The sequence below is a fragment of the Emydura macquarii genome, unplaced genomic scaffold (assembly GCF_026122565.2).
Source record: "Emydura macquarii macquarii isolate MOO-44397 ecotype Brisbane River unplaced genomic scaffold, CSIRO-AGI_Emac_v2 contig_2975, whole genome shotgun sequence".
Classification (NCBI taxonomy): Eukaryota; Metazoa; Chordata; order Testudines; family Chelidae; genus Emydura; species Emydura macquarii.
Genome location: NW_027133112.1, coordinates 3,975,366 through 4,263,723, shown reverse-complemented (window position 1 = coordinate 4,263,723; position 288,358 = coordinate 3,975,366). Strand labels below are relative to the sequence as shown.

Sequence of the window (288,358 nt, the reverse complement as noted above, 5' to 3'; positions counted from 1 at the left end):
ATCCTTCTCCTCTATCCACTCCCACCCAACTGAACTAAAAGGCTGGCTTTTAATACTCCCTGTCCTGCCCCTCTGCTTCTGGCAAGGCGGACATTGGTGTCCTGGCTCCGCCCACCAGGAGGTGGGCAATCCTTTCCTGTCCGTCTCAGAGAGGCCATGCCCCCTCGCTACAGGAAACTTTACACATGTTGTGTCAGTAAAAATCCTCAATAAAAATATATCATTTTTGTATAACATGCAAATAATTTATGGTGAATTTTCTAAGAGACCAAGTGGCTTAGGAGCACAGGATAAAATCTTCACAGTGTCTAAGTCCCATTAAAGGCAATGGCACTTCTGTGTAAAATTTTCAAAAACGCTTATGGCCTGCTGTCACTGGATCTCAGTGGGTGATAGCTGAGGATGCCAGATTCAGGACAAACTACTGAGAAATAGCACATGCTCACCCCAGACTGATGGTCATTCTAGCCTTAGATTATACCAAGCCAGAAACAAAAGTAAATTTCTGTCTCACCACACAGGTTAACAAGAAATCCAAAATGCAGTCTCCTTAGGCATCCCAGTCCTTGTTTCACCACCCAAACATTAGACTTTATGATGAGTGGGTACTGAAAGCCAATTTCATCAAACAAAGGATTCTTCTAATAGATCATATACATACAATCATTGCAAAGTTCTTATATCAGGCTTGTAGCAATGGTGAAATAAATTGTTGGCTTGTAAAGCCTTTGATAACTCACAAAAGATTGGCAGGTCCTCAGTCTAAAATACTCCTAATGCAAGTCCAGAGAATCAGAGCACAGAAGAAGCAATATGGAGATGATTTGGGGTCTTTTATACTCTCTGTTTGAAACAGAAAATCTCCAGGCACATGGTGAAACTCAGCCTCAGTTTGTGGAAAGCTGCAGGCACAAGATGGAGTCCAGAGTCACATGATCAAGTCACATGCCCTTACATGGCTTGCTGACTCACTGGGGCAGCCATTACCCATATTCTGGCTGGGGTGCCCACCTGAGATGAGCTCCTTTTATATCTCACTGTGAGAGTTAATTACCTTTGATGGGCCATGAGCACAAAGCTGTCTGGCTTCAATGTAGATTTTACCTGATGGGTGTTGCTCCAGGAACAAATACATTTGGGATACAGATATATATAGCCAATATTCATAACTTCAGATACAGTAATGATACAGGGCTATGAACAGGATAATCATCCTTAGTGAATCATAACTTCCATTAACACCATAGGTGATATACTTTGTACAAGATTTGTTGCAATTGTTTAACAATGGCAAAAGCTGATATAAAAGGTTATATTTAATCATACAATATCACGTCTGTAATTTGAGCTCCTAAGTGATTTAGATGCTTTTCAAAATGTTACTTACAATTCCCATTGTGTTATTCCACTAAGATACTTTGTCCCTTTTCAAAATCCTACCATTAGTCTCTGTTTATAGAGAGATTTCATATGAGTGTTTTGGTTTGGGCATACACGTTGATTTTGTTGGTTTATTTTTATTATTATTTAGAGAAAAGTCTGTAGTAGTGCATACAGTATGAGATCTATTGAGAAAACTCTGCCAATGTACTGACCCTTCCTGTGTTTTCTGCAGTGAAATGTCAGACATGGTCCTTGAGCAGAAAAATGATGTGGGTGTACACAAGTTATTATTTAAGATAAATAACTTGTTTCCACTAGTTCCAGAAATATATGTGTTTCTGGGGATGCCTTTCTCTGCCCTGAGATCCTGTTTTCCTTTGGTGTCCTTGCTCAGAAAAGCTTTATTCACTGTTTAAGTAAACTTAAGTGTAAATAAATATTTTTACTGTTCAGTAAAACAGGGCAAAGCACAGGGATATAGGACGAGGATCCTATTAGTATTAATTTCATATGTGACTATTCATTTACAATCAAGGGAGGGGGGGGGTAAATGAAAATTAATAGCCAGTGCTTAGAATAGTCTGCTGCAGCTACATACAACTTGCCTTCTGGAGCTTCCTCAATATTTACACTCAAGGGTGCACTACACTGTTAAAGCCCTGCTGTGATGTCCCTCTGGTCATGAGTAGGTTAGTAGCCCCACAGTGCAGTTTGAATGGAATCTCAGACACTCTTCCTACTCCCTCCCATTGGTTGGTTCCTTCTTATCTCCACTTCCTCAATCCATCCTCTTGCTCCTCTCAGTTCTGCCTCTTCTCCCCAATTCTATATTCTGCTCCCACTTCAACTCACTGGCCGACCTTGGATCCTGAACCCCCTTCTGCTGCCACCCAGTGACCCATCCCCCTGTTCTTAAAAAATGGAATTTTTGCCCCATGGGAAATTCCAGTATTTGGAATTTCATCCCAAGTGGATAGACCCTTCTGGTGGGCTAGGAAAAGGATTCATCCTGTGTTCATCCTGTGAGAGCATTTTGTATTGGTGGCAGGGTAGCCAGATGTGGCTATCTGTCATTACTGCGAAGAAGGGGGTTACCATGTAGCCATGGAGAGGGACACCAGGACAAGTCCCTTGTGGTGTCACCTTCACAGGAGGTACCCAAGATGCTGAGAAGTGCACTAAAGGCCCCATCCCAGAGCTGGCAGACATGTTTCACCTATCACAAGATCAATCTGGTTCCCCAACCTCTGTTACCTGCACCACCAGATGCAGCTTTCAACATCATCAGAGTCCCATTCCTGTAAAGTGACATGGGGTGTAGCTGTGCCTGAAGGCTGTGTGGGGTGAGGCTACAGAGCTGTTCTTCCCTCTGGGGCAGGAGAGGGAGGAGCTGCAGACATGGACCGGTGTGCAACACGAGTGGATGCAAAGTATAGCTACATGTAAAAGTGCAACGGAGGCACAAGATTGCCTGCACACACAATAGCTGCAGGAGCAGGAGGGATTCCAGTCTTTCGCCATCTCCTCCTCTATCCCCTTCCTATCCTGGTCTCCACCTCACGGTCACCTTCTTCTGCCTCTGCTGCACCAGAGAAAGCTGGAAGTTCATCTTGCTGTGTTTTGAAGGAACCCAAACACTTCTGAAAGCTGTGGAGACTGCACAAGGGTTCCACTGCTTCTTTCATGCTGCGCTGTATGCTTTAACTGTAAGTGAAAAGTGTAGCAGAAAAGGATTGGAGTTGGGGGTGAGGGTAGAGAATGCAGCATTGGGAGTTGTAAAGTGTCTATATAAAGAGTGACAAAGACCTAAGCTTATTATTTGATGGGTTTATGCCCAGATAATTTGTGCATACATTTCATTTTAGAAGTGGTATGAGAAAAATGGATTAAGCATTCACCTTCCCAGATCACGTAGGGACAGAATCTAATCTCAGCTGAGTAATTTGCCGTTTGACAAATCTTGAAATTACTGCTCCTGTGCTCAAATGAAACAGAGTAGTGCACTTGTCATCTGAGATCTCCATTTCCCCCTTGTTTTGAACATATCATTTACGCTGATAGCCTACCAGCAGTCCAAACACTCATCCAACACTTGATACAAAACAATTGACCTTGAAAGTAACTGAACTGACTCAAACCATTTTAAACATGGCACAATTTCGCTCAGGATGTCCTCCTCCTCCCCATCTCCTAGCCCCTCTGTTAAAACATAGAATCATAGGACTGGAATGGAACTCAAGAGGTCTCCTAGTCCAGTCCCCAGCATTGAAAGCACGACCAAGCACTATCCAGACCATCCCTGACAGGTGTCTGTCCAACCTACTCTTAAAAATCTCCAGTGACGGAGATTCCACAACCTGCCTAGGCAATTTATTCCAGTGCTTAACTACCTTGACAGTTAGGAAGTATTTCCTAAGCTACAACCTAAACTCCCCTTGCTGTACTTTAAGCCCATTGCTTCTTGTCCTATCCTCAGAGGTTAATGAAAACAATTTTTCTCCTTACTCCTTGTAACAATTGTCCCATTTTCTTTCCAGAGATGGAATATGGGGAGATTTAAAATGTTCTGCACCTTTTCACTCAGTTCATGCTGGGTTTCCATTAGTCTTTGCATCCACCTGAGTAGCCTAGGTACATCATGGGGCTCAACCACAGAGAGAAACCATGGTGGATCATAGCAGATATAGTATGGTCAGAGAATAGGTGTTGGAAACCATGATGGGGATGGTTAGACCTACTTCTCAGAGCCAGAATCAGGAGAAAAGTGTGGGTAGAGCAAGTCTGGAGTGAGAGCATGGTGGGAGCGGAGTTGGAACAGGTAGGGAGCAGGAGCAGGGCTGTAGCAAGCAAAGACTTGGGAATTGTGTTGCAGTTGCCAGATAGGAGAGAGTTCCATGGCCTGGAGTGACATTGAGCAGACTGAGCTCCTGTTTTTCCTTTGAGGCTTATATACCTGCCCTGAGAGTCACCAGACCAGTTCCTGGATTGTGGATTAGCTTCAGTTTAGTACAGGAGTGACTCATCACCCCACAGTAGGGCCTATGGAGAGAAATAGAAACATGAGAGACTCAGAAGTACTACTCCCATAAGGAACCATAGCAGCTCAGGCAGGCACAGAGTAATGCCAACCTGAACAGAAACAAAGTACTGTGTTTCAATAAAAAATGCTAAATGGCAATATTTAGACCTTTTTTAATCTTTTTTTGTTTATATATTTTGACTGTCCATCCCAATTCAGGTCCCACACAAATGTCAAAATATTGGTATTTTCCATGGGTTGGAAATTTTGTTTTGTGATTGAGACTAGTGAACTATCATCAAAATTAAGCAAAGTTGCCATCCAAAAGGATAGGTACAGATGGTACTGTTGTCCTGGATGCAGTCTGAGAAGACAACTAGGGCCTAAATGTGTGTAATTATGAGAAAGTTGTGGAGAGGCAGCAGCAGTCCGCCTGCTCCTGCCTTTATACTCAGGACACAGAATGAGCAGGCATGAACTTCACCTTGGACAGCTTTGCAAAGCGTGCTCAAGCAGCAATTTGTGAGCCACCAGAGATGAGAAGAGTGTGGTCAAGTATAATTTTCTTCAGTAAGATAATGGCAGTTCTACCTGCTGGCTCCATCACCTGCAACTTCAGTAGCCAACCCAGTAGGGAAAACAACACTAGATGCAGCAACGGAAGGATGAAAATGACAGCGGAGAAGGAAAAACACATAGGATGTTCAGAGACAAGCTGGAAAACGCAAAGGGATGGGGGACAGAAACAAGTGAGGGACAAAACACAAGTCTTCAAAAATTGTGAACCAGGCTCTTAAAAAAAATCACAAGATTGGCTTTAAAATAATACAATTTGGGTTCTTTTTATTTTGAGCCCCCTTTTTTATTTAACCTCTAGGGAGCCTTTGCTTCATGTTTTTCTCTGCAACATGAGAATGTTACCAAAATAAACCCTGATATTCTCATGCAATGTGTTGATTTCAGAATCTTGGTCTTTAAGAAGTTCACCAAATATTTGCAAGATTCATAAAACTGCAAGAGTTGACAACACAGTAGCAGGGAGAGGGAAGGAACAAAAATACAGTGAAAGAAAAGGAAGATGCAAGTATTATATTATGTTAATATCCAATCCTTATCATTCCTACAATCATTTTCATCTAAGATCTTACACAATGACCAAATTCACATTCTTTTCTTCTATATCCAGCAGTCTTTTGGGGTGAAGCAGAAAAAAGGTACCAGGGGTAGGGAAAGACGGATCTATTCCACTTCCTTTTTCTTATGCAACTCTCTGATCATCAAAACCAGTTGACTATTGAATTCACTCCCAACAAAATTAAGCATTTCATCTTTGACTTACACACAGGAAATAAATTGTGCACAAAGCAGACTGGCACTAGAAGAAAAGGACCTAGCTGGAGGTACAGGATGGGCCTATTTTTTTTTTCCTAGCCAGCATTCTCACAGCATGGAACTATGGCAGAGAATGGCAAATATTCTTCTGGTGAGCTCACTATAGTACTTAGCAAGTCTTCGGTGAATTTTCTTTCATTCTTCTCCTTCAGAAAGCAGCAGCAGATGTTCTCTGTCCATGATACTGTATAATTTCATTGGAGGACATTATGAGCACAAATCACCACAGAAAATATATTGCTGATGACCCATGTGAGGATTCAAAGCCTTTTTTGCCTCTGTCATCACAGACAAGGCCAGTTCCCAGACTACTGCACTGGGTGTCACAGAATGGTAAGGAGGTGAACATCCCGCAGTGCTGAAAGAACAGGTCCAAGACTATTTAGAAAGATTGGACATACACAAGTCCATGGGGCCAGATGCAATGCACCCAAGGGTGCTGAGGGAGTTGGCTGATGTGATTTCAGAGTCATTGCCTATTATCTTTGAAAGCTCGTGGCAATTGGGGAAGGTCCCTGAGGAATGGAAAAAGCAAATATAGTGCTCATCTTCAAGAAAGGGAGGAAAGTGGATCCAGGGAACTACAGACCGGTCAGCCTCACCTTAATCCCTGGAAAAATCATGGAGCAGGTCCTCAAGGAATCCATTTTAAGGCACTTGGAAGAGAGGAAGGTGATCAGGAACAGTCAACATGGATTCACCAAGGGAAAGTCATGCCTGACCACCCTGATTGCTTTCTATGAAGAGGTGTCTGGCTCTGTGGATGTGGGGAAAGCGGTGGATGTGATATACCTTGACTTTAGCAAAGCTTTTGATACGGTCTCTCACAGTATTCTTATCAACAAGTTAAAAAAGTATGTGTTGGATGAATGGACTGTAAAATGGATCGAGAACTGGCTAGAGCATAGGGCTCAATGGTAGTGATCATGTGGCTCCATGTCTAGCTGGCAGCCGGTCACAAGCAGAGTGCCCCAGGGGTCGGCCCTGGGGCCGGTTTTGTTCAATATCTTCATTAATGATCTGGAGGATGGGGTAGATTGCACCCTCAGCAAGTTTGCAGATGACATTAAACTAGGGGGAGTGGTAGATACTCTGAAAGGTAGGGATAGGATACAGAAGGACCTAAACAAACTGGAGGATTGGGCCAAAAGAAATCTGATGAGGTTCAACAAGGACAAGTGTAGAGTCCTGCACTTAGGATGGAAGAATCTCATGCACAGTTACAGACTGGGGACCGATGAGCTAGGCAGCAGTTCAGCAGAAAAGGACCTGGGTGTTACAGTGGATAAGAAGCTGGATATGAGTAAGCAGTGTGCCCTGGTTGCCAAGAAGGCTAATAGCATTAGTAGGAGCATTGCCAGCAGACTGAGGGAAGTGATTATTCCCCTCTATTCAGCATTGATGAGGCCGCATTTGGAGTATTGTGTCCAGTTTTGGGCCCCCCACTACAAAAAGGATGTAGCAAGTTGGAGAGAGTCCAGCGGAGGACAACAAAAATGATTAGGGGGCTGGAGCACAAGACTTATGAAGAGCAGCTTGTTTAGTCTGCAGAAGAGAAGAATGAGGGGAGATTTGATAGCAGCCTTTAACTACCTGAAATGGGGGTCCAGGGAGGATGGAGCTAGGCTGTTCTCGGTGGTGGCAGATGACAGAACAAGGAGCAACTGTCTCAAGTTGCAGGCGGGAGGTCTAGGTTGGATATTAGGAAAAAGTTTTTCACCACAGGGTGGTGAAGCACTGGAATGGGTTACCTAGGGAGGTGGTGGAATCTCCATCTTTAGAGGTTTTTAAGCTGAGGCTTGACAAAGCCCTGGCTGGGATTATTTAGCTGAGGTTAGTCCTGGTTAGTCCTGCTTTGAGCAGGCGGTTGGACTAGATGACCTCCTGAGGTCCCTTCCAACTCTATGATTCTATGATTGCAGAAAAGTAGGAACTTAAGTTTCATTTTCAAAAGTGACAGAGGCTCCTAAGTCACTTAGGTTCTTCAGAAAATTTTACTCCATGTAGTCCAATATTGCAAGGCACTAAGTGCTCTCAACTCCCACTGGCATCACATGGAGATAAAAGCACTCAATAACTCACAAGAAGCAATCAGCACCCCCATAAAATTGGGACTTATAGAAAGAACAAAAGGAGAACAGTTCAAGATACTTTTCAATGGCAACTGCTGTACAATACTTCATTCTGGACAAAAAAACTAGAAAAGCTTTTACTAGGTGATTAAAGTGTGCGTGTATATAAAAATATGTATATACATAGAAAAATATGTACTCACTTATTTTATATAGATATTTTATATATAGAGAGAGAAAGAAACGTGTGCATGTATTTATAATGTATACATTATTGATAGTCATGAGCAGGTAGCACACACTATTCTAAATCAAGTAACAAGCTGAGCATAAACCCAATGCAGCTATGATACATACACATATCTATAATTAATATCAATACAGATACTACAGGTATACACTGGTCTGTGCTAAAAATCTTCCCAGCTGTCTTAGCAAATTCACTGGTGTTTCTTCAATATTATCAAGGCAAGTATAGGGAAACTGAAAATAATCAGGTAATGCTATTTGTCTATGGCAATAGAAATGTTTTATGTTTGACCACTTTATTAATCAATATCAGTTCTTAAACAATAATCACTGTTTAAGTCAGCCCTGCACTGCGGATTCTCAACAACAATCTCATTTTAAAGAAAAAATGGCTTGTTGTTATAATAGAATCCTTATAAAATAAAGACAAACGGCAACAAAATATTGCATACTTTTAATATATATTACAGGCATGTAAGCTTCTTCTTCATAGAAAGGATGTTTTGCCATTTATTGAACTAATATCCCATAGTATATACATTCAGGGATCACCCTTAAAATTATTAATTTGCCTTAGATGAATAGATATGGTAATATCTCTCTATGTCACTTACTAGATTATTCTATATTTTGAGGTAACCTTAACTGTGTATCAAAAATGTTACTTAAGGCAAATGATGATCACGTGCAATAATAGAAAGGCAAGGAACCTGGCAGGAAGATCTGGCTCATCACCATTACTAACTCTTAGCCAAACACAAGAGATATTCAGATAGATGACCTTTTACCCCCTGTTGTGTAAGCATCTCCTAAACCATTTTTATTCTGAGCAGCAATATCATATGTACTTGCCTTCTGGAGTTCTTGCAGAACTACAATTCAATGCTATTACTTCACCACTACAGTACTGTAGAGTATTTCTTTTCTGAAAATTGAAATACCTTTCTAATACCTGAAGATGCTTTAGCTTCTATACAACTGGTGTTTACATATATTACTTGGAATAGTATCTGAACCACATTCTGTAAATAGTAACTTATGCTATTACTATGTTGTTGCTTTCTTTGATTTCAGAATGTTTCATTTTTCCTGTATCTCTGTTTGATACCATTGAGCTAGAAATGTAATTGACCTGATCCATTTAAGGATGAAAATCCCTTCAATGTTCATATTCTGTTTAATGTCACCATTTTTTAAAAAAATCAGTCATTCAGGGATCCCAGATATTAATATTTAGTTCAATTAAAATGACATTGGACACATAGTGTCCAATTCTCCAAATTGTTATATATCCCTGTGGCCTCACAAACCATATTAAATGTTTCAACAGGGGAGTCCAGCAACCACATTCCAAGTAATGTTTTAAATGATGGGTTTCAAACTGAATTTAATTTACATTTAATAAGACGCAATATATTGTACATTATTTACAATTGACTGTTTAAAGTATTTTTGAGGATTAACAATTGAGGACTAAATACAATGTCTGTTATATGCAGAGAATTACTGAACATCAATTATATTTGATCCTAGTAATCAAGTGGTATTTATCTGACATACATTAATTATATAGTTTGGCTTAACAAAATAAATATCTGAGCTGTGTAATCCGATTCAGATAAAATAATAATAATTTTTTAAAAGACACAAGTCTTCATCGAAAATTGAAATGTATTTTTAAATCAATTAAATTAACTCTTTATTTTCTGCATTTCTTCCTTTTTGTTCTTCTGAATTTCCTAATTTCTCCAAAATAAAAGTGTCAGAATAACATTCTTGACTATGAATCTGCACATTTACACACATGTTTAGTGTTAACGAAGTGAGAAATCCTACTGTGTGAACCTACTTGTGTAAAATTAAGCATATGCATTAAATTAACAAGAAGCTGTGTTCTCTTGAGACTTCCAGCCCAATTTTGCAGACTCAAGTGGTTCAGATAGGATTCGGATAACCATGCAAACTTTTGTTTGTTCAGTCACACCAATCAAAATTAAATATCACAAATTGTCAACCAAAGCTAAATAATTTTTATAATTTTTTTTAAATTAAAATTTCAATTTTTGAAAGTTTTCTACCAGCCCATAAACTGGACTTTCACAAAAGTTCCACACAAATTTATTTTTTTTCCACAAAAATATTGAATCCAAATTTCAGATACGTTCAACCCACTGTGTTAAATACATATGCACTCTTATTTAAAGATTTATATACTGTGTAGGCATCTATATTGATGCAAAGTTAATGGTAAGCGACCTAATCCAGAGTTTTACATCATTTGCACAGGTGTACCTGACTAGGCAAGGAACAAGCCCATGGAGAATCCACACTAATAATTTTTTAATGTATATTTGATTGGTTCCCCAGCTCTTGTTACAAACTTGGCCATATAGATGGGCTAAAGTGCCATTTTCATTCTGATACTTCAAGGTATCAGAAGCTTAATGTTTTGTATATTCCTGAACTGATAAAAATGTACTGTACAAAATTGACCTTTCTGATATTGTGCTCGTTGATTGGCTGGTCATTGCACTTTTTTCTCCTTAGGTTACTGTAATAAGGCTATAAACAAGGAAAGAGTTGAATGACCCCCAATCAAAGTATTAAATTTTGAAAAGTTCAAAGAAGTGCAGTTCACTACTAAGATTCACTGAATATAAATTAGGCATTAAACTCATGATACCTTGTTTCCTTGACTGAGTGGTAATGAGAATAGCAAATGGCAGAAAATTAATCCCTTCTCATTAAAAAGCTTGTAATGAGAATGTGAAATTTGGTACAGATGTAACCCATTCTCATTATACTCTTCAGAAAGAGTCTTTGTGGTCTCCTTAAGATGTCATAGCTGTGAACATTTCCTCCCTGATAAAACAAGGCAATGCAGGAAATGTGGTTATGTTATATTCAACTCCCATGAATGTTCCCTAAGCCCTTCTATAAAATCATTTTAAAAGATGACCTTTTTAGTTCATTGAGTTTGGAGTGTGTGTTATATATCTATTTTATTTCAAAATGTATATTTATGTGTGCATATGTATATATACACACACACTCACAGAGTAGTCAGAGATTTTAAAGTAGCCTAAGGTGCTACCAGGAGAATTTAGAGTAAGGTGTTACCCTTAGAAACTGCTGGTGTGGTGGTCTACCCTATTGGAATTTCCAGGAAGACAACCTGCCTTCCCTTGAAAGGACATGGAAACATCCCTCCGATCAAGATAGGATACACAAGCTGTGATACTTCGAAAGCAGATATAATTTAGAAAGTGAGCGGTTATGTTAAAAGAGAGATAGAAATAAAGAATGTAACAATAATACATCTATATTCTTAACACTATATAACAACACAACACTATAATATTTGACACGATTAATCTAATAATAATATACTGTGGCAAATGGCCGGCTTCACCCTAGGGGGTCTTGCGCTTTTGCCTGTCGTAATGGGACAGGATGTCACCAGTTACCCCGTCTCCCCACGGAGGTGGGTAGGGACCCGGGCTCACCTGCTCCTCCAGGTCCCATCCCAGGGGCCCTATGAGTAGAAGCTATTGGCTGCTGTCACTGTGCTCACAGCTGCAGTCTTTTCTCCTGGGCTAATTTCCCCCCTCTGTCCTTCTGGTTTCTTGAGCCTGGTACCTTCCTCAGCACTCCTGTCTGCTTCGCCACACATGCTGCACTCCTTCCCACTCCATCACACAACTCTGCACTCCTTCCCGCTCCTTCACACAACTCTGCACTCCTGCACACAACACAACACAACCCGTCACTCCTACTCCTCCAGCCAGTGCCCTGTCTATCTGGGGCAGAGGGTTTTTATGAAGCACCTGGCTGGTCCTTAATTGGCCTCAGCTGCTCCTAATTGTCCCCTAATGACTTCTAGCTAGTCTGCAGGGAACAGAGCCCTGAGCATTCTGGGGCTTACATACCTACCTTTGAGATGTGCTCCTCACGGCCCAGGACCCGGGCAACCTGGTGTAGGTCATGGAAGATTATTGTAACTCGAGAACAGCATGAGTAGCAAGACTGGGCCCATCTCAGTGGAGTACACCTGGTGCGGCTGGAGGTCTGTCTGGCCATTTACTCGGTGGCCTCCTCCGCCCGGGTCAACTGGGCCAAGAGTTCTGGCCTGATGGTAGGGGCCGGGTGGTGGGCGAGCTCCTTCCCACCCGCGCTTCAAGCCATCCGGTGGAGCGCGGGTCCGCTGCTCTATCTGGGTGTTTACCTTTCTGCCACCCATCCCTCCCCGGCAGAGAACTGGCAAGATTTAACGGACAGGATGACTGCGTGGCTGCAGAGATGGACGGGACTGCTCTGGTGCCTCTCCTTTCACAGGAGAGCATTGGTGCTCAACCAGTTAGTCCTGTCCATGCTCTGGCATTGGCTCAACACCCTGGTCCCAACCCCGAGCTTCCTGGCCCACCTCCAGAAGACAGTTCTGGAGTTCTTTTGACCAGGACTGCACTGGCTCTCTGCAGGGATCCTGAGTCTCCCCCTGGAGGAGGGCGGGCAGGGCCTGTGCTGTCTCTGCAGCCAGGTCCACACCTTCCACCTCCAGGCCCTGCAGAGGTTCCTTTATGGTGCATGTAGTCTAGTGTGGAGCCACTTGGTGTACACCTTCCTCCGCCATCTCCGAGGGCTCTAACTGGCAGGTCTTTTATCACCATCCAAGAAGTCTTCCGCAAGACCTCTCTGAGCTGCTGGTCTTCTACCAGGACCTCCTCTGGACCTCGAGGCTGGTCTCGACCTCCAAGCCCCTTGCAGTCACCGAGGGGGAGGATCTCCTCGTGGAGTCCTGCTACACAGCCCCCAACTCGGTGTGCAGGTGGCAGAGAGCCCCCTCTGGAGGCTGGTTCAGGGAGGAGTCACCACAATCGGAGATCTCCTGGACTACGACTGGGGGGACTGGGTGGACCCCCAGGTGCTGGCTCAGTGCATGGGGCTCTTGACCCTTCGAACCCCCTGACAAGTACTCCAGGATGTACGGGCAGCCTTGCCCCCCTCTGCTCAGGCCTACCTCAAGTGGGTCCTGCGAGGGGCGCTCCCCGCCTCCCCCTCCATCCCAGCCCTCTGGCGCTTTCCATCAGGTCCCGGCCCCGCGAGCCCCCCTGGCTGCCCTCTCCCCACGCTCCGAGCCGGCTGCACGACCTGCGGCCGGTCCTTTTCTGAACCGCACTGAGGGTACATCTCTACACGCTCGTGCTCCATACCCTCCACTTCCTCTCCCTCATGTCCCACCCTGACACCAAGTGGCAGGACCTGTTGCCACCTGCAGAGGGCGAGAACCCCCAGTGGGCCAGTCTTTACTTCACCTTAACCCCACGGCCTGCCGGGGACATCAGTTGGTGGCTCTTCCATGGAGCCGTGAGCACCTGGCGAGGTTCACCCCTTGCCCTGACACCTTCCCCTTCTGTGGCATGAGGTAGACCCTGGCACACACTTATCTGGAGTGTTCCAGGCTGCTGCCCCTGTTCCAGCTCCTCTAGAACCTCCTGCTGAGGTTCAGGCTGCATTTTGCCCCACAATTGTTTTTACATGCGTACCCCGTCCGTGGCCCCATAAAGTCGTGGGACCGCCTCGTCAACCTCTTCCTGGCCCTGGCCAAAGTGGCCATATATAACACCAGGGAGAGGAGGTTGGCTGGGGGGGTGCCCTGCGACTGTGGGGCCTATCTCCATTCCTATGTCCGTTCATGCATCCAGGCGGAGTTCCTCTGGGTGGCGTCCATTGGCTCCCTTGACACCTTCCGGGAGCAGTGGGCGCTGTCCGGGGTTCTCTGATCCGTGTCCCCTTCCGGTTCCCTCAGTTTGACCCTCATGCCCCTTCCTGTTTTTTCATTTGTTGTCCCACTAAATCAGTTGAGTCCTGGCTCCAGTGGCTCCTCCCCTTAGGCTGGGGGAGGGGCTTTTAGCGGTGCCCTCCCACTCCCCCGGCACTCAAATAGTAGCACTCTCCTACTGCCCTCTGCCCTCGCTATATCACAATATCTAATACTCTATATAAACCACAAACATCTATACTTAAACATCTATCATCCAGCAAGCGTTAGCTAGGCAGTTGTTGGATGGGTAGAGAGCATCCAACTTTATTGACATTCAGACTTAGGTGCCCTTTACTTTCACAACCTTTAAAACATCCCTCTGTGCGTCAGGGAAGGTCCTTCTGCTCTGTCCAAAGACTACTAAGAGAGTTACTTCAGGCTCAGACACAGAGCAGGGACTCAGTTAGCCCAGTTGCCTGTAAGACCAAAGGCACCTGTGCAGGATTATTTTAGGCTCAGACACAGAGTGGGGACTCAGTTAGCCCGATTGTCTAAAGCCTTAGGCGCACCTTTTTTTCCAGTAATGCTCACCACTACTTAAATGTTCTCCGCAAAGGTCTTTCTTCTGTATGTCCATTCTCCTGTTTTCCTCAGGTGTTCAGGTTTCTTGTTCTCAGGTGTTCAGCTCTCTACAAACTGCCTGCTGATAGTTGGCTATGTATATAGCTGATAGTTTCAGGTAGAGGAGGGGTTACCTTAGGAGTGAGAATGCTAGAATGGATAGGGGAGAGGCTAGGAGTGAGGAGGGAGTTAGGAGTGAACAGAGAGGAGAGCTATTTTCCAATTGCCAACACCAAATACACTTACTAATTCTTATCCTAAAGATCATTTTCCTAAAACTTATCAATGTTTAAATACCACAGAATGTCCAGATACTGATATCACTCTTTATTTGTTTAATAACTTACTTTATATTTATTCTTAATTTTAAATGCCTTTTGTGGTTTTTCTGCAACCCTTTTCACCTGACTATTCTGTCTAGCAGATTCAAATAGCTCGAGACAAAAATCTCTGGCTACAAAGTGAGTTAGGCACCCAACTCACATTAAATTGCAATGTAATTTGGGTGCCTAACTCCCTTAAATTGTTTTTAAAATCCTAACTATTGTTAAAATAGGAATATTTAGGTAAAATGTATCCACGTTGGTTTGGAATTCACACATATGTACATACGTTGATGAATCAAAGGTATCAAAGGGAGAAGTATGCCTATCTATGTACATATACACATACTTTTTTGGAGGAGTTGTGTGTGTGTGTGTGTGTGTGTGTGTGTGTGAGAGAGAGTGAGAGAGAGATACCCCCCAAACACAATAACTTTAATTTAGAGTTAAGATTATGCAAATGTAAATCCCAACAACACAGTCACAATCATATCAAGGTATTTGCAATCAGTTAAACCACACTTTACTCACACACCTTAACTTCCAAAACAAATTTACCTCCGCAATAAAGTCTGCTGCGCTTCCACATAATCCACCACATTGGACGACATACAGTCATTTACTCTAAACCACATTCAAAAGACCAATATTTCCTCTAGCCGCAGCTCCATTAAGATAAAAGAAGTAGAATTAAATCTTAGTATTTTATGTTCCATTGAAAGTTTGGAGAAAGTGATTTTTTAAAATTCTGGATAACATATTTCATGGATTTTTGAGCAGGTATGCTGAAAAACTGAAAATCCACAGAGTGCACATTTTTGGCTTTCAGTGACTGAAAACAGCATTTTAAATTTTGTTGAAAATTAAAACCAGCATGTTTTTTTTTTTTTTGGTTGGTTGTTTTGCTTTGTTTTTGACAACTGAAAAATTTTCAGTTGTTGACTGTCAGATTTTGAAAGAAAATTGGGTTTGCTGAGGTTTTCTATTTGTCAGTGCACCTCCTGCACCCCCAAATTTTGAGGAAAACAAACCTTCACAAGCGAATTTATGGTTCATCAAAAAGCCTATTTTTGTTTAAAAAAAATGTTTCAATGAAATTTTTTGGACCAGCTTGAAGAGGAAAGGCTTATGACAATATAGGAAGGTTTGTCACTCCTACACATTGCTGAAGTAGCATACAGGAGCTGTAGAAACCCTTTAGCTAACTAGTGTATAGTCTGCAGGCCTTCCTGTGCAGATCTCTTGCAAGCCACAGCCTAGTATTCATGTCAGGGAGTGGGACGATTCAGAGCTGTAGCTGTTCTAGCCATTGTGAGCAACCACAGCATTCAGAGCTACATGAGTTAAGAACACACTTTTTTTTTGCACAGCGTAGAAATAACCTAATTTATGCTGGCAGCAGTTTTGACTCTCAGAGCAGTCCAGAATTGGGATTGCGCAAAGGTGACTTAAATCATTTTGGCCCCCTCTTCCCTGGATCTAGTCATGCCTGTGTGTGTGTGCTGTGCCACCTGGATGAGCCTTCATTTGCCAGCATATGTAGATTAGAGCCAGAGGAAATTGTGGGAATGAAAAGTTTTTCCAATAAAAAAAGGTGTATTTATCAAAAATGAAATTTTTTTGTGGAAAACTAATTACTTTTCAAAAAAAATTTCTTTACTTTTTCTTTTTGCAACTGTTTTATTTTAATTTTGATTAAAAAAAACCTACCAAACAATTTAAAAAAACCCATAAAATGAAAAACGGGTCAGCGTCAAACCCTGTAAATAGAAACAATTTCAATTTTTTCCCTTCATTTCCCTGCCAGATTTAATGTATGTGTGTGTGCATGCAAAACAAAAGTGGGTAAACATCACCTGATGCCTCATATTTTAAAATGATGTAGATGTGTGTTACATATTCATGTGATGAAAAGGACTGAAATACATAATATTTTAGCACTTTCTAGAGGCCTACCTGGTTCTTGGGTATGCATTATGAGGGAGGAAGGAGAAAGCACACATTATGCATTTCTGTTTTGCAGCCTGGCCCAATTGTGGTCCCTGTGCTTACATATCCACAGAGACTGAATCTTCTTTGCTCTCCCTGCTGTGTGACATACCAAAAGGAGATGGGACAGGAAAGATCAATGGTCAAGTCTCATCCCATCTACCAGCAATGTGAGCTGGCTAGGCTGAGGGGAGTGTGCTGCAGCTTTTGAAGGGGTATAGTATGCTCTAAGTTACCTGCTGTCCACCAAGGAACTATGAAAGGAATATCGCTTTCTGGAGGCAGAATTTTACCCAGAGTTCCATTTGGGGGCGTGTAGCCTCTCAGCTCTTCAGTGTTGGCCTGTACCTATATGGCATGGCTAATACCTAATTCAGCAGTCTCTTAAAATGAATGGAGAATAATGGGGCCTGATTCACCACTGTGTAACATCCAATTTTTCCAGTGTAACTAGATTTCAATGGAGTTGCTCTGGCATGATTAGGTATAATTTAGCGGTGAGTCATGCCATATAGCTTCTCTCCAAATCTATTGTTATGTTTTCTCGATTTATATTTAGAAAGAAATCTCACCTTTTAAATGCCTTTATTGTGATCTACCTCCTCTTTAATTCCTCTGTGCAATGTGTAACATCTCTGAGAACTCAGCTGAAGAACCCACATTTTCCATAAGATTTGACCTCAAGTAGTAGGTGCCAAAAGTGACTGTTATACAGGTGTGCTCATCTGGGCAGTCAACGCCAAGACTGGGAGGTAGCTCATTTTATAATCCAAAAAATATCCATGCCAGCAATCAGAAATGGAGACTCCATTCGTTGTAACCTCTACCTTCCAATACCATGCAATCTATCTCAGAGGGACAAAGCAGCAAGTAGTATATTGTGGACTCACTTTCTTCTGAATGACCCTCGGGGAAACCGATGCACAAAGGTGAGTGTATATTTGGGGTTCATTGTGCCCTGCACTTAGTAAAATGCATAAGAGCAGAGCAGGAACAAGAAATCCAGCCTCCCCTCCTCCCCCTTTATATGGACCATATGAGCCTGCCCAGAATCATAGCCACTGCACTTACAGAAGCATAAGGGGTGTTGCCAAAATCCTCCATTGCTGCCCCATGAGAAACTTGGCAGAAAAGGGGCAGGAAGTTGTGTGGAGGAGAATGGAAAAGGCAGAGCCATGCCTATCCCCTCCTACAGACTAACTAGAAAAGAACTCTTAAATGCATGTCGTAAATTACTCTCCAGCTCCAAGAGTTTAACTCTTCATAGTGTAACTGTAGAGCATTGATAAGTAATCCAGGTAATAAATATGTGGGAATGAACTGTATACTGTGTTTTCCTTGTTGATTTTTTAAACCAAAACATGAATGAAAGCACTGCAGAGTTTTATGTGGATTAAAGAGATTTTTTAAACACTAAATGGAAATATGAGCTTGAGTTTTTCAGCCTCCTAATTATACTGACGCAATAGGCCAGCGAAAGCTACCAGTATAGTGGCGATATAGTGATACCACCTGGGATCATAGTTCTGTCTCCTCCTTTCTCCAGAAGAGTACATCACAGTACGTCACATTAGAAAGGACCTTTCCAGCCAATGAGCACAGCGGTATGGATTAGGGGACCATTTATGATATTATGTAACATCAATATTTCAAAATTACAATAATTCATATGAGATAGGCCATGCCAGGTACCATTGGAAAGGTTATAAGTTGTTAACTAGGATAGTATTGTTCATGTGTATATATCATCTTGGTACTGTATGTTATAAATATATATGGCATATCTGTATTTCAACTTGTGCTGTGTTTCTGGGAGACACCCCAGACAGGATGGTAGCAGCAATAAATCTGCTTAATGGCCCATAAAGGGAACTCAAATGTACAATAAGCTGAGGGAAAGAACCCAGGGGCTACAACTTCTGAGTCACCAGGACTTGCTCAGGTGACTCTGGACTCCATCATGTTTCTGTAAATTTCCCATGCAGCATGGCAAAGGGACACAGACCCATCCAGGTACTGGATGTACACCAGAGTGACTATACAAGCCTGCAAACTCCACAATTCTACTGAAAACCTGATATATATGGACTTTCAAATCATTTGTATTCATCATATAATCATATAACACCTCTCACTTTGTTTGTTTCTTTCCTTTTATAATACACCTTTAGTTTTAATTTCTAAAGGATTGGCTGGCGGCATGGTATTTTGGGTACGATCCAAACTCATATTGATCTGGCAATGCGGCTGACCCTTTGGGGTCAGGAGAACTTTTTGGTAAAGAGCACAGAGATGTAATAATTCTCTCTTTACTGGACCTAGTGGCTGATTGGTAGCCTGAGACTGAAATGCAACAATGGAGCTGTGTAGCTTTTTTTTTTTTTAGCTTCTTGATAACCAGTGTGGGGGATCAGAAGAACTGTTTGTGATTGGTTGGTGAATTTACTGCAGTGTTTGCTACCAGTTTGGGAGAATCTGCTCTCCTTTTGCAGTCTGCCCTGACCTTGGCTACCTTAGGCACAGATGGGTCACAGGAAGAAAAGGGGAGAAAAAACAATTTATCCCCACTGCAAAAATTCTGATTGCCAATTTTATTTCCATGTTCAAAATTAAATTCTGCTCTCAGGTTTTGGATATCAAAGCAGAATCTGAGTATTTAAGATAACCTATGACTATGATTTACAGTTCATGTGTTGATATATTATATCCTTTCTATTTTCAAAGATTTAAGGTTGCTTTGTTTACTGTCTGTGTAATTGTGGCTGACATATAAAAGGTCAGATCTATTAGTCAAGACATTCCAAGTTTTTTTAGGAGTCAAAATTATCTGAAATTATATGCTTGTCCTGTATCAAACTACCTGTTACTAGGCAGAAGCACACAGCAGTAGTACAGTGTGATTTAGTTGTTCAGCTTTTACAAACAGTGTACTGTTTCAAGCTCTGCTGAGCCAAATTAATTAAAAAGACTTGAGATGACAATAAAATGGAGAACATCACACCAGCATGAGCATGTTGTACAATGATCCTTTGCCCTGGTTTTTAAAATGTGTTTTATAAATTATACAGTGAACTATCAAGTAAGGCTACCTTTCTGGACATGCACAGTTAGAACAGATCTGGCCCCAACCAGAAGACATGAAGGTCTTCAGGCTTCAGTTCTGTCACCTGAATATGCCTTCAGATTAGAAAATCCTCTTGCAGAGAATTTGCTCCTTGTTTCTCCAGCAATCTTTGTTTCTTCTTGCAATCCTCTTGCAAGAGAATTCACTCCTTATTTCTACAGCAGTGAACTTCCTGAGAATTTGTACCAAGCTTGATGAGGGATGGACTTGTGGTAAAGACACCAGGCTCCAAAGATTTGGGTTGAATACTCAGATCTGCTCCAGATTTCCTGAATGATCTTTGGAAGTCACCTTTTCACTCAGCCTTAGTTCCCTGCCTGTGAAATGGAGATAAAATGCTTCCTTTGTCTATTTCCCCACCCTTGTCTTGGCCCCGGATCCTGTAATGAGCTTCCATGTGAAGTTCATGAGTGAGTACAAGGGGAAAGTACATGCCCCCACCTTCTTCCTGCTCCAAAAACACAGAGACTCCAATTGTGATTGGCCATTGCCTGAAGTACGTTAGGGTGGGGAGGACTATGTGGTACCTAGGTTCAAAGCAGGTCCTCCAAGGGGGAACTGTTTACCAAACCAAAAAGACCTTCCCTTCTTCAGAGGGGAAGAGCTGAAAAAGAACTTGGGGATCAACTGAGTCTGGGTTCAAAAAATGAGAAAACAATAAGGGAGTGTGGGTTAAACATTCAAAATCAGGTTTCCACAGTGGTCACCGAGCAGAGAACCCTAGACAGAACCCACTGCTCCTCAAAAGAGTCCAGGAAGCTAGTTGATGCCACCAAGAAGGGGAGGAAGGTGGACACAGGTTCACTTTCAAGCCCATGTATGACTGCCCATCCCTAAATGGTCCCCAGATTTCTGCCGAGTGAGGGCAGGGACCATTACTAGCCCAGATTTGCTGGGAGGGTTTTATTATTAATGCCCACCCAGTTGTTATTCTTTGTATATTTGTTTTTTGTATAAAATGTTTGTGCCCCTGGAAACCTACCTTGAGCACTGTTCAAAAATCAAAATAAATAAAGAACAGGGACATATTGTGAAAAGCAGAGTCTACAGCTAGCAGCTCTTCTGTAATGGCTTTGGTTTTGCCAAGACACAAAATTCAGCGATAATAGCAATATAGCTTATAGTTTCTTTCGGGGGTTACAGTGCATAATGCAGGTAGGTCATCCAAAGACTGCCTTACTACAAGATTTTTTTTTTATTGTGACTCTTCCAAGATTGCTTTGCTGCTATGTGTTTCCTGTCCTGACTACAGATACAGACATGACAAAATACTCCACCAAATGTACGGCTGTCCTCAGGGTATTTCCAGCTCAGTAAGTGGGAAGTACCAGACATCTCATGAGACAGTCTGTCCTCGTGAAATTTATAGCCCAATTGTGTGAACTCTGAATTGTTCTGAGATGGGAGCTTTGAGGGCATTTTCTTTTGCCCATTCCCAGTATACATTTTTAAAATACAGTTAACTATGGGATGCTACACTTTGTCCGCTAGAGCTTTAGACTTCCGGCATTAGGTTACATTTGTGAACTCTCCAGGCATGTTAAAAATATTCAGAGGCAAATCCTACTTCACTTGAGGTCAATCAGAACGTTGCCTTTGACTTCAATAGGATCAGGATTCTGCATTTTCATGTGATATAGATGTTTTGTTCAGAGACCCAGGAGGAGGAGCTTTCTTTTCCTTCCCTTCTAAATCTCTTCTGATATGTACCCCTGGGAAGGGGCCATTGTTTCTGGCAATTTGACTCAGTCATATGGTTTGTTCAGAATTCTGCTATTATAAATAATAGTAACAATAATAGTAACAATAATAATAATAATACTTTTATATTTTATAGTTTATAATTAATAATTATAATTATGGATAAATAATTAGTTTATAATAATCTGAAATTCCATTCATATACCAATGTGCTCTATAAAAGACGGTAAATATAATTATTTCTGCTTTATTGAGAGGGAAACTAAGGCACGGTGAAATAATTTGCCGAAGATCACACAGAATATCAGTCACAGAGCCAGGAACAGAACTCCAAGCTTCTGAGGCCTACTTCAACTCCCTATCCACTGCCATACAAATGATCAGTTTTGATACATATTTATTTACTTACATTTAAACAAGTTTTAATTTTTGCTCAATTTTGGATTTGATATTCCTATTAGTATTGATCTGAAGCATGACTCAAACCATTACTTCCATATTTGTGTTCCTTGCCTAACCAGTGGCATTACTGATACAGGAACTGATCTTGCAATTAACTCTGTGGGTGTAAAGGTTCACCCGCGTGGAACTCAATGTACAATCAGGGCCGCTGTTGAAAAGAAAAAGGTAAAAACTTGGAATGGCTGAACTTATTCAGATTAAATAAGAACTGACACAAAGCTTGAGCCAAACTCAAAATGAGGCTTTAATGAGGCCTCATTCTATTAATTCTATTCTATTCTAATCTATTAATTCTATTAATGGATTCTAGTCCATTAATATTTTTGGTTCAGCCAACATGCTACAGGAAAAGATATTCTTGCAGTATGTCCTATCCTGAAGGGAGCAGGTAATTCTGGAAACCTAGGCCCTGATTCAGCAAGGTATTTATACAGGCGTACAGCTGTCAGCATTTGAATTCTCCCATTGAGTAATGGAGACATTTCAGTTCCTTCATGAATCATGGCCCAACTAAGAAAGTGCTTGTGTACTTTTTCAACCTAGTTTTGCTGGCTCAAGAGAGACAGATAGTTTGACTATTCATCTAGATTATGGAATACTTATGCAATCTAATTTTCCTATCTTTTGAAGTTCCCATCACTAAAAATAACCTTTGTAAAACAAGACAGAAGGTTTTCTTCCGTATTACTTTAGTTGAGTTTATAGATAATGAGGGACATTGCGATTTTTTTTCATTAGAGGTTTATATGAATTCTGGAGCACTGAAGAATGTATGAATTTGGCAGCATAAGCTTAGCATTGACAGAAGTGCAGAAGAGTAAGCATCAGCAAGACTTCACCATTAAAAACAATAATATTCAATATTGATTGACTGTTGTTTTGAATTACGACTCTTATGCTGACTGCATACAGTATAATGCTGGCAGCATTGGGCTACAGTATATCAGTGCAAATAACCTATGCTAATGCAATGTTATGGTTGAGACATTAAACAGAAAAAAACACACACACACATTTTTCTCTGTTTAATGTCTCAACCATAACACTTCACTAACATACATAAAAAAGGGAGCAAGAGTAAATTAAAAGATTGTATTCTGCCATGAGATATACACCTGTAACTGCAATAGACAGCAGAGTATTCAATAAACAAGGGCAAATTTGGCTATTGATTCTCAAAGCACCCACAGTTTGCTAATCTATACAGAATATTTTGTATTACTGTTCCACTTCATGCATATACTTTTATGCTGTATACCTAGAAAGCAACAATTTCTAATCTGGGTACCGAAAATTAGGCTCCTAACTCTATACTCACCTAAATAAGTGTCCTGATTTCCAAAGTTTGCAGCAGTTTGACTTTAATAGGATTTGTGGGTGCTCGGCACTTCTGAAAATCAGGAAAGGTTTTGACTTCCATTAAATATTGTGATAACAGTCAGGCCAGGAAGAAACAATTTGAAGTTCTAATCGTATAAATGCTGATCACTAATTTTCCCCCAAAATCCTGATGTCTCTATAGTGTCTCCCATTCTAGTGGTTAGGTCTAGGAACACTTTTAAAGTAAGTTTATTAAGAAGATTAAGACAAAGCAATTTTGGTGTTCTCAAGTCTTTGGATTTTCTTGATATCAGGTAGTCAGGACCAGCTATTGAATGAAGTCAGAACTAGTTTTGGTGGTTGATGATCTCCTTGTAAGAAAAGGAGATCAGGTATCGATGCTGACTCTTTAAGCATCAGTCTCTGATACTGTTGACACAAAGATTTAGCAATTCACCTCCAGGCCTAATCTGGTGTAATTTGTACCCCACTGAAGTGGTTCCTATCTTTCCTTTCAGAGACAATCCAGACAGTGAAGCAAGATACTTGCACATCTATCTTGACATGTCATTTGTGTGGATTTCTGCAGGTATTCTTCCTGTTAAATGTGTGCATGAAAATATTTGGGAAGAGAGTAAAATGAGATTATCTGAATTGTGATGCCTTTAGCATGCAGATAATATGCCTGCCTCTTTTCTCAGACCATTATAGAATAATTAGTTAGCTTTCCCAGTGCCTGGATCAGAATGAGCTGGCTAAGACTCAGTGCAGATAGAGATCATGCTCGCAGTAAGGGAATACATCTAGAATAGAACTAGTCAAAAGAGGAAAAACAATTGCAAACATTTTCCCCACTTTTTGCCATTTTTCTTTAATTTCAAACTTTCAAGATTTTAAAATTTTAATGGCTTTTTCTTTAACTTTTAATGCTTAAATATTGACAGAAAACAAATTTGATTATACCTTTGATTGTAAAAAAGCATGCTTTACAATTCTCAACAACCAGCAAAGCATGAATTGCAAATTTTGAAGTCAAATATATGATTTTACAGTTGCGCCATATTGGTAAAACATATAATTCCTGCACAAAAAATACACAGAAATGGCAAACTTTCTGTGATTATCATAAAATGAGCATAAGCATGATCCTTAAGAACTCTTGGAGAAAATATACTGATGTTTTCATTCAAATTAAATTTTATTGGCATTGTAGTTGAAGGGGTAGAATGTTAGCATAAGATGCCTAGCTATTATGGAAAAAAAATGTCATGACATCTCAGTTCTAAACTGTAGTGACTCAGAACACTAGTCATGGGCTCCTTACAGTTAGAAACACACAAATGTGTTGAAGTGTGTTCAGCGGCTGTTCCGATATGTTCATACCTTGTTGGGCATTACAATAAAGCCACCCAATCCCTTTTCATTTGCCACTCAATACAAGTTTGAGCACCGATCTTAAAAAGTAAAAGAAGCTATAATATCTGCCTATTGTGCCATCTCATACCCAACCCTTTATGTCTGGGGATGAATATTCAGATGCTGCCTCATTTTCACAATGTGAAGAGCTGTGTGAAACATCTTTTCAAGTAATGTTTCAAAGAACAGGATTCTAATGATTCATTATCATAATGGCTATTCACAGATTTTGCTGTAAATGAGTCAATGCCTTGCCATTTTAGTGATATTTAATAAAGTTCATTAGCCAAGGATTTATTTATTCATTTGTTTATTTATGTAAATATTTTAGGTACAATTTCAAATATATTTGAGTGAAATTAAGCTGACAGAGAACTGTACAATACTGTACATGCCTTGATGAATAAATGTTGGGTAATATATATATAAATTCAATGTGGGAAGAAAATCTATCAAGCAGAGACATTTATATCTCCAAGCAAAATTTATTTTGTGGCCACAAATCTGCAAAATGAATAGTCAAATGTTATACTGATTCCCGCTGTAGTACTAGACGGGTTTCGTTCATTCATATATTTTATGGATATTAGCACTTAACAATCACAAATTATTAAAATGGAACAAATACTAAAAAAAGAAGACCATCAGATTGTATAAAATATGCCAGCATCCCAACCCTATGATTTAAACTGGCTTTTTATTTATGGTAAAAATCATATCAACTGCAGTGAAGAAGATAGTTTAATGTTACTGCAGAAGCTCTAATAGAGAGTAGATAAGAATTTCTACTGAAGGATTTAAATTACTTCAGATGCACTTTGCATTATAATTGCTTGCATAGGTAGCTTGCAGAAACATTTCCTTTCCTCCTCCTCATTCTGTACTTTTCTTTTTCTTTCAGAAAGAATAAACACTTTCAGATTATATCAGCTATTAGTAATGATTCCTACAGAAATATACTTACTTGAGATCATTACAAAACTGCAGAAATTAACTGCAATAAAGATACCAGGAAGAAATTACATAAGGGGACACCACTGGTAGTGCTATGATACCAGTCCTCCATCTTTATTCCTAAACAAGTGCAATATTTTACCATAAAGCCAAAAATAAACTTCAGCTCTATGGGACTCCAATCTAATGAATGGTCTGCTACAGCTAACCTAGCAAACTTCACAATGTTAAGGTTCTTCTGGAGATGTATGTATAAGAACTCACATTTTTTTCTTTTAAAAGTTAATTTTTTAGTTTTAGTTTTTAGTTTTAGTTAATTGAATGATTATGAAAGGTGTTGGATTGTCAGCCCTGGAGATTGCTGCCCAAAGAACAGTTTTGGTGCAGCTTGTGGAGCAAGTGTTCAGACTTCCTCACCACATCGCCACCCTACTGTGACTTGGCATCCCTGGAGATTGTCAACAAAGATGCCAATCAATGTCAATTATGGGGATGGATTTTGTGATATCATCCATCTGGTAGGAACTGTATAAAGAACATCAGCTGATTTCACATTAACCAATGAATACCCATCAGATGGTAATGGCGTTCTGTCACAAAACCTGGGAAGAATTTGAAGTGATGACTTTGAGGTGAAAGGCTCCTGACAAGACTTTCAAAAGGGATTAGTGGTTTTGGATGCCTCAGTTTATTTTAACATATCAGCCTTTAGGTTCTAGTATGGACTAAGTAGCCTGCAGCCACAGTTATGCTTTTTTTTTTTTAGAACTATGGGCCAGATTTCTAGAGCCCTGTGCGGATACACAAATGTGGAGCCACATCTGATCCACGTCTGCTCCAGTCGTCTTACCTCTGACTGCCATCCGCAGGGTAGTGATCTGCACCTGGACGCCCCCACAGTTCTGGGGCACCCAATCATCTGTTTGGAGGCCATCCCCGCTGCAGCCTCCACTGCTGATCAGCTGTTCAGGGACTAGGCCCTCCAAGCACCTGCCCAAAAGCAAATTGGCATGCAGGGAAGCCACATGGAAAAGCTGATTGATTGGCAGCCTGCAGGTGAGAACCTCCCCAAGAGCTGTTCCATTGGGCTCCCCTGCTGGCAGCCGATCTGGCCGGCAGAGGAGCCCCACAGAACAGATGATTGGCAACCAACAGGGAAGCCCAGTGGAGCAGCTGATCGGCGGCCAGCCTCCACCCCCTAAGGCAGGGAAGCAGCTGTCTTCAGCCTCAGAGCCTATAAGCTGTAGACAGCTACTTCCCCACCTTTCAGATCCGCATCCGATCCACCATCCACCAAAAAATGATCTGAGGATATCCGCATCTACATCTGCAGATACAAAGCGGATATCCACGGATTTGCAGGGTGCTATAGATTTCCAAAGATATTTAGGCTCCTAAAGATGAAGATGGATTGACAGCACCTAAGTCAGTTAAATGCCTAACTCTTCATAACATTTGATGGGAGTTAGGTGATTAAGCATTTTAGACTCTGATGTAAATCCCATCAGGGGCCTAAGTCTCAAAGGTATTTAGTGCACCTTACTCCCATTGATTTCAATGGGAATTAGGCACCTAAATATCTTCGGGGATCAGGGTTTAGATGCCTAGCTGCATTTTTGTAATTCTGGCCCATATATCTCGCTTACCTTTTTATTACAACTGCATTACACAGAGTATTAAAACAATTTATTGATCCCTCTCTATATTAGCGTTACTTGCAAAAGTCTTTTGTTCTGGAACAACGGGTGTCTCTGTATGTGTGTCATGGACAATTGCTCCTAACACACAGCAATCTATGCAAGAACAAGCTCAGCAACTGAGTGGAAAATAGGCCTTGTCCTGGAAGCTAAAGATAGCAGCATGCATAAGACAGCAGAAGACCTCAAGCAACACCACAGTAGTGAATGTGTGCTTTCAATGTCGCCTCTTTCTCTGAATAATGAAAGCTCATCATCAGTGTTTTATGGTAGACTATTCAGTATTTATACAGTGGACCTGTCAATTTCTGGAATTCCACACAGCAGTTCAGTATACAACCTCTACTAAGGTAAACATAGTCAGACTCTACCTGCATACTGTTATACTATCTTTGGCTTGACGCATTACTATTTTAGGGAATACCTGTACACTAGTAATTTGGGACACATTGATATCACATTCTTCTTTCCAACTTTCCTGCAGTAATTTAATTCTCACAGTTCCATGTCTAAAGATTCTGATCAGTTGAGAAAGCATAACAGATGTGATGTAAATCTGAATAGCACTGTTGATTTCAAGGTTATGCTGATTTACACCAGAATTGGATATGGCCCTGTGTTTCAAATTATGGAAGACAAGAAAGGAAAGCTTACTAACAGGTAGTCCAGTTTGTCACAGACCTCTTTTCCCCCATACTATTCAGAAGCAGCTTTGATAATAAGCTTTATAGTTCCACCAAAAGAAAAGAGGAGGCAAATCTGTCAAACTGTTGTGGTACATAAAGACCCAGTCTAGCCCCTTTTGCCCAATTAAAATGATTTCCAAAGCAGGAATATGGATAGGAAACTGACAGCCAGAGGGAAACTTCAAATTCATAGATACTCATTGTAAATACCAACACTGCATGCAAACTATTTGCAAAGAGACAATTGGTGGTTTTGCACAGCTCTATAACCAAATAATTGAATTCAAATATATTCAATATAATTCAAATAATTGAATTTGATTCTGTTTACACTACAACAAGTAACATCATTTACAAATAGGTCCAATAAGGAAACACTGCCATTAGCAAGTGCGAGCATATCCTAAGGAGCCTTAGAATAGAATAGGATAGAATAGAATAGGTGAGCTAAAACAAAAACTTTCGTACACTTATGACGACTTTGACCCTTTGTTTTTTACCTTGCTTCTTCTACTCAAGTGATTCAGACCTTAGGCTTAAACAGTTGTCCATAACCCAATAAATATAGATTACTTTCAAGGGCTGGTTAATGCTGGTTAGACCTGCTAATCAAAATATTGGAGAGAAATGGTTTCAGAGAACCAATTTGATTAAATTTAACGTTTGCCTTTTAAGTTGGAAAGAATCTTTCTTTTTTAGTTTCATCTTATTTTAAACATGTGGAAATTCTAAAATTATAAAATAATCTTAAAAATGATCATTGGTAGTGACTTCAAACAAAGTTTGAAAAAAGGCGGTGTAGGGAGTTACATGAGGGGACTTTCCAGATAAGAGACATTTAAATGAGGTTGTGACCAAAAAATGTAGGGACAGGTAAACATGATAAAATAAGAGCATCCATGAATCCTCTCCTAAAATTCTATTTTGACCAAAAGCAGAAAAATGCCAGGATTCCTGTATGACAGAGGATACTCATCAGAGTTTCTATTCATTTTGAAGACCCAAGAGATTTGAATAGTTTATACATCTCTAGTGCCCTTGTGGCCAAGATGGAGTCTGCTCTGAAGGCAGCTCCGGACAAGAAAAGGTATGCATAGGAAGGAAGGAAGATCTCTTGTTCCACAAAGCCTGGAGTAAACACACACCGGAATAGTACCAGGAATATAGGAAAGGGAAATATTTATTTGGTGAGGGATGAATAAAGAAAAACAACACGAGGAAAAATAGGGAGAGCTGTAAAATAGGGTTATATTCAACATGAGCCCCCACAGTCCAGTGGTACCACAGTCTGAAAGGGCAGACATCGAACAATGAGTCTGCACTCAGAGTTCAGGGGTCCTGGGCACAGTTTCAGTCTGGCAGTGACTCTTAGGTCCTCCTGGTCATCTTTAGCACCAGTAAACTTCCCCCAACAAGCCACTCCAGTGTCCTCTTTTGCCACTCTCTGCAAACCCACACACTGAGACACTCTCCCCACTTAGTTAACGACAGCCTTCCTCTTTATTCCCAGGGCAAGGTCACAGACCTCAGTAATCATGGCTCCATACAGCTCTGGGCACCAGTGATACTGAGTCCAGCTATGGTTTATCCTTCTCAGGTGATGAATCCTTGGCACAGTGCTCCTCCCGGCTTCTATTCTGGGGTGTCCGAAGTTGGCTGCTCTGTCCCTCCCAGGCTTTGGGCAGGTTCTCAAATTCTTCCCTATGAGAAAGCCTGCTCGCTGTAGCCCTTTTGTCCGGAGTTACAGACACACACACATACCATGTGGCTCTCCCTCTCTCCAAGCCCCAGAATAAACAACTTTCTTCTTCCTGGAACAGTCAGAACTTTCTCTACCTCAGGACAAGGTTTTTAAGTGGCCATGCTCTCTAAACCCCATGGGGTTGCATTTATTTTAAATGAATCTTGTGAAATATACTCAGCACTATCTAAACTATGATTTAAGTTTGCCACATTCTTTGTGTTATGCTCTTTTCTCTGTTTCTCTTTCCCCATATTTCTCATTGTAGACTGTTAACTATTTGAGTCAGGAGCTGTGTCTCCATCCCTGACTGGAAATCAATTACCTCTATATCACTAAGACTAAGATAATAATAAACATAAAACTGAGAAACAACAGCAGACCAGAACAGAACCTCTTAAAAGGGGGTTGCCACTTTTATAACCTGAGCACCATGTGCCCTCCTTCCATGCCCAAACTTAGCTTCCTCACCCACAAAATATTAGGGTACTCATATTCTACTGGCTGGCATGTTTGTGCACATTAATAACATATCAATGTCTTTTTCAGACAGCTTGCTTATTCTCACCTCTGTTATTTCTGGCCTAACCATGTTTTTGTGGTGTACCTGTTAAGTCTACTGAGGACATGAACTGAGGTAGCCCCCCTATCTTATTGTCTCTTGACTTATTTAGGGTAAAGTTTATAACCATATATATACACTTTATCTTTTAGCTCATCATCGCTTATCTAAGCTAAAGGTCCTGAACATATGTATGCTAACTTGCCTCAGCTCATCATACAGTATATTGATTGTAGGTATTTTGTGTTACAGCCAAAATACTTTTAATATAAATCTATAAATCTATTATAATAAAACAAGCACTTAAATACAATAACTTCATAGGAAAAGATATATATATATATATATATGCAAGCAAGCAGGCTAGTCCTATGGGCTACAAGCCTAACTCCTGCACACATTCTAAAGTTCATAGGAGTGGGTTTCCTTTCATGTGGGTTTAAGGAGGGTTAAAAAAAGGTGAAATGTGCCAAAATATGCTGTACCCTACAGTACCCGTTGTAACCTCTCTCTATTTTTCTTCCACCCTCTATCATCCTTGACACTCCTGGGGATCTAGTAACACTGCAATATGTCCAGATTGCATAATTTTTTTGCACAGCGTATGAAAGGAAGTAGAAGGACATTAATTAAATTAAGAATTTTTTATCACTCACCATATTGAGGGAGAGAAAGAGTGAGAGAGAGAAGCCAAAGAGGAGAAAGGGAAGCCTCTTATCTATGCCACAAGAAGAAGTGAATGTCATGGCTAGCAACACAAAGTTCTTTCAGGAAGGATCCTCCTGAATTGACTATTGATGAGTGAAAAGGTGAGTGAGGTACTATTTTTTACTGGACCAATTTCTGCTGGTGAGAGAGAGAAACTTTTGAGCTACACAGAACTTTTCTTCAGGTCTGGGAAAGCTACTCAGAGCATAATAGCGAAATACAAGATGGCACAGATTGTTTATCATGAGTAGTTAACACATATTGTAAGAGGCCACTTGCAATGAAGTGGCCTGTTAACATGTCTGCAGTCATAGGACAAAAAAGAGGGATTAGTGGGTTACAGATTGGTGTAATAAGGCATAAATCCAGTGTCTATATTAAAATCATTACATTTATTGTTTAGCAAAGTTGTGAGTTTACGCTCCCAGGATTGTCTTTTGAAGCCATTGTGCAGGTTTCCTTTGAGTATGAGGACTGAGAGGTCATATATGGAGTGATCATTTTTTGAAATATGTTCTGCCCATGGTTGACAGGTGTTTTTTTCCTTTTTCATTTTTCTGTGTGAGCTAGAGACCACAGTGATTATCTGGTTTCACCCACATAGTTATTATTGGGGCATTTTTGCACTGGATGAGGATTTGGAAAGGTGTGTTGTGGAGAATACTGAGCATCGTAACACTGCAAATAACAATGAAAGATATTGAATTTTAACTATTGATGACAGTTTGAAATTTTGGCAGGTTAAATCTACCAAATCAATATCAGTTATAAAATATCAGTTACTAAATCAATATATTAATTATGCAAATTAGGGATATAAAAAATCGGTTAATAAACTTGTCTTAAGTGCCATCACCGAGGCATAAACCAGACTAGAAGAAAACAAATCCAGGATCTTGAAAACCATGGTGAAAAGAAATTACATTAAGACTATTGACATGTATGTAACATGGTAACTATGGAACAGTCCAATTCCAATATTGCAGGGAATGTTCTAGACATAAATGACTAGAATCCCTATTGATTTTGGGGAAAATCAGAGAACCAGATGGAAGAAATGAGGAAATAGTTATCAACAGATCAAAGAACTGGTTGTTGGCAGCTATTAACATCTGCTATCATAACAACACGCCCCCACCATCTCAGATCTGCCCATCTCCCAATAGAGTTTAAAATGTTGACACCCTGAATAACATCTCCCAGACAGAAAGAAAAAAATAACAGGGGGAGTTAGAGGGGAAGGAGAGTGGAAGAGGCTTCACTCTTTCCTCCCTTCTAATGTGGTGCCTCCCCAAGCTTGCTCCATATTGGAGGGGAGAGAGAGAGGAACCAACACCACAAAAAACATTTGAATAGCACATCCAATCAATTGTAATATTTCAGAGAACATTCTGGGCATCAGTGGACAGAACCCTATAGATCTTGGTGAAAATAGGAAAATTGGAAAAGCATGATTTAGTGTCTCTGGTGTCTCATGTTGCTGTCTATGCATATCAGAGGTGGCAGCTTAACTTTGTGTGTGGAGAGATTGTGTTGCCAGGAGCCTAAAAGACATAAGAATGCCCTACAAAGAAAGGTATTAGGGAAAGGGGGAATAGGAGTTGGTGTGGGAAAATGGTGACCCAGAGGCAGAGGAAGGAAGAATTGGGAGGGGAATCAACAGGGACCATAAGTGTAGGGCAATAGGGATGGGGGAAGCAGAGGGGTCGTAGTGGTAGTGGTGGGAGGAAAAGTAAGCAGAGTCTGGAGAGGAGAGGGAAAAACAGCAGGGACTCAGAGGGGAGTGTGGGGAGATGACAAGTGGTGGGGACAAGAAAAGCAGGGACATGGTGGTGAGGAAGTGGAAGATGGGGAGGGGAAAGCAAGGACCTGGGCGGAGGGGAAGGTGGAAAGCAGGGACTGTTTATAATGAACCCTGAGTTTAATAGCTCAACCTCTGCAAATACTGGCTCTTGAAGTAGAGTCTGGTGGTGGAGAAGGGAAGAGGGATGCCAGCAGGTTTAAAAATAAGTGGAGGGTAAATGACAAAGCAGCTCTGAGTGCAGGAGCTGAAGGGGTGTTTTTAAGCCTCATTTCTGCCTTCCTCCCCAACATCGTGCTCCACTTCCTACACATTTCCTCCTCGGCCACATGCAAAGGAATCTCTTTGTCGCCACCTGCTGCTGCCTACACACATTATAGGCAGTAGCTTTAATATGCTGCTCTCTGTCACTGGGTGTACAGCTTGGCCTATGGAGGCACAAAGTATGCAATCCTCTAGTCATCATCGCTAGGTAAGCATGAATGAGATGCCTGAAGTATAGGCACCTGACAACTCCTGTAGTCACTGTGAGTCCCTGTGTAGGCCTCTGGAGTTCTTGAAAACATTCCCTATTTGATGATTGCTTCATTATATTAATACATTTGAATGACGCTAATATAAAAACATATATATTTATATATATGCTAGCCCAAAGTTGAGCAAACTTCTATCCTTCGCTTTCAAAAATTTAAGACTTACAAAATACAGTTAAAGCTTTTTCTTTTAGGTGCTACAATAATTATGATCAAACAGGCTCAACTGTAGCTTGCTTCTTAAATTCTGAGGTATTTGCTGTTTTCTTTTGCTTTACAGTAATTGGTTGCAAGTAGAGATTTTGTTTGTATGCATAATTTTAAGAGCTCTGTAAATATGCAAAAACTGTTCCCATTTTATTATGTATTTTTTTCGTAATTAAGGAGAAGGTGGGTTGAAATTCAGTGACTGAAGATGATTACCACAGGCACAGGGTGGGTGGTTAACTGATGCCAATGTTTGTTGGAGCACTTAGTTTATTGCTTTGGGGTTTGAATTTGATTGTTTCCTTTATGTCAGGGTTAAGTACGTTAATGTATCCTGCAGTGATGTTAAAAGGCCTAAAGTGGTGGAGCTGTCAAACTAGCTGTGTCACCACATCCAAAGCTTTAAAGTGCAGTTATGGCCTAAAAAGTAATTATGAAAAATACCACTTTCTGACCCAACTGATTTGCTTTATGTGTATAGTTGGTGTATATCTGTTTACTGACTAAAGCAATGTTTAGTACTGTCAGCACTGCAAAATCAAGACAGCTCTAGAAGATTGAGCTGAATTTTATTCTCTCTCATGCATCATGAGCAAACTTGTCAGATAAATTCCATCTGCAGAATCTTTATTACTGGTGATGATGTAAAAGACAGATTGAAGAGATTCCAACTTGAGTTTGCAAGTTTAGCAGTTAAAAAACATCATCTTTTGACTCACCAACTGAACAAATATAATTGGGAACCACTGTGAGACAACAATATGTCAAACAATATCATTTTTACATGATCACTTTTCTGATTGTAACCATACCTCACTTACATGTGTGAAAATTTTGTGGATCTTTCCTTTGTCAAGAGGACTACCAGTTCTCAAATGTATCTTAGTTCCTATTTTTATGCAGTATGATCTTTGTGTGTGTGCACGTACACATCATCTACCTATCTCCTGTTGTTTATTCTGAATATGTTTTGATCAGGTGAAGAGAATATTTAATATTATGAATACTTCTATCAATTGTGAAAATGCAAGTTGGGCCTGAATCTCACTTGCAATAAGGCCGTTTCACACCATCCCAATGGAGTAGTTACTGAGTTACATACAAATTAAATCCCCTTTACACTTCCTGAATGGGGTAAAGTGGCTATACAGCAAATGAAAATCAGGCCTGTTAGGAGGCCTGCTTCCATCATCTCAACATACTAGATGATATTTCTCCATACTTTGTCACAAACAGTATATGCCATTGAATCCTTATTGTTGAAGGGTTCACTCACTCACTAAAAAAAGAAAAGATGCATCTTTCCTATTTCAGGTGCCACAAGTTTAAAATAACCTTTATGGAGAAAACCAATCTTGGTGATTCAGAACATGGCAAGTTTAGAAAGGAGGAAGAAAGCCACTTCATAAAACATGGCATAAAAACATTAGAATCATAGAGTTTAAGCCCCGAAGAGAACATCAGATTGTCTAGTCTGACCTCCTCTATATCACAGGCCACGACACATCACATGCATATACTTGCAACCTATACCAAGCCAACAACTGGAATTAGATCCAAGTACCACACCCTCAGGAGATTAAACTATATGTATCACAGACAGAGAATAGGGTGCTCTAGAGCATAAGCACTACAATGTCTTTAAACTAGCTTCCAAGCACCACCTAATGGGAGGGTTCCTGCATTATCCTGATATAGAGAGGACTCAGTTGTACTCCTTAAAAATGAGTAGGAAGAAAGGGTGATCAAGCTAGAAATATGCCAACTCCCTCAATTACTTCATCATGTTGAGCCATAGCTTCTTCCATAATCACCTTCCCGAAATAGATAGGAACAAGGACTCCCTAGAAGCCTTTGTTATTTATGCGTGAATGCACAGGGCCAGAAGAATGGTAATAGACCATTAGTTGATCATCCTATAAAACTCAGGGTGCATGTACAAAGCATATTTTTAAACTCTTAAAACTGACAAATCACAACCAATTTTCACCAGACCACTGAAAGACACCACTGAAACTGATGAACTTTGTTCTAATTTTTAAATTTCTAAACAGCTACCAATAAAGTTGTGGCAAAAAGAGGTTACAAAAGAAAATTACAAGAGGAAAGTGTATTTTTCCGCTGTGTTTGTTCCCAAAAGTAGATGAATATTTTTAGCTCAGACTTTCCAGAAAGATGTGCTCCTGACATAAGAAAAAACATGCCAAATTTCAGCCCCAAAGATAAAACACTGAGAAAGTTATAAACACCTGAAAATGACACTTTAAGAGGAAGTACATGTGCAGCCTTAACTAGGCAGCAGCCCATCTGCTTAGCAACACAGGTTGCCATGAACATATCTTCCGTCTGCACAGGCTTCCAGCTGAACACAGATTCCAGCTGAAGGTCTGTCTGTAAAACTGACCGCCAACAGGACGTGAGAAACAGTGACTGAAACAGAAAGATATGGTGCCTAATCTTATGGGTATGAGAAACAGTGACTGAAAGGGCTTCCTGAAACTGTACTTTTGTCTGAAAAGGCAGATATGAAGTAACTAATATTTACAGCTTTGTCTCATTTTTACACGGATAGCCAAAGGTCCTACAGAACATAGATCTGAACTGCCCATTGATGCCAAACATCATTTTCCTAACCTGTTGCTTTGGCCATTTCATCACCCACTTGTTAAATTTTAAAGCAATCACCTTTGTGCCTTCTCCCATGCTACCCTTCATGCTTGGGGGGCATTTGTTGTAAACATAGAAAAAGATACCATATTATCCTCCTTTAAAACTCTCCTTTGCTATGATGCCTACAGAGAACTTGACCACAGTTAGGTTGTTGTTGTTGTGTTGAAACCATAGCCTATCATGCTGACCAGTATTGTCTGATTGTTTCCTTGTATCCTCCCGTATGTCTGTAGCCATATATAGTCTTTTGTCTTATACTTAGTTTGTAGATTCTTTGGAGCCAGGGATCATCTTTTTGTCCTGTGTTTGTACAGCACCTAGCACAAATCGGTCCTGGCCCATGACTGGGGCTCCTAGGCATTATGACAATTAAAAATAATAAATAATAATAATAACAACATTCACTGGATCTCAAGTGACAAATGATCCCAGAACTCACCACTTTCAGAACTAAATACAAAAGACATTTCTTCGGCTTAGCTGTCGTTCAGTAGGTTCCTTATACATATACACACATACACACAACACATTCACTGACACATATTTCTCCTAAAGGCAGGAAAGAAAGATATATTTAATTTCTATTTTAAAATACTTGACAGGTGCTCATAAACTACAGAGATCATAACTTTAAAAGTACAAAGATAAGAAAAGATGCCATAGGCTAGAGTTGAAACAGATTAAACTATTTTTTCAGAGGAAAACAGGAAAAATATGTTGATGAAATTTTTCATTAACTTTTTTTTCTTTGGTTTCCAACTAAAATATTGTAGGCATTGCTTCACAGTCTACCTAGTATAGACAGTACTATATATTATAGGGTAGCAATGGAGAACATGGGCTGAGAGAGGGTTTGATTAATATCACATAGCTTTAACAGTGAAATCCCCTTTAACCCAAGTTTGAAAAGTAGGTACTCAAAGTGCGGTGCCTATTGGATTTAGACATATAAGTCAACATTTCTTACGCCCAAATGGACATGTAATTGTACTAATATCTAAGCTGCATGCACACTTCCTGTGCATGTGCATGTATCCTGTACAATGTACATGTGCATACAAGTAAGATGCATGCAAATATACATGCACATTGTTCAAGCCTAACTTTGAAAACCTAGCTAGCCCAATAAGATGACACTGGCCCTTAAATATCTCAAAATGATGTAGTTTGGAACGTTGCACACTAATTGAATTTCACTTTGGTTAATGAGTCACCTTTTGCATTTTTCAGGTTCACATTCTGTGTTTACTATATCTTCCACTTGTAATGATTCAGTATTATTCTTTAGATGTGAATGCATAACTGCTTAATTGGCCTTAGATAGCATTGTATTATAATGTCTCCTTAGAAATACCTTTTACTGTTATAAAAATACATATCAGAAAACATTAGGCAACCTATAGAAAATGCCAGGAGAACAATTCCCAAAACTACAAAGGTGGCACTCAAACTAATGTAACGCCCCCCTCAAAAATACAGGACCGATGGCTGGTAATACTCAGTGACTCCAGAGTACTACAGCTTCAGGCAACCACCACATTGTCTGTTGTTCTTAAATCCAGTTGTTAGCAGCTTGGGCCTCAACATACAAATTACCTTGTCTTTGGACATAAATCAATAAGGCAAGAAAAAAGGTTTTGCTTCTCACATCATTGCTTGTTTTGCAAATATGATTTACCTAATTGCCATATTAACATACATACATATTGCACACAAAAAAAGACATTAAAAGAACGTTATTAAAGTTGCAAAGTCAAAGAGTCAAAAGCTAAGGAATCCAAATGAAGGTTACCTTAATTCAGCCCTCTTTTGCGTAAGTATTACGATACACTCTTTAATTACATGATCATATATCATACAATCATGGAATCATAGAAGATTAGGATTGGAAGGGACCACAGGAAGTCAACCTCCTGAATATTAATATTTCCATAGAACCCCTGCTTCATTCAGTGCATAGGATGGACAGTGATCACTTGATGAGCATCTATTCAATATTTTGTTTTCTCCTCGTTGTTCAATATGTGGCCCCAGGCTTTATTTACTGGAATCTACCCGACTCCTATTCTGAATATAGAATGATTAATTTCCTCACAGGCTTTTCTGTGGCACTTATCACTATAGTAGAGTGCTTCACAAACACCAATTAATGCATCTTCACAGCAATCCTGTAAAATGAGAGATGATTATTATCCCCATTTTACAGATGGGAAGGTGAGGCACAGAGGCACAGACAGATTAAGTGCAAAAGTTTCCCCTAAATTTGAGTGCCCACTTTGAGATGACTCAGACCTGATTTTTCAGTGCACTTAGTTACATATTATTTTATATACTGGACCACAGGTCCCATTGACTTCAGTTGCAGCTATGAACACTCAGTACTTCTGCAAATCAGACTCAAGATTTCAAGTTGGGCACACAGAAAATGAGGAACACATAGTTAATGACCACCTCTGGAAAAAAATGGTTTAACTGACTTGCCAGGCATCACATAGGAGCTCTGTGCCAGAGGCACAGTGAAATCAAATTCTTCAGGGCAGTATTTAACTGTCTTAACCATAAGACTGCCCTTTATCCTACTGTAATTCCCCAGCCTCATTCACTGCACACCCACCAACTTCTGGAACAATTGAGGCAATAGTCCTATAGACAACAACCTCCTTTAGTACACAGCCCTGATTCATTGCCACAGCACCAATCATCCTGTGTACTGAATGAGGCAGGGTTCCTGTGGAAAAATTATATGTAACGATGTAATTAAAGACTTTACTATAATGCATATACACACAAGGGGACTGAATTAAAATTGCATTGGCAGTCTTAATTATGGCAATTCCTGTCTTTTGAGTGCTTCACTTTGCAACCTCAGTAATGTTCTTTGAATGTAATTTGTTGTGTGTAATTTCCTAGATTTTTAAAAAAGCAAATTGAAAAAAAAAATCCAGCAAATTCCACCATGTGGCATCATATTGATACCCTCATGGGTCATCAGGAAATTGGAACTTTTAGCTCCACTGCACACCTGCTCCTTCTGACACTTGAACTAAGGGAGTATTTGTAAACAATAGTAGGTTATCATTAAGGTTAAGATTCTATTATAGGTATTTTTAATAAAATCAGGGACAGGACACAGGCAATAAACAAAATGTCATGGAAGCTGTGACATGTCCCTGACTTTCACTAAAAAATCCCAGTAGCAGTCCCAGGGCTACCACTGATTAGCTGCTCAGAAGCGAGGCCAGGCCTGCCCCTTCATGAGCTATTCAGGGGTGGGACTGTGGCCAGGAGACCCCACATCAATTGTTCAGCAGTGGGGCCAGTGGCTCCCCCATCTGCTGTTCGGCAGCAGGCGCAGGACTGGTGCTCCCCATCGGCTGTTTGGCAGTGAGACTGGAGCTGCCTGGCCCCCGATCAGCTGTTCAGTGGTGGGGCTGGGGCTGACCACCCATCCCATCAGCTGTTTGGCAGGGCCTGCTGGCCTCCCATCAGCTGTTGCACAGCAGGGCTGATAGCTGCTCCAGCCATACCTAAAGTCCTGGAGGTCCCGGAAAGTCATTGAATCCATGACCTCTGTGACCTCCAAGACCAAATTGTATCCTTAGTTATCTTCTTCTATTTTGATCAGCACTAGAGGGGGATGAGAGACATGCTCTGCAAGCATGTGTCCCAGATCTTTGCTGACAGCAGAGGGATGGTGAGGCTGAGAAATCTTAGGTTCCATTCCAGTCTCTGGAGGCCATGTGTTCTGGTGGCCACAGATTCTTCTGACTGGAACCTTTTCCTGTTCCAGTCTTGTCTCAGCCTCATCCTGGCTCCTTTCCCCAATCCCATTCTCTTCACATATCCAGTTCCAGTCTCCATTCTTCAGGTTTCTCATCCCAGTCATAGTCTTCTTGTCCAACCAGCCCCAATTCTCCCCTCCCCGTCATTGTCTGATCTTTCTATTCCCTCCCACTGGCTCCAAGTCCCAGCCACCGTCCCTTAGGTCTTCATCCAATCTCAGTCTCACTCCCCCTCCCTTACCAACTCCTTGTCCCAGTTTCTTTGTCCAGGCAGCCCAGTCCTCCCCTTACAGGTTAGCTCCATGTCAGATCTTTCTCCTTTCACCATCTTCCCCCATTCTCCTCCTTCATTGCTTCTTAGTCCCTGTCTCATCCTAGCTCCTTGTCCGATCTCAGTATTCTCCCTCTGACCCATTTCCTTCACCAGCTCCCAGTCCCAGTCTCCCCATCCAACTCCCAGATCCTGGATTTCTTTTTCTCCCCCCTTCAGTCCAAATCTCTCTAGACTCCTTGTCCCAATCTTTATTCCTTCCCTCCTAGTCTGGCTTTTCCCCTTCTGCATTCAAACCAGATAGCTTCTTCTTCATGCTGCTTGCTCAGTCACTCTATGGTAATGGCACATATGCACTCTGGCCACATATAGGAGCTGTGAAGTGATGGAATGTGCTCAGTTGTTCAGTAGCAATTGTACATGCATAGTCTGGTCAGCACCGGGAGCTGTAAGTGGTTTGAGCATATTCAGTGAGGATGGAATCTTCTCAGGTTTTAGCTGCTAAACTCTAAGAAGTCATTGCTTAGCACATGAAAATTGAGGTATTTCAGAGGCTAATAACTTGGCAAAATTTTAGGTTGATGTGAGCTAATAGTGCCAATTGGCAGAGGGCACAGAGTTATAAGGATCCCCTGATCTGGTCTTTACATAAAAGTTCATCAAAGGTTTTTATGTAAGCTCTCTAGTGAAAGCCTGTGTCATCCTGATTGGCATAATTATTGTGAAATGTAAGTACAGATAATATGGAAGGAGTTCTGTGTGTGTGTGTGTGTGTGTGTGTGTGTGTGTGTGTAGTTCAGGCTAGTCAGCAGAAGACGATAAACAAATTTCTTTCAGGTGGGAGATGCTTATCTACCTGTCTGGCTTTATGTAAATTGAGTATTGTATACTTCACAATGAATGCCTATTTATAGCCTGAGCAAAACGCTTATCAAGGGATTGCAAAGTCTCCAGAGAAGAAGCTTTACAGGGGGAGAAACCAACAACAAAAAAGGGGGTTACCCTTTTTATAAGTGAAGACAATGGCTCATTGGAACTATATCTGGGGGTGCACAGCCATACCCAGGTATCCTTCCCCTGGAGGATAGGCTGCCAGTTGGATTGTCTTATGAATGGAGGATCACAGCCAGTCTGGCTGCTTAACGCTGGGAGAGAAGACTGCCTTGTTACTTAAATTTAGACTCTAGAAAGTGTGTTATGATTTTATTGTATGCGTAACTATTTGTTTCCATTAATTCTACTTGCTTCTTCTCGCATCTGTTCTTTGTTAAATAAATGTTTACTAGTTTTCACTATAAAAAAATCTAAGTGCTATGAGTTGAGTGGAGTGGGAAGCCGGTGTGTCCTATTCCTTTGGCAATAGCAGATCTGTGAATTCTATGGGTGTCTAGTGGAACAGGGCCTGGACACTCCAGTGGGATGCTCAGAGGGCTCAGGATGCAGAGTGTGCCCACTGCTTACTTGCAGTGGAACAGCAGAGCCTGTGTAGGCTGAGTGCTTGTGTTACCCATGGCTAGTGGAGTCACGAAGCTGACCCTTGGCAGACAAAGACAAGACTTCCTAATGCTAAGAGCAGGTGGTAGTGAGATGCCTCACAACCCTGGGTACCACTAGGAAGCATTACAGTAGATTTTCACAGAAGCAGCAAAAGGCACGTCTCTGTCACAAAAGTCACCCCACCCCTGCCAAATTTCAAGTCCCTGCTCCAAAACATGGGGGCTCTAGAACTTTTCCAAGAAAACATCACCAGATTTATTTGTAACATTCCAAAACAACATATTTTTCCTTAAACTGGTACTCCGAAATGGCTGAAGCTTTCCAAAACTATTAAGCCTGAGGCAATCATGCGTCATGGACAATTTCATCCCAAATAATTAACGTTTGGCAGAGTTATAAGCAACTGAACAACTGGTTTTATAATGGGAAGGGTCAGGAAATCTTAATCTTAAGTGACACCAGACCCACCTATAGTACCTTCTCCTGAACCCTCAGTTGCTTGATATTCATTTTATAACAACATTGTTAATATTGTTAATTCTTCAGCATGCCAAAATTTCATTAGAAAGAAATGACTATAACTTTATGATTCAATCCTTCAAAGGGTTCTTCATGGGAAGATCCTTGTGTCCATACAAGTCCCATTGATTTTGCAGGATGTGGATCTTAAATACTGTAAAGACATAGTGGGTGGCACTTTCTCTCAGTCTCTAACGCGCACTTCTTAAGTCAATTATTGGAAAGAAAGAAAGAAAGAAAGAAAGAAAGAAAGAAAGAAAGAAAGAATCGACCCGTGTATTGCTGGCCTTAATTTATTGAAATTCTGATCATCTGCACTCTGACTACTGGTTTCAAATTCCATCAGCATTAGCAATTTTGGCCTTTCAGGCCCACGAAGCTCATGGTGCTGTTTCATCAACATCCTGGGACTCTGGAAATGTCAACAATAATCTCAACTTCCTTTTAATAACATTCCCCCCACTCCCTAAAAATAAGGGCCAAATTATTCCACTCATGTTGAGTAACATCCTACTCCTCAGGCAGTCTAATTAGAATTGATGAGATTAGTCAAGGAGAAACATAGTACTCATTTTGAGTATAGGTGGCAGACTCAGCACAATGTTTATAGTAATTTCCATTGCAGAGGAAAACCTACACTGATTATCAATTACTTTTTAAGTTTCCAACATTTTTCATAAAAATCACAGCCAGACAGGATTTGGGATACATCTCTGAGTTTTTCAGGGTTTTTTTTGATGGCTCCCAAATCCATTAGCAGCTGGGAATGGGTGTCCTTGCGGTGGCATTCAGTCTACCGCTCATCTACTATTGAGTTGAGTGTAATCTGTGGCCAAAAGAGGGGCAGCATGTTAATGGCCATTTGGATTGGGGGATCATTGTCTAGGTGTCTAAGCACATGATTGATAGCAAGAAACTCCTGCATCTTAATCCTGGCTTTCACATAGACGGTCTGTCGTTTTGATCCACACACTTAGGCCAAGGTTTGCCATCTTAGGTGCTCATAGTAGGAAATATGCACACACACACATTGATCTTTAGAAATGTTTTGCTGCAGGTACTCAGCACCTCTGAAAATCAGATCACTTACACTTACATTCCTAAAAGTGGATTTATATAACTAATATCTGGTGGGATCCACCAAGAGAGTTCGGTATTGCAACACTGATTGTCCCGGTGTTTAACTTTTATGCACCAAGAAAATCACAGAAACAACACTGAGTGGAGTTATATGGGGAGTGCAGGCTCCCTATACAATGGATGGGGAAATGAAGGCACCTAAGAACGTGATCCACAGAAGCCAGCACACTAGGTGGTGAGTCACTTAAGCTAGCAAATGAAAGATGTCAACCAGAGGGGTGTGTGATAAGCCCCACTCCTCTCTCAGAGATAGACACCTAGCACTGCTTACTGATCCATGAATGGGAGGAGTCAGGCAGTGTAGGTGCCTAAGTTCCCTCTTGCGGGAATTGGATTGGCATATGCCTCTCTCCACACAAAACAGCTGGAGGAAGAGGTGATGATACTGCCCACCTTATAACTTTTAGCCCAATGGTTAGCACACTCACCAGGAGGTGGGAGACTCAGGTTCAGTTCTCCCCTCTCTTCCACGGGGTGAGAAAGGATTTAAAGTGGGGTGTCCCACCTCTCAGGAGTGTTCTAACCAGTGAGCTATGCAACAGTCTGATGTGGGGCTCCCTCAGCCTCTCCTGTTGAAGCTGTTCCATTGTGGATAAAATAATGAAAGAGTAACTGAAGCAGAGGGACTGGACTGCAGGGTCTCCCACCTCTAAGATGAGTGCCCTAACCACTGGCCTACATGAACTCTCTCCCACTCAATTACTGTTTATGTACTTATCCACAATGGAAGTTTCAGTAGAAGATTCTGAGGGAGGCCAACATCAGAAAATCCCATAGCTCAGTGAACTAACTGAGAAGAGAGAAGAGTTCAAATGCTTTCTCCCCCCACCTTGCAAAAAAGGGGGAAATGAACATGGATGTCCCAATCCTAAGTGACTTCTCTAACACTGAGCTAAAAGTTATAAGGCGGGCCTATTCTGGCAGGCCCATTTTGAATGGGACCCAGTCTGATAGGTGACCTCTGAACACACCTAACAAATCAGGTCTTGCATGAGATTTAGGCAGTCAGGCGTCTATCTTCCCTGGTTTGTGAATTCTTGTGGGGCTTAGGCAGGAAATAGGCATCCTATTGCCTAGAGAAAGGTAGCAGTGCACAATGTCAGAGACTGAAACACAGATGCCTAGGGAACTTTTACTTTGAAAATGTAGGTGCTAAATGAGTTTAAGGAGCCTATAGCATTCGGCAGGCATTTTGTGGAGCTGAAATTGTGATTTAGACACCTAAATCTGGGGTTTGGTGGGCACCTAAATACCTTGGTGGATTTGATCCTGTTTTACAGTGTTAACCTGAGATTAATCCTGTTCATAGTGGGGTGATCATAATGGGCGGGACTCTGCTAATTTTGGAGGCAAGAAGTCACTTCACAGACCCAGCCCAGATGGCTAAGGCCAGATCTAATAATTAAAGCAATTCATAATTACAGTAAAATAATTATAGGTTTTTCTTCCCAATCTTGGTTTCTATGTTCCTGAAAATTCTTGAGAGCGCCACAAAGATAATGAATCACTGCATACAAAGTTGGATGATGGACTGAAAATCCTCACAACAACCACAACTGTTATTAAATAACACCAATAACACTACTAATAATAATTCTGAAAAATAGAAGGAATTGAGTTTACTGTTTGTTTTTAATCAGGCAAAACTGTGAATAACTGAGGAAAATCTCTCTCTGAGTTAATGTCTCCTGGGATGGTTTAATTAAAGTAATTGGAGTAACTGAACGGACTGGAAAAAATCAAGGTCCAGATTGTGCCCTTGTGCCATGACAGAGCACTAGAGGGCACTTTAGTTTTCGAGCTAGGGTCCCAAGTGGGAACTGGTGCTCCTTACCCTTGTTTGTGAATGGTGCAGTATGCTCTTCCACCAGTGCCTGCTGCCAGATGCTGGTGTAGTGAACTGTGGCCACATAACCATACAAAGACCATAGTTGTCTGAGAGGCTCTAACCCAGAATTGAGTGCACCCAAAGGACACTAAAGTGCCCTCTGCCATATGAGCTAAAAAAGTAGCTCTTTTTAATGTGACAGTGGTAGTCTGCATAATTGCTGGAACATGTCATTTAAGGCACTCATTATTGCACTCTCTAGGCTAATGTATTACATACTGTTTTCCTCAGTCTTTAAACCATGCTTTGAGGACTTTAATAACTCAGTCATAGGTTAGGGGTCTATTACAGGAGTGAATGGGTGAGGTTCTGTGGCCTGCGTTGTGCAGGAGGTCAGACTAGATGATCATATTGGTCCCTTCTGACCTTAGAATCTATCAGTCTATGCTAACCAGCTCAGTCTCAGGTACACAAGTACCATTTCAGAATGTATTGAAGCTGCATACATACATAGACCCCGAGGTCATCAGTGGGGATCAAATCCTGGAGCTCAAATGGTGGAGGAGTATGTGTTTGGTGATGGATATCCTGGGTCTAATTCCTGATGATGATGACAACAATGACTGTGGTGTCTGTGTGCACATTTCAGCTGTGAAGTACTACAGCTGGAGGCACTTAGCAGAGAGAAAGCTCTGTTGATGTTCCTAAACTGATCTGGAAGCTGTGGAGAAAAAGCCCACCACAATCCACAACCACATCTTTTCAGGATCAGATAGAATTTAGCTCTGAATAAAATTTTGAAAATTAAAAATTCTAAGTACTGTGGAGGGGTGACCAACATTCCATCCTAAATTGCCAGTGAAGTGAATGCGAGGTTTTGGGGTTCAAGGAATGCAGTATCAAAACATAAATACTTTACGAAAGCAATGAGCTATGATTCAGCTTGTATGGTGAAAGAGATTCTTATGTATAATTTTAGAGCAACTAACTCTTATAACTTGAGTACTAGCAGCAGTACTCCAAAAACATCCAGGCAGATATCATTCAAGTTAATCAAATACAGAAAAGCCAGGTCAGAGGAAGCTGTGAATAAATTATCTTTACCAGACAGTCATAAAAAGGAATAACTATACATCACACCCAAAAGTTTTCTTTTACAGTTTCAGTTAGCATTCAGCCCATTCTAATTATCGTCTGTTATAATCAATAAATTGTTTAGTGGGCAACTTAGGGATGTGGAATATATTAAAGAAATTATGCAGCTAATGGGTAATTGCACAAGTTGTAATTTACTAAATATTTGCATATTCTTTGTGTTGGATTGCAATAAAGACAAGAGCCTTGTAAATTAATTTATAGTAGTTAATAAACTGACATAATAACTAATTATATTTTTATGCAATATGATCCCAACATATCCCAACAATATCTCTGTTAGGCACCTAAATACATATTTTAGACACCTATGTGCTTATTTTTTAACTTAACTATGGGTTTAGATAACTAAATGTGGGCACCCAACTTTGCATATTGGACTGTAGAAATGTTACAACTGCTTAATAACTTGAGTCCATTATGACCTCATTCTGTCCTGCTCTCTGATCTCTTTCTAAGGCCTTGTATTTCTGTTAAAAACCTTGAAAAAAAATTATTCTACTGGGCTGCATGCAGATTTTTATAAATATTACCCTGGAGTATAGTGGTTATTTATTTGAATGATACATATTTATTTGACAGCACTGGACACTTTTCAATAATTCAAACCCTAGTGAAGTGTGACTAAAGGCAGGATTGTAAATGATCCATTTTAAGCCATTTCTTTCTGTTTTCCCTTTTAGTTCCATGGAGGAAGGCTGTGAAAGAATAAGCTTGGTGTATTGCATTTGTTTCAAGAGCTTGTTTTCATTATTCTCCCTTAAAGAAATGCCAAGTGTTTGTCGCTATAATTAATAATAAATAAAACCGAGTGTAAGATTGCTGAATTTTCTTTGCAAAACTTTTTGTTTTCAAAACTTGATAGATTAGCAGAACTAAGTAAAGCAGAGTTGCTTGACTTAAAAGAGGTCACCTGAACTTCAACACTAAAATGAAGCAGAATCCAAAGCAAGCCATTTTTAATAGTGAATAATTATAGTTTAACTTCTTTAAAAATCCATTTTTTGTGCTTCCGCCCTTTCGAGTAGAAAGGGGAAACAGGCCAGTCAGGAGGAAAATCAGTAAAAACAATGAGAACCTAACAAGGACATAGGGAAAAGTAAGAGAGAGGTCCTGGTGACCAAATTTAGGCTGCTAGGTAAGAGATTAAAGTCCAGGACCTCCATGAGAGCATTCTCTGAAATACTTCCATTTCCATGCCCAGAGTTAGAAAGAGAGGCAGAACTGCAGGCTCTCAATGCATGGATGAGACGATGATGTAGGAAAGAGGGTTTTAGGTTTATTAGGAACTGGGGAACCTTGTGGGAAAGGAGGTGCCTAAACAGGAAGGATGGGCTCCACTGACACCGGTACCAGACTGCTGGCATGTAAAATTAAAAAGGCTGTTGAGGATTTTTTAACAAAGGGCTGGGGAAAGCCGACAGATGTAGAGAAGCACACAGTTCAGGCAGAGACATCCCTTAGGAATGCATTTATTAAAGGGGGAACTCTATATCCTAATAATGAGAAAAGGAGGGAAATTGGTAAAGCACGGGTAGGACCTAGTGAGGAATGGTTAAACCTTAAAGAATCCCAATTAAATATATCACATGAAGTCAAGCTACTGAATATTGACACAATGTGTAAGTGCTTACATACAAATGCTAGGGGTCTAAATATTAAGATGGGTGAACCAGAGAGCCTGGCATTAAATGAGGATATCACTGTAATAAGCAGCTGTAGGATGCGGAAGATATTGTGACGTGAGTGCTGCATAAGTGGCAACAGCTAGGCCCGAGTGGCCTAGATATGAACCCAAGATAAAGCAGAAGTAAGCTAACCACAAAACTGGTTTAAAGCAGCTTGAAAGCAATTAAAGTAGTAAACATCCTCTATATATGGTAAGAATGCATGCATATACCATAAATGGAATAGAAATAGTGCACGATAGTGGGAAAGGGAAGTAACAGCTGATTGGGTGCCAAAAGCACACCAATAGTGCAAGGAAAAACAAGTGTCAATAGCAAATCGTTTAATGTATCAAAGGTAACCAATCAGAATGATAGAGTGGACTATATCCTGACAGGGGTAACACACTGAAGTCGAAGCTCTCACTAGACCTGTGAGCGCGCCAGGTGCTATGTGTCAGATCCGCTCCTGGTGCAGCTCGCTTATAGGGAGGAAATGGTCTTCCCCTCTCTGATTGTGGTAAGCACTTGAGTTCCCAAACTGTCTTGCTTGTAACTTAAATAAACAGGTTTTGCAGACATTGGCTTATCCGCCTGCCTCCTTCTCGTCACTGAGATCTCAAAGCACGAACCCTCCGTCTCGGCGGAGCACAGCAGTGTGGAAAGTTCATGGAATGAGGATAATCAATGGGACATGGTAATACCAGGGTACAAAATATATAAGAATGACAGAGTAAATTGCGCTAGGGGGAGTGGCACTATAGGCGGGAAAAAGAATAGAGTCAAATAAAGTAAAAATCTTACATGACTCAAACTGTACCATAGAATCTCTTTGGACAGAACTTCTATGCTTGAACAATAAGCTTATAGCAATAGGAATGTACTACCAACCACCTGACCAGGATGGTGATGATGATTGTGAAATGCTCTGGGAGATTAGAGAGGCTACAAAGGCAGAAAAGGCGATAATAATGGGGGATAATAATAATAATAATGAAGGCTTTCAACTATCCTTGTACTGACTGTATATGTCACCTCAGGAAGGGATGTGGAGATAAAATTGATAGACACGATAAATGACTGCTTCGTGGAGCAGCTAGTCCTGGAATCCTCAATGGGAGAGGCAATTCTTGAATTAGGCATAAGTAGAGCACAGGCTCTAGTCCAAGAGGTGAATATAGCTGAACTGCTCAGTAATAGCAACCATAATGTATTTAAATTTAAATCCCCATAAGGGCAAATATGCCAAAGAAACCTACCGCAGTACATTTTAACTTCAAAAACAGAAATTACACAAAAATGAGGCAGCTAGTTAAATAGAAATTAAAAGGAACAGTCACAAAGGAGAAATGCCTTCAAACTGCATGGAAACTATTTAAAAACACCATAAGAGAAGCTCAAACTAAATGTATACTCCAAATAAATAAATAAATAATGCCACCATGGCTAAACAGCAGAATAAAAGAAATAGTTAGTGGCAAAAAAAAGGCATCCTTTAAAAATTGGAAGTAAAATCCTAGTGAGGAAAATAGGAAGGAGCAAAAACTCTGGCAAGTTAAGTGTAAAAGTATAATAAAGTAGGCCAAGAAAGAATTTGAAGAGCAACTAGCTAAAGACACAAAAACTAAAAGCAATTTTTTTAAAGTATATCAGAAGTAGGAAGCCTGCTAACCAGTCAGTGGGGCAGCTGGATGACTGAGGTGCCGAGAGAATGCTCAAGGAAGACAAGGCCATTATCAAGAAGCTAAATGAATTCTTTGCATTGGTCTTCACTGCAGAGGATATGTGGGAGATCTGTAGGTGATTAACCTGAGGGACTGTCTCACATTCAGGTGTCAATAGAGAAAGTTTTTAAACAAATTGATAAATTAAATTAAACAGTAATAAGTCACTAGGAACAAACGGTATTTACCTAAGCGTTCTGAAGGAACTCAAATATGAAATTGCAGAACTACTAACTATAGTATGTAATCTATCATTTAAATCAGCCTCTGTACCAGATGCCTGGAGGATAGGTAATGTAACGCTAATTTTTAAAAAAGGCTCCAAAGGTGACCCTGGCCAGTAAGCAAGACAGTAAGCCTATCTTCAATACAAGGAAAATTGGTTGAAACTTTAGTAAAGAACAGAATTATCAGACATGTAGATAAACACAACATGTTAGGGAAGAGTCAACATGGCTTGATTCACCAATCTATTAGAATTCTTTGAGGGTATCAGCAAGCATATGGACAAGGGTGATCCAATGGAGATAGTGTACTTGGACTTTCAGAAAGCCTTTGACAAGGTCCCTCACCAAAGGCTTTTAAGCAAAATAAGCAGTCAGGGAAAATCTGTGCATGGTTAAAAAATAGAAAACAAAGGGTAGAAATAAATGGTCAGTTTTTACGGTGGAGAGAGGTAAGTAGCCCAAGGATCTGTACTGGGATCTGTGCTGTTCAACATTGTCATAAATTATCTGGAAAAGGGGACTGAACAGTGAGGTGGCAAAATTTGCAGATGATCAAAAATAACTCAGGATAGTTAAATCCAAAACTGACTGTGTAAAGTTACAAAGGGATGTGACTACATTGGATTACTGAGCAACAAAATGGCAGATGAAATTCAATGTCGGTAAGTGCAAAGTACTGCACATTGGAAAAAATAATTCAACTCTACATAAAAAATGTTGGGGACTAAATTAGCTGTTATCACTCAGATAACAGATCTTGGCATCATCACGGATAGTTCACTGAAAATATCCACTCAATGTGCAACAGCAATCAAAAAGGTACAGAGAAAAGCAACAAAAATGATTAGGGGTATGAAACAGCTTCCGTACAAGGACAGATTAAAAAACTGGGGTTGTTCAACTGAGAAAAGAGCTGACTAAGAGGGATATAATGAGGTCTATAAATTCATGAATGGTGTGGAGAAAGTGAATAGGACGGTGTTATTTACCCCTTCACACAAGGACTAGTGGTCACCTGATGGTCACCATGTTTAAAACAAACAAAATAAAGTACTTCTTCACATAACACACAGTCAACCTGTGGAACATGTTGTCAGGTGATGTAGTGAAGGCCAAAATTACAAATGGGTTAAAAAAATAATTAGATAAGTTTTTGGAGGAAAGGTCCATTGATGGCTATTAGCTAAGATGGTCAGGGATACAACCCCATCCTCTGGGTATCCATAGCCTCTGACAGCCAGAAGCTGGGAGTGGATGACAGGATGGATCATTCAATGATTGCCTGTTCTGTTACTTTCCTCTGAAGCATCTGGCATTGGCCACTGTCAGAAGACAGCATACTGGGCTAGATGGACCACTCGTCTGACCCATTCTGGCCATTCTTATGTTCTAACATAACACAGCTAATAACTTATTTTTTCTATAAGTATAACACTAGATCTCCAGCTGTTATAAATTGCTGTAGTTATATTGGAATTAATGGAACTGAGGGTTCTGACCCATAGTCTTTTGGCTTTATTCCAAGAATGGCATTGAAGTACTAGAAGTGCTCAATTAGTTACTGGCATTATAACATCATTCTCAAAAGTACCAACCATCAGAGGGAATGACACTACCCTGCCATGAACTGGCAACTACATTAAGTGGCAATTAGGAAAGTACACATAATAATAGAACTTAACAATTATATAGTAAATTTCACCTACGGATTATAAAGCTCTTTACAAGAGATGGGTAAATGTTGTTATCCTTATTTTAATCATGAATAAACAGCCCCTCCAAAAAGTTATGTTCCTTGCCCAAGGTAACAAAGAAAGGCAGTGTCAGAGTTAGAAACAGAAACAAGTTCTTCTGAAGATCTGTACTCTAACCACAAAGATACCAAACTGAGCAAAGATACCAACTCATACTTCCTTTTCGCTTCTACAACATACTTTCTGTTTTATATAATGACAGAATGACATCCTGAAATCTGTATTGGCTATGAGAATTTCACATTTCAAACGAGCCCATGGAAGTGGCAGACCAACATATTAAAGTGTCATATACAGGTGGGAATGGCCCTTTATTCCTGTTCTCAAACACTGCTCGTGGCATAACTGAAATGAATTATACTTTTGGAGAAGAGAATTTATATTTCCAAGTGGACTCTCCCGATCCTGATCAAATCACGGATCCATTTGTGAGATTGTCATTCTCCCCCATTAGAACCAGACTGTGGCATTGAGATATTGGCTGGCCTCAGGGTCGGTACAGGACTGTACTGCCGCAGAAATGTTCTAGGGGTGATTTCTAGCCTGCATGAGGAGCTTACATTCTCTATAGTATCCCCTTTTAATGGTGGAACTGGCTCCCCGTTCCATGTCAGCTCTGTGGCTGGTGTGGAGTAGAAGCTCCCCTCCCCCCCATTCCCAGGCTCCCTTTGGGGTGGTTTGTGCTGTGCTTCATTTGTAATGAAAGAGGGGCTGGGGCTCAAGCAATGTTTTTTTACATTCATAACTGATGCAGAAAGCTCAGAAGAGCCAAGGCTACAAAATGCCAAGCCTAGAGTTGCCAGGGCTCATCCCTGACTATCCCTGGCACAAATTAAGCACTGAATTTGTGTCACTCAGGGCCTAGGAAGGAGCAGCCTCTTCCAAATGCAGGGACACCCATTGTGTCTCGTTCTTGGCAGGCTGTGCAGGGGTAGGAGGAGAGGTTTCTTCCCCTTCCTTCCCCCATATAACTATGCCAGTTATAATTAATAAACTGGCTCTACATTTTATTTGGGAAAATCTCCCCCAGTAGAGTGTATTGTTTATTACCTGCAACCATGAATCTCTACCACACTCCTCATTTAAGATGGGATAGACTTCTCCTGTGACACGCTGTACCCCATGTTCACTCTTACAGTGTAACTGTGTATTGTCTAATGCAAAGTAAGTCATGTAAGGTGTATTTGGAATGCTCGTGACATACTGTTATGTTAGTATGTTTCCTGCAATGTCATACATATGTACAGATATGAAACTCTGCTATGTTGTATAACGTTAGCAAATCTGTATTAATGAAAATGCTGGTTTGAAAGTCTTGATGCCCAAACAACTCCATTCACCCAGTCTTTCCTTTTTTCCGTGAAACATATTGTAAGAAGGACTGAGGTGCAAACACACTGACACAGTTCATGAAAACGACTGCAATAATTAAGCCAAGTGCTGGCATTCTTTAGAAAATGGGAACCCAAAAAGTTAGGAGGCCTGCACAGAGATTTGAGCACTAAGTACAAGCTTCGTAACAAGAAAATATTCCTGATAATAGGTCTGAGTTTGCAGATAGGTTTAAAGAATCAAACCTTATGGGTACAAGACCCTATTGAAAAACTGGCATGAAATTTTGTCTCCAATTAAGTTTATAGTAGAGTTGGCTAGTAAATGGATTTCTGTCTTCCAGCTTCTGATAGCTTTGAGAGATGAAACCTGTATCTTTAGAGTGCTTATGGCCAAAGTCTGATCAAAACCTTCTAGCCAAAAATCAATGGTTCTACATACAAGACAGACAGGAGGCACTGGTCTCGACAACAAAAGAAACATTTCTCTAAGCTTTAATAAGTAATAAGTACCAGATATCCTGGAATTAAGGAGAGAAAAAATGAACTTTTTCAAATTTTTCAAATACCTTTTTCCCTCAGGGTCATTTTGACTTTTCATAGATTTCCATATATATAAAGCAACAAGGGCTGGATTCAGATATCTAGGAGTCCCTCTTAGAACTAACACACACCATTGATTCGAGTCCCCACCCAGAATTTCTGGGATCACTGAATACCTTGACTAAGTATCCTTAATATGCAATACTTCCCCACTCACAAAAACTGAGTCAGTGCACAGAATAGGGAAAATTTTATTAGGGGAAAAGGGAACTCAGCATCAACTTGGGAAAATATAGCAACAATATGTCTATATGAACGATAAGTAAAACATTCCCCCATGGTAATTTTGGCAATAGTTCATTAACTCTGCTCCCCACCTGCTGGTATAAACATGCTGCAGGCAAATGTTCCTTTACCCCACCACTTCCCCCTTCCCTATCTCCAACCCATTCAGTAAACCCCACTTACAGTTTGATGTCAGAAAGTAGTGTAGTCCTAGAGCCCTGAAGTTAATTTGGGCATTCTCTTAGGAATTTCTGCCTCATCCTGTCCTGAGGTTCCACCACCTAACCCAACCACAGCAATTTCAGCTTTGTTTAGTGGGTGGATAGGTTCTGGTTGGGCAGGCCCCCACCAGAATTCACTCAGCTGTGCTGCTGTCTTCTCCAGCTTCAGAAAAAGAGTGTTGTACCCCACCAGAAAACCACTTCTGTATCATCTCCCATGATAAAGTACTCATTCTATATTTTTTCTCTTTCTCTATTAATCCTCTCATCAGCCAGGATCCTCAGTAAAATAGAACCATTAACATACTGAGCCCTTACCACAATGCAATATTCCTTTCCACCACCCTCTTTTTCAGCTCAGTTCATGCTACCCAACCAATTCTGAATTCATGTACAGTTATGATGACTCTCAAAGTGTCACTGGAAGAATTCTGGGTAGAAAGCTTATACAAATGAAGTTTCTCTGTAGCTATCCTTCCCCCTATTCACCAATAGGTAAGACAGAATATCCTTCCCCTGTTGAGTTTCTGTTCATCTGGAGTTCTAGGTAAATAGCTCATGCAGATAAAGCAGCTGTGTGACCATTCTTTCCCCTGTTCACCAACAGATGGCAGCAGAAAACTCCTTACCCCTCTAGAGCTTAACTCATGATATTTTCTCTTCGATAAACATTTCCTAGAGGTCATTAAAGACTATGACCTACATTTTCAAGAGTGACTAGTAAATCTGGGTGACTCAGTTTGAAACCACTTAATCTTTTTCAGAAGTATCAGGCACCTGCCTTGCAAAATCAGGCTCTTTTCAGCATGTCAAATTAGGCCTAAAAAAATTGGCACACTCCGACTCACTACTCATTTTTGAAAATGTATACCCAACCCTCTCGTATGATACATGTGCTAAAAGAGCAAGGCACAGTTAAATAAGAGCTCTTTGAGCCCTCACTATAACTTTGAATTTTCTGGCTTTCATTAGTTTGTGACACAGCCTTGTGCATATATTGTTGCATTACAGATAAATGTAGCTATTTAATATTTAAGTGAATGAAAAAATTAGCAGCCACTTCCTTTGAAACTAAATCATAGAATCATAGAAGTGCAGGGCTGAATGGGACCTCCTGAGGTCAATTAATCCATCATACTGCACTGGGTAAACAAAACTTAATTTTGCTTTAAAAAAAAATAAAGAAAGAGGCTATGCCACAGAAGAACTTTAAAACATTCTCTTTCTTTTCAACATCCTATATCTGCTGGTCCCTTCCATATCAATTTTTTATCTAATACCAAAATCTGACATTAAAGAGCTGATTCCTCATTATGCTAAGCCATACTTGCATAATTATTTCTTAGGCTTCACTTAATTATATGGTCCAACATGTGTTACTTTTCAACATTAGAAGTGGTACCACCTTACTGCTAGGAATATTAAACAATGAAACCCAACTCTTTTATTTGGTAATACAGCTTGCGGTGTCACACTTCAGTCTCTTTTCACATGTCCCTTAAGATTCTAAATTATATCCTTTACAAGTGTTATAAAAAAGTGCACTTACCGCTGTGGTGCTTGCTCTCAAATGGTAGGGTTAGCACATAGCATTTTTTTGGTTATTGCATTCCCAGTATTTCCCTTCTAAAATCAGACTGAAATAGAAAACTACAGAGTTACAGAAGTTTTATTTCAAGTTACATTTTTTCTTACCCAGACAGGATCACAAGATAGTAATAAAGCAAAGAAAAGAAGTATTGGAAAAGTTGAATTTCTCTCTGTCTATGTGCCTAACACCTTGGTACCCTAGAGTACACAGTTGCTCAAAGATCGTTGAGGAAGGAACAGGCAGTGACTGAAACTTCCTAGACACCACAGATCCATTTCTACTCCAGCTGAAGTAGATGGGAGTGCTAATAAGGCCTGGTACATACCACTCTTTTTCTCTTCATTCTCCAAAAGGCAAAACCTCCAAGTGTGATCATGTGGCGTCAGAAGAGTTGAAGGATGAAAATGTGACCAGCTAATCTCCAACTGCTACTTTTTTATCGCCAGTATTTCTGAGAAAGAATACGAGGGGCCTGATCCTAAAAGGTGCACTCACAATGCCCCATTGATTTAGGCTGGACTTGTTTGTGCCCTTAGGTTCAACCATAAAGCGCCTGATCCAGAACCCTTTGAATTCATTTGAGACACTCCCCTTGACTTCAGTGGGTTTTAGATCAGTCCCAATGTGAAGATATTTTAGGAGTACCCCTGGACCATGACACTGTTTCAATTCCAGCATGTGCTCATCTCTAGATCATTCTGTTTATTTTATTTCCTGTCTTGAATAGTATTGTACATTATATTCTTGAAGCAAAACATCTTCATAGTAAGAAAAGGTCCAAAACTGAACCTTATTAGTAAATCAGCCTGCAAAATAAAGCAACCTATCAATCACTTTCAATCAGTCAATCATAACATTTAATCATACGCCTATTCATACTTCCACGTGTATCTACTTCTGTCCTTAAGCTCCTAATTAATAATGTGTTGTCAAAATGCAGAAACATGAACAGTCCTTAAAGCTCATCCTGTATAGCAGATTATGAATTCCGGTACTTAACCATGAAATAGTTCATACACACATTCAAGAATACGTGCTTTTAAAGTATGCTGAAATTTTCTGCATTGCAGGTCAATTTCAATGTAAATTTCATGGAATTGAGTCTCTTGTTATATATTTATCAAAATATACATTTTCCCTATAGTATGCGGGGCTCCCACTCTTATTACTGCAATCATTATGTAATATGATATATTCATTATTGCTGTCATTACAGGACAGATTCTGTTATCCTTACTCACACTGAGTAGTCCCTTACTCTGAGTAGTCCCACTGAAGTCAATTCTCTTCAGTGGGACTACTAGCAGAGTAAGGGTCTGTTCAATTCAAAGAAAGATGGTAAGATCTGGCCATATGAGAGTTATTTTAAATGGAGAGGGAAGATTTAGCAAAATGAAAAGACTAGAGCTGGTCAAAATCATTCTTATTAAACATTTTTTTCAGAATTTGCAAGTTTGTCAATATCAAAAAATGTTTTGTGGAAACCATTCAATTTTAGCAAACTTCTGATGGAAACCAGGCAGGGATCTGATAGGAACCTGCCTGCCGGGCAAGTTTCAAAACCTTTTTACTGGGCAGGTTTACATTGAAAACCTGCTTGCTTTTATAAAAGCTTCCAGACCAACTCCTCAGCAACATGCCATGAGGGCTACGCAAAGTCAGGGACCTCTTGGCTGTGGGGCAGCCCACCAGGCAGACTGCCTCAGAGTAGGGATGCCAGAGCTTGGAATGAGGGACCATTGGACTTCCAGGCCTCCTGCTTTAGGGAAGCGCACCATGTGGACTGCTTGTGAGCCAGGGCCCCATTCTGTTTCATGGAGAATTTTTAAATTTTGGCAGGGTTGCTCTCAGTCAGAACAAAATTTTCAAAATATTAAAATTCTCCATGAAACAGAATGATCTTTCTCCTCCCATCTCTAAGAAAGATGAAGGAATACAGAATCTCTGTCTATCTATTCATCTATTCTTCATAGCATTTTTCGTGCAGATTGATTCTTGAAACCAAAATAGTATTTAAATTTACAAGACATGGCATGGTAAAACTGTATAAATTCAGAAAACATTTTCATAATTATCTTGTAAGGAATAAGGATTTAATTAGACCAATGTGCCAGCACAGAGACATAAGGGACAATAGGACCCCACCCATTCTTGCATCCCAATGCAGGCTACTCAGACTTTGGGTCTTGGTCCTCTGGGCAAGTGGCTGCTGTACACCTGCTACTTCCCACCCCAAAAGAGGGTGATAAGTGGCAGGGAAGGGCCTTAGTTCCTCCCACTCAGTGCATCAGTCAGCACAGCTCAGCTAGCACAGAGGGAGGGCTAGTCACTTGTTATTGGATGCAGCAGAAGTAAATTCTCATCTTCTGTAGCAAGATCCATACTTGGAAGAAATCCTGCCTCTTTGAAATATGGTTTGTTCCCTGAACTACTCCTGGGGCAGTGCAGGCCTGCCCTTACACAGGGCTTATGGCAGATCCACAATCTAATCTTAAAACATTAGCTCCTAACACCAACGTCCAAAAAGGGAGACAAATTCAGAGGTATAGACAAGGAAGAAAAGATATGTTTTAAGGTGAGTATGAAAAGAGATGTAGAGTGAATGAGGTAAGAATATATAGGGACGACAATCTGTAAGCCAATCAAGCTTCCAGGGAAATGTCTCCTGTTATAAAGCTGGGGGGAAAGACAAAGTGAAAGCAGGTGCTGCATGAGTGTAGAGAGTGAGAGGACAGACAAGTTCTATGAGACAAAATGCATAACCAGGAAGAGCTTTAAAAGAAAAGCCAGGAGAGCAATTTTAAAGAGGATGCTGAACTGAGTGAGGAGCCAGTAGAGTCATTTGAGGATGGAGTGTTCTAGTCATGTTAAAGCATAAGGTATGTCTACACTGAAGCTGGAGGTTCGTGATTGCAGCTCAGGTAGGCAGAGATGACTCGTGTCTGCCGATAGGGAGGGGGCAGAGTGAGGGCAACTCACTTCCGCAATGTTACTGAGCATGTTCAGTCCATGTGAATGTGCTCAGCACAAGCCAAGCAGCAAATTGGGGAGGGTGGGGGACATGACCCAGAATACCCCCCCATGCATTGCCTCTGCAGGTAGGCATACATGTGCTAACCTAATCTATCTAACAGGGCTAAAAATAGCAGTAACAATGTGGCAATATGGAGCCTAGTGTGGGCTAGTAATGCAAGTATATAGCCAGGGTCCCAGCAGGCTTGCACAGCCCACACTGAAGCCATCACCACCATGTCTTTACCACTATTTTTAGCCACATTACTTAGCTTAAAGCTAGTCTGGGTATGTCTGTCCAGACTGCAATCACACCTCTGACTGCAGTGTACGATGAGAGTTAAAAGCTATTGTCTCACAGACAGGCAAGCAAGGTAAAATAATGCTCAAAGCCAGAGGCTGACAGTCACTGGGAATCATTTTTTTCTCTCCTGAGGAAATAGTTTCTTCTACAGACTGAAAATGCCATTTTAGTTGTTTCATTAAATCCTACAAAAACGGTCACAGAAGAGATACCTGTAGTTAAATATATGAAAGTAAATTTATTTACAGAAAGAACAAGTAATTTGGTATGTAAATAGCCTGAGCTTTCTCAGTGTTTTTTTTTCAAAATTCTTTCATGAAGCTGGGATATATTAGGCATGGTGCATTCTCAATAGCTTACCTCAAAGAAAAATGCCACATTCATTGTTGACGTAAACACTCCACTCTGTTTTGAAGTCCCCAGATTTGCTCTCATCAATAGCTTAGTAAAAGATTGTTGTTTAAGGCTACAGTTAGAGCTATTTTCCTTTTAGCGCTATATGTAGGGTGTTTTCTGGGGCTGCGGTTTTTATAAAACAGCATTACTGCATTTAGGGAAGGGCTGAAAGGCATTGATGTTGTACGGATGGGTAGCTCTGTGCGAAGCTCATGCTTTGCTGGATGGATACTCACAACTACTGGCTATAACCACCTTGTCTTAGCTGATCCCAGACAGAGAAATTGTTAGGATCAGATCTGATCCTTTACAATCTGGCTCATTTGGGAGCTGTGCACAAACCCTCCTCCAGCTTCTCAGCATGATGAGGGCAGCTTGCAGTGTGTACCAGTGCCACTTCTTCCTCACCTCTCCCCTTGCTTCCCCTTAGAATTGTGCCTTGAAGGCCAGGCACAATCTGGCCCTTAAAAAGCAGATGAAGGCCTCGTCTACACACAGAATAAATACCACTGTAACCATATTGGTCAGGGGGGGCAATTATTTTTTTAACTGAAATAGTTATACTGGTACTAGTATAAAGGTGCCTTTTTTCCAGTATAGCTCATTCTCCTCCCCATACAGGAATAAGCTATTCTGTAACAAGCACCTTTATACCATACTAGTATAGTTAATATTGCACAACTACGGTGTGTAGATAAGGCCTAAGTAACAGACAAATCAAAATGACCAACCAGTCATGCCACAGTACAATATTATTCTAGCTCATAAGGACCTGTGGGAATCAAATGAATTCTAGTTTAAAATCCAACAGCCAGAGAGCTCCCATCATGTGACAATGCTGAAGAAACACAGAAAGAGTTGGTTTCTTGAAACGCTGAATATGGAGTTTCCTTAGAATAAGGAAAATGATATTTTCCTGAAAGCTATTTTGTATCTCTGCTTCACTGTAGAGCTTCTGCCTGTAAGCTTTGCCAGCCTCCCTCCTTCCTGGTTTGCTGCTGCAGTTTTAAACAATCAAAACACATCTGGCAATGGAAAAACACCTGAGGGAGGATGTGGGGAGATTTCCCATGTGGAGTTCGCCCCGGATCATTTTGTTTAGGAGATGGTTCTCCTGTAGGTAAAATAAATATGGAATTTGCTCCCCAAAACCCACAGATCTCAGGGGATCAGCTGAAACCTGGGGGCATCCCTACAGAGCCTATAGCTTCTGTTCAGTGCTTATGGATAACACAGCTCAACCGTTGCTAACCTGTCCTGTGTGTCTTGTCCCTGGAATTGCCACTAAGAGCCAAATCCATAGTATAGAGCAGACCTTTCAGAAAAGCAAAATGGTAAAGCTCATTGACAAATGGGAAAACAATTGCACAAAAATATTAGGGAATGTCCAAGTTGTTTGCATTTAGCAGTGTTTGAAATTGACCCATATACTGTTAAAAAAAATCCCATAATATTTCTCAACAGAAATTTTTACTGAAATGTTTCATTTATTGAAACACGGCGTGTCAGATGGTAAATGTGGTTTTTGGTAAATTAAAAATGTCTATAACAGTTTTCAATGAAAATTTTGGCAAAGAAAAAGGACTGAAAAATTTGTGGAAAATGTTGATAATGTCAACACCTTTTCACTTAGTTTCATTTTTGAAGACAGACCATTTTTTTGATGGAGAAACCTTTTCAGGTGAAAAAATTTGACCAGTTTTACAAAATGGTCACAAAATGGATTTACTTTTCCCATTTAAATCAATAGGAGTTTGGCACCTACCCTGATTAGGTGCTTTTGAAAATCCCATGTGGCACCTATCCATATTGTTAAAGGCCTAAATATCTTTTGTGAATATGCCCTTAAGTGACATAGAAGCCCTAATCTCATCTTCAAAAGTTATTTAGACCTGAAATATAAGCCTAAAATAAGAGTTAAGATTCTGCAATGAGGATATGTCTACATACCCCATGGAAGTTATCCTCTCAGTAGGTAGACTCATGCTTGTGAGGCTAGGCTACTGTGCTAAAAATAACTTTGTAAACAGCACTTTGAAGTTGTGTCTATGGCTGCAGCTCAGTCTCTGAAGCCCACCCCCTGATTAGGAATAAGTACCTGACCTCCAGGCCAACCAGTAATGTCTACACAATTCTGCTTAGCATGGTAGCATTTATCCAGGCTGGCAGGCTCGCTTCTGAAGGCTGTTCAGTGAGTGCACCGGCAATTTAAACTGCTCCAGGTGTAAACTAAACCAAAAGTAGTGTTCAGAACAAGAACAGTGCATCATGATGGTGTTCTGGATGTGATTTTTATCATGTTTGATTTAAACCCAAGAGGAGATATTGTGCTTAAAACAGTACGTTTACATAATTTTCTTCTAAAACAATGACAAAGAGGAAAACAAGAGAGAAGGAACATTTGGATTGATGCCCAAAGTATCATTTTAAGGCTTTTTTGGGTTTTGTTTTGTTTTCCCTTTCATATAACACTAGAGACAAAATGAGATAAGTTTGGATTGAGCCATAAAATATTCACAGAACAAACCTTATTCATATTACACACCAAAAGCTACATTAAAACAACAATATTAAGGTGGGAAAAGTCAGAATTAAGGTGGCACAAGTAACCTTAATTTGGCCCCCTTGCTCTTATACATTATGAGGCAGTCATTAGTCACATGGTCACATACTATATTTTCCACTGGATGCTTGACCCATTCAGTGAACAGGATTCACAGTCCTCGGTTATTGTGCAGCTATTTAACCTCTTGTTTTATCCTCACTGTTCAGTGTGTGGTTCTGTGCCTTGTCAACTGCACACTGTTCAAAAACTGTTCTGAAGACAGAATTATTCATTTCCTTGTGGTTTTTTCTATGCACTCATCACTGTGCTTCACAGATATTCACAATCCATGTGCTTCACAGATATTAATTAATTTATCTTCATAATACCCTGATGAGGTGAGGCTGTATTAGTATTATTCACATTTTACATATGGGGAACTGAGACACAGAGTGTATGTCTACACTGCAATTTAAAAAGCTGTGGCTGGCCCATACCAGCCTACTTGGTGTAGACATTTGGGCTCAGAACGGAGCCTGGTTTCTAGATCCCTGACAGATGGGAAGGTCCGAGATCTCACCTACACACCAATTACACAGTCTCTTAGCCTGAGCCTGGTGTGCCTGAGTCAGCTGGCACAGGCCAGCCATGGGTTTTTAATTGAAGTGTAGACATACCCAGAGAGATTAAGGTAAAAATATCTACTAATTTTTGGTGCCCAATTTGATCTGATTTTACAGAATTCTTAATCTTATATAGCATTTTATACATTCAAAGCACAGCTCCCAGTGATTTCAGTTGCAGCTGTGAGTATCCAGCACTTCTGCAAATCAGACCCCAGGGTCACAAGTTGGACACCCCAAAAAATGAGGAGCATTCAATTGGTGCCCACCTCTGAAAAGTTTGGATTAAGTGAGCTCCCTAGCATAACATAGGAACTCTGTGGCAGAGACAAGGATAGAATACAATTATCCAAGGCATTATCCAGCTATTAGCAAAATATTTAAAGCAGTGATATGCTGGAAGGGGCTAGCATGATCCCCTTGTTAGCAGAACCAGAAGGGCTCCATGAAGAAATCCAACTTCTTCTTCTTCTTCTTTTTAAAGATGTTTCTAGCCCAAATTTGTCTTGAAAAGATATCTTTGAAAGAGTAAAGGGTAAACTGATCTCTAGGATTGAAAAGAACAAGCAACTGGACTCCACTTTTGCAGCAGGAGCATGAGGCTAAAGATATATACACATACACACACTTTTAAACTTACATTTGTATAAAATGAGTCAAAAGTTTGGGATGTATCCAGAGGCATCACCTACCTAACACCACCCAAAATGCATAGGCTGGCTTGATGCATAATAAGTAGTGTGATAATGGTAGCTGGAAATAAATGATGATTGAGTCCCCAAATTGTTTATTTTCCAGGCCCATCCCAAAACACTAAAGCCAATTCTCCTTATTAAAACATTCAGCCCTTTCTGATGCTGGAATTGAACCAACTGCTGTTCATCTTGGTAGTTGCTGCTGTATGAATGCATCTGCCATGAGGATGGTCATGGCAGCTGCTGCAAGATTAACTCCCCCACTTTTGTTGCCCGGAAAGCACTAGCAGAAATGTCCGCTGCCCCTACCAGCAACACATAAGGGAAAGAAGCTAAAAATTAAAATTACTTCTCATATTGAGCATAAAATGGTTATACATCATTATTGTTCCAGCTCAGTGTGAGGTTAACCTAAAAACAAACGAATAAACTAACAAAAAACTAAATTTCTCTAGCCCATGTAATACATGTTTGAGGATCAAAGGTATAACGTATTTCACTGGAGCAAGGGTCACAATCCATTGGCCAGATGTTGAAACTACACAAATTCAGACTATAAATAAGTCATACAATTTTAATGGTAAGAGTACCAATAACAAATGTATCAATGACTGTGGCAGATGATCCATCGTTGACAATTTTAAAATCAAGACTGGGTGTTTTTCTAAAGATATGCTTTAGGAATTAGTTTAGGGAAGGTCTATGATGTGTGTTATACAGGCGATCAGACTAGATGATCAAAATGATTGCTTCTGGCCTCAGAATCTATGAAAAAAAGGCAGATGATTGGACAGAGAATGGTATTATATGTTCTTCAATCACATTTGGCTCTATTTAGTCTTAGCAATAGAGACATTTCACAGAACAGGCTAAACAAATGGTTCCTGAGAAAGCCACTTTTGTGCTGCTGAGGAAGCCTACATAAGAATGTGATCAGCAGAGCCCTAAGGGCCTATTCTGCCTTCAGATGCCCTTTAATAAGCCCCAATCACTTAAATAATTGAAAACATAAATTGTGCAAATGTATCCCAGTGGAGAATTCATCCCCAACATGCTGCTTATTAGCTGATACCATTACAAGTACTTCATGCAGCTATGGCTGTGTATATACATATACAGACCATGTGGCTTTCATGTAATGTATTATGTGTATAGCTATCTGCATGGTTAGGCATGGTACATAAATTGAAAACACTGCAAAAGTACATGTAGCTATTTTTCACTTGTATTTTATTCCTGGAAGAAAGGAATCATTTGTTTTACACAGAAAAAAAAAATAAAGGAATGATGAATGGTGGCAGGCCTCACATATACAGAGAAGATTGCTGCCTTCTTGCCAAGTGCAGATGAAAAAGCACATTTGTCCACTGCTACTACCTGGACACTGCCAAGCAGCCAAAGATCCATGTATCCTTTCTGGGCTGAGTCTCAGCAAGCTAAATCTCATCTACATCTCAACCAGATGCTGGATATATTGCTCAAATGCACCATCCATGCCAAAGAACTAGATGCATGGAGTTAGATGTCATCTACTTACTGAAGGCAATACAGCCAAAATAATTTCATTACATCTCATAGTGACCATAAATATTGAAGGGAAAGGGTGATATGCTAGAATCTTGTCAAATCTCTGATGAGAGATCCCTGAGAACAGATGATCATTTGTCCAATACCACCCTCTGGGACCATTCCAAAGAAAGAAATTGAGCCATTCAACAGCAACTTTGTCAACCCTTGCTAGAGTCAGCAAACATGCCAACAATACCTCGTAGTCAGGAAGAATAAAAGTAATTTGATAGACATAAAATAATCAAAAGAGACTCTTCATGTTCCTTCATCTCCAAAAGGAGCTGAACAGTGCATGTCCATACAATACCCAGGCCTAAAACATGACTCTCTGGAATGGCACATGAGTGAGAATACCAACCTCAGGACAGACAGTTAAGAAGCAGGGCACAAAGACAAAACTGGTGGTGAGTTCTATACCAACCAACCAAATAACAAGTGTAAGATTCTCAGGAACATACAGCTTTAACATGGAGTCACAGATAGTCCCCTTGGGCATTCTGACCTATCCATGCAGGCAAGCTTGACTGACGCCTGGTCTACACTGCGGGTGAAATTTGGCAGCTGTCGACAGGAGATAACACAAGCTAAGTAGCGTAGCTTGTGTATCTCCCATTGACTTCCTAAATTTTAAATAGCATGGCATCCCCACTGCTGCACAATGGAAAATGCCTTCCCATTGACACAACATTAATCTTTTTGCATTGGTGGATTTATTCAGTCAACTTCCTGATCAACTGAGTGGGTCTCCACTGCTGCTCAATTGATTCTGCAAAATCGATCCAACAGCGCTGACGGTGCTGCCGTGAGTGAAGATATACCCTCTGTGACAGATAGTCACTTTACATCAAAGATCACAAAATATTCAGTTTACTCCCAGTCTCAAAGGACCAGTCACTTACCCTAGGTCAATTTGCTCCTTAGATCTCACAACAAAAACAAAGCTCATAGCCAATCTTATAGTAAACTAACTAAGTATCTATTAACTAGGAAAAAGAAATGGGAGTTATTTATACGATTAAAGCAGGTAAGCATAACACATACAAATGAGTTACAGTCAGGTTTCAGAAGGTAATAGCAATTTCTATAGTAAACAGAGTTTGAATATCCTTTAGGGCTAATCCAGACAAAACAGCTGGGGATGCTTAGGGGTTTTTACACGCCCCTAAGTGACAAACGTTTTGCCAACGTAAGTGCTAGTGTAGACATGGTCCAAGTTCTCCTTAACAGGTATTTTTATTCCCTTCCCTCATTGTTCAAACTGGATAGGACAGGGGTTTGGGCATACACCATCTTCAGGACTGTGAGTGAAGCAATTAACAAACTCTTTGCTCCACAATGGCCCATTTGAATTCAATAGCCCTTACTGAATGGGCAGGAGACAACACTTCTTGTGGATTATTTCACACTTGGTAATGCTTTTCCTGACTGTGGGGAATTTACAGTTTTAGGCTTGGTCTACACTACAAATTTATGTCAATATAACGACGTCACTCAAGGGTGTGGAACATCCACACCCCTGAGCGATGTAGTTCTACTGACCTAACCTCCCAGTGTAGACAGGGCTACGTTAATGGGAGGGCTTCTCCTATTGACATAGCTACCATCTCAGGGAATGGTGGAGTATCTATGCCGATGGAAGAAGCATTCCCATTGGAGTAGGTTGTAAATTCACTAAGGGTATGTTTTCACTGCCGCAGTGCCAGGCATTGATGCAGCGGCATTGCTTGAGTAGGTCTGTGTAGACCCACTCAGTTGATGGGAAATTAATCCATCGCCCCGAAAGGAGTAAGGCTGCATTGATGGGAGGGTGACTCCAGTCAACGCAGTGTCACAAAGATGCCATGCTGCGTGAATGTAAGTACTTCGATGAGAGATATGCAAACTATGTTATGTAGCTTGCGTATCTCCCATCGACCACCTCCGCCAGTGTAAACCCAAGTGTAGACAAGTCCTTAGCAAACATTTTTATAGTTACAGAGCAAATATTTAAATATATATATATTATATAGTATATGATACAGTATATATATTATATAGTATATGATACAGATATTAGGGTGAGCCAGACTGGTTTCCAACTCTGTATGCGTCAGTGTTAGTGAGGCCCAGGGATTGGCATGAGCTGGCACCTCATCTGTATGTGTCAACTGAACTCAAAGATTCTTAGGTATTATTAAAGTTGGCTTTCCCACAATTGTCTTGATAATCTCCCTCAGAAATGAGAAATCTGAGCCAGATCAATAAGTAAGATTTTCCAAACCCAGAAATGACAGTTTCTTTAACAGATGCTGGCACCATTCCCTTCCAAAGGTGTTGACAATTTTCTCCAACAGTTCTAGAAAAAGGCATACTGTCAATGAGAGCAATAATTAACCTAGCAAATTCAGAATCAATGTGAACCTTGAAGTCACTCAGACCAATCAACAGCCGTATACGTTTCTTGAGATTGTAAACTGCTTGGGTTAGAGAACACATCTTTCTATGTGTCTGAACAGTGTACAAGGGTACACTGATTCTGAATGTGTGCTACAGTGCTATACATATTAAACAATAAATAATAACCAATAGCCATTATAAATAGGCTGAAAATGCTAAATTCAGATCCCTTAACACTTTTGAAATTCTCCCTTATTGCGTGCAGATGCTCCAGCCTATGCACTGAAATAGTGTCCACAGCCCCTTCTTGACATTTATGCATATCTTAGAGCCACTGAATTGGCAAAATCATCAAGCCATAATTCCTCCCACAAGCCACCATCAGTGACCTTCACACCACATTATAGGGGTCAGCATAAAGATCCTTCCTGCAGCACAAAAGGAATGCAGAGACTCCCAGCATAGCTGGTCCAAGTACTCCCCTGTCCAGCTCCAACGTGGGACTCGGAGGATGGGCAAGTTCTCTGCATCAGGGTTAATTTTACTCTGTCAGGCTGAAGAGGAATTTTTTTCTATGTGAAACTACTTAAAGCTAATCATTTCTACTAGCAATATATGGTAACATCACATAACACTATTTCATTGTGTGAATAAAGGATATACTGACTGTAGTCCAGGTTTTAGGATTTTTTTCCCTATTTCAGCTTTCTGGGATAGATGGCATTTTGTATATTCAGTGAAGAGTCCCCTTACTATCATGGTAGCACAAGTTGTAGTTACTTCAGCTGAATATAAGACCTTTCTGAGAAATCTATTTGCTTTCACCGGGAATTGCAAATTGCTAAAATTACATTGTCTGGATTGGTAAAAGATTGCTCTATTTATGCTTCCCTTTCCCCCTCCAAACCAGGTAATGCTGCATAGAATTTTTTTCAACCTAGTTTGCATTCAACTTGACTGCTGAAAATGTATTTGTAATTTACATTGATTACTGATGACATATATGTAGTTAAACTGAAGCCTACAATCAGTCAGCCTATATTTTCAAAGGTGACTAGGGATTTTGGCTGCTCAGTTTGAGACACCTGAAAGGGTTCTGACTTTTCAGAAAACGCTGAGATTCCATCTCTGGAAAATCGGGTCCCTGTAAGGTGTTTCATGTTGGGTGCCTAATAACAGAGATGCTCAAAATCACTAGACATCTTTGAAAATTCAGTCTCATCGACTTTGAGAACATGTTTCTCTCTTCCTTCTTTTTGTAGACCTTTCTTGGTTTTGGATATATTTACCATGACTCCGTTAGAACAATTATATCTCTATAGCAAAATAAACCTTTCCAAGTTAAGTACTTTTGCTGTATCTGCAGTAATTTTTTTTTTTTTGAGTATTTATACTGTACTCTGTATTTTTTTAATTAAAATTGCTATACTTAAAAGGTGACATCAGTGGAACAGACCATTATCATGGGGAAATATCTCCTTCTGCTATATAAATATTGAGGTGAAGTCTGACATTTGTAAAATAAATAAATCTTGAGGTGAAGACAAAATAATTACTTTTCATTAATCCCATGGTATGGTTCTAGACAGTTGTTTTTCTTATGTCAAATGTCTTATGTAGATATAATCACTTCATCTGAGCGAGATTGGTGCAGTGAGTAAAGCAAAAGTTGCTCCTTAACCATTGTGGAACTGCTGCATTGCCATTGTTTTAAATGACAGATCTGTCCAATGCTCCACTCAATGAGAAAACAATTTGTCCATATGGATATAATGCAATTTTATGGCTACAATTTTTTTCCTAACTGGACATAAATGTTTATTTTTTAGCTTATATCTATTAATTATATAAGCGATCTGACAGTCTGAATACTTGTCACATACCCACTTCATTTCAGTGTCCTGATTTTTTTTTTGGTCTTAGTCTTTGATATCAAAGTTAAGGTATTTAGCGTTGCCTTAATGCAATGAATTATTTCTGGATGGCTCCTTCCTCCAGTCAGCAGTATATTTTAGTCAAAGGTCTTCCTTTTAAGACTCTTTGAAAACATAATATAGTCATGGTTTTCCTCTTGACTGCACTATGGTATCATAGGCTTATGAATTCCAGTCAATACAAGGAATGTGTAATGAATACAGTCTGGAAGGAAACATTCTTTATGTAGTTAAAATCTCACTGTATTATACATATATTTTTTACTTTGACACATCAATAGAATATCAAAGTATCAAAGACTGATGGTTTTTTCTGGGCAAATCACACATACACACGCATATGTGTATATAGATGTTTCCACATACTATATATATATTCTAAGATCATATATAAATGAATGTATTCTATAAGTAACTGATCATTCTAAGTCCTATTAATCTATTTTGGAGAGAAGCTGATCAACAACATTTTGAATGAAAAACATTAGGTGGTCATAGTTATTTGGGGCAGTCAACAAGAAGTTCAGCAGCATACTCATAATATTTAACTGTTTTCCCCTAAGCTACATTAGAGAAAGAGAGAGAGAGAGAGAAGGAGGGAGACAGAGAGCCAGAAACCCACCAAAAATCAAACCACTGCATTGTCCTCTTATTCTCTGACCGATCTTGGATGCCAGATGAGATTGCATCAGTGCAATAAAGGCTCCTCAGCTCCAGCTTACGCAAAAAACTGCTTTCCTCCAGCATGTTACCCAGCCCCAGTAACAGCAGGTGGAGAGGTACAGAAAACGCAGAAGGCGGGAAGGGTTAAAGGCATCATCGCAGCCATTAGAGGAAAAAGTTGAAGCAATGCAAGCCCAGTAGACTCCTCTCCCTTCCTCCCCTCCCCTTTCCCCCACTTCCCACTTCCTAAGCCGGATCAGTGTTTAGGGAGGGCAGTCATCATCACGCAATCCTGTGCAGCTGGAGCTGACGTTGGACGGATCTGCCAGGTAGCTGAAAGAAAGGCAGAGAAGGCAGCTGATCCCCACTTTTCAGCGGTGGTTTGTTTTTGTTTTTTTAGTCTGGGTCTGGACTTCAGGCATCACAGCTTCCGAGCCCGTTCAGCTGAACCATCAGTGTACGCAATAGCCTCTCTTCCCAAAGAAAAGATTCCACTAGGAGCAGAATGCTCGCAGTGGCGCAGCCCAGGCTACAGCGCAGAGCCTTTTTGTAAATTTGCGTGTTGTGTTATTGCTTTCCGCGAGGGCACCTTTGCTTTGTGTTACCCTGATGTGACTTTTTTGCTTCGCTTTGGAATGATGGGGATCTTTCTGGCTTATGTGGGATGCCTTTTCTTTTCCGTTTTGTATATTCAACAAGGACTCTCTACCCAAGGTAAGATCGCTCATTGTCAAACGTGTGTGCGTGTGTGTATTCCCTAAAATCCGAAGCAGGGCTTCCAAAAAGATGCACAGGGAAATATAGCCTCCGAGCCTTAGAAATTATAAACAAACCGCAAAAGAAGGGGAGAAGTTTCCCCCTAGTGAGAAGAAAACCGCCTTCTTACACTCGATTGCAAGGAGGAAAGATAAGAAACCTCCTGGACAGACGAAAATGCTGTGTATATGTTTGTAACGAATGCACACATACGCGTGCTTGGGTTGTGAGCATATGAATGCTTACAGCGAAAACCCACCCGTGCATACATTATTATTACATGCACACATACTGTAAGGCGGCTAAATTATGTGCCTTCCTTCTATATTGCAGTTTGTGTAGGAACTGGCTCCCTTTCCACTCCGTTCTGTGATCCTCAGTCTCAGACCGTTGGTGACTAGGTGTATTTCTCAAAAAAGCCTGACTTCTTTGAAGACCCCACTAAAAAGCGCCCCTTGCATTCCAAGCAGCGCCGGCTCTGCAGAACCCAGCTGTGTGGGACTTCGGGGGCTGCAGTGATCCTTTCAGCACCATGGACAGAGCAGCTGGGTCTGCCGGCTGCATCATTTCTGCAAACACAACTCCGGCGTTGATTTTTTTTTTTTTTTTTTTTTTTAAAACACTGACCAGGGAGGAAAACTTCTTTCAATCCGTGAGCATGCAGAATAAACAGCCCCTGTGCCTGTTAGCTAGCTGAATAGCTAGTTAGATGATTAAAATAATTGAATGGGGAGGGGGGGGGAAGAAATACTGTAAATCAAAAATAGTAGTCTTTATGTGCTTCTGTTTCATAGAGTACATATTTTAAAAGCAAAAGGTGTTTCTGTATATTCCCAAACTGCCCCACAAAAAAAACTCCAAATAACCAGCTTGGATGCATTAGGGGGAAAGGGAAACACTGGAAATATTCCGTCCTGAGCTTTGTCAACCTATAACCATACACAGCTGGGAATGGATAACTGGCTGTTGAATTCTTTGGGTCTGTGGCTGTCCAGGGTTTCTTAGATTTGAAGCACAAGGTTCATTTGATTTTTCTTTCTCTCTCTGCTCATGGTGGGTTCTACAAAGTTTATCACCAAGGCTGCATGATTTTTAAATGTGTTATACGTGAGCCTAAGGCAAATATAGGGAGGCACGATGATGACTTTTAAGAAATACTGGTCGGTGCCCTGCACTGTGTGCATTTGTATGAATTTTGCTACACCGTACGATGATGTGGTAAGATGGGCTAGTCATATTTACAGCTGTGGGATGTTTGCTCGTTTTGGAAAGTGAGCCTGCCAGGACAAAGAATGTTAAGAAGCACTGTTTCTTCGTTTCAATGCGCAAGAATGAATTATCCTAAAAGAATACGTGACTCAGTTAATGTGATGGAAGTGTGCATTTTGATGAGTGAACACAACCCGCTCCTTAGAACATGACGCATTCTAAATGTCTATGTCAGTTAGCCACATAGTGTTTAATAATCCCCAGACTATAAACTCACCTAGGCTAGTCAATAAATGAGCTGGGCTCATTTTCCAAATTGCCTTGCACTGAAATCCCTCAATGTGTTTGGCGAAATACCGCATTCCACCCAAGGATATTTGGATCTAATTATATGTAACTTTCTTAACCCAAGGGAGCGATCGGATGGGGGCATTTAGCCTTCCCATTAGCGGGACTTGAGTACAAGAGCCGGAGTTGTGCGGATCGCAGAAAATATGTCAGTGTGAGAGATAAAAGGGGGGGGGGGGAATAAGAGGCGATGGGGAAAGGGAGTGAGAAAAAGATATGGAATAGAGAAATGGGAACGAGATAGGGAAAGGGGGAATGTAAATGAGGTACTGAGAAAAAAAGAGAAGGAAACGGAGAGAAACGAGAGAAAAGGGCAGGGAGAAAGATGAGAAAAAACAGGCGAAAATGGGAGAGGGAGAGAAGAGGAAGCGGGAGATCGCAATAAGCCGTGCGTTTGTTTTGCAGCAAAATTTACCGAGTTCCCCCGAAATGTCACAGCTACTGAAGGGCAGAACGTGGAGATGTCGTGCGCTTTCCAGAGCGGCTCCGCCTCCGTGTACCTCGAGATCCAATGGTGGTTTCTGCGAGCAGCCGAGGAGCAGGAGGCTGGAGCCGAGGTGACGGGCACTCAGGTACTGATGCGTCTCCCTTGGCTTCCCCTTCCCCGCCCCCCTCCTCTGAGCGGCCCGTCCACACAAGCACGCCGAAAGAGGGGGAGGATACCGGATCCCCCCGAAGGTTTAATGTTATCCATACATTGCAGCACAGCAGGCTGCAGGGAGAAATGTCCAACCCAGGGGACCGTATCTTCGGTGCCTGCCACGCCCCTAGCTCTGCTTCGGATCTTGGGGGAAGCCACATCGATTTCTCAAGTCTGATTCTCCTTTCAAAGAAAGCATATGTTAATTGAGTGCTTCTCGCAGGGGTGTATTTCCCCAAGGGCGAGATTCTATACAAATCCCTTATTGGCGATTGGTGCACTCGAGTTTGTAAGTCCAGCTCTGCCGGCATGGAGGGGAGCTGTTATACAAAATATAAATACATCATTGTAGCCTTCACAGTCTAGTACCGAAGACTCTTGTCTGTAGAAGAATCTCATTCTTGTCCCCTGCATTCTTTCTGATTGATAGCTACACTGGAAAGACTAGATATCGTTCTAATAGGATTCGGTGTATGGTTTCAGACCAACCACACCAGCATCCACTGGGTCCAGTCCGCGTTTATATAAAGAAAAGGGAGGGGAACTCTCCCTTTGACTTCAGTGTTTTCCCGGAGATAGGACCGAAAAAAAATCATTGTCTCTAACATTTTAGTCCTCCTCTGCCATCCACACGAGTTTTTGTGCTAAGGATCCATAGTGGAGCCAAATCGAAACAGGATGGTGGGTCACAGTTTAGTCTTAAAAGAAGACACTATACATCTGCTCTCGTTTTCAATACAGAGTTTTCAGTGTGCCACAGTCTTGTAAGGCTGGCTGTGGCAATAGCCCTCGTATAAAACTGAAGCTGAATTTTCAGTTCGGTCCGTTCCACGCTCCCACTCATCCCTAACACGGAGGAATGCGGTTCTGCCCATAGGTGGCACCCTTAGTATACAAGTGTTCTCGGAGAAAGGCTGGCTGAGCTAATCTGCTTTGCTTTAGTGATTAGTAGCCCAGCACTGCACGGCAACAGCTTGTCACAAACATTATTGTTTCCCAACAGGTGGAGCTCTTACCGGAGAGAGACTTGGACAATGATGGAACAAAGATAAGCGTAAGTATTTGAAAAATTAGAGGTCATTCCTCCATAGTTAATTACTTTACACTTGCCATAAATTAACATGCATCCAAAAGCCTCTGGGCAACCAACTAATCACATTCATGGAGTTTACTTTAGTTTCTCTGCTCCTTCCACCCGCCCTTTGAGGCTGTTTACATGATGACAGACAGATAGACTCAGAGAGAGATGCTTTCTGTGTACATTACCCGAGAAGCAATACAGCCCCAATGGGTTCAGTAAACTGCATTGATACAGATTTCCTCAACAAAAGCAAAATCAAGGGCCAGGGCATGCTCACCCCAAACATTCCACATGGAAAGATGGTCAGCATCCTCCTCGGCACTGCTCTTCTTCCCCTTTTCACCTCCCCCAACACACACTTCCCAAGATCTTGCAGAAGACTCTCCATGGAACAGGGATCTACTGGGGGGAGGAGATTGGGAACTGAACATGCTGAAGGTGGGCAGTGGTTAGCCACACTTAGGGAAGTGGTGAAGGCTAGAGATTCTTGTACCAGTCCCATGCAAATCCTCCCCAGGAATGGTATTGCAACCTGGGACCGAACTAGCTCTGGGTGGAGCCTCTTCATGGTGGTGAGCTCCATCTCCCTCTCCTCCTTTTATTATAGTGCTGGGGAAGCCCTGTTACCACAGCTCCATTGGAGCCATGGTGACAGGACAAGATGGAGACCTGACAGAAATACATGGATTAGCTGTGAATGGCCTTGGACCATCTGGGAATCCATAAAGTTGATGGGTGCACACCATGGTTTACTCATCAGGAGGAAATCCCGCTATGCCCTCTCCATCCCTAAAAATGGGTCAACTCCACAAGGATAATCTCACCTAGCACAGAGTCCCCACCCATCCATTAACCCACCCCCAAGTAACCCCTCTGTTTGGATTTACCCCAGGAGAGGTTGATCCAGCCCCAGAATTCTAAATGAGGAATAAATGCTGAAATTTTGCCCTACAACTTCATTTCCCTTGAGCTGGAATATGTAGCTATTTAAATGGGTGATTTCAGAAAATAGTTACAGCTGGCAGAAAATAGACATTGCTGCTGCTGAGAGGGCATTTGACCCAATAAGAACCAGGATGCAGTTCTTCTTGTGGCAGTACCGCTATTGACTTCACTGGGTGTGCTCCCTCTGTCACGCCTGCAAGGTTAGGCTGTACAATACTGGAGTTAACTATCTCCCATGTAGAGATAAAAGTCAGACCTCTTTTCACACAGTTATGTCTCAGACAGGGTCTGGGCTTTGTAGAGGGGAGAGGAGGGCACAGAATCATTTCCCCTGATTTGCAGTCCCTGCACTTAGAGAAGCTGAAGGACTGCTCCTTTCCAGTGCCCCAGGGATTTAAGGAGGAGGTGGGGCCATAGTGCATGTCCCTGCTGAGCCAGTTAATGCAGGGGGAAGCAGGCTGTTCATTCCTAACAAATACTGCAGTGTGCACATCTCACATGATCTCCAGAGGGATTTTGCCTCTCTGAGGCAGAATCCATCTTGAACTCCCAGTGGGGCTGTGCAGCTCAACACAGGCACGATCTGGCCCTAACTGAGCAACAACTACATTAATCAGCAATATAAGCTAATCATGCACGTTAAATCCTTCCCTCCTTTCTTCTCTGGTGCCTACAAGTAATTAACCAACTAATTAATGTTAGGTTGAAGGGCCGTCAAGTATAGTCGAAATGCATTGATGCATTTTAATGTATATACATTGTATTAAAAACTGTACACATTTTGACCACAGCTCTCTCACTCATATTTCCTATGTTGCTTGTCACCTTACACTGTAAACCATTTGTGGCATGAACCATATGTTTCCAATGAGTTTGTACAGTGCGCCTGGCTTGATGGACTCCTGATTTGGGCCTTTGGGCACTATGACAGTAGAAATACAACCCCAACCAATAAACTCATTAAATACTCAGGACCAACTCATTCAGAATGCCCACTGAAATCCATAGGAACTTTGACTGAATAAGAGACATAGGATTTGGCCCATCTTTAGGCTTTTCAAATTAAAAGTATCTCTCATTTTGTGTGTTGATAATTAAAGCCAGGCTATTGTATTATACAGCTCGATATTTTTAGAGGCTTGTGTAAAAGATATTTTATATTTGCAATAAAAATGTTGTCTACATTAAATTGGCATTCTAAATATACTTGCTATAAAAGGGGCCTACTTTTTCTTGGATGCGTGCATAGAATTCCCCTTAGTGTTAATGGAATTTATCCATACCAAAGGGAGAATAAACTCTTAACTGCATTTGGTAAATCTTTATCAAGGGATGGTAATATGTAGTGAGTGGGCTTTTAACAATGCTGAAACTCACCATTTCTGGTGATCTGAGTCCTAACAGATAAAGCACAAGATGGTGTCTGCTACAGTCCTCTCATTCATACTAGTGAACATGATGATCACCTCCTTACACACCTATCAATAACGTGTAGGAAAAAAACCTATACGAGACTTCAATTTGCATATGCTGGAGTTCTCATGCTGCCAGTATTAAACCATCATTGGAATTTCTAAACGTTATAGATAGCATAGCTCAAAAAGTGTTGCAGCCTATATGGAGAAATTATATATTAGGCCTTGTCGTAACAGATAAAGAGGAAATGATCACAGAATTAAAAGTTAATGGTAGCTTAAGTACCAGTAATCATGACTTGATCACATTTAAAATGTGCAAGAAGAATAAAGTCCAGGTTATCAATATATAAAAATGCTTTAAAAGGGCCAGTTTTAAAAAGCTGAAAACAATTATGAGCCAAATCAACTGGAAGAAAGAATTTAATCAGAAAAATGTGAATAATAATTGAGAATCGTTTAAGATCACCTCACTAGATGCCTCAAAAGACACAATCCCGCAACTGAAGAAGAGTGTACTGGTTAAAAAACCTATTTAGTAAAAGGGGAAGTAAAGACAGCTGCAAAAAACTAATTAACTAAATAAATAGTAACAAAGGGAGGAAAGGGAAAGTTGATAGTAATGAATATAAATCAGAAGTTAGGAATTGAACAAAATTGGTAAGGGAAGTGAAGGGACACGAGGTGAAATCTATGGTCAGCAGAGTGTAAAGACAATAAGAAGTTATTTCAATATATTAGGAACAAAAAAATCCTGACAATGGTAGTGTTCCATTACTAGATGGACATAGAAGAATTATAAATAATAATGCAAAAAGACAGAATTGTTCAATAAATATTTCTGTTCTGTATTTGGGGAAAAACAGATAATACGGTCTCATCAGAAGGTGGTGATAACACACTTTCGAGTACACTAAGTTGTCTGGAGGATATTTAACAGAAGCTACTGAGTTAGACATCTTAAAATCAGCAGGTCCAGATAACTTGTATCCAAGAGTTTTAAAAGAACTGACTGAGGAGATCACTGGTCTTCTAAGGTTGATTTTCAATAAAATTGGAGCCCAGGGAAGTCCCAGCAGACTAGAAGAAAGCTGATGCTGAACCAATTTTTTAAAAGGGTAAACAGGATGACCCAAGTAATTATAGGCCTGCCAGCCTGACATCAATCCCTGGAAAGCTAATGGAGTGGGTGATAAGGGACTTGATTAATGAAGAACTAAAGGAGGATAGCGTAATTAATACAAATTGACATGGATTTATGGAAAATAGATCCTGTCAAACTAACTGGATATTGCCTTTTTTTTTTTTTTTTTTTTGGTGAGATTACAAGTTTGGTTGACAAGTGTTGATATAAAATACTTAGACTTCTGTGTGTTTGACTTGTGTATCACACAACATTTGATTAAAAAACAAACAATATAAAATTAAACATAGCACACATTAAATGGATTAAAAACTGGCTAACTTATGTTTCAAAATGAAACTGTAAACCAGGAAACATTAAAGGGTGGGTCTGTTTCCAGCGGAGTCCCACAGAGGGGGTCAGTTGTTGGCATTATGCTATATGACATCTTTATCAATGACCTAGAAGGAAACATAACATGATCATTGATAAAGTTTGCAGATGACACAAAAACTGGGGAAGTGATAAATAATGAAGAGGACAGGACTCTAATTCAGAATGATTCTAGATTGCATGTTAAACTGGGCTCAAGCAAACAATATGCATTGTAATATGGCTAAATGTAAACATATACAACTGGGAACATAAACTGTAGGCCATATTTTCAGGATTGGGAACTCTATCCTGGGAAGCAATGACTCTGAAAAAAACTGTGATGCCTGTGGTAGATAATCAGCTGAACATGAGCCCTCATTGTGATACCATAACCAAAAGAGCTAATGTCATCGTGGGATGCATACACAGGGGAATCTTGAGTAGGAATTGAGAGATTATTTACCTCTGTATTTGGCATGGCTGTGACTGGTGCTGGAATACTTTGTCCAATTCTGCTGCCCACAATTCAAAAAGGATATTGATGAATTGGAGAGGGTTCAGAGAAAAAGTAACGAGAAAGGATTAAGGTATTAGAAAACATGCCTTATAGATTCAAGGAGCTCAATCTGTTTGTTTTAAGAAAGAAAAGGTTAAGGGTTGACTTGATTACAGTCAAATACCTAGATGGGGAACAAATATTTAATAATGGACTCTTCAATCTAGCAGCAAAAGGTATAACACAATCCAAAAGCCAGAAATTGAAAGTAGATACATTCAAACTGGACTAAGGCATAATATTTAATGGTGAGAGCAATTAACCACTGGAACAATTTACCAAGGTCATAGTGGATCTCCATCATGGACAATTTTTAAATCAAGCATGGATTTTTTTTTTATAAAAGATATGCTATAGGAATTATTGTGGGGAATTTATAAGGCTTGTGTTATACAAGAGGTAAGATTAGGTGATCACAGTGGTCCCTTCTGGCCTTAGAATCTATGAATCTATAATTTGGAAGAGAAACATTATATAATGAAGCATGCTGTCTTTGCATTTTAAAATTTAGAAATGGCTTAAGAGAAACAAATTCTGCCTTCAGTTACTCCTATGCAACACCATTGACTTCACTGATGTTGCTTGGGGATTCATGAAAACAGAATTTGGCCCACAGAGACAATTTACATGCTGACTGCCCTTTCAATTTTTTTTTGGTATTGTTTTTCATGACTGGGTCAGTACAGGTATTATATTATTATTGATTAAGGTTTACTATCCAGAACTTTCTGTGGATTTAATGTTGCTTAACATTATGATGGGAAAATGTAATCTATAGTTTAAGTACAGTTTGCCATATAAAATAATTCATATACAGAGCTGAAAACAATAATATTGTACACTTAAAGGTCTATCAAATTTCTTGCTGCAGTGATGTATCCATAAGTATTGCCTTACAAGTTTTATCCAGCAGGCAAGATAAGGGCTTTGCCAAAATGGTGACTATGATATCCCAAGCTATCAGTAACTATATGTTGAATAATCATAAATTAAACATACCTCATTGCAGTCTAATACTTTTTCTTTTTTATGATCTGCCTTATCTTCATTATCCAAATGTTTCTGTACTGCACACTGCCTTCAGTCTTCTGTATTTACATGAAATGAAGCTATATTTGCATCTAAATTTATATAACGGATATAGGTGGCAGGAACTAAGGACACTCCCTAAAAATCATAGTTTTCAATGATGATGAACCCTCAACATGGCTTGCTATTAGAGTAATCCATAAATGAAAAAGTGTTCTGGTATGAATTACAGATATAAAGTAATATCCTATTAAATAAAAATGACTAAGGAAAGAAGTGTATAAACAGAAATATCTGCTACTTTTGCTAGTGTTTCTTGGTACCTTTCAGTTATGAGTAAATTGCAATGTCTTGTTACTTCTTTAAAAAATTAAATAATTTGTGCTTTTTAAATTAATTATACAAGGTGAAAAATGTGTTATGTTGCCTTAGGATATCAAAGATTACATTGAATGTCTCGGTATTAGCTGATGTCTCATAATATAACACAGAGTATGAGCTATTTTCTATTGTCAAATCACAGAGATCTCATGTTATTTTAATAAGCACATGCTTTTATAAATAAAATGAAAAAAACTGGCTATCTGTCACCAGATGCCTCATTATTACTGCTAACGAACGGAATGCACAAAGCCTTGTGCAAGTCTAAAGGGGACAAATTTAATGTCAAGTGATCATTTTTAAAACAATGAGGACTACAAGATAATCTAATACAGTGTTAAGGAAATTTAAACATTGGCAAACATTTCCAATAAGACTTAATGCAGTGGTTCAAAATCTGAATGATTCAATAAAGTCATCTAATTGAAAAGGTTTAACCAAAAAAAATGCACTGACATCAGCTTCGTGCAAGAAAGCTCATTCAGAATGCTCATGATCTTAAAGAATTAATTAAAGAGTATGGGAGACTGGATTGTTTGTCTGAGGCCAATTAACATTTCAGAGCATACCATCTAAATAGATTTGGAATTAAGTCACCAGTTGTCCCTATGCATGCAGAAAGCAAAATTCATCCCTAGTGTAACTTCACTGAAGTAAGGAAAATTATACCACAGATTGATTTCGCTCACGGTCTTTTAAGATATGTTACACTGCAGTTACACACCCACAGCTGGCCCATTCCAGCTGACTCAGGTTTCAGGGCTCATGTTGCGGGGCTGTTTAATTGCAGTGTAGATTTCCAGGCTCAGGTTGCGGCTTGAGCTCTGGGACCCTCCCACCTAGTAGGGTCGTAGACCTGGCCTCAAGCTCAAACCTGGAAGTCTACACTGAAATTAAACAGCCCCCCAACCTGAGACCCGCAAGCCTGAGTCATCTGGCACAGGCCAGCCACAGATGTATAATTGCAGTGTAGACATACTCTTAGGATAGCTGCATTCTGTATGTCAATATATTCTTCATAGAGAAAGAATGTCAGAATGGCAATATATGATATTGTATTTTTTTTTGTTCCTTGAAAACTTACAGACAGTGAAAGTACAAGGGAACGACATCTCCCACAAGCTGCAGATTTCAAAAGTGAGGAAAAAGGATGAAGGCTTGTATGAATGCAGGGTGACAGATGCCAACTACGGAGACCTTCAGGAATACAAGGCCCAGGCATTTCTCAAAGTCAATGCTAACAGCCACTCTCGGCGCATGCAGGCCTTTGAAGCATCCCCAATGTGGCTGCAAGATATGAAACCTCGCAAGAACATCTCAGCAGCTGTTCCCAGTAGCGTCCATAACTCTTCCAATCAGCGTGTGCACTCCACCTCCAGCCCCGAAGCAGCAGCTAAAATCCCAAAACAAAGCCCACAATCAGGTATGGTAAAGCATTTTGAGCATTTCATTTTCTTGCTAACCAGCTTGCAACGTGAGGTTAAATCAAATAGGATAACCAAAAGCTGTGACAGGGAAAGATTGGTGCCCAATGTATACATATATATGCTAAGCATGATTAATTAAAACTAAGCATTCTGGACAACCTTTTCAAAAATGTTTAAGAGGATTAGGAGTCTAAATCTCATTGAAAGTCAATGACCTTAGGCGCCTAGACCCAGATCCTCAAAGGTATTTAACACCTAACTGCCATTGGAGTAAGTGGGAGTTAGGTGCCGACGTCTCTTTGAGGATCTGGTCACTAGCACCTGTCTCATTTCTGAAAATGTGACAGAGTCCTAAGTCACTTACATGTTTTTGAAAATGTTGCACTGCATATGCTTTAGGAATGGTTGCACAGAGAATATGGATTTGCCATTAGCCAATCATCAGATCAAAGGTACTAATATGGCAATGCCTTATTTTCTGTCACACAGAAATTAACCTCTATTTCATTTGGAAGCTTTCTTAAAGTGAATAATCTACACTGGAGTGAGTGTTTGCCATCCAATTTACAATGGTGAATTGCTACAGTTATGCAAAGGCATCCATACATACGGTGTGCCCCTCCACCCTTACACAACAGTGATGGTGAGAGTGAAGGAAGGAAGAGATAGAACACATCTGTGAAAGATCAAAACAAGCTCTGTGGAGATGCAAAACAACCAAAAAAATAAAAAATTCTGAAAAGTCAGCTGTGCAAGTTAAAGCTACTGATACCATTTTGCATGACTTCATGAACCAACTAGAGAAATATAGCCTAGACAAATCTACTATATGTGGGCGTACAACTAGTTGGAAAACCATACTTAGTAGTTATCAATGGTTCACAGTCAAGCTGGCAGGACATATTGAGTGGGGTCCCACAGGGATCTGTTCTGGGTCCAGTTCTATTCAATATCCTCATAATTGATTTTGATAATGGCATAGAGAATACACTTATAAAATTTGCGGATGATGCCAAACTGAGAGGGGTTGCAAGTGTTTTGAAGGACAGGATTAGAATTCAAAATGATCTTGACAAACTGGAGAATTTTCTGAAACTAATAGGATGAACTTCAATAAGGACAAAGTATGGTACTTAGGAAGGAATAACTAATTGCACAAATACAAAATGGGAAATGACTATTTAGAAAGGAGTACTGCATAAATTATATTGGATCACAAGCTAAATATGAGTCAACAGGGTAATACTCTTGCAAAAAAAGAAAACATAATCTTGGGATGTATTAGTGGGAGCGATGCAAGCAAGACATGAGAAATAATTCTCCTACTCTATTCAGCTTTGATAAAGCGTCAGATGGAGTACTGTGTCCAGCTCTGGGCACGATACTTTGGTAAAGATGTGGAGAAATTGGAGAAAGTCCAGAGGAGAGCAACAAAAATGACTAAATGTTTAGAAAAGGCTTATGAGGAAAGATTGAAAAAATTGGAAAAGAGGAGACTGAGGGGGGAACATAGCAGTTTTCAAGTATGTAAAAGATTGTTATTAGAGGGTGATAAATTGTTTTCCTTAACCACTGAGGACAGGCCAAGAAGTAATGGGCTTACATAATGTAATGGGCAAGGGGGATTTATGTTAGAGATTAAGGGCTGGTTCACACTGACCGTGCGATTTGGTGGCAGTCGACGGGAATTATGCAAATTACGCAGAGTAGTTTGCGTAACTGACGTCGACTGCTGAGCTTCCCTTCTGCGCACTGTTCATACTGCGTGTTCCCGTCGATTCAGCGCTACGCTACTTGTGGGGGTGGACGTACTCAGTCGACTTCCTGATCGATTGAGCGGGTCTCACTGACCACTGAATCAATCCTGAAAGATCGATCTGGCCGTGGCGATTTTGCCGCCGTCAGTGTAAACGTATCCTAAGAAACATTTCCTAACTGTAAGAAGTAGTTAAAACTGGAACAAATTATCAAGGGAGGTTGTGGAATCTCCATCACTGGGTTTTTTTAAGAACAGGCTAGACAGACATCTGGCAGAGATAGTCTTGGTAATACTTAGTCCTTCCTCATTGCAGGGTGATGACTTATTGAGGTCCCTTCCAGGGGACATTTCTATGATTCTCTGGATTATTTTCATTTACTGAAAGGGGGCACAGTTCAGAAAGGTTGTTAAGCTTGTAAATAGATCTGGTCAAATTATTTTTCAGTGGAATGTTTTGCCATCAGAAAATGTCATTTCATCAAAACTGAAACTTCCTGCAGAAATGTGTTGATTTCCAAAGAAATTTTATTTTGGGAAAAAAACTGAAAGAAAGCATTTTGAGAAGTCCACACATTACACTGTTACATTTTTGGAATGGAATGTTTTTTCATATCAAAATGACTTTTTGTTTAGAAATTTATTTTATTTTATATTGTAAAATGTATATTTAAAATGTCAAAATGGAAATGTAATGTTTCTATTTTATTGAAACAAAGGTCTTGATTGACATGAACAATTTTTTTTTGAAATTTCATATCATAGCAATTTTAGAAATCCTTTGTTTTCATTCAGATTCAGAACAAAACAAATTTCAAAATAACTGAATTCCCTGCAAATCAGAACTTGAAATCCTCACACAGCTCAACCTGCGAGTACTTCCATTTAAGTCAATGGGATAAATTACAATCTTAAAGATAGATACAAGCTTAAGTACCTTGGCAAGAGTGTATATGCAGAAGTTAATCCATCAAATTACTCTGGTAGCATTACAGGTATAAAAGATTGACTAATTCAATAATTTATGCAATATTTTGCTCTATAAGGGATAGGTCCTGCCAGTGACCTGGACACAAACATCTCATTGATTGTTACTGGAATTCCAAATTCAGAATGTGTTATTTGGTCATAGATGTGAAAGGGCAAGAAGTATGCCTATCTTCATGCTCTAACATTTTCTCAAAAAACGATGTTTACTGTAGATCAAGTACAGACAGTCCTAAATATAAAATATTACAAATATAATGTCTTCATGTTTGGTTTCTGTTGGAGCACAGTTTCATACTCCATTCACAAAGAGCCAAATTCACCTACTGAAGTAAATGGATTTTCACCAATACTGAATTTGTCTCAATATATTTTAATGTTGCATTCCCCTCATCAACAGTCATAATGTAATAAACAATGGAGTCAGTACCAAGAGTTTAACTTTTGAGGCTCAAGATCCATTTTCCTCATATTGAGAAGACTTGGGTCTGATTCTTCACTTTCAGTATGATTTGGTGATACTTTAGACCCATTTTGCACTCACTGTACAGAGGTGTAAACACCTATACAAGGTACAGTGCAATGGAGGATTGTTCCTAGATGTCTAGTGATTCCAGCTGAGGGAGAGGAGGCATCCAATTTTGGGACATGAGGATGGCAGAAGAGAGATTATAATCATAGGCAGGCACATTGTGAATGATCTTTCTTAGTAATGTATTTAATCAACATGTGTCTGCCTCAATTTTCTTATATGGTTGAAAAGAAAATGAATCTCTTTCCCCATATTTCAATGTAGTGTTCAAATACAGAAACTGGCAAGGGAGACATTTTCCTGTTTCATTCAATGTTATGCAATGAATGCACCTATCCTAGAGAATGGAAACATTCTTAAAATTGAAATATACCTGTATAATTCAACTATTCGTAATTAAATGTCGTACAATGGGGTAGCCTGTGATACCTTTACTTTTGTTGAAAAGTACCTTGACATCAGTAGGACTGCTTGTGGAATAAGGTTTCAGTCAGGGTGGGTAATGGAATCAGAATTTAGTCCAATATTAGTGTAGGGGCTATATTACTTTATGACCAAAAGTAAATTTTCAATTCCTTCTGATGCTATGAATGTTTTCTCCCCAAAATTTATATTTGAAAGGTGGACATCATTTTTCTGAACTCATTCACTGTTGATGTTTACTACAACATTCTTTTAAGTGTCAGCTTTCAATTGGCAATAGAGATCTAAAAAGTAACACTAGAGAAGAATTTCTCAACCCAAGGGCAGTCATACCATAAAAGTAGCATTTGCCAAATATTCCCATTTAAAAGTACCTGTGGTTACCATAATTTCCCTCTATACTCAGGAGACAGTATATTTGTGGTAACTCTGATGTGACTGTATAGCCACAGTTGGTGATTGTGATTCACACAGCAAAGGATGCCAGAGACAGTAGAAATTGCAGCCTATAATGTAGATGGTCTGCAGTATCTCATGAGACTAAATAATTCGAGCTGAGATTTGCATAATCTTTGGCAGTTATTGCAAAAATGTGTGTCTTGGTTGGGAGCTGCTTGCTTCCTACAAACTCTTTTCTCTTCAAGCTGTAGGAACCAGCTTCTGTCATGGACTTTGATGCCCTGATGGAGATGATGGTGCCACTTGCTACAATCACTTGACAAGGTTCCCATCAAGTCCCAATTCCTTCATATCTTGCTTGCATATGTCTTTATAGTGAAGCTTGGGATGTCCTGTTGTTCTTGTTCCCTCTGACAGTTCCCCATATAGTATGTCCTTAGGTATGTGTTCATCTTCCAACCTGCTCAGATGGCCCAACCAGCGTGGTTTTCTTTGCTTGAACAGGGCTGGCATGCTTGGTACATTTGCCCTTTGAAGAACCTCTGCATTGATAACTTTATTTTGCCATTTGAGGTTGAGTATACAGCGTAAGCAGCCTAAGCGAAACTGTTTAACCTTTTCTCCTGTTGAGCATAAGTTGTCCATGTTTCCCCACCATACAAGAGAGTGCTGAGGATGCAAGCTTGGTACACTAGCATTTTGGTCTTGATGGTGAGCTTTGAGTTGTTCCATGCTCTTTAGTTACTAAAGGTGGTGGCAACCTATCCACTGCAAACGCTTAGTTCTTCATCCAGTGAGAGGCTGGTAGACACTGCAGAACCTATGTAGCTGAACTTTTGGACTACTTTGCATTTAAAGTGATGAAAGGATCTTGTGGAACCCCCCTGTCCTAATACTACTGTTTTCTTAATGTTGATGATGAGAGTAATGCCTGACAAGCACTTGAAAGGTGGTCAGTGAATTCCTGTAGTAGATCTTCATCATGGGCTATAAAGGCAGCATCATCAGCAAATAGAAGTTCCCTGATTAGCACCTTTTTGAGTTGAGTCTTGGCCTTAAGTCGTGAGAGATTGAAGAGTTTCCTATCTGATCTTATGTGGAGATACACTCCATATTTCACATGCTTTAACACACAGTTCAGGAGTACCGAGAAGAAGATTCCAAAGAGTGTAGGGGCAAGAACATATCCTTGCTTCACTCCACTTTTCATCACAAAGCTGTCCGAAGTAGACCCGTCAAACTGGACATTTGTTCTTATACTGTTGTGAAATGAATGTAGGTGCACTAAGATGACTTTTGCGAAAGCTTTTCTTGCTATACTTAGTAGACAGATATCCTGTTGTTACAGTTGCCTTTGTTTTTATATAGACTGATGATGTGTGTGTCATGAATCTGTTGAGGCACTTCACCCTTTTTCCAGAATTTAGGTAGCAACTGATAGAAATATGGTAGTAGGCTTTCTTTCCCACATTAAGAATTTCACTGTGATGCCATCTTTTCCTGGAGCTTTTCCACTTGATAGCAAATCAGTGGTTTTACGGTTGGAAAATTATAACTTTTTGATGGCTTATTCTATATGTATAGTTTGTGGGCTTTTGTATATCTCTGTGGGTCTTGTGTATCCCTTATTTACCTCACAGGATGTTATGAAGCTTAATTAATAAAAGTCCTTACATCGCTAAGAGATATTTCAATAAAAACGCTATATATACCTGCAAAGTAGTATAGTGATAGAAACAGAGATATAGACTAGACAGAGGATGTGAACCAGAGAGAGCAAAAACATGTTTTCCAAAAAAATACACTAAAGAAGTATTAAGGTCTATTTTAAAATGCCAGGGAAGCAAAAATCAGAGCTGTCATAGCTTGACCCTCATATTTCATATGTATGGGCTGCTGTAAATGAAGTCTGCCATCACAGAATAACCGCAATCTGAGTAATATGACAGCCTAATATGCATATATTCAGAAAAATGTGCTATGTAGGTGGAGTGATAGACATTTTCTCTGCATAATTCATAAGAGTGTTTCATATTCCAAAGGTAAAATTACACATTTCATTTATCACAAGGTCTTGTAACTGCAGGCAATGGTGTAATTTGCTAGAGGCCAAACTGTGAAACGAATTTGGTTCCATGCAAAGAGAAGCCAAATGAACTACAGAGACTGGGCCAAATTTGTCTGTTTCATTGCTGTAAATCCAGAGTAACACCACTAACTTCAGGAGAGTCAGTCTAGACCTACACCAGTATAGCTGACGGCAGTATCTGACCTACTGAAAATGGGCACATCCCAGAACTACTCCCATTCCAGTAAAACTCTAGCAGAACATTCAAAACCTCTGGCTGCACCTCTGTCAACTCTCAGTGAGTCAGGGTGACAGGTCACAAAGGGACCATGGCTACAAAAAAAGAAGTCATTTCAGGCTAAAATTACGATTGCTTAAATGCATACTGCTCTGATTCCTAGGAAACCTATATGCTTCTCAGGATTTACTAATTGAAACACAGAACTGGCTACATACTAGAGCCATCTTAGTAACCCTTTTGCCATCTTAGAAAGGAGATATGTGAAGAGCATCTCCTTTTATGGCGGGGGGGTCAGTATGTAACCCGTGAGGGAGCAAGCAGGGGAAGATGGGTCTTTGCATCTTGTAGCGCCAACTGAATTCCTTGAATCAGGAAGCCCCACAGCAGACTTCAGTACCAGGCAGGAGGAGATAGGGAAAACATTATAACATTAATTGAAGCTGCTACTTTGGTAAATGGATGCCCCCCACACCTAATTTCCCTCCCCCCCCCCCCACACACACACCATTGGATCTGTGGAATCCACAGTTCTAAATCTAACAGTTTAGAATGCAGACACCTTTTTCGGTCCAAGTTGTAGTGTTATAGAATATTCACCAACATTTTTCCTTCTGTCTACATATTTGATCTCCATATAGAGTCAGCCTACAAAAAGCCTGCACCCTTCACTGATGTTACGGGCAAAATTCCCACTGACGTCAGTGAGAGCAACATTAGACCCTTTGGGGCTGATTTTCAGAAGTGATGAGCATCCACAATGCCAACTGAAGTCAACAGTAGCTGTGTGTGCTCAGCATTGCAGAAAATCAGGACCATACGTTGTTGTTTTTTTAAAGAGCACCATTGATTTTGTTTCCTTAAACGTTTTCTGTACCAATTGTAATAAATCCATCAATAAGCTATGTATAGGTAATAGGCTATATGGTACCATATACTATATATAAACATCTTAAACATCTATAAACTATCTTAAACATCTTTTCATCCCATACTTTTTTTTTTAATTTAAAAGGACTTGCCTATTTACCTTTTCTGGAAACAGCAATCATTTTTAGTTAGTCTCAAATGACAGAATAAACTATGAACTTATTAGTTGATAGTAAATGTGGGCCTCAGTCTACAATGTGCTAAGTTCCTTCAGCTCCTATTGATCTCACATATGATGCAAGGAGCTATAATGATATAGAAAACAAAAATGAGCAACAAAGAAAAATAAACACCTCTGTCACTCAAGGGGTAACTTGACAGATTCCATACACTTCTACACACTCTTTTCTAGGAAATCAAGTATGGCCCAGGGAATCATATTTTTCTACTTGAATGGTATACCATAATTAAAAATAGTGATAGAAGTGACTATAAATTGTATAATAAAGCTGTATCTGAGGTGATACTATTTTTGTTCCAAATTCCACATTAAAGTAAATTTTGATGACAAGATTTAGTTAATTAGGCTGGGATTTTCAAAGAAGAAGAAAGCAATTAGGTTACTAACTTCTTTAGAATTCTTTGAAAATCCCAGGTTAATTTATTTTGTATATAAGCCTATCCCAGGCTTTAGGCACCCCGGGGGCAATCCTAGACCCTATTGTCAATGACAGTACTCCCATTGAATTCAGTGGGGCCAGGATTTCATCCCCTGCTGCCAATTAAAAAAACATAAATCAATTAAAACAGCAGTAACTGTCCCTACCCTTCCATATCACTGCCAGTCAGTAGGAAAATATTATAAAACAAAATCTCACGACCCCTCAAATTCCCAAGAGAGATAAGAGGACTGTGATCTGAGAGAAGAATGTACACAAAAACTGCATTTCAAGGTATTTGTTCTAGTAATTACCAGGCTTAGTCCTGACAGGTGGTGAGCACTGTGACTTGATCCCATTAAGCACATGTTTAACTTTAAGCAGTTTAAACTTTAAACTGAAGTCAATGAGAGTATTCACATGCTTAAAGTTAAGCACATGTTTAAGTACATTGCTGGATGTGGGCCAAAGTGCTCAGCACCTTACAGGGTTGAGTTCCATAAAAGGATTACTTTTCTGAGGCAGGCATGGAGTTCATAATGTGGAAAGTAATATTAGTTGCTTTGTTCTGGGAGCTCAGTGCTGGGCAATTACCTCCTGTAAAGCCAGTGCAGTATGTTGGGACAATAATAGACCTAAAAATGGAAATGATCATTTTGAAATATCTTCCCATGTTCAGAAATTCATCTTACCCTTTCCTTGACCATAATACAATTTACCTACACAAACCTATATTGAGATCTAGTCTCTATATGTACATACTACATCCATTTAGCTGTCCATCTACCTAACTAACTAAAGATATTGCTCTGTATGTTCTTAAGCCTATCACTTATATTTTAGTCATTTAAAAATGCTTTAACCTATATGGATTATCTCATCTTCAGAATCAAGAATGATAAATTTCATGAGGGAGCCTCTGAGGATTTCCCTCACTAGAGGAAGTAAATAATTCAGTTCCACATGTCTAATTAACCACTGGGAAGAATATACATGGTTCATGTAGTTTTGTTTGCTCACCCAAATTAGTTATCATTGCTGTTCAATCTGGTGTCTTGCACCAGGACATTGGAGATTACAACATATGTGACAGGGCATGCTCTTGGAATTATGGACAGAGTTTCCTTGCTCCAGAAACAAACCCATTTGTTACCCGACAAATATACGGCAATGTAGAGGGCATATTTGCCTGGTTTTGTATGTGAAGCAGCAAACTTCCTTTCTGTGATGGAAAATCCCACTCCAGAAATATCTTCATAAAGGTTACAGTGTAAAAAAGAATAAGCCAAATTCTCTGCCGTCTTAAATGGATAAACACTATTGGAGTCAATTGAACTGCATCTGCTTATACTAACAGAGAAATAAACATTAATATGAAAATGTATTTCAATGTTACACAGGGCCCTGAGATGAGAGTGAAGAGTTCTGTCTTTCATCAGTTCATTCCAGCGGGGGAGGCATAACAAGCTGGCTGGGAACCAAAGAAAGGGAAAGAAAAAAAAACTGAACTCAGATATTTGGAATTATTTCAGAGTTCATTTTTTTCCCTGGATGGAATCTTTCCAAGGTGTTTCACTCTGAAAGCTTAGCCTTGGCCTACTCTAAAACACTGCACTCTTAGTAACTAGTCATCCTCTGAGATTTTTCATTGAACTAAAATCAGTCACAAGGCACAGAGAGGCTAACAACACATACCCGTCTCTGGGTGTGAGTATTAGCTATAATAAAAATAATTAATCCTGAATCATTGATTAGAAAGTTGGATGTCATTTGAAGAACATACAATGATCTCTTTCCACACCATGCACAGGGTTCATCCCCCCCCTTTTTCATTTTACCATTTAATTCACAAAATGCCTCTGACACACTTTGTCACTGCAATTTGCTACACTTCACCCCCCCTCCCCCCCAGGCTTTCCAGTCTGATACATCTCATTGAAGTTTGACCCCCACATAGTGGCAAATGCTACATGTCTGGAACAAAGCTGTCTAACATAACAAAAAGAGTAACAACATAAAAGTGAGAGTTAATGGATTGTAGATACCATTCAGATAGACTCTACGTGCTCTGCAACAGTGACTAAAACACAGTTCGAAAGCCATTTTGTTGCTGCTGTTTCTTCTGCTGCTACTGTTGCTGTTATTACCTCAGCTGCTATTGTTGTTTCCACTCACAGTGTCACTGGGGAAACTGTACAGCGAAATAACACCTGCAGAAGAGCAGTGCCGATTGACGCGATGAAAAATAAAATACAGGGTTGCATACCACAGTAGACCTACTGTATTATCCTCCCACCTCCAATTCCTCCTCTGCCACTGAACAAAATGTTAAAATGACAATATTTGTTGGAGAGGAAAAAAATTAGGAACTGAGGAATAAGCAGTAGGTTGGCACTAAATCATTAAGGGCTTGATTCTCAGCTGTTGTAGGCCAATTGATTTCAATGGGGCAATGCAGATTTATACCAGGCCCTAAATGTTATAGTACTGTATCTGCCTAAAACTCCAGCTGCTGAAATAACAGCTCACACATTTATTTATTTCTTGAAACATATAAAAATATCTGAGGGTGTCCATTCTATGTCCTAGGTGCCTACTACATAGAATACTTGCTAAGGATTGCCCAGGGTTCTAACTATCCCAGCCCTCATTGGCCTGAGGAAAAAGTTAAACATAAATTCAAAGAGAATAGTAGAGAATCTGAGTGATTTGGAACTTCTGGGAGGATGGAATTAAAACATTGATACAAACACTCTAGGCCTGATTCTCTCATCACATGATTTTTATACCAAAGTGACCTAGTGGATTTTCATGGAGTTACTTCCAATTTACACCAGTGCAAATGAGAGGTGAATCAGGCTAATCACATCTAAAAGATTATGTTGAATATTGGCAGTTAGGGGCAACAGTTGGTAGGTGGCTTGCATACCTAGCACAGAGATGTTTCTCTATAATGAGCAAAAATTCTTCAGTGTGAGACACACAAACTTATTTTTGTAGATGTTCTTTTTATGGAAGTACTTTTGAAAGCTTGTGAGATAGTATCAGGGCTAATCCTAGTTAGGATTTTTTTTTTTTGAGAGAGATGGATGAAGTGGTATGTAGGAGGAGGAGATGGGTGTAATTACATTTTGAAATGTGACTCACATTTTTGTGGGTAATTTGAAGGTCTCATAACCATCCAGAAGCTGTATTGTTATTCTGGGTTTGGGTTAAATTGCAATCTAATGTGTAAGAATGTGGTGAGGATTTTATGTGCCAGCCAGGTTTAGTTAAGATAAAGTTTAAGAAACTGATCAGCAGTACAGCTGTCAACAATTAAACACATCATTTCAAACAAATTCTAGGTCACTGGTAAGCAAGCAGCATTAATGCATTGGTTTATTCCTTTGTCTACCATGCATTTTGAAAAATGTCTGAGATTTTAAGCCCACTGTTTCCAGGGAAGAAGCAAAGAAAAAGGCTGTTCAGTGCACAAGGAATCAATTAAGAGTATTCACAAAACATGCTGCCATTGTTTCCCAAATATTAGGAGTAACTAACAATTTACTAAGTTACGATTTTAGCTGCACTACCAGAGCCTGCAACCTGCTGTGTCTATTATAACTAACACTGGATCTTGGGCTGCTCCTGAAACCAGTTTGAACAACCAGCAGTGACATTTCAGAGGCCAGTATACAAAGACCCCATACAGCTCAACCCTTTTGCTGAAAAGTACTTACTCATGTATATCGACTGTTGAAATCAATAGTCAGGGGAATAGTCAGATGAGTAAAGGACATTCAGTGTGAGAAAACATTACAGAATCAGGCCCTACGTTAGGGAAGGGAAGTCAGCTATCAGTCATAAAAGGCTGAAGTATTATTATGCCTACTCATGATTGAGAACAAATGATATAAACAACCTCATACACTGAAGAGCTTGTGGGGGGGGAGAGGGGTCAAGAAAGATGTAAGATCAAGACAAGAGAAGGATAAAATAAAGAGTGACACCACACTAGATATATAGCTTGGAAAGTCCCTGGAGAAGTATGGTGGGGACTAGTAGCACACTAACTAGCTCAGATTATACAAAAAGTGAATAGATCCTTTGCTCAAAACTTGGAATGAACTCAACCATTCCTGAGCTCTGAAAACTTCAAGTTTCTCTTTATTTTTAATGCCTGAACATTTAGGGCTTGTCTACACAAACGTTTAGTTTGCAACAAGCTGGGATATGAATACACCCTGTACTAGCCTGTCATGAACTCAGTATCTGTATCGACTGTTGGAAAAAGATTCCAAGTGTGTTTCGTTACCCTGCACCGATAAGAGACCCACACAGGATTTCAGGCTGGACAGTCTCCAAAAGAGTTTATTCTGCAGAAGGTCGATTCCCAAGCCCACAAGTGGACAGTGGAAAAAGACCCCGAACGAAGGATTACAGACAGTTTTATACCTTATTGCTTCTTAAACATTCATGACAAGACCATACATATCCCCCTTACAAGGGCACAAAACCTATTTTCTCTATAACTATTGGTCTATATTATTATTCATAAAATACTTTTACAGATATTTTGCAGCTAACTACAGCTTATCTATCAAGGTTGCAGAGCTTGCTGAATTCAGCGAAGGCTTATCTCCTTCTGCATTCCTAAGAACTTTCCATGATCTATGCACAGAGTGAAACGGCCTTGCCTTATAAACAAAGAAGCTGCAAAAATGGAGTAACTATAGTCAAGCAACTAAAAATCAGCTTACAGGACCTTGCTGCCGCAAGTGTCTTAGTGTCTTAGTGCACTTTTATCTACTCCCATTTCAAAGTGGAGTAGATCCAAGGTTGGTGAGGAACTATTAGTGCATGGCAGCAGGGTCCACATGGACACTTACTGCGTGGCAGGCTTGTGCCGGCAATATTCACACTCCAGCTTGCCGCAAACTTAATGTTTATGTAGACAAGCTCTTAACCTCACAATATTAACAATACAGTTAAAGTCTATAAGTACCTGGAAGGGAAAATATTCTTGTGATTAGAATATAGGGCTTGAGGACAGGACAGTTGGGTTCTCATACTTTATCACTAACACTTGCTCTTTCACAGCCTCACTATGCAACCTCTAGGCAAATCACTGGTAATCTCTCTCTGTGTCTCATTGCACCAATCTGTTCAATGAAGATAATATGTCTTACCTTTCTCACAGGGTTGCTATGGGTCTTTTTTTATATTTGCTTTGAGATTCCCAAATGGAAGAGTCTATAGAAATGCAAAGTAGTAGTATTCTCCTGGGAAAATCTGTCCTTGCAAGATTTCTGGCCTCATTTCCAGACCAAAAAAAAAGTTTAGATAAGCTTTTCATAAGTATCTGAACGAAGTGCTGAACCTAGTGAGTTCACATCACTAGCAGCAGCACACATTAATGCCACATGGGATAAATTTACTTTCATTAATTTGTTTCTTGTCAAGATCTTCTGTCATTCTAATGGCAGAACTCTTGACTAGTGATGCATGGTTTGGTAATATAGTATAAAACAAAATACACTTTAAAATAACAGATTTTTGGGTTCAGCACTGAATGGATATAGTGAATTATAGAATAATATATGTTAGACATGGAACAGCCCCATTAGATTGCCAAGCCCTTCTTCCTGCAGATACCCAACAGCATGTTTTCTGGTGTTTTGTCCAGTCAAGTATGATATGTCCCAAGTGATGAAGCTTTTACCACTTACACGATTATTCCTCAGTTAGAGCCTGTGAGATGACATAGTCAAATTGAACACCAAGAGAGATGATTTGAACAGCAATATTTTGTATGGACTGGAACCAGGGCCTGGAAGGGGGAAAAGGAGAAATGTGTGATTGGAAGTCCAGTTAGGAGGACATTGCAATAGTCAAGAAGGTAAATAGTGAAGGATGAACAAAAGCTTTTGCCTGAATGGGGTAGAAAAAAAAGGATGATTCTTTAGGATCCTGTGGAGGAAGTAGTAGCATGATTGGATGTAGTCTGCATACATGGGCTAAAGGCAAGGAAGAAGCCAAAAATAACACCCAGACTTCAATCCCTCCAAGCTGTTGATCAGTTTTGTTGGTCTTCTCTGAATTATTTTTAATGTTCACAGAACTGAATGTAATATTCCATGTGCAGCCACAGCAGTGCCACACTGAGGTTTATTAACTTTCTGCTCATTATTATTATGTCCTGCATATATAACCCCAAATTACACTATCCTTATTAGCTGTCAGAGCAGATAATAAATGGATGCCTTATTTTCTATCCACCATCAGCCCCAGCTCCCTTTCATCATTAGTCCTTATACAAGTTTCTCCTTACCAGTTTTGGAACATTCTCCCCCTGGCGTATTAGCTTGCATTTCAGCAAAGTGAATCTAATTTTGTTATTTTCTGCACGTTTGTAGTATCTCTCAGCCTTTGTCCTTACAAGTGTTTGCAAATCCTCCTGATTTTAGGCTAGATTGTGAGTTGAGGCACAGCGATGAGCAACACGTGGCACCATCCCAAGCTGCCATTGTGACTCAGAACCATAGCGCAGGCACAGTTCCCTCCCTGGCTTTCCCCTTTGCTCTGAACTGTGGTGTAGTAAATTGTTACTGTCCTATACCAGCAGCAGATAACGACATCCGCCTGCTCTTGCTTAGCTGTGCTGGCCAGCAAGTTGTGGAGATAGAGCAAGATTTCTGCCCATTCCCCTACCCCACCATTTGGGAGCAGGAAAGGTAAAGTGATCACCCAGCACCTGCTTACACCTACGGGCTTGGACCAGGTCTAGGTAGCTTGCACAGAGGCTTAAGGGGAGTTCTTATGGAGTAATATATGTCCTGCTTCTACCATTAAAATCTTCTGATAACTAATATTCTGGTTATTCCTTCTTCCAAAACACTAAGGGACAGAAAGTGTCAGATCCTTACATAAGTGTGCAGGGGAGGAGACCACTCAAGGCTTCTGCTCTGTTCCATGACTCATCTTTTCCAATGGCCGGTCACAATTCCAGTCCCAGAGCTCAGGCAATGGATGATGCAGCCTGTGTAGCTCTCCTAGTCACTAGGTTCTTTAAGGAGGGACAGCTCACCCATAGGCTGGGGTTACCATGCACCAGCACCAACTTGGACCAGAAAGTCAAACTTTGGTCCTCAAAATCTGGAATCTTTAACTCCTCAAATACATGCATGAATGATTGGCAGTGAAGACTTAGGGTGGAAAGAATTCCTTCCACAAAATACAATTTATTCTCAGATGAGTTTAAGGAAAAATTCTTCAAAGCAGAGTGTGGGTGTGTGCACTTTAGTTGCATAAGAGAGGTAGGGAGTAGAACTGGTCAAGAATTTTTTTGGTGAAGAATTCCCTTTTTACTGGAAAATGCCTATTTGTTGAAACCAAAACTGTTTACAAAACAGGGTCAGTTTTGATGAATCTCCTGACTCATAAAAGTTAGTGGAAGAAAGTTTTTAAGTTCTCACAACATTGTGTTTCTATATTTTTTTTACAATGAAGTTTTATTTTTTCATGTCGAAGTGACTTTTCAGTTTGAAATTTCAGTACATTTAGACTAAAAAAATGTTTTAAAATGAACAAATGTTTGTGATGTTCCCCTCTGCAATCTGGACTGGCGAATCACTGTGTCACCCTATCCCCCACTCCTGGAGCCCATCTTACTCTGCTTTGCTGTGTGAACTCTCACTCCTGGACAGATCATGCACAGCCTCCATCAAGCCAGTTGCTCCCAACTGAGTGAGCGAGTGCTCTTGGTAAATCACTCTTTAGATCTTGCTACAGAATGACCCGAGCCAATATTCCCCAGTCCCAGATGCAACCCTAGGAACTTCCATCTTACAATTTTCAGTGCTGCCCCCTGGATACTGCAAACTCATAATCAATTTAACAAAGAAATTGATATATACAAGACTTGTCACTTCAAATGGAGTCTCTAGCACACCTTAAATCAAATGCATTCTTTTAGATAAAACAAACAAATTTATTAAGTACAGAAAGATTTTAAGTGATTATAAGTCAGAGGAAAACAAGTCAGATTTGATCAAGAGAAAACAAAAGGCAAATTGCATTCTAAACTAAGCTTAACACTTTCAGCAACCTTAGAAACTTAGATGATTCTTAACACAAGCTGGCTGGATTTCTTTCCAGCCAGTCTCCCCACTGGGTCAATACTTAAGTTGCTTGGTGGTGTTTGCAGGTGGAGATGGAAGAGAGCTAGAGATTGCAGAATGTCTCTCCTTTTTAAAATGTTCCTTCGTCCCCCACCTTTCAGGGTCAGGTGACAAACAATGTTCGTGTATGATTCCCTCCATGTCCTGACTCACTGAGGTCCTTTGTGGATTCGTTTGTTGATGTCTAGGCCAGTCCTTTGTTCCTGGAATGTTGAGCTGGATTGTTCTAAACAAGCCCTAATTAGGTGCAAATTGCTCCTCTGCTCAGAGAGTCTTGCTTGGATATGTTTTAAGACATGAGACATATCTTTGGTATATCACATCACGAAACCTCATAACCATACACGACATTGCAACAAACATACTAATAACAATAATGTTCAATACGTCATGAGCATTCCAGAACCATCATACTTTGCATTAAACAATACACAGTTACACTATTAAGGTGATCATGGGGGTTCACAGTGTGTCACAACACTGAAATCAAAATGAACACACTGAAATTTTCAAAATAAAATATTCTGTTTGACCTGAACCATTTTTTTTTTCAGATTTTGGCTTGTGAAAAATTTCAAGATTTTCACTTTTTGGTCTGATTCTGGATGTGTTTTTTTTTTTTTTTTTTTTGATATCTCAAAATATTTTACTGGACAGGAAAGTTTATCTTAGGCAAAGAAGGACATTGACTGATAGAGTGCGGACAGAAAAGGAATTTATTCATTTCAGAACTCTGAAATAATGAACAATAAAATCTGAAATTAAATGAACCCTGTTGGTTTTAACTGTCTTTAAAAACTCAAAACTCAGTGAGCCTTACAATAAACCTGGTTTAAGATTCATAAATAGCTTGAATGAATTTAGGGCAAGTATTAAGTTATCCTGAGCTGATTTTACAAAGAAATCGTGCAGAATTTTGGCTTCTTGTCATTTTGACTGGATTTGGCTTTGAGACTTAAATTATTTGAAACCCCAAATCACAAAGGAAAACTGCAATGCAAAACAGCCAAATTTTCATACAGTTTTATTTATGACTCAGGCATTACATGTAGTTAAAAAAACCTTTATAAATGTATATACATACATAATGTTGTAAACCAGGTGATACCTATTGAGGCCACATGATGAACTGAAAAGTTTGTGATTAACTGCACTAATTCTGACCTCTGAGCACTTTGCTCATTAATTAATCTCTGACATTTCTTCTAACATTCCAAATCTCATTTGGATACCCTTAAATCAGCCTGTATTCAGTGGGACTATCTTTGGAGTAAGATACTATTTATTTCGAGTAAAGTTCTAAGAGAATCTGGCCATTATGATTTAGAATATTTGCCAGGTAGTAACAGCTGGGAGGATGTGAGGCACTCAGGGACCCAAGGATTCTGCAGAGGTTAGCAGTCACTAAGCATTTGCCTAACTAAATTTCCTGAAGTTCCATGTTCATAGAAGCATACTGCCTTACACCTCAGCTAGGTAAGCACTTTAGGGACATTGAACAAATGTATCTGCAACTGGGGCAGAGAGGACTAAAATAGCTGCAAACTTTACATAGCTGGTATTTTCCCCCTTAACGGAAAACAAAAACAAATTGCAAAAAGACATTTCAAACAAACAAACAAACCTGATTTTGTTTGTAAAATTTTGTGATCGACAACCAAATGGGACTTGGAGACTCTAGTCATTATCAGGACTGTCGGCCTATGAGTTGCTTGACCAATTGATCTTTGGATCAATTGTGTTCTGCAGTTATACTTTTGAAATCATCCCTTCTGCTGAAAAATAACATTTAAATGGTAATATTTTAAAAGTAATGGTAATTTCAGAATAACGGTAACATTCACTAGTATATAGGTACACATTTAGGTTGTATCTGTCAGTGTTAGCTGTAAAGGTGGGTTTATTATTTTCAACACTAAGGCCAATATTTGTTAATTTTTATTTTTCATAAGTGTGTGCATCACTACTCAACACTCCACCCCCCTACTGCTATTTAAATAAAACCACACATTTGTATCAAAGGGATTCTCAAAGATTTTCATAGTATGCACCATATTTTAAGAGTGTCTCATGGAACCTCTCCTCCCAATCATGCCCATGTCTGGCAAATAGAGCATTTGGATACATGGAAAAGTAATGTTAAGAAAATATTTAATGTATGTTTCACTTCTTTCAATGCACTTTAGCAACTGAAACAAAAAGAAGACCCGGCACTATGTGACCAGCCAGATCTCCTTTCACCAACAGCAAGTGCTCTGCAGGCTACCAGTGGTTCATGGACCATAGTTTGAGAACTTCTGGTATAAACATTAAGTAGCATCTCTCATGTAATATAGCAGTAGCGCACACACAGTTCCATTCTTTCTCCGGAGCATTATACTGGATCAAGCTTTGCACAGCACACACAATCTGTACTAAAACTTCTTTTAGCTTGTTAATTATAGAAAGATACTTTTAGAAATGGCAGGCATATTAGTGATCAACTTTGGAAATCCACAGCAGACAGTTTGCAACTAGCATTACTAGGCTCACAATTCCACTGGTGCTACTCAGGCCCTGGCCAGACATGTATATTAGAAGTCCATCTGAACCAAAGCCCTGAATCTGAACATCCTGCAGTTTGGAGACATATGGATCTGGATCCAGATATTAAGTTTGCACCTGACTTTAGTCTCTATGAAGGGTTGAACCTACAGGCCAGATTTAACATCCCTCTGACCTTTTGGGAAATCTAGATTTGGATTTGAAATGTGCATCAAAGGATCTAGTTCTGTTATGTAGTGTTTTATCATATCCTAAAAAGAAGAAATTGAGAGCAATACAAAATAGCTTCCAGTGACTTCAAAAGAAACAGGACGGATCCTTAAACAGTTGCATTTTGTTTTATTGCTTTAATGTTTTCTGCACATTGTATATGCTTCCCACTACCCACAAATAGGGAAGATACAAACATCTCTCTTCCCTATTTGATAATGTGAGTATGAGTATAAAGAAATTTATTCAATGCTTTAGTAAAAAATCTGAATACATTTAGGCTCCTACTGTATTTCAAAAGGCATCTCTGAAAGGATAAAAGTGCTTTTAATCTTCACCACCATTCATACTCACTCATATTCATTGTAGTTCAGAAATCAATGTTATTTGATAGCAGATATTACTAGAAATATTTCTGTCATGGTTGGATGAGCATGCTGAAAAAAAAATAAATCTACTTAGAACAAGTAAGACTCAAATATTGCATTGGAATACTACAGGATCAACCCCTGTAACAGCTTAAGGGTTCTGATGCAGGTCCATGATTACAATGTTCCATAACCAAAGTAACCTCAAATATTATTAACAGACTTGAAATATTTTAATGTTAGGATTGTTCCTAGCCTTCCCAAAATGCTCAGTTAAGCTTTAACTTGCACATGTTGTATATAACAAAACCAACCCACCACAGACAGAAGGATCTGGAATTTGTGTGGTGGAAATGACATGATCTGGAGGATGCATCTATGCAATGATTGAGAGAAAAGGATACTATCTGGAGCATGCAGTGCATCATCAGTTCTGGGTTCTCTAAAAACGGTGGCTGAAAAAAAGATTGGTCGCAAATATTGCAGTTTTGCCTTTTCCAACTGTGAAACACTTAGGTCAGTTTCATTTTGTAAGATGGCAATTTCCTTCAAACCAAACAAAACTGTGCTATAGTTTTCAAACTGTCAGTCTATGTCCTCATTAATCAGTTATTCAAAATAGGGCCTTTTAAAAATATCCACACAGGACCTGTAAACATTTGTTCTTAAAGTGGGCTGTAGATTTCATGCAGAGAGGATGTGATTCCAATGACTTTTTAAAGAATTTGATTTATCAATTCAGATAGGATTCTATTGATAACAAGATAAAAATCACAACAAAATAGTAAAACTAGTTGGAAAAAAATAAAAGTAACACAAACTAGTCTAACTGTAGAAAAAGTCCTCATTAAACTAACTGAAGAAAAGAGGAAAATCTCAAGAAGATACGATGAACCATATAATAATGTAAGATATATACAGAAATGGTACATTCTATGATAAAAAAAGATATACCCAGAACACTACAAGCAACAAATAAGACTGAGTTGCAGTGGCCTTTGGATCCAATCATGGAAACAGTTGTGGATATAAGCAATTATCAAGGGAGTAGTTCCATTGCAGTCCTGTGAGCAAATTTGCTAATGTGCAGAATCAGGTCCTTAATCTCAAATCATATTATATTTTACTGTATGTAGTCTGAGACTTTCAAATGAGAATAAAGAAATTAGGCTTTCAACTCCCTTTGACTTACAATGGGAGGTGGGCACTCAGCTTCCTTTAGCCCCTTTGAAAATCCCATGAATAAAATAAAGTGGATGTCATTACAAAGTCCAGATTTGTTCCAGTTTCTATGCATACAGGGATATTTGCAACCTCAGTTCGTTCAGATAGCCTCGTGTGTCAACTGTGTGTAAGAGTTCTGTATATACAAGTTACAGTGAATCACATTAATTCAATGTACAATGAACCCGCACATTTTATTTGAAAATGGAAGCAATATATTGGGACCTGGGATTTAGTTTGAGCTCCATTCTAATAGAGAAAGGAAAGCAAATATTTTTTGCTTTATCTAAAACTATATGCTCTAGGCAAAAGAGGACAAATATTTAACTGGACAGACATTTATAAACTGAAGGGAAAAAACACTTGTCATAGCACCTGTGATACCACCAACTTCCTTTGTCTTTTAATAATACATATTATAGATTTATGAAGTCAGATGTGCACTTTTTTGTTGTAAGGAAATTCTGGACCACACTTGATATTGAAGTTCCCTATGTAAATAGTCTATAAATGTTTAGAGGATGATTAATAGATGTTTTCATCAGTGGTAGATCAGTTATTAGGGTACAAAACCACAACAGGTTGCTTATAAGCATCGATGATTTTATAACCATCTATAAACACATACTGATCATATTTGTAACATCTAATCAATCATTTATTAACCCTTTATAAAGAGAACCTTAATGTAGCATGTGACAACATTCAGTTTACAACTTTCCCCTAAAGTAATGTAAATCCTTTTGGAGTTTCTGAAAGCATTAATTTATAATATACAGCAATGGTCTCATACTTCCAGACCTAGCATGTCATACATCTAGAACACAAAAATACTTGCTGTGCCACCTTTTTAATTTTAATTAGTGTAGTTCTAAGGGATCTTATTCTGCTAACATATGTTAAATCTAGTGCCACAGTTTTAAAACTGCTGATATATGGCATCATCTTAGGTTTCTAAAGAGAAAAGAAGCCCCTGGAAGATCTGATTACTCAAAAATAAACATACTTCAAATAGTTTAGCATATATTTCTTCTCTTACACCACACTGCTGTTCTCCTAGGTTCCTTAGCATTGCTTTCATTTTGCAAGCAAGTATTTTGTAGCCAACAGGATATTGTGTTGTTAGTAGCTAATATTATCATTACAGAGTAACTTTAGAAATTAATTTTGTAAGGAATGCTTTGAGGTGGAAGGTGTTCAGATTTGTTTCTCTTGATATTTGGTAATTGGATTACAATTGTTTAAAAAGACATACAAAAAAACCCCCAAAAAACCTCCCTGGGACTGAAATACTTTGTATGTGTTGTTATTTGCAGTGCATGCCAAGACATTCATGGGCACCAGAGCCAAGCTGGCGAGCTAATTAAATATATAAAATGTATGTGTTTAAACAGCCTTATAAGGAGCATTGGAAATCTGCAAGATGAGCGAATATCTTATAACTTCTTCCGCAGGTGCGAGGATAGCTACAAGCCATGGACTTTCTGTCCTGCTTCTTGTTTGTGGCTTTGTGAAGGGTGCTTTGCTTTAATCTAAAAGTGCTGACTTTTTCCAATATCACTTTCTCTTCTTAAAGCAAAGAGCAAATCGCCTGTAAAATCCACGGAGCGGACAGCAAAGCTGACCCTAACCTCCAACCACCACTCTGCACCCAATGTACTCTAATTCTCTACACATGGAGCACCTTCTTCAGGAAGTACAAAAAAAACAAAACAAATATATATATATATATAGATATATATATAAATGAAGAGGATACCACGTTTTCTTGATCTATATTATTTTCTTTGGTGTATCACTGATCATTTATTTGAAGAGAACTGGTGTGATGTAACAGGACATTTTGTAACAGCAAGACCTAGTTTCCTTTTCTTTCAGCAAGCAGAAGCATCATATCCTTGACTGCTCAGGGGTTGGCTTGCAAGTCATCAGTTCTATAAAATTCACTACAGATGACATTTGGTTTCCTTCTTTGAAAGAACTCTTGCAGCCATGAGGCAAACAGCAGCCAAAAAATTAAAAAACAAAAACAAAAATTCCCAAGAAAACAATATGACTCAACATCACCTCTGACAAAAACACCTCAGAAACTTTGATGAAAGCCTATTTTTTTGTGTGCGGGGGGGAGGGCAAAATAAAAAAAAACCCCTAATGTTGCAAAGCAATTAACAGGATTAGAGGACATTGTTTCTGAAGACAAGCAAGAAGCAGTATTGAGTTTATTTATATATTGCATTTTTTCCTCTCTTTTTTCACCCCCTTCCTTTTTCTTTCTTTTCTCTTGGTTTGTTTCTTGTTCAATGGTGGCAGTTACTGACTTAGGCCAACCCCTATTGACTATGTGGTGGTTATATAAATACATCTTTTTTTGTGTGTGTTCTATATTTCGATGTGTTTTCTCTAATTTTGCAACTCCTGTATATGCAAAACTAACTTCAATTCTGTAAATTGCTTACAGTATGTGTGATATAACTTCACAGTAAACATACCATGGTCTTCATGCAAGCCAGTTTTTAATATTATCTATATGTCGTGCCACCACCAGACATTTTTCTTTCCCTTTTTTGATGAAGCATTTTTAATTTGTAATTCAGTACTGTGTGGATTTTGTAATACATGAATTCACTTCCATTGGTTTGACCCCTTACAGATGGCAATGTAGCCCTCTGTTTACTCTGTAAAATGCACATTAAAATTTGTTATGGTCTCTGAACAATGAATTATTTTACTTGTGTGTATGTTATGCTGGAGTCTGGTCGCTGAAAGCCCTTTTTATTTATTATGTTTTTTGAGGATGAAATGATTTTATCATCTGAGAATGTAAAATGTAAGTCTGCAGGCACATACTGCATACAAGCAAGGTCAAGAGAAAAAAAAAATGTGCTCCTGGAAGATTTCCTTTTAACGATGAGTTTTAGTTGAGTGAATTTACTACAAATTCACTCAACTCACTGAAGAACTCTTCCTGCTATGGCTTAAAGAGGTAGCTTTCTTTTTCCCTGCCTGTAGGTAGCTAGTGATTGTTCATTCATATTCTTAATTATATTTCTTTATGCCCATGAAGTGAAAATGAAAATGTTGCTGTTGGCTGGAAGTAATGTGCATAACATGAATTACATTCCCTAATGAAGGAAGGAAAAACTACAAATACTTGTTAATGGAATCAGTTAGGTAGTTTTAATGTACTTCCTTCTTTTCACCCCAAATGAATAATCCAAATCTTTCCTGCTGTTTCATATAATAACACAGACAATCATATGTGCATACTTTACATGGTTCAATGACCATTTATTAGAGTACTCTGTAACTATGTCTGGTCAGCTATAAGACAACTTCTCAACATCATTTTTTTTTCCTTATAGACAAGAAAATTGAGCTTAACTACATTTAACATTGAACTAATATAAGGCCTTTATATTAAATTTCAAAAGACCCACAAAGGCCCTATGTTTCCCCCTGATGTCAATATTAAAACTCCCATTAATTTCAATGGGAGCAAGATCAGACCATATGTCTCGGGGATAAAAGAGCTATGCAGTAATGCTTTCTGTCTGGATAATATAAATGTGAAATCATCTTTGGCCTCTTCGCAGATGCATTTCTAGTGACGTCACTTGAAAGATTCACAAGAGTAAATCAAACAGAATTTGGAGCATAATTTACCCTTGCAAAAATATTCAGAGTATTCCTTATATATTTTAACATTAGAGTCTTTGACCGTCAGTGCACACTGATTGAAGATTCATCTCTTATTGTGCTAGCTAGCTTCATTATCTCCTTTGAAACTTCCTTCCAGTTTTCTCTAGTCTTGACTAGGGTGGCTGGAAAACAAGAACTGATTTATTTTTTTTAAATGAGGTTTTCAAAAAAAAAAAAAAAAAAAAAATCTGCATTGGAATGAAACTGAGACCCTTCAAAAATTGCAGGAGACACAAGTGGTATTGGCATTCACCTAGGCTGTGGCAGACAGCAGTTCAAGTCCTCACCCTACCTGATTTGCTGGGCTATTGGCTCCTTTGATTTTCATCAGAAATTCCATCCTAAACCTGAAAGTGAGAAAAACCAACACATTTCCACAAAGTTTCAGTTTTCACCAATCAACATTAGAAAAAAAAAATCCTGACCTGATTGAATGTTGACTAACCCAAGTAACTTTGTATCATCTGCAAATTTTGCTTCCTCATAGTTTATTTCCTTTTTGCTATCTCTGATAAATATATTAAACAACACAGATCTTAGCATAGACCCACAGGGCACCGCACAGTCAATCTTTCGTTATGTGACTATTGACTAGGTGTTACTGTTTGTTTTCTATTTGATATACAGATGATGAAGCCATTCAAAAGAAAATTAAATATCCAGGTATTCATAAACTTGAATGGAAGGTTTATAATATTCATTTGATTATACAGTATTGCTTCCTGAGTATATTATAAATAAAAGCATTCCAAGGTATCTTAATTACTCTTACTTGTAATCAAAATGTCAATACACTCATTTCAGACTATTAGAATCTGGGAAACCAGATGTCCCATTGATTTCAACAGGAGTTTTCGGTGTTCAGGTTGACTTGACGTTAGGCTCTGTGACTATCATGAAGTAGGCTTGTGTTATAATATGCAGCTTTGTTTGCTATGCCATAACTCTTGTTTTTGCTGATTATATCTTTGCTATAACTAAGCTTGTGTTGGAGATTAAAGTGTTAATGATATTTTTGTACCATGACAAAGTCATAATTCTGCTACCCTCCAATTTTCCACTTCATCAGCAATGAAGTATATCAAATCAGTATCTTCCAAACACAGAAGCACATAGCAAACTGTTTCAAACTAGGACAAACGGGCTGCAAAACAGAAAGAATCTGATGCATAAATATGTAGAAATAAAGGAAAGAAAAGGGTAGAGAAGAGCAAGAGGCCAAGCTAGAATTCAAAAAGTGGGGAGGTAGAATTGAAATTAAAAGCGGGGGAGGAAATCACCCTTTATATGGGATTTCAGGAAATTGTGTCCACTTGTGGTGTATAGTATGGCAACCATTTTCCAGCTCTGGTTCATGTAGGACTTCATTTTGCTTGGTAATGAACACTTCCTGCAAGGTCCACTTCTTCAGTGCCCTCAGATCCCATTGGCTACATTATTTCTTGAGAACACTCTGAATCATATATCAAGCTCTGAATTGTGCAGGATGAAGCCCAGAATGCATTGTTTTCCTCGGATAATGTAAAACCTGCATTACTTTGTAAGGTGCACATGTTGAAAAAAAATAATTTTCTGAGGGATTAAAACCCCAGTCCTACGGAGAGGAAAAATGGCTAAAATCAGAATCCAAGTAAGTGGAGCATAAACAGGGGAGGAAACTTTGGTGGTATTTTTCTCCAGCACCATTACATTGCTGTTCAAGAAATAAACCAAATGACAATTATTCACTAAGAAGAAGAATGTGATGAAAAAATGTTGTCCTTTTGATGAGGAAAAGGAATACCTTAACTTGTGTAGATCTATCTAATGTACAGTTCTTTTTGTCTTGTGTGTATACTCAAGCTGTATGTCTAGATACTTTTCTTCTCTACAGTAAATCATGTAAACAAAACTCTCATATAGTAATTGATTAGGTCTCTTATATTTAACCAAATTTCAATAAAAGAATAGAAATGTCAAACCTCTCTTAGAAGAGTATTATGATAATGAAGTAATTTCCTTTCTTATGTAAAATATTAGGATTTTGTAGATTTCAAATAGGCTATCCATATATTAACTGGTGATGTTTCTTTCATATAATTTTAAACATAGATTAAGGTTCAATATAAGTTTCATTCACCAGATGTTTTTCTGTTCAAAAGTTGACATGTGCTTTGTATCTAACATAACACAAAGGACAGAGAATGAAACCATTGGAGGTGGGATGAATGATTCTGCAGAAATTCTACTCATCTAAATTCACCTACTGAGGCACTCCCAGGCAACATTTTTGTTACTCACATAACTCTTTATCAGCAGGGCAGTCCACAAAGATGCAAAATCATTAGTCAGGCCTCCAAGTCATGAGCAGCTTAAAAAAAGAGATTTAAAACAAATCTTTTGGGATCTTTTTTATTTCTTTTCTGGATTTTGTGCCCTTAATGAGCACTCAGGTCACATTTTCAAACATTTTCCTGCAATTTTGAGTGATAGAAACTCCCTTTAAATAAAAAATAAAAGCTGAGATTCCTACATGTTCACATGAATCAGGACTGAAACCTTTAACTACAAGTATTGGGAGATTTGTGAGAAAAATCACAAGAGTTGGCAACAATAAGAAAGTTAGATAATATGCTGTACTGTCAACTTGGAAACCCAAAGCTCATAATTTTAGGGCTCAATCCTGCACAGCCATCCTCACAAAAGTAATCCATTTTGAACTCATCTTGAATGTTCCCAGGCATAAACCTGAGCACTGAGGTAAGGATTTGCAGGACTGTACCCTAAAATGGTTAGTTCAAAGCTGAAAATAAAACAGTTACATAGTTAGATTTTTGTTGTTTTTTACTAGTATGAAATAAGCTGCACTGGCATTACACAGTCCTTGTTTGCCTCCTCTAAGTACCCTCATCACCAGCAAGCAAGTATTTTACAGAGGTATTCTTTTGGAGGGGCTGAATCCTCTAGGGTCTTGTCAAGCAACTGCACCATACAAGCAGACTCACAGCACTTGAGTTATTAGGCTCTGATTCTGCATCTCATATCATGCAGCTGCACTGCACGGGGCCTCACGGTCAATAGGGATCTGCCGAAAGCAGCTGTCCACTGACACATCATCAGTGGCAGGATGAGGCCTTAGCCTTTACTTTGGGAAAACTACCATTAACATCAGTGGATGTTTTGCTTTGGAAAGGATTTGGCTTGTCAACATCATTTTCTATAGCTGTTGGACGATACTTCAGGGAATTGAGTCCTCCCTTCCCTCTGTGTTGTGTTAGATTCCAACTAGTAGGTAAACCAGGTGGAGTCCTCCTCCATACTTCTCTACAACCTTAGGTTAAGCCTGTGTAATCAGATGTCACATAGGAGCAAATGCTGCTTAGCCTATGTCTAGTTTACCATAAAAATGAAAAAAGGGTCAGCTAATAGTGAGGTAAATTTTAATGGAATTTATTTCAGAACAGAAATAAAGTGGGTGGGTATTTTTCCTTCAGTACAGCTGTGGGTGATCAACTGCTCTGAAACTCAGGCCCCACATTGGTCACCCAAAACCTGAGGTGTTCAATTTTTTTTTAAATGTTGGCCTTGTTGTTTAAAAATATCACAAGTTAAAGTAACTCTTAAAACAATTAACATGGAGAAAATTCAGATTTAATTAAATGAGTTAACGCAGTTCCTTTAATGCCTGAAGTAACAAAATAGGTCAGTTGCAAATCCTGCAAATTATAAATAAAAGTTTTATATACAGTGAACTGAACCCCAGGGAATTCACTTTTAAGACAAAAATTCTTCTTTTCACATACTAGCATACAGCATGTACAGGTTTAGAGGTGACAGCCTTTGTGGAAAAGTGCTTTATTATATTCTCAGGAATTCATACTAAAAGATTAAAGATTTAATCTTTCAGTGCATTGAGATCAATAAGCTACTTTATGATCTCTTACAAAGGAAATCAAAATAATATCTTACTGATTTAAACTCATCAGTCAGTTACAAATAAAGTTTCCAATGCAGCACAGTACATTAGTACCAGCTTAAGTTTAAGTATGTAAGGAGCCATGCCATTGACTTCAGTAGGACTACTTGTGTACTTAAAGGTATAAATATGGTTAAATACATGATTCAGGATACAAATAGACACTGTAAGATGAAATAACCAATTTCTTATCTTCATGTCTTTAACAAGCGTTGCTTCTTAGCACAGATACCATTAAGTAGTTGCTGCCAAAAGGTCAGCATTTATCTATAGTTGCCATATGGCAGTTTTAAATTGTTGAACTTCTTAGTAGTAACCTCTGCAGTTGTGTCATCATATGCCAAAAAATAAAAAAATGCTCCCTCCATTGCCTCCTTGCCCCATGAAAAAAAAAAATTCCAGCCAAAAACTTTGTTATTTTCTGTGAAGTGGAATGTTTGTGCCTGATATTACTATTGGTAAATGTCAAAAAAAAAAAAATGTATGGAGCTAAATGTATTAAGACGCAAGAATGGAATCAAATACCTTGAAATGTAACTTTTAAAGGTTAATCTGCCAAGATTATCTTGGCTAAACAATGAGCATATAGTAAATTGTTTAATGCAAACCATCAGAAACAGTTTTGGTTTCTTGTTTCAAACATTCCAAATATTGTTTTATTTCATTTCCTAGATATTCAATTTTCCGTCCATTATGTCATCAACAGAAGGCTATGTATATTTTGTCTGATACTCTTAATATCACCAGTATGAGATAGCATTCAAAAAAAAAAATAAAGAAGAAACAAGATTCTCCTATACTGATGACTCACTAGCAAATGAAAGAATTACAGGCAAATAAAGGCCAAAGAGAGGGATATATTTAAATGTTTAAAAGTAGAAATCATGGAAATGTAGGCCTGGAGGTGACCTCAAAAGATCACCTCATCCATCTCCCCATGCTGAGGCAGAACCACGTTTACCTAGACTATCCCTGACAGGTATTTGCCTATCCTGTTCTTAAAAACCTTCAATGATCAGTATTTTGTAACCTCTTCCAGTCCTTAGCTATCCCTTTAGTTAGCCAGTTAAATAAGAGACTTTGTCAAACACAAGTTAATATTTTAAGTCATTTTCTCCCTTCTGAAATATTTCTCTCTGTTGTACTACCCTGTCAAACATGATAATACTGCACTTCTCTCCTACAACATATAGCAAAGGACAAACTTCCCTTTCCCTTTTATGAGAAGAGTGACAATTAATAAGACTCTTTCTGTTTAACAATAATTTAAACACGTATAATGTCATATCATGTCAAAATATCTTTATTGGAGTTGTGGGTTTGTTGATTTTGAAGAAGGGAGAAAGGTTTATTTTTTACCACCTTCATCCATCATATTGTCAGTGCAGTCCAGGAAAGACTGTTAGTTAATTGTAGCTGGGGGGCTAAGGACAGAAGCCCAACACAGTGTATTTTGTAAGCTTTACAAATGTAATTTTAAAAAAGTTTGACAGCAACGGATTGTTCAGACTGTTTGAAATACTAAATATTTACATTTCAGGGAAGTTCTATGACCTGTGTTATGCAGAGGTCAGACTAGAATGATCTTAATTGTACCTTCTGGTCTTAGAAGTTATGAACTATGAACCCAGAATACCTTCTCTATAGGATTATAACAGTTTCAAGGAAGGTCAAAAGTAAGGCCTAGAAATATTTTGAGAGAAACAAGAATTTAAAATTTGAAATTTTTCAACAGGGAAAAAAAAGGAATAATTTTTGTGAAAAATGATTTTTTTTCCCTCCCAGTTCTGCTTGAAATATTGTTAGTCTCAATCTCATTTACATCACTCAAGGAATGTAAAAGGGCCTTGAAATGGGAGCAAATAAAATCTTTCCTAATTTAAAAGTGCTATATATTGAGTGATTGGTGTGTGAAGAAGCCTTAGTATACATCAGAATCATGCTTTGTATATTGATGGCTCAGAATAAATCTGGAATACACATAATACACTATTAATTCCTCTGTGCTTTTTATATACCATGTAAATCAAGAAATATCACAGAAGATTGCATTTGACAACCAACTACATAAATTAAATTGCTTAATATAGATCTCAGAAAGAAAGAGAAATTTAAGTATTTATTACAAAAAAGTCATCTATAACGTTAGCCTTTCCTGTGATATATTTTTCAACTTTTGAAACAAAATTCAGTGCATTGTATATAAAACCTTTATTTGTAATTAGCAGGGTTTGCAACTGATCTATTTTGTTACCTCAGGCATAAAGGCACTGGTTTAATTCATTTAAATAAATCTGACTTTTCTCAATGTTAACTGTTTTAAGAGTTACTTTAATTTGTGATATTTATAGATGCCAAGGCCAACATTTTCAAAGGTGGCTACTGATTTTCGGTGCTTCAGGTTTTGGGTAAGCAATGTGGGGCCAGAGTTTCAGAGGAGTTGATCACCCACAGCTGTACTGAAGTAATAATACCCACCCACTTTATTTCTGTTCTAAAATAAATTCTGTTAAAATTTACCTCACTATTAGTTTAATCTTTTCTCATTTTTATGATAAACTAGACATAGGCTAAACAGCTTTTGCTCCTATGTGGCATCTGCTTACACAGGATTAACCTAAGGCTGTAGAGAAGTATGGAGGAGGATTCTACTGGTATACTTACTAATTGGAGTCTAATACACATACAGGGAACGGAGGACTCAATTCCCTGAAGGATTCTCAAACAGCTATTGAAAATTATGTTGACAAGCCACATTCTTACAAAAGCAAAACATTCACTGATGTCAATGGTAGTTTTCCCCAAGTAAAGACTGGGGGCCCATCCTGCCACTGATGCCGTGTGAGTGGACAACTGCATTCAGCAGATCCCTATTGACCATGGGGCCCCATGCAGTGCAGCTGCATGATATAAGATGCAGAACCAGGGCCTAATAACTCAAGCACTGCGCAAAGGAAGGCATGTACTTGTATGGTGCAGTTGCTTAACAAGACCCTAGAGGATTCAGCCCCTCCAAAAGAATACCTCTGTAAAATACTTGCTTGCCGGTGAGGAGAGTCCTTAGAGGAGGCAAACAAGGATTGTGTAATGCTAGTGTAGCTTATTTCAACTAATAAAAAACAACAAAAATCTAACTACGTAATTGTTTTATTTTCAGCTTGAACTAACCATTTTAGGGCCCATTCCTGCAAATCCTTACCTCAGTGCTCAAGTTTATGCCCATGAGTACTCGAACTGAGTTCAAACAGATTACTTTTGTGAGAACAGCTTTGCAGGACTGAGCCCTAAAATAATGAGCTTTGGGTTTCAAAACTGACAGTACAACATATTATCTACCTATTTTGTTTATTTTGTTGTCAATTCTTGTGATTTTCTCAGAAATTTCCCAATACCTGTAGTTAAAGGTTTATGTCCTGACTCATGTGAGTGTGAGAATCTCAGCTTTCATTTTATTTAAAGGGAGTTTCTATCACTCACAACTGCAGGAAAAAGTTTGTAAATGTGACCTGAGAGCCCATTATGGGTTCAAAAATCCAAAGGGACATAAAAAGATCCCTCCTCCCCAAGTTATATTTTTTAAATCTCATTTTTAAAATGCCAATGATGTTGGAGGCCTGACTCACGATTTTGCATCTTTGAGGATTGCCCTACAGATAAGGAGTTATGTGGGTAACAACAATAGTGCCTGGGAGTGCCGCCGGGGGTGGATATAAAAGAGTTGTATTTCTGCAGAATCATTCATCCCACCTCCAGTGCTTTCATTCTCTGTCCTTTGTGTTATGTTAGATATGAAGCACATGTCAACTTTTGAACAGAAAAACATCTGATGAATGAAGAGAAATTTATATTGAACCATATTCTATGTTTAAAATTATATGAAAGAAACATCACCAGTTAATATATGGGTAGCCTATTTGAAATCTACAAAATCCTAATATTTTACATAGGAAACAAAATTATTTCATTGTCATAATATTCTAAGAGAGGTTTGGCATTTCTATTCTTTTATTGAAATTTGGTTAAATATAAGAGACCTAAATCAATTACTATGTGAAACTTTTGTTTACATGATTTACTGTAGAGAAGAAAAATATCTAGAGATATAGCTTGAGTATACACAAGACAAAAAGAACTGTACATTAGATTGAGCTGCACAAGTTAAGACATTCCTTTTCCTCTTCAAAAGGACAACATTTTTTCATCACACTCTTTTTACTGATGAGTAGTTGTCATTTGGTTCATTTCTTGAACAGCAATGTAATGGTGCTGGAGAAAAATACCACCAATGTTTCCTCCCTTGTTTATGCTCCAATTATTTGATTTATTTTCCCTCTCCACAGGCTGGGGTTTTAATCCCTCAGAAAATTATTTTTTTCCAACATGTGCACCTTACAAACTAATGCAGGTTTTACATTATCCGAGGAAAACAATGCATTCTGGGCTTCATCCTGCAAAATTCAGAGCTTGATATATGATGTGGAGTATTCTCAAGAACTAACGCAGCCAATGGGATCTCAGGGCACTGAAGAAGAGGACCTTGCCGGAAGTGCTCAGTACCTAGCAGGATGAAGTCCTACATGAACCAGAGCTGGAAAATGGTTGCCATACTATACACCACAAATGGACACATTTCCTGAAATCCCATATAAAGGGTGATTTCCTCCCCCGCTTTTAATTTCAATTCTACCCCACCATTTTTTTTAATTCTAACATGGCCTCTTGCTTTTCTCTACCTTTCTCCTTTTCTGTATTCTGTCCATACATGAATATCTTTCTATTTTGCAGCCAATTTGCTCTAGTTTGCACACATTTTGCCATGTGTTTCTGGGTTTTAAAGATACTGATTTGGTATACATCCTTGCTGATGAAGTGAAAAAGTGGAGTGTGCCAATATAGCTTTGCATCATACTACCAAAATATCATTACTGGATGTATCTCCATCACGTTTAACTTATAGCAAATATGACACCAAATGTATACACTACAACAAAAACAAGAGTTATGGCACAGCAATCAAAGCTGGATATCATGACACAATCCTACTGTATGATAATCAAAGAGCCTGGCCTGAGTCAGCTTGAACATCAAAAAATCTTGTTGAATTCAATGGGACTTCTTGTTTGACAAGGAATATGGGAGTGATGACGATAGACAGAGTATTGACACTACAATTAAAGAATAAGGGTAATTAAAATACCTTGAAATGATTTTTATTTTTGTAATTATATTGTGCTCTGGAAGGAGTACTGTATTTTGAAATGAATATTTATAAAGCTGGCAATCAAGTATTAAAATAGTTGGTATTGAATATATTTGTTGAATGGCTTTAAGTTCCATCTATCAGACAGGAAAAACACAGCCAATTTTCACACAGCAAAAGGTTGATTGTGGGATGCCCCCTGAGTCTTTGCTAAGGTCTGTGTTGTTTAATATATTTATCAGGGATTGCAAAAAGGAAATAAACTATGAGGAAGCATAATTTGCAGATGACACAGAGTTATTTAGGTTAGTCAAGATTAGAGCTGGTCATGAATTTTATGGCTAAAAGTTTTTTGGTTGGAAGATGTTGATTGGTCAAAACTGAAACTTTATGAAAGTGCATTTGTTTTGGTGACATTTTCAGGTTCAGGATGGAATTTCTGGTGAAAATCAAAGAAAAACTGACCCCAGAAGAGCTAATAGCCCAGGGAATCAGGTTGAGTGGAGACTTCAACTGGAGTCTGCCACAGCCCAGGTGAATGCCTGTACCACTTGACTCTCCCTAGTCAAGACTAGAGAAGACTGGAAGGAATTTCAGAAGGACATAAAACAGCTAGGTTGCACAATAAGAGGTGAAATTCACTGTTGAGATGGGCAAAGTAAGGCATGTTAGAGGGAATAATTTGAACTGCCACCTGTATATTTTGGATTCTAAATTAACCATAACCAATCCAGAAAAAACCTGGCCATCAGTGTTGTTAACTCAACGAATATCTTCACTTAGTGTACACTGTCAGTCAGAGACAAATTTTAGCCGGTTATAAGAAATGTAATGTATGATAGACCTGAAAATATAACAATTTTTATAATGTTTTTATGTCCTGACCTGGAATATTGTTTGCAGTTCTGGACACCCTATTTTAGAACTATTTTGGGAAAAACAGATAATATAGTTGCACCATATGATGATGGTAACTCTCTTTCCACTCCATTAGCATTTCTGGAAAATTATTCATAGAAGCCAGTAAGGTAGACATTTTTAAATAAACAGATCCAGATAACTTGTATCCAAGAGTTTTAAAAGAGTGGGTTGAGGAGCTCACTGGACTGTTAATATTTATTTTCAATAAATCTTGGAGCACTGAGGAAGTCCCAGAAGATGGGAAGAATCCTTGGGCCAATTATTAAAAAGGTATACAGGGTGACCCAGGTAATTATAGGCCTGTCAGCCTGACATTGATCCTGGAAAGATAATGAAGTGGCTCATACAGTACTTGATTCATAAAGAATTAAAGGAGGCAACGTAATTAATGCAAATCAACATGGGTTTATGGAGAACAGTATCTATCAACCTAATAATATCTTTTTTTTTTAAATGAAATTAAAAGGTCGGTTGATAAAGGTTATGTTGATGTAATAGACTTCTGTAAGGTGTTTGACTTGGTACTACACAACATTTTGATTAAAAAAAATAGAATGAGATAAAATTTACATGGCATACATTAAAAGGATTAATAACTGATTGGTCTCAAAATGGAACTGTAAATGGGGAATCATCATCAAATGGATGTGTTTCCAGTGGGGTCCCACAATGATAGGTCTTGGTCCTACACTATTTAATATTTTTATCAATGACCTGGAAGAAAAAAAAATCATCATAGATAAAGGTAGCAAATGACACAAAAAAATTGGAGGAGTGGTAAATAATAAAGATGATAGGTCACTTACTCAGAGTGATCTGAATCATTTGGTAAGCTAGGCACAAGCAAATAATATGTTTTTTAATATTACTAAATGTAAATGTGTACAACTAGGAACAAAGAATATAGGCCACGCTTCCTGAAAGGGAGACTCTATCCTGGGAAGCAGTGACTCTGAAAAAGATTTGGAGGCTGTAGTGGATAATCAGCCAAACGTGAGCTCCCAATATGACATCTTGGCCAAAAAAGCTAATGCAAACCTAGGCTGCATAAAGAGGGGAATTTTCAATAGAAATAGAGAGGCAGCTCTGTATATGGTACTGATGCATTTGCTGCTGGAATACCATGTCCATTTCTGGTGCTCACAATTTAAGGAGGATGTTGATGAATTAGTTGGGAAGCCACAAGAATGATTATGGGATTACAAACCATGCTTTATATGATAGCTTCAAAGAACACAATCTATTTATTCTAACAAAGAGAAGACTAAGAGCTGTCTTGATTACAGTCTATAAGTACCTAAATGGGGAACAAACATTTAATAATGGGCTCTTTAGTCTAGCAGAGAAAGGTATAACACTATCCAGTGGCCAGAAGTTAAAGTCAGACAATTTTGACTGGAAATAAGGCTTAAATTTTTAACGGTGAGAATAATTAACCATTGTAACAAAATATAAACCAAGGGTCATGATGGAGTCTCCATCCTGTCAATTTTTAAATGAAGATTTGGATGTTTTTCTAAAAATTGCTCTAGGGATTATTTTGGGGGAAGTTCTATGGCCTGTGTTATGAAGTTAGGCTAGATGATAACAATGGTCTCTTATGCCATTAGAATCTATGTATATATAGATGTGTGTATAGCAGAAAATAAATGAGTTTCATAGTGAGAGTTGAAAAATGATTAAAGCCATGAATGGACTTGCATTTTTTTTTGTAAAGAAAAAAATAGCACTGTTTAACCTCAAAGAGGAGACAAGTAGGAGTGAATATAAAAGATGAATACATAACAAGAAATTATATGGAGGAGGTTAAAAACACCCTTTTATTTACCTTTTCTCATTATTAAAAGAGAGAGAAACATTTCAAATTGGTAAAAGGATTTTTTAAAACACCATTAAATTAACCTATGAAACTCATTATTGTCAATAGCATTTAGACCCTCCACTTAGCAGAAAGGATGGTCCTGTGTTTAGGGAACTAACATGGGAGTTAGGAGATACAGGTTCAACTCCTTGTCCTGACACAGACTTCCTGTATGATCATATTCAAGACATGGTCTCTTTCTGTTTCTCCCTTCCACATCAATAAAATAAGGAGTATTATACTTCCTTATCTCAGAAAGGTGCTGTGAAAATAAATACATTTAAAGGCTGTGATGTGCCGTTGTAGTGCCCATATAAATACTTGAGATAGATAGCAGGATTCCAAATAGAGTTGGACATTTATAGGGATAATGAGAAAAGCTACATTAGAAAGGGTTTTCAAAGTTTTGTGTGAACTGATATAAATCTTTGGGCTTCAGACCATAAGCCAAACAGTAGTTGTTTGTAGTTAGGAAGAAACTAACTTATGGGCATTAACAATGAGGCGTCTTTCACCTCTCTTAGAAGTATTTAGTACTGGTCTCATTCAAAGAAAGGATAATGGACTAATGGAGATCACTTGTCTGACTCAGTATGGCTGTTCCTCTTTGGATAACAGAGATTTCAGAAATTGTAGAGATTTTTCAATGCAATTCATAGAAGACTAGGGACATGAACCTGTCCAGGGAGTTTTGGTAGTTGTGGTTAGAATAGTCATATTGCATCATATTAAACTTTTGTGACAGCAGGCCCACACGTCTACTTATACATTGTTATCAACACTGAAGGGATCTGGAACAGATATGACTGCTAGTCGGAGCTGCCATTACAAATACACAACGTAGAAGCATTAGTAAAATCAGGTAGGTGGCTAGGAAATAGTGCATATGGCATAAGGGTACATGAAGTTTTGCCTTATTTTTTTCCTTTATAATATAGAGTGGTAGGCCAAGTCTTGGCAAAGGCTATACTGTCAGTTTAGACAAATTTCACAAAGTCTGCCAAAACAAAAAGTTAGACTACTTCTCAAAACTAAGAAACAGCATATATTTTATATATTTCCCTTAGAATCTAATATTTTCATACAGCTATGAGAGGCAGAAGAGCACAACAGTACTACCATACCTATTCATGGTGTAATTTGCATCTGCTGTGGCTTACTTTCTTTCCTTATTACATGGCATATAATGTAATAAGAACAAACAGTCCAGTTTTGCTCCCACTGTTGCTATTGGAATCTTGCCATTAACTTCAGTAAGAGCTGGTGAAAACAGGTCACGTCTGAGAGCAAGGAAGCAGGGGAATTAATATGTAAAGACTGAGCAAAGGTAGATTGGCAGATGAATTACTTTACATTATTATTTTATCTCAAGTAGCTCAATTCAGTCTTTCAGAAAGTCACATTGAGGAATACGTTCGCCATTAGTACCATAAGCTGCTAACCTTCCCCCACCCCCACCCCTGCTTTTTCTTTTTCTCTCACACGCATATATTGCAGAGAAATGTAAAACATCCAGCACTCAATTATTCATTTTTGATCATTCAAGCCTGGTAGGCTACTCAAGAAACAAAAACACAGAGGAGTCTTAGAATAAAATCCCAATTCAGAAGTTTTTCCTAAATAGAGCTATCTCCTGTATTAGCCACATTCTTTGACTTTTATCATTGAAACACCAAGCTAGAATTCTAAAAAATATCCAAATCCCAAGTGATATTTTCTTTATTTGATAGGGCAAAGAGATATCCAAACTACTACATTGACACTGTAACTGCCAGTGACATAGAATGTAGCAACATCATTTGATCAACCTGACTAGGGATGGAGGAACACAGCTTGTTGAGTCTCAGATCCACTTGAAAATCAGGATTTCAAAATCAGGAACAGACAAACTAAATTTTCAAAAATTATGAGTGGTTTTGGGTGCCCAACTTGAGATACCTTAAAGGAACCTGATTTTCTGAGTGTGGGTACTCAGCCCTTTCTAAAAACATGGTGCTAAAAGTGTTTCATATTGAGAGCCCAAAAATTGAGGTAAGCCAAATCATTACTCCATTCTGCAAAAGTAGGCCAAAGCCTGAGTAACTGGTATTTACTACCATCAGGAGTGGGCTCAAGTCAGGAGCTCATACTGGTTCACTTTTCCTCCACACAGGACACTTCCCTTCTTCCCACCATACAAGGGGATGTTAGGAGAATAAACTTTCCACCCTGAGCTGAGAAAAAAAGAATTCCCCTAACCTGCTCCCTTTCTCATGGTCCCCATAGAAGAGGGAAGAAAGAAACCCATATTTGCTAGAATCATTTTCCTATTGCCTTTGTAGCAAAGTGTGTGAGAAGATTCCTGCCTTACTCTTTCTTTATCCCAGGAGAAGGAACGTGAATATGGTTCTCTCCAACACCTGGATACAGGTCCAAATCTTCCATCAGGTCCAAACTCACCTCTTTTTCTATTGATGTCTTCCGTGGGAATTTGGTGGCCTTCTCTTTACTCTCTGTCATCTGCAGGGGGACAGACAAGTTTCTATTCTGTCTATGAAAAAATTGGGTATGGGTCTACTGAGCCCCCCAACCCAAACAGAATGTTTTTGGGGTTCAGACTTCTTTTCCTACAACCCATTTGGTAACAGCAAGATTGAGAGAATGTTGCAATGAGTCCTGTTGCACTGTTTCTTTAAGATATATTAGCCCTGTTGCCAACGTTAATAGGTAAGGGACCAGGTAGTAGGGGTTAATAAATAATCCGGTTTTCTACTGAATAAATTCTTTTTGAGATCAATTGTGCCAACTTTCCCAGATTGTTCATCCAGTAGTTCTCAGCATTGTATTGGAAGGATCATCTCTAGGAGATTAGAGGTCTTTGTGTCCACCCAATCATTGCCTATCTACTGAGGCTGCTGGTAAGGATGCCAATTCCTTCCCATTTCATCCTGAGTGTTTTCCTTTGCAGCGATTTGTTGCTAGTTAGTTCATTCACTCATATTTCTGTTATAGTTGTTTGAGTCACTCATGTGATGAAATGTGCCTTGATGTACCTCTTGACTACGAATATTTGTCCCCAGATACAACTGAGAAAGGCAGCTTCATATGTGAAGGTGGGGGTGAAGTGGAAGGGAGACTATGTCAAGCTTGACCGAGAAAATGACTTTTTCTTCATTGGAACGTTGTCTTTAAACAAGCTTGAGAGCAGCAATACTAAAGCTTCCCGCAAACCACTTGAGGGTTGGGTTTTGGAGAGTGGGGAATCCCAAAGTCAGCCGGAGGCAATGACACTTTATCAGAGAGAGAAGCTTATCAATATAAAATAGCCTTTATATTATCTATTAGGAAGGGGAAAAGGACTCTAGGAGAGACAGCAGAACAATATTTCAATCATCTTAAATGATACCATAACCAAATGAAGACAGCTGCTAATAAGATCAGTATTGCTTGCTGACAGTGTGTGCTTAAGTCAGGAACAGGGAGTAGTCACAATTAGGGCTACATCCTGATGTTCTTATTCCGTTCTCATTTAGGCAAAAGGGAATTTTTTGGTGGACCAGGGTCTTTTCAGGCTCAAATTCTCCTCTTTGATCAGAATCTGGCCAAAAATCATCTTTACAATGGCAAATTGTAGGTAGTGTATCGTTGACTTTCTATGCTGCTGCATCATCAACTTCAGCAACTGTCCATCAGTACTAGTGGTAAAGATACCATTAATAAGCAAGGTGGCAGTGTCTAAAATGGGCACCACATAGAGCCACAGGAGAGTGAAAATGACTAGAAGGTCTCATAGTCAGAGGCACAGAGGACAGGAGCAAGTGCTTGTAGAGTGTTAGGATGATGGAGAAGAGCATCTCAATACAGAGAAAAGATGAGAATAAACATGACATTAATAAAGCTATCAGCAATTGTTTAGGACAGGAAAAAAAGCACTGCACATTCTTTGATGGAATGGATGACTAGCTTAATAAATAATTGCTTCATCCCAAGAACTATATCTAAGTAAGATTATGGTGCTGTTTTGTTTTGTTTTGTTTTAAAGTATATTAGTTCTTGGGGACCCACATAATTTTCAAAACACACACCTTTGAGAGAAGGCAATTTGTCAAAGAAAATGTCTACATAAGGACAATAAAATTAGTTTAAGTATACAAGAATGAAACAAACATTATAAGATACTAGAAACATGCATCTGGGGTTATAGAAAAGATTGTATGATATCATCTTGTATGCACACACACACAGGTGTCATGTGTTGAGCATGCAATCCTAATTAATAGTGCAACTGCAAACATCACTTAGCTATGGATATTTATTCTCTGTGAAGCGCTCTAATGCAACCTTTTTTCCGTATCTTGACAGGGTAGATAATGCCAACAATTCCCATGAATAAGACCATCAACTCTTTGGCTGCTTTTCAAGTTGTTAAATCTGACTTTAGTATCTAACTTTACCATCCTCTGGTTTATCGTTGGTGCTATCTAATTTCTTTATTTCTCTTTCAATTATTACTATTTCCACTACTTATTTATAATAATGATAACTTACATTTATACAACGTCTTCCCTCTCACAGGGTTCAAATGCACTTCAAAAAATTAGATACAGTATTGGAAACACTTTACTCAACACTGAATTGCAGCCACCTCTGAAATGAAACCAGGCAACATTTTAGCAGCACTGTGCAACACTATCACAATGGTGTAAGACAGAGGAGATTACCATATCAAACTGAAATTGCAAAAAGAATTTTATGTGGACAGAATGTAGTTATACATGTAATATAGCCAGAACACCACCTTAGTCTTACAAAGAGTGCCAGGGAAAATGTATTGACCACAAATGGTCACAACTGTTCATCTTATCGGACACGCTTATGATTCTGCATCTTATTCTTTGTTCACTGTTAAAAAGTGAACATTTACAACTCAAAAGTATATCATTTGACACATTTATTTCCTATGTTGAGGTTAGACGACTACTGTATTTCAGACACTACCTTATGGTAACTCCTGGAAAATATGTACTTACACTGGCAACAACTCTGTATCATTAGTTTAAAAAACAACCCAGAAAATCAGATAAATTATTGATAAACTATGCACAGTTAGTTTCTGTGCAAGAACAGTAAGTGTCTGGTACGGCCTTGGTTTCATATTTCTTAAGAAAGAAACACTGCCAGATTTGAAGAACAGAAGGTCCCAGCCTGAATACTTGTTCAATATTGAGTTAAGGCCCATTAACGCCTTGGAATTCTGTGGTGCAGACTCTTGTAACTATGCAAAGTCACATTATCTTCATTGGCTGCATCCCAATATGTCCTTTATTCCAGTTGTGGATTGGTCCAAACCAAGGAGGAACCAGAACCAATGCTATATAAGTTATATGGCTATGGAAAACCAACCCAGGTCAACTTCTGAAAAATAATACAATTTGCTGCAAGATCTTGATAGTCATCAGGACAGTCCCAGAAAAGCCTTTGCATACATTTTTGCTAAATATTAAAACAAAACAAAACCCCTTAAAATACTGCTCCAATTTCCCAAAGATTTCACCAACTCAAATCTATGCAAATTTTGACTTAAATGTCACTGTTAATATTTCAGTAGATTCTATTTGATATATTGAGTGACCTAGTCTCATAATCCCACTATCCATTAACAAACTTCTATAATTGTCTTGAAATCAAACTTCACTCGTTAAAGTTCAACCCATGGCAAAGTCAAATGGTAAAGATGACTTGGGTGACTCTGATGCCAATCCCAGTCAATAGCAGCCTTTCAACCGACTTCAATGAATTCAGGATCAGGCCCACTGTTTGAAAATCCATATTTTTACATTGCTCTTCATCTCTTAGAATAGCTTTGTAAGCAGTCATACAAATGATAATTGATATTGCAAATAACTTTAAAAATATATACACACAATCACACAGTGGCATGTAATCTAAGCTATCGTCTGTTTTTGAAATCTATGTTTATGGCCAAGTAGAACCATTCTATGATCTGTTGAAGGGGAAACATCTGGATCATTATAATATCTGTATAAACAAAAAATAGAGAGTTGATTTCACAGCTGTTTTTGACCTTGGAATAATTTCAATTTGACTGTGCAAAAACTCTTCCCCAAGCAGACAACAGCATTGAACCCAAGCCAATTATTGTATTCAGTGAAAGTATGGTTGCTGAATAAGTTATTTAGCTCCTTGCAGAATTAGTATTTAGATTTGGCATCTGTCTTTCTTGGCTTCTTTCTCTGCTGAGTCTGCAAGCTTCTTAATTTCCCTTCTTTTCTCTTACATCTATACATGTTTTTTCTTTACCTCTCAGTTTTCTGCGGCCAACATATTACTTTGTCGGCTTTTTTATGATCACCTTCTCTGATCAGGTGTACAACCTATTTTGTTTCTAAAATAAGGATTTTTCAAATTCCAGCATGTTGTTCTTGTGGATTTTTTGTTTTCTATTGATTGAGACACAAAAGGGTTGTGAGATCAAGTATGGAAAGGTGTGGGTGACGGTAGGAGGTTTATGAGTTAGTATGGATTTTTTTTCCAATACACACAGTGTAAGTACTTCATTAAACGGATCACCAGAAGACTGTAAAAACAAGATTCAGAACCAATAGCTGCAATACTATAAAGAATCTGAAGAAATTAAAGGGTACAATGTTAAAGGTATTTATGAGCCTAAGTAGGTACTCCATGGGATTTTCAGAAGTGCCTAGGCACATAACTCCTGAAATCAATGGCATCTATCTGCATCCTTACATGACTAAATACCTTAAAAAAATTTAGTCCTCAGACTTCCAGGAACCTGTGTGCATGAATTCCACTGGACCACTGTGTGCTTCTGGAGAGGAGGTAGTATCGTGGGTGTCCAATGTGAAAGAATTATAGTCAAAAGAATTCCCTAGAGAAGCATGGTATTTAGCTATTTAATGCTGCTTTATGTCCCCATCTTTAGGCACACAAGTTTGAAATTTGGACTCATCGGTAGCGGCTATTGTTCGAGATAAAATACTGGACTGATGGATCTCAGGTCTGATCCAGTATGGCAATTCTTATGTTCCTATGTTAATCCACAGCATTAATTATGTTCCATTAGAAGAAGCAGGCAAATAGTTAAGGTCCTTTAAAGGAGTATAGCTTCCATGCACCTTGGGGAGTGACCTTAATCACATGGCAGCTGCACTCATTCTTACTGCTGGCAAGAAGATTTGTTTCCCTTAATGATGGAGGGGTGGAAACGGGTTTCTGCATGTGTCTGTCTGGCTGAGTTGCTGCAAAATGATTACGTTAACACTGCAGGGATTTTAATGTGTCATTAATGGTGAGTTAGAGTGCCTAGAGCCTTGGATAGGCTTGTTATTTCTTTTTTCAAATTTAAATAAACAGATGATAGAGCATCGAAGGGTGATAAGCACCTTACATTGCTTATTTCTGTTAATTTATTGCTATTAATCTCACTGTCAAGATTGTTAACCATTTTTTAAAAACTCTTTTTTGAACAGTTTGGTTCTGCGGGTGTCATTCTAAAATGTGCTATAGAAAAAGCTAAAGGGGCAGCCACCAATTTATTAGTTGTCTTTATTATTCATATTTTTGTTCCCTTTAAATTTCCTTTTCAGAGAACTAGGAGCATGCTTCTTTCTTTATCATGGCAAATGCCTGTCACCTCAACATCTTTCCTTTTCAGCAGGAAAAAAAAACGATCTAATCACTCACACCAGATGCCTTATTTCACCTTCCCTGTTGCTATGGCTCACCCTAACCAAAGTTAACTAGTATAGCTTTGGCTTTACTTTCTCCCTCCTGAATCATTGTTGCATTACTGAAGGTTTGAATACAAGACAACTGGAGTCAACTACACATTCTCCTTGGGCTGCCAAATAATAAACAACAACATTTCTTCTCCCCCATTCTGCCCCCAACAGAGAACCGCGAGTCTTAACTCACCAGTATTATTAAATTGTATTATTCTGTTCCTCAGCCTGGTGCAAATAAGGGCTAGGCTTCTTTTATCTAATGAAATTTCTTCTCTTTAGTTTTCAAAGATATAATACAATTTACAACCCCAAACAATTCACTTTCAATTTCTGTGAATGAAATTGTGGGTTTTATTTTGTGAACTCCATCAGAAACACCGTGCAGCTTTTACACAATTTTATTTGCCATACATTTCAACATATCTGAGAGGAGCCATGACCTGAAAGACGTGGGCTTTTTATACAATTGTACCTAGACACGATTTGCATTTTTTGGCCAAGTGAAGTGAGGCCCTACACGCAATTCAATGGCATTTCTCTGTTTGTCTGTCTATAACACAATAACTTTTGAACAATACATCTCCTCAATTCCAAAATTTTAGGGCATGTTTTAGGCATGACATACCCTGAAATAATTCTATCGATTTTGGTGAAAACTGGGAAACCAGATAATCCCAATTTCCACTGGTGTAAATAGAGGAAAATCAGCACATAGACAGAGGAATCTCTCTGATGTCCTCTGCGGCTGCTTATACATATCACAGGCAGCAGCTCAATGTGCTGCTCTCTCTCATTGGATGTACACTTGAGGCAACCCAGGCTCCTCAAATATAATTGAAAGAGTCTCAAAAATGAACATCCTGTAAAAGACCAATGACAAAATGCCAGTATGGATGACAGTCTTGATTAGAAGGAAGAGTCAATACAAATAAGAGCAAACTTTGATATAAAATCCCAGTAGGGACAATACAGCTAGAAAGCAAATGAGACAAATGATGAGTAAAAATACAAAAATGGTCCAGACAGGACATAGAAAAAGAGCTGACACTAGCACTCAGCCAGATGTACTCCTGCACATAGGGGTGAAAATGTTGCCACACATCACTCAGGTCAGAAGCATGTAAGAGAGTGTCAAGTCACTGAACTGACAGTGGAAGTTTTTCCAAATGATTCCTATCCAATCTCTCATTAAGAGTGCAATTAAAATTGCCCCACAAAATTAAAATAATACTTGTGAAACAATTTGTCAGGAGAGCACCCAAGTTCTGAAAAACAAAAACCAACAAAGAGAAAAACCCACCGTCTTTCCCTACAGTAGGAGCATAGACATTAATAACAAAATGATGTTGTTCAAAAGTAGCTGGAACCATCAATAAATGGCCTGAAACAACGTCCTGCACAACCCTTAATCAGGTTTCACCCTCTCTACAAAGAAAATGGCAAGCCCTGTGCTTGCAGTGGAATATGACTCAGAAAAACCTCCCCTCTCCAATCGGCAAGCCAATCAGTTTGGTTGTCTGTATCTGTGTGCACGTCTTGCAAAAATGAAGGTGTCTATCTTTTTCTGTGATAGGTACTCAAAAAAGAACAACAAACATCAACTTCTCCCTTATCCATTAATCCTCAACATTTCCATTGGGCAGAGAAACATGCTTTGGTCATCAGTTTCTTTCAATCTGTATCACTTCTGTTTGTCAGTCTCGGTCACAGAGACATGTCTCATAGTATACAGACCAGACAACAAAAACCAGATTAAGGTCAAGAAACCAATCTGCCACATCTACTGTATATTTCTCTTTAGTCTCATCCAGAAATTTACCAATAGGGAGTTCAAGATTTAAATAATCTGTGATTTCATCATCCCTTACATGCTGACTCAGAGTCACTACCTACCTCGAATGTGGAGCGGGGGAGCCTCAGAGAGACCGGAAGAAGGGGGCTGCTCAGACCGAGGGGGCAAAACTAGTTCTTGAGAATCCTCCATGCCCCCAATCAAAGAGCCATCCTCAGCAGCATGCTGCCCAACTACACTCACCAAACTAGCCTGCTTTGCAGGACCCTCAAACTGGAGCACCCTCCACCTTCAATGGCCATTTTTTTTACTCTGGGGCTTTCCCAGAAAGCTGGAATCCTCTGCCAAGGCTACAGATTCCACAGCAACAGGCTCAGACTCCATTTCACAGTCAGGCTCAGGCCAAGAGTCCTCTGAGTCAGGAGCTACAGAACTAGTAGTGCCACTCCCCCACTTTGTAAAGGAGATGCTAACCCGCCCGAATCAACATCCCCAAAGACAACTGGAGCCCGTTGAGAGCCTTAGTCTCTGCCACAGGCACTCCACCCTGGGCTTTACTCTCAGAAACCTCCATGTTCCCAGGAGGTGACAGGGTCACCATTCCCAGAGGCAGCCTGCCTCTTCCTAGGGCACTGATTAACCAAACCATGTCTGCCTCCCACACCAAAGACAGGTCATAGCCTCAGTGGCAACAAACACAATATAGTCACACTCCCTCGTCCTATACTTCCAGGAAATTTTCAGAACTTTGGAAGCATTGTTTAATATCAAATAAAGCTGAGTACAAAAGGAAAAACATGTCAAACCTCTGGGGTTTTACAGCCCAAAGGAATCCCTCTAATAGAGGTAGTGATCTTACCATAGCTTGTCAAGTATCTTGCCAGCTGTGTATTTCCTAAAAAAGGAGGATCATTAGAGATAGTGACTTTAGGAGCGGGTGCTGAGAGGGACACCATACGGACAGAAAACGCCCCACACTACAATCCTCTGCTCAACAAAGCTAAGCACAGCAACAAACACAATAGCCTTCTCATGTGGAGGCAGACCTCACATATTTAAGCCCAGTCATCTCCCCACAGCTAGCACACACTCTTCCACAGAGAGAGGCAAAATGCATAACACATGGCCATGTGTTAAGCCCTCAGAATCCACAATAAACTGAGGTCTATGTCCCCCTGGGCTGGCCAGCTACCTCCTAAAACAAAAGAAATCCTGAAATTAAAACTGTAACCACCACAAAAACACCCCCTCTCAGTACCCCAACAGAAAGAAACAAAGAACTACAAAACATTCCCATCCTGAGCCTCATTCCCAAAATCCAGAGAGAGACACTTTGCAGTCTGGGGTTAGGGCACAGAGCTGGGTGGTGAGAGACCTATAGGATCCAGGCCCCTGCTCCACTGTGGATAATTAATGAAAAAGTGATTAGAACAGCTTCAACAGGAGAGATGGTGGGAGCACACATCAGAATACCCTAAAGTTCAGTTAGAACATGCTCCTGAGAAGTGGAAGACCCGTGTTCTAATTCTTTCACCTGTGCATATGTATTTGAAAGCTCACAACACCTGTGTTTACATGTGATAAAAGTTTCATAAGCACAACTCATTTGTCTAAGTGTATTTTGCATTATAATGTTTATCCTTTGCATGCCAGATTTAGATGCTTTCAGTGGTATGTGTGTCAGCTCAGCAACTGTACATGAATGTGTATAATTGCATATGCAGAAGCACAGACCATGCTTAAACTCTGCTGAAACGCAAACATTTATGATCCTCTACATTTCCTACCATCTCCTTTTCTTTTCAGATGATAAAGTGCAAGTCTTCTGTATGATCATATAAATATTGGCATTTGCTTTCATGTTATTGAAATTATACTGTTATTAATATTACACCTAAATCTATGTCTCCCAACCTGAAGAATGCTCTGTAACTTGTATTATCTGTCACCAGTAACACTGAAAGACATCTTGTCAGAATCTTTGCCATCCATGATATTTTTTGTTCCATTTGCATAATTTACAAAGATGAAACGGTTTTATTCTTCAAATTTGCATATTTTAATTTTAACTTGATTAGCTAAATTGATATTTTTCTGTTAAATCTGGATGATTACAATCAAGCACAGCAAGAATGACATTCATTTTTTTCCAGTGTTCTTGAAGTTCAACAAGTCTTGCCGGAGCAATTAGTTGGTATGCGCTACTCTTTGCCTTGTGATAATTAGCTAGCATTCTAGGATTTTTATTTGACAAGTAAGCTCTTTCTTCGTTAAAGAAGAAAATACTGTCAATTTCCAAGGGTCCTCTTCCCTATTTCTTTCTGGAATTATGAAGTGCTCTCAGAAGCTGTTTTGGGCAATAGTAAGTACCATGAACCATAGGTGAATTATAGTAATTACTTATATGAAGAAACCACCTGCAGTTACTGTGGCAGTGCAGTACCACAAATTATCTCTATTTCTCCTTCTGTCTTCTCCCAGTTTTTCTGGAAATGGAAATAAAGCTGGGTCCAAAATGAATGATGTATCACCTAAACATAGGTATAACAAGAGGCAACACTGGGGAGAGCAGAACACCTGCCTAGCTTTTATTTGAGTCCTATCCACCTGGTTTATTATTAATTTTAGCTAAAACTGGAAGACTAGATTTCAGATCAGGGTTTACAAATATTTTTAAGATTTAAAAACATAAGCTAGGGTGTTTACTTATACCAGCAGCAGCAAGTTACTCACTGAGAGATCACTACACATTTGGCCAAATCCTGACTTTTCATTCCTAGTGATATCGGGCCAGAAGTTAGCCCAACCTAACAATCGACACCAGGAAATAGGGTCTAAACGCCCTACTCCAAGGAATCCAAGCCATGGAACCTGCCGATATGGCTTTAAGACAAGATGGATTGGGCCACAGCCAGTAGGTCTGCAGGTACAGACCTACTCGCTGTGGCCCTGTTATCAAAACTTCCCCCAGCAAATCTGGTGCACATGCAGAATGTTGCATGGATACTCTGAGGCCTGTGAGTGAAGGATCCCATTCCCCCAGTGTCTGTGGAAGTCCTGTGAGCAAAGCCCATTTACAGGAATGAATTCAGTCATTTGACATTAATGGGAGTTACGTGTCATCATGAAAATCAAATTCTAGCAAACAAATGAGTTTCAAGTAAATGAGCACAGAAGGCATGGGAATTGTTCTGTATTCAGTGTGCATCCATGGAATGTATAATATACAGGGTACAAAAGATTGTTAGGTAAAGCCCCAGAACTAGCTTTCACTTTTAACCTATCCATTATTCCTGTTCTACCACCACCCTGCAGGACAGCAAGCATGGCTTTTTTGGACAAGTTGGGACAGATGAAATCCAGAGCTTAGGACCCTTCAGTGTAAATGTTGGGGCTATTCATAAGCTCAAGGTCTTGCTGATCACAACTAGCAGGTCAGATATCATGGAGAGGTAGACCCTAAGGATCCAGACCATTAAGGATTTTTAAAACTACTTTCAACTATATCTGAACAGTGACTGGTTGCAGTTGCAGACTAAAGATCAGAGCTGACAATATGCTTTATAAGAAACACTGCTAAGTAAGTGGGCGGCCTTATTCTATGCTAAGTGAATCTTCTGAGTGTTTTTTAGGTGCAGACCTAATTAAACTACGCACACAGTTTGGAGGTGCAAAGGCATGGATAACCAGTGAAATCCATATGAAAAGGGAAAGGTTTCCATCTCCTAGACAACAACAGGTGAATAAACAAAAAAATTCCTGGCTACAGCTTCTAATTGATCACATAAAAACAGAGTAGAAAACAATAACATCCCTCTCCCTCAGACTATGCACATTGTTAACAAAAGGCAGATAAAACCCTTCTACTGAAGGAACAAATCTCTCTAAAGCGTGTAAACAATTTTTAACTATGTACAACTACTAAGTACATTTAAAAATATTCCTGCAATGTGGCCAACTGTGTCTGATTTGATACATCCTAATGTTTGAATTATTACAAATAGGAACTCGAGAGCTGCTTTGAGAACAGGTGCCTATTCCAACAAGGGGAAATGACTTAAGATAGATGATAGAAAAATATTCTCTGTGATAAGGTTTCCCTGAATGATTGCTTTAAAAAAACCAAAACAACTGCTTTTCATATCTGTGAAACAAAACAGAATCTGAACCTCACTTCCATTATTTGCAAAAGGTGCCTTACAGGAGCTGAACCAAAACCTTCAAATCTCTGTTCAGAAAAATCAGGAGATTAAAAGATCAGGCGCTCTCATGAGAATTCCATTGCTTCCTCGTGTCATTGAGCAAGAAATATGAGTTTCTCCAGTTATTTCTGATTCTGATCCTTAATGAAAGCTGGTAACTACTGAGACATGCAAACACAGAAAGCAAAATAAGGGACTGAGTCTAATACACCCTCCTCATGTTGAGTATTACCATGATTCCATAACAGATTGCCACTGAAGTCACCGGACCCATTTGTGGAGCAAGATGCTATTTAACATGTGTAAGGGAATCAGAATCTGTCCATAAATTCTCAGAAAAAGTTGCAGCTTTGAGATAGCATTCTATTAGAATTTCTTGTGAAAGTGAAATTTAGGACTAAATTTTATGTGAATTCGTATAAAAATATGCAATACATTATCCACTAGACAAAGGACTGAAAGGGATAGTCCTCGAGTTCAGTCCCCTTCTACTACAAGCAACCTCATCGTATAATCTTGTTCATAAAACTTACCAATCTTTATCTTAAAACCAATTCCAGAACGACATTCCCAATGGGTTAGAACCTTCTTCTAATTTTGAGCAAAAACGTATTAATAAACAGTTTATACCCATTTGTTCTGGTGCAGAAACCATCCGTTAGCTTAAATAGTTCTTCTCCCTCCCAGGTGTTTACCTCCTGATGTATTTATAGAACACAGTCATAACCCCTTTCAGCTTTCATTAGGCTAAACAAGCCAAACTCCATTGTAACATAGGCCCTCTATTCCCCTGATCATCTTAATAGCCCTTCTCTGCACCCGTATGTGAATCCAGAAGGCTCACCGGGTAGCAGTGACAAACAAATTAAACTAACTCAACTGATAAAGGCAATTCTTAATGCCTTTGTCCACTGCTGATGTTCCCTTCACTTTTTAATCAAATTCACTCATCTACTTATATGCTGCATTGCTCTTATTTACTGAAGTAGAACGCCAAGAAATGTGAGGTCATTGGGTAGGATCCACAATGTACAGCATATGCTGTGATCATGAAAGCTCGAGCATCATCTCCCATTCTCAACACGAGCTGTTCCCAGTTAATGTGGAATAATTTGCAGTTACTTATAGAGCAAATATTAAAACCATTATTACAATGTGAAATTAAATGTTCATCTTCTTTTTTTGAGAGATATCCTGTGGATTTTTAAGAGTTACATTGAAAAGTGGCTAATTGAACAGACATTAATGAAGAAATGTGGACCAATGTTTTAGTCTGATTTACTGAGAAAAACTGGGAGAGGAATTTAACAATTTGTTTTCCTAGAAGAGGCAGGGGTGTTATTCAGACTTTCAATAAGAGTTTGACCTTATTTATACTGTAGTCAATGTAAATTTTGTCATTGACGTTCCCTGGGAGTAAAATCACACTCTAATTTAATATGTCTAAATGATTAAAGCATAAAGAATTCATCAGGCTCCCCCTGCATAAGGTGCAGTATTCCACAAAGTCCAGTTTTTATTGTATACTGCAGTCTTTCAATATTTTTTTTGTCAGTAGCAGCAGCCATTACAGCAGCTTGTATCAATCCAATGGTGAATGACATGCCTCAAATAGTTTTCAGTTCTTTCTGGCCTGTGCAGATCACCCAGGTTTTTCCAGTGCTGTTCTTAGCTCATCCATCTAGTGTATCTTGTCTTTCCTCAGAACAGAAACAGGCTCACATAATAATGTGTGGCTGAAAATCCTAATTCCCCCAGAGACCAAGCAATGTGTTCCCCAACATAACTGCTATCCAAAGGGTTGCAGCATTTGAATTCTGAGGTGATTTATTCCAAAGCCAAACATTCCAGACTCTAGCCTCCTTCTCCCTCGTGGGAATAGTTCAATATGCTACCACATACCAATAAGTCAGCTGCATTATACCATATGCTGAAATGAACTGTGATTTCCACTAGGGACAGGAGAACTCCACAAAGCTGTAAACCCTAAAGCCCACATAATAATTCTAATTTGGGCAATGAACACCTCAGATATCACAGCCTAAGCAAGGATCATCAGGGTTATAGGGATGACAGACTTGACAAGAAAACACAAAGCACAGGAGGAAGTAGTTCTGGTGATTTAGTAGGCAGTGTTCTTTCTGCAGAGTCAATTCTTAATGGATGGTCAAGCAGCGTATCAGAAACGAAGTGCAGCTGACCATGCCAGATTTCAAAACTGAGCTCTTGACTGACCACTTAGCTCCCACAAGGCTTACAGCAACGATAGAAGTGATAGCTAACGTACTCCGGCCCACTTTTGGGTGCTTTGGGTAACTACATTGTGGTCATCTTCCCTCTAACTTCAATCAGATAGGGTATTCTTTATTTCTTCTCGTCTAAATTTGTAGAGCTGCAAAAACACCCTATTTTGTTATATTCAGTGCAAAAATGATGAGGATAATGGCTAAACCGCCAAAAGAGAAGTCATTTTGAGTTCTGAGCCTCTTTGAGTTTCAAACCTCTTTGGCCCTAGTCATTGAGATACCAAACAGGTATCCTCATATGCAAAGTAGTACTGGGCAAAAACTGATGATCCAAATATGGGCTAAAAAGTAAAGGGTGTATGTTTATCTGTCTTGAAATAAAATTTGCATGTGCACCTACAGCAAAGGATACACACATCTAAATCTAGCTCTGAGTATTTCCTATTATTACTAAATAACGGTTAGATCCATGATAGACTGTTTCTTTACAGATGGTATATTTAAAAAATATCCCATACTATATTGTTATCTTGGCTAGTCTAAATAGAATTTGGGTCTGATTCTCCTATCACCCTGCTGTCCCAAATCACTAGTAACTTAAAAATTTAAACCTTTGACTTTTGTCCAGAATGAAAGGATTTTGCAGTGTATTAACATTTTGGGGTGTCTATGTGAAGCTCAGAATTGTGGTAGGTGGACTAGTAGTTTAGCCCTTTGTGAATAATAAGAACCAGTTTGTTTTTCCATTTTTCAAAAATGACCAAAAACCCTTTAAAAACCTCTACATCTAAATCATAGTGTAATCATGATATGATTACTTATCTATGATTGAGGACAATACTTTATATTAATTATTATTATTTCTCATGAACCAGTTCATTTTACATAAGTCAAAAAAAAAATGAACTTGGTTTTACCTTCAGTCTCTTGACAGTTCAGGATCTGTTTACAGATCTGTTAGGGAACCACTGTGGTAAATAGCAGAGTTTACAGAGCCATAAAAAAAGACACAACATGAAATAAAGTATATGCTACAGAATAGGGATTTCCTATGTAGACATTGTTCATTCTGTTGTTGTGATGACACATACTCTAATATGTCAATAAAATGACAACTGTCTGATAATGTTTGACTATCATCTCAGAGACTCTGGCAGGGATATCCAAGACGCTACAACATCCTGTGTGAATTTTATGTGGAGGAAAAGTTACATTAAAATGGCAGTTACTCTTACTATTACATTGGCCTGTTTCAGTTAAATTACATTTAAACCATGGAAGGCGCTATATATACTAGGTTTCTAAAAAAGGTAACTGAACAAATCTCTTTCAGGAATTCCATTTTCTTCCTCAACTATTTTCCTTGGCCTACCTTTCAATAAAAATTTGAAATTTGAAGATTTAACAAAGTGTAAAATATTAGTTTCTTCGTTTTTAAAAATTTTTGTGAGATGCTTACACAATATAAAAATACCATAACATGACATTTCAAAATAGGGGAGCTTCCTTGACTACATAATATACAAGGACTGCGGTCTAATAAAAGGTTATTTTAGGCTACATTTCTAGGATGAGCCCACATACAAAACTGTGAATACAATTATGTCTGGTTATAGTCACACATATGCAGGCAAGTTAAGCAATTCTGCAGCAAAGATAACTAAATACCAATTACACAAAATTGTCAGATATGCTAAATATGTGCATGCAATTGAAAACAAACTGTAAGTACACAATTGCATGTATATATGTAATGCATGGAAGTGGGCTTTCTCCTTTAAGAGTGTCTCTTTCAATGAACCCAGTCAAAAGCCCATTGAAGCCAATGAAAGACCCTCAGTAACATCAGTGGGCTCTGAGTCCATCTCCTGGTGCTCACTTTAGGATGACTATAAGCTGTAATACAGCAAAGCACTTACCCATATGCTTGAGTGCTTTGCTGAATAGGGATAGATCTGAGCACATGTGCAAAGTTAAGCACCTGTATAAGACTATGCTGAACAAGGGCCATAATAAAGATCTGAAGAAAAATAAGACATTTTCTATCTTCTAATAATGGTTGTTGCATTAATCTTTTTATATGATTTTTCCCCCTATGGTCAATATCTTCTGAACTCTATTTATTTGTCCATTGTATGGTCATTCTTTCATACCTCAAATGGGAAATGATGCAGCTTTGAGATTTACTCCTTAGATCTTGATGCACTCAGCTACAGTAAGAATCAAAATATTCAGTGTCCCCAAGTGGTCAGCTATTTTTGAAATATAATTAAAAGCCAGATTTCCAGAAATCCTGTCCTTACTGGCCATGTCTGCAATACACAGCATATTCCTGAGCGGCAATTTCTTTGATTTCCCTGCTGCATAAATTAGAATTACAACAATGCACCCTGAACAATAGACATATTTATACAATACGTGCCCTTTCATGAGAGGCTGAAATTTTGGTGAAATCTAGTGTCTATTCACACAGCTGTTCAACCTTTTAAAAATTAAAGCATATTTCAAATCATGGTAACAGCAGCTGAAGAAGAAAGCTATAAGTTATTTCGAACATAATCATATGAAGTGCAGATACAATGGTTGCCTTAATTGGGTGCTGGCTTAGGTGTAAAATGACAGAAAGATTAAAAAAAAAATTAGTATCTGTCACCAATGGAATGCCAGAGTCTCCATTACTCCAGAATCACAGTGAACCCTGCCTCAACAATTTGCATGAATAGAGAGAGGGCAGGTTTAGTTATCCTGAGACAATGATAGAAAAGACAAAATTCCACACTAATTTACACCGTGTTCATTGTTTTTTACATCCGGCTAGAATCTGACCAGTGACCTTATCTATGGATGTCACTTAAGTGAGGATCAATTTGACTTTATGGCATCGAAGTCTTTTCTCCCCTTTTTGCTGCCATGGTGCATCTCAACATAATTATTTCATAGAAAACTCTTAGAGACCCAGTGGGCACTTAAGACTCTCAGAGCTACTAAGTTACAAAATTCAGTTTGACTGGCTACAACTTAGTCATTTTCCAGTATTTCAATGAGATGAACTCACTTTTTTATCCTTTGTTTCAAGAATTCAATGGACTTGATGTTCAGGAAAATGAGACAATGTGAAAATTCAAGGGATGAAAGTAATTGGTTCAGGAGATAATCATAACGTTCAGAAAAAATGTAATAAATACACACTGCTAAACAGACAGTTATATAAACAAGGACAGAGTAATATGAACTCAGCCATAAAGGCAACAAGGAGCAGAACTGTGCAACTTCAGACAATTTTTTTTAGTATGTTTGCCTAACAGAGAAAATTACACCAGGAAAAAGCTAAATTTTTCTCCAGTGTATATTTGCCTCTGGTTCATCTAGTAGACATGTCAAAGAAAATCAGTCAAATGAGTCATCTATCTGGGATAAGTCTGTTTAAAGCAAAAACATAATTAGCAGCAATGGCATGCCAATTTACATACGTTATACATTCTTCTTCTTGGAAAATTATCTGTAGTAACATAGTATACAATAGCAGATTGCAAAATAGTTTAAGAATCCACAGGACATTTCTGTATTTAATAAAATTACCTAGACCCATGTTGTTTTCTACTTAAAAAGGTAAGCTTCAAGAAAGAAATGTTAGTTATTCAAGGAGAACAGAGGAGAACCTTCACTATTTTTGCTATGAAATTGTGGCTGGGGGGAGATGTCAACTGTAATAAGTTATTCAGTACAATGTGGTAAATTAAATGCCAGTTACAAATATTTTAAACATTAAAATACAAACAGCATTTTAAAAGGTTTAGTCACAGAAAAGCAGAAATAAATTCAAGGTATATCTTATTATCCTTAATGGCTTATGATCATTAATGTTAAATAAAATATTAACTCCATAGTAAAAAGAGAATCAGTATTCTTGCACAATTTGAGTTTTTTCTAAGCTTATACATAAACGTTGCACTTCTCTTGAGAATTCTGCATAGCCATTAAAGTAATATATTTAGTTTTCATTGGTGAACTTGTTCCAGAATTTAACTACTTGGGTGTTTTCTGAAATAAAAATATTAACCTAAATTCATGGTAGATCTATTAAGATAGTATTAGGAAGAATGGAGGGGTAAGAGTACTTTTATTTAAAAACCAAAAAAACCCTATTGTTTTCATACTTTAAAAATATATAAAAATGTATTTAGGTTCACACGATTATTTTCTGCAATCAATTCTTATTTGGCTTTTTTGACTTAGACTGTCAGTTTGGTACAGCTGAAAGAAGATGGATGCCGAGGTAGCTACAAACCCCCTTTGTGTAACATTCCCTCTTCCTCCCCACAATTCCAGGGATGTTCTGTGCTGAACTGACTCAAATTAGAGAAGTCTTGAGGTTATTGTAATTTATGCTGGCTACTAACAATCACAAAGGTTTCCTCTGCCTATGTCCCCTGTATCATGCTCAGGGAGAACAGTGTCACAGCAGTGCTAAACCACTCAAGGATTTACCTGTGCTGGAGAGATCCCCTGGGAAGTTAACAGCTTTCTTTCAGCAGACTGACACAAAGTTGCCCTAGTGCACTTCAGAATCAGTCCTGCAATGACCATGTATTTTTGGCCTATGACTGCTTACAAAGCTTTAATTTACATATAAAATGTTATAGCTGTGTTGGTCTCAGGATATTAAAGAGACAAGATGGATGAGGTTATACACCTTTTATTGTCCCAACTTCTTTTGATGGGAGACACGAACTTTCGAGTTTACACAGAACTCTTCTTCAGGTCCCTCAATAAAGCTTTAATTTGTCCTGTTTACATTGTTTAAAAATAATGGTAATATACAAAAGTCTAATCACCACTATAGGATTACAGTTCAAGATGAACCAGTAGTTGTAAAAATGATGGAAGGTTTGACAGGTTTGTGTCCTTAGAAAGCTGAAGTCAAACTCCTATGCTGGAGCCTTGAACTACTGCTCACCGCATTATTCCACTTCTGAAACCAAGAGTTACTCTGGCATAAAACTGGTTTAACAGGGTAGCGAACAAACCCCAATGAGTCTGATTCTCCACTGCCTTTCACTGCCCTATGCAGTCATTTGCACGTGTGCAGAGTGGTTGTAAAAAGACAAACTACCCATTCAGATTTCATAATAGTTTACACCGCTCTGACGAATTTTAAAAGACCATGCAAAGTAGTGGAAAATTAGGCCCAGTATTTGGGAATATTAGATGGCCTGAACATCAGAACAGCATGAGTGAATTGTAAACTGAATCCTTAATTTCTGGAGGGCAATGCACATGCAGGAGAAAACATTACTGAATCATTTCTACTTGATCTCCATGGGGCTTGATTTTGATCTCATACTAGTGATAATTATGTGGAGCTTCACTGAAGTCAGCTCCAGCTTGTAGCTGAGCTATATCCTAAGGTCTGAATCAGGATGAAAGAATATAGCACAAATGCATTATACTGTGGAATGTGATACTTTGCATGAACACAAGGTAAAATTTGTTATATTAAACTGATACTTTTAAGTGGTCTTTAAGGTACCAGTTCACTTAGGATGAAGACTAAGGACATTGAAATAATAGTGACAATACAGCATCCTCAGCTGGAGGATAGCTGTTTGGGAGATATTACCAGCTGATGAATTACACTGGCGAGAATATAAAACTGTCCCCTGGATCAAGGAGCCACAACCAGCCCTCTGATCACACTCCCACCCCCAACTGTGTCCAGTACACACTGGGTTTATAGCAAAGGATCTGGGCCTAAAATTTGGCAACATTAAAATACGGAGGAGTTAGTGAAATGAAAGTTCCGCTGCTCATTGCTTTTTGGGGGTTGGTTTTACACATGTTGTGCAACTCTTTTGCCAAGACAGTTAAGCAGTGAAAAATTGCTATATTACTGAATGTATCAAGTCAGAGTTTTCCACATTCCTTCTTTTACATAACCTTGCTTTGTTAGAATAAATACACAATTTTTAAAAGGTCAAATGAATATATGAGGCAGTGATGAACCTTTAGTTTTTACTAACTTCTTCTGCTATTTGAGACTGAGTACTCAACACCAGAGCTGTGTGATAACTAACTTTGTAATCTGTTTGCAGTTCAAAGCAAACACAGCCATTTTGGTTTGGGTTGAACTGAATCCATAAAATGGGAAAAATGGTAGAAAAAATCAGTTTGGCTTGAACATCACATTCAGTTCCAAAAATGTTTTATTTGATGTATTTTTAATAAGGGCAAAGGAAATGAAGGGCTAGATTCACAAAAACAGAGGAGGTGGTGGTGTCCCATTTATACCCAGTATCCTAGTGGTTAAGACACACATCTGGAATGTAGGAGGATCCGGGTTTGAGACCTGGCTCACAAGTGAAGACTTTAACCTATGTCTCCCCCCCTTCAAGTGGTCCCCTACCTAGCAGGATCTTAGCACCTCCATCATGGGTCTCCCATCATCTCTCCTGCTGAAGCTGATCCACTTCGTATAAGCATTCAGAGAGGTGTGGGAAGAGTTGGATCTGTTTAGATTATGGCCTTGGACTTGTCAGTCCAACATCTCAAGTGAGTCCCTTAACAACAGCGTATTGGTAAGGGGGCACAACCTACCCCCCATTCCTCATCAACTTCAGCATTCATAATAGCAAGAAGGGTTTTGAGTACTTGAAGATTTCCCATGTTTCCAGCAAACCAAGGTAGAAAAAAGATTTCATCCACTACATCAGATCTTGACTATCTGTTTAGTTCTGATCCTACTTCATTTGAACTATAGAGAGTGTATGACGCTCTCATCAAACACAGTAGGCTAAAATGTGATTATTCTATGACCATTATTTTTCAAAACCTGAAGCTAAAGACCCATAGTTAACCTTTTATAGATGGGCTTTCCAAGAAGTGTAAAATAATGATTCCACACACCACGGAAGCTGTGGCGCATATGGGCTTCTAAATCAGATATATTCATACACAAGTCAAAAGTTGGACAATGCCTCACAAAAAGAGATGACCTCCATGGAAAACATTTCTGCAAAGCAAGCTATAAGTAGGGTAGGACAGAAATATGCTTTTTCTAATTGCTAGGCAACTAATTTCAAAGCTGCATGCATTTATCAAGCTACTCATTTGCACCTATTTGTGCACACATTACAGGTCTTTCAAACAAATCTAGAAATCCAAAAGACTATAGATTTTGATTGAAGTAAATGGTTTTATTTCCTTACTAACTGTGCTAATTCAGCAAACTGGAAGTAGTGAGCTGAATCATCATGCAACTCTGTAAGCATCTATAAAATACAAGCTGTAAAAGGAATAGACATTTTATATCTATTCATAAAACCAAGCAATATTCAACTCTTTTTCTGAACCTTACAATGAAGCAGAGATAAGTCCATAATAATGCCTTAATTAGTATTAATAAAAGCACTTGGTACATTATAGCCACTTATGGCCTGCCTTTTATTTTATATCATAATTACATATGGTAGTTAACTTTTTTGATGTTGCAAATTAATAGGTCCACCATGTCTTCAAAGTAGGAGTAAACTGGGACTGAATGTGTAAATTAAATGTGTAATTAGAGCAAAACCCTGTGTTGGAGTCAGGGTGAATCCAGCTCTTGCTGGGGGGAAGTGGAGGGTGGGGAAGAAAGAATACAGGGATTCAGGAGACAGTCCTTGAATATGCTTGGAGGATGCACATGTTGCATCATTCATTGGCATGTTGCATGGCAAGGCTACTACCAGCATGATGGCCCTCATCAACAGGCCACAGCGGGGAAGGTTAAATCTTGCCTCTTCTTCACCTCTTTCCTGGTGATTTTCTCCCTGGAAAGTGCAAGGATTAAGTAACCTCTTTACACAGGGACAGCTATTGTGACTGGGTTTTGTACAACCATATGGGCAGAGAATTGGCTAGTCATGTGCCCTTCCCACACCCACATATGTGCAAGGGCTGATCACAGTCTGTCCCTGGATATTTGCTACTATCCTCATCCATTTAGCTGCTTCAGGTGGTAGAGTTTTCCATTATGTGTAGAGGGACACCTACATGTGCAATACTATGGTTCAGCAAACATCCATTCTTGTAATGGCATGTTATTACCGTTACATTATATATATATAAAAAACATTGTGAAAAACTCTACATCATGTGTGTGTTAGAAGTATATGGATACTAGAAATAAACTAGATTAAGGGTAGGTAGGTAGAAGATTTGGCCCAAAGTCAGGACTCCTGATGGTAGGGAAGGAATCAAAACAGCCATGCAACAAATGAAAAATAGAGGTGTTGGATGAAATGGGTTGTAAGGATAAAAGTGACACAAGGCTGAGTTAAGATCTTCTTAATCAACCTGACCTGCATGATTTTGGTTTGGTTAAAAAAAATTTAAATTTAAACTTATTAAGCAACTGTAATGTGCAAATGAACTTCATAATACATGAACAAGTGTAAGGGAAGTGTAAAGAAAAGACATTGAAAGCAAACTGGTCAACTGTGTGCTTCCTGCTTCTCCAGTATACAATATGCATCAGCCATGTAGTAACAGGGCTGTCAAGCTCAGAGTCAAATGATGAATGTTTAATTAAAGGCACTTTTTAATTGTGGTTGTTTTTACCTCACTGCCATTTGATCAGAGAAAATCAATTCAGGGTGTTTTTTATACCTTTTATTCAGGAGCATAAACAACTGTAAGGCTAACTAATTTATTATACTTCCCCAAAATACTAAACAATATTAAAAAAAACAGATTGAGGTACAATGCAAACTGAATTAATAAAAATCAAGGTGTTAGCAACAGTACAAATTAAAATTGGTTAAAAATAAAGCTATTTTAAACTAATTATTGGTCAAATCATTGCATGAGCACATACAAAAATATAATACCAATAACTGAATGGCTTACTTAGTCTTTTTATCCCTATGCGGTTTACTTAATAGCTCATGATTTTCCTTATGAAAACTTTTAGTTAAGATTGCAATGTTTACATACCCAAGGTAACCTCTAGTAATCTGTGGTCAGATTTGCTTTGAATCTAAATTAATTGATGCCCAATGCTAACATCTACTATGAGCTTCCATACAGTCACTTTTATTGGACACACCCTGAAAAACGCTAGAACAAGTCATTCCTGACAGGCATCCTTGCACAGGTATCCAGTTAAGACAACAAACAAACAAAAAAAACCCCAACCCACGCCCCCAAAAAGTTATTCAAAGAAAGATAATCCGCTATTTGCTTCCTTGTTCTGTGGCCTTCAGAGCCCCTCAGGAACTGAAGTTTGAGAAACTAGACAATGTCTTCTGGTTCAGTACCATAACACTAGAGGGAAATGGCTTCTGGTCAACTGGCTGGGCTGCAATGGCTTTTGGCTTGTCTGTATGGGGACATCCAAGAAAATTAATCCCAAATTCACACCTGTAGTTAATTGAAGTGAATTAATGAAATAGCCTTAAATCCTTCACTGAACACCCTCATTCAGACTTAGGGTGGTCTTAATCTGGTCCAAACTGAAGACAACTAATTCTGAACAACAGCATCCACACATGTAGGCCCCAGCATTGTGATGTAGGCCTGAACCAGAGCAGGCCCGGACCATAGGTACGTATTTGAAGCTTAAGGGTTAATCCTCACACTGAGAAAGAAGAAAACTAGGCATTATAGATAGAGATGTTCCAGACACATTGATTGTTTGTTCATGCCACCCCAGGCTCCACTATGATAACTGACTGCTTGAACATATGAGTGGGAACATCCTGCCTAAACATTTTGTGATTTAACATTTATGACACATTGGGCCCCTGTTTGTGAAGATTTATGTATGAATGTTTGGGAACAGCCTGAAATCTAATTGTGATAATTTACAAATGAAGTAAAGTGCCCAATGCGTATCAGGAATGTGGTTGATGTGTAAATCATGGGGCAATGAGAGAGCAAATAAGATTTCTTTTATTTCCTTTTAGTAACATTGGTATTAATAGAATTGGTGTAGGTATAAGGATTTTATTATGTTAGTAAGATAATGTATCAATGTAATAGGATAAGAATGTAATGATTTTTAGTAAGTATGAATGAGGAGTGAATGCAGTTTGAGTCTGAGGAGATAAGATAGCAAGGAAGTTAATTGCTGAGGTAATAGTTCTCAGCCTCCAAGGGCAGGAAGGAGAGAAGATGCTTTTGTTTAAAGAACTTTTACAACCCAGATGGCCGAAGATCAAGATAACCCCAGAAAACAGGGGAGGTATCACCCAAGGACAGGAACAAGACAAAGTGTGAAACAGGAATGAAAGAAGAATGGGAAAGCTGTCAGCTGCGATATCAAACGTAATTAATGATTACATCAAACAAGGAGACTATCTGACATGACAAAATCCATAGACCCGAATGGGGATGGATAAGTATAAAAATGGGGAAAAGAAACCTGGACTTTGGGCTCGTTTTGCAAACCCCAAGGAGCATCGTGTCGCGACCAACAGAGCCTGGCTCCATCCTCATGTCTGAGTCACCTGGCCAGTGATTCAGCTCAAGCAACACCAAGGCTGTTAATTATATCCCTCCTGCAGAACTGTGTGTGTGTGTCTGTGTGTGTAAAAGTGTGTTTTAGGAAATTGCTTTTTCAAATATTTTCTGTATTCATAATAAACGTGGCATACTGCCTTGTCCCCCAAATAACATCCTGCTGTTTATTTCATAGAGTGTAAAACACAGATATTTAATACCGTTTAAACAATCCACTTCAAATTCACACCTTTATTTAATTTGGATTTATTTTCCTGAAAGTCTCCACTTTCCTTGAGAAAGTAGAAGTAGAAGACATCTGGTTGTTAGTCATGGTGACCCAGAAGGAGTACATTTCTTCCTCCTTTACCTACTCTTTTAAGGTTGAAGTTCAAACTGGTGTCATATCTTCTGAGCAAATCAGGAGGTCACAGATTTCACACCCCAACCTCATTGTCCAATCCTGGTCAACTGAGGACAGTCTGACCTTTGGTCCATTCTTGGGACTACTGGGGGCTGGTTCTTTGCCATGCCCACAATCCATTTGTTTTTCCCAAGAAAGTAATAATAGGGGAACAACAGAAGATGATGACTCCACCAGTGCTGATCCAACTAAGAAGGGTTGAGACAACAGTCAGAGATCCTAAATAGCTTCTTGACCCTTCATAACTTATGACTCATGGCCCTTTGACTCAGAAAAGCTGTTCCATATGCATTCATACATCTCATGCTTACACTTTTTCAAGGCCTATGAGATCTCATGGCCACAGTAAGAAATTACAGAACTCTCAATCTGGGGAGCTTTGTGAAAGGTTATTGTGGTTTATCAAAGCTCAAAGCCAAGCTGCTTCAAAAATCACCTGTTAAAACCCATTAAACACATTTATTACAGCAAATTAAAGTTTATTCTTAATGTCTACATTATCATAGGCTTGTGTGTCCTACAGAAGGCCTATCCCTCAGGGACCAAAAAAAAAAAAAAAAAAAGGACAATTTTCAAAAACATATGGTGAACCCCATCCTTTAATAAGTAGCCACTTTTCTATGTCTGAAAAGTCTTCAGTTTCTAATTTATTTTAGAGATTAAAAGTTTAAAGGAGTTCAATGTAGTCCCAGTTGCCATGTTATGCCAATGTAATGACATTGTTATGTGTGATACATCATTAGAGTGACACCTGAGTAGCACCGATGGGGAATGAAAGATAATGGATTAGAATGAAGGACCTTGAAAAGGTGAGATTCAGAGTTTCCAATTATTTCTGCTTAGGCAAAAATCCTTTTTGAATGCATGATTTCTCCCTCCCACTCCCTTTTTTGTCATTTTTATTTTCTGTTTCATTAAGCTTAAAATGTTGGTAACCACCAGTTCATCTGCAATTTGTCACAACGTATTTATTAGTAATCACTTCCCTAGACATGGTTATTGCTATGAGAAGTTATTCAAAGTTCCAGAATTGGAGAATTATTGGTATAGAAAGTGCCAGTTTAAAAGTGCAAATACAAGGAAAGTGACTCTTCAATTTGGTCAGAGTAATTTTCAGAATCCTGCATTCATGTTGAATATATTCTCAATAGTCCTCAATCGGGGGAATCGGAGAGAGGCTTCCACTGACTAAGAGTTAAACTCTGAGTTTTTGAGTATTCAACAAAAATGGATTGGGGATTCCGAACTACAAACTGGATTCTGCAGCGGGTAAAAGCTTTTCTCTCAGATTTTAGAGAAAATGAATGGGCAGAAATAGAAAAGCAGAGAAGAGGGGGGAAGATGAAAAAACAGAGGGGGAACCAGAAAATAGTTAAAAAGAAAAGAAAAGAAAAATATAGGGGAAATGGAAAGAAAGGTAAATGAAGTGACTAGGGAGCAGAACAGGGAAAGTGGGAGTGAAAAAACAGAAAAAAGAAAATTCACATAAATGCAAATATTTATATAAGTTTGTGAATAGTCTGAATTTGCTATTAACCATCACTCCTCAAGGATGATACTTTGGGAGTTGCTGTTCTTGCTTATTAATACAAGGAGTATCATGAAGAATGATTTGCCCCCAGTGTGAAGACACAATTCTTCCTCAGAACCTATGTCTAGTCAATCTACACAACGAAAGAGAAAAAGGGCTAGCATACATTGTACATGTTATCGGCTGTGGCATTCATCCAACCTCGTAGCATGGCTGTGAAGATGTTCAAATCACTCACTTTTCTGTAATAGTGAGTGATTTGCAAAGAAGTATTGGGCAAGTCTTCAAAGTTCCATCTTCAATAAGCATCCGAAATGCTGAGGCCCTTGGCTGGTGTAAGTTGGCATAGCTTCACTGAAGACAATAGAATTATGCTGCCCTAGAGCAACTAAGGAACTGGACCTGAACATCCATCTAATTATTTTCTTTAAATCCCTTGTGGAACAGGTAGCATGTAAAGAGTCTTGTACTTCCAGTTTCTAGTGGCTGCTGACAGGCATGGGGAATTAAACACAGTTTTGAACCTCATTGAAGTTTAGATTTGGCTTGAGAGAATTGGTGAAGATTTATGTCAATTTGTACGAAAGAACCTGGTTCACGACATCCCTAGTTCAAACGTTCAAGAACAACACTGGATGTTTGGGAACAAAGATTTGTCTTACAAAGTATTCAAGAACAGTCCAAAAATATTTGCCTGAAGATAAAGAGGTAACATTTTTAAAAAAGTAAATAAAAAACTTCTATTGCAGCACACCTGTACATGTTAAGTAGATTAAATTATGTATTATGAAGTGGCCAATTTATATGGAACAATTATACTGCTTAAGTGTTTGCAATCTTTCTGTCCTTTGGGATGTTTAAGAATGGGATGTTTCATCCTCTCATTCCTTTTTAAAAAAATTTCTATTAATAAAACGTTGTGAAGTAATACAAACTACATATAGAAAAGGGAAAGATGTGATTTCTCTAAACACCTTCAGGTGATTTATAATACAAAGCCCACAAACTGATGCAAGTATAGAGTCATAAATCGCATACAAGTATTTTCTCTTTGTCCTGGTCTACTCTGAAACATATTGGCATAACAACGTTGGTAAGAAGTGTGAAGAAAACAAAACAAAACACAACCCTGACTGACATAGTCATGGAGACATAACCCCCAGAATAGATGCAGTTGTGTTCATGGAAGACTGCTAATTTGGTTCAGGGAGATGGTTTTCCTACACCAACAGAAACACCCCTTCTATTGGTGCAGGCTGAGTTTACACTATGGGCCTATGCCAGCACAGCTATGCCAACAACTCTGAAATGGTATAGTCTCCATAGTGCAGAAGAACACTTTTTCTCCTTAATCCCATCAAAATTTTACGGTATATTCTCCAATAATTCCATTATGCTCCATGCCTTTGTTTCACAATATTTTGGGACAGAGAAGGAAGCCAAATTCATCATGGTTGCAATTTTGTTGATTTTCATTCCTGTAGTAGAGTCCCACTTGCGGCCTAAGCTATACCAGCTCACAGGGTCCAGATATCCATTATCTAGTGCATTCGTAGATGGAATAAAACAAGGCTCTCCCCTATTGAGAAAGGGTACATTTTCTACAGAACTCAGGAAAACCAATTACAGAATACCTGTATTAACTAAAAATACATTCAATTAGGTCTACAATTGAAATATGGTCTGCAAAGCTCCTTTAATATCAATGTTTTTGGATAACAAAACTCAGTGTAGGCTTGGTTCTGGTTCTGTGAGCTGCTGAGTGCCAAGAACTTCTGTTAACTAAACACTTCATAGGATCAGGCTTTCTAAGGAAACAAACAAACAAAAAATGGGGATAGTCTCTTGCATTATTTCAGCTCTTCTATTGGTTTGAATTGAACTAGGAATAGAGTTACACAAAAATGAAAGGAATAAGACAATATATTCAGATGTAAGGCTCCCATTATACACTGAACTCATTGCGGGCCATGGGTGCATAATGGTGGTCAAATGAATCCATATTTAGACACCTAAATAATAGGCATCTGATTTTCAGATGTGCTCAGCATTTACTTCAATACAGCTGTGGTTGCTCAGCACCTCTGGAAAGCAAAAATCAGTCTATTATTTAGGGAGCTAAATATAGATTTACGGACTCAGTTTAAGGAAACTGAATGAGTTTGAGAAGTTTTTTTTGTTTTTGTTTTGTTTTTAAAGTTGTTAAAATATTCAACCTCAAAGAAACTTCTGTTTGGTTGAGTGTAAATTTGAGGCAGTGGTTTAGGTCTGGTTTTATTACATACAAATGTGTGACCAATATTAGTTTTGAAGATCTGCTATTTATTTGCCATAGCATGACGGTATAGTCAAGAATATCTCTTATTACAAGTTTCATGCTGTATATGGCTTTTGCTGTCTTGCTTTTGTCTCTGCCAGAGACATACAGTATAATAGTTTAAGAAAAGCTGATTTGCTCACTATCAAATAATAACCTTACATTACAGGGCTATAAAGGAGCAGATTAAATGGATTAGTCTCAAATGAAAAAGGAAAGCGATTATCATTACTGTGCTAAACCTCGTATTAGGGATTGGCTTTTGATTTAAAAAAAAAAATGGTTTTCTTGTTAAATAAAATATGTCTAGCCCTTGAGTGTACATACTGTGCAGCTGGTTCTCAAATGATAGCAATCATTTTTAATTCTTTGCATATGCAAACCTAAACTTGGTAGGACATATTAATTTACCACAGTGAAATGAGGCTCACATGAAAGATTAAAGCAGGTTCGGAAATGGACCAAATTCAGATTTAGAATTTCCAAATTCTAAAAATACAATTTGAAGACATACATTCTTTAACATAGGTCCCACCAAGAGAGCCATGTGAACTAAAGAACTCATTTTTATATTGGGCATATTCTCAATTCTAATCTAAAGTGAAATGATACTATACCTGCCAATCAATATGGCAAAATTGCACCATCCTCCTATGTCCTCTCTTCATTTGTTTACAGGTAGAAGTCTAATATTTTCCTAATCATGTCATCTTATTTTGGTAAAGTGATATATGAAATTATGTATGGTGTGAAGAAAGTGAATAAGGAAGTATTATTTACCCTTTCACGTAACACGAGAACCAGGGATTACCCAATGAAATTAATAGATTGCAGATTTAAAACAAATATAAGGAAGTACCTCTTGACTCAACACACAGTCAACCCGTTGAACTTGTTTCCAGGTGAGGCTACCACATTTTACAAGTATTGATGGCTTTTTATGTTTGTATGAACCAACAAACTCAGATTTTAAAAAAGGCTTGTCTTTTACTGTAAACTAAAGCACTGATATAAGTGGAAATCCTTGGATGCTATTGAGAACCAAGTATATTCTCATAATGGGTTAGTGAGGAAAAAAGCCCACCTCTCCTTTATGGAACTATTTCTTATGAATTCAGTGGTTAGCCGGCCTAGGTGCAAGTGAAGAGAGAGGCATAAGGACCTGTTACTCATGTGTTGGCTATCCGCAGTATAGGTTAGAACAGGGCAGTTACCTCCCACCACATACAGATGAATACAGAATGGGCAGTCAAATGCATTGAATGGGTGGAATCTTGGCTCCACCTTGCTCAATCTACTTACCAACATAGTTGAGCTAGTATGGAGGGAGGTGTAAACTGTGCCAGGAAGAAGGGCTGGCAAAACCAAGTTACCCCTTGGGACAAATACTCTTACTCAAGGCACACTACAAAGTGCCAGTGTCGTTCTACATGCTTAATTTCATGAGAGCAAACCAAACACAGGCATTTTGACCTGACATATTGTTGTTACTTATATTGATTGAAAGATGCTGGATGAGTTCAGGGGCTGTGAGATGAAGGTGGTGATTTAAATGAGGGTCCTTCTAGGTCTTGGCCAAAAGCTAAATATATAGTCAAAAAAAAAAAAATTAAATAAATGAAGTATACATGAAGAACAAGATTTTATGGACCAAGAAGAAGACACAGATTTTCTATTTCTAGCAAAACATTGTGGAAGTTATTAGAGGAAATCCTGTGCAGTTGGAGACCTGAGGTCTGTAATCCATTTGTTGAAGAGGTATAAACTGCCGAAAGTGATAGTGTTTCATTACAGGAGGGCAAAGTGCCAGCTTCACTCAAATGAGTGACTGTTAATCAAGTTTCCTTGAGGCCTAATGAGACATATTGAGGCCTGGATATGGTACAGAGACCACAGTAGTCCTGTTGACTGAATATCATCATTTAGTGATAGGCAAGGATTTATGCTGACATTGTTGGATGCCTCAGTGGCCCCTAGTACTGTTGACTAAAGAGTTGTATTCATTTGGTTGCTGGGGTGGAAAGGTGTGCAGTAGAGTGGTCCCATTTTTTCTTTTCAGAGAAATCCTAGAGTGTTGTTCTGCAGATACTCACCCACCCACAAAGCCCTCGCATGCTGAGCTTCACAGGGATCTAACATTTCACACTTCCTGTCCAGAATGCATGAGAGACTGCTGTAGAGTTGCTGAGGCAGCAGTTCCCTCCATATGCAGATGCTCCTTGAGCAGGATTCTTAATTAAGAGCAACTGCATTGAAGTTCATGGAACCACAGTGTTGTAGGTGAGATCAGAATGTGTGTCTCAGTAGTTTCCTTGTTTTCTCAGTGCCTGAGTAACATATGGACTTGGATGAAAGCAAGCTGGTGGAGTCTCCGCTCAGATAAAAGTATAGGTGATGTTAGTTCACTGGGGAATGCAACTACAGATGTATGTCAGGAGTGGGGCTGCTCTATAATAATGTAAGATGACTGTGTTGTTACCTGGTTATTGGGATGGTTATTGTATGAATGTTAGTTTAGTTTAACAACAAGTTGTTGGAAAAAGCAGCATAAAACAGGACATTGGCTTGAGATAACCACCCAACTGCCAAAAATTAAGGGACAAAGCAAGAACCATTTGCCTTGATGTTCTACCTCCATCCCCTGATGGAGTACAGCTGGCTTTGGACAGCAGGGTCCAAGCCTGGGAAACTGAGAAGACAAAGGACTTCTGTCAGAATAAATAATATCTCTAGGGAGGTACTGGAAAAGCTGTTCTCATATCTCCACACTGGAAAGTCTGAAGAAGATAGGCCTCTCTAACTCACATCAAAGGCAGATAGGGATTAGGAAAGAGACGTGCATATAGGTCTTTTTTGACCACTATACTTTATACTGTAAAATTAAAGCAATACTTGTGTTTAAGTCTTATTATTGATTCACCTCTCCCAAACAGAATAACTGCAGGTACAGAATCCATTTGGACCTGCTGGATAAGTACAGTTGATACACATGGTACTGTATTCCAAGGCCTTAGGAGTGTATGAGGAAAAAAAGTCACATGATTCTTTACCAGGAAAGGTAAAAGAATAAGGGTTGACACTCACAGATGAGTGCACTCAGAGATAGATCAGAGGTACAGCTAGCCATGTAACCATGACAATGGATTTGAAATTTGTCCCCAGTATTAAGGACTTTGGTGCTCATTTGAAAAGAGGTTTGTAGTTGAGGATACTTGTAGACCTCAGATTGTTCTTCAAGTTCCAAGAGTTTGCAGTAGGCAGAGATATCTTTTAAAAATTTACTTGTGCTTGGCATGACGAATGCAACTCCCTCAGATATGAATTTTCCTTCAATAATTGTTGCCTACATCACCACCAGCATGGATTATTGTAACCCCATGAAAAGCGCATTACCCCTGCCAGTCATTCAGATCCTACAGTTGATACAGAGATCATGGTGGCCCCTTTGGTTAGAGACTAGCCAGCAGGAACAGATCACAATAGGGCTCCTGACATGCCTTATTTCCTTCTAGATACCACTATTCAGATGGTCAGAGTTGACCTATAAGCATGAAGTCGTTTAGTTACCAGCTATTTTAGAGGCTTCCTCTTTCTGCCTGACTCCACTGTAGTGGTGGAGCAAAATCAAGCTAACATTTCCTCATCTTAGATATCTGGGTGCTGCTGCCAAGAAGTCTTCAATGGAGCGCCCCTGGGTTCAGGAATTTGTTTCGTCTCTTGGTCTGACAGTCTAAATACTTGGCCTTTGAGGACATGGAATAAAGCCCATCTATTTATTCAGGCCTCTGACTACGGGAGATGTGGGATTATATTTTTATTTAAATTTGGGGTTAGTCTTTTAGTTATTTTGGCAGAGGACAAATAAATATGTCAACTTATCTTAATATTTGTACATGCTGATATTATGAAGGGCACTTTATATAAAGAAAAAAAGGTGTACAAACATAAAAGGATAACTTAAAAATATAAAAAGATTCCATTTTGAATAAACTATCCTCTAATGGGTTAGTAATAGTCATTAAATATAGCAATATTTTGGTCATTTCACTATTGAACGACCTGACAAAAATCCTAAAAATTCAATCCTGAAGTGTAAAAATGCAAATATTTGAACTGACAGTTATAAAAGTTATTGAAAAAACTAAAACTGTATAATTAAGCTCCTCTTTCAGGCTGAGCAAGATAATCTCACAGATATGAACAGGAAAGAAAACTGAAATCATTTACCTAAAGTGGAAACACACCTGTTTCTGAAAGTGCTATTTAACTGAAAGATTTAATAGATAAGATCTTCAATTTTAAGTACCTTGTTCAACCATACCTTGATTTAGCTTTGTGTAAAGCAGCAAGAGTTTGATGTATTCCAATTTCAGTGATTTGATTTAGACCGAAACAGTTGAAGATCTAAGTTGCTAAGATTTACTGTAAGTACTTGAATAAATTAATATAGATTTATTTTGATAGCAATAGCTGTATCTTTAGCAGTGACTGCAAGAATATGTTAATTTGCTCCCACAAGTGTTAAAGCTGATTCATTTGAGATCTTTACAAGAATTTTATTTTAAACATATAATCTTCCTTGAAGTATTAAACTCCTCTCTCCCCCCTTTGATGTACAGTTAATTAGTAGGGACTGATGATGAAATTCAGACAAAATAAGAACCAATCCAAACATTTGTCCAGAATTCAAATTGATCATTAAACTTATTTAAAGGTTTAGAATTGCTCAGGGTATGTACACACTGATGGTGGCAAATTCACGGCCGTTAGATTGATCTATCCAGATCGATTCAGCGGCAGTGAAGACCCACTCAATTGATCTGGAAGTTGATTCAATTAAACCATCTCCTCAAAAGGTGTAGCATGCATCGACAGGAACGCATTGCATAGCTTGCATAACTCAACCGAATTTCCCGGTAAGTGTGTACTAAGCCTTAGTAAGTATTGGGTTTCTTACCCCCACCACACACACCTCTCTCCGATTCTGGGTTTTGGTCAGGACAAGAAGGGAAAGTATTGAAAAAAGTTGCTCTTTCTGGCATAGCATAACCCAAATAATAATGGAAAGTTTTGTAAAGAGACCCAGACTGACACTCAATCCAATTTCCCTACTCCTATAGTTTAGTTAAATCATTGCTACTACACTAGAAATATGAATTAGCAAGAGATGTGACAATGCATTTCCTTTTATGTTAGGGTAGAAATGATTTCATTAGATTGGATTCTTCTCTTCACTTGCTGGTATGACACCATTGGCTTCAATAAATTCCTCATGATTTACACCAGCATTAGGGAAAGAAGACTCAGTTTCATAATGTTTTTGAAGGATTTAACACTACTATGACAAATGTAAGAAGTACTAACACTTATGTATGTAATGACTGTTCCTATGATACCTCTACAACTAGGCTTTGTTTTAAAATGGCCAAAATTGTATAGAATGTTAAAGGTATTGAAATGGATTAGACTATACAATTCAGATCAAACTGGACCAAATCCTGAGAGATGCTGAGAACTTACTGAGCCCCTATAACTTGGAGCAAGGATGCTAGTTATAACCAAAGATAATACCAATCTCAAATAATAAAAGGTGTAGGACCATATTTCTCAGTTACACCCACGTAGCCCAATTAATTTCAATGGGCCTTTTTATTTGTAATTGAATTTGACCTCATTTTTTTTTTATCCAAAATAATTCTTAATTCCACACATCTTCTGGAGAACAGATGGATGTTTGGTACTGTCATGTTACAATTTGATGCTCTTATTTATCATTAAACCTGGAAACAGATGACTGGAAAACCATCATGCTATTGGGGGAAGGAGATGGAATGTGATCTCCACTATCTGTCCCTCCCATTAAAACAGAAGAACAGGAAGGTTTTAAACAAATTTTGGTACAAACTCTTTACTTTTACAATGGTTGTTATGATGTATGCAAAGTATCTTCAATGTTTGGCCTGAAAAGAAAAGAATAGTGGAGAGTATGCGAAGCTTACTGCACATCTAACCAGGTTTGCTCAGTACGAACAAACAACTTGGTCACCAAAAGAGATCAGTGTTTAGATGTCATTCAGTTGTACTTGAGGCTTTTTGGCTCACGTTCCCAGTACAGTACAGCCAGTGTTAGTGGCAAATTCACAGACAGCTTTTAGTCCTGTTGAAGTGACAGAGTTCCCTGAGTATATTACAGCACTTAGGTTTTCATATATTGCCTATTGCTACGGTATCTAAGGGATTTTTTTAAATTACTTTATAAGGAATTTATTTAAAAGTCTTTGCAGTACTATTAGTTAGACTTATCCTGTGCTTGGTGGGACTTTAGAAAGATGTCTAATTTCAGAACCGGCTTATGTTCCTTCAATATTATTTTTATACATCTACTGTAAAGGAGGCTTCAATACCTTTAGCTGCTGAAGCTGTTGTGACTTGCAACACATGAACCAGCCTTCATTTGGGATTTATCCTAGGCTTTATATTTGTACCACATCCCAACCAACATGTTCTCTCTTTCAACAAAATCCTTAAACAATAAGCCTACATACTGTCCTGAACTGGTTGAGTCAACATCCATGACTGGAATTTAACACTTCCCTTCCTCATGCTCCAGGAAGTTAGGTTTTATAAACGTTACAGCATTTTTATTACAACCAAAGTAAACTTAAATTAGTTTTGATGCTTTGTATGCATTAGCTAACCCAATCCTTCTGAGATTCTGTCCACAGCATCTGTCACACCAGTACCTAAGAACTAAAACTGACCTGCTCTGATAACCGGGTCAACTTGCTTTATAGATCTGTGGCTGTGGTACCCTTCCCATCTTCTGTTTTGTCTCAAAGAGCTTACTGTCTGACTAGAAAAAGACTGTCTATGTGTTTGTACACTGTCTAGCAAAATGAGGTCCCACCATTCATTTGGAGCCCCTAGTTGTGATTATTTTTGTAATTACGTGGACTACAAAGTTCATGCAAACAAGTAGGTCTTGAAAAATGCTTTTGATCTGGTCAGACTTTGGCTGAATCTAATCTTCAATGACAGCTCATTCCTCAAAAAAGCCTAGACTTAGAACACAATCTTTGGCTCTTACATGCTTTCTTCTGAGTGTATAGTTCTTCAAACTTCAAAAATGAACTAGTATAACATCTTGGAAAGAAAGAGGGAAAGAAAAAGAAAGATTTTGAAAGAAATTATGTCTTAATAACTTAATTGAAGATGGTTATTTACAAACCACTAATTTTTTTTTCCATCCTCAGATTCTGTAGTCATATTGTATGAGTAGTAGTGATAATAATACCTAGCTCTTCTACAGCACTTCATCAGTAGATCTCACAGTGCTTTACAAAGGAGGAAAGTATTATCCCCATTTTTCAGAGGGGGAAACTGAGTCAGAGGGTAGCGAAGTGACTTGCTCTAGGTCATTCAGCAGCTGGACTAGGAATAAAGCTGAGTCTTGACTCCCAGGAGTGAATATAAATGAAATAGCATCAGTATACAAACCAGAATCTGGAACTACATTAGGAAACATTGCCTTTGATATCATATGTAAAAGCATGAGTAGCAGAAATAAAAATTAACAGAATTTGAAAATGTTGCCAAAATAAAGGGTTTTGGTTGTTTGTTGTTGTTTATTTTTTTAAAGAAGTACAAGAATATTCAAAAACCTTTTCTAAAAATCAGGCTCTTCTTAATTGTCAGATGGTGAACAAGTGTGATTTTTTTTAAATGAAATTTTCCCCAGTGACGTTTCTGTTTTGTTTGATTTTTTTAGTTCATTTTTTTCCAGCCCAGTCCACTGGATTGCCTTAACCACTAACACCAGCTTGAGTTGCTTCTGCAAGCAGTAAGCAGGACAGCAATCTCATGATCTAGTTATGTCAAGCATCTTAGATGACCATGTTTCTCAAAACATGTGCCACCAACTCGTTTGCCAATTCACATACGTAATATTGAATTTGGAATGGATTCTGACCTCCAGAATAAACTATATATGATTTTTCCACCATTGTCCAGCTCTAGCCCTGTGGTGATATTGACAGCTTTTTTTTTTAATTTTAATAGCTAAAAAAATTTCTGCTTTTGTGTTAATCAGTTTAAAATAAATACATGCATGCCTGTGTGTTGAAATAAAACAAAGTCAGGTCAGGCTGACATCACAAATCAAGCAAAGCATCATCATTTAAATCTGTTAAGCAAATTGGTGACTCCCTCCATCATGAGAATTAGGATCATCTATTTGAATTTTCTCATTTCTAAGGTAGAGTGACACCTTTGATTGAAATATCTTTCCTCTGTGTCAAAACAAACTCAACTCTATATAATTGGAATGGACTAATCTCAATTATGGGCACTTATTCATTCAATGTCAAATCCGCCTCATTCTGCATGTCCAAAACAGGGCAAGAGAAATGTCTCAAATCTGGTACTGGGGGTTTGGAGAAAGCTTTGGTCTCATTCCTTTGCCCAGTTCAACAGGCACATGCAAATACCTAGAATTACAGTTCACTTTTTTTTTTATTTTAATTTCCTTGACCTCAATAGTTGATTCCTATTCTGCTCTGTGGTAGTTGCAAAGGGAACAGAAAGCATCTGGATGGTTGATTCCCCCCAGGTAAAAGTCCCCATCTAATGAAAAGCCAGCATAGCCACCCCCCGTGTCAGGACCCGAGTACTAATGTATTTGGCAACTAAGGGCTGGCAGAAGGCTCCTTGAGAACCATATGAAGCTAAGTGCAGTGTACAGCACTTGAGTTACTCCGCACAGACCCATCAATTAAACAGTTTACAGAGACAGCTGAAAACTGAGGCCCAGGTTCTCTCAGTGTGGATAAACTTCAATTACTTGGCAAGAAGGTAAGAGAGGAGAGTAGCCAGTAAAGTAACAAACAGGATGGTGTATGATAAAAGAACATGTCGAGGCTGCTTAAATTTACATTCGTCTGTACCTGCCCCTTTAGTATGTACCCTTACATTTGTTTTTCTATTAGCATTTTCTGACCATTTCACACTTGACGCATAACTTTCACCATCATTGATAGCACTGAATTTTGCCCAGAATTTAAAAGGATACTGTGCTGGCAAGTGATTTCTGTTTAGATAGGAATGTTTGAAACTTTGGTATGTGTACTGGAAGTTAGCAATTCACAAGAAAACTTTTTATAGAAGATTAAGGCCATTTATCCAGGGTTGATGACATTTCTTCTGTCAAATTTCAATCAGTTTGCTAAATTATATTTACCTGTGATCTGACATTTTTTGGGTTCTAACCCCAAAGGTACTGTGCTATGCTATGACTATTTTGAGCTGTACATTTCAAAATTGAAGAAATCGTAAGATTGCAACAACAAAAAAAGGGCTGGAGTCATTTTCAGGATGAGAACGCTGCTTTATGGGACTTGTGCCTACTGGTACATGGCCTTTGAGTTTCTAAGTAAGTGAAGAGTGCTGTTAATTACTCATCAGCAGATCCTTTATGGCCACATGGCTTTTAAGGGTCTAATTGTTCTCTCACATGAGCTGTGCACTAATGTAACTTTGGACTTTAAAGTCACACCAGTGTGAGAGGCAGAAGTAATCCCTGACAGTTCAGTCAATATTAAATCCTCCTCAGATTGAGAAATAACATTCAGGACAAGATCCTCAGCTGCTGTAAATTGCCATAGCTCCTCTGACTTTATTAGATTTATACAAGCTGAGGATCTAGTCCATGGTTTGTGATGCAATATTAAATTGTGTTCCTTGGCCTGCAAACTGGAGAGTTAGTGTCTGTGAATGCTTAGTAGTCTTCCCCCCCCCCCCCCAAAAAAAAAAAAAAAAACCCAAACATCCCATTGCTAGTTGCAGCACCAGAGTCCTCTGTCTTTCCCTTCATGAGGGACACCACTGCCCTAATGTTTTAAAGATATCCTTGAGACCTGATTCTGATCTCACTTGCATTATAAGAAGTCAGTGGTAACTTCACTGAAAATCAGCTGCATTACACCAGTGTAAAACTGCCGTAAGTGAGAACAGATAAGCCATTAATATTGTATCCTTTTCTAAAGTAGAATCCATTTGTCAGTATACAGGTAAAAATTAATGTCATTTATATCATCTGAAGTAGCACAATTGCTTGTAATTTGAAACAAATTGTGTTATTGATGTTTAGAGACAAATGCAGGAATTTCTTGATACCACACTCTATATCATTATTAAATGCATTTGAGTGTCACTATTAATTCTGTAATAAATTTGGTGCTTTATTGATTCTTTTATTCCTTTGTCCTAGAAAAATATTTTCCATGCCTTCTCACTAGACACAAGAACAGATAGTGTGCATAAATTTTAAATACAGAACTTTCTATACTGGCAGGAGTTGTTTGTGGTATGTCCCTCTCTAAAGGCTGGTCCATAAACGATAAAAGACTGCTACTGATAATAATAATAGCTAATGGATTTATTTCTTTAGTTTGAGCAGCAGAGGCTTGTGCTGTTTGGTGCTGAAGACCATGGGCTGAGAGCAGTGGTGAGAGTCACTACAAAGTAGTGGTCTGTACAAGAATCAGACCTATGACGTTGGCATCATCAGCGCCAAAAAGGAAGCAAACTTTGATTGACTCTCCCCAGTGGTAAAAACACATTTCTACAAAAGGCAAAGAAAATGTACAGCGTGGGTGGTACTACATCTCAGCTGCAAGTTTTTTCCATGCAACATTGCTTGCACAACATAAAATTCACCACTACAAGAACAAACACATGTTTATGAAGATTTTGTGGATTCCCTGAGCTGTCAGTTATAGTAAATAGTAACTATTGGTGCATAAAGAGGCACCAGTGTTTAGTGCTTTTTTGTTTGTTTTTAAGAGCTGTACTAATTGTGGTTACTGAATCAAAGTTTCATAGAAAACATTTCTGTAAAGATTTTTAATACTGCGTTTAAAACCTTTTGAATAAAGAAGTCTCAGGTTTAATTTTGAAAATTTAAAAATAGTATTCTGAAAACATTACATCAGAAATATTAGATTTTACACATAGGACCCAATTCTGTTCTTACTTACACTAGTTTATGCCAGTGCACCCCACTGAATACGTTGAGTTGTTCCTTGTTTACACCAGTATATGAGAAATCAGAATCAGGCCCTTCAACCTGTGGATTACTGCTGTCACACTGTAGTAGTAAGCAGGATTTATGTGATCAGTCAAGCATGTGTAGAGTTCAACATGCCTGGTAGCCATTCTGGCAATCCTGTTTTTTTGGTGTTGACATGTTCTAGGCATTGATGGTTACTAAGCAACTGAATAATTTTTACAGCCTGCCTGCAATGAAACTGTGCTTGCAAAATTAATCAGGGTCATTCCATTGATCATTAAAATAATCTTAGCGTTTTCATACAGACGTATTTATGTCTATATTGGATGCCCTAATGGCCCAAAGCAAGATTTGGGGTAAGAAAGTACAGGATTTCTAAGATATACGGTAGGGGACATAAAAGCATATGCAGCACAAATATCTCACCATACCAAGTTTAAAACAAACAGATTTTTCACTATGCAAGATAAAATATTTATCAGAATGTCTAAAAACTATGCAGGCATTACTTAATATGTACTGTTATTAACAATGTGTAAAATACATCAATTTGAGTTCAGTTAATTCATCAACAGCAGTTTTATCACCCCAGGTTCCCTGTTTTTGCCAATGAGATATTATTTTTTCCATCTTTGGCTCATATTTCATTTAGATCATCAAATAAGTCTCCCATTTATTGCAAAGCTTCATTAAGCATATGTATGGCCTCTCGCTACTTTCCTCACATGAAGGAGAAAAATATACAGTAGAACCTCAGAATTATGAACATCTTGGGCATGAAGGTTGTTCACAACTCTTAACAAAACATTATGATTGTTTCAAAAGTTTACACTGAACATTGACTCACTACTGCTTTGAAACTTTACTAAGCAGAAGAAAAATGCTGCTTTTAACCATCTTAAATTAAATGAAACAAGCACAGAAACAGTTTGTCAATTTTTTTAAACTTTCCTTTTTTTTTTTTTAGTAATTTAGGTTTTATGTATGTACTGTATTTACTTTTTTTGTTGTTGTCTCTGCTGCTGCCTGATTGCATACTTTCAGTTCCCAATGAGGTGGGTGGTTGACCTGTCAGTTTGTAATTGTGGTGTTCATAACTCTGAGGTTCTATTGTATATGCAACTGAAATTACTCAGAAAAATCTCTAACACACAATGTGGAATGGCTTTGTTCAGCTGTTCCTCCTTTGTTATTTGAAAATTCAACCCCTGCCATTTCCAGTGTTTTCTGTGAAAAGAAACAGCATTAATGGTAAATTCAGAAGTGTATTAAATATTTTTGTTTCCTTCTTGGTCTATTTGAATTTGTCTATTTCATGTCGAGGTTATACATGAAGATGAAGGGATATTAACAGCCTGTTTCACTGGTTTTCAGTAAAGGCAAGGTTAGTAATATGCATGTAGGGTTTAGAACATAGGGGTTATACCCTGGCCCATATGCCCAGGCCAAGTAAAATGGTTGCACAGGGGAATTTAGCAGGAGACCAAATACTTTAAAGAGACTAATGTAGCAGCAGAGCTGCTAACCAGCCACTGTTGCAGTGGCATGACTTCCACATCCACTACACCCTTTCTCCTTAGCACTGGGTATTTGACTGATAGATCTGTATATCTTCATAATCAGAGATCCACCAGACAGAACATCCACTCTTCTTCCACAAGGAAGCACCTTCCCATGAGGCCCCAGTCAGTCACAAAATGCCTGCCACCCATCCTTTCACAACATCAGCACCGACCAGAGGGATTTAAGTAATAGCTGTTATGTGGTTCCTCTAAACAGAGGTGAGTTTATCCCTTGTTAGCACTTTCCAGGATTGACATTTTTGCTTTAATTTTTCTTTTTGTGCTAATTTTGTAGATTTGACAAGTTAGAATGTGAGGGACGTTTAGACGCTATCATAACATGTTTTTACATTTGAATAGAGGAGAGGGCAAATGTGGAATTTATCTAAGAAACATATTGTGATTAAAGACACAATCTGCTTAGGGCTTGTCTATGCAGTGCGGCAATGTGTTCTAGAGGAATGTAATTTCTAAAGCGAACCAAAGTTTTGCTCACTAGCTGGCCCATGAAGACCCTGCTGGAGTGAACCAAAAGTTCCTTAGTGTGTTAACTTAGTACGTGTTCTCTCTCTTTCACCCCCCCGCCCCGCCCTTTTTATTCCATTATCAATTGTTCATATTCTAAGTTGGACCTATGCCCTTACAAATCTGTGATTTACACACATTACTAGAAGCCTGGTCCAGTGTCCATTGAAGTCAAGGAGGACTTCCAGTGGGTGTTAAATCAAGTCTTAGAAATGCATCTCTCTGTCGATGCCCAAGATAAGGGTTTGCCTATGAACATCCCATTGCACATGAGCAAACAATTTGTGCCTACTTGGGTCTCAAATCTATCTGAGGTCTCAAATCTGAGGAAGAAATAGATCTTCAATCCTGTTAGGGACAGAACTCAACATTAGAAGGCTATATTGTGCCTAATCAATGTGCTCTGTGTAAGCGCAGCCGTACAACACTGCTATCTCAGGAAAAGAATCATGCCCCTGACAGATCATTCTTTTTCTATTCTTCCCTCTTGCTACAAACAGGTAATAATCTGCTACTAGTTTGTATCAGTAGCAGATTACTTCCCATCCTGAACTGGCTCAACTGTGGTTAGGAGGCAGAGTCAAGACATTGCTCATTCCCCCAACCCACTTTGTCAATGCTTGCCCACCTGTACAGAAGGGGGGGGGGGAAAAAAACCCCAAAAACCCACACCAAACATGCAATCACTTCTTTCTTCCCCACTTTGTCCCTGTTGGCAAGGCCATATGGGGGGGATGGTGTTTGTATGTGTTGAAATGGGGGGTGAGTGGGCTTTAGTCTCCAATAAACCACATAAAACTACAATCTAACCCATCAAACTTAAAATTGCACTGTGTAATTAAAAATCTTCCAACAACGGATTTTAATTAGTAACTCCCCAGAGCTTCAATCTGAATTAAAATTATACACAATCTCATTTAGAATACTTTTTAATCAAAATGTGCCAATGTCTCTTTACTGTTTGCTTGAAGATTTTTTTTTTTTTTTTTTTTAAATCTGGCAATAAGGCTAGCTGAATTTCTGCCAAGGTGAGACATCCTTTCCATGCCTCTGATCAGATTTGGACAATGAGGTACAGAGATGGGATCAATTCAACAGGTGAAGAGGATTTTATGAACACTTTTGTTTAGTTTATTGAAAAGCATTAGCTATCAAATAAAATGCTACATCAAGAAAAAAAAACAATACTTTCTGAGTAAATGGATCCATCCACAATTAGCTTTCATACAGGGTGATTTACTCTATGAGAAAATTACAGAAGCTGAAATGAAACAGGCAAACAAAAGTGCACACTGGTAAAGCTCCAGGCCTGGACAGCTTTATACTGTAAATTGATGTTACTATGTAAAAGATACAACATCATGAGCTGTGCCAGTCATGTGTGGTTTACAGCCAACTTTCTATTTCTCTGATCCTGGGTACCTCCTGCCACTTTCTTTAGGTTATGTTTAGGCACCACACTGGTCTAGTTTCTGCTCATATAATCTTTTGGGAGGAGCTGTTTACACTATCATTTGTTTGGTTTTAAGTTTATAAAGTTTTGGATTGCTTTAAAATCATAGCAGTGTACTTGTTTTATTCATATACTCTTTGAACTAATTCAGTTATTCTCATCCATGCAATTTTTTTCATGTTTTTCTTTTGTATTTTTTGTGAACTTCCTAGTTAACATTCATATTGTGATAGAAACCTAAGTCTTAACCAGACCAGTGACCTAATAGGTTAGTCACTGTGCTAACCATTATACAAAACTGTAGTCCCTGCCCCAAAAAGCTTACAGTAGTTCTCTGTTGACCAAATCCTGCATTACTCACTTAATAAAAGCCACATGGAAATCAAAAGAAGTTTGGATTAAAAAAGGATTAGAAGCTGTACAGTTTGGCCTTATCCTGTATTTGGTGTTAAGAAATAAAGTAAAACAGTCACCATATATATTTTTTCTTTGAAACAATTTATCAAAAGAATGTTAGTTCATCTAGTACTCAAGACAAGCAACACTATGGTAACAATTCACTATTCAAGTTTTCATTGAGTTAGCATCATAACACTAAAGAGTACCATAGTAAAAAAAAATTAGGGTAAATTTCTTCAGTTGTATTTCCATCACTGAAACCTACAAGATTGTCTGTTATCACTGAACAATTTATTTTCACCACAAAAGCATTTGAAGACAAATATAATCATTTCTTATGTTGTTTTTTAAATTACTGAGTCTGATTTTCCATTGCCTTGCAGGCTGTATAGTCATTTAGTTGGTGAAAACTGGTTCCCAGATCAGGTATCTGCTTAAGCACATACCTGACTTTAAGCACTTAAATATTCCCATTCAGTGAAGGGCCAGGGTTGGGAGAGGCTTGGAAAAATGCACCCGTGAGTACTGTCCCCCTGCTTTGAAATATGATAAAAGGTGTCCCATACTGATTGAGTACAAAATAGGCAATTTTCCATTCAAATAAGGGATGTTCCTTGTAATAAAGGACTGTTGGCAACCCTTATGCAGACACTAGCTCATCTATATGGTCATCATACAGAGCCTTAGAAAGGCAACATATTTTCAAAATCATAACCAGTTTAATAAATAATAAAACAAAGTATAAAGAGAATTTAAAACAGAATTTTTTATAGTGAGAATCATTAGCAAGATCTGGAGAAATCATGGGGGACTGCGATTATTCAGTATATATTTAGAACAGAAAATTGTTGAATGTGTCACTGATGCGGATCATTAAAAAAAAAAAAGTGTTATTTCCATGCTCAGAAGCAGGATTTACCTTGCTATAGCCTTTGCAATTACTCATTACAAATAAATCTTCATACAAATTTCCCTTTCTGCAGATTCCCTTTGTGCATTTTTACATAAGATTATATATGCATCTTTGATTTCTTTGTGAACCTCAAGCTGTGAAGAGGTACATTTTTTTAAAATCTTAATAGAAAATTTTCTACATTTTAAGAAAAGTGCTCAAAGGTAAAAATGTAAATATAAATTACTTCTCTATAAATGAGAGAGTGTGACAAAGAAAGGCACCCTCTATGTAGACATATAATACTTAGAGGAATATTTTAGCTAAATATAAAGCTTGTATTCAGGAAGAACTAAATAAAATGAAGAAAAAGGTTGTCATAAATAGAAGGCACAGAAACAGATGAAAGATAGGGGAATTCTTCTTTACCTCGCAACACATTGTAGCTTCAGAACTGTTGATTTAGAAGTAGCATTTTATGCAGAATTTTCTGTCAGATCTTTTGGCAGTGGGGCAGGCAGGGGAAGAGGATAGGGAAAATAAGAAAGTGAAGTCAAGTTAGAGTGCATCAGTTTGCATTCTAGAGAAGCAGCATGGTGCCATGTATGGGACTCATCTGGGAGTCAGAAAACATGAGTTCTGTTTCTGGTTCTACCACTCACCTACCGGACATCATCAAATACATTACTTTACCTCTCTGAGTCACTGCTTTTCCAATAATCTTTTGTTTCGTTTGTTGAGATTGTAAACTCTTGAGGCTACAGATTGTCTAACATTTCTACAATGCCTAGTACAACATGCTTCAAAGACGAGGCGAAAGCTAGCCAGCCTAGCCTAAATATTACTGTGACCTGTCCAAACTCATTCGCTATAAATTACCCATGCTTACGGGGAGTTTGGAAATGTCGTCAATCTCTTTTTGTGAGCTCAAGATACTATTAATGATACAAATGAATAAAAAATGTGGCTGTTACCTGTAAACTAATGGAGCAAAACTGTAAACTACTGGATCAAAAATTCAAACCTGGATGCCAGAAATTAGACACCTAGATCTATATTTCAGAAGCTAATCAGCACCTATGTGCCTGAAACAGGCATTTAGGTCTTTACTAGAGTTTTGGATGCCTCTTTCAGCTACCCCAGGTTGAAAGTTCAGCCCTATGTGATTTCCCCCCCCCAATGTTTAAGGAAAAGCTTTAAAGTAAAGTTTATTTTTTAGAACATAGCGCTATTAGAGACCTTCCAACAATTCCCAGTGAACTCAAAGGAAGATCTGTGTGCTGTTATTTTTATACCCAGCAATATGAGAGAATGTTTATATTTAGAGGACAATGTAAATGTCACACCTGCTTTATGTTACCAATTCTTGTGATTTTAGTGCAAATCTGGAGATTTCTGGTTTTTCCATAATGCCTCAGTTCCAGGATGGGCTTTTCTAGTCTTCATTGTTGCAGGAAAAGACTTTAAAATGTGATGAGAACGCAGCCTGAAGACTCAAAAACCAGGGCGCAAATGAAACAAATTCAGAATATTTAAAAAATGCTCATGATCTTTTGCAGCCTCAAATCAAGATTTTTTTCAGACACTTTGGGTTAACAATACTGGAACTAGAAAGTGAGACTGACCAGTCTAATAAAAAGGGGAATAAGGACAACCCGGGGACTTACAGACCAATCACCTTGACTTCAGTTTCTGGAAAGGTATCAGAGCAAATAATTAAGCAATCAATTTGCAAACACCTAGAAGATAATAAGGTGAAAAGTAACTATCAGCATAGATTTGTCAAGAACAAATCATGTCAAACCAACATCCTTTGTCAGGATAACAAGCCTTATGGATGCGGGGGGGGGGGGGGGGGGGGGGGAAGCAGTAGTTGTGGTGTATCTTGACTTTAGTAAGGCTTTTGATACTCTTTCGCATGACCTTCTCAAACACACTAGGGGAATATAGCCTACATGAGCATATCAAGAGGGGTCCTCAGGAATCAGTTCTGGGTCTGGTTCTGTTCAGTACCATCATCAATGATTTAGATAATGACCTAAAGAGTACACTTACCAAGTTTTCAGATGATAGCAAGCTGGGAGGGTTACAAGTGCTTTAGAGGATAGAATTAAAGTTTAAAATGATCTGGACAAACTGGAGAAATTGTCTGAAGTAAATAGGATGAAATTTAGTAAGGACAAATGGAAAGTACTCCACTTAGAGGAACAATCAATCAGTTGCACACATACTTCATGGGTGTACTGCGGAAAGGGATTTGCGAGTGATAGTTGATCACAAGCTAAATATGAGTCAGTGTAACACTATTACAAAAAGATCAAACATCCATCTGGGATGTATTAACAAGAGTTTTGTACACAGAACAGAAGTAATAATTCCTCTGATCTACTTTGTGCTGCTTAGGACTCAACTGAAGTACTGTGTCCACTTTTGGGTGACACATTTCAGGAAAGATGTGGACAAACTGGAGAAACTAGAGAAGAGGAACAAAAAAGAATAAAGATCTAGTAAACATGACCTATGAGTGAAGACTGAAAAAACGGAGTTTGTTTGTCTGGAGAAGAGAAGATGGGGGGGAGCTGTGGGAGCACTATAACAGTTTTCAATTCTGTAAAAGGTTGTTACAAGGAGGAGGGATAAAAATTGTTTTTGTTAACCTCTGAGGATAGGACAGAAGCAAAGGACTTTATATTGCAGCAAGGGAAGGTTAGGATGGACATTAGGAGAAAACTTCTTAACTGTCAAGGTAGTGAAGCACTGGATAAAATTGCCGAGGACATTTGTGGAATCTCTGTAATTGGTAAGTTATAGTGTAGATCAGCGGTTCTCAACCGGTGGTACGCGTACCACTGGTGATACTTTGGAGAAGGCTGGGTGGTACGCGAGCCGTACCGCGCTGCCGAATCCGCCGCCAGAAGTGCCCTCCCACCTACTCTTGCAAATCCCTGCCGCCGAAAAGGGGCAAACGGCGGATGGATTTCAGCGGAGGGCATTGTTCCCCCATGTAACGCGCCGCCACCGAAAGTCCACCCACACCACCGCCGCGAACCCCCCCGCCCCTTTTTTTTCCCCCCGAGTGGTACTTGGGGAAAAAAAGGTTGAGAACCACTGGTGTAGATAATATTTAGTCCTGCCTTGAGTGCAGGGGACTGGACCAGAAGACCTCTCAAGGTCCCTTCAAGTCCTATGATTGTATCCAAGTTGAGTGAATCACTAATATTTTTTAAAGAGTCAAAATGAAAAAATGAATTTTTTTCTAAATCATTTCTGTTAAGGAAATTAAAGTTATGATTTTTCATCGTTTACTTGCATTGACTAATACTGTAGTCCCATTGATTTCAATGAGAATAATTGTTGCAAAATTGGACCTTCAAGGCCTTATGTAATAAAAGAGAAGGAAGGATTTAAAAATCTACACAGAGATCAGTTATAATTTCAACTAATGAGTAGGCATAATCTGCTTGGAAAAAATTAATTCAAACAAAATAACTTTATTCTCCCGTTTATATCCATGACCTCTCTAGCTACATTTACTATTTAAAATTAAGAGTATGTATTGGTGTCAAAATAGGCTCCCAAAAAGATTGCTCCTTAAACATTACAGAATTTGAAAACATCCATGGAATTGTTTTCAATGGTCAGTGCTTAAAGTTGCATCTAGTTAAACAGCAAACATGTACCTATCCTTAAATGGAAAGCTGAGAACAGGCCTCATTCTTTACACTAGCTAAAAAAAAAAATCTACCCTTGCACCAACTAAGACGAATGGAACCGCACTTTCATTTCTTCTAAGCTGGTCCATTTTACTGCCCATGAGATTGGCATTGATATATAGTCTTTAAATTAACATTAAAAAAAAAATTGAATGGTCGTTGAGAAAGTATGCTTGCACTAAAAGAAAATCATACCACTAACAGCATGTAACACGTCATTCCTAGGAGACAATAGAGCATTATCCTGGCCCCAGTCATCTGACACCAGGTGCATAGTCTGACACCAGAGCATTTTTTAAAAAAATGTGTTTTTGTCAAGTTGTTATTGTTGGGGGTGATGAGAGGAGGCAGAGGAAATCACAAAAACAAAACATTTTGATTTTTGGGTTAGAAATGACTCAAAATATTCTATAATTTTATTTAAACAATTCAATGGTTTTTTAAATGGTTGAAATCCAAATGAAATATTTTGATTTCAAAACAAAAAACTTTTTTTCAGTCCAAATGATTTTTTCCCCGACTGAAGAAGTTAACAGGCCAAAACAAACAAACAAAATAGCCTTATTCACCAAGCTATAACCACTGCCTCCATTTAATTGTTACTTTCCTGCTTACAGGCAGGAGACAATTATAATTTTCAGTAAAATAAGCCTTCAGCTGACTTGGTCACCTAGCCCAGAAACACATATAAATTAGCTTTCTCCAAGACATGCTGAACTCTCCCCACCACATTCACTCATTGACTATAGTCAGAGGCATGTGCCCAGGGTTTAACATTGGAATCATTCTAAATAATTTTGTTACATTACATTTTCACCTCCCCCAAAGCATAGGAAGACTATGGTTAAAGGACAGAGTCACAAAATCACGGCTCCTTTAAGACAAAAGGAATCTAGAAGCTGTTTAGAATTAAAAAGGAAAAAAAGATACAAAACCAGAACTGTGGAAACTGCAGGTCAAGATGTAATAAGATATTTACAGCACAAGAGTCCCTTCAAGCCTTTCAGGGTAGTGACATTAGAAATCACCATCTCCAGCAACTGCCTGGCGGCAGTGAGCCGACAATACCGTTCTATCGGTTTATCTTTGTACAGAGCCTCTGGGGTGCTCAGCGTGCTTAGACAACCAATGCAAGCTGTGTTCTAAATTGCAAAATGAAAGCCTGCCAGAGAAGAGAGCTATTCCTTTTTTCTTCCATTTTAATTTGTTACAACCCCAAGAGTAATTGTATTTTAAGTAAGTCAGCTAGAGGGCATCCCAACTTATTACGTGGAAAAATCAAGGAATGTACACTACAATGAAAATAAGTACATTAGTCTAATGATCACTCTGAAAACAGCTTTGGTTGTTTTATTTAATTTAGTGACGGTTGTCACTTTGCAAAACAAAAATTTTAAAATATATTTTTTAGTTATAGGGCTTGCTACCTAATCAGAGAAATTGGATATAGAAAAGACTTGTTAGCTAGGCCAGTCCTTCTCTGCAAAACATGGGATTGTTCGCCAATGTATGCTTTCACTTTAACTATTCCGCCTATTATAAAGAACTCTAATTTTGATTCTGCAAGAATCACATATGAAAGGGTTTCCACCATTTCCACAGCCTATCACAGCTCACTATTATCAGGTTTTTCCTGATATTCATCCTTTCCCTAATTTAATTTCTTCCCTCCTAATAATCACTGTGTTCTTTACTAAATAGTGCTGACTACTTGGTATTAAGTTACTTTGTCTAACATGGATACTTTTAACCAAACATTGTAATATTTGAAGTCACCAGATGATACTGCTACAGATCTTATTAGTTCTATTTAACTGCAATTTTAGGCAGTTAGCTTTTGGAGGGAAAAAGAAACCCTTTTAGTTGTGGTACAGTTCTTTTTAGACATTAATCAAGTAAGAAAGTTTACTGGAAGTTGTTAGATTGCACAAGACCAACTTTTCTGAGTAGCAGTAGATATCCAAATGCTAAGCAGTGTTTTTTTTTCAATGGAAATGGAAATATCATAAGGATCACTCTGTTATCTGTCAACCTGGGAGAGTGAAAAGTGCTGGGAGACATACAATATTTGGATTTCTCTCTATTGGGAAGAAAAAAGCTGAGTGTACATTGCAAATATGTTTGGTGAATAGGTCACCCTAAAAAAAACTTAAACCAATGTTTGAACACTTTTGATTTTATAATGGATTCAAGTTCTACATACCAGTTGAATAGTCTGTGTCAGCGTTAAGGATGCTTGCCAAAGGCTAAAACACATTTTCTGATATGGATGAAAAGACTTAAAGATAATACACTTTGTCTGAGACAAATTCAACAAACAAGGTATTGGAGAGTTGAGTTTGTTTAAAAGCAAGCAGAAGAAGTTGCTCAGACATATGAACTGACACAAGCCCTGCTAAAAATCTATGTCTAAACAAAGGTGGTGGAGCAAACTAGGAAGGTGTAAAGCTGTGTCATACCTTCAGGTAACCACAAAGATAGTAATTAAAAGAACCAACCAACCAGAGTCCTGTAGCACTTTAAAGACTAACAAATTTAATTTCTGCAGGTATAAGCTTTCGTGGGCTGTAACCCACTTAATCAGATGTAAGGAATAAAATAAATAAAATTAAATTAAAATAAAATCCACTGAGATTTCAATAATTTCCATCCCACTGTCAACCTCAACCTGGACCCGTCCACACAAGAAATCCACTTCCTGGACACTACAATACAAATAAATCATGGTCACATTAATACCACCCTATACCGAAAACCAACTGACCGCAATACATATCTTCATGCCTCCAGCTTCCACCCTGGACACACTACACGATCCATTGTCTACAGTCAAGCCTTAAGATACAACTGGATTTGCTTCGATCCCTCAGACAGAGACAAACACCTACAGGATCTCCATAAAACATTCTTAAAATGACAATACCCATCTGGAGAGGTGAAGAAACAAATTGACAAAGCCAGACGGCTGCCGAGAAGTCACCTACTACAGGACAGACCCAACAAAGAAAACAACAGAACACCACTGGCCATCATCTACAGTCCCCAACTAAAAACTCTACAACACATCATTAAGGATCTACAACCTATCTTAGCAGATGATCCCTCCCTCACTCAAGCTGTGGGAGGCAGTTATATCCTTGCTTACAGACAGCCCCCCAACCTGAAGCAAATACTCACCAGCAACCGTACACCATACAACAAGAACACTAACCCAGGAACCTATCCCTGCAACAAACCCCATTGCCAGCTCTGCCCACACATTGACTCTAGTGACACCATCACTGGTCCTAACCACATCAGCCACATCATAAGGAGCTCATTCACCTGCACATCTACTAATGTAATATATGCCATCAAGGGCCAGCAATGCCCCTCTGCCATGTACATTGGTCAAACCGCACTGTCACTACGCAAAAGAATAAATGGACACAAATCAGATATAAAAAATAACATCCATAAACCAGTTGGAGAACACTTCACTCTCCCAGGATACTCTGTAATTGACTTGAAAGTTGCCATACTTCTACAAAAAAACGTCAAAAACAGACTTCAAAGAGAAACTGCAGAGCTGGAACTCATCTGCAAACTTGACACAATCAAACTGGGTCTAAATAGGGAATGGTTATTGTATTACAAGAAGTAATTGTCACTGTTCACACATCCTCACCTCCTAATCAATGGTTGTGAATGGACCTCAACTATTCTAACTGAATAGACTTAGCTTATATCTACCTTCCCCATTGTTTTTCCTTACACTTAGATGTGTGTATATATATATATATATATATATATATATATATATATATATATATATATACACACACACACACACACACACACATATATATATATACATATACATACATACACACACACACACACACACACACACACACACACACACACACACACACACACACACACACACACACACCACTATATGATTTCTATTCCTTACACCTGACAAAGTGGGTTATAGCCCACGAAAGCTTATGCCTGCAGAAATTAAATTTGTTAGTCTTTAAAGTGCTATAGGTTTCTCATTGTTTTTGGTGTAAACAGACTAACCCAGCTACCCCTCTAATAATAAAAAAATCTGATGAATTAGACAGACTATAAAACTGTAAACAAAATGGAAAGCCTGTATAAAATGTGGGAGAACATCTGAGTCAAATGACTATCCAGCAAAAAGAGATGGCACAAATGTTGCAGAAAGAATGCAAGAAATGGGTGTGGATGAGCAGCCATAAAAGGACAGGAGCAGCAATGGTGTCTACTCTAGCAATCGCTCCAGACCAAGTGTTCATAAAGATAATTATCTACTGGGGATAAATGTTGCAAATTGCTTTTAGACTTGGATACTAATGCACAAGTCACTGCAATATATTGAAAAGTATAAAAGCATTTAAAATTCTCAAAAGCAATCATACCAGATATTGTGTGGCTATGGAAATGAGCAGGATACAACCACTGTAATGTGTAAGCACAATGGGGATGCAAAAGGCTCCATGTTTTAATCACTGAAAAACCATCATTACTTGGTCTCAGACCAGATCTCAAATGAATTGAGCTGGTAATGAGAAAAAAGAAACATCCTAGCTCCAGTGCTATAAATATCTGTTAAAACAGATTACTAGAAGACATCATAGTTGATGGATTAAGGAAGGCTTCTTGGGAAACACAAGGTTAGAGAGGCTAGTATTAGACATTCTGCAGTGAACATTCCATGAAGAATCCAAGTTACAGTGCAAGATCGATTGTCTAAAGAGGTAACGAATCTGGAAAATGTAGGAATCCTTGTTAAAAAAAGTGAACTCCATGAGAATAGTGGAAAAGCCACAGAGAAAAGTTGCAGCTTTGCCTACACCCAGAAGTCCTGGGCACTGTATTAGATGAGAGAGCTGAGTGCTGGGAGTTAAAATTTCGACAAAAACAGTTAATTACTAACAGTGTTTAATACTTCAAATTAAAACTGGTTGGAAAACTTTGTAATAATTTTTTTCCAGTGAAAATGGATTTTAAGAAAAATCGTTAGTGATAAAGAATCCACCATGACGCTTGGTGAATTGGTCCAGTAGTTAATTCCCCTCAGTATTAAATATTTATGCCTGATTTCCAGTTTGAATTTGTCTAGCTTCAACTTCCAGCTATTAGATCTTGTTATACCTTTGTCTGATAGAATGAAGATCCCATTATCAAATATTTGTTCTCATGTAGGTACTTACAGACTGTGATGAAATCACTCCTTAACCTTCTCTTTGTTAAGCTAAATAGATTGAGCTCCTTGAGTCTACCATTATAAGGCAGGTTTTCTAGTACTTTAATCATTCTTGTGGCTCTTCTCTGAACCTTCTCCAATTTATCAACCTCCTTCTTGAACTGTGGACATCTATAGCAGTTGCATTGGTGCCAAATACAGAGGTAAAATAACCCATCTACTCCTACTCGAGATTCCCATTTATGCATCCGAGGATCTAGCTCTTTTGGCCATAGCATCACATTGGGAGCTAGTATTCAACTGATTATCCATCACAAACCCCAAATCTTTTTCAGAGAGTCACTTCTTCCCAGGATAGAGCCCCCCATTCTGCAAGTGTGGTGTACAGTCTTTGCTCTTAAATATATACTTTTAGATTTAGCCATGTTAAAACAAATACTGTTTAACTGCACCCTGCATCAGTGATCTATCCTCTTCATTATTTATCATTCCTTCAATTTGTGTCATTTTAAGAAACATTTAGAAAAAGACATTATGTAACATTTTTTGAGCATCTAATGCATATCCAGCCAAAATAGCTCTCAGGCCAAAGGCTCACACTTTTGCATCCACGTGTTTGTTATAATTGTTATCTTTTGTCATTTTCAGTCTTGGTGATCATGGTACTGCACATGCCTTTTAAATTTAGAGACCAATTAACTTGTAACTGTTAATTCCTCAGGGAATTCCCAGAATTCTGTCACTTGGGGCTGACATTTTTCTTTTTGTCAAACAGCAAATAATAGTTTTCAGCAATTAAAATAATTGGGGATCATGACTAGTTATAACCCTCATTTCTGTCAGTCTTGTCTGATTCAGGTAAACTGTATATGACTAGATGAACATGTACTGCAAATGCTCCTATATATTGTTATGCCCTGACAGAAAATTTCCTAAAGGTGTCATTGACCAGTATTTCCTTTCCTGGTCTATGTTTAATTACAATATTGTGTTTATGCAGAAGACCATAATTTCTAGCCATTTTTAAAAATGATTGCTTCCAAGCATTTATAATCAGATTCCTCAGAAACTTTTCTCCCATGCACATTGGTTGTGAATGCTTGAATCAATTAAAATTATGAGTACCCCCCTGTCTTTCTGTGCATTTATTTCTGTGGCTATGAAATGAGGATTTACAAGCCATGTGTATCCCTTCATGTAGCAACCACCACATCTTCAACTCCCCAAGTCCTTGCTTGAATGTGTCCATCTGCATTCCGCCTCTGTTAATATCATAGTGTACCAATGCTTCCTTTTGGTGAAGGCAAGATCATGCCAGAAATCCCTGTGAAACGGATTCTTTCTTTAGGAAATCCTTTAGTGGTGCCAAGATTTCTGTGAAGTGTAGTACACATTTGGAAAGGTATATTGCCATACCATAGAATTAATGTTAGACATCTAACAAGTTGTTTTATCTGAGCCTCTCTACTTTAGATATTGGGATAGTAGTCCTTCCTTTCTCTCAGACTTTGTCTTCCTTGGCCATGTAGGCTGTAAGTTGTTCAGGACAAGGAATCTCTTACTATGTTTATGTACAGTGCCTAGCACAGTGAGGCCCTGATCTTAACTGGGGCTTCTATGCCATTCTGTAATACAAATGAACTTTTGTAGCTCAGCACTTCATCTCATTGCTGCCACTCTTGCAAGGTCAGGTTTAATACTCTCACCTGAGAGAATGCGCCCAAATATACTTTTTGTGCTGATTATTTAGTTATCTAAGGTGAATCTCACCCCGGCCTCCTCTTTCTACTTATGTGGAACATATTACATGGAGTGGCATCATATTCTGCTGTGTTAGGTCCAATCATCGATAATTCATCCAGAATGCCTGCAATTCCTATTCACAAACTGAAGAAGAGATTCTAAGATGTCCACATTGCTTATAGCACCACATGTCAAAGTAAGGACACCATTATCCCAAACAACATCCTATCTTGTCCACAGCAAAAGGTGGCATCAGAATTTCTTTTACAATGGAGCACGAGAACTACATGCATGTCATGGATTATAAAAAAGCCATTCTCAGCTAGAGAAAAGTGAGTAACAGACACTGACTGGTAAACATAACAGCATCTTTACAAATCCACAAATAGCTGAGGGTCTGCTATCAGACAATGGACCCTAGTAAAATTCAGAAATTTCAACAGTTTAAATATATTTAAGGGCTTTTTTGTCATACAAGCTGTGGCCTCCACTTTCTGCTACTTCTCCTAGTCAAACAGGTAGGCAGAAGTGGCAGCGCACACAGTAAGCATCAAGTGGTTTGAAAGAGACCAACACCTACCTATAACCGAGGACAGGAAAATACCAGTTGATGGCATGAAATCACTTCCTCACCTATTGGGGATGTATCATTTATGTTTCGCAAGCAGCAGCTTAGTTTAGAAAGCATCTCTCTAGACACAGCTCAGGTTAAAGCAGGCACAAAAAAGGCCTTCACTCTCCTCCAGAAAGAAGAAATGGTGTGTATGTAGAATACAGCTGGTTAATAGCCAACAGGCACCATCAAAGCCAACCTGGTCCAACATGGTACATACAAAAACACTGGAATGTTTACATGTAGGGTACAATCTTCAAAAAGCACCTAGAATCCTGCTCCTAAGTCACTTAAGTGCCTAAGTCACATTTTCAACATATGACCTAGGAACCTGAACTGAGATGCCTTTGAAAATTTTGCCCAGAATGTTCAAAATGACAGGAAGTTAATTTTAATACAGGTGGTTCTGATAGTGACTCAAAACTGTGGCTTCCAAGCCATAAGACTGTTTTATTCACAACAAGGGTTTTACAATTCAGTGATTTTTCACCAAAAAATAAATTTTAATCTGATGCAGAATGAAAATGAGAACAAAAACAAATCTCCAAACTTCAAAACTTTTCCAGCACACACAAGCATTGTTTTCTGGCCATCCCTAATAATCAAGAGAGAACTGTAAAGACACTGACAGTCATATTACACATGTTGTAAAACCTCCTGAGAGACTGTAGGTATAAGCATTTCTTAAGGGCTTTATATTTGAACAATGTGATTTGAAACCAACTAGTGATGTACTGAAATATTCAGAGCAAATTTCAAGTCTACCTAATACATTTAGTTTTGTCTAGTCTCTGTAAGAAAGGTTGTCTATAATTAATAGTGTCACAAGTAGAACCAGATAGTCTTACAAGTTCTGTTTAATTGACTGTTTAGGCAGGTGTTGGAAAAATAAATGTGGGACAATTCCTTTCAGACTGAGTGTAAATCACCATTAAAGAGTGGGTTTGCATCTTTCATCTCCTCTGACTGAAATAATTTTTTAGGTGCAGAGGCGCTGCCTACAGCAAACAACAACACAAGGGGGAGGAAGGTGGGGAAGCTACATGATGCCAAAATATGAGTCAGGGTTTTTCTAGGAAATATAACATTTCCGGCCAACTCCTGCTTCCAGTGGAAATCAATATAAACCTCCCATTTAACTCAATTGGAACAGAAGTAACACATTAATTAGCAAACTTTTATGCTAAGAAGTGCACACTCAAATTCAATGCAAGTCAGTACAGGAAAATAATATTTTATATCATCATAGAAATATAAGGCTGGAAGGGACATCAAATTCTGCCCCCTGCACTGTGGCAGCACCAAATAACTCTAAGCCATCCCCAACAAGTCTTTGTCCAGCCTGTTTCAAAAACCTCCACTCACGGTAGTTTCACAGCCTCCTTTGGAAGCTTTTTCCAGTTGTTAACTACCCTTATAGTTAAGGGGGAAAAAAAATCTAATATCTAAACCTATAACTCCCTTGCTGCAGGGTAAGTCCATTACTTCTCATTCTACTGTCAGTGGACATTGATAACAATTGATCACTGTCTTTTTTGAGACATCCCTTAACCCATTGGAATACTATTTTCAGGTCCCCCCCTCAGTCATCTTTCTTTCATGACTAAATAGGCCCATTTTAAAAAAACCTCTCTCCATAGGCCAGGTTTTCTAAACCTTTCATTTTTATTGCTCTCCTCAGGAATCTTTTCAATTTGTACACATCTTTCCTAAAGTGTGGTGCCCAGAATTGGACACAGTATTCCAGATGAAGCCTCATCAGTGCTGAGTAGACTGGGACAATTGCCATCTAGGTCTTCCTTATGACACTACTCTTTTTATAGTCCAGAATGAGAGACTTTGTTTTGCAACTGCATCACACTGTTGCCTCATTCAATTTGTAATCCATATAACCCCCACAACCTTTTCAGCAATAGTACCACCTACGCAGTTATTCCCTGTTTTGTATTTGTGCATCTGATTTTTTCCTTCTTAAGTGAAGTACTTTGCACTTGTCTTTGAATTTTATTTTGTTGTTACCTTACCATTTTGGCAGCAAACCATTGATAGCTATTCTTTGACTATGCTCTTTCAATAAGCTGTGCAATTGTGAATTAGATTAAATTACTATAAAGCAGTTCCCTAGATTCCTTATCAAAATTTCATGTCAGACTATGTCAAAAGTCTTACTTAAATATATATATGAAGCCTACTGCTTCCCCCCATCCACTAAATCAGCAACCCTGTAGAAGGAGGAGATTAGGTTGATTTGGCATGATCTTGACAAAGCTTGTGATGAGTATTCCATATAACCCTATTATCTTCTAGGTGCTTACAAACTGATTGTTGAATAATTTTGCTCCAATATCTTTCTGCGTATTGAAGTTATAGACCAGTCAGCCTAAGTCTCCGGGTCCTCTTTGTTTCCCTTTCTAAAGACAGTTACTCTATGTTTGCCCTTCTCCAGTCTTCTGGAGATTGCTTCAGCTAGTCCCTTAAGTACCCTAGAATGAATTTCATCAAGACCCAATAACACGAATACCTCTAACTTATCTAATTATTCTTTCATGTGTTCCTTTCCTATTTTGGCTTGTGTTCCCTTCTCCTTATTGTTGACATTAATTGGGTTGAGTATCTGGTTACCATTAATCATTTTAGTGAAGACTGAAGCAAAATAGGCATTAAACACCTCAGCTTTCTTGATGTCATCAGTTATTAAATTCTCCTTTCCTGCTAAGTAGAGAACCTACACTTTCCTTTATCTTCCTCTGGTTCTAACAGTACTTAAAATACCTTCTTAAATGTTCCTTGCTAGGCGTAACTCATTTTGCACCATACCCTTTCTGATTTTGTTCTACTTGCTTGTGTTACCCTTAGCAATTTTTCCAAGTTTCCCCTTTTTGTAGCATTAATTTTTGATGATCAGATTATTAAGCAAATCCTGGGGGAGCCATGTTGACCTCTACCTATCATTTCTTCACGTCAAGATAGTTTACAGATGTGCCTTTAATATTGTTTCCTTGAGGAACTGCCATCTCTTCTGACCTTTTTTCCTTCCTTTTTTTTTTTTCTATGGGACTTCTTATATTCAGTTTTACATTTAAATACTGTGTTTTTAAAACAAAAACAAAACATCTTCTACATAAGTTGTCCTGATATGATAAGTCACCTGTGAAAATATTCACTTTGCAAACAGTTGCTCTTTGCTTTTCTACTAGAAGCAGCTTATGGCAGATTCATGGTATCTGCTATCAAACTCCAGTAATATAAGCAGTCACTCTGCCTGGGTACTTTATGACTACTAGGCTACAGGGCAAATGTTTTTACAGGGTACTTGGGAAGTTTTCATGATGCATCCTGTAACCAAATCAATGCCATCCTCACTTAGTTATTGCCTCTATCAAGAGCTATGCGCTTTCCCAGTCATGCCTAAGAAAAATCTATCTCCTATCCAGTGACACAATGAAATGCATATGCTTTGCTGTCCTCTTATTGTTGAGTTATGGGTTAGTAAGTATATGTAGGAGAATTATAAACTCATCTTGTTCACAAAAAGGATTAAGGCATGGCAGATCTTTAAGCGAGATACTGAAAGAGAGACTTACTTGTAATTCTTAAGTTAACAAGAGAAAACCCTATGGAAGTTAGATAACTGGCTTGGCAGTGTACTGGGGGGAGGGGGAGCAGTTGTGGGTCTTACACATGGAGCCTCTGTGTAGCAGTTCACTTGATGGGGTATCATAAGAAAGGCTGGCTTCTCAACCTCCTCCCCACTAGGAGCCTGCCAATTCAACCCGCTGCCAATCAGACACCTCCACTGGGGAAAGTGTGCATGTGTGTGGGGGGGGGGAAAACCATCCATCCTTGCTGTACACTGGATCCTGCTGCCAGCTTCTCACAGCCATCACTGTTGCCCCAGCAGCCTCTGTTTCAATGTTAGGATAATTTCAGCCAGGCCTTCCTGGAACCCTGCTATTCATCCCGAGACTCTTCACAATCCCATATGGAGGGCAAAGCCACATGTAAGCATAGCAGGAGCCTTTGCTGCATCTTTGCAGCCACTAATCGGAGAGTGAGAGGGTGCTCAGGCTGGAGGGACAGGATTTATATACATTCCCTGGGTGCACAGGGGCTTCCCTGAGGCCCACCAGCCTGCCCACCTTCTCACACTCCTCCCCAGAAGAGGTTCAGCACCTTTGAGGTTGCATTCTTACTTTCTGAAGAGCTCCAGGTTCCTTTGACAATAAACAAAAATTATTTAAGTGCAAAGTAATAAAATCAAGACAGACCCACAAGTAAGTCAATTTAGTTATCACTTTCTTGCACTCCATTTATATTCTGGCAACCTGTACATATACTTGTAGCAGATTTTTTTTATATATTACAATGGTGGGGGTTGGATGTGGCCACCACCCTTTATTTAAGATCTCTCTAAGGAACAATTAATCTCCCTTATGGAATGAGGTAGCTGAAACTATAGTGTTTTCCATCCCAAAGACAGGCACAGATCATCATCTAAAACAAAGGCCTATGCAACAAAGGACTTTTGCTGGGTGGTTGGTAGGTGTGGGAGGGGGAAGAGAGAGACAGACACACACACAAAAGGTTAGATAACTAAAAGGAGAGATGTCAGGAAGGAAGCACCAGATGGCTTCAACAGGCACTAGGAACGTGACCCTCAGAAAAGCTTAGAGAGCTTTCTGAGCTGAGTATTGGCTTGAAATGGTCTTGGAGTTGTAAGCAAAGAAACTATCTCCTTATTTAACTCCTGCTGCATTTGGGGAAGCGGAACTTGGTGCAATTCTATTAGGAATGCACCAAGGATATCTAACTCCATCAGGAATTTCTCCGTCAAACTAGAACAACCTGCAAGACCATAAATTTTTGGTTAACTCTTCAGGTCAGGAAGGCTAACAATAGGCTGTTTATCTCAATTCTTTCCTATCAGCTTAACTATAAATTTATATTTTTCAGGAACTCATTTTGAATTTTTAACAATATGAGCCTTACAGTATTGCTTTTGTGATGTTACTGAAGTCTCTCATGTAAAGTTATGCACCTAAAGCTGATAATGTTTGAGACCAAAAAGCAGACAGGACTCTTAGTTCACACAAATACACCACGGTTGTGCAACATTTGTTACTGAAACATAGAGGCTCTAAGTTTGTGTTTATTTATTGTGTTGGAGTATTAAAACATTGAGTTTGTGCACAAAGAAGTTTTAGATGTAATAGCTTAAGAACAAGAAAGTATCATCATATGCTATACTGTGTTCAAAGTAGAGTGTGCATTAGGAACTTTCCAATATGGGTGAAAGAGCTGAAAAATCATGGCAGGAGGTGATGTTTCAGTTTATTCTACCAAAGGCCACTTTGGGAATTTTTAATCCATAGATCATTCAGGAAAAAAAAAAAAAAAAAAAAACGACAAGAAAAAAAGGAGGACTTGACAGCTCCTTTGAAAGAAGAATGCCTGTCATTAAGTTTATATTAAGTTGTTTCACATATTATTGACTCAATAGAGGAGACAGACTCAGACTTTAGATCAGAAGGGACCATCATGATCATCTAGATTGACCTCCTGCACATCGCAGGCCACAGAACCTCACTCTCCTACTCCTGTAATAGCCCATAACCTATGGTTGAGTTACTGAAGTCCTTGAATCATGATTTAAAGACTTAAAGTTACAGAGAATCCACTATTTACACTAGTTTAAACTTGCAAGCATCCTGTGTCCCAAGCTACAGAGGAAGGCAAAAAAAAATCCCAGGACATTTAAGATTCTGAGTTAGGAGAACATTCCCTGCTGACTCCATATATGGAGATGAGTTAGACCCTGAGCATGTGGGCAAGATGCACCAAGCAGACATTGCTAGCCATTGGAGATATTTGCTGCTAGCTGTCACATATCAGCTACATGCCATTGCAGGCAGTCTCCTCATACCATCACTTCCATAAACTTATCAAGCTTAGCTTTTGATCCAATTAGGTTTTCCCCTACTACTTCCCTTGGAAGGCTGTTCCAGAACTTCACTCCTCTGATGGTTAGAAACCTTCACCTAATTTCAAGCCTAAAACTTGTTGATGGCCAGTTTATATCCATTTGATCTTCTGTTCGCACTGGTGCTTAAATTTAAGTAACTCCTCTCCCTGTTATTTATTCCTCTGATGTATTCATAAACAGCAATCCTATCTCCTCTCAGCCTTCCTTGAATAATTCTAGTAGCCCTTCTTTCGCACCTGTTCTGGTTTGAATTAACCTTTCTTAAACATAGGAGAATTGCACACAGTATTTCAGATGAGATCTCACCAGTGCCATGTATAAGGGCACTAACACATCCCTCTCTCTACTGGAAATATCTTGCCTGATACATCCTAGGACTGCATTAGCATTTTTCACAGCCATATCACATTGGCAGCTTACAGTCATCTGTGATCAACCAATACACCCAGGCATTTCTCTTCCTCTGTCACTGCCAATGGACACATTTCCAGCTAATAGCAAAAAAAAAAAAAAAAAAAAAAAAAAAAAATTGTTGTTAGTCCCTAAATGCATGACCTTGTAGTTTGCACTACTAAATTTCATCCCATTTCTTTTACTCCAGTTTACAAGATCGTCCAGATCTTTTCGTAGGATATTTTGGTCCTCCTCCATATTGACAATACCTCCCAACTTTGGGTCATCCACAAATTTTATTAGCACACTCCCACTTTTTGTGCCAAGGTCATTAATAAAAATGTTAAATAAGAGTGGTCCCAAGACTGATCCTTGAAGAACTCCACTAGTAACTTCCATTCAACTTGACAGTTCATTTTTTAGTATGACCCGTCAGTCTTCCCTTTAAACAGTTCATTATTCACCTTTCAATTCACATATTAAATCTCTGTCACAGGGTGCAGCCCTCCTCGCCATGCTGGGAATTAGCTTGAGGCTGATGCCCAGGTCCGCGGTCTGCATGCCAACACTCTTGTCTTTGCTCCTGCCTACGGCTCCTCTCAGCTCCAAGGACTGCAGCATCCTTTTCATGACTCAGTCCCCAGGCTAAGTAGTCATCTGTGTTTCTCCTTTGCAGGGGGAGTGGGGAAGGAGTCTTTCTGTCCAGTAGTCCAGCCACTTGCCACTGGCAAGTTGCTGGGGGACAGAGGGGGAACTGAGCCCACCCACTACTCCAGGCCCCAAACCAGGAACCCTGTAAATAGTAGCCTTCTGCTGCTCCTCGGTCAATGCTGCTCTTTCCCTCGGCCACTTCCCCATGGCCCCCAGCACCTTCTTTGCCCTCATTTCAGCTGCTCAGTCCCAGGAGCCAGCCACTGCTCTGCTCATGGTGTTTACTGTTTTCTCTCAGCTCTTGAGGGATGCAGTCCTTACTCCCTGGCCTCCCACCACCAACTGACCTACTCTTCTGTGTTTTATAGGGACCTGCTGGGTCCTGACCGGCTGTTCCTCAGAGCCCCTCTAATATTGGCTGCTTCCCGTGCAGCCTCCCTAGTGCTTTATTAATCCCTTGCATGCCACTGTGGGACTGATGCCCCATCACAATCCCCATCTTCTCCAATTTACCTAATAATTCCCATGTGGAACTGTATCAAATGCCTTACTGAAATCCAGGTAGCTTAGATTTACTGCATTTCCTTTGCCTTAACTGATTTTTTTATCTTCTCAAAGAGATATCAGGTTGGTCTGGCACAATGTATTTTATCCCAATTACTGCTTATCTCTTTGTCCTTAACTTTCCCTTTCAAAATGTATCCCAAGACTTTGCATACAATTGAGGTCAAACAGGTCTGTAGTTTCCCAGATCACTTCCCCACCTTCTTAAAAATAGGAACTATATTAGCAATTTTTCCATTTTAGGGTACGACTCCCGAGTTTACAGATTCATTACAAATCCTGATAATTGGCTTGCAATTTCACGTTCCAGTTCCTTTAGTATTCTTGGATGGAGACTATCCAGGCCACCTGATTTGGTCCCATTAAACTGTTTCAGTTTGACTTCTCCCTCAGATGTGGAGATTTCTACCTCCATGTCCTCATTAGCAACCCTGCCACTAGCTCTAAGCTCTTCATTAGCCTCATTTAAAAACTGAGGCAAAAAGCATTTCCACCCCATCCTCACTGCTTAGGTGGTCTCACTTCTTCTTTCCTGGTTGTCTTTTTATTTATATGGCTATCAAACATTTTATTGTTGGTTTTAATTTCCTTTCCAAGGTCCAACTCTGCTTGGACTTTGGCAGTTCTCACTTTATCCCTACACTTTGACCTCCAAGAGGTAGCTTTCATTGCTGATCCATCCCTTCTGCTTTCTCTTAGTCACCTGTGTGAGAGCCTTGCTCATCCAGCTTGGTATGAATTTTTCCCCTTGCTTGGCTTCAGATAACTTCTGCAACTTTGACTTAAAATAATTTCAAGCCTCTTCCACATTCAGATCCTTGAGTTCTTCAGTCCCTTTCACTTCCCTAACTAATTTCCTGATTTTTTTTTAAAGTTAGCCTTTTTTACATCAAGGACCCTAGCTGCAGATCTAGTAGCTTTCTTCCTCAAAATGATTGTGGCCTAAACAGACTGTCTTATCCATTCTATTACTTCTAATTTCTTTAGAGTCTACTTCGTTATTAATATATAATGCTACTCCATCACCTTTGCCTTTATTTCTGTCTTTCCTGAAAAGCACAGATCTTTTAATTCCTGTGCTCCTGTCAGGACTACTATTCCACCATATTTCACTTATCCCCATAATATCTGGGGATATTTCACTTCCTGCACCAGTAGTTCTAGTTCCTCCATTTTGTTATCCAGGCTTCTTGTGTTGGTGTTCATCTTAATTGTTGCTGCTTGGCTTCACCCACATTCCTAGCCCAATAGGGTACAATCATTCGACTGCCAGTGTTGTCTATTTGACAGGCATCAGCGATATCCTTCATCTAAATGCCCATTCTCCTATCCATTGCTGTTACTTTATTTTCCTCCCAGTCAATATTAGAATCAGGCGTGGATATTACATGATCATCTCCCAACAGTCTTCCCTGAATTCCTAGTTTAAAGCTCTCTTAATCAATTGTGCCAACCTCCATCCCAGACTATTTCCCTTTGTACTCAGGTGGAATCCATTCCATGAGAACAGTCCTCTGTCCACGAATGCCTACCAGTGGTGAGACATCCCAAAGCCCTCTTTATTGCACTATTATCCGAGCCATCTGTTGATCATAATCTTGTCTCATCTTCGTTCTCTTCTAAGGACAGACAGAAAATCCACTGAAGCTCACCTGAGCCTCCATTTCCTTGAGCATCTTCCTCAGCCTGGCACAGTCTCTCTTGATATGTTCCAGCAAGAATCTTGCTGTATCATTTTTTCCACTTGAAAGAATCAATGGATTCTTTCCTACTCCCCTTAGGATCCTCTTCAGCCTCAGGTCCACATGCCATATCTTAGCTCCCAGAAGACAACACACCCTTCAGTTCTCTGGGTCAGTTCTGGTGATAGGCCTGTCTACTCTTCTTAGTAGGGAGTCACCACTCAAGCCTTTTCCTGGTGATGTTGTGATTCTCCAGCCTGCCTCCTGTTCTTTCTGATTGCAAGTCCTTTTATTATCCCTTGCAATCTTCTGCAAGTCAGCCTGTAGCCCCTTGGGCCTCTGAACTCTGGGTATCTCCATTGACTCTTCCCGTCTTATAGGAGTAGCTACTCTCCTCTTCTTCCTTGCCCTCCTACCTTCAGTTACTATCTGCTGTGCCCCTTCTTCATTTTCCAGCTCAGCAAACCTATTCTTGAGCTCTCTTTCTCCTTCACTAGCTGATCTTTTCCTCCGACTGGTTCTTTGAGTCACATGCTTCCACTGGCCACTTTGCTCACCCAGCAGTTTCCCCTCAGAGAAGATAAGCTGCAACTACTGTACTGATTCCAACTTTCTTTCCCCTTTTGAAAAGGGCCTTCTGATTAAAAGTTACAGCTGGTTTAGTGTTTAAGGACCTAATCCAATTGTCATTGCCTTTAATGGGAGATTGGCCAGGTGTTGTATTAGAAAAGGGTGAGCTGGTCTGGATAAAGTAAGAATGGACAGGAAACTTTGCTCCAAACACTTTGAAGTATCAATTTAGCTGACTTGATACTAGATCCTATCTGGCCCACCCACTAGACTCACACTGAGTTGACTCTTTCCTTACATATCTTCTGTGTTGATAGAGAAGGGGAGAAGTGCCACAGCCACAGAAGTGACTAACTCTTCCTTCCACACAAGTGCATTAATTAGGACAATCAGGTCCCCACAAGAAATTTTTTTTTAGCAGGTAACTTCAGAAGATACAGGTGATAAGTACTCAAAAGTTGGTCTGCTAGGAAGAGCTAAAAAGTAACTTTTTCATAGGCAGATGTTAAAATATCTAATAGGGCTGATTTAAAAAATTATATATATTCTGTGAAGTATGAGCAAGAAAAAAAATCTGTTCAAAACTTGAGAATGCTGAAGAAATACAATAAATAGAAATGAAAGCTATCAAAAGTATAAAGTTTGACAAATCTCAACATTCTCCCTTCCTCAGGTTTCTAATCTTTTACAGAAAGGAGGCAAGGGGGGTGGGAGGAGCGGGCATATGAATACACACACACCTGAAACAAAACATTTCTATTAAAAAACATAACATATGTATCAAGTCAATTTGTATAATCAAAAGTAATTTTAAAAAAAGCAAAAATCACTTGGTGAAAATTTACATTTCCTTGTCCAAAAATGTGATGAAAACTTTTCAAGTAACTAATATTCAGGCTTTAGCATTAAGTATGGAAAAATTGTGGAGAAAGCCCTATGAAGATACAAGTGTCCTGGGCCTAGTTTTTGGAGATCTGGGCTGAACTTCACGGGTGTAAGTTTCTAACTGGAAGAAAGCTATTTTTCACTTGATTTATTTTTCACAGTAATTCAGACTTCATTTTCTGTTTCAAGTCTTCACCCTAGCCAAAGCTTCCTAACCCTCCTAGGCACTCCTTTCCACATTGGAGCTGGGCAAATAATGAAATATATTGTTCACAGACAAACAATCTAATAAAATGTGTACATTTGCCAGTCCTTCTATTCACTTTTTGTGAATAGGTTATGGCAAACAGCCATTTTCTCCCTAGTGGGTCTCATGCTTCAACCCCTTGTAGTGGGCCAGGAAGTCCCCAGTAACCCCATCACCCCTTGGAGGTACCTTGCTCCAGCTTCCTTCTGCTGGCTGGGGCCAGGGGTTTTCTCCTTCTGTAGCTGCACAGAAGCACTGTCTCCTGGCCAGGGGATTCTCCTCCAGCTGTTACCAGTCTTCTGGCAGCTTCCTCCTCCTGTGCTTCTCCCCCTCCCTTTAGGGAAGGCAGGGTTTAAGTACACCTGGACTAACCCTTCATTGGGTCCAGGTGTCTCTAATTGCCCTGCAATTATCTCTTCCCTGCTTGCAGGAGGAAGGGTTTTTGGCCTTCTAGGGCTCACACACTGGCTCTGGTATGCCCTTTTGAGGCCCTCTGGCCTGACTTTATCACAAGGTGTGGACATTATCTCCTGAGGAGCATGACTAAAACAAAGCCTGGAAAATGCGTGTCTGAAGTGCAAATAGCAAATATCTGAAGTAATAGTTATAGCAAATAGTTCCAAAGTGTTTAGGCTGATAAATTCATTTATTTTAGAAAAACAAAATTTCAATAGTGTACTTTGGTGGCTAATTCCAACATGATAAAAGGTTAATTTCCAACTTTTTAGGCTTCTATTTTTTTAATGTTACTAGACCTGTATTAGATAAATTTAAGAGGAGCTACTGTGCACGAAGCATTTTTGAAGAAAAAAAAAAAAAAAAGAAGTCAGGCAGCCTGTTGAGACGCTTTCGGTTCTTATTTTTGAGATAGCCCAATCAATCAATCAATAAATAAACAAAACAAACAAAAACAGGCCCCACCAGCCACTTGGCAGTACAATTCATTCAGAAAATTTTATAGAGTGAAAGAAACTTAATCTCAAATCCAGAAGATACCAGTGGGTATCACTGAATATTACTGAAGGCATGGTTTGGTCTGCTGTTGCTTTATTCCTTGTAGAAATATTTTACAAGAAGTTTTTGAAATTTTGAACTTCACAGGACATGAAACACTTAGGTTTTTTACATATTTTAACATCAATTTTTTAAATAATTGATATTAAAAAAAAAAAAAATCACCCATCCTCTTGCTTTTGTTTTGCCACTGTGTGCAATAAAATTAATGTGTTTATTTTATTTTATTTTTTTACATTTTACTACTGTTCTTTTCCAAGCCTCTCCAATTTCTGAACAGTAGTAGAGCTACAGCATTTCATTTTTCTTGGGACACTTTGCTCCTTTTCAAAGTTGGAGAAGTTTTGAGAAGTTATGGAATGGCAAAAAGGAAGAGTTCAGAGAAAAATACAGGAAAATGAAAAAAGATGTTCTATTGCATTTTTGGCAAAAAGAAACAGAAAAAAAGAAAATTTACCTAGTCTTATTAAAAAAACAACATAGAATATAAGGAAATACCTAATGGGTTTGTGCTTTAAGATAGAATAATAAAGTATATAGCTTGGGAAAAGGGCTGAAAGAACCTGATAAGGGCAGTCCGGATGCTAGCACAGCACAAATAGAGGGCGGAAATTAGAAAGGATGAGCTGACCGCAGCCGGTTGGGTAAGGGCAGGAAGTGCCAACCTGTTCACTGTGACATGAGAAAGTGCCAACTTGGTCACTGTGAACATGTCACATGACTGACCACACTGATCAATTTGAGGGTATTTAAACCCAGAAAATCAGCCACACTTTGGACTGCAGCCCACTGCGATCCTTGGTAGCTGGACCGAGCCCTTCTATGAACCAGCAGCATCCAAGGGATGGCTAACACTTATCAGAGTCGACTCGGCCCAAGGGGCTTAGGGAAAGAAACGCTTTTGGTACTGTATGAGAGAACACTTGCTTTAAGATAACAAATGACTATCTGTCTGTCTGTTTATCTGTCTATTTAAGGTAACTAGAAGTTTACAAGCGATCATCTGTCTGTAAGCATGAGGCAATAAGTAGTAAAATTGCATACTATGAGAAACGATTGCATACATGGAAAAATATTAGGCCTTTGTATCTTTACTTGGTTGTGTCTTTTTATTAGCTATATCTATGCACTTTTGTTCTCTGCTGATGCATAAATAAATTAGCAATATTTCTTCAGTTGAAGCCTTGCTCGGTCATCCCCGTCCCTCAATCGAGGCAACTCCTCTGCTCCCAGAGCCCCATGACCCTAGAGTAAAAGCCTTACTGGCTGCTCTGGGTTCACGAACAACTTCCAAAATTTGTGTGAAAAAGTGTTTGGAACAAGATATTTTGATCAGCTTTTAACTATTGGTGATGATGCATGAGAAGGAAAACTCAAATCCCAGTGACTGAGGGGCTAGCAGTTAAGGAAATAAACAAAATGTACTTTTCCAGTGAGAAAGTGTTCCAAGAGTCAGTGAGAGAAAACACTGATCTCTCTGTGCCATTTTTACAGTCAATCACTTTATACAATACCAGAAGCTCTAGCATTTATAGCTGTATAGTTTTCCTTAAATGAATGATATTGTGTTATGTCAGCTGTAGGAGACTGCATAAGCCAGTAACAAAAGCAAGAATGCAGAGCAAACAAAAACTCCACAATACAAAATAGAAAAGGGAGAAATGATGAGTAGAAATACTGCCACTCATTTTTCTTGGTGAACGATGCTACAGCCTAGAGCAAGGCCATTACAAACAACTACCTGCTCTCCCACTTCAACAGCAGCAGCCACAATTGTTTAAAAAGTGAGTGAACTGTTAAAATTTCATGAAATAATGGCAAAAACTGCATGAGAAATGGTGAATTCCCTATGGGTGAAATTCAGCCTTGTACAAGGCTTAAGCACCACTTAAACAGGATGTAAGTTATGCACAAGCCTTGAACTAGCTCTCTGCATAGGAACAAGTGTCACCTGGACATGTTTGTGGCTCTGTCATACGTCAAGGCACATTTAAAAAGAGAATATCTCATTTAAATCTTAGGGTAGAGGGGTATGAGTTACAGACTGAGGAAGGTCACTAAGAAAATGTTATGGAAAAATTTATTTTGAGGTCTCAGCTTAGGGCTTGATCCTACAAGACACAGAGCATTCTGGCAGCTATTCCACAAAGCGCCAAGCACATGACGTGCCCCATAGACTTCAGACTATTTCTGTGCTTAAACTTCAGCATGTGCTTAAGAACATTGCTGGACTGGGACCAGAGTACTCTGCTCCTATCATAAGTGACACTAATTGCAAGCCTAGCTGGCAGTCTCAATAGAGAGGGCAAGGATATTGAACTACTATAAACTTTACCTCTATAGATCAAAGTTAAGACACATTGGTAGCTCATTGCAGGAAACTTCCAATGACAGTGCCCATGTTATGTCTCTCCTAATTAGAAGAGGTTAGTTTCTGGAGAATCAGTCAACCATCTTGCAGTACAAAAATGAGAAAAACTTGCACAACTACGCTAGCAAAATTATTTAAACATCTTAGTGTTTTAATTTTATAGATTAGTTGGCCCTCTCTCACGCAACCATTCATGTTTGTGAATGTTCACCCAATGAGTAGTTGCCCTGGAAAACTTTCAATGACCTAAGTTCTGAAAAGTCACATGATACCTTGTAACCCCTGAATCTGATCAGAATAGCTCAAATTTCAGATACAGAATGCTCAAACTGCTCATGAACAATCTACAGCCAAAATTACTTTCAGAAATTGGCAAGTCAATGCAAAAATATATTTGAGACAAAAATCAGAAACGGTTTTCAACCCTTTCACAAAAGAGAGGGGTAAAATGAATTTTCCCCCAGCTGTAGTAATTTCTAATAAAAGGTATTCTGAACTACAATACAGTATTATCTTTCTAGAAAGCTGTGCAAGATCCGATTTTATAGTGTTATAAAGAGGAATTTGTAACATATTTCAATAGAATTGGAAACTCTTGTGCATCATGTTCCCTCAGTAGCAGCTTCATTAGGAAGAGTCTTAAAGGCTGCTGTATTCATGGAAAAAAATCTCTTCTAGTACAGATCTCTAAAAATGGTTTAATTTAAAAAAATAAAAATAAATAAAGGTTGAACCTAGATTGTTTTTTCCATTATTCTTCTTGCAGTTGCCACATGTTCTTTGTTCCTTCTGATTCTCGTAGATACTTTACAGATGACATAAGTAATGCTTAAGCCTTGAAACAGTTCCTTAGTAAGACATTTTGCCTCCTCCCCTTTGTTACAGGACTTTTACATTTCCTACTTTTACACGCTCTAGTATCAGATTCTTTTTTCAACTCATGACAGCATTTATGCCAAGAGTACAAAATAATGTCATACCTCTAAATTTCAGTGCTTCTATTTAAGTAAACTAAAGCACCCAAAGCCACTGATCTCTGTTTCCACTGCCTCAGGCCCTGACCTTGCATGCCTCAGCAACCTGGCATTCCCACAGTCAGAAATGCTAGTTCAATACTGCATTGTTTGGGCTGTAAATAATGACTGGGAATATTTAGTTAAGATTCAGCTCTGTTCACCACTGCAACACTCAGCAGTGTTTCTTCATTTCTGATGGAAATAGTTCCAGTAAAACTACTCTGTCCCTGGACAGAGGATTTGAGACAGCTTTTCACATTCAAAGTGCTATGTTAGTCAACTGAGCTCAGTTAGAGTGAGTGAAGTGATTCGGATAAAGAACCAAAACAGCAGAAATCTTAGTCTGTGTCTATTTTAGAGATTTCTCATGGGAAAGTGCAATCATCCAATTTTACAGATAGGATAATTAAGTCAGAGTTTGAAGTCCTCTGTTCCTCAGTTGCTGCATTCCTCATTGGCTGGAAAGAATCCAATTGGAGGTGATGAGGAGTAGAGGTTTTGTGCAGAGCTGTGTTCCAAGGAGACATTTCCTAATATGAACAAGTGAGTTTTAGAAGAAAATCCCACTGGTGGGGTCACCACACAGTCAATACCACCTTAGGGCTAAATTCTTCAGAGCCCTTTTATGGCTGCAGAGTGTTAGGAGGGAATAAGGAGCTTCCACCAGCTCATTAACTAACTAACTAACTAACTCTCTCTCTCTCTCACACACACACACACACACACGACTGTAGAGGCGACACAAAGCAAGCGCTCCACCGCCATGCGCACTGGCTAGACCTATATGTAGGACGCACCCTGCATCCCTTAAAGCAATTTAGCAGTTTGTGGGCTCTGCCACACTCTGGGGAGCTCTGGGTGGTATACTGCCTTCGTGGAGCAATGCGACTTCTCACTGCCCTTATGCATGGCTCTGCCTACAAAGCAGTCTAGCCCTGTCACAAACACTGAAATAGTCACACTTGTGCAGGTTAAAATTGCCATGGGGATGAAAGTCACCATTTCTACCACCAGTACCGACATCAACTCAGCCGAACTAGTGGTTGCACCTGCAGGACTTAATTCTAAAATGTTCTAGTGTAGATGCAACTTTTGTGACAATGATTGTTTCCTCCAGCGTGCTGTTTCCAACATACTAAAGTTTTGGAATCTCCTCCTGCAAGTGTGGCCTCACATCACAGGCTAAAGAACATCATTCTCCAGGGCTGCCAGTTTGGTACTGAAATAATCACAAAATAAAATTTTTAGTTCTATAAAAAGTAAAAAATTACATTTATTCTTACTTTTGAAGATGGGAGCAACACTTCTGGTTCAGCTTTTACAAGGTCAGATTCAGCATGAAAATTTTGCTCAGCTGAGGAACCTAAATCAAAACCAGAAATTCTGCCAGCTTAATGATCCCTTCTTAAATGTACTATAAAATGATTTACCGAAAGGGCTTTTAGCCTCTTTCTTCATAAGCAGTTCCTTTCAACACAATGTTGCCTTTAAGATTCAGTACTTGTACTGTGTTTCTATGGCAACTCTTGAAAGAGACCTATAGATAACCTTCAACAACATCATAATTTAATTGAGAAGCACCCCATAAATTAAAAAAATTCTCCCTTTAACCATTACCTGTCTAACTTTAAAACAGCGGTAACAATCAACAGATGGCCTTTGGATCTATCTCTGCTGTAACAATACTACCTGTAGAACTTAAGATCAGAAAAACAAACACCTTTGTTATCTCAAGTTAAAGACAATATTCAGATGTGAGCTTTATATTAATTATTCACGTGGTTAGTGAAGAACTCTTGTAATGTCATCTAATTTTAAAATTGGAGTTAAAAAATAAAAGATTCTTGGCCATACTGTATTAATATTAGTATTAATGGATCTAAGCCAATTTACACCAGCAGAGAATCTGACTATTGTAATAAATCTATACTATATTCATTCATGAACAAAAAACTTTTTAAATCTCTCCTTGTAAAGTGATTGGCAATTTTAATAGCAAGGTGGCAGCAGTGGTAAATCAATATTAAATCTTACTGTTGGATTCTTTTTTTCTTCTGGCCCTCATTCTATAAACAAAGTGGGGATCAATATGATTTCTAGATAAGTTTTGTGTTTTGTGGGTGTTTCAGAAGGGTAGTAGGAAAAATAGGACTACAGAATTCAAATATCTTCTAGATCTGACTTTTATATTTGACAAAAAAATAAAATTATGACTTATTTCCAAGCCACAGCTCTTTACAGTGAGCCATATCACTAAATCATTTCTCATTCCCACCCCTGAACAGAGCTTCAGATCATGAAGTGTTGAGCTCAGTGCTCATCTTCATAACTGAGAATTTAATCAGAGTTTTCCGATTATCACCACTGTTGAAAGTAGACAGCAAGTACATTGTAATCAGATTATGACTAGATGAAGAGGTATGTGATCTTCAGGGAGAATGAGGAATTGTAGATTGGCTTTTCCCCTTGATCTTTGGGCACCTCAATCATTTCTGCCTGTGTAATACGGGTTTTTTTATATTGATATATATTATATGAATAGAGGACCACCGCCCTGTTGGAGGCCCAGTACAATTTGAGTTGCTTGACCTCTGTCCTACAGGCTTAGCATAGCATTCAGTTGCTTGCTTGGCTATTCTGACCCCTGTAGTATGACATCTTTCGGTTGGCAGAGACTGAACAACAGTATAGATGTCTCAGTTTCTGCACAGCATGGCACATAAGACAAAATACAGATACTGTATGCTTGCAGCTGCACATAGATAACGATGATGGGAACAACAAGTTATCCTTGAACGTCTGGGGTACACTGTTTTATTGCCAATGGGGCATATTTTTACGCCGCCTCTCCTACAGATGTTGTTTTGATGACCCCAATTATTATGGTGAGAATGGAATGTAGTTAAGGGTGGAAACCCAATGTAGGTAATTAGCATATATGATAATGAGAGAAAGATAAATTAGGTGAAGGTTGTTTATGGAAGGGTAGAAGTAGTTATCACTTGGATAAAGGGGGGCGCTCCATCAACACTTGACTCTATGGGAGGTGCTACTGGTTGGACCAGAGGCCACTGACTCCCTGGCAGGGCCCCTGAAGAAAGCCGATCCTGTATGCAGCCTTCTGAGTAACTGCTTAGCGAGTATGATATATTGTAGTTAATTTTAGGCTTTGTATCTAACTAGTATATTTATAGAAAACCTTGTACATTAAATCTTATTGATCTGCAAATCGGGCATACTGTGTCTCACTGATATCCACACTGATCACAAAGTGTCCAGAACCAACATGCCCCATCTCTTTTGTGGAGAGCAAGCGATTCATGGAAGAAGTTATGCCCTCCTGAATGGCTAGGACACAAGAAAGTACCCCATAGGGGTGAGAGAAACTCCATTCCAACCCTAACACTTATGAGGGAAATGTCAAAGCCAATGAGAGTGTTATGTAAGATGGAGGTTATGAAAAGTAACAATGGCTAATAATCATTCTCTCCAACCCCATCTGACTTAGATTTCATCCCACAAGATTTTGGAGAAGTGTATATGGTGATAGCAAGTGGAGGTGGCTGATGGCTTTAGGGCCTGTTTCAGAGGCTCTCTGCCTTCCATGGCCACCTTCAGTGTCCTAAGAAAATGCAAGCATGGGAGAAACAGTATGCCCACATAATGTTCTGGTTGCCTTTCCTTTGTAATGCTCAAGTGCCCCCATACTTTTAAATATGTAATTTAAATTTGTTTATCAAGGATGTGCCTTTAGCAATCTCCATGAAAATTTGCCCAAACTTGGTCAAATTATAAACCTTAAAAAAAATTTTGCAGATGATCAGTAGAGACTTCCTCAGGGAAAGAATATCCCAGTCTGGGACTATGCAGGATTTTTCCTGGACTTCTGTGGACCATGCCATATTTGGTCCGGACACCTGAGCTGAAAGCAGGGAGATTGAGAGTTCAGGAGAAGCAGTAATCAGGGAAGGTGAGAGAAACCCAGGACCTGGGCTCCAGCCCAAAAGTCTACACTGCAATGAAACAGCCCCACACGCACAAGCCAGCCCCAGGTTTTTAATTGCAGTGTAGATGTACCCAAGAGGACAAGAGCTTGATCGGTACAGGAAGGCAAGGGAGAGGGAAAAATTGATTGGCACAAAGAGCTGGAGTGGAACTGAAGGGTGATTGTGGAGAAGAAGAGGTAAATGGTACTGCGAGGGAAATAGGGAGAAGGGATTGAGAGACAGTAGGTTGTGGTGGGAAGGGCTAAGGGAGGTCACAGTTGAATAATGGACTGACTGGGCACGGGGACAGAATTGGAGAGAAGGAGATGAGTGTAGATTGGGACAGGCTAAGTGAGAACAGTGAGAGAGTGGGATGAGGGGAAGCAGCAAAAAATTTTTCCATGCGTGGGAGAAATGGGTAGATGTGTCTGTGCCCACTCATCCTCTCTCATCAGCAGACAGAACACACACTTTGCCAGTGGGTTTCACAGCTATCACCTCCTAGGGCTGGTCCACAGAGGGTGACATCCTACTATTGGTATCAGTTACTATGTTAAACCTCCACTATTTGATCTGTGGGATGGATGTAAAGATTCTAACCCTGCTGATGAAACACATGGATGTCAATTTGATGCTACATAAAGGAATTTGTTTTTTTCAGTTTGCTTAAAACCACTACCAATACCAATTTAGGAAACAAAAATGTTATTGAAGATAATGTTTAAAAAGTTATGGTACAGAGTTAAAACGAAATAGTTACTGGACATCCAGGCATAATGTACAGATTATTGGGGGGCGGAGGGGGAGAAGGAGGAAGTACAGAGGATTGGTTTGGAGTCAGGGAGTACAATAAGAGGATAATCTGTGGTATCCTGGATGGGGAAGTGATAGTTTTGACAGTTAGGAATACAAGGGATTGGTAATGAGGGAACATCACTTAGAGCAGGAGTTACATGGGATGTGGTTAATGGGAAGTAGATATGTCCGTAATAGTGGATTGTCCCTCACTGAGTCAGGTAGGTGGTTAAATTAGTACATTAAGCTATAAGTTTCTCTCAGTGGCGCTCTGGCCTACTCCTCATGGTACTGTCTGTGTCTGGTGATGTGGTCAATGTAAGTGTCTCTTGACCACCAGATTGCATCAGATACCATGAGGCGCTGCATCAGCCGGGCGTAGCACTGACCGACACCGCAGGCCCACAGCACGCATTCGTTGCGGGGATCCCAAGCACCCAGGGCCCCCGACAATCAGGGTGTGGGTCTGTATCTTGTAGCCCTTTGCTCTTAGTGTGTCAGCCAGGGAGCCATACTTCTCCTCCTTACGAGCACGGGCTGCATGAAAGACTGGGGTCTGGTTTTCGAACAGGACCATGACATCCACCATGATGATCTTCTTCCGGTTGTCATTGGTAATGACAATGTCCGGGTCTCAGAGAACTGTCAGATCCGAGGACAGCGGAGTTCACGGTCACCTTTCCCCAGTGGGCCAGGATGGCTTTCACGAGCCGGCTCTGGACTGCATTGTGCCGCAGCTGCCAGGCTCGGGAGTGGGGCTTGCAGCCGCAGAGGACGTGGGGCAGGGTTTCGTTGCTATAGCCGCACAAAAAGTTTGCCAAAAGAAAAATTAAGGTTGCAAAGTCAAACTCATTCATTCATTCAAGATTCAGGAAATGCTAAGACTGTGCAGCCTTAAATTCAGCTTCCCTGTGCAAGTTGATTGTTACAGCATCTTTAACAACAAGATCATGACTACTTGTGTAGGCTGCACTAATGGTATATGGCCAGTAGATTGGCCTAAGGAGTGCATGACTCAGAATCTTGCTTATGCTTATGATTCATGTGAAGAGTATTAGTCTTACTCTGCCCAGCAACAGTTCCTGATTTGTTAACCTGTTTAGCTACTAATAACTCCCTCATGCTCTGTATTGATTGGTCAATTGTTAATACATATATTGTGTATGGCTACCAGTTCTTTGGAAAGGCAAATACCTCCTGGCTTGGTCACCCCACTGTGATTCTGCTTCATACTCCTTGGTCTGTACTGCCACCTTGTATCTTTAAATAAATAATTTGTTTAATACTTACCTGTGTTCCAAGTAGTCAGTGCCTGGATGGACCAGGAGGGTAGAAGGCAGAACCCAAGGGGATTACTACCACCCAGAAGGAAGGATAGGGAGGCAGCTAGATGAACCCAAACCTTCAACACTTTTCCCATAGGAAACCTGCCTCAATCAGTACACAAGATAGAGCTGCTCTGGGGACGGAGCAGAGCTGTGCAATGAAGGATGGTGTTTGTATGTATATACGATCCCTTCTTCATTAGTTGCAGAAGTTGAAAGGTGTGTGGTCAATGAGGCAGGAGATTGCAGAACGAGAAAAATTATGGTTAAAGCAGTTGAATATTGTTTTGAATAATTTACTCTCTGCCCCCCCAGCCATAGAGTTCCTATGTGAAGTCGAGTCACTCATTTAAACTAAATTTTTCAGCAGTTGTCACTAATTGTATGTTCCTCATTCTCTGTATGCTTGATTTGAAACCCTTGGGTCTGATTAGCAGAAGTGCTGAGCACTGATGGCTGTAACTGAAGTCAATGGGAGCTGTGCTTGAAAATACAACGTACTACATACTGTTAAGTACACTGGAAGAAAAAAAAAAACAAAAAAAAACCCACACACAACCAACCCAGAACCAAAAACCCGATCTTAGACATCTCAAGTTGGGCACCCAAAGTTAATGCATATATTTATCTTAATCTGTGTGCCTCAGTTTCCCCCTCTAGAAAATGGAGACTAGTGGGTATCTTCATCTTACAGGGTTGTTAAAATAAATTCATTAATATTTATGAAGCACTCAGCTACTGTAGTGATGAGCACCATAGAAAAGTCCATGAGGAAAATTATTCAAACTCAGCTCTGAAGACAAAATTGAGTGCCGTAAATAAGGCATGGGCTCACACACTGGACAATGAGAAGAAAACAAGATATTGAACAGCTGCTTCTTAAGTGAGCATTATATATTCTATTCACTGAATGAGGCAGGGGCTCTGTGCAAAAACGATAGCAAGAGTCTCTAATTACATGATCACTTATAATGCATATACACAAAAGTTGAATTAAGGTTCCATAGATAAAGGTTAAGAAATGCATTAAGGTTGCATGATTGACTTTGTAACTTTAATTTTATTATGTTGTTTGTGTGTGTTTAATTTTAACTATATATTGGGCAAGTCTATCAAAAACACAACTTTCAGTGACTTTGGTTGTAAATATGCAAGTTTCAGTATCTGCAATACACAGACAGTATTTAAAATTATATATATCTCGCACATGTTCTAGTAAACTGATCTTAACTCAGTAATTCAAAATATGCTACTAATGGTGAAATAAGTCTCTGGTCTTACTCCTTAACTTTAAAAAAAAAAAAAAAAAAAAAAAAAAGTAGTATTTACTTCCATGTAAGGTTACTTCCATCACAAGCAAAAATAAGGATGTACCATTGTATTTCGAATAACTTCAGAATCTTGTACTATTCGGATACTTTTTCCCCTTCTGCATAAAAGGTATATCTTTGATTGAATAGGTTAACGAGGCACATTGACCATGTTCGCAATAGTTCCTTGTTTTGTGCAAGATAAATGCTTAGCATATAAGAAGTTTATTAAAATTAAATACTTACATTATAAAAAGAAAGTTTCTTAACAGAGGAACAGATGGTTAATGGGCTGTGACTAGCCACAAATGGGTTGTGAATATTACAGCAAGAATCTATCAACAGATAGGAAAATGATTCTGGACAAGGACCAATTGCCTGGATTCAGTACACAATCTAATTTTAGACCCTTTTATTCTGATTTTTTTTTTCCCTTCAAGTAACATGAACAATATGATGGAGTCACTTTGCTGGAAACAATTGAACAAAACTGACAAATTCATAATGCTTTAGACCATGAAATCCCAATTGGTCCAATCAGAGATACATTTATCATGCCTGTAGAGATATTATTATAGCTACAAGTTATAGCCTTTCCCACTGTGATAACTGCTCCTTGGAAACGGGCCAGTTCTGCAGTATAAGCCACTCAGAATACATGTCTTCAGAAGAACTAGTGCAATAATTTTTTTTAATCAGAAAGCTTTTTTGTAACTTAATTTTTCCTTTCTACAAACACAGCTGACAAGCATTGTGACAAATCTTTTAACATAGAAGAGCTCACTTAAAAGCTTTGCTCTGTCTTTTGTGTTCACAGATATTTTCTGCAGGTAGGAAGCATAAACAGACGTATTGACTACCACACAGTCAAGAAAAACGACCTCCAATAAGAGCAGCTGTGCTCCATGTTATGGAATCTTGGTTTAGTTTGTCCCACTATGGGCACAAGGATATTTTTTTTTTTAAATAAAAAGAACAGCACAAATATGGGGCCTGGACAGGTCCTTATTATTTAGTAGTGTGACAAAATTAATCTGCAAAATGCAGTAATATTAGTTATAAATATACTCTAAGCTATCATGTCATATTGAGAGGTACTCACTCTTCACTATAGGAAGGAAAGTTTGTAAAAAGATCTTATGTTTTTATCTTTGAAGCATTCTGCCCCCCTGGTTTTCATAGATAACATCTTTGAATTTCAGTGGAAGTTAGGTCTGTTTGCTTTAAAAATACGTGCATGCACGCACATCCAACCTACATAAAATAGTGGATATGTAGGGGGAAAAATTGTAATCCAAAATCAAAAAAAAATTTTTTTTGGAAACATTTTAATATGCAGAAAATTGACACCTGTTTTCTCCTTGAAAACACCATTTTGAAATGCTTTCTTGCAAATAGGATATTTGAGTGAAAATATCCAATTTCAAAGTGTCTTTTGAATGAAAGTCAGTTCACAAAACTCCTTCAAAACTTCACTTTTTGGACCTTTCAAGGTGAAGATGGCTTGGCACAGAAGTCACCCACAAACCTGTGAAATAGCCTAAAACAAAATATGATCAGCCCCATCACAAATGGCCTTGAAAAAGGGAAAACATGGGAAAATTTTCCAATGACAAAAAAATTACTCAAGATAGTTAAGTCCAAAGCAGACTATGAAGAATTGCAAAGGGATCTCACTAAATTGGTGACTGGGCAACAAAGTGGCTGATTAAATTCCATGTTGATAAATGCAATGTAATGCACACTGGAAAACTAAAATAAATTCCAACTATACATTCAAAATGGTGAGATATAAATTAGCTGTAAACACTCGAGAAAGATCTTGGAGTCATTGTGGATAGGTCTCTGAAAATATCCACAATGTACAGTGGCAATCAAAAAAAAAAAAAGAAAGAAAAGAAAAACTAAAACCAAGTGTTAGGAACCATTAGGAAATGGATACAGAATACTATATAAATCCATGGTATGCCAATGCCTGGAATACTGCTTACAGTTATGGTTGTCCTGTCTAACAAAAAAAGATATTGGAATTGGAAAATATACAGAAAAAGGCTACAAAAAATAATTAGGGGTATGGAACAGCTTTCATATAAGGAAAGATTAAAATAAGACTGGCACTTTTCAGCTTGGAAAAGAGACAACTAAGGTGGGATATGATAGAGATCTGTAAAATCATGAATGGGTGTGGGGAAGTGAATAAGAGTTATTTATTCCTTCACAGAACACAAGAACCAGAGGTCACCTAATGAAATTAACAGGTAGCAAGTTTAAAACAGACAAAAAGAATACTTCAACCCAAAATATACAGTCAGTCAACCTGTGGATCTTGTTGCCAAGGCCAAGAGTATAAAAGGGTTCAAAAGAGAATTAGCTACATTCACGGAGGATCGGTCCATCAACGGCCATTAGCCAAGATGGTCAGGGATGCAACCCCATGCTCTGGGTGTCCCTAGCCTCTGACTACCAGGAGGTGGGAGTGGACAACAGGGGATGGATCACAAAATGATTGCTTGTTCTGTTCATTCCCTCTGAAGCACCTGACATTGGCCACTGTCAGAAGACAGGATACTGGGTTAGATGGACCATTGGTCTAACCCAGTAATGCTGCTCTTATGTTCCCTAGAGTGAAGCTAATGGTCACATAATGACAATTACGCAGTATTTTGCAAACCTGCTTTCAGAAAACATTGCATCACATTTTATATGAATATAGGGCTTTTGAAAGTGCTATACTGGAGTCACTGGAAATCTGTATAGATTACAGAATTTCTGGCTGTTTAAACATTTTCCATTAGAACTGGTTTTGATGGAAGTTAAATTTTAGTCAATAAACTCTGACTTCTTTCCATGAAAGAAGTCAAAACAAAACAAAAATCACCACCCTTGATTTTTCAGTCAAACACCAGATGTCTGAAAAGTTTTTGGGCAAAAAGTGAAATTTTGATTTATAAATCCCACTGTTGTACCTCATGGAAGTTGCAGCTCGGTTTCCTTGTGTTCTCATTCTTCTTTATAGGAGAGACTACATCACCCCAGCTCAAGATTCCTAATTTTTGCAAACACTATTGATTGTGGTAGTGATTTACAATGTACACTTATCTACAAGGAATGGATCCAGTGAAAATGAATGACCCACTGAAATGAGTTTCATTACCAACCTGAACTGGAGTTGAATTTATAATCTTCAGGTGACAGAGCCTTTCACAACACCTATCCTACTTCAAGACATTCCTTTCCCACTTTTTTTTTTAAATAAAAGAGTGCCAACCATCACAAATGGGGGGGGAGGGGGGGAGAGGGGAATTGCTTTCTCAAATTCTTATACAATCTGTCTCTGTTGATGCTCCTGAGGCATCACTTCAGCTGAAATCAATATAAATAATCTATTTTGGTCTTCCCAGTGCAGTCTTGAGCAACAGGGCATGTGGGAACTTCTGAATCTCCACATGCTAAAATGGAGAAATTCGATTTCCATTATTTGGTACTGAAATTCACTACTTGATACAAATTGCTCTCTGGCATAGGAGTCTTGAAGAGGGATCAGATATTAAAGACACAACTTGGTACCCAATTTACTTGAAAGATGCAAGTGTACTTTTGAAATCTATATATTTGAAAGATGCATTATTGAAATGCTGCTACAGCACAGTATGAGGCATCCTAAGATGAATCTTTAGTAGTAGAAAGGCAGTAAAAATCCAGGAAGAGATGAGAACATTGTGGAACTCTGGTATAAGATCAGGAGTAGTCAGGAGGTATTGAGGTAAGAAGAGCAATTCTAAAGAGATGGGTTTGATGTTACAATTCTAGCTGATAGCATCACCTCTGACTTGTTCATTCCCGGTCCCTTCCTGGTGTAACATCTGCAAAGCCTTGTCTCTTGATCAGATGGACAGCATAACAGAACATCCAATGGTCTGATAGGTCAGTTATCCCTATTACATATAGGCCCTGATTCCTTAGATATGTGCTTGAGAATTGATCTAAGACAATCAAACTTCAAGATGCTAATCCTTGGAATTTAGATAAAAGATCATCTCTTTGAAGTCTGAGTGGTTAATTGCTCCCTGTTGGTGAGGGGTAGAGCTCAGCTGAGCTAAGCAGGAAAGAGTTGGTATGAAAGTGTCACTTGCTAGCAAACTAGACAGCCATAAACAGAAGCAGTTAACAGGAAAGTTTCAGAGGGGGTTAGAGAAGATCTCTTTCTAGGTTCAGCACTACATTTCATACCATGTTGGCCAGTAGTGGAAGAGTGGTGACAGTGGAAGAATGGAGTGACACTCTAAGTAATGGCATCATCTTTCTCCAAGTCCCTGATAACACAGGAGAAAATGATTTTGAATGCTTATGGATCAGTGTCCTAACAGATATAGCACAGGATGTGGTATTAGTTGGTGTCTACTACAGACTACCAATTCACAATGGGGGGGGGGGGAAGAGGTGAAAGGAGCTGGTTATCCTATCTACAATATGTAGGGAAAAAAATCTGTATGATCCTGGGGTTCTTCAGTTTGAGTGACATATGCTGAAGATGTCATGCTGCTGGTATTAAAATATCATTGGATTTTTCAACATTATAAATGACATTTTCCTAACTAAAAAAAAAGTGTTGCCAGTCAACACAGGGAATTCTTTTATTATACATTGTCTTAAATAAAGAGGAACTGGTCATACAACTAAAAGTTAATGATAACTTAAGTACAAGTGATCATGGCTTGATCACATTTATAATGTGCAAGCAGAATAAAGTCCTGATAAGTAAAAGGGCCAGCTTCACAAAGTTGAAAACAGTGATGAACCTTCAGCTGGGAAGAAGAATTTAAAAATCAGAAAAAAAGCATTCCCAAAGAATAATAGTTGGGAATTTAAGAAAACCTTATTAAATGCCCAATGAACCACAAGGAAGAAGGCTATAGTGGCTTAAAATCCAACCCAGTTTGCAGCAGAAGTGCAGGCACTATACAAATAAATAATAATAATAATAAATAATAAAACAGAAGAAAGGGGAAGATGATTTATATTCATTACTATCACAGGTTAGGACTGGAGAAAATTGATACAGGAAGCCAAAAGACACAAGGAGAACTCTATGGCCAGCTGAGTTAAGGGCAATATGAAGGCATTTATTAAATATTTTAGAAACAAAAATAATTTTGACACAGGTATTGGTCCATTACTAGATGGAAATGGTAGAATTAATAATGCAGAATTGTTCAATAAATATTTGTTCTGTATTGGTGAAAACCAGGTTATGTAGTTTCATCATTTGGGGATGTTAAACAGAAGCTACTGAAGTTAGACATTTTTAAATTAGCAGGTCCAGATAACTTGAATCCAAGAGTTTTTAAAGAGCTGGCTGAAGAACTAATGAACTGTTAATGTTGATTTTCAGTAGGACTTGGAACATCGGGGAAGTTCTGAAAAACTAGAAGAAAGCTAATGTTGATCACGTTTTTGCAGATAGTAAATAGAATGATCCACATAGTTATAGGCCTGTCAGCCTGACATCACAGAAGTGTAGGACTGGAAGGGACCTTGAAAGGGCATCTAGACCAGTTCTCTGCATGCAAGACAGGATATCAATCTCAGGCAAGATAATAGATACCTATATCAGTGATTCCATTAATAAAAGGTTAAATGCAACTCAATATTGGTGTATGGAAAATAGAGCCTGTCAAACTAATATGGCATTATTTTGAGATTACAAGTGTTGAAAACTATAATAACGTTGATATAAAACAAACTGCTGCAAAGCGTTTGATTTGATTAAAAACTAGAATAATAAAATTTAGATGGTACACAGTAAGTGGATTAAAACTGTCTAAATGACAAGTCTCAAAAATGTAACAGTAATGGGGAGTCATCATAAAAACTATTTCCAGTGCAGTCCAACAAGGACTGATTTGTTCCTACATTATTTAATATTTATGTCAATGACCTGGAAGAAAACAACTTTACATTTAGCTATACTGACTTGCCAGTTGTTTACTTGTGCCCAGTTTACCAGTCAATCCAGATCCAAATCATTCTGTCCTCATTTACCATTCCCCCTATCTGCGGAATTTGTGCAAAATATACCAGAAATGATATTATGTTTTCTTCCAGGTCACTGATAAAAATATTTAAATTCAATGAGACCTAAGGATATTCTAAGTTTCAGATGCAATAAAAATTCAGTGCAAGTCTTCATCTCTATCTCATGGTGTTCAGAGGATTTAAAATATTTTCTACTTGACTCTTTACACCAAGAGCTTTTTAAAAATAGTCTTGTAACCTATGGGATGTAATGTACTAGTAATTTCAAAGAATGATGCATTCTGGAGTGTGTTTACTTAGTTATCCTGTAAGTACCAGTAGATTTTGAAGAGAGAATTAACATTTTTATTTAAAAAAAATCATATGTATTAATGTGCTGAATGCCCCTACAGCCTGGATAATCAGGGTATCCAACACATTTTGGATTTAATTATATATTAATTTTTGATGTCTATCAATAGGAGAAAAAGCCCCTATACTTTATATTGCATAGATATAAACACATCTTTCACAAGAAAAAAAAATAGATGAATTAAATTAAAAAAAAAAAGGATGAAATATTGGCTCTAACATTTTGGTTTCACAGATGGGAAAACATTAGATCATCTTTTCTTCCTCCCCTCCTCATGGCTGTCAGAAGGAAGTAGAACCCTATGAACAGTCAATATATAAATCAACTTCCAATAAATAATATGTTGCTGCTCAAATAAGTTATGGGTGTGGTTTATAAAGAGATGGCCTATGCTGGTTTGGAAAATCCAGTATATTCAATCCTTCTTATAAGTGATCTACCCAACCAGTTATTTTCAAGCATTCAAGCATTTTTCAAGCATTTTTTCCTGGCACCCAATTATATTTATCTTCCCCCATTTACCCTATCGTTTCAAATGGGCAAAGTACCCCACTCAGCTCAGTGTGAGTTTCAGGCATACAAGGGATGCAATTTGAGCCCTGTTTGTCCTAAACTGTTAATGCAGCACCGTTATATTTTGTGAAATGGCTAATATTCCATCATATGTCATCTGCATAGCAGCAGGTAAACAATTAGCAAACAAAGCATTTCGTCAGTGTTAAGACTGAAAATGTATTTCAGTGGATGCCAGCTGACATCTAAATACATTAAACCTTCTTCTCCAAAATTCTGTACTTTTACAAAACCTCAACGTTACCATGCCTGGAACTGAGCAGTTGTATTTAAATGACTTTCTTGCTACAGAAGCCATTCCCTTTACCACACAATCATGGTGTGATATGTTGGGCCCACTAGCTTTCCATCATTGTCTGTTATGAGCCAAACAATATTACATACTTTGTGCCCAGTGGATTTCCTCTTCCTTAAAGTGCTAGACTGAGAGACAGCTATGCTCTGGGGGTGGTGCAGAGCTGTACTGAGAAATGAAAGCACTGGAGATATTCTGAGTTTTCTGGTGTATACAAACTCTGCCCACCTTGAAGTGGGGCAGCATATTTCCTACCCCATGTGACTGGCTAGCTCTGCTGTATTGTGAAGGAGAGTTGGCCAAACCATGGCACCTCCTAGCTCTCCCCACCCCCGCCCCAACCCATTTAGGACACCAATCTTCCTCTCAGGATCATCTCAGAAGCAGCCTGGCACTGAAAGTTTTTTTACTCCCTTCCCAGAAGGGCATGCCCAACTAAGAGCCCTGGAGGCTAGTCCCAATACATTGATTTAGTGTGTTTGATCTATTTATAAGAAGGGGTTAAAACATATAGTGCACACTTTTTAGAAACAAAGTAATTGACAGATTTGATTACATCCTGGCTATTTAGGGGTTCAACTCTTAAGGTGGTTACTTGGTATTCTTAGTTTTGGTTTCTTATTATATTTGGAGTTTATTATACATTGCAGTTTTCTTTTTACAGTGGTTACTATTGAAATTGCATCCTCCGAAAAAGGATAGCAGACACTCATCCATTTACTATGAACCTAGATATTTATTTGGTGGAAAGGTGAATGGAATGGTGTGTTTAAAGGTTTTTGTATGATCCTATACTACCCAGGCACTGAAACTATAACTTCCACTTTCCGCTAAAGAGATAAAGGCTGCTTGCTTTCTGCTGATCTTTTCGTTACTCTAAAAGAGAATTTGTGATGGAATTATTTGGGCTGCATGTCGGCTTTTTAAGTCTATTATGAGACACTATCCTAAGAAGGCATTCCCCCAAGTTACTGCATTTTATAAAAGAATCTCTGTGAAATGCTTGGAAAGCTATGTATAAAAAAAGACCTGTTACTATTCAAGTCAGGGAGAGTTTTACTATTTGACTTCAGTGGAAGCAGCTTTTAGCCTCAAATGCTCTAAGTTAGCAATATCACAATGAGATACAAGAGCAATGAATCTGCTTACAGCTTACAAATTAAAGACCAAGAATTCTCTTTCCTAAAATGCTCACCGATTTTGCATCCATAAAGTTGAACACCTAAGGCTTGCCTTTCAGAGGTACTGAGCAGCTGCAGCTCCTGTTGATTTCATTTGAAACGCACCTTACTGTGGAAAATCATGTTCAAGGTATGGGTGCCCAAGAACTGAGAGACAAGAAAAAAGCCACAAAAAGAAAAACAAACAAACAATAAACCCAACCCCAACAGGGCCTTGATGTCCACAGTCTGAGGGAGGTGCTGTTGTGATAATTGGGCCTACACATTTACCCTAATTGCAAGTTTAACTGTAAAGAGTGCAAGTTCATGAAGTGTCACCGTAATGTACAACAACAAATGTTGATGGGGATAGGTGCAAGAAAACCAGACAGAAACTGGATTTCTCAAAACCAAAGAGGCCAGGTTGATATAATTCAAGGACTGTTGAAAATATGTTTGTTAAAAAGAGAATTATGTGGAGCCAGAAGTCAATGAACCAAAATTGGTGTGTCAGATATTTGGACTAATTGGGGACAAAATAGTGAGGAAATTAACTATTCCACTGTGATGCTGTAGGATTGAAATATGACCATGTATATCATTGATATTGCCACTGTTAGACAATTGCAACAAATCTTGTACAACATGTCACTGGAAAAGTTATGATTTGCTAAATAAGATTATCCTGCTTAAATCCATGTATCATAGCTGTATCTGACGTTATGAGTATTGGCTATATGCCTATATCACAAAATGTGTTTGTTCCTAGGGTAGTTTACATCCAGTCTAGCCAGCACATTGTGAATGGATTATTCAAGTTTGACAGCCCATTAAAGACACTTAGCTCCCACAATTGGCCACAGAAGGAACTCATTCTGCCTAGAGGGTTCTTCCTGGGGATGCCTGAGCCTCCAAGGAGCCAATGCTTACCCCCCTTAGAGTCATCAAGCTATGTAAGAACATGTGATATGCTCATGGGACCTTAGTCTCCATTTTGTGCCAGTAATTTTCCACAAACTGGGCTGAGAGCTTTGTTTGAAACAGAAAACTTCCAGGCATATGGCAAAGTGTATAAAAGACCCCTGGAATGATTCCATTTTGCCTTTTTCATGTCCTGACTCTCTGGACTATGGATTTACAACTAAAAAGAGCATTTGAACTAGGGACTGAGGACCTTCCAATCTTTTACAAGTTACCAGAGACACTTTACAAAACAGCAATTTATTCCATCACTGCTTTGAACCTGATCAATGGACACAGAGAATCATTTGTACATAAATGATCTATTAACCATTATTAACTCTTTTATTACTAAACCTTTAGGTTATAGTTACTAAAGGATTGGCAGGGTGATTATTGGGCAAGATCTGAGTGATATATTGACCCAGGCCTGTGGCTCATTTCATGGGAATCAGAAGAATCCAATTTCATCTGTGTGATGAAAGTGGTGTTCAGCAACCACTCATCATAAGAGCCCAGTGTCTGGGTGGTGAGATAAGGGCTAGAGTGCCTAAGGAGATAGCATTTTTGACTTCTTGTTAACTACTGTGGTGAGACACAGATAGAGACTACTAGTCAGAGCTTTACCATCATGCCTGTCACGCCCCATCCCATCATTTCTTGGGATCCCCAGACCTTCTTTGTCCTAATCTTGAGGGATGTCCTGACCACATATGGCTACAGAGAAGGATCTGGATGACACTGGGATTCAGCTGCAACTGCTAGGCCTGGCAACCACCACCTGAAAACAGTAACAACAAGTCCAACTTCTTTTTTTGCCCAAAATGACAATTACCGTCTAAAAGACTGATGATTAAGGACTTTCCCCACTCCTTCTTAAAAAAAAAAACAAACAAACACACACTCCTCAGCTACAGGGAAACAGATCAAGAAATGCTGTTAAGGCTTTCATTTTACTTTATTCCTTTAATTGTTTTCCCCCTTCTTTTCTGGGTCTTTAATAAAAGTATAAAAGGATTTTAAACAGTGTTTGACATGGTACAGAGCAGGCTGATGTCTCTGTATACCAAACCTCAGACCTTGTTTAACACTGTTTAATATTGGACTCTCACTGGGTTATATGAACATTTTTTGGCCCATTTATTCCATCTACATTAATACAACAGTGCAAATAGGGTGCAAGTGATAGGTGAGTGCAGAAGTGGCACACCAAACAAAAGTGCATTTTAGGGATGAGGCCAAGATGACATATTTAGATTGAAAGAGATCCTTTGGGTACAAATAGCTTACATTAGAAACTTTTCCCTGAAGTACTTTCACTGGATCAAACACCTGCGGCTATGCATTTGTTCAAAAGACATGCTTGTTAACACCTACTAGCTAGAAAGAGATGGGCTTCCATTTGACAGCAGCATGCATCTGGTTCACAAACAAGCAACATGCTTCTAGCTCACCTTGTGGACAAATTCAGGCTGCAATGGTGTGTAAAAAGAGAAGGCAGCCTACTGATATTGTGAACAAGACACATCAACTATACCCATGAGCAACATATACCAAGGCACAGGTAGAAACTGTCCTGAACTACTGCAAGGAGTCATGTAGGGATTCAGCAAGGCAGCCACTCAGAAGCTATGCTTTTCATTGCAGCCATCGCCTTTTTGGGTTTGCAATGCTCCAGTGTTCCAGCAGCAGTAACTACAGCTCTGAAAGCTTGATAAGTAACACCTACTTATTTTATTTCTTAAATGCCTCCTTCCCTAGAAGAAAAAATAAGTATTCTTGGCTGCATTCGTCTCATGAGTGAGCAAAACAAAAACAACTAACATGCAGATCAGAATGGCCTTTTTGTGTTTTTATAAAAACAGTTTTGTTTATACATTGTGTTGCAAAAGTACAAACTCACTGAATTCCTCTGTGTGCTGCAAATCAACAAACAACTCTCCTCCCATTAATACAATAGATGTGACAGAACATTATTAAATTCCATATGCATTATCAAAGCAACATGGCTGCTGAGTGACATGGCACCTTCCAGAAATCTACATATTCAAAAGCCAGGTTCCAATAGGTATTGCCTTGCTACTTCACATTCTACTTTACCTTCCCAAAATTCCACACTCACAGAAAGCAGTCACTGCAGATAACCCATGAAACACCACAGTCAGTTCCTATGCCAGAACTATTCTACATACAGCCTCTTCCTATCCCCAGTGCCCCAACTTTGCACTCTCCACTCACATTGCCAGCTGTAAACCAAATTATACCTACTTCTCTTAAAGCTATAGGCTGCATTTTAGCTCAGGTACATGACACTTCATTGAGGAGCATTGAACAAGAACATGAATTGCAAGAATCAGCAACATTCTTGCAATTAATCATGAGCCTCATGATTCCTTAAAACCCCAGCTGCTAGTTATATAATTAAGAAAGCAAAATATTTTAAAGTGAAAATTGAGAGTTTTGAGCCCTCCTGGTTACAGAAAAAAGCATCAAAATGTGATCCTTAAGAAGTCACAACCCTAAGGAAATAAAATTCTTAAAAAGTTTTATTTTCTTTAAAATAATTTTGAAGGGGTGACTCTAGGTTTTGAAAGCTCAGGAATAGCTATGCTGAACAGCTTCACAATAATTTGTATAGATTTACACATAAGTCACAGATTTATTTTTATTTTTCAGGGCTAGGGCTCAGAGTTTTGTATCCAGACGTTAACAGATATTGAGATGCAAATTCCCTTCCCAAATTCCATCTGAGAAAGCAAGATTGAGCACTGGTGAGTTCTGTGGTGATGTGGGAAAAGGCTTTGTTACTCTCTCCAGGAGGGAAACAACAATCAATTAACTTTGTAGGTTTTCAGTCTCAAGTCTGAGCTAGCCTCCCCCTGAGCTAGTAAACTTATATAACAGCAGACCCTTGCCTAATTCATGTTGTTTTATACCACAATAGAAATAAAGCATTTTTATAACATCTCAGATAAAGAAAACAACTTTTACAAATATACTTTACTCACACTTCTTCAGACTCTGCAAAAAACAAACAAAATGCTGCTTTCTTTCTGAAGTACTTCCTTGATGCTATAATCTTAATTGACTCCCCCATTGAAGTGTTGTTCTCTGATTGGAAGGTTTTTCCCAGTATGCCTTTCTGAAAGCCCTTATATTTGGAAGAAACCCACAACTACAGCTGTAAAGTAGTTGTTATATACTGTATGTGATTCTCTGTTAGTTGCAGTATCTATCTTTGTATTTAATTATTTTTCTTCCCTTATCTATCTCTAGTAAACAGTAAATTTAAGTGTGTACTTAAATATCATGGGTAATAAAGTTCTCAGACATTCTGACCAAACTTGTACCTATAACATTGCCTTATGATAAATGAGAAGAAAAATAGTGCAGTATAGCATAAGACAATCAAATCATCAATACAACCTAATTAGCTTTTTATAACTGTCCTCTATAAACCACTAACAAGCTAAATTAGGTTGTGTTGATGATTTGTTTGTCTTATGGTATAGTGCATTTTTTCTGTCAAGTATTTAGCATTAGAAGAAAAACTAGAGTTACAAATGTGAATCAATTAATAGCCTTTCAAATGTTCATAAACCTGTCACAACTTATATGTTATGACGTTAACATTACTCTTCGTGAAAAGAGAATCCGTTTATAAGTTGCAAATGAAGAAGTAGGCAAAATACTGCAAATACAAAAGCACATAACGCTTACCAATATATCCGATTTAATAGTTGCATGTATGGGGGCAATTCCTGCCCTGATTAAAATATTTGGTGGAAATATGGACGTGAACAACAAGTTTCCCTTCTCCTACTTTCTCCTGTGAATTTTTTTCTGGGAATTAAGAATCTGGGGGTTAGTTTCTAGAAGCTAGCAGATCAGTTTTTTGGGGGGTTGGGGGTGGGAAAGCATATAGTCAAACACAATTGGCTGAAACTATGAAAATAAGAGATTTTTTTCAGTTTGCTGGCAATTTCAAAACAAAAAAAAAGTACTGTTTGAGTGGAACCAAAACTGTTTTTTTCCCCTCTAAACTTTCAGAAAATCAAAAAGGTGGGGGCCTTTTAACAAAGGCAAAGGAAAAAAGAGCAAGGTTCACAAAACTGAGGAGGTGGTTGTGATGACGGTGCCCCCTCATAATCTTAAGAACAGTACTTAGGTCATTCACCTGAGATGAGGGACATAAAGGTTCAAATCCCTCTCTCTGGCACAGGGACTGGAAAACACATCTCCCGCTGCTTAAGGGCAGGCGTTAACCACCAGGCTATACGGTGTTCTAGTTAGTCCTGTCTCAGCTTCTCCTGTTGAAGCTGTCTTACTTTGTATATGAAATAATTGAATGGTTACTGGGTAAGTGAGAGAAAGCAAAACTAGCTCTATAGTCTCCCTGGTTTTTTGGACACACTGTGGAGAAGTGGATGAAATGGGCTCCAATCACTGCTCTACAGTGGGCTTTTGAATCTTCATCTCCCCTCATCCCAGGTAGGTTGCCTAACTCCTGAGTTACAATTTATAAAGGGGGCACTTCCTCCCCCTCGGTTTTGTGAATGGTACCTAAAACCACTTATGAATCTAACCTGAGGAATCAAAGTGTTTCATTTTGGAAACATCATAATGGTTCATTTTGCTATTTCCAAATGTGTTTTCATTTTGGCTAAAGTCTACAAAATGGTTAGGTCGACCTGAATCTGTGTTTTTGGTGAAAAAACGTTTCATCTGAAACACTTCACCCAGCTCTACAGTTGGTCACCTTCTAACTTCAGTTGTATATCTCTGGCTCCCCTAGCCTTTGATAGAAGCTGTACATGCATTTTGAGGAGCCACAATATGTCCTATAGTTTATAGATCCCTGATTGTTCCATCTATGCCAACATAGGCAGTGGTCCCGCTTTGAAAGTACCTGTTGTGGTGAAAGAGTCTATTAGACTGACTCTCTTTGTATGTAGCCACTGTAGTGTACCCAGGGCATCTGTCATTAAATTTTATGTTGCATTCATAGAAATCCAGATGGTCCTGTAGTGTTAATAATTACTCTCTCTGGCACTGTGGCATTTCTTTGAGGTGGATGGCATGTCTGGCAATCATAGTGTGGTAGCTAAGGAGTGCTTATATAAACCACTGGTGAATGTATTCCAGGTCCCCCTCTGTGCTTGATCCACAGAGGATTTCAGTTTGTTAGAATCTGTTGTGATAATTGGTCCTACAAATGTACCTGAATTGTAAGCTTAGCTGTAAAAGTGAGTGGAAAGTTCATAAATTGTCACAATGACATCTTATTTAAAACTGTTTATGAACTGATGTAAGAAGGAGACAGAGAGTGACTGAATTAATTTAAACAGAATGGGTTTTCCTGATAACACATCCCTTGGGTGGTAAGATTATGACCGGTAAACAAGGGCAGCAGCAGACCGAAAAACAATTAAATAAAACTGGTGTGTTGGAAAACAAGCTTCTGGGCAAGACGAAATAATGAGGATGGACTATTCCACCCAACACTCCATATAGGGGTTCTCAAAAAGAAGACTTTGGGGAAAAATTAGCAGAAGCAGCAGATGTCTGCCAACAACTGCTGCAGTTAGCTTTATCATCATGGCTGCCATCCCCCTGTGTCGAGGGACCCTCTACCTTCTTCATACTAATCCCCATAAATGTCCTGACTAGACCAAACCAGAGACAGTATGTCTAAACTGCAATTAAACACCCATAGCTGGCCTTAGGGAACTGAGTTGGGCTCATAGGCCTCAGGCTACAGAGCTATTTAATTGCAGTGTACACATTTGGGCTTGGGCTGGAGCCCTGACTCTAGGACCCTCACCCCCTCATGTGGTCCCAGAGCCAGGGCTCCAGTCTAATCCCAAATGTGTACACTGCAATTAAACAGCCTTGTAGCCTGAGCCCCGCAAGCCTGAGTGAATTGACACGGGCCAACGGTGGGTGTTTAATTGCAGTTTAGACATACTCAGATAACACCAACGCCTCTACCGGCTCCTGAAAATCCTGAACACCACGTGGGATATAAGATTTTGTCCCCCCACCGCCCTCTGTGTGTCTTTTTTATTTTCTATCTCCCTCCTTTTGCCAGCCAAGACTTCATATTTTGCAACACTGCTGTGAACCTGGGGCCAGAGAGGCAACTAAAAGCAGTGCCCTGAATAGTCCAATGCTGGGACAACCCTGCCAGGTCTTAAAGTAGCTGACAAAACTGTGTGCTGGGCCTGTATTTTTTCAGCAGTGAGGTTGTGAATACAAGTCAACACCAGCGATGGGCTGCATTTTATATCTTTGCTGTTCTTTTCTGTCTCCTTTTGTGTGTATTTGCGTTCTTTTTTCTTCTAGGAAATAGGATCCGACTCTAAACAATGACCTCTCAAGCCCATCTCAACTAACGTCTTTTCCCCAAAAGGATGGTATTACCATCTTTAATACAGCTTAAAAGATTGTCAGACAATGTTGTTCTTTTCTTTCTAAAGGTTCTCTCCACCAAAAGGGAAAAGGAACAAAAGATGTTAAAATGGAAGCCTGATTTAATACTTTATATTTCAAATGCTTTGACTGTTACCCGCTGTTCTGTACCTTTAACAAAAGGTTAAAAAGGCTGTTTTAATGGTGTAATTGCCATGGTACTATGCAGGTTGAGGTCCCCATACACCAAACCCTGCGCCTTGTTTAAAACTGTTTGATGTTGGACAGTTTCAGGGTCATGTTAACACCTTTGACTCTTTGGGCCCATCTCTTCCATATAAATTAATACAAGCCCCAGCTAGAAAGCCTTGGCTCTGTAGCTAAAGCTCTACCAGCTGATCCTTTTTACCTTTAAAGTTCTCCCATTCAATCCCCGGTGTTTTGGTCTATAAACCATTTCTCACAATTACACTTACCACAGCTAACACTAACATTCATCACCAGTTACAATGCAATAATATTTTAGAGTTTCCACTATGCTTTGATTAGGAAAGCTGGTGTCTATTGCGTGGTATCCATTGGTAAATGTCTTAATGGTGAACTCTCTTTTATACAAGTATTGGAACAGATGGTTACTAGCTGGTGATAGCTATTTTGATGGCACATTGTTTGTTATGAAAGAAATAAAACAAGCGTTTCTGGTTTTCTTTCTTTTTTTTTTTTTTTAGTTTTAGCTTCTAAGCAGAAGGCTGTTTCCGTTTACATTGTAAAGACACTAATCATACCACTACAGTGTGCAAGCATTTGAAGGTGATTCTGATCTACACTAAAGATTCATTAATGGTGTAATGAAAACCCTATGGGGGCAATAATTACCCAATTTTATTTTTTGTTGATAGGAAATGAAATGGGAGATTTTTTTGTCATCAGAAGATTGTTGGGACCAAACAGTGTGATTGACTGATCTACCATTTCAACATCTGAACCACATTAGAATATTTCAAAAATAAATTGCCATGAGGCTTGAGGAAAATTATATCAAAGAGATAGTAGAGCTTTTACGATCCTCATTTATTGAGGATGGGTAAGCCGCAAAAGTTTTGGAGTTCCAGTTTCCTTTGGATTGGCATCTTCATGAGCCCGATGCTGCTCCCACTGATGACATTGACAAAAATCTTGTTAGTGGCAATGAAAACAAGATGGACTATTGTTTTTTGCACTTCCAGATGCCACTTTTAAAATACTTTGCAGTGTGAGGAATATTACCACAGAATTTAGGATTCTGCAGACATGGAAGAAAAATACCACTGATCAAATTCGACTGAGATACTGAGGGTCCATATCTACTCCAACGTAACTTCCCTGAAGTCAGCGAGAGAGCTGAAGCCACAACATGCCTCCACCACTGATGGGCAAGTATAGGAGTCTCTTAAACTGATGCCTCTGCTCCCTTCCCCCTTTATATTCTGCTGGTCCAAGTGACACACTGCAGAGAGCTCTTACGAATGACTTATTAACTCCCTGTGACCCGTCCGTACCTAGGGTAGCCACCTGAAAATGCTAAGGTCAGGGCAGGCTGCAAAAGGAGAGCAGATTTTTCCAACACTGGTAGGTGACACTGAAGTTAGACTTCCCAACCAGCCACAAACAGTGCTTCTGATTTTCCACACTGGTTATTAAGAAGCCAAAATAAAAATATACACAGCCCCCTTTACTACATTTGAGTCTCTGGCTCCCAATCAGACACTAGGTCCAGTAAAGAGATCAGTTATTTAAAACTCTATGCTTTTGACCAAAAAGGTTTTTCCTGACCCCAAAGGGTCAGCCACAGTACCAGATCAATATAAGTTTAGATTTTACCCAAAATACCACGCTGCCAGCCAATCCTTTAGTAACTAAAACTAAAGGTTTATTATAAAAAGAAAGAAACAAACTATAAGAAAAATGTTAAAGGATTAAATCAATCAGATACATACAATTGATTTGAAAGTCCATATATACCAGGCTTTTAGTAGAATTGTGGAGTATTCAGGCTTGTATAGTTCCTTTGGTATACATCCAGTACCTGGACGGGTCTCAGTCCTTTGTTTTACAGCTTCAGTTTAGTTGTAGATGAGTTGATCCAGAGGTAGGTAGGTGGCTGAAGGCTGGAGACAACTGAAGACAGACTGAAGACCAAATTGATGTTGTGCAGCTGCACAATTTATGTCCTTTGGCCTTTGCCATGCTGCTTGTGGAATTTTACAGAAATAAAATGGAGTCCAGGGTCACATGAGTGACTGGTGACTCATCAGGTTATATCCCTGGCTTCTTCCCCTGGCCCATTGTATCTGTGAGTTTCCTAAATGGACCATTAAGCAGACACTTGTGCTGCAGCTATCCTGTCTGGGGTGTTGCCCAGACACAGCACAATTTGAAATACAGATATATCAACCATATCCATAACTTCCATTACACACATAACACATGAACAGAAACATTATTATCTTACCTAGCACATTATAGCCTTTCTGACATGGCATATCTTACATGAATTATTATGATTTTGACATACTGATGTTAAACAACATAATAAATGCCCCTCCCCAATCCAGCCAGCATGACACCCGCAATGCGAGATTGGTGTAGAAGGGAGTAATTAGAGCTCCTGAATACACCTCAAGGGACCCCCTAACCCAGCCAGCGTCACACTTCCCTTTTCCCCTCTGAACTGAAAGAGAAGTTAGAATAACTTCCCTGCTTGTGGAATTCACCTCTCCTCTAAAAATGATGGATCTGACCCTGCAAAATACTACTCCCAGGCATGGTGTTTGATGCCATGAGTAGTTTTGTTGAAGGCAACAATTAGTAACTATTTACAGCATCCAGAACTTAATTGTATCAGTCATATATTGGGCACTGAGGCTTTTAATATTCTTCCAGGTTATATTCCTCTTGCCCAATCTTTGTCTGCTGTCTATTTAGAGTATACATTTTTCTGGGCATAGGCTGTCACTCACTAGGAATGGGATCCACAAGAGCATTTAGCAGGTAAGTCCCAGTTTGGTCTCCACTGTGATCCACAAAACTCCTGATGAATCCAGTAAGCGCCTAAGCTCACTCGGCGCCTACATTCCTGGTCCTACTACAAATCAGCAGGTGGAGGCTACAAGGTAATATTCTTTTTCTCTGCTCCAATGACTGTTCCATTTAAACAGTCACTGGACAACAAAGAGGGAGAGAGAATGATACTCTAGTCTAGTGGTTAGGGCACCCGGACAGGACACCCCAAATCCAGCCTCCCTGCTTTAGCTACTCTTTCATTATTTATCCACTGTGGAACAGCTTTAACAAGAGAGACCGAGGGAGCCCCACATCAGAATATCCCAAATTCATGTGGTCAGAACACTCTCTTGATAAGTGGGAAATTCCAATTCAAATGTTTTCTCCACCTTTGGGTGGAAGGGAGAATTGAACGTGGATCTCCCACATCCCAGGCAAATGCTCCAATGACTGAGCTAAAAGTTATAAGCTGGGCTTCTCCTCCTCCAGCAGTTTTGTGTGGAGCGAGGCAGGTGCCTAACTCATTCCCTCAAAAGTGGTTTAGGCACCTAAGTTGCTGGCTCCTATTCTTGAATTGCTAAACAGAGTTAGGCACCTCCCTGCAGCTTCGATTTAGTCATCTGTCTGAGAAAGGAGTGGGGCTTAGCACATACACATCTGGTTGGCATCTCCATCTGGCTAACTTAGCTGGCTCCTCCACCTAGTGTCCTGGCTTTTGTGGATCACAGACTTTGACACTATCTTTTCCTATTTATTGTACAGAACTCAGCTTTCTGGATCCCAGTGTTGTTTTAGTGACTTTGTTAGGCACCAAAAACCTAGGTGCTGTCACTCTCAGTATTGCACCAGCTAAGTCTCTTTATGGAACTCACCCTATGTGTGGAGTGTCTAGCTCTGAGGAAAATAAGGTACTGTTTGCACAGGACAACTTTTGCTGCTAGCAGATATTTACTATAACTGAAATTGCACATGTAATGCATTCAAACAAATCAATACTTTCTACTTTACTATAATCAAATTCACTACAGTCTAGATTGTGTCCTGGGCCACGGAATCTGAGCTCATTACAGTATAAAACTTATACCTGAACAAGTAATATGAATCATAAAATTAAATTCAGAATAGCATACATACAAGCATTGACTTGTCTGATATATATATTTTTAAATTAAAGTCATTATTGATAAACAATTAATGCCACTGAGAGTGCAGTCTGTCACACCTTTGGTAGGAAAAGGTGTAAGTTTCAGGAAATCCTATTATCTACATTGGATTAAACCACATTTTAACCAATGTGTTTCCAATCCTGATCTACAGAGACATATTTTAATTGTGTCCTCTTAGTACCGCTAAGATCCAAGGCTGAGGGAGTTGCTACATGTGCTAAAATTTAAATAAATTGTTTCAATGAACTAAAAAAAAAATCCGTGCTGTTTTTCATTTAAGAAAAAAAGCTGAAGCAAATGTGCTTCAATGGTGATTAATTAGCTACAAATAGGGCCTTTAGTAGTTCGTAGTTGAAGAGGAAGTTTTTTTCAGACTAGTCATTCTTAATCTAACTGATCTTGGTGTTCCTAGAGGTTAATTTAATGGTGTTGAATAAATAGCTGGAGGTTTTGAACACTGCCACCGAAGAAATCAGCTCAGCAGGATATGGTTCTGCTCCATCCTTGCTCTCATTTTAAATTACCATATAATTAAATAGAGAAGGAAAGAAGGACATTACTAATAGAAGGAGAGGGAATAATTCTGTGTGCCACAAAAAGGAGTTCTATTTTAAACCATCTTTTATAGTTTTCAGCCCTTCTGTTTCTTCCAGAGCAGCACCATATTTTAGAGATCACCTTTCAGTCAACATCTTCTTTCAATAAATATCATCAATGCATTTTCTATGTTGTTTCCTCTGTTTTAGCAATGAGGTTGCCCTTAAAAAACAAAAGAAGTCTTTCAACCAAGGATGACAACACGTCCCATGAACATTACTTAAGATTCACTGCAGGCTTGTGAGGTACATAAGTAGCATTTACTCAATGACACACATGAGGAAACTGAATCCAAGATTAAGTGATTTGTCCAAAGTACAAGAGTCAATGATAGTTGGAAATAGATTTTGCTTTAAAGTGCTTTTTTGGGGGAGGGGTGTCATTCATCCTAGAGCAGCCTCTGAGCTGCTCTTGTTTATGGTTTGCTTCCTGTGGCCTCTAGAAAACAGAGAGCAGCTGAAGTGCAATGCACTTTAGCCACAGCACTGATATATGCTCAGTCTGCTCTCTACTCTCGTGCCATGGAGCAGGGCTGATGTAGAGACCTTAAAAAGGTCTAGAGAGACCCACTACATACAGGGTATTCATTTAAGGCTCATTTACAATGGAGGATCTGCACAAAGAGGTCTTACCATAACTGAAAACCAGACCCCCCACCCCCAATCCTACTCTTTTGCCTGCGGCTCATATGGTTTTAAGATTCCCACCCTCTGGGAACTGGACTGATATAACCCATATCTATGATACTCAAGCTCTCTGAGCAGCAGCACAATCACCCCAAACAAACTGAGCCACAGTGCATCAGATTTTAATTTATCTCCTAGCCAGACAAAGACTGCGAGAAATGTATTGTGCCCATTGCTTTGATATGGTCATTTAACAGCAACGGGAGAAAACCAGTATCCCCGTATAGCTTCTCCCAACCTGTCAACATCACTGCATTTCTCTCTTGACCGAACTTCAGCCAGTTCTCTCTCATTCATGCTCAATCTTACTACTGACACTTTCCCACCACAGGATTCACTCTAATTAGCCCTTTTCATTAAGGAAAGTTACTCCTATAAACAGTGCAGATTGAAAAGCAACCCAGATCCAAATGAGCTTTATTGAAACTTGCAGATAGGGAAGTCTAGAAAGCTTGCAACAATTAATAATTGTTAACTGAAAACATATATATAATGAGTAGGAAAATGACTGTCTTCATTCCTGACATACTTCACATATGTGACTTTTAAAGTACTTTAGTGTATTCATACTTACTGTAGAGGACATGAGCAGGAATCACTGCATCTCCTTGCAAGACTCTAATACCTCCTGACAGGGATGATCAACAGCAAAGTACAGCCATACTCTTACTGTGACATGGGATTTTAACTCTGTTGGAGTAATGACCTACCCAGTGAAAATATGGAAATTTCCTTGGCTACAATAGAATACATGGAATAAAGTGACTTCAGATGATCCCAATGTCCCCTTATTGGAAGCTACAGTCCTTTCATCTCCCAGATGTAATGTAATTTGTGTAAATTGCTGTCCTACTGTGCGTAGTATGTCAGCAACTGAAAACCAATAAAAATGACTGTATGAAGTGGCCCATAATTCATTTATTTATATTTATGCAAATGCTAAAAACCTATCTCCTTGTGTATTAGGCTCCCTAAATATTACATTAAAATGTATCCCAAAAATAGCCTACGAGCAATAGTACAGTTTCAGATAACTCACCACCAGAAAGCCAGTCAACTTATAAACCCTGTCTTCCTCCAGCATTCCCCGCCTTTAAAATGCTCAGCTTTTTTAAATGCTTGGGGAGGGAAAGGAAATTTGCAATATGCCCTAAAGATGCAGATGCAGGTTATTTCAGATGTAGAACAAGAGCAAAATGTAAATCCATTGGGCCCTACCACGGTGTCAGCCAGAAGCCTTTCTTGTTTATCCCTATAGGCTCCAGCTCAAATGCCAATACTGATTTTAACTGTGTCAGTATTATGCAAGTGGAGAGGAAATTTAGGTACAGACTAAACCATAATCAATGAGTGTATCAAATTTCAATGTTGTATCTTAAGAGAAACAGAAATTTTAGGCCTGAGCCTGTAGATTCTAACTACCAAGCGTAGAGTTTACTATAATGAGCAGACCCATTAAAGTCATTGGGTAGTCACTCTTTCCAAGAACCAGACCTTAATTGTCAGTCACAGATGGCATAGATTTTAAGGCCAGAAGGGACCATTATAATCATTTAGTCCAACTTACTGCAGAAGACAGGCAGTAGAATTTCACCAACTGGCTCCTCTATGAAGCTCAGGACTTCTGGCTGAGCTATAACATACCCTTTTAAAAAGATATCAGGGCTTATTTAATTGGTTAATTGTCTTAATTAATCTCTTACAAGGTATCTATATTGTATATACAGACTTCTCTTCCATTTTCATATTGGTATGAATTGCCATCAAGCCAATCAGATCGCTCTATATCCTATTGCTATACTAGTTAGACTGTTGTTGCTTGAAAGCTTTTTTCTTTTGTTTACTGTTACAAAATTTGCTACCATTATGCTGTTACACAAGTATTAGATAGGCTCTGCCAAGACAAAATGACTGGATGTGATTTACTGCTGCATTAGTTCAGTTAAACCCAGGTATAAGTCCATTGAAGTCAATGAAAATATACAAGTTTAAAACTGGAGTAAGGTTGTAGTAAATTATGCACTGTATACTTAGAAACGAGTCTCTCTTCTGTTATTACATCTTAGAAATGTCCTAGATTATTAGAAAGGAAACTTTTAAAATCTAGTTTATTTCAGCATTTATACTCTTTATAAACTTTTTATAACTCACTCAGTCTGGACAGAGAAGCAGGACTGACCACTTGCATTTTCTGCCCACATGGACAGTTTCACTTTCTGATGCTATGTGCTGTGCAATGCATTGCAGTTCCAGAGTCATAGAGTTTAGCACCAGAAGGGTCCACTGAATCTTGTCATCTGACTTCCTTCATATCACAGGCCACCAGCTCAACCCAGCACCTGCAAGCAAAACCCAACAACCAAATTTAGACTGAGGTTTTACAACCCACAGAGAATAGAAGGGACTGAGGTGCACCAGAACCTGAGACCCACACAATGGCCAGGAAATGATTAAGTGAGATATACCCAGATAATCTTGGCAAGTGACCTGCATCCACAAGCTGCAGAGGAAGATGAAAACCCCTGAAGGTCACTGCCAATCTGATCTGAGGGAAAATTCCTTCCTGACCCCACATATGGTGATCAGTTAGACCCTGTGCATGTGAGGAAGAACCAGCCAGCCAAGTATCTGAGACAGAGAATGTTCAATGGCACCTCAGAGACCTGGTCCTCTGGTTCCAATGTCCCGTTTCCAGCACTGAGAGGGGGAAGAAATCCTTTCCTGGCTGTTGCAAGTGGTGGGGAGGAACCCTGTAGCATGAGCCCTTAGGAACTTTCAATGAACTAGAAGTCCTTCTTCCTACCATCACAAGCCACCCTGTTATACAATTACACTCATAAATTTGTCCAGCTTCTCTTTTAAAACTAATTCATTTGTTTGCCCCCCCAGCTGCTACTGAAAGGCTGTTCCAGAACTTTACCCTCTGATTGTTAGAAACCTTCTCCTAATTTCCATCCTGAATTTGTTCATGGCCAGTTTATATGCATTTGTTCTTGCACCAGTATTATCCCTCACTTAAATAGCTCTTCACCCTCTTTGGTATTTACCCCCTAATGTATTTATAGAGAATAGTCATGTCCTCTCTCACTCTCTTTGCTTGATTAAATAAACCAACCTCTTCCAGTCTCCTCTCATAAAATAGCCCTCCATTGCCCTGATCATCCTAGTAGCTCCTCCCTGCATCTGTTCCATTTTCAATTAATCTTTCTTGAACATGGGTTGCCAGAACTGTACACAGTATTCCAAATGAGGTTTTACCAGTGCCTTGTAAAATGGCATTAATATTTCTCTATCTCTGATGGACATGCCTTCCCTGATACATTCTAGGATTGCCTTTGCCATTCTAACAGCCAAATCATGTTGGTGGCTCATAGTCATCCTGTGATCGACCCACAGACCCAGGTGTCTCTCCTTTTCCGTTGTTTCCGACTGATGAGTGTTTGGCAGTACAACACTTCAGGGAAACATTAAAAGCAAGGGGAAAAAAAGCTGTTTTCATTGACATTTTCATTAAGAAAAAAGTATTTCCATTTGCTCTGAAATCTTTTCATTTAAGAAGTTTTTGCATGCCTGCTGCTTTTGTATCCCTTTAAAAGTTAGTAAGCAAATAAACTGGTTTCATGATTGTAAGCAAAAAACTTAACCTAAACCACAACAGTGCCTGTGTTCCAAACTTTGCTTTTTAGATATTTATGTCTGTCAGAACATTTTTTATAAAGTCACTGACTGTCAAGTATGAATTAAGCCAATCCACCCATTATCATTACTAGAAGAAAGCTTAAAACATTATAGTTTTTTTTAATCTGTTGCTGCATCTAAGATCAATGGATTGTTGTATTTCAGCCCAGTCAAACTACAATATATAAGGAGAGTTCCTTTGAAGATTTTGGGGTTGTTTGATATATTTTTCTCAAAACTGCCTCAAGTTACTTAGAAAAAATGCTGTTTGAAGTTCCTTGGGATTGAATCCACAGAGTGTTCTGTCTTTTAATGAAAGTGTATTCTTTAGTAGCATCCATTACCTTGCTGAGTGCTTATGCATGTGTTATGTTGTTTTCCAGTGATCAAAAATAATTCTCTTTTGTTCCCTGTATTTATTTAGTCTAAAATATGTAGCATTAAAGGAAGCATAGGTAAAAATATAATACAGATTCCTCTTATCTGTCATGTTTTTTTAAAACTTCTGTTACGTACATAAAGCCTGTTTTCCCAAAGTATACTTGTTTGACAGTAGAAACATGTCCCTGATTAGCCACTAAATAAGCTTTCCCTCTGAGGCTCTAAAGTTTCCTTTGATCATTTTCTTAGCACACTTCTTACTTACCTTGATGGATCTGCAATGTCTGAAAAAAAATCTACATTAGTCATTGTTTAAGCTCAACAAATTATTCAACAACCGTCTGATTAGTACTGGTTTTATAGCATACACAGTTGTGAACATTATAGTTAAGGACACAAAATGATTTACACAAAATGTCACCCTATTTCCACTTCTAATTTTTTTTTTTAAATCTCCATTTGAGCTGAAATGTTGCATACAAAATGTCCACTAGAAATTGCCAGCCCACATTTTTTTAAGAATGGGATGAAGATTTTTGTAACATGAAAATGGATGACAAAATTGGATGTAGTCATTCTGCAAAAAAATCCCACTTTGTATTTTACCCTTATGATGTGTGTACTGTTACCTCATCTTAAGAGAGTACAGTCCATTAGGTTAAAAATATCTACACATTTTTCTTTTTCCTCTAACTACACAATATTATTTTCTTTTCATTCCTCAGCCATACTTTGATCTTGATATTGTATACACTCCTAGTATAGGGCCAGTCTCAATTCCCCAATCATTGCTGAAAAAGAATACTAAATCTGACTTTCTTATTTCTGCTTCTCTTTTATCTTTTCTTGATGCATTTCTTACATTCAAAGACCTTTTTCCCCAGATAAAAGGTTAGGAAGCAGCCATACTCTCCTTCCAAATGTGGCATTGGGACAATGTATAGAAACTTTTATTGGCATTCATACTCACTATACACAGCTTTTTGTTCTTGACAGTTATGCCTCTTTGAAAAATGGAAGAGAAATAGTACTTTAACTTAACTTTATTTCATGTAATTTCTTAGTTACACTTATTTTCAGTGTGGAGAATAGCAGAAGGTTTCTCAAAAATATTAGAGATGTGCATGTTTAAGGATCCTGGGGTCTAGAACCAGGGACTGTGAAATTTTGTCAACTGATGCTTCCATGTTGCTGCTGGGGAGCGAAGTGGAATACCCTGTGACAATCAATGGAGGGTTTGGCACTGTAGGACGTATTGTCCAAAATTGTCAGAGTTACAGAACACTGAAGCTGCCTGATTCATTCCCACAAACTATTTAAACAAGGAAGTTGGCCCAGGGAGCTGTCTGAGACCTTGCCTTCTGCCCTATCTTGCTTCTGACTCCTATCTTTGACCCCCAACTCAGCTTGATCTTGGTACTCTTCTCCTCACTCAACTTAGTAACTAATCTTGATGCCTGCCTTGGACCCTGTCCCACCAGACATTACTGGATCAGCCACCTACGCCCCAGCCCGTTTTTCCCTAAACAAATGCTAACCAATCACATCACAGTAGCAATTGATTGGAAAGTCAGGCTGCAGGAGACAAGCCAATATCAGGAAAAAAGGTCAGTGTTCATAAGTCTGGTTTGTAATTTATTTATCTGATTTGTCTGTTGTAGCTATGTGGTAATTTATTTTTATTCTGTGTTTTCTGTTCTATTCAGTGAATTGAAGCTCTCATTTGCAACTAGACTCTTCACCTTTCTGACTCCACCGGTGCATCAGAGCAGGGAGAATAGAAAGAATTTCCACTAAAGGCTATGAAGCAAAAATATTTAGTAGCCATCACTGGGGTGCTAGAACATTTGAATTACATGCAATAAGGACATGAAATACAATAGAAGGGATTTTTTTTAAAAAAAGATCTTATTTTATTACTTAGTAGAACAGAATGAGGCTTAACAATAAAAATAGTCACTGCACCATTGGGTAGTTTGACCATCTGATTAACCCATGTAGCTTGCAGTATGTTTCAGAGTTGATTATTTGTTGCTACAAGGAGTTTTCTTACTTCATTTTTGATAGATAAGGTCAGTGGGTTTCAGGGCAGTCAGTCTGGAGTGCTGGTCGATACCACCTTTCCTGATTGTTCAATTGAGTTTCTCAATTAGACATTCCCCATGCCCTGAGAGAACTCAAATCAATTATTTGTGAGCTGGTGAAAGCTGATGAAAAATGCTGGGGCCTTATTAGTGGCAAACTGTTGGCACCTCTCGAACATAATGTAACCTGTGTCTGATTCAAGAAAATCTCTCTGACATTAACATTCTTGCCAATTTTCACACAATTCCTAAACTTTCCATACTGGGAAAGTAATGGAGAGTCAGATGCAAAAAACATAGCTATTCCTGCAGTAATCTATTACTAAATTATGCATCCCAACCAGTCAGACTTCACATCTGGGTTTAACACTGAAATAGCATTAGTCTTGGTGGCATATGATCTGGTCAGGGCAATCGACAGGTGTCATTTGTCATTGTTGTTGACATAGCTATCAGCAATTTTGGATACCATTGATCATGCTGTACTGCTTACTCTTGGAATCATCTTTTAAAAAAAAAATTTGCACCTTACTTTGAGAGATCCCAGAAGGTGATTCTAGAAAACTCTCTTCCAGGTTTTCCTCTTCTCAGCTGTGGTTTCTCAAAGGCTTATGCTTCATGCATCTCACAAACTTGTGTCCTTGGTAAGTTTGTGATGTGTATAAGATTTAACATAAAGTGTAACGCTACTTGCCAACACATCCCCTCCCCACCTCACTTTTGTATCTATCTATTCTGTTTATTTCATCTCCTTGGATGTTGAACTTCACCTGTATTAGGACTCATTTTTCTTGGCTGTTATCCAGTCTGGATAATAAATGTCTTGATGCAGCGAGCTACTGTGTAATTTGTAGCCATGCAAAGTCAGTGGGAGTCATTTACAAATATTGTTATTTGAGATAGCCATGCTGTTTCGTAATTGTCATAAAAGTTTGATAACAAAAGTGCACCAGGCAACTGGGGAAAGTAAGAATGTTGCTTGTACATGTTGGAGCACCATTTCCTAGTTCAACTAATACAATCTGGGTCAAACTCTTGAAAAATTAAAACTGATTGAAAATTGTTTGTATTACAGTAATGTCCAAAATGAGCTATGTGCTACACAGCTATAAAGGAAGACATAGTCCTGGTACTTTCAAAACCAGATACATTAGCCAAATATATATTGGCTAATAATATACAGGTTTTGCCATAGACAGCCAGGACCAAAGAGACCAAGGACACATGGGCATTCTCACAATTGTGAGAATGAGTGTCATAGGCTAAGGAAAGAGGGAGGGGTGGACCCTAGAGAAGACAGATTTTCCCTTAAGAAATGCTAACAAAAAAGTGCAAGGTGCTTGTCCAACTGTAGTTTACTTTTAAAAAGTGGATAACAATATTCCTCCAATAAGCTTTTAAATCTTGGCTAAGTGCTAAGTTTCTCTCATGTTGGATGTTTCCGAATTCTAAGTCAGAAAGAAAACAAAGAGGGTGGCCTGAGATTTCCATGATAGCAAACCATCCAGAAATCGTTTTTCTTTTGCCCCTTTATCAAACACATTGAGCTCAAAATAATCAGCTGAATTGGACAGTCTTAGAAGTTACCTTATGGCCTGATCTGTCTCAATAAAAGCATCTCTAGTTTGTGCAGAAAAAATACTACTCACTATTACTATATTTCTAGCCTTTCTGCAGCGTCATATGTTTTCACCAAATGCTTGGCTACCAAACTAATTTTCTCAAATGTCAGGACAGCCATGTTTGTCTGCACCCAGACAACTTGTTGCAAGATCAAACTGATTGCAAAGGGTTTCTTGGATGATCAAGTACCTACTTAATGGTCCAGTCCTTGGAGTTTCCTATAATGAATAATTATCCATTATTCATTCCTGAAGCCCTGTGTGACTCCACAACTGCAAAAGCTTCCTGCCAGAGGATGTTTTCCTTACATATTCAAACTGCATGACACTTTTTGATGAACTGTGTGGGAGACCTCACCAGCACTGTCTGTGGGTGTTCCACAGCTTTCTTGGCACTATGCATGCCTAAACCACTATGATCTAGGACATGATAGGTTCTCTGCTGTACAGAACTAAAGAGGAACATACCCATCAATGAAGTCATGTAAAAATGGCGCATTTGACCTCGCATACATACATATCGCAACATCACTGACTTCATATGTGTTACATTGAAATAACTGGGGAAAGAATTTGACCTTTTAATATTGGATTCCTACAAATAGTTACCAGTCTTGGAACCATTAGTAATTATCTCTGAGAACCTCTGGAGGATGGATGAGGTCCCAGAGGAGTGGAGAAGGGCAAACATTGTACCTATTTATAACAAAGGGAATAAAGAGGACCTGAGGATTATAGACCAGTCAGCCTAACTTTGATACCTGGAAAGATACTAGAACAAATTATTCAACTATCCACTTGTAAACGCCAAGAGGATAATAGGATTATATGGAATAGACAGCATGGATTTGTCAAGAACAAATCTTGCCAAACCAACCTAATTTCCTTTTTTGACAGTGTTACTGGCTGGTTGGATGGGGAGAAGCAAATTAGGGAACTGTGGTCTAGGTTAAATATAAAATGGGTGCATAATGGTTGAAAGACCATATTGAAAGAGTAGTTTTCAATGGTTTGCTTTCAAAATGGGAAGGCATAACTAATCGGGTCCTGCAGGTGTCAGTCCTGGGTTGCGTCAATATTTCCAGTAGTGAATTGAATATAGGAGCAGAGAGAGTAGGCTTAAAATTTGCAGGTGACACCAAGCTGGGAGGGGTTGCAAGCATTTTGGAGGACAGGAAAACAACTTAGACATCTTGGAGAACCAGTCTTAATCCAACATGATTAAATTCATTAAAGACAAGTGCAAATTACTTCACTTAGAAAGTAAAAATCAAATGCATAGCTACAAAATGGGAAATAATTGGGCAGATGGTATTGCTGCTGAAAAGGATGTGGGGGTCATAGTTGATCACAAACTGAATGAGTCAACAAAGTGATGCAACTGCAAAAAAAGGTTAATGTCATTCTAGGATATATCAATAGGACTGTCATATTTAAGACATGGGAGGTAATTGTGTTGGCTCTACTTGACACTGGTGAGGCCTCTGCTGGAGTATTGTGTCCAATTCTGGAAGCCACGCTTTAGGAAAGATGGAAAAACTGGAGAGAGATGAGAGGAGAGCAATACAAATAATATGAGGTTTAGAAAATCTGACCTACAAAGAAAAGGTTAAAAAAATCTGGGCATGATAGTATTGAGGAAAGAAGATTGAGGGAAGATCTGATAAGGTCTTCAAGATACATCAAGGGCTGTTACAAAGAGGATGGTGATCAATTGTTCTCTATTTCCACTGAAGGTAGGACAAGTAGTAATACACTTACTGATCTGCAAAGGATATTTAGTTAGATGCTAGGAAAAGCTTTCTAACCATAAGGACAGTTAAGATCTGGAATAAGCTTCCAAGGGAGGCTGTGAAATTACCATCATTGGAAGTTTTTAAGAACAAGCTGGACAAAAACCTATCAAGGATGGTCTAGATGTACTTTGTCCTGCCGTAGCCCATGGATCTGGATTTGACTTCTTGAGATCCCTTCCAGCCCTATGTTTCTAGGATTCTGTGATTCTATGTTAGGCATTACATGTCCCTCTTTACAGATTGCCTTGGAATATTGAGGAGCGGGCACTATTGTGATGTTGATAAGAGACACATTCCAGAGGGGTAGCCGTGTTAGTCTGTATACAGCAAAAACAATGAGAATCCTGTAGCACTTTAAAGACTAACAAATTTAATTTCTGCAGGCATAAGCTTTTGTGGACTGTAACCCACTTCGTCAGATGTAAGCAACAGAAATCAGATAAGAGGTATATATATACATCCAAGGGTAAGGAACAACAATGGAGAAGGTAGGTATAAGCAAAGTCCATTCAGTTAGAGTAGTTGAGGCCTATTCACAACCATTAATTAGGAGGTGAGAACGTGTGAACACTGACAATTACTTCTTGTAATACAATAACCATTCTAAGTCCCTATTTAGACCCAGTTTGATTGTGTTAAGTTTGCAGATGAGTTCCAGCTCTGCAGTTTCTCTTTGAAGTCTGTTTTGACATTTTTTTGTAGAAGTATGGCAACTTTCAAGTCAGCTACAGAATGTCCTGGGAGATTGAAGAGCTCTCCTACTGCTTTATGGATGTTACCATTTTTTATGTCTGATTTGTGTCCATTTATTCTTTTGCATAGTGACAGTCCAGTTTGGCCAATGTACATGGCAGAGGGGCATTGCTGGCACATGATGGCATATATTACATTAGTAGATGTGCAGGTGAATGAGCCCCTTATGGTGTGGCTGATGTGGTTAGGACCTGTGATGCTATCACTAGAGTCAATGTGCGGGCAGAGCTGGCAATGGGGATTGTTGCAGGGATAGGTTCCTGTGTTAGTGTTCTTGTATGGTGTACAGTTGCTGGTGAGTATTTGCTTCAGGTTGGGGGGCTGTCTGTAAGCAAGGAAAGGTCTGTCTCCCACAGCTTGAGCGAGTACGGGATCATCTGTTGGGATAGGCTGTAGATCCTTAATGATGTGTTGGAGAGATTTTAATTAGAGACTGTAGGTGATGGCCAGTGGTGTTCTGTTGTTTTCTTTCTTGGGTCTGTCCTGTAGTAGGTGACTTCTGGGTACCCGTCTGGCTCTGTCAATTTGTTTCTTCACATCTCCAGGTGTGTATTGTAGTTTTAAGAATGTTTTATGGAGATCCTGCTGTAGGTATTTGTATCTGTCTGTCGGAGAAAATCTGGATGTATCTTAAGGCTTGGCTGTAGACAACGGATCGTGTAATGTGTCCAGGGTGGAAGCTGGAGGCATGAAAGTATGTATTGCGGTCAGTAGGTTTTCGGTATAGGGTGGTATAAATGTGACCATCCTTTATTTGTATTGTGTATAAGAGACACAGAATTTCCAAAATCTTTGTGACTTCATGATTTCACTTGGATTGGTCCTAATGCTGTCATTGAGGAGAACTTGTTTGATTAGAATCAAAATTAGGACTGGCTGGAAAACAAGAATTATGTTGCAAAAAATTTCAACTTTTTGGCATTTTGTTTTGGTCTTCATATGGGATGAAATGTGGGGGGTAGAGAGTAAGACAGCCCCATCGACTCTCCTCAGGATAGCTAACAGCCTGATGGTTTGGGTCATCACCTGACACGTAGGAAGTCCAAGTGCAAGACTCCAGTCTGCTAGTTTTGGAGGATTTGGCTATTCTGCAGCAGGTCTCTATTTTTCATTTTGACCAGAAATTCCATCCTGAACCTGAAGGAAGTCCAATCAAAACTGATATATTTCTACAAAAAAAGATTTGGTTTTGATTAATCAAAAAATTCACAGCCAGCTCTAGTCAAAATGAGTTTGTGCCGATTTGGGCAGAATGTATTGATACTTATAATAAGTCTAATTCAAAATAAATCAGGAGTATGGCTGTATAATGTAAGTTTCATTTATCATGTGGTTGTGCTTTGTTTTCTTTTTTTCAACCCTTAGTCCCACTGCTGTCAGTGCACAATAATCCCTGTTTCCCATTTTAAGGCAAACTAAGATGCCTTACTTTTCCTCAACTATACCAAGTGACAGAGGCTACGTTTATACTGACGGTGGCAAATTCGCTGCCGCCATATCGATCTTTCTGGATCGATTGAGCGGTCAGCAAGACCCGCTCAATCAATCAGGAAGTCGACTGAGTAAGTCTACCCCCTCAAGTAGCATAGCTCTGAGCCGATGGGAACACGGTTCCCGTCGGCTCAGCACAATGTAAACAGCGCGCAGAAGGGAAGCAGAGCAATCAATGTGAGTTACGCAAACTTCTCTGCGTAGTTTGCGTAACTCCCGTCGACTGCCACCGAATCGCGTGGTAAGTGTGAACCAGCCCAGAGAGGGTTTTCTGGTAGTTCCCATAAATATCTCCTAAATATCTCTTGTTATGAATAGGCATAGCTGTCTGTCATGCCAATAACAAGCATCTTAGAAGGCCCTTAAGCATGTATTTACATGACAATGGCTACTTCCAAGCCATTCTGATCCATCAGCTAAATCGTTTGTTTTCATGGATTGTCTAAATATGTACTTATCCTATAGACAATAATGGCTTAAAAGGAGTTGTCCTGATTTTATCTTGTCACATTCACAAAACTCCTTGACAAATTTATTGTTTCTATACTATCATAAAATGGAAAGTAAATCCTTCTCCACCAAATAAATAAATCATGTGGAGTCTAATGTAAAGATTAGAAAACAAACAGGAGTTTGTGTCACAACTTCAGTTTGGTCCATAGCCCATATGTTGTGTTTTTATGTTGAAGTGCATAAAGTTAATAGATTAGTAGAAAGATGCCCCACCATTTGGAGACTTTCATAAATATTTGTGCATAAAAGGGAGAGTGAGGGACAAAGTGTTCCTCTTCATAAGTCTTAATTTAATAATTCTGAGCCTTAATTAAAGGAAAAACATCAGTGATTAATTGCCTTTGTTAGCTAAATAAATATATTCTTACATAATAAAAGCAGTTTTGAAACAGCTGTTTAGAAATACCTATGACTTTCAGTGATTTACACATGTGACAGCCATTGAATGACTCTATCAGTGGGAGCTGACATTTGAATAATACAATGCTCTGCTTCCTATTAGGGAGCCTTGTAGGATTTCAAAGCACTGAAAACCAAAGGTTTCAAAGAAATCTGACTTTCAAAAAGACTTTTTAAGATAAGTTCTGTTTTTTTCCCTCACTTTAATTTAACATTTTAACCACTTAATTTAGCCACATAAAAATAGAACTTACCTTGCAATCATATTGAAATTCTTATTTCCGTTGCGCTCAAATGGTACTTGAGTTTGAACAGCATAATCTGCCTCATCAGTTTCACAGTTAAAATTATACTGTAAGACTTCTTTAAAATATGGTATTTAGATATGATTATGGTGGTCTCATAGTGCAGTGGTGTTTCCTTTCATATTATTTCAGCGTAATTTGTTTAGAAAACTGGTTGTGTATTTGTGTTCGGTGAAGACTGATCAAGTGCAACTCCCACCAACCCAAACATTTAAAAAAAAAAAAAAAAAAGAGGAATCTCACAGTTACGTCAAACACTACCCGGTTACCAGCTAACATTACTTGTAGAATGCACAATCTTCATCTGACATATTCATCATATTTGTTATCTGGTACTGTTTGTTGGACCGACACATTAATAAGCAATAATCTACAGTGTGAGTTTTCTAACTTTTTTTAATGTGGCTGTAACTTAACAAGCATAGTGGTTACACAACAAAGTGTTTTTGTGATAGAATTGTAATAATTTCTCCTAGCTGGTGTCACTATCTATATTCTTGTGTTCACACATTTTACAGGATTATGATAAATTTTGTACAAAGTATGGCTTATGAAGTATCATTTGAGAACTCATAATTTGCTGACCATTATTATCTTGGTAAAATATGAGTGGCAACATTGTATGGAAAGTTGTATGATTTTTCTGTATGGTATAACTGAGATATGTTCCTAGTCTGGGGAGTGGCTACAAACCAGTTCTCCGGAGACAAAAGGCAAGCTGATGCCTCAGCCAGGTGTCAGCAAAATCAAATGGACCATCACCTGAGTAAGTGGCCATTCTTTGGCAGGAAAGAAGGTGTGGGTGGAAAATCTACATCTTAACAAAGATAGAGATTGGTGTTCCCATCCACACAGACTTTATATCTCATGAACCTCACCTGGAGATCCTTCTTGAAGAAGACAAAGAACTATAAGGAGAGCAGATGCCCCAAATGATTCCTTCCTTTCTCTCTGCCCATAGCACCCACAACAGCTGAAGAACAAAGGAAGCAGCATTGGACTGGGGGAGGGATCCTGACTGTAAGGAATTAATCCAGTTAGATTGCTGAAACAAGTAGTGAGAGAGACTTTGCTTTGAATTCACTTTAGTTTGTCAAGTTAGGCATTAGTTGTGTTTTACTTTTATTTTTCTTATAACCAATTCTGACTTTTATGCCTCATTATGTATATTCATTTTAAAATCTATCCTTTTATATTTAATAATCTAGTTTTCTTGTTTTAGCTAAACCAGTGCATTTGAATTGAAGTGTTTGGGGCAACTTCACTTGGGATAACAGGATTTGCACATATCGTTTTCTATTAATACAATGACAGACTCTATATGAGCTTGTATTGTCCAGGAGAGAGCTGGGCAGTGCAAGACACACATTTCTGGAGAAGGTTTGGGACTGGGAATGTGCTGTTGTTGCCCTGCAGTGTAAATCAAGGGTCGCTGGCTTCATCACTCATACAAATATAACTAGGAGTAATTTACATGCTGTAGGCTATGTGAGAGTAGACCAGGAGTGGTAGCTCTCAAAGTGAAGCAGTGGAAAAGGTACCACAAACTGAGAGCTGAGATGACACAAACTGTCCATCAGTCCAGATGTATCCTGGGTATGTCACAGCTGGATGTATTACAATTCCATAGGGCATAGATGAAGACACAGATCTGATAAATGTATGTACTTTCAGTAGCTTAATAAGGGCTAGTTTGTACAAACTTTACTCATCGTGAGCACTTACACAGTCCTATTAAAGTTGGTAGGAATACTTGTGTGAGTAACTTTACACCATTGTGAGTAAGGATTGAACAATCTAATACTTAAAGGCATCATAGAACTTGGTTGTTGACATGATCTGAACTCTGCCTAGGAAAGGCCCTGGAATGGAATGGTAGAAGATGCTACAGGTAACGATTAATGTGTATTGGTATGTTGTATAGCTCATGACTGGAATAACAGACAATGCCAAGAAAAGTATGACAGATATGGCAATTTCCTGCAATATCCTTGAAAATCTTACTGGATTAAGTTTAAGTATTTTGAGGGTCCACTATATTAAATGCAAAGTTTGTTTTATTGAGGGATTGTATGTGAATCTATCGCGCCGGGGGGAGATGAGATGTAAATTCTGAGAAGTGTTGTGAACCTCAAAGGACCATGCTGAAAAATATACCAGACAAGAATGGACTTTTGGGATAAACACTACCAAGTGGTATGCCTGGGGAATCTCTAGTGAGATGGGAATGCAAATTCTCCACTTCTAGTTATGCAAAAATCCTTCTGAAGCTGCGCCCCAAGGAGAGGACTATTATTTACGGCTTACCTGTTCCTAGTGTCTCAAGCTCAAAGTCCCACTCTGTATAAAGGAAGCTGAGGCTGATATGAACTTGTAACCACAGAGAAAAGCCTTGTTGGAGTTTGAAGGATTGACTCCTATCATAATACATGTACGGTTTTTATGTTTTCTCTGATGCTTTCACCTTCAGAATAATTGCTGTTGCTTGTAAAGAGCTGTGTGGTAACTTGTAACTACTGGCAATTACATCTATTCATAGCCTTTGAAGAGAAAGCAAAGAGCAGACACTGGCCTGTTTAGGCCATATGGTTTGCTGGGAATATAACAGTGTAGGCAGGGGACTGTGCAGCCAGGACAAACCCCAGTCCAGAGAGGGGGAGAGAGTTGCTCAAGAGAGATAATGGCTGAGGATCCAGGAACCTAGAGTGGGTGCCCTTGGTGGACTATGGAGAAGATATTCAGGTTCAGTTGCTCTGAACTGTGGCTAGAGGTGCATTGCCAGAGCTGTGTGAGGACCCAGGACTGGAATAGCACAACTCTGCAGGCCAAGACTAGGAGGGGCAGCGCTGTTGGAAGAAACTTACACCAGAATACACTGTCTGGTTCTGTTAGAAGGGAATACGAGAAACAGGCAGGACTAAGTATTCACATAGTGTTAAGTTGTACATCTGAGGCAAAAAATCTGGGCATAAGAGACAGGGGTAAAGCTAGTTGCTCTGATACAGGATTCTGCCTGTTCATTTGCATATATAACCAAGAAGAAAATGAAGTAGGTAGTTACTAGTCCCCTTTCCCTATCACGCAAGGGTATATTGTATCTCCTATCACCTCTTGTAGAGGGTCTTGTAATACCACATACTTCTTGAAAGAAATGGCTTTGATGTGTGGGTTTTTTTTTTTAAGAGCTGAACTGCTGTAAAGCTTCCAGTCAATTCTGAAGGCAGTGGAATTATGTTCTGTGTCCCCTGCTCCCTGCCAAAGGTTCTGCCATGTTCTGTTCTGTCTCTACCACTGTAAAGTACATTATTGCTCCTTGTCTTTCACGACTGACATCTCATAAGCTACTCAATATCCTGCCCAGAACCTCCTCTGAGCCATTAATCCATAAAAAGCAGACCTGTATTCCCCACAGGCTGTGAAAGTACAACAAGACTTGACAAAGAAATTGACAAGAGCAAGCAGAGGAGACAGTGGGCTCTGTTGGGTTTTTAAACGTTTGTCCTAACACACACTGCCTGTCAAACCCAGAGTAGCAAGCAGGAACAACTGACTGACCAGCCGAGGGAAATAACTGATAGGGCTGGGAAGAGGTGGAGATGGGTTGGAGAAGCTACAAAAAGAGCTGCAGCACAGTGAGAGCACAGTTTCCTCTTTGATTAAAGGATCTGTCTCTGACTGGCCCATATAGTGACACACATTTCCAAACGGGTCCACAGAGTTAGGTTTCCTAAATCCCATGGGAGTTGTGCTGCCTGTTAGTACCTCTAAATAGAAGTGAGCAGGTCTTTGAGGTGCCTCATTAGGGATGTAAGGGCCTAACTTTTGTGATGAGTTAACCTAAATGCAGAGCATCCTTCCAAAAGAAAACAAGGGCTCAGATTCACACAACAGCATAAGGCTGTTGTTCGAAAGGGAGTTCAAAATGTGTTCAAAAGGGAGGGGGGCATGTGGTTATTATTGATCTAGATATAGCGCTCGTAAACTACTTAGTCTACATAATATTCAACCTAGTTTACCAGCCATAAGGACAGATGCTGCAGTGAGCAAGATACAACACTAGCATACATAGTTGTGAAACCATTTAATTTATTTTGTAATAAGAGCTAGTTACATAAATGGAGTGTTGTATGTTTGATCAAGTGTTAAATCCTGAGAGGAGGTGAAGAGCATATAGCTGAAGTTCTGTTTAATGGTTACACAAGGTTGTATATATTGAAAGTAGCGGCACTAACATACTAACTGGTTTCTTTCTTTTTCTTAGCCCCTTTATTTTTAACCTGCTGCTGGCAATATTTACTTCCTACTGGCATATGGCTTGTTTTTGCTGTCCTATTTGCTATGTTAAGTTGCTGTTTATCACTTTAGTCACTTAACTGATTTCTTTGGCTATGGAAAAAGGCAAAGTGATGGCTTTTTACAAAGGTCTGTGATACAGTCTGCAGACTAAAACTAGCCTTGGCAGGGGCTGCTCAGAGAGGACTTGTGCCTATCATTGCTCCATTGCCCTCTTCAGAGAGGCCTCTGGGAGTGAGCTCATTCAACTGTATCTCATTTGCTGTAGAAGAAGGGGTGCACCCAAATCATAAGGTAGGCCTAAGGTAAATGGAGATTAGACTTGAATCAGAATGATGCAAGTAGGATGTTTATAGTTCAGCCAGATGTTTAATATTTCTTCATAAAAATACATTAAAATTATTGCAATATTGGCCAAGTAATCACTTCCCCCTCTATTCTCATCAGTACATGGAATACTGCACCTGTTCCCAATCAGTCAGGCTCTTTAAGAATTAATGTGCAGATACTTTAATGGATGGGAGGATGAGGATTTAGTAGGAAGATGTGATCTCTGGGAGTGGAATAAATAGTATCAGGGCTCTTCCAATCCTATGACATAGAAATAGAAGGGTACTCCTGGATTATTGAGTCCAGTCCGCTGCCACTGCACGCAATCATGTCATATAAACCCATTAATAATCATATCCAGCTCTGTCTTAATGGTAGTTAGGTTGATTGCCTCCACTACTCAAATTGGGAGGTTGTTGCCAAACTTCATTCCCCAGACGGTTAATATCTTCTTCTAATTTCCAGCCTAAATTTATTCATAGTGGGGTTATACCCATATGGCCTTGTACCAATGTTGTTCTCCCTCTCTTGATGTTTACCCCCGATGCATTTGCAGAGCATAGTCATATCCTCTCTCAGCCTTCGTTACATTAGGCTGCACAAGCCAAGCTCTTTAATCTCACTCCCATGCACAGCAGGGTTTGTCACCAGATATAAAGGACTGTTTTGATTCAATTTCTTTTTGTACTGTAAGCAGTGAATCTTTTGCCTTACTGTTTTCTCAAACATACATTTAAAATAATGCATTTAATAATAATTGCTACTAGAAAGAACTAGAACTAATTTTTCTACCATTTTGCTTCTTGAATTTTGAAATCTGCACTTTCTTCAGTTGTTTGAAAAGTTGTATATTCTAGAACACAACAAAAATACATTAGTCAACAGTTCATAAAGACATCTGGCCTAGGGGAATTTGCAATTATAATTCTATATTATCCACAGAAAACGGATGTAGATTTTGGATGAAGGCCTTTAATTGTATTATAGATGGAGCAGCAGTGATACATAAATTAATGCTACATAATAATTTCTATTATATTACTCTATTTTCAGTTGCTTATAACTTGCCAAACTTTAATCTTTGATTGTGAACTTATCCATAATTGGTATCTGCCTCAGAACTTTTTGTAAAAGTAAGTGTTTCAATATTTGAGGATAAAGTAAGTGAAAAACAGACACTTTAGTTAATATTGAAGGTGACTTTTTTGGAACAGCTTTAACACCTGAGAGGTTTAGAACAGGAACTTGAAATATGGCAGGGAGATCATCATTCTCTCAGAAGTGCCTCTCTCTCTCTCCTTCCCTCCCTTCCCCAGCCTCACCAGAGAAACACTGTTCAGATTTAACTGAGTAATAAACTGCAGAAATCAGCTTTAGTGCACGTGGAGTAGATGTCTGAAAGTTCAGGCTGTTGCTGCACCATCCATGTTCTTGGACCTTTCTGAGCCTCTTGTATTCTGAAGTAACCACAGAGGACTATACCTCTATTGTACCAAGGAAACTAGTTCCTGCTCATTGAATTAAATTGCACCTTGCATCCTCCAACAAGTGCTTCAGCCCATTCTCAGGAGGCTAAGGTACATACTGAAGTTCAGATTAAAGTCAATCAATATTTCTCAACAACTTCCTCCAGAACAGGACTATTATGAAACTGGCACACTATGCTAGAGTGAAGTAATTTGACATTAAAGCTCCTTCTGTACTCTGCTTCAAAGTGCAACTTTTCATTAGCATCCAGCTTTAGAGAAGCCTCCTTATCCAGCGGGAGATACCAGTTATTGGCTCTAAACTAGCTGCCTATAAAAATAGTGTTAAGGGAAACTCCTATTTAAGATTATTTTGTTCAGGGCAAATCAGTTCTCATACACAGAAAATCCACTAGAGACTTGAGGATTTCCTCTGGGGCAGGGGAGAGAACAATTGTCCAGAGACTCTCATGTCTCTGATGGACTTTTTCCAAATATAATCCCCATAAGGCCAGCTCCTCTTCCCACCCTGCTTGCAACTATGGCAACTCCAGGAGCTATAAGGAAAAGGTTCCTTTTTGATGAACAAGTGATCCTCTACTCACTCTCTATCCTACTCTGGTTCCCAGGGGGAAAAGCCTTTAAAAACAGGGAAGAAATGTTCCAGGAAGGTATCTTTCTCCACAGAAAAAGAAACCTGATACATCATTGAAAGAGGATTTTTTATTTAGATATAAACTTGCTATTAAAATGACTGAGAATCACAAGAGAAAATACTGGTACTCACTCTCACAAGCTCCCTTTGGCACCTCCAGAATATGCCATGCTGTGAGGAAAAGCAGAAGGTGAAGGTACCTGGAGTTGGGGACTTCACTCAGTGGTCACCAATGCCTGTCTCCTGCTTGGGCCTCTACTGGGCTGCCTCATCTTCAGCGGGTGAGCCAGAGCTCCCACTACCATAAAAGACAATTACATAAAGATATCCCTTAGGAAAACTGTCTGTCCTGCAACTTTCACAAATCTCTTCTTTCAACCTGGTATGCCAATGGGGCTACAGATACCCTCTGGGACCTGTCACAGCATATGGGTATCTGTGAATGTTTCTTTTTAATAAGAACAAGTACATTAACAGCTACAAGATATTCAGTCCATTGCAGCTTTTCTTTTACTACCTAGTACTACTACCTAGTATGCATCTCCGAACAGAGGGTATTCAAGCAAAGTATGAGCAAAGGGTAGACACAATACGCTTTCATTTATCATAGAAGCTGAATGTGAAGTTTTCCTTTTAACGAACCATTTTATATTGATTGTCCAGATTGAGAAGAGTAATCTGTATGCAATCGACATAAAATAAATTAATATATGTCAAGTTAGAGTTCAACCTTTGAAATAAGCTTGAAACCTCTTGTGCTAATGGGAGGGCATTCTGGGCCAGTCCTAGAAGAGTGGGATTTTTGTTAAAAAATCTACTTAATCATGCTGAAAGCAAAAAGTTAAGTTCTTTTTTTTTTTTTTTTTTTTTTTTATGAACTATCTAAATTGTGCTTGGAAGCAAGACCAAACAAGACTGAGTTGCATTAAAAGAAGCATTAAGAAAGGTGTCAGAATGCTGCTGAGTACTGCTTTTTTTTCAATAGATATGTATAAACAATGTGCCTTTATTTGAAATAATATGAAATATTTAGGACTAAAGCTATTAGAAACATATACCAGAGAAGACTGAGTGAAACCTATCATTAAAATCAGATGAAATCGATGACGGCCGTAAAGGCCAACTCAACTAAAAATGTTGTAACTATGTAACAACAGAGCTAATAATGGTTTGAAGAACTGCAGGCTTGTTAAACTGATGAAAATGCAAGATTAACCCATTCGGATGTATTTTTTTTTAGGGGGGGTGGGGGGTCCCCTCTGGATTAAAATGAAGGATAAACAGCTAAAAATGGCTGAGACTGAATAACTCATTATACTTGTTAAACATAGCATTGTTCTAACAAGAACGGTGGTTATGTGCAGTATAAAGAAAGTTGAAAGAAAACATGCAGGTTTAAAATAAGTGCTAGAGTCTGAATCAGTCGTATGCCTGAGAGGAACCCTTTTAACCTATATTTGATATTGTGAAGGCTAACGTGATGCTGCTGCAAAAAAGGAAAATGTCATTCTGGGATGTATTAACGGGGGAGGGTCATATTTAAGACACAGGAAGCAATTGTTTCACTCCATTCTGCCACCAAGCTGAAAAATCAGTTATTCAAACAACTCTAGACAAGCTCTTTCTGAAAGAAAACTGGTTTTATTACCACTGGCACCAATGGGAGATGGTGACCATGCTGAAAAATGGCAAACGTCCATGATTTTCTCTGTAGGAAATCATATTTGCCAGCATTTGCTGCCACACAATTTTTCAGTTACAATGAATAATACCAGCTAATGATCCTTAATTAAATATATTTCTTTACAGAAGCTACACTATGTTCCATCTTTATCCACTTTTATGTAAGCATACACTATAATTTTGAAAAGTACAAATGAAAGTATAAAGAAAATTCAAAGTTCATATAACAAAATGTTAAATTTCACAGGCCACCTACATATAAAGAAAAACAGTAATTTATGCCCCATTTTTAAAGTATGCAGTTATGACCAGTGCCTCTATTACACAAGCACACTTCTGTTGTTTTATCATATAAACACATTAGCCAAACTGTGTTTAGTTATAAGGGTGTGCATGTGAAAGTTCTCTCTTAGACTACTTGAGTTGAAAGTGTCAGAGAGCTATGTGTTAATATAACGGACTAATAACAGAGAAGAATGTGCTGTAAAGTACCACTTAAGATGCCTCTTTCTTCTTTTGCAAGCAAAAAGAAGAGTAGAAATGGCTTTATAATTACAATGTATGTACAGAGCATTGTAATTTACAAAAAATCTTTTGTGACAAAACAGCCATCTGAAGATATGTATCAACCACCAACTGGTATCAAAGAAATAGTTCCCAGGTTCACTCTTACATAGCTTTGGTAACAATTTATCAGAAGGCAAATTTAAACTAAAATAATCTAAAGTAATCAGTTTTTCCTCAAGCCTTTGGCTTCTTGACAGCTTAGAGTCAGCAAAAATGACAGAGGACTGAATTGTTAAGAACTTAATCTGAGGGGGAAAATAGGTTGTTAATTTAGTGTGGAGCTCTGGATATGATTTTTGCACTGATACCTCTTTTAATTAAAATTACACAAAGATACACAATAAAAGTAAGAAATTCTCCCCCCCCCCCCCCCAATTGTAGCAAACACCATATTATACTGGGCTAAATTTTGATCAGGATAACATCCAATATAAATCAGAGTAAGGCGGTTATGTCACCCACAGGCACCCTAATGATCTAGTCTCATGAAGGAAAAATGTTTCCCATCTAGTGCCAGACTTATATCTAGCTACACCTACCCCAGCTCACTAGGGGTTGGGAACTGTGGAATTCCTTCTGTTTGCTTTCTTGAGATGGTCTCTGGGATGGACCGATTTTACCTATGGATTGATCCAAGATGCCTTCCCCAAACCGGAAGGAACCCCAGGAATATGCCAACCAGGGCTGTCTGAGACAAAGCTCTGTGACCTGGGAACCCCATGTACCTGCCTCATTTCCCCAATAGTATGATTCCAGTATGACCAGAAGGGAATTTGAGGCTTCCAAGTTTATTCGATGTAAACTATACCACCTGAACCTTGCAGGATTCCTTCAGCTCTAGTTGCTGGTGGTATGTGTCGTGCTACTCTAGTATATAAATGTCTGCTTTAATATTTCAGACTCTGTTGCTCTTGGAGTAATAGAAGAAACTGACATGTCTGAGAGAGGGAGGGAGAACAGGAAGGAGGATTGGGAAGCTGGGAATTAGGGCAAGCTGTTCTCTGTGGAGAATAAAATAAGAAGGAAGGTTTTTCTGAACTCTGTTAAAGTTAATGAAAACATGTCTGATAATGAGGACAACTGGGAGACGTAACTATGCTGGAAAGAAAGTTATAGAAGATCTAGTTGAGTGAGTGTAAAGGTCTGGCAATGAATAGTCTATAAAGCAGAGTTAGAGTTAATGTTGCCATCTATCTTTATTTCCACTACCCGCACCCCATTATCATTTGTTTGGACACTATGCTTTCCCTTGAGGCCCATATCATCAGCATATTGGATTTTTTCTGTCCTGGATAAGAGCAGTGAAAGTCCTTTAATGGCTGCAAAACTGAAGTTGAATGATCTGTATAATACAACAATGAACTGTAAAATACCTGCTGAGAAACATTGTTCTGAAAGCTTCTTGATGGAGTGATCACCTGGATTATTGGTCACAGAAGTGAGAGTTTTAATGACTATAGAAAAGTCATTTTGTACTCTCGCTTTATGGCTACCGATTTTATCAACACTTCTTCCTTTTTTATTTTCATCCCCCCCAACCCCCCCACACTCACTTGGGACAGATTTTAAACTATAAAACCAATTGACCTCTTCAGATGACATACAAGTCACTTTAAAGAGGGAGCACTGATAGTGAAAACTTTTGACATAAGATTCTCTTTCTAACATGCGTATTCATTTTTTCTAAAAGGACTATTCTGATCATCTAGCCTGCATAACACAGGCCATAGAATTTGACCCAGTAATTCCTACATCAAGCCCATAACTCCTGGCTGATCTAAAGCATGTCTTTTGGAAAGATATTCAATCTTTATGTAAGGACTTCTAGTGACGGAGAATCCATCACGTTACTAGGTAAGCTTAAACCTTTTGAATATACAGCACTTATGCACCAGCGTCCTACCTCTTATCGACAAGATGTTTCTGCTAACGATTTCCCTCTTGAAGGATAACATCAATCATCACTCCATCACTGTGCAATCAGTGAATGGATTAAGATAATTTTCACTTTTCATTCCAAGATTTACATAGACTAACTGAGTTTAAACTCAATCACCATAAACCTAGAAGTATTCAGAACCAGGATAGAAAATATCTTGGCATTCTTCAAGAAAATGGTTATAAATGCTTTAGGATTTGTTTTGCAGTGAAAAAAACAAAAATAAAAGCAAAGAATAAGTACCTTATTTTCTAAATAGTTATTGCTAGAAATCTTGGCATATGTAAAAGGTATTAATGTGCCTGATTTGAATGAAAGTAAAAAATGGCATACGCAAAAATCTGTTGAAAAACTATGTTTTGAGTGAAATGTATTATATCATATGTTCTCCACTATCTACATGTTATGTGCATATATAGAGGTAGTTTGGTTATAGTAAGAAAGTAAGTAATTAAGACAGAACTCCACTGGGTTTAAGAACCGAAAGACACATGGTATATTTTACCATCAGCTAAACTGTTTTTCCTTTTTCTGTTACAACCTTAACGTTCTTTCAAGACCATTCATTCACCCTCTCCAGTAAATGATATAAAACAAAAGAAAAGAGCATATTTGTTTTAAATATGCAAATTATCATGACAATAATTACTCCAAGGCTGAAAATTGGTTTGCAAACTAAAAGATCTATTGCTTACTACAGTTTATTCTAAAATATGGATGGCATTTATTTGTGATGTGTCAGGAATCCCTACTCACTGGAATGGGGTTTTGATTGTGCTGAGAAAGTGGCAAAAATATCTTTGGGGCCTAAGATTCATGTGGTGGGGGGAAAAGTTTGGAAGATATTTGGGACAGAGCTGGGACACATGCCATGATCCTCGGGTTTGACTGGCTGGTTTGCAGAGCAAAGGGAGGCTGATGGGCTCTCAGTGTGCCTAACTGGTGGTATTTAAGGCACCTTCCAAAGTGGGCCACTTCTGATTGGTGCTGTTTCTGATTCTACTCTCTCTCTCTCTGGTTTCTGCTTTAGGACCATAAGGTCTACTAGAGTGTGGCGACGGGGAGAGGGAAGCACCACTATCACTTTCTGGGGTGTGGAAAGTTTTTTCATAGGGTCGAAAGGCAACAATCATGGATTTTTTCCACCTTTTGCTCAGCTTCCAGTAGGTGTAGTCCTTTTGAGTTTCCTTGATTGTTAATTGTCACAGCATTACAGTGTGCATTGTATGTCATTTGAGCCCCTGGACCCTCTGCTAGATGCTCCACAAACATTAGCTCTGAGCATTAGCATGGCAGTAGGGGGCAGTGCAATTAATGGTGTCTCACCCTGTTTGAAGCACCGCTTATCTGATCTGTGAAACCGATGGTGAGATGCAGGTGGCTTGTGATTTTGTTTAAAGGAATAGATTTTCTTTACGTTTCACTGGGATGACTCATGGCAGCCTCCTCTTTCTTTCTTCCATGGGGCTGTAGGGACCAGTTTAGAATTCACACTAGAACAATTCTGCTAGGTAATTGATGGGATGCTGTTTATTTCCTTTCAAATTCTTGGTTAGTAGAATTGTGGCCTCCTCTTTTAACCATACTCCAATGCTGGTGTGGTAGTGTGTTTGTGTCTGGGTCAATGCATGCAGAAAGATATATTGAACTTTGCAATCAAAAAGTGATCTATAGCCTATAGAATATATAGCCTTATTTATAAATAAAAATAGGTGATTTTTTTTTAATTGCGACTGTTATTTTACTTCATATTAGCGGTTAGGGCTGCCGACCTGCAACATTTCAATATTAAAAATATATATACTGCACTTATTCTGCTAACATAGAAATGTCCTATTATTTACCAAGATCATAGCTATTTGTACATTTTCCCACATAGTGTTCTTGTGTACAGGGGAACAGTTGTGATTCCAGAAGTGCAATTGCTATCATACCACACACTAAAATATTTTACACGAGTGGATAGGATTCTGGGTCCTGCTCTGACAACATAAAGGGGCTTTTTAAAAAGTCTCTGAGCTGGCTGCAGGAAAGGTCCCCTCATAGGATCCGATACAGAAAGCATGCTGGGAGCGGATGGGGGCATGCCAAAGGTGGGGAGGGGATTCCTCTAAGTGTAAGCCCCTATGAGGAACCTTGGCTGCTGAATGCTTCAGAGTGTCCCATAGGCAGTCCAGCTGAGTGGCACCGTAAAGTAGTAAAGCTGGTTTAGAGCACTGTTCTTTATGCTGAGGGCTGCACTGATTGCTGGAGAAGCCCCTAATGGGGTGACTTAAAGTTGCCTTTGCCTCAGATCCCTCCTCAATGTTCTTGGCTGTATTTTCTGTGCTCCTCCCTTCCAGGAGGGACAGCACAGTACCCCAGTTCAGTGTCTACATTAGAGGCTATATAGGACCCACTGGGGCTCAGCAACAAAACCACACTGTTTCACAGCAGAATGGGAAGATGAGAAAGAAGTGATGTCAAGTGAGGCATTCACAGGGCGTTTTGAGTCATAAATGTAGATCTTTGGAGGAGGGGTTTTGAAGGCCCCAGGGGTCCTCCCTCTGCTGTAGAACATTTTAATAACTATGCATTTTTTATCCCTTTGCCCAAGAATATTTTTCCATATATATAGATTTTAGGAAATGCAGGGTTACCAGAAGTCAATCTCTCTCTTCTTCCTATTTGTAATTTATTTTGATATCTTTTTTGCCATCCTAGCTTTGAGTGATGATATTTGTGCCATTTCTGTCAAGCTGAAGTTTATCCATCATTTTTTTTCCCACATTCTTCTTCAATTTTTCTACACTGTGTGGTTTTCTCCTTTTCTTCTCCAATCACCCTCCTCCACCCCTGACCCCATTGTTTCTCTGCTTCCAGTACCCGCACCCTGCTGGCTTTTCCTTTTCTTGAAGGGCATGAATGAACAGCAGACATAGCAGAGATCAGAGCAGAGAACTGATCAGAGGAAGATGGACTGACAATGTGAGTACGGCATATGACAGGCAAGTTTGTGGAAAGTAGCAGAAAGATGTACATGGCAGGGGAAAGAGACATGTTCTATGGTATATAGGTTAGGTAGATATTCTCTTCTACTCCTAAAATATTTCAGAGCTCTACTTTCCTCATTGTCAGTCACAATATTGAACCTTGTTTCTTTACATTGTGCAATGAGAACAGAGCTGGCTAATGTGGAGGGGAGGGGGAAATTTTGATGAAAGAAATAATTTGTTAATTTTCCCCAAGAAAAAAATAGCTTTTCATTACAAAACCAAAAGACTGTTTTGGCTAAAAATTCTTTGTTTTTGTGAGAAAAATAAAATGTAGAAACCGATCTTCCATAGAAAGCAAGTATGTCTGCTACAGGGGTGTAAAAAGTTAACTTACAGCTTGTTTACATGAGGAATTATTTAGAATAACTCTTCCTGATTAATTAACTCCCTGTGTGCATGCTCCTATTCCAACGCTGTGCATTATTAAAATATACACATCTTGATATTATTACAGCTGAACAATGTTTATTGTAGTATTTGATTATGAGCCACAGTTATTGAAGTATTTGACTATGACTGGAGCCTTATTCCAAATTAACTTAAACCATCTCTTCTCAGAGACACTCATCTATAGCTGTATCAGCCAGCAGTCCTGACACCCAATCCCAGTAGCATTAAATGGAAGAAAATTTTATTGGAAATAGAGAGAATAATAAAATAAAAGTTCAGTATAACTCTCAGTCAAATACTACAATAAACATTGTTAAGCTGTAATAATATCTAGTTGTTGTGTATGTTTTAATAATGCACATGAGAGAGAGAAAAAAAATCCTATGTTCTCTAACTGACTGTTCCTGCCTGTCAACTTTAACATCTGATCACATGTCCCAGAGTATGCAAGTCCTCCATTGTAACTAAACACCATAGATGTATCTCATAGGCAGTATCAGTTTCACTTTTATTTGATATTATATCACTTTCCAGACATTCCCAAGGAAGTTAAATATTTTACACGGAGTCTGTTCATTACTAAGAAATGAAATTTTTGTTTTAAGTACTATTTCAGCCAATTCAGGATTTCTCCCATTCCAACCATGCATGAATAGAAGACAATATTCTCTGGGGTGATCTATGTTTTCCCTATCCATGCCAATGCTCTGCTTTCTTTTCCTCCCTGTTGCTTACTGTTTCATTGATTGGGCTAACAACTTTAATAGTCTGCTACTCAGTAAAGTGAGGTAGGCCCTTTGCAGACACCCTGGTTTAAGATAGGAAATTAAAAAAGAAAGACTGCTGTGCACATCTCTGCTGTTATAAGCATTAGTTACATTTTTCAGTGGTAATACCACTGGTTAAAGTCATACAAGACAAATGGACACTGACCTATAAAGCCCTTTACAATAAGGCCAAGCTACTTCTGAATTAGTGACTTAATTCTATTAATCTTCTTCTGAAACCACAGCAGTTCTATTATCAAAATGTCACTTTGGGCAACGTTTTAAAAGCTATTATACCTTCCCTATGGACTCATAAATGTCCTTAAACAAGGAGAAAATTAAGTCCAAATTTAAGCTGTAGAATTTTCCCATCTTTTACTTTTAACAGAGTAACTAATTATTCTGCAGGATGGATCAACTTTTAATTTGAATACGAGGGTTAATCACTTGAGGTTCTGTGACATAAGAGCTCAAAGTTTAAGTAATAGCTGAAAGAAAAATGAACTTCGCAACTGTCACTTCAGCTTTGTGAAGCTGACTGTCCTTCAGAAGCTTGCGCACATCTGGTAGTGTATTCTGGTATACAGTTTTTCCTCCAGATGAGTTGGATAGCAGTACATATATCAAGCATGGTGAAGCAATGAATAAGTTATACTGGTCATCTCAACTGAATGCTGATAAAACCTTGGATATATGCCACACAGGTTTTTCCAATGCTCCACCTGTGGTATAGCAAGACTACATAACGCATGTATGTTTTTAAAATAGTATTGGGACTACAGTTCACATTAATCCCTCTGTAAAGCCAGGTACCTTAGTAACTATGAGTGCAACTGTACAGGAGTAATATGGAGCCATAAAACATCTAAAGATTGCCAGAAATAACTTTTCTGAAGCTACAAGGTCATGATTTTAAAATGTCTTATCTTGGGTGCAGAGGAAGCTGAGAATCACCTCTCTGATAGCCTAAAGCACCTGTTTCTATCCCTGTAGGGTGATAGGTATTGGACTTCAAAATTGAGCCATTTTAATGTCTTGTACATAGAAAATCTGTGTCTCATGACTGAATTTTGCATATTTTATGCAAGGGGTCACTGGAGCAGGGGGTAGAGAGAATTACAGATGACGGGGAGAGAGGAAAAGTTTTTCTAGCACCTTGAGTGAGCTGCCTTTCGTTTTCTGTTTTTAGCTGCTCAAGGCTTTAGAGTGCTGGAAAAGGTCTGAAGGAGGTGGCCTGGGGGACCAGAGGGCAGGTGAGGTGGAAAATGCATGAAAATACAATTTATCACATGGCTCTGAAATTTATTACATGTTTTTGCAACTTATCACTCCACTTCTGTAATTATTCATTTGACATCACCTACATATTATGTGTGCATACACACATTCTATATAAGCTTCAAAAACATCTAAAAAATACTGGTGGCTTTTTTTTTTTTTTTTAAAGACTCTAAAGCTACCTAGATATGCTTATTAGCAATGAAATTTCTTGAGCTACAAACAAGTGTCATGCCTGGGAAGCTGGGAATCAACCTTTCTGCAATAAAAATTCTCCTTCTACCTCTGGCGAACAATTCATGGACTATCAGCCTTTTCATCGGACAATGGGTCTCAGTCTGACCATTACTTTGGCCTGATGCCCAGGAAGGGTAATTTTTTCTTTTTTTCCTAGAAGGTTTGTATGTTGGAGGAAGCAATTTCCCCTCTGAAGGGAAAAGAAGAAAACTGTTGTGGTAGGCTGACTTTCCTTTTAAAATAGTGGCTGTTCTGAAGGTGATGTATCATATGTTAGAGGTAACCCCGTAGGAGATGGATTAGTGCGCAGGGTCCAGGGAAAGCTAGTCCAAGATGCATGATAAAAATAATTAATTATATGGCTCTGCAATTTATCTCATGGATATCATCACCCCATAGGTGATGGTAGTGATATCCATGCAATAAATTGTGAAGCATTATGATAAACTGTGGAACCATGGGATAAATTGTATTTAGCTGGACCTTGTATGAAGTCTGGTTTGTTTTTCTTCCCCGATCTCTCCCCCAGAATTTCACATGCTCAATCACTTCTTCCGTCTCAGATCTCCACTTAACCTCTCTACCCATCCTTCTGTCGTTCCTGTGTTGGCACCCACCTCTCATGATCTGGAATCATAGTTCTCATCACAATCGGCAGCATTCTCTCCCTGCAACAACCAGCCTGGTGTTGCCATCTCTATGTACACCCAATCCTATTGCTAACAGCTCACTTGGCTATTGCCCTGCTTCCAAAAAGGAAGTTCTCTTTATTGTACCTACCTTGCACCCAGTCCATCATTTCTGTTACCGCCCACAAACTGCTGCTGCATCATCTAAACCTTTCCTCCCTCAATAGGACTATTGCCCTCCCATATCCAGGTACCTACCCTCCCATTGCACTGACTGACTCTTAAAACCTTCATACACTATCATTTTCCCCTTCACACTCCCATCCTCATTCATCTACTCTGACACAGCTGTTACCTGAAATTACCCACCTATTTCCGACTGTACAGCTCACAGACCACATAGTTCTGTTGCACTAGCCACCCATGCTGAGCTGGATCTTATGGCACTACCTCCACCCCAGCCACTCATCACTCCACTGGAAGTCTCCCTCTAGTGTATCCAGGGCCCTGTGCTGGTGCCCTTGTATCCCACCACAGCCTCCTGTTGCTAAAAATTCAGCATGCAGATGTTGCTGGCTTCTTCAAGTCCTACTGGTATGGGATGCTGCTTCCCATCTCCACAGGCACCTCACATATGCACAGTTTTCACATCCCATGGAGGGCAGACAAGATGTTACTGCATCTCCTGGAGATATCGTTCATAACCAGTGAATGATAAATTCAGTTATTCAAGTCTGTTAATTTAGTTTGTAATTGTAAAAGAGTGTTGTTACTTATTCATCTTCCAAGTGCATGGAATAAATAGTATAGCCCAATGGTCTTTGATGTATTTCAGGAGCTATCTTAGGTCTGTTTCTCTGCAAAAGAAATGCAATAATGGAGATTTGCTGCTGACCTGTAGCTAGTGTGGCTTTTATCTATTGGTGAGTCATTGTTCTAGCTATGACAAGTTTGTTACATGTAGGGTGACCATTTTGCTCAGGACAGTCCCCTTTTTAAGCCCTGTCCCAGACGTCCCGACTTTTGGTAAAATTGAGCATGGAGGAACATTGGGGGGAGGGGGGAGAAGGGGGAGAAGCACAGCAGAGCTCGAGAGAGCAGTGAAAACAAGCAGCTCCAGCCGGCTTTGCAAGGGGGGGGATGTTCAGATGAGCGGCTATGGCCAGCTCTGTGTTTCAGGAGGGTGGGGGACTCAGGTGAGTGGCGTGGGCCAGCTCTGTGCAGGGCGGGGGAGGAAGACAGCTCAGGCAAGCCCCATGCAAGGTGGGGGGGGGGGAGAGGCTTGGGTGAGCCCTGCACCATGTCCAGTTTTCCCTTTGGGAAATAAGGTCAACCTATGATATGCAGTATTTAATAGATATTTGATTTCAGCAAAGGCTTTTCATTTAAAATGCAGAACGGACACTTTCCTCTAATCTCCCAGTTCCTTCTTGAGTATGGGACTCCGTATATGGAAAACGTTACCCCAGAGGAGAATGCAGTGCAGGGGTACCCGCAATCTAGTGATCAGTTGGTAAAGACAAGTTAATTCAGACCAAGGTTTTCAACCGTGGCCTCTAATTTTGAACGCCTGTCAGTTTAGGCCTGTCCAAGTGTAGAAGCCTGAGATTCTCAGATCAAAGCTTGGGGAATTTAGCCACATGCCTCCTTACATAGATGTAAGCTTCACACATTATACAGTTCAGTAGCAGCATTATGAGGTATTAAAGCTGTATTTGGTGTGCCAGTCCTACAACTCTTATTCACAGGCTTTACTCTCCCAGACAATCCCCATGCAGTGATTTTTTAAAATAGCCTAAATGTATACTCCTCCATCTGGATTAAGGCTCCTATATAAGTGTGATGATTTTCAAGAGCGCTGAGTAGGAGCTGCTGCATTCTCAAGCCTTCTGGAAAATCAGACCACTTATTTAAGAGCCTATATCAGGATTTAGAAGCCTCACTTTAGGCTCTATTTTTGTAAAGTAATCCAATATGGCCATTCCCATGGTGTGACAGAGTGCTGCAGCTTGATAGATGAGTTAATACTCTGATCACTGTAGCCTCAATTCCCCAGTGACCACTTTTTGCAAAGATAGAGAGGAATTACTAATCAGATAGGGAGACTGGATAAGTTATAGAATTAATTGGCCCATGTTGCAGAATACACTAACTCACCACACGTGGCATCTCCTCCTGGGGATTAGCTCTCTTCCAAGTCTAATACTTTCCTTTAAAGTCTCTCAACTCATTATGTTCTCTCTTTCTCTCACTCACTCCAGGAGCTGCAGCTTCTTCTTCATGACTCAGTCCTCCAGCCAGGTCATTATGTGACTTTTCCTCTTCTGGAGTACAGAGACTCCATGGACCAGCTGTCCAGGTAATGCAACTCTATCAGTAGCTGGTAGGTTCCACACACTACATCTTCCAGCCCAGGAACCCTACAACAGCCAAGGTCTGCTTAGCCCCCCACCTTACTGCTCCCTACTTCTCCTCCTCCCAGAGGCTTTCTTCTCCAACCTTCTAGACTGTAGTTATACCCTTTCCTCCAAGCCAGGCTTCCAAGAGTTGTACTCTTCCCGTCAGTGCTCTTCACTGCACAAAGGATGACTGCATGCTTCCTCACCACTACTGTTTCTGTTGCCAGCTTCCTGGTGTTATACTAGCCCAGCCCACACATACTCAGCTGAGCTTCATCTTCCAATCAGGGGTTGCTTCGCCCACCTAATCCCCTCATGTGTGATCTATCACACTAAATGGCCCTCTCTAAGCTTCCTTAACCCTTAAACACTCCATCACAGTCCATCAGATGATTAGCTTCATAAAAGGCAGGAAGAAAGTGTTTAGAGGTAAGTGGACATGGCTAGCTGTGCCTAATTTGAAGAACCACAACTCAACTTAAGGCTATGCCTACACTACAGAGCTTGTTGCACATTTATACTTATATAGCCTCTAGGGTAGAAACCGCCTACACCAACAAAGTTTGACATGGCCATACTATTCATAGATTCCATGGCCAGAAGGGACCACTGTGATAATCTAGTCTGCCCTTCTATATAAAACAGTCCATAGAACTTCCCCAGACTAATTCCTAGAGCATATTTTTTAGAAAAGAAATCCAATCTTCATTTAAAAATTGCCAGTGATGGAGAATCCATCACAACCCTTTGTAAGTTGTTCCAATCATTAATTACCCTCACTGATAAACATGCCTTATTTCAACACTGAATTTGTCCAGCTTCAGCTTCCAGCCATTGAATCATGCTATACCTCTCACAGTTAAATTTAAGAGTTCATTATTAAATACTTTTTTACCCACACAGTTACTTATAGACTGTAAAATTCACCCTTTAATCTTCTCTTTGTTAAGATAAATAGATCAAGCTAAATGAGTATCAGTAAAAGGCAGGTTTTCTAATCTTTAATCATTCTCATGTCTCTTCTCTGAATCCTCTCTAATTTATTAACATCCTTCCTGAATTGTGGACACCAGACCTAGACACAGTATTCCAGCAGTGGTCACACCAGTACCAAATTCAGAGGTAAAATAATCTTTTGACTTCTACTTGAGATTCCTCTGTTTATGCATCAAAGCATTGTGTTAGTTCTCTTGTCCACAGCATTGCACTGTGAGCTCATGTTCAGCTGATTATCCACCACAACCCCAAACCTTTTTCAGACTCGCTGCTTCTCAGGATAATCCCCCATCCTTTAAGTATGATCTTCATTTTCTGTTCAGAGATGTATATGTTTACATTTAGCCATAATAAAACACACATTGCTTACTCGTGCCCATATTACCAAGTGATCCAGAGAGCTCTGTATCAGTGACCTGTCCTCTTAATTATTTACCACTCCTGCAATTTATGTCACCTGCAATCAGTGATGATTTTGTTTTTCTCCAGGTCATTAATAAAAATGTTAGAGTGCATGTCCAACAACCGATCCCTGTGGAAATCCATGAGAAACACAGCTGGCTGATTCCCCATTTACAGTTACATTTTGAGACCTATTGGTTAGCCAGTTTTTAATCAATTTTAATGTATACCATGTTAATTTTATATGACTTTAGTTTTTTAATTAAAATGTCATGTGCCATTTCAAATGACTTACAGAAGCCTAAGCATATTTCATAAACACTATTACCTTTATCAACCCAACTTTTAATCTCCTAAAAAAAGAAAATCAAGTGAGTTTGATAGGATCTATTTCCCATAAACCATGTTGATTTGCATTAATTGAATTATTCTCCTTTAATTATTGATTAATGAAGTCCCATATCAGCTGCTCCATTATCTTGCAATATCAGATACATAAATGAACATGATTTATTGAGCAAGAGTCAAGATGGCTTTTGTAAAAGGAAATCATGCCTCGCCAAATTACGTGAACAAGGGTGATCCACTGGATATCATGTACATGGACTTTCAGAAAGCCTTTGACAAGGTCCATCACCAAAGGCTACTAAGCAAAATAAAGGGTCATGGGATAAGAGGAAGGGTCCTTTCATGGATCATTAACTAGTTAAAAGACAGGAAACAAAGGGTAGGAATAAATGGTCAGTTTTCTAAATTAAAAGGGGTAAATAGTCCCTCAATGATCTGTACTGGAAATACCAGTAAATACTGGAAATATCTGGAAAAAGGGGCGAATAGATGGCAAAATTTTCAGATGATACAAAATTATTCAAGATAGTTAATTGTAAGACAGACTGCAAAAGGATCTCACAAAATTGGGTGACTGGGCAACAAAATGGCAGACGAAATTCAATATTGATAAATGTAAAGTAATGCACATTGGAAAACATAATCCCAACTGATCTAAATTACCTGTTACCATTCTCAAGAAAGAAATCTTGGAGTCATTGTGGGTAGTTTTCTGAAAACAACTGCTCAATGTGCGGTGGTAGTCAAAAAAGCTTACAGGAACCATTAGGAAAGGAATACAGAATAAGACAAAATATCATAGTGCCACTGTATAAATCCATGGTATGCCCACACCTTGAATACTGCATGCCATTCTGGTCAGCCCATCTTAAAAAAGATAGAATTGGAAAATTTAAAAAGAAGGGTAACAAATGATTATGGATATTGAACAGCTTCCATACGAGGAGACATAAAGACTGGAACAGTTCAGTTTGGAAAAGAGATGACTAAGAGGGGATGCGATAGAAGTCTATAGAATCATGACTGGAGTGGAAGAAAAAGTAATATTTAAACTTTACCAAAACACAAGAACCAGAAGTCATTCAATGAAATTAATAGGTAGTGGGTTTCAAACAAATGTAAAGAAGTACTTCTTCACAAAATGCACAATTGATCTGTGGAAATTACTGCCAGGAGTGCTGTGAAGAGTTCAAAAAAGAATTAGATAAGTTCCTGGAGAATAGGGCTATCAATGACTATTAGCCAAGATGGTCAGGAATGCACCTGCATGCTCCGGGTCCCCCTAGACTCTGATTGCCAGATTCAGGAGTGGATGACAGGGGGTGGATTGCTCAATGATTGCCTGCTCTGTTCATACCCTCTGAAGTACCTGGCATTGGCTACTGTCAGAGGACAGGATACCGGACTAAAGGGACCATAGGTCTGAGGCAGCATGTCCGTTCTTACGCCTGGGATCAATCACTAACTGACAGGCCTATAATTACCTCGGTCTTCCCTCTTATCTTTGTTAAAATATTGGCACAACATTAACGTTCTTCCAGTCTTCTGGAGCTTCCCCAGCATCCTAGGACTTATTGAAAATCAACATGAGTGGTCAAGGATTCTCCTCTTTTAAAACTCTTGGATGCAAATTGTCTGGACCTGCTGATTTAAAAATGCTCAATTTATATAGCTGCTTTTTAAAACCTCCAGAGAGACCAGTGAAGTGGAAAAAGTGTTATCTTATTATGAATACATCATTTGTTTCCTTCCCCTTTCCAAATACACAATAGAAATTTTTATTGACTTCTGCCATTTCTGCATTATTATTATTGATAATTCTACCATTACATTATAGGTGTATTACTAGATGGAAGTTAGGAATCCCTTTGTTTCAATTATACTTCAAAACTCCTTCTGATTGTACTTAATTTTGCTGCCAATAGATTTCTTCTTGTGCTTTCCTTATAGTTCTATTAATTACTTTCTATTCCCCTTTCTTGCACTTGCACACACTCTCTCTCTCTCATTTTATAGCTGCCTTCACTTCCCCTCTAAAAAAGTAATGCCTTTTTCCTTTTTGGACATTTAGAAAATGTTCTTAAATGATTCTCAATTATAATTAACATTTTTCTGATTGTTCTACCTAGCTAATTTAGCTCATCATTTTTTTCAGCTTTGTGAAATTGTCCCTTTTAAAGCAGCCAGTGTATATACAACTACTTGGGACATTATTCTGTTTACACATTATAAATGTGGTTGAGTCATGATCACTTGAATGTAAGTTACTATTTATTTTTGGTTCTGTTTATTTGTATTGCAGTGGCACATAGGATCCCAGCCATGGACTAGGACTATATTGTTCTAGACACAGGACAAAAGAGCTTCTCTGTCCCAAGGAACTTACATGAAGAAGGGGGCTTGTTGATAAGTATCCACATGAACTCTTAATTGAAATATTTATCCCTTGACTGCTCCTTAGCTCATACACACATGCACTATCTTCATCATTATACTAGCAAAGTCTGATCCCACTATATCAAGAGGTGATCTAAATCAAGAACATTTTTACTAAACTTGCAGCATATCCCTTTTCATTTTGTATGAGATTGTTCCTGAAGAAAATCATTTTAAATTAGGGCATCTAGATGGAAAACAGAGATTCAGTGGGGATGGAATGGGGAAGTTACTTCCCCGATAGCCTTCTGAATCAGTCTCTTATTGACAATACCAATAATAAAACAATCATTGGACATATCATAATAATGTAGCTTAATATGAAATTCTAGAGGTGACTGACCAAGGACAGCACAAGCACTACTTGTGTCTCAATCTAAATAGCTATTCAAAAATGTTTAAACAAGGAGAGAGGAAAAATAGTCCTGGCCTAAAGGCAAATAAAGCACACAAATTGCATTTATGCCTGAGTGGCCATTGACTGAAATATTATAAATTCATAAGTGAACTTTTTTCAAAAAAGACATTGGGACGTGCTCTAAGGAATGTGTTACTAAACATAAAATGGCTTATCCTGGAAAATCTCAGCAGAGAAGCCATTAATTTGTGAATATGAGGCTCAGTTTGCAATTATTTTCTGTCTTGCTTGATGAAGGTGACTTCCTTGAGACTCTTCTATCTTCTTAACGTGCCTCAATCCAGCTATTATAATAATAACTTTCCATGTTGAAATGAGCCTGAGTTTTCAACTAAGCTATGGCATATGTAATCAAGTGCATTGTAATCCACTGATTTAAGAGCATCTTGGTATGACGCTATATAGATGAACTCCCAAAAGATAGAGCAGCTACTAGTGGATGAAGCATGCTTTACATTTAATCATTTGTGAACGTGCAATATGCTTGGGTGGGGGTGCGGGAGAAGCCTCATTTGTTTTTGTGCTCAAACAATAGAATATAAAGTATTTGGAAGCACATGCTAAACTTTTTGGATGGGGAGGATGGAAGGAAGGGACTGGCAATGGTAACTCTTTAAAATACATGATTTCTTTCTGTTGGATACATGTACATATGAGTGTGAATTTCACATATAGATGCAAATTTAAAGAACAAATTGCATGTGAGAGTCGGGCTGCAGATTACCCGTTAATCTGATTGCATGATGTATTTTTGAAAATGATTTTAGAGATGAGAATCATATTTGCAGTCCAGGAACATGAAATTGTATTTGTGTCTTCTGAGCAGGAATATCATGGCCATCACCAGTTTCTAACCAATCACCTCACCCTACACAATTACTGAATGATTTCCGATCCCTATCTGATTATATGGAGTTATTTTTAATATATAATTATTAGGAAAGTTAAAAAAAAACTAGGAAAAGGAGCAAAATAGCCCTTCAGAGTGGCACACTTAAAGCACATTTGAGTGAGGCACACTAAGGTTAGCAGCAGGTGTAAGTTAAAAACCTTAAAGGAACTAATATACACATTCACTGGATTGCATATGTCACGTAAAATAAACTACACTGAGAGCACATTAAGTCCAGCACTGCTGTTAGGAAATGCCAGAATTAAGGTTACCTGTGTGACCTTAATTTGCTTTGCCACATTCCCCAGTGCACATTCATTATGTTAGTCTTTAATTACACATACTATTTTTCACAGGATAGAAATTTTTATGTAATGACATTCACTGTAAATAGACTTTTTTCATTTTATTACATCTTAGATTGCAATGTGGGATCAGACAAAAAAAACAATCACCTCCAAATAAATGGGTACAAAATCATAACTGGAAGTCCTAGAAGAGGTTTGGGTTTTTTTTAAACAAGCTGCATGTACTAGAACCGAGTTTCACATTTATACACACCTTAATTAAACAAATTAGAACACTACTTTATGCTGAAGTATTGGCCACAAAAATGAAGTAATAATGCAACCTGTATCTTGGCCACTAGAATACTGCATTATTTTTATAACGGTTGTCTCATCCATATTATAATTTCAGGACTAAGATACATTTCCTGCCTGATGTACAGCAAGATATGAAAACTGCTGGTTTTTATAGACATTATATGGTGCATTTGCAAAGTGGTAAATAATCATAGACAGAAATTCCAGTTTGAAAATGCATTCCCGTTAGCATAAATGCCCATGCACTGTGCTGATTATTTTCCATTCTGCTGAATGGTTGTCATATAGCCTATGGTAGCTACCATATAAGCTGCTGCTTGACAAAGCTCTGGCTGGGATGATTTAGTTGTGGTTGGTCCTGCTTTGAGAAAGGGGGTTGGACTAGATGACCTCCTGAGGTCCCTTCCAACCGTAATCTTCTATGATTGCATTGCTTTCACTGTACAATATTATTGAGGAAAAGATGATTCAATGTTAGAGTAAAAGGGTGTCATACCAGCCCTATTCAAGTCAGTGACAGAACTCCCATCTACTTTAATGGGGACAGAATTTCACCCAAAGACTAGAGAAAGAAAGATAAACATAAAATAGCAAAAGATAAAAAGGATGTAAAAATAAGGGAGGAGAAAATTACAGATGAGAAAAAGTAACAAGGACAATAAAATTTAGAGAACCAAGACAAAGTCCTTTCCTTGGGAATAAATATAGATGCTATTTAAACAATACAACTCAGCAGTAATTATGCTATTATAAAGTTCAACATGCCTGAATCAGTGGTCAATGAGCCAAATGCATCCAGCTGTGTGAGAAATTCTGATTTCTGTGCACATTTACATTACTTTTATTTCTCCTTTAATTCATCAGATGAATCTTCTATTTTGATAGAGTGTGAAGGCCATGAGTGAAAAACTCATTGAAAGCCACTTAATTTTCTCAGTTCTGACTTCTCAACACTGCAGAGCTGGAGAGTGTCTTTATGAGCAAAAGGGAGTTTAAGACACACAAAAATTAATCGTAGAATCCTGACATTGAGTTGCAATATTTGTGTCATGATATTTTATTGAAGTACAGTATCTCAAAATACTGCTACGTAAACCCAGATTTTGTGGTTGTGTCACTATTTTGTCTCTTTGGTGTCTTCCTTGTTTGTAAGAAGGAATGTGGGGCATTTCTCCTCTCATCTAACTCCCTGTTAGCCTCCTGAATAAGTAGGAAGGGATCCTGATAGCCTTGCTCTGTTTGCTCAGATTGTTTGTTGTGCTGACTTGTGCACCAGGCAGCATATGGCGGACTCCTGTGATAGTTTCCCATTCAGCCTGCATGGCCTTGTCTACATGAGCATTTTTCTTATAATTTCCCACTATATCAGTAACTCTAATTGCACTTCTTCACTAGTAGCAAAGGTGGTCTAGACAGGATAGCTGCATTTTAACCACCGCGTTTTCTAGACATTGGTAGTAAATTTAAAAGTTAGTGTAGACATAGCTCTTGAGACCAGGCTCAAGCTTGAGATGCATGTAGTGCCTTGCACAGCTGTACATAGATTTAGAGCCATTAACTGAGGACCAATGATTAGCAAGGTCATCTGGGACTTCCCTAGTAGACCTAAAAGCAAAATAGATCAAGCATAAGATAAATGTAGGGAGAAAAACAATTCTACAAAAACATTCAACCAAATCCATAACATTTACTTTGTGAATCAGTTTGCTCTGTTGGAAGGCACAGGAATATTAATTCAGGGATTAGGCAAACAAGATCTGAACCATGCAGTTTCAATGAGAAATTTATGTAGTTAGCATGTGTTGACTAATCAGGTTTTACAATTTTTCTAAGCCTATTTACAAATACTTTCCAAGACTATTATGGAAGTTGCCATTAAATAGAGATCAGAGGGGTTAGACATACAGTATTTCAATAGCACATGAATATGAAAGCCTCCGTTAAAAAAAATCACAAAGGAGTTGGAAAATGATGTTTTTCCTTCTTTTCGTTATGGTACTATGAGAGAAAAAACAACATAGCTTGGCATCATAAGTCTAAACATCCCTTCATTCAACATGTCAGGGTTACTAAAAGAACAGTGTAAGCATTTTAACTGATGTAAATAGAAAACAAAATGCAATCAATACTTTATCTGTCCCTTTATTCTCAAAAGGATTACATGCAAAAAAGTTAATAGTCACCTGCGACACACTGCACCCCCATGTACACCCTCATGGTGTAATTGTGTATTCATGTTCACCCTTATAGTGTAGTTGTGTATTGTTTAATGTAAAGTATTTGGAATTGTAAATGAATGAGGGTGTGTGAAAGAACCATATTTATGTCTTTGGGGTTAAAAATATCTTTGAGTATATTTCCTCTGTTGATGCTTATCTTTTTTTCAAGTTATGGCAATTAATTTTTGCTGCTTTTTATACCGGTCACCTCCATGTTGGACATTATTAACATACCCCCTTTAAATAGGTAAGATGATTTTTTGATAAAACATAGTATATCTTATAGTGCAAGTATGAAACAAATACCTAAGGGCCAAATTGAGAGAATTATATGTTTGGCTTCTGCTTAAGGCAAGGACAAAGGAGCCCATGACCTTGCATGGCACAGATAACAGTCCAATGTTTGCAGAATTGGGTCTACATAGGTGAATTAGTGCCCAGTGAGATGAGCACATTATAGATTTAGCATCATTTGCTCAGGCTTCATAATTAGAATTTAGGCATTTTGCTTCATTCCAATTTTTTGGTGAGCACTCCATCTCCCATATATTTTCATGTGTTTTATGTTTCTCAAAAACTGTCAGCAGAGTTTATATCCCTTTCTACTGAATATGAGTGAAGGAAGCCTGTAAAATGTCACCAGAATGTACTTGTATATTTTATATTACTTAAATAAATAATCACATTATTTTAAAGAGAGATTTAGTCATTAATATACTGACAAAACAGATAGTGGGGTCTATGCGTGTTTGATACTTCAGCAAATGAGAATGACAAGTAGTGTTGTCTCATAAAACTAGAAATAAAGGGCCAGATCATCAGCTGTTTTGAGCTTTGATTTATGCCATCAGAGAATCCAGTCCTCAAATTTTACTTTGATGAAAATAAATGAAAAGGGAATGCAGATCAAGGGTTTAATTCCAGCTCCATTTAAGTCAATGGCAAAACTCACATTGACTTCAGTGGAGTCAGGATTTCATGCTAGGTGTTCACAGAATCATAGAAGTCTAGGCTGGAAGAGACCTCAACCGGTCATCTACTCCAGCCATCTGCAGTCAAGGCAGCACTAAGCAATAAGACCATTCCTGAGAGGTATTTGTCTAATCCGCTCCTAAAAATCTCCAATGATGGAGATTCCACAACCTCCCAAGGCAATTTGTTCCTGTGCTTAACTACCCTGACAATTAGGAAGATTATTCTAATGTCCAACCTAAACCTCCCTTGCTGCAATTTAAGACCATTGCTTCTTGTGCAGATGCTAATGAGAACATTTTTTCACCCTCCTCCTTGTAACAACCTTTTATGTACTTGAAAACTGCTATCATGTCCCCCCTCAGTCTTCTCTTCTCCAGACTAAACAAACCCAGTTTTTTCAATTTTTCATCATAGGCTGAGTTTTCTAGACCTTTACTCCTTTTGTTGCTCTTTGGACTTTTTTCAATTTGTCCACATCTTTCCTGAAATGTGATGCTCAGAACTTGACCCTATACTCTAATTGAGACCTTATCAGGAGAGTAGGGTGGAAGAATTACTTCTCGTGTCTTGCTTACAACACTGCCTGCTGACACTGTTGGGAGGAAAAAAAGGAACATTCTCGGATGTGTTATATTATTGATTCATATTTAGCTTGTGATCCACTATAACCTCCAAATCCCTTTCCCTAGTACTCCTTCCTAGGCAGTCACTTCTCATTTTGTAAGTGTACAGTTGATTATTCCTTCCTAACTGGAGTACTTCGCATTTGTCCTCATTGAATTTCATTCTATTTATTTCAGACCATTTCTCCAGTTTGTCCAGATCATTTTAAATTTTAATACTTTCCTCCAAAGCACTTGCAACACCTCCAAGCTTGGTACTGTACAAAACTTTATAAATGTACTCTCTCTATGCCACTATCTAAATCATTGATGAAGATATTGAACAGAACCAGACCCAGGATCAATCCCTGCAGGACCGCACTCTATACATTCTTCCAGCTTGAGTGTGAACCACTGTTAACTAGTCTCGGGGAATGGTCTTCCAACCAGTTATACACCCACCTTATAGTAGTTCCATCAAGGCTATATATATCTAATCTGTTTATGAGGTCATGTGAGATACTATGAGAAGCCTTATTAAAGTCAAGATATACCACATCTACCACTTCCCCCATCGCCAAGGCTTGTTACCCTGTCAAAGAAAGCTATTAAGTTGATTTGACATGATTTTTTCTTGACAAATCCATGTTGACAGTTACTTATCACCTTATTATATTCTAGGTGTTTGCAAATTGATTGCTTGATTATTTGCACCATTATTTTTCGGGGTACTGAAATTGAGATGAATGGTCTCTAATTTCCCAAGTTGTCTTTATTCTCCTTATTCATGGTCTTAATCTTAGCAAATGGAAAGAATCTTAATCCTTCATCACCCTTTGTACAGCACTTTGAGTGATTTATCAGAAATTGTAGCTTTTGGAGCTGGTTAAAAACAATGACAAAACAGTTTTCCATTGGAAATTACTGATTTGATAAAATAAAAATGTGTCATATTTATTTTGTTGAAAATTTTAATAGGAAATTATCTCAACTTTTGTTTTGATTAGGTCAAAATGTTTTCTTTTGACTATTGTTTTAACTTTTGTTATAATATAACAATTTAAATTTTGAAATATTTTAACTGTTCTGTTATATTGTCAAAATGAGTTGATAATATTGAAACAGAATATTTTCTGAATATTTTATTTTGTGAAAAATTCGGAGACTGATTTTTAAGCCCAATTCAAGATGAAACAAAATTTTGAAATCTTGGCATTTCCCATGGAATGGAAATCCTGTTTTTTAGCTATCTCTATAGCAATACCTAATTATTTTTCATAATAGATCCCTCAATGAAAGATGTGGGTTTTTTTCAATAACAATGAGATTATTCTTTGTATAATGGCAGAAATAAAATAGCAGAAAAAACTTCAGCAAGCACAGAAGACATATGGAATAATTGTTAATAGCCCAGTTTGACTATCTTTTCCCTTTAGTTTTGCTGATAACAACTATGTTTGTGACTGAAGCACAGCTGGTAATCAGCAGACATGGGCCAAGAGTTTCAGAAAAGGTGTGCCTGAATTTAGACTTCTAGGGCCAGATTTTCAAAAGAGCTCAGCAGCCAGTAGAAATGCTTGAAGACAATGGGATCTACTTGAGGGCCTCATCACTTATGAAAAGATGTCTCCTGTCTGAAACTGGGATGTGGGTGGTCAAGTCATTAGAGTTGTAGGTGGTTAGATGTGAAGGGTCGAGCCAAAGTCAGTAGCCAGGGTCCAGAGCCCAGGGTCATGACAAGGTCAACAGTCAGAGGCAAAGGGTTGGTCTGGAACTGGTATCCAGGAACCAGAGGTCAGGGCAAAAGGCAGGAACCAGGAACAAGGCAAAGGAGCAGAAACAAGGAGGGGTTAGCCTTGTTCTACAGCCAACTTCCTGGTACTCCCTCCAGGCTTGATAGTAGGTCTGAGCTAATTAGAGGTAACAGGAGGGGCTGCCAATCATCTCTACATTGGGCAGCGCTTCCCAATGTGAGTGGTCTCCCAGGATTTATAGTGTCACTTAATAGAGAGTGACTTACAGAGTGACACACACAATGTCAAAGTATTAAAGCCAGAAAGTAAAACTCAGCTCTATTTTTTTGTTTGAAATAGGAGCCTAAAATCAGGCTTATTTCTATATTTATGTCTTCAGTTGGTGGAGACAACAGTGTGGAGGCAAACTCCCTGTAGTATTTCACTTTGTCTAGCAGTACAATCTCTCTGTCTAGGGTTCTGAACCAGCTTTTCCTCATCAAGATGCTGAGCTTGACCAAACACTAAGGAAACAGCAGTGTCATATTAAGTTATGAAAAACAGATGGAGTAGTGTATCATCTGTATACTGGCAACTGAGCCACAAAATCTCATGTTTCTCATGGTGGCTCCATGTCCATGATGAATAGGTCAAGATAATCTGTGAACAATGAAGTGGAAAGAGCAGAAATTATTGGTTTTGATTATGCATCGGAGGCCTTGTCAACATGGATGTTGATGGCTTTTGGAACAATAAGAACAGGGAATTTCTCACCAAAGCTGGCTGGAAACTGGAATTTCTGTTCAAGTGGAAATTCTGACATTTTGGGGAGAAAAGAAAATCTTTCCAATCTGGAAAAAAATGCCAACATTTCAAAATTTTCTGCACTATGAAAATTCCAACCAAATTTCAGTTTGGGATAATTCAGCCATATTGTTTCAATAATGTCAAATAATTTCATTTTGATTTTTGTATTATACTAAATTAAAACTGTTCCAGCAGAAAAAAAATGACCAGTTCCATTCACAACTATCACCAAAAATGTCCAAGTCGTTGTCTTCCTGATACCTGTGATTTTCGAGTAGTTGAATAGAAAGTACATGGTGACTTGTCTCTGGATTTACATCCTCAAAATAAGGTTTAAGTGGTACTTAAATTGTGCATAATCCTTCGCATAGGGTTGAATTTCACCATTAGCAATGGCAATGTTACCAGCATAATAGAAATCTATGCATACAATGCGTTTTCACCTACATTTCCCTTGCCATTTATCCAAACACCCATTAAATCCAAGGAGATTAATTTTAAGGTGCATTAAAGAACTTTGTTTTTCTCCCCTCCTCTCAGTCAGATCATGGACTATACAACATTTTATATTTCAAATTGGAAGTTTTTTATTTGTAAGAATGGAACCGTGGGCTTCTTACCTTCCCCACCTTGAGCTTTGGTTGCTCTTAGAGGTATTATTGTGAAACTTGTACTTTTTTACTGATTTTATGAATTTCTAATATATTTTTGATAATTTTACTTTTTAAGATCCCAGGAGAACACGGAACAAATATTGGCTAAATGGCACAATATAATATTTGTTGCCAGTCATATTCTCCTAGTTTTATTCATGTATTATTCCTCATGTATCATATGCTAGTTTTATTCATGTATTATTCCTTCCACTAAGTCTACATTCCAAACACTGTTTAAGAACTCTCCATTAGGTTTAATGCTCTATGTTTTATTTTATAAAAGTGCTCTGAACTTCAGTGTATAAAGGCCACTATATAAATGAAATGATTCAATAGACAAAAGGAAATTAATGTTTGAAGAACTCAGATAGCGTTACAAACACGGGGAACTAGTAAAAATGTTGCCATGAATGTGAAATGTAGTGGGAGCTGAGAATGGCACAGAGGGCTAAAGAGATAAAAAGCTGTAGCTTTCATTGCTGAATATGCATTATTTTGTAGGGTGATATGATTGACAACATAAATATTACATTATGCTATTGTTCCAAAATGTGTTAAATGTTCCCAAGAGGTTTTAGAAAGCACAATGATCCAGATCATGTTGAAAATTCAGAAATTCAGGTAAAATGCCTATCTTGCAACCAAAGCTCCTATGAGGTAGAAAAAAAGTCCTCACAAGTTTACTCTTGTAAATAAAAAAGCAACTCCACAAGATACAGTTTTGCCCAATCTGTACCTTACAGTTGTTAACTCAAGGCAGAAAAATGGCACCAGTTATCTCTAAAGATGGATCCTCTCAAAGACTATTGCTGCATCACATGGAAGAACTTTTCCCAGGAAACCGGTAAAAAGATACTTTAAGTGACATGCAGAATTATCTACTTCTAAGAAAGTTGGTCTTTTTAGGTCAATATTAATACCATATTTAAGTAAGGACTTGCATAAAATCACTGATGATTGACAACATAGTTTCCCACAATAAGGAGAGCTCAAATGCCCTATGATGTTCTCAAACTAAAAATGTCCTCATTGCTGGGACAGATTTTGTGGTGGTTCTGTGGTGGCATACAAGGTGATAAAAACATTACAAATTCCTCAAAAACAGGTAAAGCAGCTCTACATGGTCCTTTTTGCAAGTCCTGGCCTAGGAGGTATGCCAGCGCTTGGCCCTTGGGTAGCCTGGGAACAGCTGACATAAATTAGACCAATAGATACGAGAGAGGAATAAAAAGCTCGAGGCCAAAACACAAGACAGAACTCAAATTCTTACCTTGTTTTAGTCCCACTGAAAAAACAAAAACAAAACAAAATGATATGAGAATCAATTAGATAGATTATATGACTGTATCAGGACAGTTTGAAAGAAACTTCTAAATTTCTTCAAAAATCTTCTAAATAACATTTTAATTAAAAAACAGAAGGATATAAAATTAATGTAAACATAAAATGGATTAAATAGCTAACTGATAGGTCTCAAAATGTAATTGTAAATGGGGAATAATCATCAAGAGGGGGTATTTCCAGTGGGGTCCCATAGGAATAGATTCTTGGCTGTACACTGTTTAACACATTTCTTAATGACCTAAAACAAAATATAAAATCATCACTGATAAAGTTTGCAGACACAAACTCGGGGAATGGTAAATAATTAAGAGGATAGGTCAATGATTCAGAGTGATCTGGATCTCTTTGTAAAATCGGAGAAAGCAAACTATGTGTTTTAATACAGCTAAATATAAACCTGTACATCGAGAAACAAAGAATGCAGTCCATACTTATAGAAAGGGGGACTCTATCCTGAGAAGCAGTGACTGAAAAAGATTTGGGGGTTGTGGTGGATAATCACCTGAACATGAGCTCCCAGTGTAACACTGTGGCCCAAAGAGCTAATGCAATCCTGGGATCCCTAAACAAGAGAATCTTGAGTAGGGAGGTTATTCTACCTTTATATTTGGCATTGGTGCAATCACTGCTGGAATACTGTGTTCAGCTCTTTTGTCCACATTTTAAGAAGGATGTTGATAAATTGGAGAGGGTTCAGAGCACAAGAATGACTAAAGCATTAGAAAGCATGCTTTATAGAGAGAGCCTCAAAAAACACAAACTAGTTAGTTTAACAAAGAGAAGGTTAAGTGGTGACTTGATTAGTCTGTAAGTATCTATATGGGAACAAATATTTAATAATGGGTGTTTCAGTCTTGCAGAGAAAGGTATAAAGGCTGGAAGTTGAAGCTAGAGTAATTAACCACTGGAACCATTTACCAAGGGTGGTGAGAGATTATCACTGACCATTTTAAACACAAGATTGGATTATTTTTCCCTAAAAGACCAGCTCTGGGAATTATTTTGGGGGAAGTTCTATGGCATGTGTTATGCAGGAGGTCACACAAGATGATCACAATAGTCCCTTCTGGCCTTGGAATCTATAAATAAACCACCACATTATCTGACAGAACATGAAAAAGATTTTTATTATTACTTTCCCCCTCACACACTCTGTAGGCATGAGTTTTATCTATTTTTTTAAAATCCCTTATTAAAATACAACTGTTTGAGTTTTATGACAATAAAAATAAAGTTGTCTTGACAATTAATTTAAAATACACTACCAGTCATTAACTGAAAGTGCTAATATATCAGCTAACATAACATTCAGTGCAGTGCATGGTAAGAGTATGCTTACACTGCAATAAAACATCTGGAGCTGGCCCACATCAGCTGACTCAGGCTCGTGGACGTTGAGCTGTGGAGCTATAAAATCAGCAGTTCCCCCTGGTGGGGTCCCAGAGCCCAGGTTCCAGTCCAAGCCTGAGTGTCTGCACTGCAATTTTATAGCCCCAGAAGCCTGGCCAGCCACAGGTGTATTATTGCAGTGCAGACAGACCCTAAGATTTGTATTGTCTTAGAGGAGCAGTGTTCTTTAAGTACATATTGAATTAAATTTTCCCTCTGTTTTCTTCCCCTGTGTTCATTGATAAACTCTGCAGGAACTATTTGGCAAGTCTGTTGTGTACATTCATGTTTTATGACCTACAGGAAGTCAAACTAGATGATCATAATGGTCCCTTCCGGCCTTAGAATCTATGAATTTTAATAGAGCATATCTTTCTCTAGTATTCTCCAGTATTCTTTACTAATGAATATGATGTAAGGAAGCTACTCTGATTCCTGGCTCGCTTAAGGCCTGAATAAATAATTAGGAAGTGGAAAGGTAGAAGGAAGAAAACATGTGAAAGAGATCAACAGACCTGAAAAATTATAGAAAACTTAGAGTAGGATTTTCAAAAATGCTAAACAATTACTTAACTCTGCTTCCATTTAAGTGAAAGGGAGAGGGGAAAAAAAAGAAACGAAAAATATCTATTTATTGACATGAATGCTCCAATTCAGGAAAGTACTTGAAAACATACTTAACCTTAAGCATGTGTTCAAGTGCTTTTCTGAATTGGGGATTTATAGAACGGTGTTGGAAAACTTGCACTTCCATATGGGTAGTGTTTCAGTTGCTAATGCTATCAGTGAGTCCTGTTCACTAACAATAAATTCCTTGAAAAAAGGAGAATAGATTTTTCTTAACAAAAAATAAAACATTGTGAACAATTGGATATCTTTCCTTTCAGGAAGCAGATTTCAGCTTTTATGAAATCCAAGGCAAATTATGCATAAAATGCTGCTCTCTCGCCTATTGAGTTACAAGAGACTGTACTCGGTGATCTAACTATTGAAGGAAATGAGGAGGAAAAAATTCTTAACTTTATCCAGATCACTCAGAGAAATACAGACAAACACTGTCATGATTACTTACAGTTATCTGTGTCTACATAATTTGTGCTGTGTACTGAAAAACTATGTTTTGGATTCTGCAATCATATTATGGGAAGTAAACACAGAAAGACATTTTGACCAGTAAGTCTGGCCTACATTTTTCCAGACTATGCTGTACAGAAGCAAAATTGAGGTAAAACCAAGAGCTAAGTGCACAATAGGTGTGAACACAAAACAGTGCACACTCCATTAAGTAAAAATGTTAATTAATATGATTGTATGCCACTTTTCATCTGAACATCTCAAATCAGTTTAGATTTATTTATGAATCTTTATAACAGCAGCAGGAGGTACAGTAGGTGAATCATATTATTCCAGTTTTCAGAATGAGTCAAGTGAGACACAGAGGTTACAGATTTGCACAAGGTAACACTGTATGTAATGGGAAAGCCAGGAGTGCAGCCCTAAACTACAAACAACTTGTCATTCAACTAACCACCTAACATGACATTTTCTAAAGAGCCTAAGTGACTTAGGAGCACAGGTCCTTTTAAAAGTCAATGGGACTTGTGTTTCTATGTCATTTAGGCCCTTATGAAAATCCCACACTAAATCGTTGTTGTGCAATCACCTGAGGGATTGTTGTTCATGCAAATTCCCATTTGCCCATACAAATGCAAGATTTGTTTGTGCAAGATGCATGATCTAGCTCTCACTGAATTCTTTTTGTGGGTGTTCCCATTTTGCCCTCCTTTGAAAATGGGGAATAACTAGCTGTTATTCCAAAAAAATTTCTAGCTTTATAAGACACATATTATTACACACAAGAAGTCAAACTCTACTTCCTTTACTTGTGCAGGCCCTGATTCAGGAAAGCACTTGATCACTAATTTAATTTAAAGTTAAGCATGTTCTTAAGCACCCTTTCTGAATAGGGATACTATCTTTAATTGGGGATGGAGGTAGTCCCACCTGAAAAGTACGGTTAGTAGGATTTGGCCCTAGAGTTAAAATATTTTTAAAAATGAAGTAAGCAAGGCAAGCACTGCAGAGGCCATTGGTGGGACCTTGGTTTAGCAATGTTCATAGTACATTAGCATACTTAAAATTAACATTGCTGTATTCAGCTTCTTAATATGCATGTTGTTCTTATTTACATTAATGGGAGTTGCACACATTTTTGGATAGGCAAGGAAGATTAACATAAATAATCCCATGAAAGAAAGGCAATTAAAAGTTATGCCTGAAATGAAATTCCATCTTTAACACGCCATTGTGTATAGATTTAGCAGCACAGATGGTTCAGTACTTTAGATCCTCTCTCTTCTTGTGTCATCTACAATACTTAATCAAATTTAATTTTTTGGGGGGGAAAAGACAATCTGTGGTTTTATTTTTAATTATGTAAAGTATTTTAAGGATGAGTTTCATAGTTAATGTTTCCAAAAATTGAAAAAGACAGTTGTCATGACTGTGCTACAACTTTGGTTCAATGATATTAGTTAGAACGTTACTTATATTGTACATATTATATTACATTGTATTTATGTTGTCTTTAAAGTTTGTAATTCTCTAGTTCATTGGTTTAAAAACAATACAGAAAATCAATTTCAGTGTTGTGAAGAATCTGTAACACTGAAGATATCAGTCACCTTTAACCAGTATCTGAGGTTAGAAAAAGCATGGTTCATTTTATTTATTCTTTGTCTGTTTGCTGCAGCATGCTGACAGTGAAATCCTGGTGCTATAAATCAATCCCAAAATTCTCATTGACTTCAATGGGGCCAGGATTTCTCTCTGAGTGGCTTCAATTCCCTCTCACTTCAATATCTTACTCAGTACCATTGCCTTTGATTGGAGTGGAGGAAGTGCAGGATCTGACTCAGGTGCATAAGGAATACAATGCTACAAAAAAAGAGTTTTCACAGCTTTTTGAGCCTGATCCCAAACAAAAAAGTACTGAACATTTTGCAGGAAAGATTGATCTCCTGAGATACCTAGAATTGAATAGATACCAGTGAAATTGAGTTCCAAAGTCTGATCTTCATCAAATACTTCACCAAATTTTTTTTGGTCCAGTGAATTGAGCTGGAAACCTCACTAGTAAGGGCCCTCTTATGAGATTTCCAGCTGCATCTTTTTTTCTGCTAGATTACAGTATAATGTAGACATAGAAAAGTAGGACTGAAAGACCTCAAGAAGTCATCAAGTCCAGCCTCCTGTGCTGACATAGGACCAAGTAAACCTAGCTCACTCCTGATGAGTGTTTATCCAACTGTTCTTTAAAAGTTCCTGTGATGGGATTCCACAGCCACCACTGAAAGCTTAACTATCGTTATAGCTAGAAAGTTTTCCTAATATCAAACCTAAATCTCACTGGCTGCAAATTTAAGCCCATTACTTCTTGTCCTACCTTCAGTGGCCATGGAGAACAATTAAACACCTTCCTCTTTATAACAGCCCTTAACATATTTGAAGACTATCATCACTTTCCCCCTCATTCTTCTTTTCTCAAGCCTGAACATGCCCAGTTTTTTTTAACCTTTCTTCACAGGTCAGGTTTTCTAAATCTTTTATTATTTTTGTTGCTCTACCCTGGACTATCACCAGTTTGTTCACATATTGCTTGAAGTGTGGCCCCCTCAGTTGGGCATAGTCCAACTGAGCCCTCACCAATGCTGAGCAAAGCAGGACAATTACCTCTTGTGTCTTACATATGACACATCTGCTAATACATCCAAGTCTTTTTGCAGCTGTATCATATTGATATAAGATTATTAAGATAATAAGACATAAAATATCATATTGCCTCTCTCTAAATCCATGGTACACCCACATCTTGAATACTGCATGCAGATCTGGTCGCTCCATCTCCAAAAAGATATATTGGAATTAGAAAAGGTACGGAAAAGGAATACAAAAATAATTAGGTATATGGAACTGCTTCCATATGAGGAATGATTAAAAAGACGGGCACTTTTCAGCTTGGAAAAGAGACAGCTAAGGGGGCATATGATAGAGGTCTATAAAATCATGACAGGTGTGGAGAAAGTAAAGAAGGGTTATTTACTCCTTCTCATAACACAAGAACTAAAGGTCACCAAATGAAATTAATAGGCAGCAGACTTAAAACAAACAAAAGGAAGTACTTCTTCACACGACACATAGTCAACCTGTGGAACACTTTGCCAGAGGACATTGTGAAGGCCAATACTATAACAGGGTTCAAAAAGAACTAGATAAGTTAATGGACAATAGATCCATTAATGGCTATTAGCTAGGATTGGCAGGGGTGCAAAATTGTGCTCTGAAGTGTCCCTAGCCTCTGTTTGGCAGAAGCTGGAAATGGGTGACAGGATGGATCACTTGAAAATGATCTGTTCTGTCATTTTCTCTGAAGCACCTGGCATTGGTCACTGTCGGAACACAGGATGCTTGGCTAGATGGACCATTAATCTGACCCCATATGGCAATTCATATGTTCTTATGACTAATTCAATTTGTGACCCACTATACCCCCCAGATCCATTTCAGCAGTACTACCACCTAGTCAGTTATTCCCCATTTTGTAGTTGTGCATTTGAGTATTTTTTTAAGTGAAATACTTTGCACTTGTCTTTATTGAATTTCATCTTGCTGATTTCAGACCAATTCTCTAATTTGTCAAGGTCATTTTGAATTCTAAGCCTGTACTCAAAAGTACTTGCAACCCCTTCCAGCTTGGTGTCACCACAAAATTTATCAGCATGCTCTTTGGTCCATTGTCGAAGTCATTAATGAAAGTATTGACCCCACTAGATACGGTCCTCCCAGTTTTATAGTGAACTATTGACAACTACTCTTTGAGTACGAACTTTGAACCAGTTATTTACTGTGACATAACAAGGCACAATTCAGACCAGTGGGGGCTGTCACCTCTGCCGTGTTACCTTGGATGCCTGACAAGGCCTTACTGAAGTGATTCCCGCCTGGGCCACTCACGAACGGTTTTCTAGCATGCAAAGTGCACACACCCTGAGTGTCTGTGTGCTACTGCAGCCTGCCACTTACACCCTGGCTCTCACCAGCATTGGTTATGCTGCAGGATAACCCCAACTCACCCGTAATCCCATATTTTCCCCCAGAAATGTATGTCTTGTAGTGCCCACCCTCTCCTGGTCAGTACCAATATTCATGCTAGCTTATTATTTTAAATAGAGTTACCCAGTCACTTCAACTTAAACACAGTGGATTAAATAAAATAGTAAACATGAGTTTATTAACTACAAAGAGATAAGTGAGTACAAGTAATGAGGTTTAAAACTCAGAAATGGTTACAAGAAAAACAAAGATAAAATGTTTACTAGTGCCTAACTTAAGAAACAATACAAAATTGAAGCAAAAATTTCTCACCACATGCTTTCGACAAGCATACTGACCAAACTCTTTCCCTAGTTTGCTTATGTGAATGTCATTTGTTCTTGACAGATCCACGTTGGCTATTCCTTATAACCCTATTATCTTGAAAGTGCTTACAAATTGATTAATAATTTTGTTCCAATATCTTTCCAGGAATCAAAGTTAGGATAAGTAGTCTATAATTATCTGGGTCCTCTTCATTCCCCTTTTTAATAGGTAGGTACTATATTTTCTCTTTTCCAGACCTCTGGGACCTCACCCATCCTCCTTGAGTTCTGGAAAATAATCACTAACTGTTCAGAGCTTGCTTCAGCTTGGTTCCTCAAGTATCCTAGGATGAATCTGTCTGGTCTTGATTACTTGAATACATCTAACATCTAAATATTCTTTAAAATATTCCCTATTTTGGCTTGTGTTCCTTCCTCTTTATTGTTAGTATTAATTGTGTAGAATATATGGTCACAATTAGTCTTTTTCAGTGAAGACTGAAGCGAAATAGACATTGAACACCTCAGCCTTCTTTATATCATCAGTTATTAGCTCTCCTTTCCCATGAAGTAGAGGAGACACACTTTGCTTTGTCTTTCTGTTGCCCAAATCGATTTAAAAATCTTCTTCTTATTGCCTTATTGTCATTTTATGCCTTAGTCTTTCTGATTTTGACCATACAAACTTGTGCTATACTTTTGTACTCCTCCTTAATAATGCATCCACGTTTCTACTTTTTGTAGGATTCCTGTTTGATTTTTAGGTAATTAAAGAGCTCTTAATAGAGACATATTCGCCTTCAACTAGTCCTCCTACCTTTACTTTACATCTGGACAGTTTGCAGTTGTGCCTTTAATATTATCTCCTTGAGAACTGCCAGTTCTCCTAAACTACATTTTTCCTTAGATTTTCTTCTCATGGGACTTTACCTACTAGATTCTCTAAGTTTGTGTAAGTCTGCTCTTCTTTTTTAAAAAATCCATTGTCCTTATTCTGCTGCTCTACTTTTAACTTTCCTTAGAATCAAGGAATCTATCACTTCATGCTCACATACACACAAATTGCCTTCCACATTTGGATTCACTATCAATTCCTCCTTGATGGTCAGAAACAAGTCTATAATGGCTGTCACCCTAGGTACTTCCTCCATTTTCTGAAACAAAATGTTGTCCCAAGTACATTCCAAATTTTCTGTATTACTTTTCCAGCAGACATCTGTGCAGGTAAAGTCCCCCATTATTACCAATTCTTGTGTTTTGGATATTTTGTTTATTTGTTCTAGAGATGACTCATCCACCCCCTCTTCATGATTAGGTGATCTATAGTAAACTCCTACCATGACATTACCCCTATTTTTTAGTCCTTTTATCTTTACACAGAGACTTTCAACTGGTCTGCCTCTTGTCTCCTTCTGGACCTCAGAAAAAGTGTATATAATCTTGGTGTATAATACAATAGTCTTCCCTTTTTATCTTGCCTGTCCTTCCTGAACAAACTATATCACTCTCTACTAATATTCTAGTCACGAGACTTATCCCAGGGTGTCTGTGACTCCAATTATCATAATTTAGCTTAAGTACTGTAGTAGAAAGTAAGATCCTGAGACATGAGGCCTAATATAACAAGCCGGGCCTAAGGCCTGAATCTAAAGTAGTAGTTGGGCCCTGTTGTTATAAAACAAAGTTAGCAGAAGTCACACTGTGAACCTGCTGTCAAATTCACAGAATCTGGCAAGAACAGAGCTGGTATTGCAAAAAACACACATTTCTAGATAAGTACTAGGCACAAAACACTCCAGAAAGTTGGTATTAGAACATTCCAGAAAGGTGGTATTAGATGGTATTAGAACATCCCAAATACCTAGTATGGTACAAACACACTCCCCAAAGATAATGGGAACATGTTGACTCCTCTTTTAAATAAGGTCAGGATGACAGTATGATGGATAGAGATGTTTTGATCAAACCAGCATATACAAGGTAAAGGATGGTATTAACCATATCAGAGGGGCAATGCGTGTATTATACATGTGTTATATCAGTGTATAAAAGAGGGTCTCAAAGGCAGTGTCTTTGGCTGACCTGGGGGTGATGAAAAACACACCATCCATTGAGCTGGTCTATTGTAAACAGCATGCATGTGTTAGTGGGCTACTAGGACCAGGCTTTGTCTGTAATAAACCTGGACAAGTGCCTTTGTTACAGAACCTGGGTCTGTGGATTTATTGGGCAATTTGATCGAGCTCTGCTGTATCAGGTAGCTGGCCAGAGCCAGTGCAACACACAGAGAGAACACACACGCAGCCAACACCTGATGACAAATACTAATACTTCCAGTTCTTCCAGTTATTTCTGTTTATTCTCCATATTCCTTGCATTTGTGTATAGACATCTAAGATGCTGAGCAGATTTCCCCACTGATTTCCCTCTTGTTGCACCTATGACCCTATTGTAATTTTCCATGCTTCCCAACCCCCAACATCTAGCCCTCTGTTAAAGTTGCTTATGCTTACCTGTGGGCTTTTTTCATCTGCCCTCTTTGAACCTACTTTAAAGCCCTCCTCACTCAGTTGATGAATTGGTGCACAAAGATGCTCTTCCATTTCTTGATCAGGTGGACCCCATCTCTTCCCAACAGACCTTCTTCCAGGAACAGCACCCATATTTGAGAAAGCTGGACTCCTGCCATAGACAACATATGCATAGTCTTTCTTTTTTGATCCTGGTAAAAAGGCAGAAAAATGAAATGTGCTTGAATATTGAACAAGCTACGGCAGTTGGTTGCGATCTTAGAATACAGAGCTGAAAAATTAAGTATTTTGAGGTTGTTTCTATTTTACAGACTTTGAAACAGACTGATTTTTAGTTTTTGCATGAAAAAAGCCTCTCTTTTTTTGGTAAACAAAACATTTTTACAACAGATTGGATAAAAAAGTTGATTTAAAATGTTGGGGGTCCACTTTTGTGAAATTTTTGTGTATTTAAAAATACAACTTGTATCTGAATACTTACAAAGTAGATCTTGGACAAGTCATTAATGTCTGAGTCTCAGTTTTCCCATCTATGAAATGGAGATAATGCTCATTTAACTTACTACATGTGTGTCTTGTGGAATACTTAATTTAGCCTCATTCCTGCAAACTCTTATCTTTGTGAGTAGTTACTAGTCATAGGACTTCCCTTGATAAATTTTTAAATAATATTTAAATTTTCAATTATTTTGACTTCTGGATGGGACACCTGTCGTAAATAAGCAGAGTTACTCAGCAGCTGTTTACTCACAAGTAGAGGTTATGTTTTGAGGATTGTGCACAGATAAAGAGCGATATTTTACTTTGTACACACACTGAATAGAACACAAAATACAATTCAAGTAAAACAAAAAAATTACTGATTTATATTGCAGAGAATACAATGTAAATCAAAGAACCTGTCACTATTCACTAATAAATATGTTCTAAAAGTTAGCAGACCCTCAGAGGAATTTGTTGTCCATTTCATTGAAGAAATTACAGATGTAATTCCAGCAGCGAGAAAATCATTATTCCTAGTTTAGAGTCCTTCTGCAGCACTTATCTCTGAGTCAATTATTAAAGTCAATGGTTATCTCCTGGTATTATCCTATTGTATTTTAATTGAATGCAGAAGATTTTTTTTAATTAGTAGGCTCTTCTGGACTCTTGTTCATGCAATCATCGGTGATTTCAATACAAAGCATACAGAATTTATCAAAATGATAGTGTCACAAAGGGGGCATACAGCACTTAATTAGTGGTAAGATGTGTGAGCTCCATCTAAATCAATTAAAAAACTAAGTATATCCACTTTTTATTTTTTGCAAGTGTTAGCCTTTACTTTTAGGACTTAACTGCTTAGAGGTTAAGAATGGGTAATTTGGTTAAATAAATAAAATTTGTCTCTTCCAAAGCCTTTTACTGTTTCTGGAATTCAATTTGAATCAAGCTTCTGAACTATTCACATACATTTTTGTTTATTTCTAGTTTCCTGCAATTGCCAGGAGTGTTAATATAACACCAGAAAGCCCTCATGATTTTTCTCTTATGATAGGAAATCCCAGAAATTTCATGACATTCAGTTCTTTGGGGCTCTCTAGTCTATTTCCTCAGATTCGACAGCTTTGAACTTTTGGATCTCTAACTTCAATGATCCTAGAGTCAGAAAAAACTTTGGATCAGCATCTCAACTTTAGGCTGCTTTTCCAAACCAGACAAACTTCAAACTTTTTGAAGTTTGCTCATTAATAGTGGAAATGCAGCACTATTCACAACAAACTATTGTATTTAATTTCATAATAGATTCATAGACACATGTTCAGTAGTGTTGTTACCTTCATTTTCTGGAACATCATCTCTAGATTTTTCACTTTCTAAGTTGCCCTGAAACAAGAAGGTACCTCAATGCATAGATGGTAGGTTTTTCAAAAGCACAATGGCCTAACTTGTCTCTCATTGAAGCCCATGCTGAACACTTGAAAACTTCCATCCACAGATGTTTGTTATTATGATTAATATATTTTACTTCTACAGCCTGAATCTATTCTGTAGCCCCCACCCTCTTTTTAAAAAAACAAAAACAAAAACCTGTGAACTCAAGTAGTGCCTCACAATTGGTTTGTTCTTCTAAACCATGCACTGTGATTTCAAAACTAATTCCAGTAGGGAACAAATGAGTTTCATGAATGAGCAAGATAATACAAAGGGAAGGAGTCCTTATGATAGGCATTCAGTCATGTAAACAATTATCTGTTCCAGCTGACAATTGCTCAGTATGCGGATCTTAAAGCTGCATACCCATTTTGATTTATTCAGTCTTCTCTCCTGTTTCTATCAGATGTGAAAATAGCAAACTGAAAACAAATAAAGCTTTCCGATCTGAAAGTTTTATGTACCTAGGCAAAATCTGAACCTTAGCTCATGAAACTAACATCACCAGTGCTAATAAAGTGGTGAGAATAAATCACATTCAGCCAGTTGCTCAATTTATGAATAATATAGTACTTCAGAGGGAAAACATGATTTGCAAGAGAAGGCCAAACAGGAGATATTTAAGATGGTAATGACACTGCCACCTACGGCTGAGAGAAAGGAAGGGAAGACTTGCAAAGCTTCATTTAATCGTCTTGCTTCCAGAACAGGTAATTTGCCTTGTGTTTCCCTTTTCTTTTGACAGCATGAATCAGAAGTCTTATACATATCCTATGATCCTAACAAGCATGAATTCTCTCATGTAATGGAAAGAATTGTATCCAGTAGTTTTAAAGTCCTTATGAATAACAACCAAATGTTTAGCAAAATTATCTTGAGAGAGGGTGTCACGACTGTAGAAAATTTAAAATTTTTTACAAATTTACAAATTTTCCAAAGTAAGTGTTACAAATTTTACAAATTTACAAATTTTCCTAAGTAAGTGTTAATTTTCCCATGGTATGCAGCCAGCAGCCCTAGTGAGGCTCCTTAATTTCAATATTTTTTAAAAAGTTGGGTTATAAAGCTGAGTTGCCATGCAGAGATGAGCAAAAAATAAAAATTAAAAAACAAAACAAAAAACCAACCCTCCACACACAACTCATACCAGAGAAAACAGGAAAATATTAAACTTGTGTATGTGAAAGTGACGTATTGTTTTGCCTAAAATTTTTCATGACAATGATAGTGCTGCTGAAAAATTATTTCACACATGAATGCTCAGAGAAAGCCAAATTCTGATCCCAATGAAATTGATGGGAAAACTCCCATTGACTTTATAGGCACCAGGATATGGTGCAGAGCTAAATTCAGAAATTTCTTTGGAAATGGATAACGAGATTCTTCTAAATCAACATTGGAAATGTATCGAGGGTGAAGAACTCATTCCTATCCAGTATCATGGAATAGTATAAGGAGTGTAACTAGGAACAAAATCTTTGAGGGACAAATCCTGCACGCCTTTAGGACAGGATTCTACAACTGAATCCACATGGTTTGAAATCTGTGCCCCCACAAGACACAACCCATATAGAATTAGCTGTTGGAAGAGAGAGGTTCTGGTACTATGAATTTAGAGTTGCATGGTTTTTTTTACTGCTTAGAAAACATTAAAATTCATTGTCTTTCAAAAAAGTCATTTTTAAAATGAAAAAAAAAAAAAAAAAAAGAGCATTGCCTTGACCTATGGGGACTAAATATAGGCAGGTGCTACGCAATCTTTCACTTCCCCAAAGCTCTATCTGGGAACACAAATCTTAACAAGATAGGCCCTATTCTGTGTTTCTCTTGGATAGAAATATGTGCAAACAAAATTTATAATCAATATGGGTGAACCTCTAAAGATTTGGTTCTATTTGGAGAGGCATCCAAAAATTCAAACACCTAAATAAGTCACCTAAACTGCTTGGATCTTGTAAATTGTCATAGAATCTTACAAAGTCATAGTTTATCATGACCTCTGGTACTGTCTACTTATTGCTGAGGTGGAAGTTACATGAAAATAGCCTTGCTAATGATGTTTTGGTACTTCAGCTTCTGATCTCAAGAAGAACATAGTGCAAATGCAAACACAAATAAAAGCTACTAAAACGGAAACTACATATTCACCTACCAAAATAAATAAATGGAGCACTCTGAATTGTGGGCAAAAGGTTGAGTCTCTGATATTATGTCAGCTTTCTCACCCACCTCCAATTAGGATAAATGCACTAAAAATATTGTCACTTGTAACCAGAGTCATGATTTCAACTCTTACCTCTAGACTACTCAAGTAATGACTACTCAAGTAATTATCTTTGGACATGTAGGTCTCCATTATTACATCCTTGCTGCCCATTCTGTAAATACAAAATTGTATGTATATCGATAAGACTTCCACCACAGATTGAAGGAAGCATCTGACTTTTAGACCTCAGGCATTTTTGGGGAACCATGTGCAGCTTATCTTTTATCTACAAAACATTTGAAGATTTTCTTGTTTTCAATCTAAGTTGTTTTTATTGTTTTTTCCCCAAAGTCTCCAGCCATTTTGTTACTGTGTTCTTAACAATTTCACTTTAAAATATATAACACATCTTCTCGTAACACAATGTTTACATTATTCCCTAAGAGTTCTGTATCCAATTGCAAAACCTCATTACATTTTCATAAGCCTTGATTTACGATGATTATAAAATTATATTTTCATAGCTGTGGATGTAAATATTTTCTTCCTGGATTATTTTTGGCTTCCCTTTACCCCAATTTCCTCTCAAAGAACGCTATGGTTAGTAAATTATAGGTGCATAATAAACTGCTTGCTTCTTATGTAGATATTCAGATAATAGATTACTAGTAAGAATATAAGATGCTTACTAGTTTAATTATTTTAAGTAATTACTTTTGGAGGAATGTTTCCTTTGAAGAGATTCTCATGTTATCCATTTGAATGCTACAAACCATAATGTATGCACGTATTATAAATGAATAGTGCAATCATTTCTACACAAAAAAAAGTCAAACACCCTGGATCTCTTGCATGCTCTATTTTGTGAGTATGTTGCAGCTGTCAAAAAGAGTCGCTTTCAAAAATAAAACATCCATACGTCCTCTTCCTCCTCCTCCTACAAAAAAAATCTTATATTTCCATATGCTGTGATGATACAAAGTGTACCTAAAATCATGTTCTGAAAAGCAACCCATTGATGTGTTAGGCAGTAGAAACTGCTTGAAGCAAAAAAGACAAGGTGCCTTTAAATCTGCAATGGCATATCCTGTGAGGCATTCAGGCCTAGATTCTCTACTCCCATCGATGTCAACGGCATTTAGGCACCTAATTACCTTTGAGGATATAGCCCTAAAAACCTTCAACTCCAATTTAGTACACTGGTAGCTGAGAGCTCTTCAACTACCAGGATGTTCTCAGCATCTATCACATGGGGCCGAAAGTAACATTGAGAACCAACTCATTTCCAGCATTTGCTTTTTCGTTTTTATTATTGTATTAGCTAAGGATTGATCATCCTAATGAAAAAATATAGAGTATGGGGATACCAAATGGGCACTTTCAAATAATTGTTGAGCATCAAAGAGGCCTGATGCTGCAGACACTCCTGTAAATATCCTTAGTGATGACTACTCCCAATGGAGTCAATAGGATTACTCACAAGAATGGGTTTCAAAGAATGGGTCCTGAGAGAGGAAGAGAAGAAAGCAGTATATGAATGTAGCCCCTGGAGAACATTTTACAATGAATGTTTTTTTTTTTTTTTGGAGCATAAAAATGAGAGTCGAGAGAAGTCCAAATATAAAGTGAGTCCTCCAAGAATGCATTTTAGGGTTATGTTAACAGAGAGAAGTTTGAAGAGCAAAAGAGAATGGATTGAGTTGCAGACCTTTTCCCAATTCTTTTCTTTTCTTTTTCTTTAACGGTTTATATATGACCATTTAGAGAAAGAAAGATATATGAATTTGTGAGCTCAGGACAAACATCTCTGTTATAATTTAATTTTGCTCTTGCTAAGTGACTTGTCAGTGTAATTTATTTCAGAGCCTTGTACTGCTCTTAATAATGGACAAAACTCTTGTTGACCTCAATGAGAATTGGTCTTGAGGACAGAGATTGACAGAGACCCTATTTCAGCAAAGCACTTAAGTATGTGCTGAAGACTATCTCCATTCATCAAAGCATTTAAGCATGTGCTTGACTTTGTTGGAACTTAAACACATGCATAAGTACTTTCCTATATACGGATGGACTTAAGTACATACTTTATTTATTTATAATATATAATAATATATAAATAAAACTTTGTGTGCCAGGCCCTAATCCAAAGACCACTGAAGTTAAAGATCAACTCCTATTAACTTCAGTGGGCTTCGGACCAGGGTCTGAGTGTTGAAGTATATTAAGGATATCCCTAAAGATGTTCATAGTCCTGACATTGCCTGGTGTGCTATCTTGAGTAATTATCCTTAAGAATATCTATATCCTATCTTGAGTAATTATTCTTAAGTATATCCCTAAAATGTTCAAACTCCTTACAGTGCCCAGTGTGCTATCTTGAATAATTTTGTATCATCTTCCAATTTTAGCCACTCACTGGTTACCCCTTTTTTCAGATCATTTATTAATATGTTGAACAGCACTGGTCCCAGTACAGAACCCTGGGGGACATCACTATTTATGCCTCTCCATTCTGAAATCTGACTATTTATTCCTGCCCTTTGTTTCCTGTCTTTTAACCAGTTTTTGATCTATGAGAGAACCCTTCCTCTTATCCCATGACTGATTACTTTGCTTAAGAGGCTTTGGTGAGGGACCTCATACACTATCACCTTTGTGCACATTTGTTGACTCCTCCAAAGAATTCTAATAGATTGGTGAGGCATGATTTCCCATTTATGGAAGCCAAGTTGACTCTTGCCTCACAAATCGTGTTCATCTATTTTTCTGATAATTTTGTTCTTTACTATAGTTTCAACCAAATGCCTGGTCCTGAAGTTACACTTACTAGCCTGTAATTGCCGGTATTGCCGCTGCAGCCTTTTTGAAAAATTGGTGTCACATTAGGTATCCTGTAGTCATCTGGCAGAGAAGCTGATTTAAATGATAGGTTACATACCACAGTTAGTAGTTCTGCAATTTCATGTTTGAATTCCTTCAGAACTCTTGGGTGAATACCTTCTGGTCCTGGTGACTTATTGCTATTTCACTTATCAATTTGTTCCAAAACCTACTCTACTGCCACCTCAATCTGGGACAGTTCCTCAGATTTGTCACCTAAAAAGAATGGCTCAGGTTTGGGAATCTCCATTACATCCTCTGAAGTGAAGACTGATGCCAAGAATTCATTTAGCTTCTCTGCAATGGCTTTATCTTCCTTGAGTGCTTCTTTAGCATCTCGATCGTCCAGTACCCTACTGGTTGTTTGGAGGTTTCCTGCTTCTGATGTACTTAATATTTTTTGCGCTGTTAGTTTTTGAGCCTTCAGTTTGTTGTTCTTCAAATTCTTTTTTGGCCTTCCTAATTCCTTTTATACTTGACTTGCCAGAGTTTATTCTCCTCTCTATTTTCCTCAGCAGGATTTAACTTTTGGAGTTGCAGCTAGCAAGGGATGTGAAGGGGAACAAGAAGGGTTTCTACAGGTATGTTGCCAACAAGAGGAAGATTAGGGAAAGTGTGGGCCCCTTAGAGAATAAGGGAGGCAACCTAGTGACAGAGGAGAAAGCTGAGGTACTCAATGCCTTTTTTGCCTCCGTCTTCACAGACAAGATCAGCTCCCAGACTACTGTACTGGGTGGCACAGAATGGGAAGGAGGCGAACATCCCGCAGTGCTGAAGAAATAGGTCCAAGACCATTTAGAAGGATTGGACATACACAAGTCCATGGGGCCAGATGCAATGCACCCGAGGGTGCTGAGGGAATTGGCTGATGTGATTTCAAAGCCATTGGCTATTATCTTTGAAAGTTCGTGGCAACAGGGGGAGCTCCCTGAGGACTGGAAAAAAGCAAATATAGTGCCCATCTTCAAAAAAGGGAGGAAAAAGGATCCAGGGAACTACAGACTGGTCAGCCTCACTTCAATCCCTGAAAAAATCATGGATCAGGTCCTTAAGAAATCCATTTTAAGGCACTTGGAAGAGAAGAAGGTGATCAGGAACAGTCAACACGGATTCACCAAGGGAAAGTCATGCCTGACCAATCTGATTGCTTTCTATGATGAGGTGACTGGCTCTGTGGATGTGGGGAAAATGGTGGATGTGATCTACCTCGACTTTATCAAAGCTTTTGATACTGTCTCTCACAGTATTCTTATCAGCAAGTTAAAGAAGTATGGGTTGGATGAATGGACTATAAAATGGATAGAGAACTGGCTAGAGTATAGGGCTCAATGAGTAGTGATCAATGGCTCCATGTCTAGCTGGCAACCGGTCACAAGCAGAGTTCCCCAGGGGTCGGTCCTGGGCCGGTTTTGTTCAACATTTTCATTAATGATCTGGAGGATGGGGTAGATTGCACCCTCAGCAAGTTTGCGGATGACACTAAGCTGGGGGGAGTGGTAGATACCCTGGAAGGTAGGGATAGGATACAGAAGGACCTAAACAAACTGGAGGATTGGGCCAAAAGAAATCTAACGAGGTTCAACAAAGAAAAGTGCAGAGTCCTCCACTTAGGAAGGAAGAATCCCATGCACAGCTATAGACTGGGGACCGACGAGCTAGGCAGCAGTTCTGCAGAAAAGGACCTGGGGGGTAACAGTGGATAAAAAGCTGGATATGAGTCATCAGTGTGCCCTGGTTATCAAGAAGGCTAATAGCATATTGGGCTGCATTAGGAGGGGCATTGCCAGCAGATCGAGGCAAGTGATTATTCCCCTCTATTCGGCATTGGTGAGGCTGCATTTAGAGTATTGTGTCCAGTTTTGGGCACCCCACTACAAAAAGGATGTAGACAAGTTGGAGAGAGTCCAGCGGAGGGCAACCAAAATGATTAGGGGGCTGGAGCACAGGACTTGTGAGGAGAGGCTAAGGGAACTGTGTTTGTTTACTCTGCAAAAGAGAAGAATGAGGGGGGATTTGATAGCAGCCTTTAACTACCTGAAAGGGGGTTCCAGGGAGGATAGGGCTAGGCTGTTCTCGGTGGTGGCAGATGACAGAACAAGGAGCAATGGTCTCAAGTTGCAGTTGGTGAGGTCTAGGTTGGACATTAGGAAAACGTTTTTCACTAGGAGGGTGGTGAAGCACTGGAATGGGTTACCTAGGGAGATGGTGGAATCTCCATCTTTAGAGGTTTTTAAGCTGAGGCTTGACAAAGCCCTGGCTGGGATGATATAGCTGATGTTAGTCCTGCTTTGATCAGGGGGTTAGACTAGATGACCTCCTCAAGTCCCTTCCAACTCTAATATTCTATGATTCTAACTTCCAATTTTTAAAGGATTTTTTTTGCCTCCAAGTGCTTCTTTTACTTCATTGTTTAGCTATAGTGGCCCTTTTTTGTCCTTTTACTATGTTTTTTAATTTTAGCCTCTATTTTAGTGTTTTTAAAAAGTTTCCAAGCAGTTTGCAGGCATTTCATTTTTGTTACTGGACCTTTTAATTTCCATTTAACTAGCTTCCTCATTTTTGTGCAGTTCCCCGTTCTGAAGTTAAATGCTATTGTGGCGGGCTTCTTTGGTGTTTGTCTCCCCCAGAAGGATGTTAAATTTAATTATATTATAGTTGCTATTACCAAGCATTTCAGCTATATTCACCTCTAAGACCAGATCCTCTGCTCTACTTAGGACTAAATCAAGAATTGCCTCTCCTCTTGTGGGTTCCAGGACTAGCTTCCCCAAGAAGCAGTCATTTGTGGTGTGAAGAAATTATCTCTACATCTCATCCTGAGGTGACATGTACCCAGTCAATATGGAGATAGTTGAAATCCCCCATTATTAGTGAGTTTTCTATTTTTATAGCTTTACTAATTTCCTGGAGTATTTCACATTCACCATTACCATCCTGGTCAGGTGGTCAGTGGTATATGCCTACTGTTATATCCTTATTCAAACACAGAATTTCTATCCATAAAGATTGTATGGTATAGTTTGATTCATTTCAGATTTTTACTATATTTGAATCTATGCTTTCTTTCACATATAACGCCACTCCTCAACCAGCACAACCTACTCTGTCATTCCTATATATTTTGTACCCTAGTATTATTGTGTTTCAAAGTGATTATCATTCCACCAAGTTTATCTGATGCCTATTATATCAATATCCTCATTTAAAACCAGGCACTCAAGTTCACCCATCTTCATAGTTCAACTTCTAGCATTTGTAGACAAAACTTAATCACATGACCACTCCCATTACCATAAAGTAAAGTTCCTTATGATAGTAAGAGAGCAAAGTTACTTACATGGTTAATTCTTGCACAACCCAATGAGCAGATTTCACACTTGTTACAGAGTAGGAAGAATAATGATAATTTACAACTGTAGAAAAGATTAATATTTGTGAATACAAAAATTGTTCAACTGGAAATTGCAAATGTTAAGTTCTAAATTATAAGAAACACATGTTGAAGTGACAAACTTCTGATTGGGCCAGAAATCTGCTAAAACCTCCAAAAGTACACATGTTCTTGGCAATGAAAACTAAGGAGAAAAAAGGATTAAAACATTTTAGAACCATGAAAAATGTTTACTTTGAGATCACATCTAAAAATAGGGAATAATAGGGGTTATTTTTTCCAAATAGGTTTGCCCTGACAGCATGTATTAGAAGGTTTATGGAATTAATAAAGACCATTCAATCTAACTAGCTTTTGTAAACTTCCATTTTTAAATGCTCCATTGCCTACTGATGCCAGCTAATTGCTCTTTAATAATGCAATGTTTTTGTTTACGTACTTTTGCCTGGATAGCCATTATACAGCTATGATGATTCTCTGTAGGGTAAATGTACTTTCTGACGTAAATCCTGATTTTTTTTCTGTTGCTTTTCATTCTACTATCAGCTCATTGATCACTTAAACCTCTGGAGACTATTCAGTCTATATTTGCATTTTTCACTTACAATAGATTTGTCATGCATGATTACCAGTGTTTTTCTAGTCTTCCTTTAATGAGGATACCACCTGGTAATACTAATTTCTTCCTCCATCAACTGGCTGATAAATATGCATTTGCTGTGTTCCTAAAACCTCTATTGATTGAAGTACAATTTTGGGTGTACAAGGAAAACACATCAAGTCTGTGATTTTAAAGGTGTTTATGAAATTATATTTTATTTGGGATTATTGACAAATTCATATTATACATGCAATATAGATTTTTCACGTAATCATTGTCCTCATTAATCATTTTTTTCCCCTGTCACTGGGTGTCACAAAGGCAGCCTTAAGAGTTCAATAGTGACTAGTGATTTTGGATGCCTGAGTTTTTGAGTTCCCAACTCAAGTCACCTTTAAAGGGTTTTTTTTTAATGGACTGATACTTATTTAAAAAATTGGAGGATCTGGCCTACTATGCTTGGAAAAGGAAGAGAGGGTAAAATGATCAAAACTGCTGTAATGATTTGGGAGCTGAAGTCCCATTTTCAGAAATGACTTAGACATTGAGAGGCCTAAATCTAATTGAAAGTGGATTGGAGTTATGGGCCTACCTATGTTAGTGCTTCTGTAAATTCTTTAGGCATCTATATGCATGTTATTGGTTTAACCATTGCCCTTTATTTAAGTTAGCTATAAGAGATAATTAAGACCAAAGAGTATGTGAGCCTGCTCAGGAATTTGAATGATATGGGCAGAGGGTTTTGCTGGATATTGTTTTGACTATAGGTGTGTGTGTGTCTGTGTCTGTGTGAGAGAGAGAAAGAGACATGGAGAGAGAGAGAAGAGCAGAAAGCAAGACACTGTCTGAATAAGCAGCTGGTAGCACAACCCTGAGAAACACACAGAGTGAGACATTTTGAGGGGGGTGTTGGCAGAAAGACGCTTGGATTTGTAAACAAACAAACAAACAAGACTGCATTAAGGTAGCAGACTCCATCAATTTCTCCTCCCAAGAGAACAGCCTATAAGACCCTTGAATTTTGGCTAGCAACTCACATCAAAGAGGGTAATGGGTATCATTAAGTGCCCAAATACATTTATAAATCAGGACCTAAATCACTTCTGAAAATTAGATTTAGGTTCCTAAATCTTTTAGGTTTTGAAAATTTTACCCAGATTAAATTATACAATAGGTCATTTTCATGTCTAAGTACTATACTCCTATTGGTTGTGCAAACATTTTTCTATTAAAACACAAGCTTTAGAAATTAAGAAATCTTGCTGGAAGAAAAGCACACTAGATGAGCCCTTAATGTTGTGTTGCTTTTTTAAAACATTGTTGAGAGAGGTTAGTTTCATCCATGGCTTTTTGCAAATTTTGAAAGAAAAGCCAAATAACCTATAAATCAGACGACACCTAGTAATTCATAGTATATTCCCTGGAATATTTCAAGAACACTACCATTCTATGTTCCAGATCTCATGAATCAATTTTATAGTAAAATAAAATTTTCATCTTCTTCTGAAACAGA

At 38.7% G+C, this 288,358-nt stretch overlaps 1 protein-coding gene and 1 long non-coding RNA gene across 5 annotated transcripts; one reads left to right on the top strand and one right to left on the bottom strand.

Annotated features, from left to right (window-relative positions):
* Positions 1-69,998: 69,998 nt before the first annotated feature.
* On the top strand, positions 69,999-104,488 carry VSTM2A (V-set and transmembrane domain containing 2A). Of its 4 annotated transcripts, XR_010924168.1 has the most exons (6): positions 69,999-70,757; positions 72,762-72,928; positions 74,000-74,050; positions 80,988-81,324; positions 103,085-103,222; positions 103,345-103,453. XR_010924168.1 is itself a non-coding variant. In XM_067569947.1 (5 exons), the coding sequence occupies exons 1-5, from the start codon at positions 70,679-70,681 to the stop codon at positions 103,431-103,433; spliced, it is 723 nt and encodes a 240-aa protein (XP_067426048.1). In that variant the 5' UTR covers positions 69,999-70,678; the 3' UTR covers positions 103,434-104,488. The 4 variants fall into 4 exon arrangements, 3 of the variants coding, with proteins under 3 accessions (XP_067426048.1, XP_067426049.1, XP_067426050.1); XM_067569947.1 differs by lacking the exon at positions 103,085-103,222 and having other exon boundaries at positions 103,345-104,488; XM_067569948.1 differs by lacking the exon at positions 103,085-103,222 and having other exon boundaries at positions 103,223-104,488.
* On the bottom strand, positions 80,961-209,679 carry LOC137167698 (uncharacterized). The gene is made up of 3 exons (XR_010924169.1): positions 209,614-209,679; positions 94,972-95,072; positions 80,961-81,294 (listed from the first exon to the last, which is right to left on the bottom strand). It is a non-coding gene; the product is annotated as an uncharacterized lncRNA (long non-coding RNA).
* Between the last annotated feature and the right edge of the window lie 78,679 nt (positions 209,680-288,358).

Bases quoted from the DNA above. Each gene is read 5' to 3' on its own strand.
- VSTM2A (XM_067569947.1), top strand. From the start codon at position 70,679: ATGATGGGGATCTTTCTGGCTTATGTGGGATGCCTTTTCTTTTCCGTT. The intron at 70,758-72,761 runs GTAAGATCGCTC...TTTGTTTTGCAG, and splicing joins ACAAGGACTCTCTACCCAAG to CAAAATTTACCGAGTTCCCC. The intron at 74,051-80,987 runs GTAAGTATTTGA...GAAAACTTACAG, and splicing joins ATGATGGAACAAAGATAAGC to ACAGTGAAAGTACAAGGGAA.